General features: G+C 40.1%; 23 protein-coding genes and 3 long non-coding RNA genes across 33 annotated transcripts; 12 read left to right on the top strand and 14 right to left on the bottom strand.

Annotated features, from left to right (window-relative positions):
• The first annotated feature begins 58110 nt into the window (after positions 1-58110).
• On the top strand, positions 58111-59270 carry LOC311079976. Its single transcript, XR_014605486.1, has 3 exons — positions 58111-58459; positions 58651-58722; positions 58847-59270. It is a non-coding gene; the product is annotated as an uncharacterized lncRNA (long non-coding RNA).
• Positions 59271-78681: 19411 nt separating this feature from the next.
• LOC311080096 (histone H2A-like) lies at positions 78682-79130 on the top strand. Its single transcript, XM_084109861.1, has one exon. The coding sequence runs from the start codon at positions 78690-78692 to the stop codon at positions 79074-79076; it is 387 nt and encodes a 128-aa protein (XP_083965987.1). The 5' UTR covers positions 78682-78689; the 3' UTR covers positions 79077-79130.
• A 1382-nt stretch (positions 79131-80512) lies between these two features.
• LOC311080201 (histone H4) lies at positions 80513-80921 on the top strand. Its single transcript, XM_084109994.1, has one exon. It carries the CDS (start codon positions 80532-80534, stop codon positions 80841-80843), a length of 312 nt encoding a protein of 103 aa, XP_083966120.1. The 5' UTR covers positions 80513-80531; the 3' UTR covers positions 80844-80921.
• A 1392-nt stretch (positions 80922-82313) lies between these two features.
• On the top strand, positions 82314-82773 carry LOC311080192 (histone H2B-like). The gene has a single exon (XM_084109986.1). The coding sequence runs from the start codon at positions 82316-82318 to the stop codon at positions 82688-82690; it is 375 nt and encodes a 124-aa protein (XP_083966112.1). The 5' UTR covers positions 82314-82315; the 3' UTR covers positions 82691-82773.
• Positions 82774-86723: 3950 nt separating this feature from the next.
• On the bottom strand, positions 86724-87132 carry LOC311080207 (histone H4). Its single transcript, XM_084110000.1, has one exon. It carries the CDS (start codon positions 87111-87113, stop codon positions 86802-86804), a length of 312 nt encoding a protein of 103 aa, XP_083966126.1. The 5' UTR covers positions 87114-87132; the 3' UTR covers positions 86724-86801.
• Positions 87133-89647: 2515 nt separating this feature from the next.
• On the bottom strand, positions 89648-90066 carry LOC311080174 (histone H3.2; the record flags this gene model as incomplete). Its single annotated transcript, XM_084109968.1, has 1 exon — positions 89648-90066. One exon carries the CDS (start codon positions 90064-90066, stop codon positions 89656-89658), a length of 411 nt encoding a protein of 136 aa, XP_083966094.1. The 3' UTR covers positions 89648-89655.
• A 1487-nt stretch (positions 90067-91553) lies between these two features.
• LOC311080179 (histone H2A-like) lies at positions 91554-92036 on the bottom strand. Its single transcript, XM_084109973.1, has one exon. It carries the CDS (start codon positions 92014-92016, stop codon positions 91630-91632), a length of 387 nt encoding a protein of 128 aa, XP_083966099.1. The 5' UTR covers positions 92017-92036; the 3' UTR covers positions 91554-91629.
• A 665-nt stretch (positions 92037-92701) lies between these two features.
• On the bottom strand, positions 92702-93382 carry LOC311080170 (histone H1-like). The gene has a single exon (XM_084109964.1). It carries the CDS (start codon positions 93346-93348, stop codon positions 92722-92724), a length of 627 nt encoding a protein of 208 aa, XP_083966090.1. The 5' UTR covers positions 93349-93382; the 3' UTR covers positions 92702-92721.
• A 7253-nt stretch (positions 93383-100635) lies between these two features.
• On the bottom strand, positions 100636-101125 carry LOC311080218 (histone H2B-like). Its single transcript, XM_084110014.1, has one exon. It carries the CDS (start codon positions 101121-101123, stop codon positions 100749-100751), a length of 375 nt encoding a protein of 124 aa, XP_083966140.1. The 5' UTR covers positions 101124-101125; the 3' UTR covers positions 100636-100748.
• A 639-nt stretch (positions 101126-101764) lies between these two features.
• Positions 101765-103159, bottom strand: LOC311080211 (histone H4). The gene has a single exon (XM_084110007.1). It carries the CDS (start codon positions 103139-103141, stop codon positions 102830-102832), a length of 312 nt encoding a protein of 103 aa, XP_083966133.1. The 5' UTR covers positions 103142-103159; the 3' UTR covers positions 101765-102829.
• Positions 103160-104210: 1051 nt separating this feature from the next.
• LOC311080185 (histone H2A-like) lies at positions 104211-104843 on the bottom strand. The gene has a single exon (XM_084109979.1). It carries the CDS (start codon positions 104826-104828, stop codon positions 104442-104444), a length of 387 nt encoding a protein of 128 aa, XP_083966105.1. The 5' UTR covers positions 104829-104843; the 3' UTR covers positions 104211-104441.
• A 2338-nt stretch (positions 104844-107181) lies between these two features.
• On the bottom strand, positions 107182-107826 carry LOC311080168 (histone H1-like; the record flags this gene model as incomplete). The annotated part of the gene is made up of 1 exon (XM_084109962.1): positions 107182-107826. One exon carries the CDS (start codon positions 107824-107826, stop codon positions 107182-107184), a length of 645 nt encoding a protein of 214 aa, XP_083966088.1.
• A 6222-nt stretch (positions 107827-114048) lies between these two features.
• Positions 114049-114490, top strand: LOC311080187 (histone H2B-like). The gene has a single exon (XM_084109981.1). The coding sequence runs from the start codon at positions 114068-114070 to the stop codon at positions 114440-114442; it is 375 nt and encodes a 124-aa protein (XP_083966107.1). The 5' UTR covers positions 114049-114067; the 3' UTR covers positions 114443-114490.
• Positions 114491-115432: 942 nt separating this feature from the next.
• LOC311080164 (uncharacterized protein) lies at positions 115433-119346 on the bottom strand. The gene is made up of 5 exons (XM_084109953.1): positions 119213-119346; positions 117856-118164; positions 116899-117174; positions 115994-116092; positions 115433-115832 (listed from the first exon to the last, which is right to left on the bottom strand). Exons 1-5 carry the CDS (start codon positions 119274-119276, stop codon positions 115774-115776), a joined length of 807 nt encoding a protein of 268 aa, XP_083966079.1. The 5' UTR covers positions 119277-119346; the 3' UTR covers positions 115433-115773.
• A 10053-nt stretch (positions 119347-129399) lies between these two features.
• On the bottom strand, positions 129400-143569 carry LOC311080163 (uncharacterized protein). 2 transcript variants are annotated; one of them, XM_084109951.1, is made up of 5 exons: positions 142990-143569; positions 142418-142732; positions 140044-140316; positions 137913-138011; positions 129400-130116 (listed from the first exon to the last, which is right to left on the bottom strand). In XM_084109951.1, exons 1-5 carry the CDS (start codon positions 143036-143038, stop codon positions 130046-130048), a joined length of 807 nt encoding a protein of 268 aa, XP_083966077.1. In that variant the 5' UTR covers positions 143039-143569; the 3' UTR covers positions 129400-130045. The 2 variants fall into 2 exon arrangements, with proteins under 2 accessions (XP_083966077.1, XP_083966078.1); XM_084109952.1 differs by lacking the exon at positions 129400-130116 and adding an exon at positions 137381-137828 and having other exon boundaries at positions 142990-143566.
• Positions 131273-132330, top strand: LOC311080166 (uncharacterized protein). Its single transcript, XM_084109960.1, has one exon. It carries the CDS (start codon positions 131359-131361, stop codon positions 132079-132081), a length of 723 nt encoding a protein of 240 aa, XP_083966086.1. The 5' UTR covers positions 131273-131358; the 3' UTR covers positions 132082-132330.
• LOC311080184 (histone H2A-like) lies at positions 132334-133671 on the top strand. Its single transcript, XM_084109978.1, has one exon. The coding sequence runs from the start codon at positions 132801-132803 to the stop codon at positions 133185-133187; it is 387 nt and encodes a 128-aa protein (XP_083966104.1). The 5' UTR covers positions 132334-132800; the 3' UTR covers positions 133188-133671.
• LOC311080173 (histone H3.2) lies at positions 133805-134530 on the top strand. Its single transcript, XM_084109967.1, has one exon. It carries the CDS (start codon positions 134007-134009, stop codon positions 134415-134417), a length of 411 nt encoding a protein of 136 aa, XP_083966093.1. The 5' UTR covers positions 133805-134006; the 3' UTR covers positions 134418-134530.
• LOC311080208 (histone H4) lies at positions 135011-135492 on the top strand. The gene has a single exon (XM_084110001.1). It carries the CDS (start codon positions 135028-135030, stop codon positions 135337-135339), a length of 312 nt encoding a protein of 103 aa, XP_083966127.1. The 5' UTR covers positions 135011-135027; the 3' UTR covers positions 135340-135492.
• On the top strand, positions 136201-137328 carry LOC311080191 (histone H2B-like). Its single transcript, XM_084109985.1, has one exon. It carries the CDS (start codon positions 136554-136556, stop codon positions 136926-136928), a length of 375 nt encoding a protein of 124 aa, XP_083966111.1. The 5' UTR covers positions 136201-136553; the 3' UTR covers positions 136929-137328.
• A 1792-nt stretch (positions 143570-145361) lies between the features above and the next one.
• LOC311080147 (uncharacterized protein) lies at positions 145362-253751 on the bottom strand. 7 transcript variants are annotated; one of them, XM_084109918.1, is made up of 9 exons: positions 253568-253751; positions 251419-251856; positions 250108-250425; positions 249539-249802; positions 247507-247944; positions 246199-246513; positions 245629-245892; positions 244746-244844; positions 244032-244537 (listed from the first exon to the last, which is right to left on the bottom strand). In XM_084109918.1, the coding sequence occupies exons 1-9, from the start codon at positions 253629-253631 to the stop codon at positions 244479-244481; spliced, it is 2259 nt and encodes a 752-aa protein (XP_083966044.1). In that variant the 5' UTR covers positions 253632-253751; the 3' UTR covers positions 244032-244478. The 7 variants fall into 7 exon arrangements, with proteins under 7 accessions (XP_083966049.1, XP_083966047.1, XP_083966048.1 ...); XM_084109920.1 differs by having other exon boundaries at positions 249545-249802; XM_084109919.1 differs by having other exon boundaries at positions 244112-244537; positions 245635-245892.
• On the bottom strand, positions 163141-173243 carry LOC311078911 (uncharacterized protein). The gene is made up of 13 exons (XM_084107964.1): positions 173138-173243; positions 172049-172114; positions 171710-171799; positions 170812-170886; positions 170506-170595; positions 169582-169656; positions 169276-169365; positions 169176-169183; positions 167497-167573; positions 167331-167401; positions 167024-167243; positions 165330-165476; positions 163141-163503 (listed from the first exon to the last, which is right to left on the bottom strand). Exons 1-13 carry the CDS (start codon positions 173228-173230, stop codon positions 163469-163471), a joined length of 1137 nt encoding a protein of 378 aa, XP_083964090.1. The 5' UTR covers positions 173231-173243; the 3' UTR covers positions 163141-163468.
• LOC311078909 (uncharacterized protein) lies at positions 184337-204918 on the bottom strand (the record flags this gene model as incomplete). Its single annotated transcript, XM_084107959.1, has 6 exons — positions 204749-204918; positions 188563-188871; positions 187442-187717; positions 186181-186492; positions 185769-185872; positions 184337-184456 (listed from the first exon to the last, which is right to left on the bottom strand). Exons 1-6 carry the CDS (start codon positions 204810-204812, stop codon positions 184337-184339), a joined length of 1185 nt encoding a protein of 394 aa, XP_083964085.1. The 5' UTR covers positions 204813-204918.
• On the top strand, positions 235486-235929 carry LOC311080224. The gene is made up of 3 exons (XR_014605532.1): positions 235486-235581; positions 235694-235808; positions 235902-235929. It is a non-coding gene; the product is annotated as an uncharacterized lncRNA (long non-coding RNA).
• LOC311080230 lies at positions 240074-241659 on the bottom strand. The gene is made up of 2 exons (XR_014605538.1): positions 241629-241659; positions 240074-240255 (listed from the first exon to the last, which is right to left on the bottom strand). It is a non-coding gene; the product is annotated as an uncharacterized lncRNA (long non-coding RNA).
• A 15388-nt stretch (positions 253752-269139) lies between the features above and the next one.
• LOC311079096 (natural killer cell receptor 2B4) lies at positions 269140-282324 on the top strand. Its single transcript, XM_084108289.1, has 8 exons — positions 269140-269556; positions 270541-270855; positions 271614-271889; positions 272713-272814; positions 279197-279261; positions 279422-279496; positions 280268-280350; positions 280907-282324. The coding sequence occupies exons 1-8, from the start codon at positions 269493-269495 to the stop codon at positions 280923-280925; spliced, it is 999 nt and encodes a 332-aa protein (XP_083964415.1). The 5' UTR covers positions 269140-269492; the 3' UTR covers positions 280926-282324.
• Positions 282325-288358: the final 6034 nt, after the last annotated feature.

Below are 288358 nucleotides of genomic sequence, written 5' to 3'. Positions count from 1 at the left end.
CTTCGGCAGAATTCAAATGAGCCATTTTAATCTAGATTAATCTAGATTAATTCCAAGATTACAGTGAGATTAATCTAGATTAAAAAATAATAATTATTATATTATATAATTTTGTAAAACAACATTGCTACAAATGCTGTTAAATAAGCATTACTCTAAGTTGTTTATATATGACACAAAAACATACATTTTGTTGCAGTACTACATCCATATTCTTGCACTATATCACACATCCACCTTTGTAAATAAAATTTCTTTGGAATTGTTTTTGTTTTGTTTTATTGCAGAAGGCAATGGTAATATCAGCATACAAAAAGCAAACAAACAAACAAACAATATAGGACAAATACAATAATAGAAAGATGCAAATAAAATAAACTGCGTTCAATTTTCCAAGTAAAGGTATGCCTAAAAGCTAGCCTGACGTCGTCATACTCAGATTCTAGTCAGAATGTGAGTCTGATACTGCTCCATTGGGCTGTGATTATGGGGCGTTTCAACCGAACCAGGAAAGAAAATGCCTCTGCACTCAATTGGATAGACCTACAACCAATCAGAGCAACGGAGTATTGACGTGTGTTTTTCATTCATGTTTCCGACAAATGCCTTGATCGCGTTTCTCTGTTCCTCTTTTCAAATTAATGTGTTGTCGATATCTTCTATAACAGACGCAATAGCGGAATACACAAAGTTCGGCACGGAGCCTCTCCTCGGACAGCACGCCAAGTATGCATTTATCTATTCTAAATGATGGATGAATAGATGATTCTATCTAACTTAAGTTATTTGTAAGTGTGAACTCGTGAAATCTTAATTCTCCAGTGGCAGTCATCTTTGTTGTAAACGAATTCAACCCAAGCGCTCTTTGATGACGTGGATGATTACTTTACTGTTGATCATCTGTCCATCATCGTATAAAGCCCACCCTGACAATTTGATTGGTCCGAACAGCTTTTGTTCGGGCATAATGGCTCCACAACGGATCAAGTCCAGACCGAACTTCCCGACCTAAAAATTATGTGGGCCGGGCGAAGTTCGGCTGGCATCCAGGCTACCTAAAAGCAGCGTTCAAGTATGAAATTGAATAATCAAATGAAAAAATAAAACTGCATGTATGAATAAAACGTATACTCTACTGATTCTTATATCAGGCTGCTTTCACTTTAAAGGCACACTATGTAGAAATTGTGTTTTTGTCAAACAGTGACCCCTAGAGTCGCTGTGGAATACTTGCACTGTTGTAAATACCCACCCCCACCCTGTACACCGGTACCTGTTCGGTAGGCTAGAAGCGTCGGGCATGGAACAGGCACAGATAGACTCAGAAGATACTGACCAGGCAGTGGTGATTTCTTTAAGACTGCAAGGGAAGCTCAGCTTCCCCTATAATGTCAAAAAAATGAATGGTCAAATATGTGTTATTGTATTAACATTTTATTGACTAAAATGCGTTAGACAACGTTCGTCTCAAAGACGAGTTCGTTCAGAATCAGTTACATACAGCAGGTCGGCTGACTTGATTTCCTTCTCATACATTCCCGTAGCGTCACAGACAGTGCATTTCCCCGTTGAAGCCCAGCTTCCATTGACTTCTATGGGGCTGCTTCAAACTGTTTTTTTCAGCGCTTCGAAACTAGACGGTCATTGGATAAATGCTGCGATTATGTCCCGCCCATGGAAGCTCAGCTTCTCTGGGGGTGAACGGGGAGTGGGCTGGACTGGACTCCGGGCTTCCGCGTGATGATTGGAGGGTCTGTCGAAAGGCTGTGTCTCCTTTTGATTGACAGCGATTTCATACAATAAAAAGTCGCTGATGTTGAAGCTGTTCGAGCTCAGTCCCATCGCGGATTTTTCAAAGACAAACTGCTGCAACCTATTTCTTGGTATTTGCTTGTCGAAATTGCTAGCCAATTTTTATAATACATTTCACACAATTATACATTTATACCTTTATTATATTATTACTTATTATATTTTTTATATTATTATTATTAGTAATAATTCAAAAATAATTAAAAAATATCTTATTATTAGTAGCATTATTATTATACTTTATTATATTATTATTTCTACCTTTATTATATTATTACATTCATTTTTCACAGAGCATTTTCTTGAAAAGGAACGTATAATTTACGTATATAAATGAATAATTTTTATGATGTAGGCCGAAAATGAGCTTCCCCTCTTTGAAAGACCAGCAGCTGCCACTGTGACCAGGTAATGTTTCATGATTTCATACAAATATTAGGCTAACTGCATACTTCATAGTCTACTGAACTACTGATGATGGTAATAGGATAATAAGTTTATGTCAAGTGTTAGACTACTTTATAATAATAAAGTAGCCTACCGCGTTTGCTGGCTTACAACCAGAGGTGGACAAAGTACACAACTTCCTTACTTAAGTGAAAGTACAGATACTACTGGTCAAATATTACTCCGTTACAAGTAAAAGTTGTAAATACCGATTCTTACTTAAGTTAAAGTACAGAAGTACTTGTTTTTAAAAGTACTTAAGTATCAAAAGTAAAAAGTAAATGTCAATGCATTGTTTTATTATTGTTGCATTGCTGAATGTAATACTTACAGTACCGTATGCCTCTGAATCTATGCCTGCCTCAATATCACATTTATTTCTAGAACACAGTTCCAGTAGTGGGATTGAATAAGTGCACTTGATAACGTCTACAATAGTTTCGGACACCCAATTGGCTGTTAACTCAAATAGTGCCCTTGGCTTAGTTTTTCTGGCTTTGACGTCAAACCGACTTTCATTTCCAACCAAAATCCAACGTCTGTCCGACGTTACGTCTGGCGTAAATCTGACGTCGGGTTCTGGCGTAAATCTGATGTCGGGTTCTGGCGTAAATCTGACGTCGGGTTCTGGCGTAAATCTGACGTTGGGTTCTGGCGTAAATCTGTAGTCGGGTTCTGACGTAAATCTGACGTTGGGTCTTGATGCAAATCTGATGTCGGGTTTTGACGTCAACCCGACTTTCATTTCCAAACCAAAATCATCCCCTGACTGACGTTACTACTTTCTACTCAAGGACCTTGACAGAAATGTAGTGGAGTAAAAAGTATGATATTTGTCTTTCAAATGTAGTGAAGTTAAAGTAAAAAGTTTCCAGAAAAGATAGTACTCAAGTAAAGTACAGATACTCAAAAAGTGTACTTAAGTACAGTACTCAAGTAAATGTACTTTGTTACTGTCCACCTCTGCTTATAACGTTTTTACATGAGTGCAGCTAAATCACAAGTAAATAGCTGTTATGGAAATTTTATATTTTACTCTTTCCCATTTACTTCTCAGATATTGTGTGGGTTTTCCTATGATTTAGCTTGTGATTCTCTCTCAGTGTGCATGTATGTCACCTGGCATGAACGAGTTCCTATTCAGGAAAGACAGAGAGGGTTGAAGAACCATTGTCTCGATCTGGTTTTACGGGGGGAGCAGGGAGATAGACTGGCTCGATCTGGTTTTACGGGGGGAGCAGGAAAATTACAGGAGAAGATCTAAAGGATGCGCGCTTGTGCGCGGTGCACCAGGCCATGTTGAGAAGCACGCACATATTGTAAAAGACTGTTAAATAAAATACAAAATGGATATTATAAACACTATTAATAACATATACGCTATACGTAGCCTATTTTACTTCCCCATACTGTAGCCTATAAATCCTTAAATGAATGGAATTCAGAAAAGAACAAGAATGAAAAATAAGTAGCCACGTATAATAAAAATATACATAGTAGCCTAGCCTATAAAAATAGCCTCTTGTGCACTTTATTACAAACAACATTTAGCCTTTTTTAACGCCAAGCCTAAACAAATTTTTTGAATCTAAACTGAAACTGTACTGATGTTGGTTTCGTGCATCTCTCATTCGGTCTAACGTTTCATATCTGCAATGTAACATTTGGATGCTAACTATTAATGTAAAGAAGGCTTCGTCCTTCAGTCAAGTCCTAATATACATGAAGGCTAAATCAGCATCTTCAAGAGAAATGATCGGAATAACAGCAAGCTATGACTGACCAGCACAGCCTTTATATTGTACAAAAGACAAATTAAATTAAGTAGAATAACTTTTTATATGTTTGGTTGACTGTTTTATTTTATTAATGAACAGGCTGCGATGTCAAGTTAGCAATCCCAGAAGCGAACTGATGCCTATGTTGTGTAAGCGCGATGCGTCAGCGCCATCACTTGGATTTGTTTCTCAGCAGGGGAAATAACTTAATACTCTGTTGTTTAATACTCTGTCATTCGAAACAGTAAAATGTAGCCTATCATTTTATTTGTGTACATTCAAAATGACTACAAAATGTCATGCCTGTGAAAAATAAAGAAAACAACATGGTGCGCTGCTTTAGCGCGTCTCAGGGGGGCAGGGTTTCATAAAATATTGAAGCTTCCCCGGGCGCCGCCATTGATTAGCAGACCCTCACCTGCTGTTAGCATTCCATTGACTCCCATTCATTTTGGTGTCACTTTGACAGCGAATAACTTTACATCTGAGGCGTTTAAAGACTCCATTTGTCCATTATTTATTTCTAAAGAAACACGAAAATGCAGAGGTGTACAGTAACAAAGTACATTTGCTTGAGTACTGTACTTAAGTACACTTTTTGAGTATCTGTACTTTACTTGAGTATTATCTTTCCTGGAAACTTCTTACTTTAACTTCACTACATTTGAAAGACAAATATCATACTTTTTACTCCACTACATTTCTGTCAAGGTACTTGAGTAGAAAGTAGTAACGTCAGTCAGGGGATGATTTTAGTTTGGAAATTAAAGTCGGGTTGACGTCAAAACCCAACATCAGATTTACGTCAAAACCCGACGTCAGATTTACGTCAGAACCCGACGTCGGACAGACAATGGATTTTGGTTGGAAATGAAAGTCGGGTTGACATCAAAGCCAAAAAACTAAGCCAATGGCACTATTTGAGGGAACAGCCATTTGGGTGTCCGAAACCATTGTAGACGTTATTGAGTGCACTTATTCAATCTCATATTCAATCCCACTACTCGAACTGTGTTCTAGAAATAAATGTGATATTGATATGAGGGCAGGCAGGCATAGATTCAGAGGCATAAGGTACTGTAAGTATTCAACAATGCAACAATAATAAAACAATGCATTGACATTTACTTTTTACTTTTGATACTTAAATACTTTTAAAAACGAGTACTTCTGTACTTTTACTTAAGTATCAGTCTTTACAACTTTTACTTGTAACGGAGTAATATTTGACCAGTAGTATCTGTACTTTCACTCAAGTAAAGAAGTTGTGTACTTTGTCCACCTCTGCGAAAATGTATAAAAGGCTCCATTACCTTGGATCTTACGTTATGGCCCCGTAGATGCAGTTTTTGTAAAAATAGGCTAATGATTGCGTCATAACCACGCGACTCTCTGTCGCACAGAGAGATTACCGTATAGACAGGAGGAGAAGCTCGCGGGCAATCGGGGGGACGTGGAGGCAAAATGACAAAGTAATTAATCAGAATACTTAGCAAAAGTTGCTCCTGCTGCTAGCTCATGGACACCTTCTACTCACAATCTCCATCTCTGCAAGTTTTGGAAGGGAATGATTCAGATTTCTCTTGACACAGCTACTAGAAGACAGACGGGTTGCTCACGTCACATCTACGTCGTCAAGCTCAGTTTGAGTCTGCGCAGTACGCTCAGCCATCAGGAAGTGAAAGCTTCTAATTGACTTCACTTTTCTCCGTTGAAACCTATGGGGTCGCTGTGTCAGTTTATATACTGTCTATGGCGTGTCACAGTCTCCTGAACATCTTTCTAGTGCACCAAAAAGGAACCAAAATACAGCGAATAGCCTTCTTGGCACGCCTACTTTTGAAAGTCAACATTTAGATTATTTGAAGTAGCATGCATTATATAGACCTAAGTCATTTAGAAATAAATGACAGCATGCTGCATGATAAAATAAATAAATAAAAAAATAAAAAAATAATTAAGAATCCACAAAACTGCAGCAGCGTAGGACTCTTATTCTGCTGTGCGGAACTGAAGAAGAACTGATGACGGAACTGAAATTAGAGGAAAGGGGCATTTCATTCCCGCCCACGTGTAGAAATCGAATATTCAAGCTGTTTATTCATTTTTCTACCTTAGAACGAAAAAATTAAAAAAAAAAACGTAAAAGGAACTGTTTTCTCATTTTTCTACTTTCAATATAAAATAAAAAAAATAAAAAAAAAACACTGAACGAATGATACACTGATTCGAAGTGCCTGCATACATTCTGCATCACGAGCTAATTTGAGTTACAAATCGCCCTCAGCCTCTTATTGCAATTCATTATATACCCAGACCAAGACAGAAACTTCCTTCACATGGAAACATTTGCTAACAATGGGAATTTGCATTCAGAGTTTACACCTTTTGAGAGCAGGAGGCCATTTGCCTGGAAGACTCCTCTGTGTGCAAGTTATCTCTAAACTCTTAAAAACTTTATTACCTTTTGTTTTACTTCTTTGGGAATGAGACCCTTTGTACCAGTCGCACAGAGACATTTCAAATGATACCAAACATGTATAATTACTTATTGTACAAATTTAACTTTGCATAGGTTTTTAGTGAGTTTGAGGTGAGGAGGAGAGGGGGAGCAGGGGGAGATGATGAGACTGTAAAAGTGAGGTGTGAGCTGCACTGTGTGCTGCATCTCGGATGTTGCTGTTACATATGCAAGAGAGAGTTCAAATGTTAATTCTCATGAGAGCCTTTTGCTTTCTCGCAGGGTAGCCCAGACTTACTGGCACCCGCCTTACAGTCACGATCTCAGACAAACACTGATCAGAAACATCAGCCGTAAAACTGAACTGTTCATATGAATGTTTCCATCTCTAAACCAGCTGTATCTCCACTGAATGTTTCCTCCTCTCTGTACGTCACATGTGAGAGTGGCTCTCTCTCCTCTGAACACACGCTGATCTGGCGTCAGTTTTACTACAGTATTTTAGTCTGAAAAACTGCTGACACTCTCAGGCCATGAGAACAGATAAACTGAGGCTCTGTAAGTTACTGTAACCATTTCTATCCTAACCTCGGTCTGACTGAGGACAAATGATCAAGTCTCAAGGCTTGTTTGCTACACTGACGGTTTCATTCATCTCAGATAATCTGAAGAGCAGAAGCTCATGAATGAACTGAACATGTCTGGAAGATATAGATAATGAACTCTGAAACGATCTGTGATCCTAATCACCCTGTCACTGTATATAGAAAGTAAGCTCAGATTTACTTGGTTATCTTCTCAATGTCTTCAGGTTAAAGTGATGTGATGAAATGATGAACACACTCACCTGATACTGTCAGTGTAACTCCATCACTGATCTCTGAGTACTGTGGGGTTTCAGTCTGAGTTCCTCTACAGCTGTACAGACCAGCATGAGACGGCTCCACAGATGTGATTATATAGATCTGGTCTGTTCTTCTGCTGTTATCTTGATCTTTATGCCAGCTGTACCTCCAGACTCCTGTCTCCTGTATGTCACATGTGAGAGTGACTCTCTCTCCTCTGAACACACGAACATCAGGCTTCACCTTTACTACAGGTTTGGGTCTCTCTGTGAAATGAGCAAACACACACTTCATGTTTGAATTTTTAAAACTCAAAATTAGCTTTCAATAAAAAACAAAAAACAAACATAAAAAAACAAACATAAAAAAACAAACAAACAAAAAAACTACAAAGTAAAAGGGCACTTACCTCTTATTTTTATTGTATGACTGAGGTCTGTGTAGTATTCTCCTCGCTGTGCTCTACACCAGTATGTTCCTCCATCAGAGACTCTCACAGAACTGATTGTTTTAGTTCCTGCATCATCACTGGATTCCCAGTTTGAGTCTTTCCTCCAGTGAAACGTCCATCCAGTTGAGCTTCCCACGTCACAGCTGAGAGTAACTGTGTCTCCAGTGAACACTGAACTCTGGGGCGTTACAGTCAGAATCGGTTTATCTGGAAGTGAACAGTGATGCAGTGTTGAACTCATTTATAGTGTTATTGCTCATATCTTTCAGTATTCTTCTGTTCTTATCATTCTTTTTTAAACAGTAAACTACGTATTTTAATTTGATTTAAAGGGACGTTTGTCTTTTCTGCTCCCACTAGTGACACCAAACAGAAAATTCCAGCACTTTCAAAGAATAAATTTTAAAGACAACCTCAGGTAAGATCAGGGAATATTAGTTATAGTTCTGAGTATTAAGCAGGTTATGCAAAAGACCCAGGTAAGTTTACAGCTAAGTAAGAGGATGATCTCAACTTTTTAACTTTAATTTTAATATTAAAAATAAAATATGATAAATATCACCATACAACAAAAGGAAAAGGGCTAAACATACACAAATAAACGTATTCAGCTATTATATTTGCAAGCACAGACTTTTTAGTTCATATGTCGCTTTTTGGATCTAGTCCAGTTCAGTGTTTGATGGCTGACGCTATGGCCTTCAATATTTGATCTCATTCACTTACATATATGCCTAACTAGCCAAGATATTTGTTTGTATGGATTATGAATTATTATATTATATTATTTTGTAAAATAACATTGCTACAAATGCTGTTAAATAAGCATTACTCTAAGTGGTTTATATTTGACACAAAAACATACATTTTGTTGCAGTACATCCATATTCTTGCACTGTACATCCACCTTTGTTAATAACATTTCTTTTGAATTGTTTTTGTTTTGTTTTATTGCAGAAGGCAATGGTAATATCAGCATACAAAATGCAAACAAACAATAGCCTATAGACCTTATGCACCAGAGAAACGAGGGCACCGCTATCTTTAGATAATTGTCTTTTAACTTCCATTTTTGCCTTCGCTCTGTAGCCTATATTTCTATGGCATTGCTGTCCAGGAGTAATTAGCTTTTGAGGTGGATTTACTTGATGTAAAGTTAACAAAAGTAATCATGAGGACTGTAATGTTTAAAGCAGATGACTTAACAAATGTCAAATGACAAATTAAAATTTTAAAATGAGCCGTTTATTAATAAACACGCAAAATCGCTGTGAAAATACAGGCCGGAAGTCAAAAGACAACGAGCACAGCGCTGAAAAGGGGCAGGGCTACAAAAGGTCTATACTGCCCTACAAAGGCAAAAGACCTTAAGTCGTTAGAGTGTGGAACTGAGAAAAATGACTTTAAAGATTTTTAGTTGTCCCGTCAAATTAATTATAGGTAGGACACTGGAAATCTGGCAAATAGATGTTTTAGTAATGGAAATTATATACATAAAAAAATCTTGAGGTCAAACTTGACTTTTGACCACTATTTTAAAGTTACTGTACTCTGCCTTTGTATTGTCAGCAAAAAGTGAGAAGTCATGCCAAGGCAAAAGGCAATAACTTCCACATTATCAATATTTGGTTGCTGATCACCATTAACAAAATCATTATAGTAACACCTGTATAAAATTTAGTGATCATGGCATCTATTTTGTATGATTTACAATTATTTATAGCCATCTACTTATTGCTAGCATGGGCTTTGGTTGCATTCTGATGGCATTATTAATACATTTGACATGACAAAATACTTCCATAGATATATTAGTCCAGCATTGGCTCAACCGTGTTTAGGGCGGGGCTGAAGGCGCCGGCGAAGTTTTGGCACTCTGCCAGCTAGATGCACGAGTGTTTCAACCAGGTCCTGTACCCGAACTGAGTGAGGCGGGGCTTTAATTCTTGGTTGTATTCATCTGATACGGCAATGTGTAACGTTTTTCTGTCAACTCTTCATAATCCTTCGCGATCGATATTGCACGTTTGTCGAGACACCCCTCGCTGCAGCCTGTAGCACGATGACGTAGTTGGATGATTCAATACGTACTGGACGCGCATGCGCGGTGGTGCGTTTTGGTCTGTACAAATAAAAAAAATTAAAAACCTGAATTTAAGTTAAATATAAATGATCACTTGAGTGACAACTGCGTGATCTGACTGCTGTGATCAGTTTGTATATTAAACTTAAATTCAGTTTTTTTTTGTTTTTTTTATATAAAACTCCGTCGCTATAGAAACAAAGACGCTAAAATGCAATCATGCAATGAGCTTCTCTACTAATTGTGAAATTGATATTTTTATATTTGCTATTAGTATTATCCATACTGCAAAATCCTTATGTTTGTATTCAACTATGTGTGGGCCTATGAAAAATACGGGACAAATCCCGTCCCTTATTGATTTGATACGGGACGCATCATCTTACTTGTAAATACGGGACGATTCCGTAAGGGACCTTATGTACAGAGCACTGTGGAAAAATATCATTAAGAACTTTTTTTTTCTGACAAGATTTAGTTTAGCTGTTATTATTTCTTGCTCTCACTCAACAGCAAATGACCTGAATAAAATAAAATGCTTTATTTTAAAATGTTCTGTATACACGCAATAAATCCATCACATTTAGGTTTAAAATCATGTGATTTAAAATGTTGTAAAATTAACTATTTTGCATGTATGTAGAGAGAGAGGAAAGCATCACATTTATGTAAATAATTACTTATTCATCAATAATTACTTATTACTATTTATCAGTAGGCTACTACTACACAGGTTAGAACGTCATCTCACCTAAGACCAGCGCATGCGAATTATGTTCATGAACGTGACAAATGAACGAAAGACTCGGAAGGTAAAGTAATTATTTATGTTCCCTGTAAATTATTTTTGACTGCATTATAATGATTTCTTAATTCAGAATATGATCAAGATTGCGTAGGTGGATGTGTTCGGGGAATTTGCCAGTTAAAAGTATAACATTTAAAGCCCCTTAAATGAACGAAATGACTCGAAAAAAGATTCATTCATTTTGATGAACGAGATCGAACAAGAGAGTCAGCAAAATGATCCAATACGTATTGGATCATCCAACTACGTCATCGTGCTACAGGCTGCAGCGAGGACTTCTTGCGTTTGTCGACGGCGGGTTCAGACCATACCAAATGTTCTGACCGCAACTGTGCAGGACAAAGCTCTGAGGACATCAGAAGTTAGAGGGACTGATAAGCGTACAATCTGGTAGGTAGCATTATCTGATAGAACACCGGCACAGTAACTTCATATTGACGCGCGGCTAAACAAAGGCAGAGTACCGTAACTCCATTTCGAGCGTTCCAAAACAAAGCCAAAGAGCGGTAACTGATGTTAAGGTGTTCTGCCTTTGTTTCTCATGGGCTTTTGGAAGTTACTGTTAAGACAATTCATTATTTTCTCGAAAAAACAACGGAATTGATTCAAGATACTTATCCACATGATAAAGGAGGTTGAATGTGCCAAAAATATAAATAACTCATTTTCGACCAAAAACGAAGTTACGGTCTTTTGCCTTTGCACGGCAGTATAGGACAAATACAATAATAGGAAGATGCAAATAAAATAAACTGCTTTAAATTTTCCAGGTAAAGGTATGCCTAAAAGCCAAGGGGGCAGTGTTTCAGAAAACATTGAAGCTTCCCCGGGCGCCACCATTGATTAGCAGACCCTCACCTGCTGTTAGCATTCCATTGACTCCCATTCATTTTGGTGTCACTTTGACAGCGAATAACTTTACATCTGAGGCGTTTAAAGACTCCATTTGTCCATTATTTATTTCTAAAGAAACACGAAAATGTATAAAAGGTTTCATTACCTTGTATCTTACGTTATGGCCCAGTAGAAACAGTTTTTTTGTAAAAAATAGGCTAACGATTGCATCATAACCACGCAACTCTCTTTCGCACAGTAGAAAGATTACCGTATGGACAGGAGGAGAAGCTCGCGGGCAATCGGGGGGACGTGGAGGCAAAATGACAAAGTAATTAATCAGAATACTTAGCAAAAGTTGCTCCTGCTTCTAGCTAATGGACACCTTCTACTCACACTCTCCGTCTCTGCAAGTTTCGGAAGGGAATGATTCAGATTTCTCTTGGCACAGCTACTAGAAGACAGAGAGTTTGCTCACGTCACATCTACGTCATCAAGCTCAGTTTGAGTCTGAGCAGTACGCTCAGCCATCAGTAAGTGAGTGCTTCTAATTGACTTCACTTTTCCCATTGAATCCAATGGGGTCGCTGTGTCCATTTCTTATACTGTCTATGCTAAAAGCTAGCCTGACGTCGTCATACTCAGATTCTAGTCAGAATATGAGTCTGATACTGCTCCATTGGGCTGTGATTATGGGGCGTGTTTCAACGAATGAGGAAAGAAAATGCCTCTGCACTCAATTGGATAGACCTACAACCAATCAGAGCAACGGAGTGAGTGACGTGTGTTTTTTATTCATGTCTCCGATCGACAAATGCCTCTGTTCCTCTTTTCAAATGAATGCGCTGTCAATATCTTCTATAACAGACACGATGGCGGAATCTACACATGATGTTTCATAAACAAAGTTCGGGAGGAGCACGTTCAAATAATCAATCCAATCATCTTGTCATCAAACATGTCTATCAGCATGAGAGGAAGCATATATTTATTCACTCTGTCAACTCACCTAACATTCCTTGACAGTTTTCAGCATCCCTCCACTCACTCTTGGCTTGTTCTTCCACAGCCAGGAATACGGGGGAAGTAAGCTACTTTGGGTTCGGTCCGAATACCGAGCACGGAGCCCTCTCCTCGGACAGCACGCCAAATATGCATTTATTCTAACTTATTAAGTTATTAATAAGTGAAATCTCAATTCTCCAGCGGCAGCCATCTTTGTTGTAAACGAATTCAACCCAAGCGCTCTTTGATGACGTGGATGATTACGTTACTGTTGATCATCTGTCCATCATCGTATAAAGCCCGCCCTGACAATTTGATTGGTCTGAACAGCTTTTGTTCGGGCATAATGGCTCCACAACGCATCAAGTCCAGACCGAACTTCCCGACCTAAAAATTATGTGGGCCGGGCTAAGTTCGGCTAGCATCCAGGCTACCTAAAAGCAGCGTTCAAGTATGCAATTGAATAATCAAATGAAAAAATAAAACTGCATGTATGAATAAAACGTATACTCTACTGATTCTTATATCAGGCTGCTTTCACTTTAAAGGTGCCATAGAATGGATTATTTTATTATTTTATAATGTTTCCTGGGGTGCCCTTATAATGTTAGTATGTTTTTTAGATCAAAATTTGTTATAATTTAGAAATAAAAGGCATATTTCCTAGCCTGATTTCATCCATTGATTTGAACACTCTGTTTGAAGGGGCGTGTCTGCTGTGAGACTTCAGTGTTGTTGCCCACTGCTGTGATTGGCTGACATGCTTGCATATGAAATATCTGGCATTACATGTAGAGCTATCTGGAAAACTTTTACTATTACAGCTTTTATATGTTTTTACTATTACAGCTAACGGGATTAACGAATCATGAGAAGTTTTTTTTTAAGTATTTAGATCTATTCCCATCACATAAAAGGTTTCAGTGATGAGCACTGAGCAGATGACAGCCTGTTGATCGCGTGAATGAAGATCTTATCACTGCAACGCGATATAGCCTACTGATGCATAAACAGTGTTGAACGACTTTGAAAGAAAGATTATCTGTCTGAATTTGAACAATTACACATCAGAAATTCACATAACCCACTGGTTCTCCAGAGGCTCAGATGAAGGAGCAAAAAAATATTTTTGTGTTCATTTGTACAACCAAACACTGAGCAACTGCCATGCTTCGTTCGCTCGTTTGCAAGCCATGATGTCTCTCGAGGAAAAAACAATATCGCGCTGGATCTAGATAACACAATGTAAATTATCGTTAATAAAATCCCTACTTGCCGCTTGCGGGAATATAACGTTAGTTGAAATTGCCCCCTTCGTCCGTTTGAGACGCCGAGAGAAGCCTGGCTGCTTGATATTGTTGTAACAGTCCGTGGTGAAATGGGCAGAGCAACTAAACAACTTCGAATTAAACTGTAGCGGTATCCGATTATAGATAGATAGATTATAGATAGATCTGCCATTTTCCCTATGATCCTCCTCCTGCTTGTTTCTTCACCTGCAGAACTTCTGATGATTCGGCTGTGCAGTTTCGCCTGGCACTGAGCATGGGCTGGCATATGCAAATTTTTAGAGGCGTACATATTAATGATCCCATCGGTTTCGTCACAGTTGGTGTTATGTGGAGATTCGCCCGTTTTTCAGGGGTGTTTTTCAAAAACGAGATTTAAATAAGAAAGAGAAAACTATGGTGTTTGAGACTCACTGTATGTCATGTCCATGTACTGAACTCTTGTTATTTAACTATGCCAAGATAAATTCAATTTCACATTCTATGGCACCTTTAAAGGCACACTATGTAGAAATTGTGTTTTTGTCAAACAGTGACCCCTAGAGTCGCTGTGGAATACTTGCACTGTTGTAAATACCCACCCCCAGCCTGTACACCGGTACCTGTTCGGTAGGCTAGAAGCGTCGGGCATGGAACAGGCACAGATAGACTCAGAAGATACTGACCAGGTAATGTTTCACGATTTCATACAAATATTAGGCTAACTGCATACTGCATAGTCTACTGAACTACTGATGATGGTAATACGATAGCAAGTTTATGTCAAGTGTTAGACTACTTTATAATAATAAAGTAGCCTACCGCGTTTGCTGGCTTATAACATTTTTACATGATTGCAGCTAAATCACAAGTAAATAGCCTATAGTCTAGGCCTACTGTATAATTTAATTTGTGTTTTTTGATTGTAATGTAAACATTACAAAATGCCAGATGACATCAATAAAGTTAAATGTACGTCGCATTATTTCATAACATTGGCCGTTATGATGTCATTAGACATGATTATTGCAGTTTATCATAATAGTTTGCAAATTGGTCAGATTCTCTTTTCCCTTTCCTACATTCTTCCGACTGCGCTTTCTTTTCTTTTCTTGTTTTTTCCATCGTTGAGTCTTCCAAGAATCACGTCTGAAATGTGTCTTCGTGCTTCATATGTTGTTGATGTGTGTGATGTTGTTGCTGTAAAGCAAGTCGTGATTCTTGCAAGATTTGTCGGGGGCGCTCCTCTCAAACTTGCATTGCTGTTTTCCCTGATCTCAGGGAACCGAGGTTACGTTAGTAACCGAGACGTTCCCTTTCGAGAGGTCTCTCCTATTGCGTAAGTAGCTTACGCTATGGGAACTCCCTTCAAAACTCTGTGCGTGCTTAACTTCGCTCTAATAAAAGCCTGAGGCAAGTTGCCTGAAGCTTAAGAGTAAAGCATGAACCCAATAAGCCGGTCAGTGACAGGCTCCATAAGGGAAAAAGGAGGAGTGGGCCTAATGAGGGCCAAACCTAATAATGATGTGTAATGTATGTATATATAATATATATGAACTATAGTTTGTGTAAAACAGGACCGGACCCTTATATGATGATGAATGGTATAATATATGAACCATAGTTCGTGTAAAAACAGGACCGGATAGTATCGGGCCCACGTTTTATGGGGGTTTTGTGCTTACACATTTCATACTGACAGTACCCTGGAATGCAGAGCAGGGACTTGTAGGTTATAAAATCTGATAAATGTATAAAACCAAAAGCTGTTCTGACTGTCTGAACAAGGCAGAACGCTATAGATACACTCTGAGAGCCCTGATGGGACAGAGTAAATTTGTGTCTCTTTCGTCCTCTGGTGAGGAAAGAGCTGCAAGGGAAATAACCTGTGCTCTGAAGGGAGTGGAGAGCACTTTAGGAATATACCCGTGTCTTGGCTTAAGGATGGCTCAGCAGTTGTTAGGTCCAAATTCAAGACAGGACGCGCTCGAATAATGTAAATCACCCACTCTTTTAACGGAGGCGATCGCCGCATCCAAAAGCTCTTTTAAAAAGGTAAGTACACTCGGTATCTCGCAAGAGTGGGGGTTCAGGCTCTTAGTGGTACACCAGCCAGAGAACACCCTCCATTTCTGAGCGTAGAGGCGCCTGGTTGAGGGCGCTCTTGCTTCAGTGATGGTTTTCAGCACCCTATCCGGGAGGCACCCGGGTACCCGTTGAGGGGCCATATGTGAAGGGCCCATAAGTCGGGATGGGGATGCCAGATCCTCCCGTTCGCCTGCCTGAGGAGATCTCTCCTCAGCAGAAATGGCCATGGGACTGATTTCAGCATTTGTGTCAGCTCGGGAAACCAGAGCTGGGTCCTCCAGAGAGGGGCTATAAGAAGCACTGCACATTTTCTCTCCCTGATCCATTTGATGACCTGAGGTAGCATCGTGACCGGGGGAACAGCATACAGCGGACAAATCGGCCATTCGTGGGTGAGTGCGTCCGTGTTCTTTGAGAAAAATAATCGTCAATGAGCGTTGTCTTCGGAGGCGAAGAGGTAGACCTCTGCCTCGCCGAAGATGCTCCATATTAGTTGAACCGTCAGAGGGTGGAGAGACCATTACCCTGGGGGAACATTGTCTCTGGATAACATATCCGCACCTTGGTTCAGAATGCCTGGCACGTGCGCTGCTCTCAGCGAGCGCAGATTGTGCTGAGCCCATAAAATGAGACTCCTGGCCATGGCGTGCAAGGTGTTCGACCTGAAGCTGGCTTGGCGATTTATGTAAGACACCACCGCCATGTTGTCCGTTCGGACCAGGACGTGTTCGTCTTTTAGATATGGGAGCAGCGCTCTGTGCGCTAAAGAGACCGCTCTCATCTCCAGACAGTTTATGTGTAGGCACTTGTTTGGGCTTGACCAAAGGCCAGAGACGGGCCTGCCCTCGTAGAGGGCTCCCCAACCTAGGTTGGAGGCGTCTGTCGTGATCACCTTTATCCTTGAAATCACACCTAAACTCATGCCAGACTGGTACCAGTCGATAGCTTTCCAGGGAGTCAGGGCTTTGATGCAGCCACGATTCGCCCTGATCAGTAAGTGGCCGGAGCGCCATGTGCGAGCTGGGGCACGGCTGTTTAGCCAGCGATGGAGAGGGCGCATGTGCAGTAATCCGAGCTGGAGTACCGCTGATGCTGAGGCCATAAGACCCAACATCCTCTGGAATCTTTTGAGGGGGGCTCGGGCGCCCGCTCTGAAAGATGCCGCTAGGTGCCGAATAGAGAGAGCGCACTCCGAAAAGAGGCGCGCTTTCATATGCGTAGAGTCTATTACTATACCCAGAAAGGAGATATTCTGGCTGGGAGATAGTGTGCTCTTGGAAAAGTTGATCTTTACACTCAGGCATTCTAGATGGCTGATGATCCAAAATCTGTGCATTATTAACTGTGCCTCTGATTGTGCTATAACCAGCCAATCGACGAGGTAGTTCAGTATTCGCACTCCCCGCTGTCTCAGGGGGGAAAGTGCTGCATCCATACACTTTGTGTATGGGGAGCCAATGATAGGCCGAACTGTAGAACCGTTTACTGGTAGGCCTGTCCCTCGAAAGCGAATCTCAGAAATTGCCTGTGATGAGGTGATATTTGGATATGCAAATAAGCGTCTTTCAGATCCAGTGAGACAACCAATCTCCCGGGCGAATTTGCGCAAGGATATGTTTGGTCGTCAGCATTCTGAGCGCTTTGTTCAAGTGCCTGAGATCTAGGATGGGTGGGAGACTGCCATCCTTTTTCGGGACGAGGAAATAGCAGCTGTATAAACCCGACTCGCTTAGTGAGGGGGGAACTGTTTTGATAGCACCCTTCTCCAGCAGTTTGAGCACCTCGGTGCGAAGAACGTGAGAAACATCTTCTCTCACTCTCGTCTCGACCACGACTGAAAAGCGTGGCGGTCTGCGAGCAAACTGTAGCGAGTAGCCGTGTTTTATTATGTTCAACACCCATTTTGATATGTCGGGGTTGAATAAAGGCTTCCAGCATGAGCTGGGGGAATGTTTGAGACTGTAGGAACAGTGCTTGTGTGTAGGGGTGCATACATCACAGCAGGCAAACGCGCTACGTTTATTAAACTTCCAGCGTGAGCTAGGGAAAAAGCCTGAAACTGTGGGAACAGTGCTTGTGTGTAGGGATGCATACTTTGTAGTGGCCATGTAACCTACATATGACACAGAGAAAAAAGAGCTCCTTTTTGTGCTTTATTTGCGTCACTGTAAAACCGGCGTCTGTTTGCAGGTGAGCGTGTTTTGTAACAGGCCCATTGACTGCAACATCAACGTTTCCAGCCACCTGAGAAGAGTACTGGGTAATGTGGAACACCTTATATTTGCAGGGGAGCATATATTGCTGGGATTACATGGGAAGCGGGGTCAAAGTTGAGTTCTGTACATAAGAAAGCTGACCGCGAGCTCAGAGAAGAGAGCAGCATCATTTTTATCTGCCGCCAGAGCCAGGATTCGAACACTGGTCTCTGGCACGAAAGCCTTAGATTTTGCCACTGAGCCACAGGGGGAAATGACATGTTCTGTGTCGCCATTTGTTTGCAGGCGTGCATGTTTTATAACAGGCTCATTTGCTGCAATATTGACATTTCCAGCCACCTGAGTTAAGAGGGGACTGAGAAATGTGTGAGAAATGGGGGTTGGTCTGGCCTCGGCGGGACTAAAACACTCCCTTTCTTCCTTTCGCCGGTGAGTGACGCACGCGAACAGGGCGCGAGGGCGGGGTGGCTTTCTTGAACGTAAAGAAAGCTAGCCACGGGTGCTGAACATTGCTCGTGACTTTTCGCTCTGACATCCCTTGTGAACGGCTCAGTTTGCGCGGCTCGAGCAAAGGGAGAGAGAGCGGGAAGCGGGGTCGTCAAAGGCGAAATCAGCCAGTCGAGCCCGCAGGGTGGGGAGATCCATCTCGTCACACTCAGGGCAGCCGCCCTTAGCGGAAGCGCAGAGTATGTGACGGTCTCCACCGACGAGAGTGCCTCTGCACGAGGCACAGTTGGTGCGTGGCATTTGAAACAACGCCTCGCTGGAAATTTCTCTTTTAGAATGTGTTGCGACGGCGAACACAAGCTTTAGTAAGGATACGGAGATTAAATCTACAGAAACTTGACGTATGATGGGCTCAATTTATAGCTTCTGGCCCATCTTGGCGTGCCCTGAGTTGCCCTGATTGGACTACGCATCTGAGCCGCCCTGTCATAGGTTCGTGCAGTTGCCGCAGCACAGCCAATGACCGTGCTCGCCGCTCATCTGTGTGTGCTGTGCAGCTACACTGCGTTTAAAAAAAATGGCTTCAATATTCTCGAGAAAGGGAGTTTTCCCATAGCGTAAGCTACTTACGCAATACGCCAAGCTTAAACGAATTTATTGAATCTAAACTGAAACTGTACCTACGTTGGTTTTGCGCATTCTCTCATTCGGTCCAACGTTTCCATATTTGCAATGTAACATTTGGATGCTAACTATTAATGTAAAGAAGGCTTCGTAGGCTACTTCAGTCGAGTCCTAATATACACAAAGGCTAAATCAGCATCTTCAAGAGAAATGATCGGAATAACAGCAAGTTATGACTGACCAGCACAGCCTTTATATTGTACAAAAGACGAATTAAATTAAGCAGAATAACTTTTTATATGTTTAGTTGACTGTTTTATTTTAATAATGAACAGGCTGTGATGTCAAGTTAGCAATCCCAGAAGTGAACTGATGCCTATGTTGTGTAAGCGCGATGCGCCAGCGCCATCACTTGGATTTGTTTCTCAGCAGGGGAAATAACTTAATACTCTGTCGTTTAATACTCTGTCATTCGAAACAGTAAAATGTAGCCTATAATTTTATTTGTGTACATTCAAAATGACTACAAAATGTCATGCCTGTGAAAAATAAAGAAAACAACATGGTGCGCTGGTTTAGCACGTCTCTGTCTCCTTGAACATCTTTCTTAGCGCACCAAAAATGAAAAAAATGATACTTTTGTAAGTCAACATTTAGATTATTTGAAGTAACATGCATTATATAGACCTAAGTCATTTAGAAATAAATGACAGCGTGCTTCATGATAAAAAAAGAAATTAATTAAGAATCCGCACAACTGCAGCAGCGGAGGACTCTTATTCTGCTGTGCAGAACTGAAGAAGAACTGATGACGGAACTGAAATCAGAGGAAAGTCATTTTTCTACTTTCAATATTTAAAAAAAAACAACAAAAAAACGACTGAACGAATGATACACTGATTCGAAGTGCCTGCATACATTCTGCATCACAGGCTAATTTGAGTAACAAATCGCCCTGAGCCTCTTATTGCAATTCATTATATACCCAGACCAAGACAGAAACTTCTTTCACATGGAAACATTTGCTAACAATGGGAATTTGCATTCAGAGTTTACCTTTTGAGAGCAGGAGGCCATTTGCCTGGAAGACGCACCCTCCTCTGTGTGCAAGTTATCTCTAAACTCTTAAAAACTTTATTACCTTTTGTTTTACTTCTTTCGGAATGAGACCCTTTGTACCAGTCGCACAGAGACATTTCAAATGATACCAAACATGTATAATTACTTATTGTACAAATTTAACTTTGCATAGGTTTTTAGTGAGTTTTAGGTGAGGAGGAGAAGAGGGGGAGCAGGGGGAGATGATGAGACTGTAAAAGTGAGGTGTGAGCTGCACTGTGTGCTGCATCTCGGATGTTGCTGTTATGCAAGAGAGAGTTCAAATGTTAATTCTCATGAGAGCCTTTTGCTTTCTCGCAGGGTAGCCCAGACTTACTGGCACCCGCCTTACAGTCACGATCTCAGACAAACACTGATCAGAAACATCAGCCGTAAAACTGAACTGTTCATATGAATGTTTCCATCTCCAAACCAGCTGTATCTCCACTGAATGTTTCCTCCTCTCTGTACGTCACATGTGAGAGTGGCTCTCTCTCCTCTGAACACACGCTGATCTGGCGTCAGTTTTACTACAGTATTTTAGTCTGAAAAACTGAGAACAGATAAACTGAGGCTCTGTAAGTTACTGTAACATCATATATCACTGTATATAGAAAGTAAGCTCAGATTTACTTGGTGAAATCCTCAGATTTACTTCTCAGTATTCTGAAGAGCAGAAGCTCATGAATGAACTGAACATGTCTGGAGGATATAGATAATGAACTCTGAAAAGATCTGTGATCATAATCACCCTGTCACTGTATATAGGAAGTAAGCTCAGATTTACTTGGTTATCTTCTCAATGTCTTCAGGTTAAAGTGATGTGATGAAATGATGAACACACTCACCTGATACTGTCAGTGTAACTCCATCACTGATCTCTGAGTACTGTGGGGTTTCAGTCTGAGTTCCTCTACAGCTGTACAGACCAGCATGAGACGAATCCATAGATGTGATTATATAGATCTGGTCTGTTCTTCTGCTGTTATCTTGATCTTTATACCAGCTGTACCTCCAGACTCCTGTCTCCTGTATGTCACATGTGAGAGTGACTCTCTCTCCTCTGAACACACGAACATCAGGCTTCACCTTCACTACAGGTTTGGGTCTCTCTGTTAAATGAGAAAACGATACTTGGTTACTCACGTAACCTCGGTTCTCTCTAGAGAGGGAACGAGTATTGCGTAAGCTTGCTTACGCTGCGGGAAAGTCTTCTTTTCTCGAGATACTGAAGCCAAAATTATCCTTAATTCATATTTTGTCAACGCAGTGCAGCTGCGGGCAGCTGAGCTAGAGCGGCATACTACACGCTCATTGGCTGCCGCGCGGCAACTGCTTAAGCCTACCAGTGAGCCTGGCGTGACGTCACGCCCAATGAGGGCGCGCGCGCCCTCGCGCGTCACAGCCCGCCAGAATGGGCGGCGTCAGAGCGTATATAAGGAAGGCTCGTAGGCTATATTCTCTGTTTTCTGTCGAATGAAGCGACACGAGCTATAGGCTTTAAGCACGGCAGGGAACGCAATACTCGTTCCCTCTCTAGAGAGAACCAAGGTTACGTGAGTAACCAAGTATCGTTCTCTTACGAGAGGTTCTCTCGTATTGCGTAAGCTTGCTTACGCTGCGGGAACCCCTTGTCCACGCCGTGCGCGCCTAACGATCACATATGACTCTTTATGAAAAGCATAGAGGTGAAATGACAGGTGGCCAGCGGTGCGGGCCAACACATGTTCATAAGCACACCCAGGGAACACAAGAACGGCACGGCCGGTCTATGCATACTGATACCCTGAGCGTGCAGCTCAACAGACAAGCTAATCGATAATACAGCCTGCGCACATGAGCAGGACATGAACACGACTAGACTGACAGAAGTTTAGCCTGCAGGGCGGGAACTTCCAGGTTATAAAACCTAACAAATGTAGAGGGGGACACCCAGCCCGCCGCCATACAAATGTCATGAATGGAAATCCCGCTGGACCATGCCCACGATGAGGCCATGCTTCTGGTGGAATGAGCCCGTATGCCCAACGGACATTGCAGGTCTTTTGATGCATATGCTGCTGCAATAGCATCCACTATCCATCTGGATAGCGTCTGTTTCGAGGCGGCTCGACCCTTAGCGCGCCCTCCAAACGAGACGAAAAGCTGCTCTGAGAGCCTGAAGGCTGCAGAACGCATGACATAACACCTTAACGCCCTGACCGGGCAAAGGCGGTTAACACCCTCCTCGCTGCCGGATGACGGCAGGGCCGATAGGGTAATGACTTGAGCCCTAAAGGGAGTACCTAACACTTTGGGGACATAACCGTGCTTCGGTTTGAGAATGGCTAACGAGTCGTTAGGTCCAAACTCGAGGCACGACGCGCTGACGGACAGCGCATGCAAATCACCCACTCGTTTGACTGAAGCCAGAGCTAGCAGAAAAACGGTTTTAAGCGTCAAGTATTTCAACTCCACAGAGTCCAAAGGCTCGAAGGGATGCACTTTTAGGGACTCTAGGACCAGAGACAGGTCCCAAATAGGGACTGATGGGGGCCGAGGAGGGTTCATCCTCCTGGCCCCGCGCAGAAAGCGGGTAACAAGTTCGTTCCTGCCCAGCGAGCGGCCGCGCGCCGATTCGGCGAACGCTGCTATGGCCGCGACGTACACCTTGAGCGTGGAGGGGGACCTGCCCGCGTCCAACATCTCTTGAAGGAAGTTTAACACCTGTGGGACTCCACAGGACTGAGCATTAGAACCCTTTTCCACACACCATCTGCTAAACACCGACCATTTAGACGCATAGAGCCGCCTCGTCGAGGGGGCTCTGGACTGCGTGATCGTGTTAATTACCCCTTCTGGCAGATCAACGAATATCCGTTGATCTCCCACGCATGCAGAGACCAGTGCTCTGGATGGGGATGCAGAATCGATCCTCGGGCTTGAGAGAGAAGGTCTCTCCTCACCGGAATCGGCCATGGGGCTGTGTCTGCCAGTCTCATTAGCTCGGGGAACCACGGCTGGTTTTCCCAGCGCGGAGCTATGAGGAGCACCGCGCAGTTCGCCTCCCTGATCCTCGCTAGCACTTGAGGCAGCATCGAGATCGGTGGGAACGCATACAGCGGAACGCTGGGCCAGGTCTGGGCCAGCGCGTCCTCGTGTTTTGAGAAAAACCTCTGGCACTGAGCGTTCTCGCTCGCGGCGAAGAGGTCGATCTCCGCTTCGCCGAAACGACGCCAAAGCGTTTGTACCGTCTGGCGGTGTAGAGACCATTCCCCTGGGGGAACGTTGTCCCTGGACAGTCTGTCCGGGCCGTCGTTCAGACGACTGGGTACATGAGCTGCCCTTAGGGAGCGCAGCGGGCCCTGAGCCCAGGATAGGAGGCGCTCTGTGAGAGCGCGCAGGGTTCTGGATCTGATTCCGCCCTGGCGGTTCACGTAAGACACCACTGACATGTTGTCCGAGCGAACTAGCACATGGTGTCCCCGTAGAAGCGGTAGAAAGTGCTTCAGCGCTTTCTCGACCGCCAGCATCTCTAGACAGTTTATGTGAAGGCTTTTCTCCGTGTTCGACCATGGGCCGCAAATCGGACTGCCCTCGTGAGTCGCTCCCCAACCCATGTTGGACGCGTCTGTCGAGACCACTTTGCGGTGTGCGATGACCCCCATCGTCACTCCCCGCTGATACCATTCGGCCGCCAGCCAGGGCTGCAGGGCTGAGACACAGCGCTGAGTCACTCTGACTGGTGCACGGCCCGAGAACCATGCATTGCGGGGCACTTCCGACTTTAGCCAGCATTGAAGCGGGCGCATTCGAAGTAAGCCCAGCTGCAGGACCGCTGCGGCTGACGCCATGTGGCCCAAAAGCCTCTGAAAAGTTTTCAGGGGAAAAACTTTCCCCACTTGAATGGAAGCGGCGAGGTGTCGAACACAGCGCGCGCGCTGAGTTGACAATCTGGCCGTCATCGCCGCCGAGTCCAGATCTATACCCAGAAAAGTGATAGACTGGCTGGGGGTTAGAGAGCTCTTGTCCCAGTTTACGGAAAAGACCCAGGCTTTCCAAATGACTGAGAAGCGCTGTCTTGTGAGAAACTAGTTCCTCTGTTGAGTGCGCTATAATGAGCCAATCGTCCAGATAGTTCAGAATTCGCATTCCCTTTGATCTCAGGGGTGCGAGAGCCGCATCCATGCACTTCGTAAATGTACGGGGTGCCAGGGACAGGCCGAACGGCAGGACGGTGTACTGACATACCTGACCGTCGAAGGCGAATCTCAAGAATGGCCTGTGACGGGGAATAATCTGAATCTGAAAATACGCGTCTTTCAGATCGAGAGAGATGAACCAGTCCCCCGGGCGAATCTGCGCGAGGATTTGACTGGTCGTGAGCATTCTGAACGGTCGTTTCATGAGCGCTTTGTTCAAATGTCTCAGATCTAATATAGGTCTGAGCGCTCCGCCTTTCTTGGGTACGAGGAAATAACGGCTGTATAAGCCTGCCTCGGTAACCGGCGGGTGAACTCGCTCTATCGCCCCTTTGTGCAACAAATTCGCTATTTCTGCGTGAAGCAGATGAGCTGCATCCGCCTTCACTTGAGTCTCGACCCGGGCACGAAAGCGCGGGGGGCGGCGAGCGAATTGAAGCGAATAGCCCTTTATCACTGTGTTTAGTATCCACTTCGACACTCCCGGAATAGCTTTCCATGCATTCGCACTCATAGCTAGGGGTCGAATCGCCTCCGGGTCCCGCCCGCCGTACAGCGCGGGACAAGGAGCCTGTGGCGGTATGTGCGCGAGTCGCGCAGTGGCAGTGATGGGAGACGGGGGCTCGCTGATAGCGGCAGCCGGCTGAGTGACGCTGTGAGAGAGCGTTGTGTGTGACGGCTCGCGGCGCGGAAGCGGGGCGGGCTCGTGAGTGTTCACATGAGAGTGTGCGTGCTGTGTAGCGGGCACAGGGCTCTTTATTAACACACAGTCGGTGACGGGCTGCTCTGGACCCCGAATGTGTGAGACAGAGCGAGCACTGTGTAGGTGTGAGCACTGGGGCACGGGCACGTGACCTACATCTAACACTCGAGCGGCCGTAGCGCGCTTTATGTGAGTGCACTCTGTGGGGTACACAGGGGAGATTGTGCTTGTGTGTAGCAATGAACACTGGGGCGTGGGCATGTTTACTACACTCATAACACTGACGGCGTGAGCCGAATGACCAGATTTTACACTCTTTAATTGACTTATCTGGGTCGCCGTAAAAACGGCGTTTGTGTGCAGGCGAGAGAGTTGAGAAACTGGCTCGTTGGCTGCGGTGGACACTACTGCAGTAGCCTTTATCAAGGGGACTGGCAGAGGGATACAAGTTAGCTTTGACGGCGGTCCGGCCGCGGCGGGACTCAACCGTCTTTTCCTCTCGACGAGTGCTAGGAGGACTTCGCAGGCTCGGGTTTCAGCGAAACTCTAGGCCGGGGACCCCGCGGGGGTAGCGGCCTGTGCTGGCTGGTGGAGCGGGACCTAGGTCGGCCGCGCTGGCGCTGCTGCGAAACTGGAGGTCGAGACGGGCGCTGCGTGGAGCTGCGTGCAGGAGGCTGAGTGTTAGAGCGGCCTGCAGCGGAGCTCGAGCGGCGAGGCAGAAAGAGGTTCATGGCCTGTGACGCCTTCTGTACTTCAGAGAAGCGGTCCACGAGGCCACTCACCGCAGGGCCGAAGAGACCGGTGGGTGAGAGCGGGGCGTTGAGAAACACGGACCGCTCTTGATCCCCCATGTCGGCTAGCGTTAGCCAGAGGTGGCGCTCTATGACGGTCAGCGAAGCCATGGAACGCCCGATAGCTTGGGCCGCTGTCTTCGTCGTGCGAAGGGAGAGATCCGTCGCACTGCGCAGGTCGGTCAAGGCAGACTTATCCAGTTCTCCCTCGTCGAGCTGGCGGAGGAGGTCGGCTTGGAGAACCTGAAGGACCGCCATTGTGTGCAGGGCTGAGGCGGCTTGCCCAGCGGCGGAGAAAGCGCGGCTGACAAACGCCGAAGTAGTCCTGCAGGCCTTAGACGGGAGGGCAGTCTTTGAACGCCATCTAGCAGATGGGGGGCAAAGATGCGCTGCAACCGCCTGTTCGACCGGTGGGATCCGGTCATACCCCTTCTCCGTGGCTCCATCCACGCGGGAAAGAGCTGCTGAGGCCGGAGAGCGGAGTCTGGCCGAAACCGGAGCATTCCACGATTTAGCAAGCTCCTCGTGAAGCTCCGGTAAAAAAGGCGCTGGTCTGGACGCTGGAGCTTGTCGACTGGCGGGCAGGAAGCATCCGTCGAGCCTGTTGGGCGGGGACACCGCTGGCGGAGACCATTCGAGGCCCAGGCGCTCGACTGCCAAAGTGAGGAGGCGGAGAAGCTCGGCGTCCACACTGGCGTGAGTCCTGCTGGACGCTCTGGTGGAGGAGGCGGAGCGGACAGAACCGGACCATCCCTCGCTGTCCGACGCCATTAACGAGCACGTGTCCAGTAGCGCGTTATCATCCGCTTCATCCCCTGAGGCGACGGCATCGAGGGCGAGAGCCGTCGGCTGCGCGTCGGGAAGCGGGGGCGGAGAAGGAGAGAGCGAGGCTCGCGGGAGAGGCTCCGGCGAGGCCCTGGCTCGAGTCTCGGGCTCCGGTGGTCGTTGAGAGCGGCGTTTCTTCTTACGCGGCCCGACGACAGTTGGAGCAGGCTCTGTGAAGAGGGCGAGTCGAGCCCGCAGGGTCGACATCGGTAGCTCTTCACAGAAGGTGCAGCCGCCCGAGGAAAGCACGGCGGCTGCGTGATCCCGGCCCAGGCAGAGAGCGCAGATAAGATGGCGGTCTCTGTCGCTGAGCGTAGAGCGGCATGAGCCGCACGTGGTGCGAGGCATTTGCAACAACGCCTCCGCTCTTTTAGAAAGTGCTGCGGAAGCAAAACACACAGAAAGAGCTTAACAAAAGGATATCGCCGGATAGCTGAGCTGGCACGGCAGGCTTAAGGCGGCGAAGATTCGACCGGCTTCCTCAGGCTGTCCTAAGCTGGCTCGTTAGCTGTTCCTTGCAGGACAACGGCGACGGCTTCCTCTCCGAGTTCAGCGATGCGAGTGCTTCGCTGAAAAGACAGAAATCAGAGAATATAGCCTACGAGCCTTCCTTATATACGCTCTGACGCCGCCCATTCTGGCGGGCTGTGACGCGCGAGGGCGCGTGCGCCCTCATTGGGCGTGACGTCACGCCAGGCTCACTGGTAGGCTTAAGCAGTTGCCGCGCGGCAGCCAATGAGCGTGTAGTATGCCGCTCTAGCTCAGCTGCCCGCAGCTGCACTGCGTTGACAAAATATGAATTAAGGATAATTTTGGCTTCAGTATCTCGAGAAAAGAAGACTTTCCCGCAGCGTAAGCAAGCTTACGCAATACGAGAGAACCTCTCGTAAGAGAACAACACACTTCATGTTTGAATTTTTAAAAACTCAAAATTAGCTTTCAATAAAAATAAAAATAAAAACTACAAAGTAAAAGGGCACTTACCTCTCACTGTTATCTTTATTGCATTACTGATCTGTGTGTAGTATTCTCCTCGCTGTGCTCTACACTCGTATGTTCCTCCATCAGAGACTCTCACAGAACTGATTGTTTTAGTTCCTGCATCATCACTGGATTCCCAGTTTGAGTCTTTCCTCCAGAGAAACGTCCATCCAGTTGAGCTTCCCACGTCACAGCTGAGAGTAACTGTGTCTCCAGTGAACACTGAACTCTGGGGCGTTACAGTCAGAATCAGTTTATCTGGAAGTGAACAGTGATGCAGTGTTGAGCTCATTTATAGTGTTATTGCTCATATCTTTCAGTATTCTTCGGTTTTTATCATTCTTTTTTAAGCAGTTAAACAGTAATATGTATTTTATTTTGATTTAAAGGGGTGTGTGTCTTTTCTGCTCCCACTAGTGACACCAAACAGAAAATTCCAGCACTTTCAAAGAATTATGTTAAAGACAACATCAGGTAAGATCAGGGAATATTAGTTATAGTTCAGAGTATTAAGCAGGTTATGCAAAAGACCCGGGTAAGTTTACAGATAAGTAAGAGGATGATCTCAACTTTTTAACTTTTTTTTTTAATATTAATAATAAAATATGATAAAAATCACCATACAACAAATGCTGAAGGAAAAAGGCTTAACATAAACAAATAAACGTATTCAGCCATTATATTTGCAAGCACAGACTGGTTTTAGTTCATACTGTTGCTTTTTGGATCTAGTCCAGTTCAGTGTTTGATGGCTGACGCTAGCCTTCAATATTTGGAAATGAATATTGGAATAAAGTCGTTATTTTTGTTTTGTTTTTTTCCGCACAAAAAGTATTCTCGTCGCTTGATAAACTTAAGATTGAGCCACTGTAGTCACTTGGACTACATTAACGACCTCTTTAATAACTTTTCTGGGCCAGCAAGTTTCAATCACTTAGAAGCCTATGGAGAAGTGATCAGCTCTCAGATTTAATCCAAAATATCTTAATTTGTGTTCCTAAGATGAACGAAGGTCTTACAGGGTTGGAACAACATGAGGGTGAGTAATCACTGACAGAATTTTCATTTTTGGGTGAACTAACCCTTTAACCGAACGTGCTCCTCCCAAACTTTGTTAATAAAACCTCTTTAAAAGTAGGCTATTTTAAATACATTTTGGTAAAGGTTCTTTTCACTAGGCATACACGATTTTTCCCCGGGCCCACTTAAGACAAAACCACCTGTTTGTAAACTCTGTTTTTTTTTTTTTTTTTTTTTTTACTCTCTAAACGCAATAAGGTGCTAAAGATGATTCAGTACACAAGCTGTGACAGCTGGTTTCAGTGTGCAGTCCTAAAAACATTTTAAACTGGCAAAGCGCTCATTCGCGTCTCACAGTTTGGAAGTGGTTGAAATGACAATAAACAAGTGTAATAAACAGTATACGTTGTGAACAAATAATTTGAAGAGATCCGCCAGAAAAAGCAGCCATGAAGAGAAGACGATTTGTACGGAGGCATCTGATGACCAACCTACATTGGGCTCACTTGATTTTTATTTTTTTTTGCAAATCCCAGAGAGGTTTGTGTTCAGATTGCGTGTTTTTAGCGAACCGTACCATAATATGAAATAGGGACCACCCCCTGCCAAAAAATCACGCGAACTGCGCTCAGACCCCTGAAACATAAAGTGTAAAAACACCCTAAAATATTTTAGTCATTTGACTTCATTCATATGGAATCATAGGATTCATTTTATGATAGTTATGGTGCTTTTGTGTCCTTTTTTAACTTTACATAGACATAGCGTGCAATTCACACAGAAATATAATTAATCAAATTACTATTTGAACTAGTACACTGCACAGATGACAGTAAATGAATACACAGAATATTGAAGTTCGAACAGCATAGAATGTAAAACAGATAACTTACTTAATCAATCACTCACAGGAACAACAAACATGCATCAGCTATGTGTAAGAAGAAAGCAAGTCTGTCTCTCAACCTATGTATATGAACTGCCCTCTGATACTAGTTCAGACAAGCACCAACTTGTCCATGCCCGTGCACGCACCAACAAAGTCACGTACATAAATATACCTCCAGGGGGCATTGTTGGGCAATATATTTCAAACACTTTAGCTTTAAAATGCATTTTCAGACCTCTGCATTCAGTTTAATTGTTTTCTTCAACTGTATTTATCAGCAGTGTGAATGAGAGTAAAAGTCTCTCGATTGGTTATGTGATCATGATCATGTAGAGAGTTTAGGAGGACAATGATGTTGAACTCACCCTTCACAGAGAGAGAAACAGCAGAGCTTGATGTTGATGAGTTTGGTCTTCCATCTCTCTGTCCTTTACACCTGTACTGACCCTGATCAGACTCAGTAGCTCCTCTGATAGTGAGAGTGTCTCTGTTTACAGTGTAACGATAATCAGACGTCTGTAACTTTACACTGTCTTTATACCACTCAGATCTCCAGTTACTGTAATCAGACTTTATCACACACTTCAGATTGACTGTTTCTCCAGTGAATACAGGACTGTCTGGTGTCACAGTCACTGCAGATGTGGGTAAATCTGAGAAGAAAGACAAAACTCACTGACTAGGACAAATTATTATTGCGTTCCCCAATAGGGTCAGTCGATGCAGTGTCTCTTTCCCTGTTCTCAGGGAACATAGGTTACAGTCGTAACCTGAGACGTTTTCCCGTGCGTTTTGAGGCTTCGGCTCCGTCACAATCTCAGACAAATACTGATCAGAAACATAAACCGTGAAACTGAACTGTTCATATGATTGTTTCCATCTCTAAACCAGCTGTATCTCCACTGAATGTTTCCACTTCGCTGTACGTCACATGTGAGAGTGACTCTCTCTCCTCTGAACACACGCTGATCTGGCGTCAGTTTTACTACAGTATTTTAGTCTGAAAAACTGCCGACACTCTCAGGCCATGAAAACAGATAAACTGCGGCTCTGTAAGTTATTGTAACATCATTTCTATCCTGACCTCAGTCTGACTGAGGAGAAATGAACAAATCTCTAGGCTTGTTTGCTACACTGACGGTTTCATTCATCTCAGATAACCTGAAGAGCAGAAACTAATGAATGAACTGAACATGTCTGGAGGATATAGATAATGAACTATCTGTGATCCTAATCACCCTGTCACCGTAGCCTATAGAAAGTAATCTCAGATTTACTTGGTTATCTACTCAATGTATTCAGGTTAAAGTGATGTGATTAAACAATGAATAAATATTTGAGAGGTTGAATATTTTGTTTCTATAAACAGTGTTTGTCTCTGAACAGTAATGTTGGGTTGTGCTCAGATTTAGTTCCCTTTCGAGAATGGTCACTTCGTACTGCATAGCTATACGCAGTGGTAAACTCCTTTTCCTCGAAAATTCTGAAGCCTAAAATGTAAAACACAGCTAGCACAGTGAGGGTCTGGCTCACTTATTGTCTGTGCTGCGGCAACTGCACATCCAATGGCGGTGGCACCTAAGGCCACGCCCCCTTGGCGGGCTCTGACAGTCATCTTCATTTATATAGCGCTTTTAACAATGTAGATTGTTTCAAAGCGGCTTTACATTAACAAACTGATAATTTAAGGTTACAGAGATTGTTTTGGCTTTATAGCGGTTCTTGAATAAAGATATTTTCCAGCTAAAGTTAGTTTTGATTGATTCACTTCCATCGCAAGGATCATTAGTTATTAAATTAGAGGCCACTAAGACAACATCGTTCTCTCTACACAGACTTTAAACCTGAACCTTTGAGAAACGCTGATGGCGCTCACGTGCGCATCAAAAATGAATTCTATAGTTATGCGCATTTAAATATATATGTGCGCAAGTTTGTAATTCCCTACAAACCAAGCCTTAAGCTAATTGCTGCACACGTCAGAGCCCACCAAGGGGGCGTGGCCTTAGCCAATATTAGTCTTCGAATCCGCCATTATAGCAGATTCATCTCCTTCAACAACATACTTCACGTCTCTGAGTCCTCTGCAAGCCTTCGCTGTCGAAAACCAGCATTATACGGTTAGAGCGTGCAGTTCTACAGCGGACTACACCTTCAACATCAGAAGTGGTCTTCCCCTGTCACCGCTCTGCTGTCGCTATCCTGCGACCAACGCATATCCTTTGCTATTTTTGCTTTTGTTTGCTTAGGAGCGCGAGCGTTGTTTCAAATTGCCTTCTGCACGAGGCCGACGGGCATGCTAAGTGCATCTCATGCCTGGGACCCGCCCATGCTCAAGCTGCACTTTCTGCCGGGGGCTGCTCGGTCTGTGAGAGCATGCCTGTCTCTATGCTGCGGACGTGGCTAGCTCTCTCACGAGATGGCAACGCTGCTTCTCCCACTCTTCGTTTTTCCGCTCTACTTTTGCAGAGGAAAAAGAAGCGCTGCAGCCAATGAGAGCATGGATGTTAGCGAGTCCACGCCGGCCACGTCCCCGCATGCATCGCTTTCTCCTGCTCAGACACCGTCTCCGGTCTTGTTCGAGGGAGACCAGCGTGACCTGTGAAAAGCCACGGACTTATCCTTGCGTGCTACCAAGGCTACAGTGCAAGCTATCGGGAGGAGCATGGCTAACCTAGTCGTGCTCGAGCGCCACCTCTGTCTGACACTCACGGAGATTAAGGACGCGGACAGAACTGTTTTCCTCGACGCCCCCGTCTCCAGCTCCGGCCTCTTTGGCCTGGCGGTAAAGGGTTTTTCGGAGAGGTACACCCAAGCGCAAAAGTCGTGCCAAGCTATGCGACACTTCGACTTCGAGCAGGCCCAAGACTGTGCTGCCTTCTCCCCAGCCAGTGAAACCAGCTAAGCAGGCCTCTCAGCCTCGCCCTGCAGCTGATGCCCGCCGCCATTCGCGAGCAGCTAAGTGCTACCTGCTGCCCCGGCGCCAGGGCCCTCGTCCCAGCGGCACGTCGGATCCCAGGCCTCCGACGACTTCGGGAGTGAAAAGGGAGGGCTTGTGTCTTGTGCTAGCCGGACTACCCTCAAAAAGGCCCAGGAATCTTCTTGAAGCTCCCTGTTTAGCTCAGGCGGCTGGAGATTTTAGTATTGTAAACAGGCCCGCTACACTGTGCGCGCCTTTGCAAACAAGCGCCATTTTCACGGCGACCCAAATAAAGCACAAAAAGAGTATTTTCCATTCACACAACACACGGGTTCACGGTCCCCCTTCATTAGGTGGCCCCCTCCCAGTAGTTTCTTTGACTTTGCCCCAGGCGAAAGCCTTTATAGTCAGCCCAACACTCAGTATGTGCACAAATCACAATATAAGGGTATCAGGTCCCCCTGTGTTAGGCGGCCATCCCAAAACATGTGTCAAACCCTAGCCACACAAGCCCTGGCCTGGCAAGCCATTCCCTGTGTGTCAAGTTGGGTTATAAACACAATAAAGCGAGGGTACTTGCTCCAATTCGCTCGCAGACCCCCAAAGTTTCAGGCAGTTGTCGAGACTTCGGTGAAAAGCAGCGGGTGTCACGTGCTTCGTTCCGAAATACAGAATCTGTTATCAAAAGGGGCGATATAATTATTCCCCCCGCACTACAGCACTCTGGGTTTTACAGCCACTATTTTCTAGTTCCGAAAAAAAAACGGCGGTATCAGAACCATCTTTGACATTTGAACAAGGCTCTCATGAGACGGCAATTCAAAATGTTGATTACCAAACAAATCCTTGCGCAAATTTGTTTTTTTTGTGTTTTTTTACTGTGGATCTGAAAGACGTTTACTTTCACATTCAGATAGCCCCTCGTCACAGGCCATTCTTGAGATTCGCCTTCAAGGGGCAGGCTTATCAGTACATAGTTCTACCATTTGGTCTGACCCTAGCACCCTGTACGTTTACGAAGTGCATGGACGCGGCGCTTTCTCCCCTGAGGCATCAGGGAGTGCGCGTGCTGAACTATCTCGCCAATTGGCTGGTTCTAGCCCAGTCGAGAACCAAACTATTACAACACAAAGCTTTGATTCTTAGCCATCTGCAATGCCTGGGTCTCAAAATCAATTTATCCAAGAGCAAACTGGGTCCCAGCCAGAGTGTGATCTTTCTGGGCACAGTTATCGACTCTACAACTATGAAAGCGCGGCTCACACCAGAGAGTGCGCTCTCTATTCAACAGCTGGCAGCCTCCTTCAAGGCAGGGAAGTGCTCACGCCTGAAAAAGTTTCAGAAACTTCTCGGTCTCATGGCAGCCGCATCGTCAGTACTCCGTATGGGATTACTGCATATGCGCCCACTGCAGCACTGGCTCAAGCGCCGTGTGCCAGCCCATGCATGGCGGTCAGGCAGCCTGCGCATCATGGTGAATCACGGTTGTCTATGGACCCTGATTCCCTGGCAGGCTCAAGACTGGTACCTCGAGGGCGTGACCATGGGGGGAATTCCACATGGAAAGTGGTTTTCACAGACGCCTCTAACCGAGGTTGGGGAGCGCTGCACGAGGGCAAGCCTGTCTCCGGCCTCTGGTTGAGCACGGAGCAGAGCTTACATATCAACTGTTTGGAAATGAAAGCAGTTTGTTTGGCCCTCAAAGCGTTTCTCCCAAACCTCAGGGGACACCAGGTTGTAGTCCGTACGGACAACACGTCAGTGGTGTCATACAGTATATAAATCACCAGGGCGGTGTCAGGTCGGACAGCCTGTACTCCCTGGCGAGAGACCTCCTTATTTGGGCGCAAGTCAATCTGAGCTCTCTGAGAGCAGCACATATCCCTGGCATTTGGAACACAGGTGCAGATATGCTGTCACGGGGCAACATGATATTCCTTATACATAAAAGACCCGACGGTGTCCGGTCTTATTGGTATACTAGGTTGGATATGGATGTATGGACATATATATACATATATATTTTCAGGCCCGACGGTGTTCGGTGTTTTTCAATATATATTGGGTTCTGACTTGTTTCTGTGAGCTCAGGGATCTCTAGCCGCAGTAGACAACCAGTTACTTAGTGCAGCGTTTTACATGGCGTCCCCACTGCGTATAGCTACGCAATACGAAGTGACCGTTCTCGAAAGGGAACGTACTCGGTTACTATCATAACCTCGGTTCCCTGAGAGTTAGGGAACGAGTATTGCGTAGCTAGCCGCACTATAGTAACATGGCAAGTATGTCGCTTCAGTCGATGTAACCTGCTATAATGGTGGATTTGGGGACTAATATTGGCTAAGGCCACGCCCAAGGGGGCGTGCCCGTGCCATTGGATGTGCAGTTGCCGCAGCACAGACAATGAGTGAGCCAGACACTCACTGTGCCACCTGTGCAGCTGCAAATGCGTTTTACATTTTAGGCTTCAGAATTTTCGAGGAAAAGGAGTTTCCCACTGCGTATAGCTACGCAATACTCGTTCCCTAACTCTCAGGGAACCAAGGTTATGATAGTAACCGAGTATGTTACTCGTGATCAACAGCTTCATGCTGGTTAGAAAGACTGACTGAAGTGATCAGGATGATGGAGACTAAAATACGCTTCTTAGTCATTTTACTTCATTCATATGAAATCATAGGATTCATTTTATGATACAGTTATGGTGCTTTTGTGTCCTTTTTGAAGTCTTATAATATTAATTCATTATAATAGCGATCAGCACATTACTAAATAAATATATATATATATATATATATATATATATATATATATATATATATATATATATATATATATACATATTATTATTTTATTTTTTTTTTGTTCCAGGGAAGATATATAGATTTGAAACAACACAGGGGTGTGGGAGATTAAATGATGGCAGAATTTTCATACTCAGGTGAGCTAATGTTGAAACTTTGGTGTGAGTGTCAGATAAAACGCATCTTAAATCTAATGTTTGATGAACTGCAAATCATAATCAAGTCAATGACAGAATCGTCTGAAAAGCAAAGCTGCATTTGTGACTCAAAGATTCTCAGAAAGTGTAAGCAGAAAAAAAAGTAATTACATACAGAAAAATGTTTTGTTAAAAAAAAAAAAAATACTGAACAGATGGAATTGACGTGTAATTAGCAGCCATTAACAGAACTATTTTTAGCTGTTTCTCAGATCTGTGTTCACATGCGTCAGACAGACGACTTTATTTGTTTTGTTTCTGTTTTATAAGAACTACATGAGTGTTGTGTTTTTAAGATTACACTTAAAGTTAAAAACACTTTAGCTTTAAAATGCATTTCAGACCTCTGCATTCAGTTTCATTGTTTTTCTCCTTCAAATAGTTTGTAACACAAAAACAAAGATAGAGGAGGAACAGAGGAGTGACAACTGTATTTATCAGCAGTGTGAATGAGAGTAAAAGTCTCTCATGATCATGTAGAGAGAGTTTAAGAGGACAATGATGTTCAACTCACCCTTCACAGAGAGAGAAACAGCAGAGCTTGATGTTGATGAGTTTGGTCTTCCATCTCTCTGTCCTTTACACCAGTACTGACCCTGATCAGACTCAGTAGCTCCTCTGATAGTGAGAGTGTCTCTGTTAACAGTGTAACGATAATCAGACGTCTGTAACATTACACTGTCTTTATACCACTCGGATCTCCAGTTACTGTGATCAGACTTTATCACACACTTCAGATTGACTGTTTCTCCAGTGAATACAGGACTGTCTGGTGTCACAGTCACTGTAGATGTGGGTAAATCTGAGAAGAGAGACAAAACACACTGACTAGAGGACAAATGATCATTGCATTCCCCAATAGCGTCCATCGATGCAGTGTCTCGTTCCCTGTTCTCAGGGAACATAGGTAACCTGAGACGTTTTCTCATACATTTTGAGGCCTCGGCTCCATCATTTAAGCCCGTCTAGTTCGTCCCAAAGCCGGTTTCCGATAACGGGTGAAGGTCTCTGCAAGACCTCAGACTGCCAATTGGTTATTGGTCAATTATATAATAGTTTAGCAATACATTTGATTATTCTATTTAACTCTTTACTTATATTGTACCCGTTTATATTAGGAAGCTATTTTGCTCTGAGGTCCTCACACCTTGTTTAACATGGGTCTCACGTTCACAAGCTCGTCAACTCCAGTCACTAAACATGGTAATTGCTATACTGTATACCCGAGATCGGTTGCATTCACGCTTAAACAATCAAAGATACTTTGGTATAGCCCCCGTGATTGCATACACTTGAAATTAAAGTAACGTTTACTTCAGTACAGGTATGGCCACTACTACAGAAGTAAACCAACTTTACTTGTCTTGTAATAGCTTTGGATTGGCCATGCAGTGGTTTCCCCATGTACACTACACTAATCTAAATTAAAACCGAGGTAAGACACACCCAGATTTAGGTTGGTCAAGCAGCACTTTTACCTAAACGAAAATCCACATCTTGTCTTTGCAAAACACTTACACTTGAATTAATGCCAAATATTAGTCATCACTAATATGGCACAAAACTTGCGGTAACATACAAATCCATTTGATCTACTTGGGAAAACAATTTCAGAATAAAAATTCAGAATAAAATAAAATGTCACACTTTATTATGTCAGGTAAATGTATCATGCCAATTTCATAATCAGTTCAAAGATAATAAATAGAAAACATCAAATGCTCTAAAGTAAAGAGAGAAGATGCCAACCTGACATTATAAAATACATGATGCAGAGTGCCTGCATACATTCTGGAACACAAATCACCACGAGCCTCTTGTTGCAATTCATTATATACCCAGACCAAGACAGAAACTTCTTTCACATAGAAACATTTGCTAACAATGGGAATTTGCATTCAGAGTTTACACCTTTTGAGAGCAGGAGGCCATTTGCCTGGAAGACGCACCCTCCTCTGTGTGCAAGTTATCTCTAAACTCTTAAAAACTTTATTACCTTTTGTTTTACTTCTTTGGGAATGAGACCCTTTGTACCAGTCGCACTGAGACATTTCAAATGATTCCAAACATGTATAATTACTTATTGTACACATTTAACATTGCATAGGTTTTTAGTGAGTTTTAGGTGAGGAGGAGAAGAGGGGGAGCAGGGGGAGATGATGAGACTGTAAAAGTGAGGTGTGAGCTGCACTGTGTGCTGCATCTTTGATGTTTCTGATACATATCGTCACCTTCCTAAAATAATGTTATTTTTTGACAAAAATTTTTTTTTTTTTTTTTTTTTTTTTTGCATAAGTAATCTCCTCATGATGCTGGCTGGCCACCTTTGGTAAAATCGCCCACATCCTCAGTTGAAGAGATCATGCAATTCTACCCCTGTAGTAAAATGTCAAGAGTGTGACTTAGGCCGTTTAATTTTGCCTAAGTCAAAAGACAATGAGACTGAGAATTTTACAAGCTTTTCAAGATGGCAGCTGCATCAAGAAGAAAGATTTTTTTGTGTGTGTGTCTTCTGAGAAACCTGACAAAAATTGCTTGGCCAATCATTTTAGGAAGGTGACGATATGCAAGAGAGAGTTCAAATGTTAATTCTCAGGAGAGCCTTTTGCTTTCTCCCGGGATAGCCCAGACTTACTGGCACCCGCCTTACAGTCACGATCTCAGACAAACACTGATCAGAAACATCAGCCGTAAAACTGAACTGTTCATATGAATGTTTCCATCTCCAAACCAGCTGTATCTCCACTGAAAGTTTCCTCCTCTCTGTACGTCACATGTGAGAGTGGCTCTCTCTCCTCTGAACACACGCTGATCTGGCGTCAGTTTTACTACAGTATTTTAGTCTGAAATACTGATAACACTGTCAGGCCATGAGAACTGAACATGTCTGGAGGATATAGATAATGAACTCTGAAAAGATCTGTGATCCTAATCACCCTGTCACTGTATATAGAAAGTAAGCTCAGATTTACTTGGTGATATTCTCAATGTCTTCAGGTTAAAGTGAAGTGATGAAATGATGAACACACTCACCTGATACTGTCAGTGTAACTCCATCACTGATCTCTGAGTACTGTGGGGTTTCAGTCTGAGTTCCTCTACATCTGTACAGACCAGCATGAGACGGATCCACAGATGTGATTATATAGATATCGTCTTGTCCTCTGCTGTTATCTTGATCTTTATACCAGCTGTACCTCCAGACTCCTGTCTCCTGTATGTGACATGTGAGAGTGACTCTCTCTCCTCTGAACACACGGACATCAGGCTTCACCTTCACTACAGGTTTGGGTCTCTCTGTGAAATGAGCAAACACACACTTCATGTTTGAATTTTTAAAACTCAAAATTAGCTTTCAATAAAAAACAAAAAAACAAACATAAAAAAACAAACATAAAAAAACAAACAAACAAAAAAACTACAAAGTAAAAGGGCACTTACCTCTTATTTTTATTGTATGACTGAGGTCTGTGTAGTATTCTCCTCGCTGTGCTCTACACCAGTATGTTCCTCCATCAGAGACTCTCACAGAACTGATTGTTTTAGTTCCAGCATAATCACTGGATTCCCAGTTTGAGTCTTTCCACCAGAGAAACGTCCATCCAGTTGAGCTTCCCACGTCACAGCTGAGAGTAACTGTGTCTCCAGTGAACACTGAACTCTGGGGCGTTACAGTCAGAATCAGTTTATCTGGAAGTGAACAGTGATGCAGTGTTGAGCTCATTTATAGTGTTATTGGTCATATGTTTCACTAGTCTTCTGTATTGTCATTCTTTTTAAACAGTAAACTATGAAATTTATTTTGATTTAAAGGGGTGTTTGTCTTTTCTGCTCCCACTAGTGACACCAAACAGAAAATTCCAGCACTTTAAAAAAAAAGTTCCAAACTAAACTGCCAGTGTGAAGGCATCCATGGATCTGTGTCTCATTTCGAAGGCTGCGTCCTCTTAACATCATAAAGGATGTCTTATTTCAGGACAACTACTTCGTAGGCTGTGTAGCGCGCCCTAATGTGCACTTCTCAAAAAATGTAACAACATGTCAATTCTACGCAGATGCAAGCACTGTGATTGGTCTGCTAGAACCCCTCCCTCAGGTTTCACATGCTTCCTCTGCATGTGGAATTGTGGGTCAATGCGGTCAACGACGCAGAAGTATAAACGGAAACCGACGTGTAGTCTACAGCGTAAAGGCTCTGCCGTAGGTCCGACGCAGAAGTATAAATCAGCCTGAAAGGTACGTGCGCTACACAACCTGCGACGTAGCTACGGCATGAGTTTGACGCAGGAGTATAAATTGGGCTTTACGCGTTGAAATAAATTAAACAACTTAAGTCACCAGTGATAGTTTTTATTTTGCCTCTAGAGGCCACTCTCTCTCTCTGTACAATGTCAGCAACAGCAATGTCTCTTCTCAGCAATAGTATCCAGCTGCAGCCCCACAGCGCCCACACACGTTTCAGGACACACAAACCAGACCACACGTTTCAGGACACACACACACACCAGGCCACACGTCTCAGGACACACAAACCAGACCACACGTTTCAGGACACACAAACCAGACCACACGTTTCAGGACACACACACCACGGTACACGTTTCTGGACACACAATCCAGACCACACGTTTCAGGACACACACACACCAGGGCACACGTTTCAGGACACACATACCAGGGCACACGTTTCAGGACACACAAACCAGACCACACGTTTCAGGACACACACACACCAGGGCACACGTTTCAGGACACACACACCAGGGCACACGTTTTTAGGACACACAAACCAGGGCACACGTTTCAGGACACACAATCCAGACCACACGTTTCAGGACACACAAACCAGACCACACGTTTCAGGACACACAAACCAGACCACACGTTTCAGGACACACAAACCAGACCACACGTTTCAAGACACACAAACCAGGCCACACGTTTCAGGAAACACAAACCAGACCACACGATTCAGAACACACACACCAGGGAACACGTTTCAAGACACACAAACCAGACCACATGTTTCAGGACACACAAACCAGACCACACGTTTCAGGACACACAAACCAGACCACACGTTTCAGGACACACAAACCAGACCACACGTTTCAAGACACACAAACCAGACCACACGTTTCAGGACACACAAACCAGACCACACGTTTCTGGACACACAATCCAGACCACACGATTCAGAACACACACACCAGGGAACACGTTTCAGGACAAACACACCAGGGCAAACGTTTCAGGACACGCAAACATTTCAGGACACACAAACCAGACCACACTTCTCAGGACACACACCAGGGCACACGTTTCAGGACACACACACACCAGGGCACACGTTTTTAACGCACAGGAAGTGAAGGGGCAGTATCTTTAGATCTGATTGATGAAATACTCATTTTAATTTAGAAATGCATTAACATGTATTAACAATGAACAATACATTTCATTAGCCATTTGTTAATGAAAATGTTTATATTACAGTTTTTCTCGATTGTTTACACACATTTTCTGAAAACATGCCTCATATTCTCAGAACTCTACACACAAATCCAAAAAAACACACACAATGGGCAAAACCCCTCAATGCTCCTGCAAAATGAAACTTTACATTCAAAACAATGTTATTTCTTCTCAAAATGGTATTTTGTTTTCAAATGACACACACAAACCATCATATGAATAGACATTTATAAGAACCAGTTGAACACTGATGTGCTCAATGTAAAACACTTCTTCTCCATTCATCATAATGACTTAGGCCTTTTTTTTTTTTTTTTCAGTGTTCACTTTCTACAGACAGTACATATATAAGTGTGCTGTAAAATATTTGAGAATATTGTTTTTATACCCAGAACACACAAAAACACGGTAACAAATATATTTTATTTTTCCCACAAAAACAATGTACACAGTGTACATCCCAACCAACACCAAGTTGTACATACAGTGGTCTACATACAAAACAACAGAAGAATTGACTGTATACAGTTACAGTAAAAAAAGAAAATTCCAATGTTGGCATCCATTGCTCCACTGAAGAGCTCACCTGTTGCCCTTTTATGCTAAAGCTCTGATTGCTAATTGTAAAACTGTGTGACGGGTGTTTGCCCATGTGATGAGTCAGTGTGCATATTTGAATGGCAGTGTGTTCCTTGTGAAAACAAGAGATTTTCTGCATGAAAATTGTGCCAAAAGCAGAGAATTGTGTGTAGTGTTTTGAAAAAAGTGTGTTTTAGAACTGCAATTTGAGTGTAAAGCAGGAATTGTGCTTGTAGTTTAGCAGAATTGGTTCAGGGGGTTGGTGAATGAGTTACATGTTGTGGTCATTGTGTCTCAAGTACCAGAAAATGTGTGTAAACAATCGAGAAAAACTGTAATGTTAGTTCAGTGTATTAACTAATGTTAACAAATACAAATTTTGATCTTAAAATTCATTAGTAAATGCTGAGATCAACTAAGATTAATAAATGCTGTAGAAGTATTGCTCATTGTTAGTTCATGTTGAAGGGTAGTTCACCCAAAAATGAAAATTATGTAATTTACTCACCCTCAAGTTGTTCTGACTAAACGTGTAAGAGTGTCTTTCTTCTGCTGAACACAAAAGAAGATATTTGAAAGAATGTTGGTAGCCAAACAGTTGTTGGTCCCCATTTACTTCCATAGTTTGAAAAAAGTCAATGGGGACCAGAAATGGTTTGTTAACCATCATTCTTCAAAATAACTTTTTGTGTATGTATTCAACAGAACAAAGAAACAGGTTTAGTCAGAACAACTTGAGGGCGAGTAAATGATGACAGCATTTTACATTTTGGGTGAACTATGCTTTTAAATAATGTAGTTAACTAATATTAACAAATGAAACCTTAAAGTGTTACCATCGTCTTTTTAAATGAGTACATAAGTACATCAATAAGTACATGTTGCATATGTTTTTTTTAAATTTAATATTCATCTTGAATTTTAAAATAAAAAGTATATTTGCCATCAAATATCCATACTCTGTGACTTTAAGTATGTGTTACAAAATGAACATGAAGTGAATATTACCTCATAGTAGCCTACTGTCAAAAATACCATAATATTACATTAGTTAACTACATTGTTTTAAATTAATATCAATAAATAATCATATCATGTATTATTTTTAATTAAGATAATATTGAATATTGTACATGTATTTATTCTATGAAATCCATGATATATCCATCAAATAGCTTGTATTAACAAAAGAGCTAAAAAAATAAAAAATAAACTGTAGGTGGCGTGACTCTAATAAGACCCGCTCTAAACCATATATGGTTCACCTCCGCTTCCGGCCTGAAACGTGTGGTCTGGATTGTGTGTCCTGAAAAGTGTGGCCTGGGGTGCTTCTCAATATCCCTCCTCGACTCCTCTCTCCTCCGTCCTCCATCCTTTGACCCGGAAACCGATTGAGCTCAACCATCTTGAAGGACATCTCAATTCTCTAACTGCACCATGAGGAGTTGAGGATTGAGGAGTGAGGAGCTTCCTGAGGAGTCATGAGCGACGATACACAGGTGTGTCCTATGCAGAAGAGTATTATCGACTAAACGTGACACACGTATCAATTCTCCTCCCCTTCACATCGGTCACAATCATTTTAATTTATACTTTACCTCTGCAGTATAAATAAACCACATCTCACATATTTCAACAGGACATCTTGCTTTATTATTATTTATTATGAATTTCTTAAATAACCAAACTTAAACAACATAAGGGCAGATCATTTGAGCGCAGCTGATGACACTGTGAACTGACGCTCGAGTGATCAAGTATTCCAATGTATAAATAAACTTTCCTTCGATTCCTCCATCCTCGCGTCTTTTCCTTGCAGCCTTCCCTCGCATCCTACAGGGGGCGGAGCTGAGACGCGAGGAAAGGAAGCAAGGAAAGGAAACGAGGATGCACAAATAAGAATTGAGAAGCACCCCTGGTGTGTGTGTCCTGAAATGTGTGGTCTGGATTGTGTGTCCTGAAAGCTGTGGTCTGGATTGTGTGTCCTGAAAGGTGTGGCCTGGTGTGTGTGTCCTGAAGCGTGTGTGGGCGCTGCGGGGCTGCAGCTGCTCTCGTACTGTATAATGACAGCACAGTCTTTTCAGCCGCTCCAGCAACAGACACAACCCAGAAAAACTATCGGTATGGATTTTGCCGATAACCGATAGCTCCACCAATCAACTATCGATACCGATATATCGCAAAACCAATGAATCGTTCAACTTCTAATATTCATATCCAACCTACATGTTATGTATGTTATTCACATATTACACAACTGCAGGTTGTACAATATTCACATAATATAAGACAGTAAAAAATAGTGCTGATATAAACTTGCAATGTGATGATGTCTTGTGACAGTTTGAATTTGAATTTGTTTCACATAAGAAATAGATAATATAATCTATGTGCTCTATATGAGAGTTTAGGAGGACAATGATGTTTAACTCATCACTAGGAAAACCGGACATTTTAACGTTTTCATCAAAAAAAGAATGTTTGGAAAACTTTGGTCTTGGTCTCAGTTTGTGGTTTTGACTTCAACACTATGCCATTCACGCCATTCACTCTGACTTCAGTACAAAACTCATTTTCTATTGTCATGATAAACCTGAATATAACCTGTAACCATAGTGACAGTGACTAAAGTACACATCAAAGATGGAGACGCCTATAACACTGGAAAGTCACAATTTACATGATTTTATAATAAACCAAAACCTCCACAAAACACACAACACACACAAGACGTGTGCAGTTACTGAATAATGACTAAATGTGAATTTCTTCAGTCCTCTTATAACAACAGATGATGTGGCTGAAGATTATAAGTGTTGAAATATTAATTGAAATGATCAGTAAACAGATGTGAATATGAAGACTCACCTGATACAGTCAGTGTAACAGCATCACTGAAGTCTGTGTGTGAGCCTGATCTCTCTCCTCTACAACTGTATTTACCACTGCTACACACACCAGCCGTGAAACTGTACTCGGCTGCTGTTTTACATGAACAGAGAGTGTTTCCATCTTTAAACCAGCTGTATCTCCACTGAATGTTTCTTCCTCTCTGTATGTCACATGTGAGAGTGACTGTCTCTCCTCTGAACACACGCTGATCTGGCTTCACCGTCAATACAGGTTTCACTGAGAAACATAGAAGTAAATATTGAAAAACATTGCAGTATCAATATCTCTGTCATGAACTTAAAACTTCCTCAGGAGAAAAAAACACTTTAATTAAAAATCTAGTTTGCTTGTAAATTGTAATGATAACATAAAAATATATATATATTGGTATGAAATTGATATATTTATCCAGTCTGCATGTCCTTTGTATTATTGCTCTTCCAGTTCTGACCAGTAGATGATGCTGTTTACAGTCTGAGTGTTTAAAGATCTGAACTGAACTTACTAACTTCTGTCTGTCTGTTCTCAAGCCCTTTTCTCTTCCAGCCCTTCCAACCAAACCACACTGAATGAATAAAGCATTGGTGCTCAAGATCTTAATGGCACACAGTCAATAATTACAATTGCAGCAAAAACTCAGAAACATGCAAACAAAACTCACTGAGCAGAACTCATTTCTGTTTTATACGGTGGATTATGATTTTTTTGTGTGTGTGTTAAATCAAGGTCTGTGTAAATGCTGCAATTATATTGTTTATATAACTTATATCTAATTTGTTTACATTTTCTGAAATCACTTTCATAATTTATAATTTAAGTTGTTATACATTATTTATTTATTATAACAGTACCTTTATTTTCAAGGATTATGTGGACTTCATGTCTGATTCTTAGATCATGCACGAAAGCGGCAGAGTAACCCCAGAGTGCAGTCTGGATGATTGGGGCAGGGCGACACATTAAGACGGGGAAACACGTGTCGCTCCGCCCACATCCGATTTTATTCATTTGTAATGCAGCAATCTTATTGGCGAAGACGCTTGAGGCATGAGCAGCACTCAATTCACATTGTTTCAAAGCAGCTTTACAAAAAGTAATACTGTAAGCTTTAACATTGAGCAGTTTTAGGGCTGGGCATTATCACTTAATATGTTGCTGAAATAAGTGATACACTGTTTGAGGTTTAGCCAGTGGTGGAAAGAGTACTGAAAAAATATACTCAAGTAAAAGTACCGTTACATTAAAAAAAATGTAGTGTGAGTAAAGTAAAAAAGTTCTTGTCCAAAAACAACTTGAGTAAGATTAAAAAAGTTGCTTATTTAAAAGTAGCTACTCATGAGTAGTGAAAGTAGTGAGTACTGAGCTGTGGATGCTACCCCCTTATAATAAACACTGTACACTACAATTAAAAAATATAGAAAACATTACTGCAGTATATCCTGTGGACTAGTAAAAGTAAAATGGACAGCGAGGTAGCATTTATCTGGAGTTTTACTGAACAGTTGGATGAGCAATAGGCCTACATGAGCATGACAGACTACAAACACTGCTATCACGGCCCCGCCCTGTGCTACAACCAGGGTATCTTCCGTCCATTTCATTTCCTATTTGAAATGAAATAAGCAGAAACGAGAAGCGGCGCCTTTATTCGTTTTTTCCAAAAAACGAAAAAACGAGATTTTGGCTTGATTTTTAGTTTTTTAGTTCACAGGCAAAAAACGAATAAATGACTTCAAAATTCGTTTTGCACATGTGGACGGTCATGAGGAGCCCCTGTCAGCCGATTGGTCAAGAAAATCTGAGCATGTGACGTAATCGGTAGTTCCCTAAGTTTATTCAACAAAATAATAGTCCTATGGCTCTGCGTACCGCATATTAAACTGTTCAGGGCAGGTCCTGGGCTTACTTATGTGCAACTTAACGCGTTTCAGAGAAATATTTATATATCAGAAATATTAAATATTAATCTGCTGCACCCAGACGGTTTTAATTGCTGTGCGGAGTTAAATCTGTCTGGTGCTGCACAATGTTCAGTCAAGTGTAGCATATAGGCTACGCAGCAGTCATAACTCTTCTCTTAGACAATACGCTCAGTTTTGGACAAGGGGTGGTTATTATTGCAAATACTGTAATGCAAAACTGCTGATGGTGGTTTTGTACCGCGATGATGGTAAATAAAATTGTACTGTAACTGTAGCCGCGAGAGTGAGACAGCGAGATGATTGACAGGACGATAGCGGAGGAAAAAGCGCAAGATTTTGTTAGTAAAGAAATATTTATTTGTTTAATATAAAAGTGAGTTTGTCTTTGAAAACAACAACAAAACGGTGAAATAACAGTGTGATCACAAAACTGAGCTTTCGTTTTAAAGGGAAATTTCCAAATATATTTTATTTATTTGTTAGCCTAATGCTGTTGTTTTATTCTACAAGTTTAATACTATGCGGATGCGGGAGTTAAAACTGTGCTGGGCTATGTTGATGACCCAGTGTAATTGTAGCCTACAGCGTAAAATACAACCACAAACACACGTAATATGTATGCATAGCCAAAACACTACACGAGTTTGTTTAAACTTGATTTTTACCATCCATATTTTTTTTTCTTCCGGACTCCACGCCAGAGGTCCCCCTCAGCACCCCTAACCCTTGTTATGTTGTGGGTCAATTTGAACCGTTTAGGGTGCTTTCACATCTGTAGTTCCGTTCATTCCGGACCAAGGGAGAAAAATTATACTTTGTAGCATTTTTCAGGCGTTTTGGTTCGTTTTCACACCACACATTTGTGATGTTCCCGCCCGGGTCAATTTGTCCCTCAGCTATTCAAAAGCAACTGTATGGACACATGTGTTTGTATGACAGGGCACTTCAACTCCAGTTCTAAAGTGCAAGTGTCTAAAAGTGATCTAACCCTATCCAAACACACTTGAAAAAGCTAAATCACGTTGTTCAGAATTAATTGCAAATTACAGATGAAAATCTTTGTCAGACAAATAAGCTCTCATTTCTATATTCAAGATATCTGAAATACCTAGCTTTTAACCTTTTATGATTTTCAAAGGCAGCTTTACAGAGCCAATAAATAAATAAAAAACATTTATTTGATGTATGTTTTTGTTATGTTTTGTTTCTCATTCCCATGTGAGTGAATAATGAGCTTTCCCACAATTTTGCTTAGTGTGGCACAAGACTTTGGCATAGACAGCAGGAAAAATGAGCTCCCAAAGATTGACATTTAAATAAGTATTTTCATTATAGAGCTACATTTAATTGTTTAGTTATGATGTTATAAGCATAAAATGTATAAGAAAAAATGAAAACGTAAAAAAAAATTATGCAAAAAAAGTCAGTAGGCCTATACTGTTTATAAAAAGAAAACGGTTTTAAAAATGGTTAAAAAACAATTTGACCAATTTGTCAATTTGACCCGCTCCGTAAGTAGGCCTAGCCTAAGGAAATCGAACAGTGCACGAGGGTACGTTCAGCATATAGCGCTTATTTTAGATTTTTTTTAATGTTTGACAACATCTTCCTCCACTCTTTGAACAATTTTAATTAACATTAGCCTATTCGTTATTAGCAAAGCGAATAAGACGGATGAGATAACACAACTTATCTCATGGCCGCGGGCCGCCAGTTGTGGTTCCCTGACCTATGGATTAACCTTTCAAACGAATGCGGTTCATTGTTATTTTTTAATGAAAACACAACAACAATAAAATAGTAGGCTACAATAAAAAAAACCTCCTGCATAGTATTAAACTTGAATTAACAAAACGATTAAGACAGAATAACAACAGCATAGGCTAACAAATAAATAACAAATAAATAAAATATATTTGGAAATTTTCCCTTTAAAACGAACGCTCAGTTCTCTTACGAGAGGTTCTCTCGTATTGCGTAAGTTGCTTACGCTACGGGAAAGTCTTCTTTCTTCGAGATCTGAAGCCAAAAATTATCCTTAATTTTGTATTCATTGTCAACGCAGTGCGGCAGCCGGCAGACCAAGGCAGGCTGTATAAGCGTGCTCATTGGCTGCTCGGCGGCAACTGCTTAAGCCTATCAGTGAGCCTCGTGAAACGTGGCCTCCAGTGAGGGCACTTCGCGCCCTCCACACCCTTCTAACCGTCAAGATGGGTGTGGCCAGAGTGTATATAACGAAGGCTCACAGGCTGAATATCTGATTTTCTTGTCTTCAGCGAAGCTCTTCGCATCGCTGGATCTTGAGAGCCGCCGCCGTTGAAACCAGCGACCAGCAAGCCTAGGACAGCGCCTGAAGAAGCCGGCCACCTTCGCCGCCTTCAGCCATCCGTGCCTGCTACGCTATCCGGCGACATATCCTTTTACTGCTGTGTGTGTTCGCCTACTGCGACACATACTTTCTCTCATTCTAAAAGAGCACGAGGCGTTTTTCTAAAAATGCCTCGTTTTTTCCTGCGGCTTGTGCCGCGCCCCGCTCAGCAACGGAGACCGCCACCTCATCTGCGCTCTCTGCCTGGGCCGCGAGCACGCCGCCACCGCACTCTCTACGGGCGGCTGCCCCGAGTGCGAAGAACTTTCAATGTCGACCCTGCGGGCTCGACTTGAAGTTTTCGACCAAGCTGTCGTTCCGCCTGTCCCTGCCGGCCGCGCAAGAAGAAGCGCCGCTCGCAGAGACCTCCGGACACTGATGTGACTGAGGAGCTCGCTGGAACTTCTCCCTCGAGCTTCTCTCTCGCTCGCTCTCTCCGCCACCCCTCCCGGCCGTTCAACCGCCGGCTCTCGCCCACACCGCCGCCGCGTCAGGGGATGAGGCGAATGAGATAGATACACTCCCTCTGTTCGAGCCGCGCTACTGCGCCGCTCACAAGAGATGGCAGAAGTGGACGGTCTCGGAGCGAGCTTCCTTTCCCTTTGTTCGAGCCGCGCTACTGCGCCGCTCACAAGGGATGGCAGAAGCGGACGGTCCTGGAGCTCTCTTTACGTTACAAGAAAGCTACTCCGTCCTCGCACGTCACTCACCGGCGAAAGGAGAACAGAGTGTTTTCGTCCCGCCCTGGCCAGACCTACCTCCATTCCTCACACATTTCTCAGTCCCCTCTTGAGTTCAGGCGACTGGAATTGTTCATATTGCAGTATACGAGCCTGTTATAAATACACGCACGCCTGCAAGCAAACGCCGTCGCAAGACATGACGCTCTTATATGCTCGCTCTAACCAAAAACAAATGTATTCTCCCCTGTGGCTCAGTGGCAGAATCTTAGGCTTTTGCGCCAGGGATCCGGGTTCGATCCCGGCTCTCGCGGCAGATAAAAATGTATGCTGTTCGCTTCTCCAAGCTCGCGGCAAGCTTTTCTTATTTACAGAAAGCGAACCCGCTCTCCCCCTTGTTGGGCCGCGCAGATTGAGCCGTTCACAAGGGATGACAGAGCGGACGGTCACGAGCAACGTTCAGCGCGCGCGCCTCACTCACCGGCGAAAAGAGGAGAGAGAGTGTTTTCGTCCCGCTGTGGCCGGACAAACCGCCAATTCTCACACATTTCTCAGTCCGCTCTTAAGTTCAGGCGGCTGGAAATATTACTATTGCAGTAAACGAGCCTGTTTTTATTACACGCACGCCTGCAAACAAACTTGAGGTCGCTCACTTATATGCTCGCGCTAACCGAAAGCTATTGCCTTCTCCCCTGTGGTACAGTGGCAGAATTATAGGCTTTCGCACCAGAGACCCGTGTTCGATTCCGGCTCTCGCAACAGATAAAATTTATGCTGTTCGCTTCTCCGAGCTCGCGGCCAGCTTTTCTTACATACAGAAAGCGAACCCGCCTCTCGCACCCCTCCTACTCATGGTGCTCGATTATTATTGAGCCTCTATACACGAGGGAAGAAAAGACGGTTAAGTCCCGCTGCGGTTGGACCACCGTCAAAGCTTCACGCTCTGTCAGTCCCCATTGCCATGGCTACTGCAGATGTTTACCTCGCAGCCAACGAGCCGGTATATCTACCCGCTCGCCTGCGCGCAACCACCGTTCTCACGGTGACCCAGAGAAATCTCAAATGAGCATAATGTCTGGTTGCACGGCTCACGCCGTATGTGTTTCAAATGCAGTGAATGTGCCCACGTTTCCGTGTTCACCCCTGCACACAAGCACTATAAATCCCGTGTCTCTCACAGAGCCCACTCTCATAAAGCAGGCAGAAGCCGCTCGAGTGTTAAAAGTAGGTCACGTGTCCACCTCCCCGTGCCCACACCTACTCACTGCCCGCTCTGTCACACGGCCTCTCACGACCGGTCATGTTCGGTCATCTCGAGCTCTCGAGCCCGCGACGCCGGCAATCAGAGCTCGGAGGCCATTCTGCCCCTGGCTGCACACGCGAAAGCGTGGGAAGCTATTCCAGGCGCGTCAGAATGGGTGCTAAGCACAGTAAAACAGGGCTATACTCTGCAGTTCGCTCGCCGCCCTCCGCGCTTTCAAGCGCGTACCGAGACCAGAGTGAATGGGGAAGTAGCACATCTACTTCGAGCAGAAATAGCTACACTTCTGTGCAAAGGGGCTATAGAACCAGTTTTCCCCTTCTATGAGCGAGTTGGGCTTTTACAGCCGTTATTTCCTCGTTCCCAAGAAGGACGGAGCTCTCAGACCAATTTTGGATCTGAGACGTTTGAACAAAACTCTTATGAGAAGACCGTTCAAAATGCTCACAACCAGGCAAATTCTCGCGCAAATTCGCCCGAGGGACTGGTTTATATCTCTCGATCTAAAAGACGCATACTTTCAGATCCAGATAATACCCCGTCACAGGCCATTCTTGAGATTCGCCTTCGACGGTCAGGTATATCAGTACACCGTCCTGCCTTTCGGCCTGTCGCTGGCACCCCGTACATTTACGAAGTGCATGGACACGGCTCTCGCTCCCCTGAGGGGTCGGGGAATGCGAATTCTGAACTACTTGGACGATTGGCTAATTCTAGCACAGTCAGAGGCCGAACTCATCGCCCACAGAACAGTGCTTCTAAGCCACCTGGACAGCCTGGGGCTCACGGTCAACTGGACCAAGAGCTCATTAGTGCCCAGTCAATCAACCTCTTTTCTGGGTTTGGATCTGGACACTGTGGCAATGACGGCCCGCCTGTCGACACAGCGCGCGCGCTGCATTCGACGCCTAGCCGCGTCTTTCCAGCCGGGCAGCACCGCACCTCTCAAGACATTTCAGAGGATGCTGGGTTGTATGGCTTCAGCTGCAGCAGTGCTTCAGCTGGGTCTGTTACGTATGCGCCCGCTACAACGCTGGCTGAATGCCCGAGTGCCTCACAGAGCCTGGGCTTCCGGCGGCATTCGAATCAGAGTGACTCAGAGCTGCGTTTCAGCACTGAAGCCCTGGTTAGCGGCCGACTGGTACCAGCGGGGAGTGACAATGGGAGCCATCTCGCACCGCAAAGTTAACTCGACGGACGCTTCCACCTCAGGTTGGGGCGCTCTTTTCGAGGGCAAACCGGTCTTTGGCCTGTGGTCAGACCAGGAGAAATGCCTCCACATAAACTGGAGATGATAGCGGTCGAGAACGCGCTCAAGCGCTTCCTCCCATTTCTACAGGATCACCATGTGCTAGTCCCCTCGGACAACATGTCAGTGGTATCCTATGTGAACCGACAGGGCGGCGTCAGATCCAGAAACCTGTGCAAGCTGACAGAACGCCTTCTCGTGTGGGCTCACCGCTCGTTGCGCTCGCTGAGAGCCGCGCACGTGCCGGGCCACCTGAATGTCGGTCCAGACAGACTGTCCAGAGACATCATTCCCCCGGGAGAATGGTCCCTGCACCCCCAGACAGTCCAGTTTCTCTGGCGCCTATTCGGCAGAGCGGAGGTCAATCTCTTTGCGTCAAGAGACAACGCTCACTGCCCGAAATTTTCTAAGTGGTCGGTGTTTTCTAAATGGTGCGCTACTAAGAGCTTAGATCCACGTGCATGTGGGGTCCCACGGGTGCTCTCCTTCCTACAAGAGCTGTTGGACAAGGGCAGGTCCCCTTCCACGCTCAAAGTGTATGTGCTTATTGCAGCGTTCGCTGAGACGACGCGCGGCCAGACATTAGGAAGGAACGAGCTTATTATCCGCTTCCTCAGAGGAGCCAGACGGATGAATCCCCCGCGGCCCCCCTCGGTTCCTATTTGGGATCTGTCCTTGGTCCTGGAGGCCCTGAAGGCTTTTCCCTTTGAACCGCTTGAATCTGTGGATTTAAAGTACCTGTCGCTCAAAACCGTTTTTCTGATAGCTCTGTCTTCAGTAAAACGCGTGGGGGATTTGCACGCGCTATCTGTTAGCCCTGCATGTCTTGAGTTCGGACCGAACGACTCGAAAGTCATTCTCAGACCGAGACACGGTTACATCCCCAAAGCGATTGGAACCCCTTTTAGGGCACAAATTATTTCCCTTTCGGCTCTGCCAGCATCTGATAATGGGGACAGTGATAACCTCCTATGCCCTGTCAGGGCGCTGAGAGTTTACATCACGCGCTCCGCCGCTTTCAGGCGTTCCGAGCAGCTCTTTGTTTCCTTCGGCGGGAGCACCAAGGGTCTCGCCGCCTCAAAACAGAGCCTGTCCAGGTGGATAGTGGACGCGATTGCAGCAGCTTATGCCTCCAAGCACCTGCAGTGCCCTCTGGGTATCAGAGCCCACTCTACTAGAAGCATGGCCTCTTCGTGGGCATGGTCCAGTGGAATTTCTATCCACGATATTTGTATGGCGGCGGGCTGGGCCTCCCCATCGACATTCGTGAGGTTTTATAACCTGGAAGTTCCCGCCTTACAGGCTAAATTGCTGTCAGTATAAGTGACATGTATGCTCTGCCCAGTCGCTCATGTGCAGACTACGTTCACATGCTGACCAGGGTGGGAATTATGTAATTTTAGGGGCAAGGCCATTTGGCCTCCACCTTTTTTTTTTTTTTAGGGGCACCAAGGCCATATGACAGGGCACAAAGGCCATCGTACAATTCGATGGTTTTCCCATTCAGATTGATACCATAACATCCTAATTTGGAATAAGACATGGATTATGACTTTTTTAATAAAAAAAAAAAACATTTTTTAATGAGAGAGAGAGAGCGCCATTACATCCAGAAGGTATACACCCTCACACAACAATAGAAACAACATAAATGCCAATAAAAGCATTCAGAAACACCACAAATGCCAATAAAAGCATTCAGAAACAACACAAATGCCAATAAAAGCATTCAGAAACAACCCAAATGCCAATAAATTAATAATTTCCTGCATTGTCGAACGCTCTTCTTCATGCGTTTCAAATATGGACTATAATGTTCAGTAGAGCGCCCTCAGGCTGCTGGTATGAATTGAAAACACAGCACATCAGTATACAGCGCTCATAATGATTACATCGACGCATTTGGCTATAAATTCAATAAAATATTATTCCTGTCAATAGAAATCTGATGTAAACTGAGAATATATCAATATTTCTCCAAATCTGCACACTTTTGAGCTAAGAGCCGTGAGGGACGTTGTTTTGTGAATCGCTTTCATGACGACAGCACAGGAGTTTTTTATGAATGGGAGCGTCTGACGCTCATAATTCATATTAAAGGTATCGACTCATTTTTGCATTTCATAACTCCTGACACAAATTAAGACATAACTGTCAATATAAATTTCTCAGAATACAATAGTGGTCAAATACTGAAACGTGAGTCTTATATCTTTTTAATGATGTAAGTTATAGTTTGTCAAGGTAATAACATTAAATCTTATAGTAACTTTGAACTATAAAAAAAAAAAAAAACGCTTCAGTGCGCCGACGCCGTTACCTCTGGAACCTTGCATAGGGCCCTTTTCTGAAAAGGGCACTTATCTAAGTTACTAGCAAATAGATTTTGATATTTTTAGGTCAAACCGTTCTTGTCTGTCAGTCATATAATGCAGGTCTATGGTCACGGTCTCAAAGAGAAGCCATCCACAGAGTCCAAATTAAAACAATTCCCCATCGTAAGTACACATTGATGGCCTAAGACACGAAACGAGCGGTTTGTGTGAGAAAACGAACAGTATTTATATCGTTTTTACCTCTTATAACACAGCGACGTCCAAGTGATCTGAGGGCGCCCGCGCTTCCTGCTGTGTGACGTGTGCGCAGACTGGTGCATAGATAGACATATAGATTTCGCCTTGGCTACGGCAGTTCATGAACGACAGCCGTAGCCAAGGCGAAATCTAGTGTATATATCTATGCACCAGTGTAGACAACAGAGTGTCGTTCTTCTGTTGGTGCTGACGTTACATGATTCTTGCACTGCTGTTTTGATGCGTGAGATCATCGATGTGATTATGACACTGCACCTGCGCGAATCCACAAACTAATTGAAGTTCAGAGACTACTTGGGTGGAACTTGGACAGGGCCAGGGCACACAGGCCACTGTGGCCGTACGATGATTTTTTTTTCACGGGGCATGAAGGCCAAAGTGTAGGGCAACGGCGGCCATGGCCGCGTGGCCGCGGTATAATTCCCACCCTGATGCTGACGATATTTCTGGCATGTTACTTAGGGTGAAGTGTTTTATACTCAGACCGGCTGGTCCGCTCTGTTTATCATTCCCCGTTACGCGCTGTTTACCGGTGCTGGCCCGCGCTGCTGGCCGCCCGTCTTCCACTCTGCTGCGCGGGGGGTTATTCTCTTCGTAAAAGACCGATGATGTCGCTCTTTTCTTCCCCTAATGTGTGCTTATGTACTGTGTGGGCTTGCGCTGCCGGCCCCACTGTTTTGCACTGATATATACTTATAGACCGGCGGCGCCGCTCTATTTTATACACTGAGTGAAGTGCTTTGTACTGTGTTGGCCCGTCTCTCCGACCGGCCACCTGTTCCAGCAGAATGTTTTCCCCGGTCTCCCTGGGTTTCAAGTGCTGGATGCTCGGCGCGCACGGCGTTGACAATGGGTTCCCGTAGCGTAAGCAACTTACGCAATACGAGAGAACCTCTCGTAAGAGAACGTACTCGGTTACCTAATGTAACCTCGGTTCTCTCTAGAAGAGGGAACGAGTATTGCGTAACCTGCCGTGTCGCGCCACGAGCTTTTGCGCTTCAGACTACGAAAACCAGATATTCAGCCTGTGAGCCTTCGTTATATACACTCTGGCCACACCCATCTTGACGGTTAGAAGGGTGTGGAGGGCGCGAAGCGCCCTCATTGGAGGCCACGTTTCACGAGGCTCACTGATAGGCTTAAGCAGTTGCCGCCGAGCAGCCAATGAGCACGCTTATACAGCCTGCCTTGGTCTGCCGGCTGCCGCACTGCGTTGACAATGAATACAAAATTAAGGATAATTTTTGGCTTCAGATCTCGAAGAAAGAAGACTTTCCCGTAGCGTAAGCAACTTACGCAATACTCGTTCCCTCTTCTAGAGAGAACCGAGGTTACATTAGGTAACCGAGTACGTTTTGTGATCACACTGTTATTTCACTGTTTTGTTGTTGTTTTCAAAGACAAACTCACTTATATTAAACAAATAAATATTTTTTTACTAACAAAATTTTGCGCTTTTTCCTCCGCTATCGTCCTGTCAATAATCTCGCTGTCTCACTCTCGCGGCTATGATTAGCTACAGTTACAGTACAATTTTATGTAGGCCTACCATTATCGCGGTACCCACCACCATCAGCAGTTTTGCATTAGACCTACAGTATTTGCAATAACCACCCCTTGTCCAAAACTGAGCGTATTGTCTAAAAGAAGAGTTATGACAGCTGCGTATGCTACACTTGACTGAACATTGCTTGCCTAGCGCAGCACCAGACAGATTTAACTCCGCACAGCTAATAAAACCGTCTGGGTGCAGATTAATATTTAATATTTCTGATATATAAATATTTCTCTGAAACGCGTTAAGTTGCACATAAGTAAGCCCAGGACCTGCCCTGAACAGTTTAATATGCGGTATGCGGAGCCATAGGACTATTATTTTGTTGAATAAACCTGGGGAACTACCGATGACGTCATATGCTCAGATTTTCTTGACCAATCGGCTGACAGGGGCGCCTCATGACCGTCCACATGTGCAAAACGAAGTAATTTATTCGTTTTTTGCCTGTGAACTAAAAAACTAAAAATCAAGCCAAAATCTCGTTTTTCGTTTTTTGGAAAAAACGAAAAAACGGATAAAGGCGCCATTTCTCGTTTCTGCTTATTTCATTTCAAATAGGAAATGAAATGGACGGAAGATACCCTGAGTAATGTTTAATCTCAAGATTGTATTTCGAGTTTTTTTTCCTCGAAATTGAACGAGTTATTTCTCGAAACACAACAACTTTATTCTTGATATTTAATGAGTTTATTCTCAAGATTGTATTTCGACTTTTTTTTCGAAATTTAACGAGTTTAATCTCGCATTATAACCCAGCAAACACGTGACGTAACGGCGACCAAAAGTGACGTCAGTATTGGTCGTGGGTTCGTCACGTCACCAAAAGACTATGCCACGACGTTGTGGCAACGTCATCACAAGGTAGTCTCGTGACCACAGCTCTTGGTCGCTTCCTTACCTTCCCACAACGTTGTCTAAAGACCAGCTGATGACCAATTATTTTGGTCATTTTCTAACCTCCTCACCACGTCTTAGCCACGTCATTTCTTGACTTTAAGCAGATGTACATTTTAATAGAAGAATTTGTTTTCAGATGTTTTATATGTACAGGTGCTGGTCATATAATTAGAATATCATCAAAAAGTTGATTTATATCAGTAATTTCATTCAAAAAGTGAAACTATAATTTAATTATATATATACACACACACATATATATATATATATATATATATATATATATATATATATATATATATATATATATATATATATATATATATTATTATTATTATTATTATTATTTAAAAATGTTACCCTATTCACCTGTAGTGTCTCACTTAAGACTCATTCAAGTCATACAGATTTCAACAATTTCACTTCGGTACAGTAGGGGGCAGTATATGCAACTCTCAAACGCTTGCAGCCTCCCCATATCCACAAAAGAAGAGCTTCCGCTGCTGGTTGTGTTGAATCGAAGAAAGAAGAAATACACCATTCCTTCACGACGAAACACAGGTAAGTGTAAATACAACCCGCCATAAGGGTCCCACACATTCTCTAAAGTATTTTCCGAATTTTACATTTTAACCAAGATCTCTGTTTCAAATGTAGGTTAAAATGGTCGGCAAACGCGCCCGCGCGTTTTGCTTGATTTTCTTCACATTGTAGCACTATAAACTTAAATTTCTCCGTAATTTATAGTCATACAGAAAAAAGAAATATAAAAAAAGAATCTGTGATATTTCTACTTTTGTATGTGTCCACTTACAATCAAATCAAAACATTGTGCTTTTGTAAAATAAAGAAAATAAACAGGGTGTGCGTTCTGCCTCTTTTTTTTCTTGAGCACGTCTATAAACTGAAACAAAACTCAGCGAATACTTGTCATACATTTATGAGCCATATACCTTTATAATCATTTAAGTGTGTACTTTTAAATGATCGGATTCAAACTGAAAACAAATATTATCTGCTTAAGTAATTTGTATAAAACCAACAAGATGAGTTAGACAAACACTATGAACAGTAAGTTAACAATTGTTGCATAAGCTTTGTCAAGTTGTGCGGATCTATATTAAAATATACCTTATGTTGACATTTTTTTATTTATTTACACCACAGGTGTCAAACTCAGTTCCTGGAGGGCCACAGCCCTACAGAGTTTTGTTCCAACCCTGCTTCAACACACACACACCTGCAGTTTTCAAATAAGCCTGAAGGACTTGATTACCTGATCAGGTGTGTTTAATTAGGGTTGAAGCTAAACTCTGCAGGGCTGTGGCTCTCCAGGAACTGAGTTTGACACCCCTGATTTACACAGACCTTGATCCAGTAAGTCCTATTCAGCCTGAGATGTCTGATGGTATGATTATATTTTTATTGTTGGTTTAATGACTTTGAAAATTGTTTATTTGTAAGTGTTACAGTTATCAACATGGTGACACAAGAAATGTAGCCTGGTGATTTGAACTTTGGTAGTTCTTGTTTTATAACATGCTGAACCTAAGTGTTGAGTTTAATCGCTTGCATTTTGTATTGCATATGTGCACACAGAAACTGCCAGCTGCTCCTCAAGTGTGTCAGACTCTATCTCCGCCTTAACCCAAACGGTTACAGTAATGCAAGGTATGTTCATTTTTATTGTGGGTAAATTTCAGTCATGTAATAACTGCAATGTGTTATCTTTGCACTTTGTACATTTCTGACCTTCATTTTAATGTCTTTGAAACATTTTGCATTTCTGAAACAGAGACACTTAAGGCAATGTTGACCCACCAGGATGTGATGGCAAAAAAAATCCAGGAGATCCTCCTCCGGTTAAACCAGACTGGAGGAGCCAGCCAGGGTCCGGAGACTCCAACAGAAATCGATGTGGCCCAGTCTTTGGAAGAACTTGCTGTCTTGGAGGCAAAACTGAAAGAGCTTCCAGACTACAAGATTTATTTAAGATTTATTTAAATTGTTTGTCTAGGTGCAGTCAGTCTCAGAAGTGGCGGTCCCACAAGAGATCAATAACCAGCAATTCAGTGACACAGATTAAGATTCAGATGAAGAGCTTTTTAAAGTGTTTTACATAGTGATGTTTATTTTTTTCCTTTTTTGCTTTAATGTATAGTTGTGTTAATTTTTTCCCCATTTGTTATTATAGTGTCTGTTAAATTCTGTTAAATAAAATCTGCAAAAACACTTTTCAGTTCTTTCAATTATTCTACAATTATTCTACAGTTTACATTAGTGAATGTTTAAACATGTTTTTACCAATTGTTTGAGTAAAATGTCAAGATTTGAACAGTAATGCTAGTTGAAACAACAAACTTAAGTTCTGAACAAGAACCACAATTATCGATGTTGCTGTGACAGTAGTGGCAGGTAAATGCTAGTATAAATGGATGTGAATAAATCCACTGCAGAATGAATATATATATGAATATATGAAAAACTATCAAAAGTCATCAAATGACCAATCGGCGACCTTAATTAAATAACGTTGTCGCAACGTACTGGAGACGTTGTCACGACGTCGGTTGGCGACGTCGTAGCGACCTCTTTTGGTGTTTCACTTTGACGGTTGTGGCGACGTCATATGCTAACGTAAGCGTGACTAAAAATGACCAGCACGTGACGTCGTCACAACGTCATATTGTTTGCTGGGAATGACTTTAATCTCGAGATGGTTTTATTTTTTTTATTATTGCTTGGCCCTAATCTCCTCTTCCGTAGCAGGCAGCCTATCAATCGTTAAAAAGGAACACTTCAGTAACACTACACTAGATAAAAATATATTGATTATCATATGTCACTTCAAATGTTTCCAATTATTATGACGTTATGAAATGAGATTGGAGTAAAACCATGAAGCCTAATGTTTGGTGCGTTTTGCTTTTCAAACGCACAGCGCGTTATTTACTGAAGCGATTGAGCTGCTCCAAACTATGAATCATTATTGTTACCATATACATAATCTACGTTTAAGCAGATATCCACAGACACAGTATTTAACAGTGAGCACGGGTCTAAACATTAATATTCAGCATATATCTAGCAACAGTTCAACTGCAATGTGAAGTTTATGCAACAATGAACTAATATAATTCAGAATACATTTCTTACCTTACATCTTTCTTGTCTTCAAATCGCGTTCTTCTTCTTCTGAGGTAAATCTAATGTAAGCTGAATAAGTGACCGGACTAAGCTCACAGCGTGTCTTCTAAACTCGACGAAAAGCAGAGACTGATGAAGTTTGGTGCTTTGTTTTTGAGGTAATGAGCGTGTTCGCGTTCCTTAATGTGGAGATTTGCATGTCAATCTTTTTTTGCGCGCGTGGTCATATTAAAATAATGAGCAAGGGTTTGAGAAACTGGACATCTTGTTGGTTTTATACGAATTACTTAATCAGAGAATATTTGTTTTCCTTTTGAATCTGATCATTTAAAAGTACACACTTAAATATGTATAAAGATATGGCTTATAAATGTGTGACAAGTATTCGCTGAGTTTTGTTTCAGCTTATAGTAGTGCTCAAGAAAAAAAAGTTCACCGAGATAGAGAGGAAAAAAAGAAAGCACACCCTGTTTATTTTCTTTATTTTACAAAAGCACAATGTTTTGTTTTGATTGTAAGTGGACACATACAAAAGTAGACATCTCTACAACAAGGTTAGGGGTCAAAGGACTTAGTGAAAATAAATGTTTTGAGGTGCATTTTGAACATGGGCAGGGATGGGGCAGAGCAGATGTAAAGTGGTAGACTGTTCCAGAGTGTTGGAGCATTGGCAGAGAAAGCCCTGTCCCCAAAAGTCCGCAACCTGATGCGGGGGGTGTCCAGCATGTCAGAAGGACCGCAGGGAACATGACTGAGTGTAGGGGTGGAGGAGATCTGTGAGGTATTTTGGTGAGAGTCCATGTAGAGATTTGTAAGTAAGCAGGAGGATCTTGTAGGTGATGTGTGACTTGACTGGCAACCAGTGGAGTTGTTGGAGGATGGGAGTGATATGCTGCCGGGGATTTGTGTGGGTTAGAACCCTGGCAGCAGAGTTCTGGACATACTGGAGTCTGCTAAGGGCCTTTGTGGGCAGTCCAGACAGGACAACATTGCAGTAGATGGGAGGTGATAAAGGCATGATGAGTGTCTCAGTTACTGAATGTGTGAGTGAAGGCCGGAATCGTGAGATGTTTCTGAGGTGGTAGAAGGCAGACTTGGTGATGTTGTTGATGTGGGACCGGAAGGAGAGAGTTGAGTCCAGGATGACGCCCAGGTTGCGCACCTCAGGAGATGTGGAAATGGAGCAGCCATCCACAACCAGGGCCAGGTCTCTAACTTTCCTGAGCAGTGGTGCAGGGGCCACCACCATGGGTTCTGTCTTATTACTGTTGAGTTGAGTAGGTTTGTGGTCATCCATGATTTGAGTTCGTGCAGGCAGTTGACAAGTTGTGTGGATGGGAGCTGGGAGGAGGTGTTTGTGCTGAATTAAAGTTGAATGTCATCGGCGTAGCAGTGGAAGTTGAGTCCATGTTTATGGATAATATGACCTAGGGGTAGTATGTAAATGGTGAACAGCAGAGGACCAAGCACAGAGCCCTGGGGCACGCCATGGTTGGCAGGTGCTGAATCAGAGTTTGAGTCATTTAGGGTGATGACTTGTTTCCGATCTGTGAGGTCGGGACGGGAACCAGGACAGTGCTGTGCCACTGAGGCCGATGAGCTCAGAGAGGTGGTGAAGAAGGATGGTATGGGAAACTGTATCAAAAGCTGCAGAAAGGTCAAGGAAGATGAGGATGGTGATGAGGCCATTGTCAGCAGCAAGCAGGAGGTCATTAGTGATTTTAATAAGGGCAGTCTCAGTGCTATGGTGGGTTCTGAAACCAGATTGGAGGGGTTCGAAGAGCTCATGGTGGGACATGTGATCTTGAAGCTGAGCAGTCACTGCTCTTTCCAGGATTTTACTGAGGAAAGGGAGGTTGGAGATTGGACAATAGTTGTTGGGGTCGTCTGGGTCTGAGCCTGGCTTTTTGAGAGTGGGGATGACTGCCGCCATTTTAAAGCTGGATGGTACCACACCAGAGGTAAGAGAGGCATTTATGATGTTTTGCAGTGGGTGGCAGAGGATGGGAAGACAGGCCTTGACCACGGTGGTGGGCACTGGGTCAAGACTGCTGGTTGAAGTCTTGGCTGAGATGACCAGTTTTGTTACTTGATCGGCATCCAGTGGAGAGAAGGCGGATAGGCAGCAATGAAGTGAGCGGGCAACTGAGTTGTGAGAATCCTGCTTCACGATGGACAGTGAGGCCGGAACTTCTATATCGTCTCTCGAGCCTATGTCCTATGGTCTTCATCCTGTGGAGCTCAGGGGTGAACCAGGGGGCACCTGTAGGACAACCTGTAACTGCATGTGCCCAGTCAACATGAAGTGAACACACTCAAAGGAGGTAGTATTCACTGGGATCTCTTTGACCAGGATGTCAGCACGATGGATAACAGCAAGTCCGCCACCACGACTAAGGCTGAGAGGCTTCTGGATATAGCCATAACCTGGGGGAGTGGCATGGTTGAGAGTTATGAACTCTTGCTGATTCTGTCATGTCTCAGTAAGACATAAAAAATCCAGTAATTTTTCCAAGATGAGGCCATGGATCAGGAGGGCTTTGTTATTTAATGAACGAATGGTAAACAGCATGAATGATGTCCTGGTTAGTACATTGTCAGGGGTGACATGTCATAACTTGACATGCGATGCCGCGCTGACTGACATGTATGCGCATGAATCACTGTCACACACACACTCTCAGAGCAATATTGTAAATTAGTGCATAATACATTTTAAGCTAGCAGAATAATACAGCATCACGACACACAGTCTCACTTCTAGCTATGTCTTTTAACAATTATAGTATTTTGAAGGGCAAAAACATGAACTGTATTGACTCTATTGGCTTTACATCATCAAGTCTGTCACTTTAGCGCGAGGCCCCAACCACACACTTGGCACAGAACTTGCACAGTACTGAGTAGCATAATAGCATTAGCTCCTTAGCCTGAGCAAACTCGTTATCCGGGAGTGACGCATGGTGATGCGCTGCCAAGATGGCGACAGCCGGCTCTGCCCACTTTTAGCTTCAAAAATGCTCTTCAGAAACCTACGGGTGACGTCACGGACACTACGTCCATAATTTTTACAGTCTATGGAAAATAGCGGAGTAAAAGTACAGATACATCACTTGAAATGTACTCAAGTTAAAGTACAACATTTTTAAACTACTCAAGAAAGTACAATTAACACGTGTTGCCCCGCCCCGCCCCATCATCCAGACGGCACTCTGGGGTACTACACACGGACATTATGCTCATATATCCTCGTCACAAAGGACTTGAAAGGTCTTGAAAGATTCAAAGTCTATTTCTCTTTCTCACAAAATGCAGTCAACAAGTTTTTTTGCTTTTGCTGTGTGTCAAGCTGATGTGATTTCTGTATTTTGATGTTTATACTGTGTTAGTTTCACGGTGGATTTGGAGAAAAGTCTTCAAATAAAACAGTAGCAAGAGAACCACTTTGGTCTGCGTATGCTTGGACGGAGAAAACACCCTGACTGAACTATTTTACAAAGCATGACTGATTGATTGATTGAATACATAGCAGATTTCTGTGTTGTATGTTTTGCAGCATAAGGAACTACAGTCAGATAATTCTGTGAAATATATGCAAACATAAAATATCAGTAAAGAGAAAAATGTGGGATCCTGATGTATCCATGTAGACAAATAAATACTACAACACAATTCACATTAGTTAAAACATAATTATAATTTACTGCAGTACCTTTATCATCTTGATTAAGTCCCGAGTGGATGAGTGACATCATCACTAAAAGCAGAAGAAACACAGATATGAAGCTTTTCCATTCATTCAACACACTGAAAGTGTGTTTTTTTTCTTCTTTTTTTCTGATGCTCATTCAGGTGAGAACTGATGGTATATTCTCCAGCATTTAACATCATCACACACAATGACGTCACAGGACTCGTGAGTCGATTCACTGATTCACTGATGTGATCAAATACAATCCATTTGTTAACACGCTCCACAACGCCGCCCAGTGGCCAGTGCATTTAATTATAACTGTGAGTTGGTGCTTGGGATTTATCATTGATTCACTTCGAATTTTACTACGTTGCTTTGCTGGCCGTAAATGCATAGTATTTTCTTTTTTGAATAATATTAACAGTTTCGAATATTCGTGCACACCCCTAATTGTGACTTTATAGTAAAATAATGTGGAAATAGTTGCCTACAGTTGAAATTAACCAAAACCAGAAAGAAAACCTGCTGCAAGTGACCTCGTGCTTCTGATGTTCTAAGAGTATTTTAACATCTCGTTTGTTTCAGCACTTCAAGAGCTCTCACCTCCGTCAGAAATAATTCATATGTCAACACTAAATGATCTCAGTTCCTCCTAAAAGGACCCAAAACCAAACCATATTCAGACCACAGTATTTTAATGTGTTGACCACTTAGAGTGTCTCAAACAAACTAGTGTGAAAAAGCCCTTAAACCACATTTAAAAATGTATCAATATATTTGCAATATATAAATAAATACCTTTGCAAAATATGAATAAATAAATATGTTTAAAAGGACAAAACAAAAGGTACTTTCTGACTGTCAAGCATTGGTGGAACATGTTCATATGTCGACGTCATGAACTTATTCTGGAAACCTGGTTATTCTGACACAACTGTGAACTGACATCATTCAACAACTAAATATAAAGTTTAGGCGAACTGGTTAAGAACTAACTTCTCTTTTCTGAGACACGTTTCAGTTATTTTTAACCAGTTCGCCTGAACTTCATATTTAGTTTCTGTATGAAGTCAGTTCACACAATATAATGAACTTGTTCTGGAAACCTGTGAACTGAGTGAACTGACATCATTCAACAACTAAATATGAAGTTCAGGTGAACTGGTTAAAAATAACTGAAACGTGTCTCGGAAAAGAGAAGTTAGCTCTGAGAAAAGCTCTACTTTGTTTGATAAACTGTTTATCCGAAGAATGACAATGAAATGTACGTTTCCAAATATTTTTTGCAATTATTTCTTAATATGAGAATAATTCAGAGAGTCAGAGAGAATGAGAAGTGATAGAGAAGATGAGTGTGTGTTCGGTCTCTGTTCTCAAACTCTCTGAGTCTCTGATGGAGAGATTATTTAAAGATACAGCATCATTCAACACTAACTCAATTAAATCAGATTTATCTAAACTACTTGAAATAGGAGGAAAGATATAACAACAAAACTAAGCAAAAGTACATGCACACATTGCCTCCATCTTTCACACACATTATCACACAGATAAATGCATCATAAACCTCTGTATCTGATTAACACGTAACATCATCACATTGAATCTAATCAATAAATAATACAATAAGCAGTGAGACTGTGGATTCATAGATTCTCCAACACAACAATCATTATTATATCCCATCTTCAGCTGAATACAATGCATTAGGAACAGAAAAAAATAAGATAGTATAGTAATATGATCTTATACTCACAGATGAGAGGCAGTGCACCGGAGCCCATACTGTCACATTAATAGACTGTGTTACAGCGCTGAGTGTTAAAACACACACTTCCTGTATTTAAAAGAAGAGATGAGGGCGGAGATAAACTCTACACAGATAAAGAAAAAAAGAGATCCAGTCTAAGATATTTAGTTACTAATTTATTCAAGTTGTTACAGCTCTGTTCATCTACTTGAAAATCATATTTTCCAGATCAGTTCTGATGGAGATTGTTCTCACTGTTATTGTGTTCGTTCACAGTCACACATAGAAGACAGACAGTGATTAAAGTGAAATCACCACGTGACATCTAATGTGTGTCTAATGTAACTCTACAACATATCAGTGAATGAAATATACAGCCTTTTATATCAAGTGTCGTTCCATAAAAACTAAAATGCTGCTGGTCAAAGGTGTTTTCTGTTCCTCAGCGCTTCGGCTCTCAGTATAACAGGCCTCGACTCGATGGAGCTGAAGAGATGGTTGGAAAAACAAAATCACAAAAGGCCAGAGCTTCTTTAAGTTAGGGTTAGGGTTAGTAGTAGCAAGTTAATAAAGTGAACAAGGCCCTTTTGGAAAATGAGTCCTGACCTTTTAAAAAGTTTCCTTAAAGGGGGGGGTGAAACACTCATTTTCAGTCAATCTCATGTTAATCTTGAGTACCTATAGAGTAGTATTGCATCCTTCATATCTCCAAAAAGTCTTTAGTTTTATTATATTTATAAAAGAAAGATAGGCTGTACCGAGTCTTTCCGGAAAAAAAAAACGAGTGGCTGGAGGCGGGCCGTGTGAGCGAAGCTAAAGCTGTGCTTACACGCCGATAGCTAACAACACAAAGACAGAAGCATATTTACTCACCGCCTGCGGTTCCAACACACCACCGTGAACCTTTATCGGGACTGCTCCATCCTTAAGCATTAGATTTGCAAATCCGGCGTCGAACTGGGCTTTGTTTATAAAACAATCATCGTCGAAATGCAGGTAACAAACAAGAACACTTGCACAACTCCATTGATGCTCCTCAAAATCAAACTCCATCCACTGGTACCTTAACGCCGGGTTCTTTGGGAATCTGTGCATGGTTGTCTTGCCCTGGCAACCAAAAACCCACTTCTTTGGTGACATTGACTTCCCTAAAGCCGAGCACAGCGCTTAGATGAGGCACTGCTTTCGCTCTCTTCTCTCTCTGGTCTACGAGTGCCACGCGCCCGCGCTATTCCGGGAGAAGTGCCCTTAGGACCCATAGAAGGTAATTCCGCCCCATCTGATGTCACACAGGCCCATACTCGAAAAAAACTTTCCGAAACTTGTGACAAAACGGAAGGAGTATTTTTGGTACAGAAATACTCCTTCAAACGTACAATTTAATTTTTGAAACTTTGTCCATGTTTAGCATGGGAATCCAACTCTTTAACAGTGTAAAAAACTCAGTATGCATGAAATAGCATTTCACCCCCCCTTTAATGTGTGTTAACAGACCCTGAATATGGAGAACATTAGGACCCTGAAACACACAAGCTGTCGACCAGCGATCTGCAGTCAACATCACAATCCCTGTTGCTGATAAAGTGGATGCATTTGAAATAGCTTGTTTTTTTAATAAAGCTTGTTTTACATGAGGATTGAATAAACAACAAGTAATCTAATGTCATTCAAATCTGGCAGAATCTGCATATTTTCCATCCTATTTTATTAAATGGTAAATGGACTGCATTTATATAGCGCTTTCACAGACCTATGGCCACCAAAGCGCTTTACATTGCCTCACATTCACCCATTCACTCAGTCATTCATACACCGACGGCGGTGTCAGCCATACAAGGCGCCATCCAGCTCGTTGGGAGCAGCTGGGGTTAGGTGTCTTGCTCATGGACACCTCGGTCAAGTGGAACCTTTCGGTTTGTAGACAACCTACATGAACCACTGAGCCACTACCGCCCATTAAAAACATTATTTCTGTAATATGAGATAAAAAATTTCATCATGCAAGTGTTTTCATCCTCTAATTTGCAGCAATTTTTCAACATTTAAAGTCCAGTGTGAATGTTTATAAGAAAGTAAACCAATATATTCATTCTAAGATATTTCACTTATCTTTTACTATATTAATTTCAAATTATCATCATCATCTTCTTCCACTTAACTGGGACCGGGTCGCGGGGGCAGCAGTCTAAGCAGAGATGCCCAGACTTCCCTCTCCCCATACACTTCTTCCAGCTCTTCCGGGGGGACCCTGAGGCGTTCCCAGTCCAGCCGGAAGACATAATCCCTCCAGCGTGTCCTAGGTCTTTCCCAGGGCCTCCTCCCGGTGGGACATGCCCGGAACACCTTCCCGGGAAGGCGTCCAGGAGGCATCCGGAACAGATACCCGAGCCACCTCAGCTGACCCCTCTCGATGTGGAGGAGCAGCGGCTCTACTCTGAGCTCCTCCTGAGTGACCGAGCTCCTCACCCTATCTCTAAGGGCTCGCCCAGCCACCCTGCGGAGAAAGCGCATTTCGGCCGCCTGTATCCGGGATCTTGTCCTTTCGGTCATGACCCACAGCTCATGACCATAGGTGAGAGTAGGAACGTAGATTGACCGGTAAATCGAGAGCTTCGCCTTTCACCACGACAGACCGGTACATCGACCACATTACTGCAGAAGCTGCACCGATCTGTCTGTCAATCTCCCGTTCCATCCTTCATTCACTCGTGAACAAGACCCCAAGATACTTGAACTCCTCCATTTGAGGCAGGAACTCTCCACCAACCTGAAGCGGGCAAGCCACCCTTTTCCGACTGAGAAGCATGGCCTCGGATTTGGAGGTGCTGATTCTCATCCCAGCCGCTTCACACTCGGCTGCAAACCATCCCAGCGCATGCTGAAGGTCCTGGTTTGATGAGGCCAGCACGACAACATCATCCACAAAAAGCAGAGACGAAATCGTGTGATCCCCAAACCTGACACCCTCCGGCCACTGGCTGCGCCTAGAAAATCTGTCCATAAAAATTATGAACAGAACCGGTTACAAAGGGCAGCCCTGCCGGAGTCCAAAATGCACCGGGAACAAGTCTGACTTACTGCCGGCAATGCGAACCAAGCTCCTGCTTTGGTCGTACAGAAACCAGACAGCCCTTAGCAAAAGGGCCCCAGACCCCGTACTCCCAGGGCACCCGCCACAGGATGCCGCAAAGGTCCACAGTCGAATGCCTTCTCCAAATCCACAAATGTGGATTGGTTGGGCAAACTCCCATGAACCCTCCAGCATCCTGTAGAGGGTTTAGAGCTGGTCCAGTGTTCCACGGCCGGGACGAAAACCACACTGTTCCTCCTGAATCCGAGGTTCTACTATCAGCCGTATTCTCCTCTCCAGTACCCTGGCATAGACTTTCCCGGGGAGTCTGAGAAGTGTGATCCCCCTGTAGTTGGAACACACCCTCCGGCCCCCCTTCTTAAAAAGAGGGACCACCACCCCGGTCTGCCAGCCCAAAGGTACTGTCCCTGACCGCCACGCGATGCTGCAGAGGCATGTCAGCCAAAACAGCCCCACAACATCCATATACTTGAGGTACTCAGGGCAGATCTCATCCACCCCCGGAGCCTTGCCACCGAGGAGCTTCTTGACTCCCTCGCTGACTTCAGCTTGGGTGATGGACGAGTCCACCTCCGAGCCCTCAGCCTCTGCACACAAAAATGGCAATGGTTTATAAACCCTGTTAGGCTTTACATATTTCCCTGACAGAATGAGGTGGAGAAAGCAGAAGAGAATATATTTATATCCAAATTATATTATTGTCACTTTGTAATGACATTTTAAACTGTACATGTATGTTGTAGTTGTGTAGCTTAATCTCTCTGTAGGCAAAAACAGACGCCACATGTGGAGGGGTCTTAGTTCATCCGAATTAAGCAGCCCATCTGACTTTCCAAAAAGAAATGTAACACTGGTCCAGGCGCTTATTACATAAACTTAAATAACTCTCAATTCATGGTAAATCAGACAGGTTTCTTAATTAGGTTTTTTTAAGGACAACTCATAAGTCAGTTAAACAAGAAAGCTGATGTCACCATGACGGACACGGGAGCCAATGGACCAAGACTTCTTTACAGCCCTTGGGAAGAGGGTAAAAGACAAACCTAAGTCATACTTTTATTTCATAATTAAATATTTCATTTATTTTTTCCTCCTAGCCTCTAAAAATCAATTGCCATATAATTACCAAAACATCAACGGTTTGGTTTAATATTTAGAATGCTCTAACAGCAAATGATTTAGCATGTTAACTACTTTTTATTTAGACTTTTCTGACAAAAGGCAACAATTTCATCACTATTCTCCTGGTGTAGTATAGTATCAATTTATTCACCTACAGTCGTACAGAATGTTCTCCGTATAGCTGCTCACCTTTTTTTCACGTGTCTTGGACACATATTGCACTGGGAAAATGTCCAATGTGCTGTGATACTGGGAAGCTATAAAGAAAAATGAACAAATTAAGTAAGTACAAACCATTGCAATGTAACCGTATAAACCCACAGAAAGGGTATTGTGTGCATTTCTCTTTGAAATATATGACCAGAAGTAAATGCACATGCACATCATAATTTCCCTGGATTATTCCGAAGCCCCAAAAACTCCAATGTAAAATGAGTCAATTAAGCAAGTAAAAGAAATTTTCAACTAATATTACGTTAATAGTTTTTTGTATTATTATTATTAATTTGTTATCAGGCCTGTAATGTACTAAACTAGCAATAAGAAGATATTATATTGTGGGCCAAAAAGCTATTAGATTAGGATTATTTAAGAGTTTAGGACTTATTATTTAATTAATTTTGAATTAAAAATACTTCATAGCATTTTCCTACCATCATCATTGTTTTGGCTTCTTTTACTTTTCCTTTTAGCTGAAATTTTGACAGCCAACTTCCTGAATAGAGAAACCAAAAACGTATAAATTGCAATAGATGTGTGTGGTGTCTGCCTTGCAAACCAGGTGAATACTTGCGAGTACACCGCAATGCAGGACAATCTGTTGACACTTTCTCTGAGGACTTCACCATTGGGCATTGTCACATTGCATTATGGCACACCGGATGCCAAACTGCTGCCATACAAATAACTCCACGTTATAAGAAAAAGTAGAAAAAGAGCAACTTATGAAATACCATCTGACTTCTGAGTCTAGTGTGGTGTGCTACTTCTTTTTGTACATGGACACATTATTTACCATTCTGTATCTCATATTCTACATAGTCAAGATTGCCTTTAATGCTCTGCCTCTTCTATTCTGTATTGACACTTACCTGTTTGCTGCTACTACTTTCTTCTTCGCCTCAATCTCTTTTTTCCCCATTTCCTCTGCCTGTTCTCTCTGCTTGTCTGTTTCCATCAGTCCCAGCTCTTCGAAGTCTTCCTGTCCCTCCATCTCTCGTCTCTCCACTTGGTCTTCCTGTACCTCTATCTCTCCTCTCTCACTCTCTACTCTTTCTTGCTGTACCTCTATCTCTCCTCTCTCACTCTCTACTCTCTCTTCCTGTACCTCTATCTCTCCTCTCTTCACTCTCTCACTCTCTACTCTGTCTTCCTGTGCCGCTATCTCCATCTCCTGCATGTCCCTCCTCTCAGTCTCTCCTATTTCACGTTGCCCCCAAGCGGCAACCTCCCCGTCTCTCTCTTGAAACCAACACGGAAGTGAGTTAAACTGCAATTCGTTGACTGGCCGCTTGAGGCTGTTGTCAGAAGTGAGTCAAATCTGTATCTCCCCCATGTTAAAATGCCAAATTTTACAGCAGAAAAAAACGTGTTTAAAGCCTGGTGTCTGTATGTGGATTTGGTCTATACAGCTAATTTTGCCCTTCATAACAACTGTGAGGGGGGTGAATTATTTTATAACTCGTCCGTTTAGTTGATTAATATTTAAATTTAAGGGTGTGGCCAAGCCACTTGAGTGACAGATGGATTGCCGCTGTCAGTGCTAGCCGTTTGTCTGCTGTTACTAGCCGTCACTTCACCTCAGCAATGTTAGCTGCTGAACTTGCCATCTCTGCAGTGTTTGTGCTTTTTTTCGGGATTATTATTTCATACAATTTAATACTTGGGTAACGTTACAAAGCCCACGTCTTTGGATTCCGTCGTTATCGTTCGAGAGAACAACCAGCGCTGTATTTCAGTTGTTTTCCTCTGTGAACATGCACTAATGGATGTCTGACAATTTCGTTGCTTTTTGGGGTTTTCAAATTTAAAACGTCAATAAATGCTCGTTCGTTCTGCTCCCATGGAACAGATGGATTATAATATGCTTATGTAAGTTACCGTCAGATGAAATCATGCAGGCGTCGGCGCTTTCTCCGTCCGTGCAATAAATGCATATGAATGAGCGCGGATTTTCTAGCGCATTTATTTGCACTTCAAAGGCAATATATCTATGGTTTAACGGTTAAACCATAACCCATTTGAGAGACGGCCAACATCAGAATTTAAAATGGACTGAATAAGATCTCTACGAACTTGAGCGATGCCGCGCTGACGGACCACGAAAGAGTGACGGACATGTATGCACATAAATCACTGTCATACACAAACACTCTCGAAGTAATACACAGTCTCACTTGTAGCCATGTCTTTTAACTATTATAATATTTCGAAGGGCAAAAATAGGAACGTTTAATTGGCTTTACATCATCAGCTAACTCGATCACGTCGAGCTAGGTGATTTCAGATAGCCAGGCTCCTCAGCTCCACTCACGCCCCGCCTGTTTGTCTATTTTCTGTTATCCGGGAGTGACGCAAGGCCAAGATGGCGACGGCCGGCTCCGCCCACTTTAGGCTTCAAAAATGCTCTTCAGAAACCTACGGGTGACGTCACGGACACTACGTCCATATTTTTTTACAGTCTATGGTTGCCCCCCATGTCCTCTCTGGTCTTCATCATCTACTTCTCTTTCTGCCTCATCTTCTTCTCCTGTCCTCTCTTGCTGCCCCACCTCCTCTCTTTCAAGATCACATGCTGTGATAAAAAATAAAACAAAACAAGACGTTTAAGATGCAGTATGTGGTTCAAAATGTGAGTAACCAAAGAAATATAAAAAGTTTAAGACAGAAGATAAGTAGAACAAAATAGATTGTGAGACAAATTCTCTGTACTGACATTTAAAGGGGTCATATAATGGAACATGCACTTTTACAAGTTGATTGTACTGAAATGTGTGTTGGCAGTGCCTGTACACAACCATCATAAAATGATAAAAATCCATCCAGTTTTTTTTTTTTAATCTTCTTATATGTTTCCTCCTGTCTCAAATCAAGCTGTTCGATATTGTGACATCACAAAATCGACGCCCCTCCCACGATGGCTGATTGACAGTAGCGTTTCAAACACAGACCCGCCCTCGTGAGCGAGCTGTCAATCATAGCATGCGCCGACCGGCGTGTTCATTGCTGATAGCTGGAGTGCTGAGTAGAATGGCGTCTCACGATTGTGGTGTTCTGTTCTTAGGTGTAATAACGAACACAGCAGTCATATTGATGATGTTTCTAAATCCGTACAGCTGAAGACGCAGTGGCTGAGTTTGTTTTCGAAGGGAATATTCCCCACGATCAACGTCAATGCTGTCATGTTTGCGCGAATCATTTCACCAGACGGCTTTACAAACGAGGGTCAGTATAAAGCTGTTTTTGCTAAGAAGCTGCTCCAGAAAAAAGGATCAGTACCAACTATTCGTGTTCCTGCTGAACCTCCAGAAGAACAAGTGAGTGTAACGTTTTATTGACCTTTATATTAATCTTTATATTAATCTTTGCAAATAGCTTGCACGCTTCACGATGAATGTGGCTATTTTTACACTCAGGGTACATTATGGCATGTTTTCTATGTATGACGTTATCAATATAATTCATAATCCCATGTTTATAATGAACGACGCGTTATGGTTATTGTGTTGTGTTACAAACGGTGTACGCACAGAAAAGAGGGGCGGGGTGAGCAAAGCTCATTATCATTTAAAGACACATGCACTTAAATGGCGTGCTGAAAACAGAGCTGTTTTTGACCAGGTAAAATGAGTGTTTTCTTACAATACTAATGAGAATTTTTAATTAAAGTATATTACAAACTTTTAATTTAGACCCTAAAGAATCATATTAGCTTGTACAAAAATGACATTATATGACCCCTTTAAAACCAATCCAACTGGATAGGTACACAATACAGGATCAATCTTAATAGAGAGTCATGTATGTACCGATGTTGTGATGTGACCTACCTTCTAACAAACCTTCAAATAGGCACAATATCTTCTCCAGGACTGCCTGCGCTACCACTGGCAGCTCATAGGGGAACTGGAGCTGGGCCATCCTCTTTTTGTTTTGTGGTCTGTACTTTCCCCACAGCAGGAGGGGAAAGTACCCAAGGGCCTTCAGTTTCTCCACCTTAACATAGAAAAATAATAAGCAAACACACAGAGATTTCTAAGACAGGGTTACAAAGGCAAGAAAGACGTTATTATTATTATAAACATACAAGCTGTCTTTAAAAAAGTTAGTATGGGTTTTTATTAGGGGTGTAACGATACCCTCATGTTACAAATCAATACATATCACGATACTGAACTCACGATACAATACTATTGTGATACTTCCAAGACATGTACAAGGTTAACAAAAAATGTGCTGTTGATTAAAATGCTAAATTTAATGTTACAATGTGGGTGTAAATTAATAGGCTTGGACTTGGTGCTGATGCACGGGACAAAAAATATTCATGATTCTGGAGCTGAAAACACAGAATCATTTTAGCCGAATATTCTTGCACTCGGTTACTGACTAGATATATTTAAAATGTTGGCCACTTTTTACTGGTGACATCAGACATTTGCCATTATCAGGACCCACACATATTCCCCCATTGCATCACTATACGTTATATTCAACATTATATAGTAGTTTCATGAAGTTCTGACTAACACTAACTATACACAATACATATTGTCACTATCCATCCACAATACATATTGTTGCATTTTTGTATTGCAATATAGTGTGACACGATATATATTGTTACACCCCTAGTTTTTATAAGGGTGAATGTCCTTTCTGGAGTAACTGAGGCATATGCAAATGTATCTTTTCCTGTAAGAAATCAAACTTTCGCTCTAAAAGATTATGTACTGCCCCTGCATCAGCAAGTGACTTAACCTACTCTACTGCATGACCACACTGTAAAAAAAAAAATCCAAATTTTACAGGAAATAACTGATTTGTCCTGCAGTTGCGGATGTAATGATAGTTATATCAGCTCATTTGTGTGTGCTGTTGCTAGCTAGGCTAATTGTTCACTGCAAGAGATTTACATTTTATAGAGAATGTTTCACAATAGTCATCTTGGAACTACCTGTAAAATAACTGTTTTTTGTAAAACACTTATATATATTATACTTAAAGATATTTTACCTTAATTTTACAGTTTTTGTTTGGCAAACGCTTCTGCCAGTCATTGACCATTTCTTTTTTAATGATCTTTAACCAATATTTTGTATTCATTTTTACAGTGCAGTGAACCAAAAGAAAAACCTCTTAGTGTAAAGCGGCCTTGGATACTGGGGCTGAATGAATACAAGTTGTAGGCAGGGCTAAATTCTGTGTTATGTTTTAATATTTATATATGGACTAGCTCATTATTATCTGAAATATTGCAAATGCAGTTGGGTTGATGACATCATGACAACATAACTGCATGACATTACCATAGTTGCTGCTTCCTTGCACAATGTAAATACAATTCTATATTTCTGTAATGTTGACAGGAACCTGAAATGCCTGACCAAAAGAGAAAGACAAAATTGTTATTACCAGCAGGGCACTGTTGTCAAAAATCTTTGCCTGATTGCGGGACTTTTTGACTTTTTAAAACCCATTCATTTGCTCTGGTCCGGAACCCTTTCATACGGGCCGTCTGCCTGGACTTCATGTCCAGCAGCTTCCCACACTAGCCCCTTTCACACAGAGATTCTGGAAAATACACGGATAAAGTGACCCGGGATTTGACCCGGGTTCGTTTGATTTTGGTTCATTCACACTGCCAGTGATTTTCCGGAATCAGAGAGTGCGTTCACACACAAGCCGTAAAAATCCCGTAAAGACACGTGACATCGACGTGACTTTAATGTCTCAGCAGCGTCTTAAGTTTGCTTATGAGCTGCGATTTCCCTCTCGAGAAACCACGCTTGTGCATTTTTTTCTCTGATTCGATCATAAACTTGCGCATTACGTACCGTTTCACAGCTGGCGAACGATCCCGGCTTCAGCGTCATCACTACGACACGGCATTATTACGGCTTTTGTTCACACAGCGCGCGTTCCGGGACTGAACACGGCAATGTTACTAGGTCCCCAACCCGGCATCGATCCCGGCATTAATCCCGGGTCGTGTTTGCGTTCACACAGAAGGCACTCTGGCAATTTGCCGGCAATTTCCCGGGTTCAAAGCGCTGTGTGAAAGGGGCTACTGAGTAAGGGAGAGAGACGGGAGAGAGACAAGAGAGAGCAGTATGACTCACAGGAATTTAAAAAAAAAACTGGGGTCCAGTTGATCAAGCATTACTGATTTTCTAGCCCTCTATTTACAAGGGCCTAAATGAAAACTTGGATACCAAGTTTACGCAATTCATTGAACAGACAGACTAAATATGCAGCTGAGTCAATGCACCGGCACATTTTAATAATATTAAAAGGCATAATTCTAAAACCTAGTTAGATATGTATATTTTAATGGAAAATATGAATGTCCATTATCGGGCCACAGACATTATGACTTAAAGGGATAGTTCACCCAAAAATGACAATTTTGTCATTGTTTACTCACCTTCAAGTTGTTCCAAACCTGGATGAGTTTCTTTCTTCTGCTGAACACAAATGAAGATATTTTAAAGAATGCAGGTAATCAAACAGTTGAAGCACCCATTGACTTCCATTGTATTTTTTTTTTCCTACAATGAAAGTCAATGGGTGCTTCAACTGTCTGGATACCAGCGTTCTTTAAAATATCTTCTTTTGTGTTCAACAGAAGAAAGAAACTCATCCAGGTTTGGAAGAACTTTGAGGGTGAGTAAACAATGACAATTTTTGGGTGAACTATCCCTTTAAGTTGTCATTGTGGTATGCGCTAGTGGAGATGTTGCCATTTTCTTAAAATATGGATAATCTAAAAGAACTGAGTGACCACAGTGGAGATTCACCACAATACAAAGTACTGTCTGTAATAGACATTCAATGTCAAATATATAGCCTTGTAAGAGGATGTCATTTAAAGGAACCAATAGTCAAAAATTCAATAACAGCGGGTACTTTTCCATCAAGTGGGAAATGTAACATTTTGAAAAATACCTACTGTGATGCAAATTTGTAGTGTAACAAAACAAAACTCTTTCTGTCTTTTGTATGATGAACTTAATGTCTCCTCTACAAACTCCTGTTTTATTGTCACTCTATTGCATGGGCAACAAATACTGAGATATTTAATGCCAATAAAGTTTCACGAGTTCACATGTTAATGAAATCTGATATAAAATTATAATGCGTATTTGGCTTGCTGTCCGGGGGGAGGGCTCCGAGCTCGGAATTCGGCCCGACCCCAGAGTACTCCCCCCGTATGAATGTATCATAGGTATCTATGAGTAGACCCAGCCGAATGTGAGGTGATGGGGTGGTGGCGGGATGCTGAGAAAATTGTCACGAGACAGGAGGTAAGGGAAGGCTTTATTTATACTGGTTTCTTCTTGTGCTGATTGGATGATTACCTGAACAAGCTCCTCCCGAACTTTGTTACATAAAACTTCATTTATTTTAATTTTGACTTAATGACTCTGGCTTTAAAGCAACACTAAGTAGGATTTTTTACCTTCAAATAATTTTTCCAAAATCATTTCAGCGGTTTATCCGCATATTGACTCCCTAATGCCCGCAAATTAGTTAAAATCTCCCGAATAAAAAAAATCCCGAAACTTTATCTACTCCACGAACCGAATTAATCGGAACAACGATATGCAATGCAAAAAGCATATCTCCCCTCCCATGGCCTCTGAAAAGTTAGACCCACTATATAAGAACGGCAGCTTTTGGAAACAAAACACAACATACTGTGACTTCCGCTATAAAGTTACTGCTAAACCACCTGAGAGAAACTGAACTCATTTAGACTGTGAACAATGATGACATTTATTTAAAGGCCTGCCAACGTTGGTTGATATCACTTTTATGGTTATTAAACCTCAATAAATGCATATATAGAAAAAAACTATAATAAGTGTTCAACAGATTATTATTATATATAGGCTATTAAGATAAATATGCAAGAGTACAAAACCCAATCATACCCAAATTCAGTGTATTCAGCATAAAAATACACAACAGCTACAGTATAGACAACTATACACAACAGCTACAAAGAAATAAACTCAGTCTTTTTACTTGTTTTATATATAAAAAAAAGTATTTTAAGAGCCACCCACTAGTTAATAGTAAAGAGTGTTATTTCATTGGTCACAAGTGACTTTGGCTTTCCTTTATGTTACAATTGAAAGCAAATGAACAGGCCCATTTGAGAATGCTATGTTTTTGATCAAGTCTTAAGTATTTATGCATAAATACATAAATGTATATTATACATAAATACATATTATACATATGTTTACATATTTATGAAATGAAACTAAAGCTATTATGCTTAATGACCGAAGTGTTTAACTTGTAATCACACCTTTTTTCATTATCATTATCATTATCATTATCATCATCATCATCATCATCAACATTATCAAAATAAAGTCACTGTTTAAAAGGAAGCCTAGCGGCATTAAATGAAACTACAGCGTTACGTGTTTGAGTGTCAGCAGCAGAAAAGGGGGATTGAGGGAAGATCACTGATTGGCTGGGAATATTTTCAGATTTCAGCCAATAAGGAGACTAGCACGCTTTCTTTTATAAGTCACCTAACAACTGGCAACCATAATGTATTTGTTCTCCTCGCTAATTGTTAACAAACTTAAACTGCAATGAGTGGAAGAGGTAAAACCGGGGGAAAGGCTCGCGCTAAGGCCAAGAGTCGCTCTTCCAGGGCGGGACTGCAGTTCCCCGTCGGCCGTGTTCACAGGCTTCTCCGCAAAGGCAACTATGCCCAGCGCGTCGGTGCCGGAGCTCCGGTGTATTTGGCCGCTGTGCTCGAGTATCTGACCGCTGAGATCCTGGAGTTGGCTGGAAACGCCGCTCGGGACAACAAGAAGACCCGCATCATCCCTCGACACCTGCAGCTGGCGGTGCGCAATGACGAGGAGCTGAACAAGCTTCTGGGTGGCGTGACCATCGCTCAGGGTGGTGTGTTGCCCAACATTCAGGCCGTGCTGCTGCCCAAGAAGACCGAGAAGCCCGCGAAGGCCAAGTAGACTGACGGAAGCTTCTCTTCAGACCAAAGGCTCTTTTAAGAGCCACACAATTTCTCCAAGAAAGAGTGATGATACATTCCAATTATTATTAACATTAACTACCCAGCATAACAATAAATACTTTGTTTATAGTACTCCACGTTGTTAATATAAATTAATAAATATAGTTTTTTGAGCCTTTTTAACCGAAATAACACGCTGCATTAGATTTATGTACAAATGACAATGCACGGTTATAGAAGACAGCGGAAAATCAGGAGGCGCACAGCCATTGGCCAACTGTCAATAGAATATAAAAAGGAAATTAACGATGGTTTAAGTGTTTTTTTTTTTTTTTTTTGTTATGCTACGACATTTAATTATTTTATTATGTTTATGCAGTTATTATAATTATTACAGTTTATGCATATTATGTATTTTAATTTCGTTATGCAGTTATCAATATACCTTAAATCCTATTCATTTCCACTAGTATCCAGCATCAAAAGACTGACCTCGACTTCTTCTTCTTCTTTTTGATTTTTAACGGCGGCTGGCAACCAACTTAAATAGGTGCATTACCGCCACCTTCTGCTCCGGAGCGTGGAACAGAGTTTTACAATCTATTCACCAAACCCGTTTCTCTAATAAAATCGAAGAAGACTTTACTATTTATTTCACTTGCCCATTTTATTAAAACCTTAAAATGTATTTCCTGCTTTACATTCTTTCTTATTTCTTCTATCATTGTTCCTCTTTCTTGCTCATATCTTCTACAATCAAGAAATACATGAGTTACTGTTTCTTCAACCTTACAGATTTCACATAACCCGTTTGGGTGTTTCCCTATTATTTTAAGTGTGCTATTTAAATTTGAGTGCCCTAATAATATTCTGCTGAAAATAATCTCTTCTTTCCTTGACTTACCTATACACTTTATATTTTGATTTACCTTGTTTAATAAGCTGAAAAGGAATCTACCCTGTGTCCCATTGTTCCACTCTACTTGCCATTCTTCTATAAATTTACTCCAGATTAAAACCTTCATCTCTGATTTACTTAATGGAACTTATAACTCTATTATATATTTCTGTAAAGCTTGTTTTGCTAATGTGTCCACTTCTTCATTTCCCCTTATTCCTATGTGTGCTGGAATCCACATAAAACTGATTGATATACCATTTTGTACAATTCTTGAATGTATATGTAGTATATTAAAAAGAATATCTTGGTGACTAGATTTGAAAGATCTCAAGCTCTTTAAAACTGAAACTGAATCTGTACAAATTAAAACATTGTCAGGTTTTATTTCCTCTACCCACTGTCTGACCTCGACTTGGTAATGCGTAACTGGTGACGTTTACTAGAACCGCCCATGAATGTGGTTTCAACTAGGTCCGCTAGCTGACTATAAACTCCTCTTCCCCAGTGGTTATACTATCAACTGCTGTTGTGGATTGAAGATTATCTACAGTCATGTCTGGAAGAGGAAAAGGCGGTAAAGGACTCGGGAAAGGAGGCGCTAAGCGTCACCGAAAGGTTCTTCGCGATAATATCCAGGGAATCACTAAACCCGCTATTCGGCGTCTTGCTCGACGTGGCGGCGTCAAGCGTATTTCTGGCCTGATCTATGAAGAGACTCGCGGTGTGTTGAAGGTGTTTCTGGAGAACGTCATTCGTGATGCTGTGACTTACACTGAACACGCCAAGAGAAAGACCGTCACCGCCATGGATGTTGTGTACGCGCTGAAGCGACAGGGACGCACTCTGTACGGGTTCGGGGGTTAAGAGATCCACGAAGAAGAAAACCCCAACGGCTCTTTTAAGAGCCACCCACATTTACACACAAAGAACAAGTTTGAGGTGGTGAAATTGTTATATATATATATATATATATATATATATATATATATATATATATATATTAATTGTGCTTTTTCGTTTACGTTGCCTCAAAATGATTTAAGCAAATACGAATAATAAACTTTGTTTTACTGTTATTCTCACGATTGTGCTTTGCAGTTAAAACAACATTTTCAAAGAGTTTTGGGCGTTCGTTGTCATTGTGCAATATTTTTCAATGTAGTTCACTATTGTTCTTACATTTATATAGTGAACCTTATATTTTAGTGAATTTCTAACACCGCACGTGTTTTTCAGCCTGGATGTCATGTAAAGTCAAATTCAGTGCTTTCCACAGACATGTTTGGAGGTTTCATCACGACAGCAACTTCTGCTTAGTCTTTATAATGACTGACGTTAATTTAGCACTCTTATGGAAAATTATAATATTTTTGTAATTATTTAAATCAGACTTGTTTTTTAGTTGTTTGTCATAAAATAACATCTCAGGAAAAATATATGGGGTTTTAGGAGACAATGTGTATAGGGAAGGAAATTATACATCAATATTCATATGAATGTAGAACAATTTTTTTTCATCACATGTTGCCCCAAGAACACATTAATATGCTAATTAGATAGTTAGATGCATTGTGTTGAATACCATTTATGGCCATGTTTACAGGCATAATTAAGTGCATGAAGTAACATGGTATATCAATTCATTACATTATATATTTCATAACATAGCTAAGAATCATCTTTGCACAACGTTTGATTAAACAAATCCTGAAACTTCCCATAGTTTTTGCCTAAACATGTAATTTATTGTCATTTTATTTTTTAAACAACTGGACACAGCATAACATATGAATAAAATATAATTTTTCAATATGTTTCTTATGTTATCTTATGCTGTTTCTTCTGCTGTAAACAATGCGAACATGGAAAAATACAACAAAACGTTTCAAATATGTTCATCTTTCAAAGCACAGTATTGTGCAATTATAGTGAATTCATGGAGTTTACATTGAGTAATAATACATTGTGTTATTTCTGCTTCTGAATAAACGTTCAAATTATTGAATTCGCAGCATTCCTGGTTAAAGATTTCTGTAATTATTCACACATTTTCTTATTCATTCCGGAAAAAAAATGCGGGAAAATGAAACAAAGGAATGGAGTCGATGTGGGGGATGGTGTTTATAGATGGGCGTGATTAATATTTTAAAGCTTCTGATTGGTCCGCCTACAAGTCAGTGTATGTGTAATGTGGCCAATGAGGTCACTCTATGGGGTGAAGACTCACAATCACAGAGACTCGTTCTTCCCTTTGGAAATTAGCATAGAGCAGCGCATAAAGCCCGCCTGCAGTGATTCAGCTTTATTGTTCTCTGAGTTTCTCTGATTGAATCATCATGCCTGAACCAGCGAAGTCCGCACCCAAGAAGGGCTCGAAGAAGGCCGTCACTAAAACCGCCGGCAAGGGCGGAAAGAAGCGCAGAAAGTCCAGGAAGGAGAGCTACGCGATCTACGTGTACAAAGTCCTGAAGCAGGTTCATCCCGACACCGGGATCTCCTCCAAGGCGATGGGAATCATGAACTCTTTCGTCAACGACATCTTCGAGCGCATCGCCGGTGAAGCGTCTCGTCTCGCTCACTACAACAAGCGCTCCACCATCACATCGAGAGAGATCCAGACCGCCGTGCGTCTGCTGCTGCCCGGAGAGCTGGCCAAACACGCCGTGTCTGAGGGCACAAAGGCGGTGACCAAATACACCAGCTCCAAGTAGAGGAGGCAGCTCAACACACACACAAAGGCTCTTTTAAGAGCCACACATATTATCTGTGAAAGAGCTTTGATCATTCACTGTTTTCTCATTCCATAGTAAAAGCTATTATCCGTCCTTCTGTGTTTATGCTGTTAAAGGGATAGTTCACCCAAAAATGAAAATTATGTAATTTACTCTCCCTCAAGTTGTTCCAAACCTGTATGACTTCCTTTTTTCTGCTGAACACAAAATTTATTTTGAAGAAAGTCTGTAACCAAATGACTGATGGACCCCATTGACTTCCATAGTAGGAAAAAAAAAAAATACTATGGAAGTCAATGGGGACCAGAAACTGTTTAATTACCAACCTTCTTTAAAAAATCATCTTTTGTGTTCAGCAGAAGAAAGGAAATCATACAGGTTTGGAACAACTTGAGTTTTGGACAGAGAGTGTTTATAAATGAAAATGCTGTTTTCAAATGTATCCGGATTAATGTAGAAGCTCCTACACAACACTCATTATTATACCCCATCTTCAGCTGAATATAATGCATTAGGAACAGAAAACAGAAGATAGTAAAGAATATGATCTTATACTCACAGATGAGAGGCAGTGCACTGGAGCCCATACTGTCACATTAATAGATTGTGTTAACAGCGCTGAGTGTTAAAACACACACTTCCTGTGTTTGAAAGAAGAGATGAGGGAGGAGGAGATAAACTCTACACAGAAATACACAGATAAAGAAAAGAGAGATCCAGTCTAAGATATTTAGCTACTAATTTATTCCAGTTGTCACAGCTCTGTTCATCTACTTGAAAATCACATTTTCCAGATCAGTTCTGATGGAGATTGTTCTCACTGTTATTGTGTTCGTTCACAGTCACACATAACTGGGAGCCAGTGTAAAGACCTGAGGACTGGTGTGATATGTTCATATTTTCTGGTTCTGCTCAGAATCCTGGCGGCAGCGTTCTGTATGAGCTGCAACTGTCTTATGGTCTTTTTGGGAAGGCCAGTGAGGAGTCCATTACAATAATCCACCCTGCTGGTGATGAAAGCATGCACACGTTTCTCTAAGTCTTGTCTGGAAACAAAGCATCTTATTCTTGCAATATTTTTCAGAATCTCATGAGCTTAGAATTATAAGGTTCTATCTCCACTTTTGGTCGAAACTGAGTTTTTGACATAATCTGATCCATTAGGTGTTTATTAATGCCTGTGTGGTGTTATTTTTGTAAAAAAAAAAATTATTTTTTTAGTAGTTATTAATAAAATAAAAAGGTTCCATCTTACAAAACATAAACCAAGTTGGGATTATAAGGTTCTATCTCCAGTAGATTCAATATCCAATCAAAACCCTGAATGAACACGGACGGACAAATCAAAACCCACTTCTTAGCTCTGTAGACTGGACACAGAGCAAAGGGCTGACATTAGCCTGGACATTTGAAGCCGGCGAAAGATGGCATTTCCATCTTTCTATTTTTTTTATAACGCATCAATCTATCTATCTATCTATCTATCTATCTATCTATCTATCTATCTATCTATCTATCTATCTATCTATCTATCTATCTATCTATCTATCTATCTATCTATCTATCTATCTATCTATCTATCTATCCTTAATAACTAATCAATCTTTCTTTCATTTTTACTAATACATCTTTCTTTCTTTCAAACTAATCTATCTTTCTTTCTTATATCTTTATTTCTAACTAATCCGTCTTTCTTTCTAACTTATCTATCTTTTTAATAATCCATCTTTCTTTCTTTCTTTCTTTCTTTCTTTCTTTCTTTCTTTCTTTCTTTCTTTCTTTCTTTCTTTCTTTCTTTCTAATCCATCTTCCTTTCTTTCTTACTAATATATCTTTCTAACTAATCCATCTTTCTTTCTTTCTTTCTTTCTTTCTTTCTTTTTCTTTCTTTCTTTCTTTCTAATCCATCTTTCAATCTTTTTAACTAATCTATCTTTTTTCTTTCTTTCTAATATATCTATTTCTAACTAATCCTTCTTTCTTTCTTTCTTTCTTTCTTTCTTTCTTTCTTTCTTTCTTTCTTTCTTACTAATCCATCTTTCTTTCTAACTAATCTTTCTGTCTTTCTAACTAATCTTTCTTTCTTTCTTTCTTTCTTTCTAACTAATCCATCTTTCTATCTTTCTAACTAATCCATCTTTCTTTCTAACTAATCCATCTTTCATTGTTTTAAATGTTTCAGAGCACAGAGGGGGTGGGGTGGAAAGGAATGAAAACATAACTTTCATGATGTTACACAATATTTTGTATGTTTTAATCTACTAAATGAACCGTTTTTAATGTATGTAAGATGCTTCCTAAATGTTTTTACAGTACAGATGAGTGGGGTGTAGTATGTGAATAAAACATTTTTTTGTTTAACTGTAATTTTTCCATGTCCATGTTCTTTGGAAAAAAAAAATGTCTTACAAACTTGCTTGGCTTTGATGTATACTATACTATTATATATTATATTGTATACTACAAGCTGTGTGCTTGTATTATACATATATAAATTGATTAAAACCAATGGTTATATACATTTATTCTTTGAAATGTGGGGTTTTATTTGTAAAAGTGGAGATAGAACCTTATAATTCCAAACAGAATCAGAGCTCTCAGAATTATAAGGTTCTATCTCCATTTGGGCCATCTTAAAAAAATCCCATTTCCAAATGTGCCAGGATTTTGATATTCTATCCTCAAAGTACCTGTAGGGTGATGGTCTTGTTGAGCTATAATAATAGATTATACTACATAACAGTTTTGCCAGCTGGGATGTAAAAACTTTGATGCTCAATATCTCAGAACTACCCTAAACGGAGATAGAACCTTATAATTCTAAGCTCATGAGATGATAGTATGCTGATTTAGTTATTGCTTTGACATGACTATTGAAACTAAGGTCTGACTCTAGTGTCACACCAATATTCCTGACTTGATGTTTAGTTGTTTGACCCCTAGAGTGAAGGTATGCGTTCACCTTGAGAACTTCATCTTTGTTTCCAAACGCAATGACTTCAGTTTTGTCTTTGTTTAACTGAAAAAAGTTTTGACACATCCAACTGTTGACTTCGTCAATGCATTGGCACAGGGAATCAATGGGGCTGTAATCGTTAGGCGATAGGGCTAAGTAGAGCTGTGTGTCGTCTGCATAGCTGTGGTAAGCAATTTGGTTCTTTCTCATTATTTGGCTCATTGGGAGCATATACAGGTTGAACAGGAGTGGCGCAACAATTGAGCCTTGAGGGACTCCGCATGTCATTGATGTCCACTCAGACTTATGGTCTCCTATACTCACATAATAACCTCTCCCATCTAAGTATGACCTAAACCATTTTAGGACTATCCCAGAAAGCCCCACCCAGTTTTCCAGCCTGTCAAGAAGTATGTTATGATCGACAGTGTTAAATGCAGCACTGAGGTCGAGTAGTACCAGCACTGATAATTTGCCTGAATCAGTATTTAAGCGAATATAGTTTATTATCTTTATGAGCGCTGTCTCTGTGCCGTGGTGCGGTCGGAAACCAGATTGAAAATTGTCAAAGGATCCATTCAAGCTCAGGAATTTGTTCAGCTGATTGAAGACAACTTTTTCAATGATCTTGCCTATGAAAGGAAGATTTGAGATCGGCCTATAGTTGCTTAATATGGTCTTATCCAGATTGCTCTTTTTCAGGAGGGGCTTAACAACTGCAGTTTTCAGGGAGTTTGGAAAACTCCCAGAGAGAAGTGAGGCATTTACCACTTCTAGAAGATCTGCTTCTAAACTGTTTAACACACTTTTGAAAAATTATGTGGGAAGTGTGTCAAGAGCGCTGGTTGATGTTTTAAGGTGCTGTACGGTTTTTTCCAAAATTTTGCCATCAATTTCTTTGAAATCAGACATAGTAACTACTTTCTCAGGTGGTCTGATCTGTCTGACCTCAGTGCAACTCAAGGATGTGCTGATCACCTTTCTGATATTATTGATTTTCTCAGAAAAGAAAGAAGCAAACTCACTGCACTTGCTGTCTGATAAAATTTCAGCATCTAGTAAAAACTTGTTCTTTGTGTGTAAATGTGGGTGGCTCTTAAAAGAGCCGTTGGGGTTTTCTTCTTCGTGGATCTCTTAACCCCCGAACCCGTACAGAGTGCGTCCCTGTCGCTTCAGCGCGTACACAACATCCATGGCGGTGACGGTCTTTCTCTTGGCGTGTTCAGTGTAAGTCACAGCATCACGAATGACGTTCTCCAGAAACACCTTCAACACACCGCGAGTCTCTTCATAGATCAGGCCAGAAATACGCTTGACGCCGCCACGTCGAGCAAGACGCCGAATAGCGGGTTTAGTGATTCCCTGGATATTATCGCGAAGAACCTTTCGGTGACGCTTAGCGCCTCCTTTCCCGAGTCCTTTCCCGCCTTTTCCTCTTCCAGACATGACTGCAGATAATCTTCAATCCACAACAGCAGATGATAGAAAAACCACTGGGGAAGAGGAGTTTATAGTCAGCTAGCGGACCTAGTTGAAACCAAAATAATGGGCGGTTCTAGTAAACGTCACAGTTACGCATCAAGCCTTGTTTATACTCGACGCAGCCGCAAGAGCGCGAGTCACCGCAGACCGCGCGCGCACCTCTCCAGACGGACGAGGCATTTATACTTGACGCGCGCTCCGTTGTGTTATTCTTTGAAACGACAGGGGGCGACTCGGAGTAATTTACCTCTAAACCACCGGGAAACAGCAGTGAAGAAGTAGTTTGCAAACTGGGTGCTTAATAGAAATGTGTTTCTATTCACAAAATGAGAGGCTTTTATTGGTCGCCATCAATGTAAATGTTTCTATGTGTATAGAGACAAAAGAATGAGGTTAATCACTGTCTGTTACCATCAGTGTACTGCCTCACTTTTATTTATGAAGACATTTATGAATGCAAACACAAAATAAAATCTTTAGTTTTTGTTTTTATTTCACAGCAAACTATAAATACAAATCTCTTTTGTAAATGAATTAGAATTTTAAATAATACACAATAGATAAAAAAAAACGTTTCTGTTTACAAATTTTTAAGTACTTTGTAATGTGTGTAATGGCAAACAAAGTCTATGCATCGTTGTCCCTCAGTGCATCAAAAAGGACCTGATTCAGCTTGAACTTTACATCAAGCTTCTTCCTTGGGTCCACTTTTGCAAGCATGTCAGCTAAAACTAATATAAACCTGTAGTCCTCATTGTCCTGCTGCATGGCACTTTGTCTCTCTTCATCCAGCCTCTCCAGTCTTTTTAGCAGGACATCTTCAGTGCTCCGTTTTCTTTTACGGGATAAAGGACATGGCGACTGGAAGGGATGCTGTGGATTGCCTCTCGGTGATGGTGTTTGTAGGGAGGACAAAGATGGCGTAGGAGATGGTGGAATATGCAATGTTATAGGAAGTGGAGAGATGGGGGGTGGTGATGGCGTAACTGGTGAGGAGCTGTCCGAAGTTGTTGTCTCTGGAGGTGAAGCAGATGTTGAAGATGTTCCAGGTGACTGTGTGGCCATGGAGATATGATCATCTCTGGTGTTATCTTCCTCCTTAAAAAGGCAATAAGTCAAAAAAATCAATAAAAAGTATTTTAAAAAACACAATGCTACAGAAATATAGAATGCCTATGTAAACACAATGTATTCAAGTTCCTCAGGCACATTACTATATACTTACATGTTCAACACAGTAAAAGTATTACTTTGCTAATAACTTAAAAATTAAACATACAACTTAACTTTTAATTAAGTAATTACATTATACAACATAGGCCTATCATACAATCTTACGCCTATTTACGTCAAAACAAAATTAAATTACCAAAAAAATACTAGTTAAATTCCTTAACTTTTAAAAGAGAAAAGGTAATTAAAAATATTGCTCATCTCAACTTGGAATTCCATATTGGAATCGGTTTCACGGTGCTTTACATACTGGGACAGCCAACTTAGTTTGTTTAATATTGGCGGATTGTTCTTGTATCCACCTGGGTCACCGCTTCTTCCATGGACTTTTTTCTTGGCTTTGACAAATTTGTCTCGAAGATTTTTCCAAACTTTTCGACAAAATACGTCTTCCTTCCCCAACGTCTTCGCAATTTCCCTCCAGGAATTCTGTGCCATCTGACTGTCTCTATGGTCCCGCATGGAAGGATCATAAACATGCTGGTACAGACGTACCAGCTCGGACAAAGTCGCCTCGAAATCGTTCATCTTCGGATGCGGCGCCGCGCGCGATGTTACAAAAAGTGCCGTGCACACCGCCAGGCGAAATTGGGTCTTGCGAACCCAACGCGCGAGACCGCCCACTCCGCAATGACGTCATTTTTGCCGCGCGCGCCTCGCGATCTTGCGGCTGCGTCGAGTATAAACAAGGCTTTACCAAGTCGAGGTCAGTCTTTTGATGCTTGATGCTATTGGAAATAAGTAAAATTTAAGTAATATTAATAAATATGTAATCTTACTATATAAAAAACATTAATGTATTAAAAATAGACAAATTATAAAATAGACATGATATAAGTTTAATGGGGTTGAATTCTGTATAACTATAGGGCTTCAGTCATTTTGACCCACAAAGGAAGGATTTGTTACAGGTAAAGAGAGGATGAGGGTTAATGACCGTACGTGTAATGGCATATGCCATTACACGTACGGTCATTAACCCTCATGAGGCATTTACCACTTCTAGAAGATCTGCTTCTAAACTGTTTAACACACTTTTGATATACCCTATATTTTCACACTTTTGAACCCTATATATAGTAGCATAACACTAAAACCACCGTACATTTCCTTAATTTTGCTTTAGATTTAATACATAAAAATAGCTTTTTATAAGACCACCGTGGCATATTGAAGTTCCGTTTTCAAAACACCGTAATATAGAAATCATCTTTCATTGAGTTAATGAGGTGGCTCTTAAAAGAGCCTTTGGGTTTGTGTGACTGCTGGGGGTTTAAGCGCGCTCTCCGCGGATGCGGCGGGCCAGCTGGATGTCTTTGGGCATGATGGTGACTCTCTTGGCGTGGATGGCGCACAAGTTGGTGTCCTCAAACAGACCCACCAAATAAGCCTCGCTCGCCTCCTGCAGGGCCATGACAGCCGAGCTCTGGAAGCGCAGATCAGTCTTGAAATCTTGAGCGATTTCTCTCACCAGACGCTGGAAGGGCAGTTTGCGAATCAGCAGTTCAGTGGATTTCTGGTAACGGCGAATCTCTCTCAGCGCCACGGTACCGGGCCTGTAGCGATGAGGCTTCTTAACGCCACCGGTAGCGGGTGCGCTCTTACGGGCAGCTTTAGTGGCCAGCTGCTTCCTCGGGGCTTTACCTCCGGTGGACTTACGAGCGGTCTGCTTAGTTCTCGCCATTGTTTCTCAGGAGATCAGTTGTGACTATGATTGTGAACAAGACGAAGAAATGAATAGTTGTAATACAACACAGCGCGTATTTAAGCCTAGGGCTGCCATGCGCTCATTGGATGGCTTTGCTTCAGAGGCATTCGATTGGTTATTGTCAGGCGTCTGTAAATGGCAGTTGGCCAATGGCTGTGCGCCTCCTGTTTTCAAACAAGAGACGACATTTTATGGTTCCCGCCCAAACATCATTTGTTTCTTGAAAAAAAGAATAGGCGAAATCAGTTTAATATTTTGTACTGTAAAAAACCCGTGATTGATTTTTTTATATATATATTATTGAAAGTGTAGAGTTGGACTTGGACTTGTTGAACTAATAGTAAAAACTGAGATATGTACATAATATACTTAATCTGTACGTTATGTTTCATTTATTTGTATTTATATCAATATATCAGTTTAAAACTATTTAGCCATGCTAATAAAACTATATGCACTTTCATAATACATTCATTAAATCCTTACAAATAATGCAGTGAGAGTGGATAACAAAACATGTTACTCATTGGAATTCTTTAGGGACATGTATTTCTAGTCAGATTTTAAGAATACAAACTCAATCATCGAACAAAATCATTGAAAACAAACTGATTTATGAATAGAATATCAAACAACACTTTAAAAAGAGTTAGTTTCCGTAAGACACAATCTTCAACCTGTAGCACTATTTTTTTATTATTGTTTTCTTTTTATTGTCAGCATTGCAGTGGCGGAGCCAGGATTTTTTCATAGGGGTGGCCAGGCAAGGGCCAGCAACCAGCCTGGGGTGGCACAGAAATCTTAATTATTTTATCATAAAAAATAATTTGACTATAATGGATTGGACTGTTTTAGTGCCTACACAACTGAATAAAGTTATTTTGTACTTAATTGTAATTCAGATAGTAGTGAATTAGGAATCATGGAATACATGAGTGATTTTTATTTTATTTTAATTTTTTTATTACCCACCACCTCATGTTAAAATTAATTAAATAGTAATAAAAGGGCACACACTATAGCTAAAATTCAACTTGCTCAGCTTGGTTCTGGTTCTCAATCTCTAATAGCTTGTTCTACATTGTTGCATCTTCATGGATGAGATAACATGCAGATAATATTGTAGTCCAAATATTATTCAACCTTCAATACGTTTTATATAATCAATGAACTCATCAACCAATTATGAGTTTCTCAAAAAAAAAAAAAAAGTTTAACTTTCTATATTAGTTGTCAAAATAAATAATTTCAACAGTTCTATCATACCTAGGCTAAATTAAAAAGGAAAACAAAAGTTCTCTTTTGAATCCCCATGTGCAACAATGTGAACAAGGCGGAAGTCAACAGCACATAATGTTAAATGTTATGTTTTTGCTGAGCATTGTATAGTACAAGAACTGACAATTCGCTCTCCTGCCTTTTATCAAACGGATTTTAATAAAAAATTAAATAAAGATGGGACGAATGAAAACACTCTTTCTTGGAGAAATTGTGTGGCTCTTAAAAGAGCCTTTGGTTTGAAGAGAAGCTTCGGTCAGTCTACTTGGCCTTCGCGGGCTTCTCGGTCTTCTTGGGCAGCAGCACGGCCTGAATGTTGGGCAACACACCACCCTGAGCGATGGTCACGCCACCCAGAAGCTTGTTCAGCTCCTCGTCATTGCGCACCGCCAGCTGCAGGTGTCGAGGGATGATGCGGGTCTTCTTGTTGTCCCGAGCGGCGTTTCCAGCCAACTCCAGGATCTCAGCGGTCAGATACTCGAGCACAGCGGCCAAATACACCGGAGCTCCGGCACCGACGCGCTGGGCATAGTTGCCTTTGCGGAGAAGCCTGTGAACACGGCCGACGGGGAACTGCAGTCCCGCCCTGGAAGAGCGACTCTTGGCCTTAGCGCGAGCCTTTCCCCCGGTTTTGCCTCGTCCGCTCATTTTCAAGAATAGTTACTTTAACCGACTGTTCTGACGACGTTAACAAAATGAATAAGATCAGTGAATCCACATACTGTGTTTAAACGAGAGTGCCAGTCGCCTATTGGTTTAGACTGTGATAAGTTTCAAACCAATCACTGAACTTCCCTCCAAAACCCATCCCCCTTTTTGGAACGATCATATGTATTGACTAGAGACACTGACAAAAGAGACTCATGTTTGATAGAAAATTAAAAAAAGTACAAAAATGGGTATTATTATACACTTCTTACCAACAGTGCTTCACCTTTCACACACAATATTCTGTGCAGATTGACTAGATCTGATACTGTACAGTATTATTATCCTATTTTAATATTGGAATTGAATCACTGCCATTGTTGTTGTTTGTATTGTCACACTCCAGCATATTATTTAGTGTATTCTGTACTGTTAATCAACATCCTATTTGGACTGCGCTCACTGTTTGAACCATCATAAGCTTTTTGGCCTTTTTAATCAATTTCTTATTGACTTATCGATTTCAATTTCTTGTTTACTTGTTTTACCTAACCTAAATTTGAGTCTTAATTGGTCAAAAGTCACATATTTGGCTATTTGATTCCAGAATTAACAAATTATTCAAGAACATGAGTTTTGCTCTTTACTCGGAGTCAGTGGTTGGCTCTTAAAAGAGCCGTTGAGAAACAAACAGTAACGTTAGATTTATTTCTTCTTGGGAGCTGCCTTTTTAGGCTTGGCGGCTTTAGGTTTTGCTGCTTTAGGTTTCGCCGTTTTGGGTTTGGCCGCCTTTGCCTTTTTTGGGCTCTTGGCTGCTTTCTTAGGAGTCGCTGGTTTCTTGGCCTTCTTGGGGCTCTTCGTTGCCTTCTTAGCGGCGGGTTTCTTCACCTTCTTCGGGGATTTCTTAGCGGCGGGCTTCTTCGCTGCTGCAGTTTTGGGCTTCTTGGCGGCAGCGGGTTTCTTGGCTGCGGCCTTCTTGGCTTTAGGAGCCGCTTTCTTGGCGGGTTTCTTCTTGGTCTCGGCTTGCTGCTTGTTGAGTTTGAAGGAGCCCGAGGCGCCGGTTCCTTTGACCTGAACCAGGGTGCCTTTAGTCACCAAGCTCTTGATGGCGATCTTGACGCGGGAGTTGTTCTTCTCCACGTCGTATCCACCGGCAGCGAGCGCTTTCTTCAGGGCGGCGAGGGACACACCGCTCCTCTCTTTAGATGCGGACACAGCCTTGACGATGAGCTCGCCGACGCCTGGACCTGCTTTCTTGGCTTTCACAGCGGACTTCTTCTTGGGCGCTTTGGCCGGGGCGGCAGCAGCGGGGGCTGGGGCGGTTTCTGCCATCTCTCTCTGTCTCTGATCGGATCTGAAAAACTCTGTCTGGTTTCAGCAATGAATGAAAAGCGCTCGAGCGGCGCTGCGGTCTTAAATAACACATGAGAACCTCGTAGACTCAACCTGCCCCGCTCGGTGTCTGCTGCTCGCTGACGCTTGTGTTTTTTCTCTTACATTTGGGGCAAAACTGGAGCTGTTAACGAGTTTGATTCAGTCAAAACTAAGTGAACACCAAGCAGAGGTTCTGGGCTTTCATTAGAGACTAAAGAACGCGAAGAGGAAGCGTTACTTTTGCCTTCGTCAGACCAAATCCAAGGCGAGCATCAGCAACGGGGAAAAGCCGCGTGCAAATCTGATGCATAGTTTCAATGAAAAAGGTGATAAAAGCCTGAACGCGTCATTTGTGTGCTCAGAAAACAGTCTGAAAGAGACTTTAATGAAATCAGCATCAGTGATGGGCGTTAGGAGGCCCTCTTACAGCTGTTGTTTTGGGCAGCTTGAAGCACATGAACATCATCCGGAGTCTCAGGAGTCCGTCTGTGACTCGTGTCTGGCCCTCATTCTCGGTCAGCAGAGTATCTATATTTTATCTCATTAAACACGTTAAATACATCGTTGATGTAGGCCAACATCATATCACGACATAAACATTTAATTGTAATAAAGTATGTTTGTCTCCTGATTCGCCATTCATCTCATATGGAACAATGTGAACAGAAATTATGGAAATTGTTGCTCATTTAAAGCAAGGGACAGCACAGGTCATAATTTCCTTTTAACCACTATACATGCTAATTCACCACATAGTCATGTATGTACAATGGGCCATTATGTTTGATATATTTATTAAGACAGATTGTTTTTCTTTTTTAAATGATGGTGTGAACTGAAATGATGAGGATAATGAATTATTGTTGCGTTTACTGGTCTCTATAGAAGTGTCTCGTCCGGTTTGTTACAGTTTCAGCCAAATCACTGCATCTGGGTCCCCACTCGGATTTGCTCAGACTATAACAGAACACATTTAATGATGTTAAAACAATTTAAAAATTTTGTTTTGATGCAGGTCTCAGTTTTGTTGAAGTTTATTCAACCTCTTATGCCTAAATTCATAATTTAGCCATAATATGCAACATTAGTCTAGAGATCATTAAATGCTGTAAAAAAAAAAAAAAAAAAAAAAAAAACTATTTTCACTTTGTTTAATTCTGTCAGTGTGTCATTTGTATTGATTTGTAAAGGGAAGATTCTTCTACAGAACACAATATATTACACAATAAATAAGCAGTTTAGTGACCACCGACTTTCATTGTATGGACACAATTATTTTCTTTAATCTTCCACAGAAGAAAGAAAGCCACTGAGGTTTGGAACAACATTAGGGTGAGTGAATGATGACAGAAATCTTGGGTGAAACCCTATGATACACAACTAAGCCTTTAAATGATAAAACTGCTGTACACAATCTACTAGATGCCTTCTAGTAGTATGCCTTCTCTCAATTCAAATTTGTGATTTGATATTATTCAAACATTTTGAAAAGAAGAAATCTGAATGACAGATCATCTGCTGAGCAAAGACATGAGTCACAAACAGACTTGGATGTGAGTAATGTAATGTAAGTGACCAGTGTAATAAGTGAGCAGTGTAATATAGGTAAGCAGTAATATAAGTGAGCAGTGTAATGTAAGTGAGTAATGCAATATAAGTGAGTAATGTAATGTAAGTGAGCAGTGTAATGTAAGTGAGCAGTGTAATGTAAGTGAGCAGTGTAATGTAAGTGAGCAGTGTAGGGCTGAGCAAATGGGCAGAACTCTTTACTGCCCTAGTACTTCAAAAAGCCTTTTAAAAGGTATACATGTGAATTAAACGTGGCACAATGACCTTCATCATCACAGTATGCTAGCCTAGTGCAGGGATTTCATTAATACTGATTGAGGACTGTTGGGACACTCCAGGCACATGACGGTTCTGTCGGGAGAGACAGAGTCGTTTGCACCTCAATGACACGTCTGTACCATTTGCTTCACAGGACATATGCTTTTAACTACATACTGTTTATTTACTAGTGTGTTCTGATATGTAACTATGCCATGTTTGGTCTCATCTGACAGCCTATAAACTGAAATACATGGTGGTGAACTTAATAGAGATATTAAAGTATCCTAATGTACAATCTAGGTATTGGTTAAACATTAAGGAAAATATGTTAATATTCTTCTCCCCCTCTTGATCACTACCCATTTGCCTCATCTTTTGGTTTCCTGTCAGTTTGTGTTTGGTGTTGGTATTCCACTCATGTTCAACAATGCTTTGCTCAGGAGAAGTAAAGGTAACTGTTGATCTAGAAAGGCTTTGACCCCATCACTCCGGCACACTGGTGCGTAACCTCATACAAGAAAGGCTTGTACGGCCTCTTCTGCACGATTTGTTACAACTGAGTTTCTATACAGTATGTTGTTCCATTCTACTGTCTGTATATTTAAACATGTAACTTAATACATAACTTTGCCTGCTTTAAAGGCTTTGGGAATCTTTCCTTTTATCAATGATTACGTTGAAAGCTAAAGTGATTATAACTTTCATTATCTAAACGTTCAGGTTAAATCCTACGTTTTCCTATCAGTTCTAAGCAAGACTTTCGACTTTAAAAAATAAGAGGTTAAAGAATAACAGCAACTTTAATGGAGTCAGATTAATTATATTGGAGTCAGATAAATATTTGAATTATACACGTCATCCTTCAACTGCCTTTTGTTCTGATTATTGGTTCAAAATAGCAGCGTTTCCAGCCTTGCATGTAATGTAGGTAAGCAGTGTAATATAAGTGAGTAATGTAATATAAGTGAGCAGTGTAATTTAAGTAAGCAGTGTAATATAAGTGAGTATAATATAAGTGAGTAATGTAATATCACTTATATCACATTACTCACTTATATTACACTGCAGTTATATTACATTACTCACTTATATTACATTTCTAGTAGTGTAATATAAGTAATGTGATGCAAGTGGGCAGAGTAAGATAAAGTTTTATAGCTGACCTATATGAATGAGAAATGTTCTTTCCACTGACAGAATGATGTAATTTCATGACATATGTCTGATATGTTGAATATGTATTGAATGTGTGAAAAAAAACAGATCTCCACTGACATTATTTTTTTTTTTCAAATGACAAAATGGTCAATGTTTATGATAGTGTCTTTATTCATAATATTTATTTTATTAATTACTCTCTATATATTATCATTATTTTACATGTTTTTTGAGTTCTTTAATTCCATATAGCCTATATATATATATATATATATATATATATATATATATATATATATATATATATATATACACTACAGGCCAAAAGTTTGGACACATTACTATTTGTAATGTTTTTGAAAGAAGTTTCTTCTGCTCATCAAGTCTGCATTTATTTGATCAAAAATACAGAAAGAAAATTTAATATTGTGATATATTTATGACAATTTAAAATAATTGGTTTTCAATTTATTATACTTTAAATTATAATTTATTTCTGTGATGCAAAGCTGAATTTTCAGGATCATTACTCCAGTCTATCACATGATCCTTTAGAAATCATTTTAATATGATGATTCATTATCATAGTTGGAAACAGTTCTGCTGCTTAATATTTTTTCATAACCTGTGATACTTTTTTAGGATACTTTTATGAATAAAAAGTAAAAATTAAATAAAAAAGAAGCAAATGTTTTAAAAATAGAAATCTTTTGTAACAACAATATACACTACTGGTCAGTAATTTGGGGTCAGTATTTTTTTTTCTTTCTTTTTTTGAAATAAATCAATACTTTAATTCAACAAGAATGTGTCAAATTTATAAAAAGTGATAGTAAAGAAGATTTATATTATTATAATTATTATTATTTTAATAAATGCAGTTCTTTTTAAACTTTTATTCATCAAATATATGAGGCAGCAGAACTGTTTCCAACACTCATAATAAATCAGAATATTAGAATGATTTCTAAAGGATCATGTGATGTCTGGATGTCACATGTGACACTGAAGACTGGAGTAATGATGCTGAAAATTCAGCTTTGCATCACAGAAATAAATGATAATTTAAAGTATAATAAATTGAAATAATAAAAAATTATTTTAAATTGTAATAATATATCACAATAATACATTTTTTTCTGTATTTTTGATCAAATAAATGCAGGCTTGATGAGCAGAAGAAACTTCTTTCAAAAACATTACAAATAGTAATGCGTCCAAACTTTTGTATATATATATACACACACACACACACACACACACACATATACATGCGCATATATATATATATATATATATATATATATATATATATATATAATGTGTGTGTGTGTGTGTGTATATAGGCTATATATAAATAACTTTATGCTCTATGTTTGATTATTTCCAAATGTAAGATCTTTGTCTCTTCTGTGCTGTAAGATTGAGTGGGTGTGATTTCCATCATCTATCTTTGACATTTGACAGGATCTGACCTAGCCGTTACACCTACTATGGAATGGATAAGTCTGTTTGACCTTTTCTTATTAGACCAAAGCAAGCATAAGTTTAAAAGAGGATGTAAGTTTCCTGCATATGTTGTACCCCTGAAAAGGGGGAGAAGATTAATACACACAAAACTCGCGCAGTTTCTCCACTGGAAGCTTTATGTAGAATGCAATCAAAATTAATCATTTGTATAAACAAAATTAAACATTTCTATTACAAATTAACTTCATTGACATCTTTCATATCAGTATTCAGCAGTTTTTACCATATACGTATATAATTACATGAGTACACTCTTATTTAAAAGGCTATTTGAGACTCATGACACTATAAAGTACATACAGAAATACAATAAAGCATTTTAAAGCATTTTAAAGCATTTAACGGTTACCTGAGACTCAACTCTTTTAACTCTTACTCTTTTTAGTCATCTATGCATATTAGATCTATGGCGAATCAGTTATAAGCATGTAAATGTACAATTCCAGCTAGATGTTTTAGCCTAACATTCTCAAGTCACTTTTACTCTACACATCTTTGAAATAAATTGACAAATCAGCACTATATAAACAGGATTACACATGAAATACACAATTTGAACATACACGAGCTTCGCGCCATTATATAGGCCTAACACTATTCCCAACGCGCACAAAATGGAGTCTTGAGCTCGCGCATTTCTAAACTACACATTTTAAACATTTCGGACACACAATCAATATAATAATCGCGTCTCTATACTCTCAAACATATTATTAATCCCATTAAAGCATTTTAAACTAATAATCACACTTAATACCTGAAAAGGGGGAGAAGATTAATACACACAAAACTCGCGCAGTTTCTCCACTGGAAGCTTTATGTAGAATGGAAAAAACCCGCGAGGTCTCCCCCTAGTGTTGACGCAGACCAGAACAATCGATCGTCCAACTTATCGTGCCCATAAACTGATCACAGATTAACTAAGTATAACTATAAAGTAACATATTTATATTTTATAGACTTTTCTACGTATAGTAAATAGTGAATATATTTATATATTATTATATATAATTATATATCACAGTGTACACAGACTTATGCATTTAAATGTACATGTTCATTTTCAATCTGTCACACATATATATTCATTGCTCTTATTTTGCTCTTTATCTCTACTTCTGCTTCATCTCTTCTACCTCTCCTTTCATTCTGCAAATATCTTCTTTTAACATTCTTTCTCTATACTCCGATCTTCACAATCTTCATCTGTTAGATACAATACTTTGGATTTTATTAGAAACTTGTTTGATATCTGAATTTGTCTCTATAATTAATATATATTAGGTGGTGTTCCGGGCATGCTGGAGGGACTATGTCTCCCGACTGGCCTGGGTCCCCTCGGAAGAGCTGGAGGAAGTGTCTCGGGAGAGGGAAGTCTGGGCATCTCTGCTTAGACTGCTTCCCCCGCGACCCGACACCGGATAAGCGGAAGAAGATGGATATATTATTAGTATTTAATTTTCGACAGTCATTGCTTGTCTGCCTGGATCCCATTGCACCACAAACATTGTGAGCAGCCGCCTATCTGTTACATTCCTGTTATTAATCTCAGTTCAAACAGATTAGGATCATCCAAAAATATGAAAAGTTTGAAAAAGGGCCCTCAAACTCATTGAGAGACTACTGCTTAACATTTATGAATTTGCTAATGTTAAATATATATATATATATATATATATATATATATATATATATATATATATATATGTTCCTGTGCCCTTTTTTGTTTTAGTTTGGCTGTCTCTAAATAAAAATACAGCAAGGTGCTTTAGATTTGTGAAAAAAAAAAAAAAAAAAAAAACAGAAGTCAGCTTCAAGACTCACACAGGAGTTCGTAGGCCACCCCGACAAAGATCACAGCAGTTATACCCTTCACCAAAGTCTAAGCTGAGTCTTTCCTTCAGGTTGAATGATTTTGATTGGCTAAGAAATATAAACATAGTCATTTTCAACACATATAGAGATAGACTGAAGCATATCTCCATCGATTATGCAGCTGACACTCTGACCCTGAAGTTAGGCACGTCGTGACCTTCCAGGTCGCAGATTTTGGTTGCTGGGTGCCAGCCTGTCCAGAACAACAACTCAGTCAATCTCCAATGATGCCAGTGGTTCCAACCTGTAACCAAAAAGTCTAACACACACTGACACACAGTTTTTCCAAGGTTGGAAAGTAAGGCTTTAGCAAAGAAATTGCCCCTTTAACAATAGACTTCAATGACCATAGTTGTCAGGGCACCTAGAAAAGCAGATGCATGTATTAACACGTTAAAGAATAATTCCATATTTCATTTCTGGAAGCCGTGATAAATGAACAAGCACTGTTACTGCATTCAGATATCAAATACAGACTTTAAGAATACATGAAAATAATATTTCAGTAATCACACTGTAAAACCTACTAAGCTTATAAAGTAAAATAAATAAATAAAAAAAACCTCATAAGCTTATAAAAGTCATTCAACTCATGTGATATTTAGAAAGAAAAATGTTGACAAATACCTTGATTATAATCACTCATTGGATAAATATTGAAGCATGCAGTGGATTCCATAATCTACCCCCTTCAATTATATATATATATATATATATATATATATCTCAACCTAAAATGTTTAATTTTGAGAAGATTAAAATACTCTTCTATTAATGAAACTAAACTGAGCTAAAACTGTACTGACTGCATTAGTGTTTCACCAAAATCAACAAGAATGTTAAATAACACTATTTATTCTAAAAATCTACTGAACCAAAAAAGGTGCAGGAAAACTAATGCTCTTTTCAAGACAATATGTGTGGCTCTAAAAAGAGCCTTTGTGTTGTGTGTTGAGCTGACTCCTCTACTTGGAGCTGGTGTATTTGGTCACCGCCTTTGTGCCCTCAGACACGGCGTGTTTGGCCAGCTCTCCGGGCAGCAGCAGACGCACGGCGGTCTGGATCTCTCTCGATGTGATGGTGGAGCGCTTGTTGTAGTGAGCGAGACGAGACGCTTCACCGGCGATGCGCTCGAAGATGTCGTTGACGAAAGAGTTCATGATTCCCATCGCCTTGGAGGAGATCCCGGTGTCGGGATGAACCTGCTTCAGGACTTTGTACACGTAGATCGCGTAGCTCTCCTTCCTGGACTTTCTGCGCTTCTTTCCGCCCTTGCCGGCGGTTTTAGTGACGGCCTTCTTCGAGCCCTTCTTGGGTGCGGACTTCGCTGGTTCAGGCATGATGATTCAGTCAGAGAAACTCAGAGAACAATAAAGCTGAATCACTGCAGGCGGGCTTTATGCGCTGCTCTATGCTAATTTCCAAAGGGAAGAACGAGGCTCTGTGATTGTGAGTCTTCCTGGACCAACCCATAGAACCATTTCATTGGTCACATTAAACATTCACTGAATTGAATGCGATCCAATCAGAAGCTTTGAAATGTTAATCACGCCCATCGACAACTACCATCCCCCACATCCACATCCAACTCCATTTCTTTGTTTTATTTTCCCGCATTTTTCCGGAATAAATAAGTGGACTATTGTGAATCATTTCAATTCTTTCATATGCAGAGGATTCTATATAACTGAACGTTTATTTAGAAGCAGAAAAAGCACATCGTATTATACTATAATATATATATATAAAAAAATTATATATATAACAATGACTAACTTATAACGATGTCTTTATGACGATGTTTATTTAACTGCAAAGCAGAATCGTCAATATAACACAGTAAAAAATAAATGAATACTATCCTTATTTTTATTTGCTTTAGAAATCATTTAACCCTCTATGCATGGTATGGTATTGCCTCAAGACAGCATGGTCTATTTTATATTTACATTTATTAATTTAGCAGACGCTTTTACCCAAAGTAACTTACAAATGAGAACAAAAGTAGTAGTTAATCTAACAGTAAGACAACAATATGCAAGTACTATGACCCCTCTCAGTTTAATCTATAACACAGTACTATTATTTTTATTTTTTATTATAATATAATAGAATCGAAGAGAAAGTGCTAGTATTACTGGATCAAGTGCTGTCGAAAAAGAAGCGTCTTCAGCCGTTTCTTGAAAGTGGCTATGGACTCATAAGCTCTGGTTGAGTTAGGCAGATCCAGAGCCATAGAGAGATCTATATTATTATATCATATTCTCTCTATATGGCTCTGGGCAGATCATTCCACCAGCAGGGAACAGTCATGGTAAACATTGCACCATAAGGTCAAACCAGGCATACTAGGTTGGAATACAAATATTATATTTGTAAGGAAAAGAGTCAGAATTCTCTAAATATTGAATTTGTAATACACTCATAAGAATAGTTATTCACATACTATATCTACACATTTTCTATAGCACCTAAAAAGGTATAAAACACAACAGGCAGTTGGTGAGGGTGAGGATGATGAGGTTATAGTGACAGTGAATCCAGCAGGGAGAGAGTGAAGATGGAGATGAAGATGGATATGATGACTTGATTTGATAGTTTGGAAACACTTGTGTTCCACTGTGGTCCAATGTTGCCTGAGAGCAACAGCTGGATATGAAATGTTATTTTATAGAACATGAAATTTGTAATAAACTAAAAACTAGATAAATGTGTTCATTCACATAAATTGTTTTCAATAAATATATATATTTTGTTCTACATGAAAATGTCATTGTCAATTGTTTTCTATATGTCCGTTGTGGTACGAGCTTTGAAACAACAAACTTTATTAAAAAAAAAAAAAAAAAAGTGTTTATGAATATAGTGTCAATTTGATGCTGAAAAATCAATTACTTCTCATTGCTACTACGTACACCGTTTTAAGACACAAACAAATCATTAGTTTACTACAATACTTCCCATTACCCCATCTAAAAACTTGTTCTTTGTGTAAATGTGGGTGGCTCTTAAAAGAGCCGTTGGGGTTTTCTTCTTCGTGGATCTCTTAACCCCCGAACCCGTACAGAGTGCGTCCCTGTCGCTTCAGCGCGTACACAACATCCATGGCGGTGACGGTCTTTCTCTTGGCGTGTTCAGTGTAAGTCACAGCATCACGAATGACGTTCTCCAGAAACACCTTCAACACACCGCGAGTCTCTTCATAGATCAGGCCAGAAATACGCTTGACGCCGCCACGTCGAGCAAGACGCCGAATAGCGGGTTTAGTGATTCCCTGGATATTATCGCGAAGAACCTTTCGGTGACGCTTAGCACCTCCTTTCCCGAGTCCTTTACCGCCTTTTCCTCTTCCAGACATGACTGTAGATAATCTTCAGTCCACAACAGCAGAATAAATGATAGAAAACCATTGGGGAAGAGGAGTTTATAGTCGGCTAGCGGACCTAGTTGAAACCACATTCATGGGCGGTTCTAGTACGTCACCAGTTACGCATTTCCAAATCGAGGTCAGTCTTTTGATGCTTGATACTAGTGAAAAGAAATATAAAGTCATATTGGTAACGATATAATTTAACTATATAAGTATATAAAAATAAATTTAAATGCGTTAAAAAAGACAATTTTACAAATTATATACAAATGATATAAGCTTTCTAGACAAAAGGAAGGTATAATCCTCATGCCTTATAGGCTACTAGTGGAAAGAAATATAATTAAAGTAATATTGATAACGATATCATTTAACTATACAAGTATATAAAAATAAATTTAAATGCGTTAAAAAGGCAATTTTACAAAAAATATAAGCTTTCTAGACAAAAGAAATGTATAATCAAAGTTACAGGAGAGAATGAGGGTTAATAACTATACACAAACATACAAATGATATAACTAAATATAGCAGCATAACACTAAAACCACCATTAATTTCCTTTAATTTGCTTTTAGATTTAAGTGAAAAATAAAAATAGCATTTTATAAGACCACCATGGCATATAGAAGTTCTTATTTAAAAACACCATAATATGGAAATCATCGTTCATTGAGTTAATGAGGTGGCTCTTAAAAGAGCCTTTGGGTTTGTATGACTGATACACAGTGTATTTAAGCGCGCTCTCCGCGGATGCGGCGGGTCAGCTGGATGTCTTTGGGCATGATAGAGACTCTCTTGGCGTGGATGGCGCACAAGATAACGTGTCCTGGACAATGGCTGTGCGCCTCCTGCTTTCAAACTCGTCTTTTTTTCGGGTAGGCCTACACAAAGACAAAGCTAAAAAATAGATTAAATTAGTCTTATATTGGTGTATCATAACCCATAATTGTTCGATTTATGTTAACTAATAAAAAACAATTGAGACGCGAATACAGATATAGATCACATACAGTGATTTTTTGTTGTTGTTTTCATAGCACAAAGGGGGAAAATAACAGCGCAGTGCCATATGTTCATAATGCAGCGTTACTTGCATTAAAAATTCTTAAGATTTCATAATCGTTTCTTTAAAACAACATTAGCAACGTACGGCACAAAATTGTTTTAATTCTATGCTGGGCTAATACCAACTTAAATAGTGATACAATTTATGAAATGACTCTCTCGGGGAGAAATTGGGTGGCTCTTAAAAGAGCCTTTGGTTTGAAGAGAAGCTTCGGTCAGTCTACTTGGCCTTCGCGGGCTTCTCGGTCTTCTTGGGCAGCAGCACGGCCTGAATATTGGGCAACACACCACCCTGAGCGATGGTCACGCCACCCAGAAGCTTGTTCAGCTCCTCGTCATTGCGCACCGCCAGCTGCAGGTGTCGAGGGATGATGCGGGTCTTCTTGTTGTCCCGAGCGGCGTTTCCAGCTAACTCCAGGATCTCAGCGGTCAGATACTCGAGCACAGCGGCCAAATACACCGGAGCTCCGGCACCGACGCGCTGGGCATAGTTGCCTTTGCGGAGAAGCCTGTGAACACGGCCGACGGGGAACTGCAGTCCCGCCCTGGAAGAGCGACTCTTGGCCTTAGCGCGAGCCTTTCCCCCGGTTTTACCTCTTCCACTCATTATAGCTTAGAATTGCTTACGATTAGCAAAGCGAGAATTACAAATATTATGGGGCTGCTTGTTGTGAGGTGACTTATAAAGAAAGCATGCTAGTCCCCTATTGGCTGAAATCTGAAAACATTCCCAGCCAATCAGTGAGCTTTCCTCCAAACACCAAACCATCCTTTCTGCTACTGACACTCAAACACGTCACGCTGTAGTATCATTTAATGCCGCTAGTCTTCCTTTTAAAGGGTAATGGGCTTTTATTTTAATGGTGATAATGTTAATGTGTGATTAAAAGTTAAACGAGTTGGTCTTGAAGCAGAATAGTTTCATAGTTTACTGGTATAAATATGTAAACATGTACGTACATTCTATGGAAATTGCAATTTTTCTGTCCCTTGCCTTTACAGAAATACTAACATGGAAAAATACTTTAGGGTTAGAATTTCTTTATATTTTAAAATGAAACAATATGTTATTTGAACAATTACACCTTCTTGAGCCATCACTGTGTCAATGTTTGTTTTTTAATTAATTATATAGAATTCAAAGCACCACAGAAATGCTCGTCCACACAGTTATGGGAAACTGCTTTATTTTGAGGTCATTAACAGGTGTCTACCATTTAAGATACAATAATGTATACATAACTATAAAAATATAACTCGACTTCCTTCTTCCAATTTCCTGAAGATCTATGAAGAAAGGCCCATGATAAGTCCACTGTCTATTTTCAGTTATCATAAATTTTCTCATTTATCTCATGATTTCATGAAGCTTCTAGTTAAACTCACTGGTATGACCTACTTTATTGTTAGGGAATTGTAAAAATAATAATAATATTGATAATAAATAAATAAACTAAAATATAAATATAAATGTATTAAACTACTTAATTTAATTGGTATACCATGATTTACTAAATGTGGTTTGATACCTTGCAGCAGCCATTTTGTAAATTGAATTTTTCATGAAAAATGTCACTGGCGTTCCCACTGTCACTGCATTACCTTTCTTATGGGTAACACCATAGCACCAGTGACTCCCATTTATAGATAAACTTTATTCAAAGCTATTCATTTAGATTGTATGCCAAATTTAACAATTGAGTCTCATCCTACTTAAAGGAGAACTCCGGTCAATTTTAACATTGAGCTAATTTTTTTGTAAATTTGGAGTGCTGTCAATACAGAGGACACAACAAAAATCGGTGTTGCCTACATCATGTTATCCTCTTTTTAAAATTTGCACCCTGTTGACTTCAATAGGGCAAGTTTTAAACCTGCTTTTAGCATCTTAACATCCTTGATGTGTCATTACAAGTGCCCAGCCATGTGAGTGATTCCTTCAGAGTGAACGCGGGTGAATCTGACTGCAGTAGATGTGAAAGATATGGATAAAAATGATGTTATTTCAGCCAGCGCTCATACCTGTATTTACATCCTGTTTTCGGTCGAAGTCCTGTAATCGATTGTCGAGTTCACGCGCATAGGTTTAGTTACCTATGATCACGTGCGTGAACTCGACAATCGATTACTCCTTTAATTATAGTTGAAGATTAAGGACATTAGGTCTTATGTCACTGGTGATTCATTGTGTCATTGGTGTTACTGTGTTTTTTTTTTTTTCGTTTTTTCTATCACATTAAATAAAATTGAATATCTGACATGATAATAATTTTACATCCATTTAATTCTGATACTCTCAAAAGTTAAGATTTAAAGGATTGCATCATTACTTGATTATAACTGTTTTTCAAATATTTTCATTGTTATAGCAAATACATGGTTGCGCAAATGAACTAACATCATTCAAGCACTTTTAACAAACCTGATTAAAATAAATAAAACATAATCTCCTTATTTGTTGCATTATTATTATTATTATTCTGTAACTCTGACTATGTGCTGGAAAAATAAATAAATAACATTTCGTAAAAACATTTTATATTGCCAAATAATAAGGTAGGCTAACAGTGGCAAAAAAAAATGGTATATGCAGCCTTTAAAAAAATGCACAAAAAAATAGAAAAAAAAAATATTAAGCTGTCCTTCATGTGTATTCATAAAGTAAAAGGGTAATCTAATAATGTGGTCTAAGTTTAAATGTTAGAAAAGGAAATACATTTTAAAACCTCTTGTCATACCAAGAGTGGACGTTTCTGTAGAATGAAAACATCAACATTCCCAATAATGAGGTCTAAATGTATTTGCACAACATAGTACGTCCATTAATTGGCTTTCACTTATAACATAAAGGAAAGCCAATGTCATCTTCATTGGACAGATGAAATAACGCTCTTTACTATGAATTAGTGAGTGGCTCTTAAAAGAGCCGTTTTGATTAAACACACAACGAAAAGGACTGTTTATTTCTTTTTGGCTGCTGTCTTTTTAGGTTTTGCTGCTTTAGGTTTCACCGTTTTGGGTTTGGCTGCCTTTGCCTTTTTGGGGCTCTTGGCTGCTTTCTTAGGAGTCGCTGGTTTCTTTGTCTTCTTGGGGCTCTTCGTCGCCTTTTTAGCAGCGGGTTTCTTCACCTTCTTCGGGGATTTCTTAGCGACGGGTTTCTTCACCTTCTTCGGCGATTTCTTAGCGACGGGTTTCTTCAACTTCTTCGGCGATTTCTTAGCGACGGGTTTCTTCAACTTCTTTGCAGTTTTAGGCTTCTTAGCGGCAGCGGTATTTTTGGCTTTAGAAGCCGCTTTTTTCTCGGCCAGTTTCTTGTTGAGTTTAAAGGAGCCTGAGACGCCGATTCCTTTAGTCTGGACCAGGATGTCATTATTAACGAGACTCTTGATGGAGATCTTGATGCGGGAGTTGTTCTTCTCCACATCGTATCCACCGGCAGCGAGCGCTTTCTTCAGGGCGGGGAGGGAAACACCGCTCCTCTCCTCGGATGCGGACACAACCTCGACGATCAGGTCGCGGACGCCTGGTCCTGTTCTTATGCGTTTGGCTGCTGGTTTCTTCTCGGGCGCGGGTGCTGGAGCGGTTGCTGGAGCGGTTTCTGCCATGATCTCTACCATGGTCTCTGCCATGATCTCTGAGTGAAGCTGGACACAATCTGACTGTGATCAACAATGAGCCGCATTTAACCGCAGCATGAGAACCGTGTAGACTCAACTCTCTCTCTCTCTCTCTCTCTCTCTCTCTCTCTCTCTCTCTCTCTCTCTCTCTCTCACACACACAGCTCCTCCGGAGCTCCTTCGGACGGTGTGTTTTCTCCGCTCATGTTTGGAGCAAAACAACATTGAACTTTATTTACAGCCCAAACATCTGGAACGTGTGGATTCACGTGTAACAGATGTGGGCTAAATCTGGGCCGTCACTATGTTGCTGCCTGGGTTGGCATGTTGATATTTGTTGTTTAAAAGACACTTTACATAAGTGTCCATATATTTAGGCCTACATGTGATTGCTGATTATCGTTCATGGAAGTGTTCGTGCGATTTTCACCATGTGTCTTAATTTAGTTTACAAAGAACTTTCGAGCTGCTTATTAGATAATTGTGGTAACTTCTTAACATATGATGTTTTCATCCGGAAATACAGTTTGATGTGCACTGAGAGGCAATTTAAAACTGTAATTCAGGCAATCCCACAAGCTCTGATCACTTTAGTAAAAGGCATGTTAACATACTCTGTGGTTATTCCTCGAGAGCCCACGTTAATCATAGATGCATACAATTTCTTTGATAAAAATAAATGTAATAATACATATACTTCCCTTCACCATTCAAGAGAAAACATATCTTCCAGAAATTTAGCAGCAATTGTTTAGTGAAGATAAGAACCAGTTACCTTTCTTTTCCTATTTCACCGAAGGTAAAAGAAGTTCACTTCAAAGTGATGAATGAGATTTATCCATGTAACAACTTATTGCATCAAAGATTTAATATGTATATGTGAATGTTTGTACTTTCTGTAATTCTGATGTTGAAACGCAGAACATCTCTTCTTCTCTTGTAATGTAACCCAGACCTTCTGGGATGCTTTCCAGTATGTACGATACACAAAATATCCCAATTTTAACATATGAATGCATTAAATTTGGTCTTCAAATGGAGAACAGAACAACTGAGTTTGGAGTGAATAATCTGATTTTAATGGCAAAATATTTCATACACAAATGTCGATTTCTTAAAACATCCCCTGTCTTTAATGCCTTTCTAAATGATATCATTCTGTATAAACAATCCCTGAAATGTTGCAAAACAAAAAAAGCCCTAATTTGTCATGAATACTTATGCAAACTCATTCCTTAGTGTTTACTGCTGAGTCTCTTGGTCTCTTTTCCCTTTATTTATTTATTTTTGTTTGGTTTTATTTTTGGAAAATGTATCAATGTTGTACTCCATGTTCAATTCATGTTGTAAGATTGACTGAATATGTTTGCAATGTGCCTTGTTGTATGTTTGATATATGAATCTTTAATAAAAAAATTAAAAATAAAAAACTTTCAAGCTGCTTATATGTATGTGTACAAAAGGCTAAGCTTTAATGACCGCTGGTGCCCACTGCTGGACATTCAATTTGTTGCACTTTAGGATAAACGTATTATTTCTGAATCACTTGACTATCATTTCTGCAATTTCATTGGTTTAGAGATCGGGAGAACTGAATGTCAATCAAAGAGCGTTCATGCCCAGGCATGTAACTAAGTTGCTAAATTCTGTGGCAGTTTTGTAGTGATTTCCGTGCTGATCTGGGGCCTCATTTATTGCGTACGCACAAAACAGGCCCTGAAAGAGGCGTACGCCACTTCCGACGCATAAGTTGTGATTTATAAAAACAAACTTGACGGGAAAATTTGCGCACCTGCACGCAAACTCTGACCCATGCGTACGAACGTTTTGGAGATGGAGCAGTTTGGCGACACCGATGGTGAGCTGGAGTTAAATGTCTTTTTGGTCACTTTTAGACAGAAAATCTAAAGAAAATTAAACATATACAGAAAGATAATACAAATTTCACTCACCAAGCTGTTACATGAAACAAATATCCATCCCTTCTTAAATGTCCGCGCCAGCGAGCGCGTTGGGCCGTTTAGTGAAACTGACGCAGTTTAAATAAATAAAATAATGATTTAAACTATGTTTTGCTTCTGATATAAACATTTAGATTAAATATGCCATTCAAATGAATGGAGTTAAACACTTAAACATGAAATTATTACTGAGAAGTTACAACATTTTTATATTCAATCAATATAAATATTTGTTGTGGATGCGATGTTTTTTTTAACACTTTTCCAGTGGCGTGCTGTGTTTTAATGTTTTAACCACAGAGATAATTGCTTAAATCATGATAATACCAGATTGTCTGAGAAAATAGTTTCGTGCAAATAATGCCCAAGGCCTATCTGTTTCCATTAAAAATATAAATCAATTAAAAATACAATTCGGCCAGTGGAAAAGATTGAGAAAAACTTTCTCTGAAATGTATTTTACACTATTTGATTTATGTATTCAAAAACAAGGCAAGGATAGGCAACTACTTGATTTGTATTATTTTTATTAAATAGTAAAAATCAAATAGTGTAATTTTATTTTATTTAATCAAATAGTGTAAAATACATTTAATCTTTTCCACTGGCCGAATAGTTTTTTTAATTGATTTATATTTTTAATGGAAACAGATAGGCCTTGGGCATTATTTGCACGAAACTATTTTCTCAGACAATCTGGTATTATCATGATAAGCAATTATCTCTGTGGTTAAAACATTTAAACACAGCACGCTACAGGAAACGTGTTCAAAAACATCGCATCCACAACAAATATTTCTATTGATTGAATTTGAATATAAAAAATGTTGTAACTTCTCAGTAATGATTTCATGTTTAAGTGTTCTCCATTAATTTGAATGGCATATTTAATCTAAATGTTTATATCATAAGTAAAACATAGTTTATATCAGAAGTATTTTATTTATTTAAACTGTTATTTGCATCAGTTTCACTAAACGGCCCAACGCGCTCGCTGGCGCGGACATTTAAGAAGGGATGGATATTTGCTTCAAGTGACAAGTTGGTGAGCGAAATTATATTTGTATTATCTTGTATTTCTTTAGATTTTCTGTCTAAAAGTGATCTTCTGCAAGACACCAGTGCAGAGCTATAATGAAATAGAGTCAAAATTTTATTAAAATCAATGAATCTATCAAACTCCATCATAATCATATCATAATGATAATTCAGGTTGATGCAATTTGATTTATTGGGTGATGTAATAGGATAATTTAGAAGTTTTTCATTTTAAATAGTTATTGCTATTTGGGCCAGTTGGTGTCGCCAAAACACATACTCTTCTAAAAGAGTGCGTACGCACGGTCAAGAGCATCCTTACGGTGCGCACTTATCTACGCCTAGTTTATTTTTTATAAATCCCGATATGTGCGTGGAAAAATGCGTACGCATATTTCTATGCCCATTTTGTGCGTACGCAACGTTTATACATCAGGCCCCTGGTCTATACCTATTGTGCCTGCTATGTGCTATTCACTTTAACACAGTTGCTAAAATATGTTACTTTGCACATTCATATCACAGTCCTGCAAAGATGACAGAATTTACTCACATTACTGTCCTGCGGCAAAACATGAGAGCAGTTTTAGACCAAACATGGTGACTGAGTGCAATGGGCGCATCAGTGAATGAGATATTTTGCTAAATAAAATTATCCTGCCAGAAGAATTATGCGATAACTTTATTAACTTTATTATTTATTTTTCCATCTATATAATCTCAGTGAGCTTCTGTGAGGGTTTACGCTTGCGCAGTAAGATGAATGTAGCATTTTACGACGCTTCAGTGTAGGCTATTCGAATTAGTTTTTTTTTCAATTGCTAAAACACAATTTCTGAAACCTTGCTCCTTTTTCTGAAAACATTAAACACGAAACCTCATCTTCAAGCACTATTTACAAAACCTCTGACTCCTCTTGCAAAATGAAACTTTCGCCTCAAAACAGTTTTACCTGTGTTCAAAATCAAACACTGCTCTCAAATCATAGACAAAGTGATCAAAATGATATACACTATCAAGCAGTAAACAATACACCAAAAAATAGAAAACACATTGTTCAAAACATATAGTTCTCAAAAGATACAGTATATGGACTGCTATTCTGTTTGTAGACTTGCCCGTGACACCTTACTGTACCATCAAAAAGTTAATTTGTGACATACTGTATGACTGCACTTGATAAAAGGAAATAAAAAGAAAAGTAAAAAAAAAAAAACATATAGTTCTAATGGAGAAGTCAATTTTTAATCTCAAAACAAATATCATATTTTTCCGTCATTGTCTTTTGATGAACGAAAACATGTTCTATCATAGTAGCTCAAAAGTGATCAGAAATTACTACTCTGCTTTGCTATTTGCAATTTTTTTTTTTGTTCTTCCTCCTTGTATCTTTACAGTACCCTGCATCTCACAAACTTGTCCTTTGTCTCTGTGATACTGTAATACTTGTTCTTTGTTGATATGAACCTGCAACCAGTCGAAATATATTCAGCAGTCAGTGCTGTTAACAAATGTAAAGCACAATGTTCAGGGCCATACAATTTGTTCATTTACATTACTGCTTTACTGCGTCCACTTATGTAGGCTGAACCTGTTCATGCTTGTTAGCACTTCTACTAAGTACTTTTTTTTTTTTTTATGTACTACTTTATTAACACTATATGGTGCCTTTCTCCGAATTACTTCTTTGCAGGTTGTAAAGGTTCCACTCCAACTTCAAAATGCTTCTTCGAGTGACCATCTCTGAACGGGACATTCAACAAATTACACTTGACACTGTCCCTGACACTGAGAAGCAAACTGCATGCAGCTAAGAGACAGTTTTGATCTTCAGTATGAGGATAATGATTTTCATGATTTTTGCAACCTTACTTAACTGATCTGCCCAAGGACGAGGCAACGCTGAAAATCCTGTTCAGTCCCTCTGATACATTTTCAGACTCAAGTTTGGATATTGCAGTATTGCCTGCATGTATCACATTCTCCATCAACATCGACTCAAATCAGCAGCTGTGTCTCAGAGATAAAACAGAGTCGTTCACATCCATGGCCTGCTGCCTTTTCGATCCCCACTTTCTCATATGATGTTGAGCTGAGACTAAAGCATGGTAACAAGGCTTACAGTATATATGGAACTCTTCTGACAATGTCTCGAGACATGCAGACAGAAATACTGGATAAACTTGCTGAAGCAGTGTTTGCTTACAAAGCTTACCTTACAGACAAAGAGAAAATCAAAAGTGTGGCTATTGCACTTGTTGAAAAACACCCTTGTCTGAAAGAGAGGGGATCTGCAGCTGGGTGGTATGGTTGGAAATTAAGTTTGACGTGGAAGATGGGAGATGCTAACTAAGAACTAAGAGATGCAGGTTGTAAAGAACTCAAAGTGAATTCTGCAAAGAGAGGTCTAGAGGGACTCCGAGGACAGCTAAACAAAGTGAAGAAGCCAAAAAGGTCTGAGACAAACTTTCTCCTCCCAGATCACCCTTCAGGAAAAGACCAGAAAACACTGGAACACAAAAGGGAACTGATGTGCCAGGAGATGAAAAAGAGGAGTCCAGACATGAGTTAGGGTTAGGGTTAGGGTTGTTGCTTGGAGGCAATACCATACCATGCATAGAGGGTTAAGTGATTTCTAAAGCAAATAAAAATAAGCATAGTATTCATTTATTTTTTACTGTGTTATATTGATAATTCTGCTTTGCAGTTAAATAAACATCGTTATAAAGACTCGGAAGTTAGTGGTCATTGTTATATATTAGTGGACATTGTTATATTATATATATATATATATATATATATATATATATATATATATATATATATATATATATATATATTACTGTATAATACAATATGCTATTTCTGCTTCTAAATAAATGTTCAAATTATATAGAATCCTCTGCATATGAAAGAACTCTGAAATGAATCACAATAATTCACTTATTCATTCCGGGAAAATGCGGGAAAATAAAACAAAGAAATTGAGTAGATGTGGGGGATGGTAGTTGTCGATGGGCGTGATTAACATTTCAAAGCTTCTGATTGGATCGCCTTCAATTCAGTGAATGTTTAATGTGACCAATGAAATCGTTCTATGGGTTGGTCCAGGAAGACTCACAATCACAGAGCCTCGTTCTTCCCTTTGTAAATTAGCATAGAGCAGCGCATAAAGCCCGCCTGCAGTGATTCAGCTTTATTGGTCTCTGAGTTTCTCTGACTGAATCATCATGCCTGAACCAGCGAAGTCCGCACCCAAGAAGGGCTCGAAGAAGGCCGTCACTAAAACCGCCGGCAAGGGCGGAAAGAAGCGCAGAAAGTCCAGGAAGGAGAGCTACGCGATCTACGTGTACAAAGTCCTGAAGCAGGTTCATCCCGACACCGGGATCTCCTCCAAGGCGATGGGAATCATGAACTCTTTCGTCAACGACATCTTCGAGCGCATCGCCGGTGAAGCGTCTCGTCTCGCTCACTACAACAAGCGCTCCACCATCACATCGAGAGAGATCCAGACCGCCGTGCGTCTGCTGCTGCCCGGAGAGCTGGCCAAACACGCCGTGTCTGAGGGCACAAAGGCTGTGACCAAATACACCAGCTCCAAGTAGAGGAGTCAGCTCAACACACAACACAAAGGCTCTTTTAAGAGCCACACATATTATCTGTGAAAGAGCTTTGATCATTCACTGTTTTCTCATACCCAAGTAAAAGCTATTATCCATCTTTCTGTGTTTATGCTGTTAAGCATCAGGTTTAGCAGGTGAATAAGTTACAAACCTTTCTTTAAGATGAAATATATTCACTCTAACAACATAATGGCTTTGATCTTCAGCTAATGTAATTAAGTTAAAAACATTTTCAACATTTAGCTTTGAATATTGTTTTTCTGCACAATCAGCTTTGTTTTACAGTAGCAGAAACTCTTCTGAGGAATACTCTCAACACTATTGTTGATCCTGTAGAGGAAGATGATGATGTGAAACTTGTGCTCCAGTAGTGCTGGGATTTACAGACATGATCATATCAACATTCACATCTTCCTCCACCAAACACAAACCACAGATCAGATTTCCACTGTGAGTAACATTTATTATGAGCTTCATAATGAAACCATTATGACACTTTATTCTTTTTTCGTTGTTTTATTTTCTACCCTTTTTTTAATTCAATTGCTTGTGTGTTATGTGTATGACTATGTACAGTTTCTATTTGTCCTGTAGCCTCTTGGCCAGGTCATGTTTGTAAATGAGAAGTGGTTCTCAAACAGTTTACCTGGATAAATAAAGGATAAAAAAATAAAATAAATAAAAAATTACCCGATGCTTCTCTTTTAGTCTCTTAATCAAGCCAAAAAAAAAAGAAAAAGAAGAAAAAATCATTAAATTATTTAACAAAGTAATTTGATTATAGTCTTGATCAGAGGCAAGTTTTGCTGGTTCAACTCTTTCTGAGTGTTTGAGTCTGTTATAAACTGCTGTCAAATACATTTATTTAGTTTGTCCCCGAGTGTCTTTAAAGGGAAACTGTCAACAAAGATTTGAATGATGAAATGCTTTCAAATTATTTAATTACAGATACTAAAAATATAAAGATGTATTATTAAAATATGACTGAAACATTAAGACATTGTTTTTGAAATAGATGATGGTTTACAAATGTGAAAAAACAAGAAAAACAACATAAAAACGCTTAATTTCAACAGTTATTAATTTATACAGAATAAAAGTATGTTATGTATGATTAATAATACTCAAACAAGCAAACTAGAACAAGCAACAGTATCATTGTCAAGCTTTCACTACTGAAGAACAGACTAACAACATGAGGTTATGACAAATATAAAGCTTATAAGAACAAACTACAATATTTTCAAACCATGTTAAAGGACAAATAAATGCTGACAGAACATTCAAACGTGGACAGAATTAACTCTTTAACATCAGATTGAAGTTTCTTCCTCTGTTACGGCGTACTGACTTTGTTCTTCAGCACATGAAACTGAAATACACAAAACAATTGATTGCTTCAGTGAGGGAATATATATATATATATATATATATATATATATATATATATATATATATATATATATATATATATATATATTATAGAGAGAGAGAGAGAGAAAGAGAGAGAGAGAGATCAGACAGAAGTTTTACCTCTCGCTCTGTAACATTTGTAAAGCAGCACGACTGTCGCTAGCAGATACGGAGAAGCGGCCAGAAGAGAACTGAGGATTTTGAGGACAGAAATCTGACCTGAAAAACAGAAACACAAGAACATTATTGAGCAACATTACAGAGCTCTGAAGGGCTTTCAGAAAGTTTCTCGAGGAACCCAAAGTTTGTGAGTGAATATAAAAGCTTTGAAATATTTTCCCTTCCATCTCATATTATTCCACCACCATTTCCCTTTTACAGCTCTGTATTAAAGGAAGAGTTCATTCAAAAAAATAATATCCTGCCAAATTTACTGACATTCATGTTATTCAAACCTTGACCTTTTTTTAGGCATTTACCCAGAACTAACTAACTTTCTGTCAAGATTCTCTCAAAGTTATGAACAAACGTTCTTCCTTCCAGTAACGTTAATAAAATGTTTGTTCAAAGTTATCTGGTTTTTAATAATGTTTTCAAAACATTAGCACAAAAATGTATACGTTTGTTTTTTAAATGTTTTAGTTGGACGTTCATCGAACATTTTTTAAATGCTAACATTAATGCAACTCGTTTCAGAATGTTCATACATTTAAAAATAACATTCCCAAAATGTTTGCAGAATGATAAAAAATGAATGTTTCCTTCGTTTCAACGTTCGTATAGCCAAGAAAAAAAGATTTTAGAACATTACATTATTTTTATTTTATATATTTTTTTGCTAACTTAGTGGGAACATTAGAAAATAGGCCTATTTGTTGTTAGCTGGGTACAGTATTGACTTTGCTTTGATCACTTCTATAGTTCCTTTTGTTTTCCAAAAATTATGTTTCTTCAGAGTATAACAAGTTGAATCATTTAATCCATATAGAAGTTAAGCAATTCAGTATTTTAATGCAAAACTGTACCTGATGATACACTTGAATCCTCAGATTTCCCTGTGCACACTACAGTCTGGATCGTGTGGTTGGTGCTGACGGTGTTGTTGGCGGTGCAGGTGAGTGTAGCGCTCTCTGCTGGATGGAGGCTGATGTTCAGGTTCTGTCCAGTCCTGGCCGGATCTCCACTCCAGCTGTAGGAGGGATTCGGATCACCGGACGCCAGACACCGAAGATGAAACACACACATGTTTTTTGACTCCAGCAAGGAATTATTGAGCTCAATCTGTACATCTCTGATGAGATCTGGAGGAGAATAATATACTAAAGTCAATTATATTTACATTTTGAAAATAAAGGTTATTTTGGTGTCTATGGTTCCATGAAGAACCTTTCACATCCATTGATACAATGGATGTACAAAAGGTTTTTTTTATTTTATTTTTTATAGTGGAAAATAGTTCTTTACACTAGAACTGTTCACTGGAAGATTCTTCTATGACATCACTATGAAAATTCACTCTTCGAATTAATTTTAAAGGTTGGAGCCATTGTGTGTATTGGGATGGGTTGGCGCTGTGTTCTGCCACAAGTTTACTTAAGACAGGGGCTAATTAGTGCAGGTGTGGCGCACAGCGAGGTGCATGGTTTTTGACCGTGAGACACGGCGTGTAATCATTGAGACTGACTTGAGTTAAGTTTTATTTAAGAAATGTTTCATTTTTCGTTATGTTAATAAATGGATTGGCATATCCGACTTTAAGTTCAGACTTTTGAAAGTTTATTATTTTTACCTTATTTAATTATTCAAGCCACAAGGAAACAGCACGTCGAAAACACGCGTGCAAAACAACTTAAATGTGCACCAACAGGAACTATTTAACTTCAGCTAAATTACTATAGACTTATTTAACTCCAGTTATTGAATGTGTATGTGTGTTTACATTAACAGCATTGACAGGATAAATATAAAGTAATTAAACTCACCATGAACATGCAGCACAATGACTTTTGTTGGAAGTTGAACTGATTTTCCTACTGCAACAATAGAGAAGCTTCCAGAATCCTGGAGTTTCAGGTCTTCTATTGTTATACTAATATTGTCCTTATTCATCTTTAACCTTTCATGAAATAATTGAGGATTCACCCGTTTGATCTGATCTTTTTCATACTCAGCAAATTCAGTTCCATTATATTTCCACTGCACTGCAAGACCTTCTTTTGGATAATCAGCAGTTAAATCCAGCGAGTCTCCAACAGCTTTGTGCACCTGAACATCTGGATCAGCTCGTGACCCTACAACACACAACAAACAACTCTGGTTACAAATCATTGCAAAAACATGTCATATTTTTCTAATTCAGCATAAATTAGTTTGGTAACAACATCATCAGAACCAATGAGAAAAAGGGAACAGAGATGGCAAATGTTAAATAAACCATCAAAAGAAGCTCACGGCATTTGAGGTGAGGGTTTATCATCACAGACCATCTCACACTTCTCATTCACTCTTATCTTCTTAAGAACAGAAAAAGAAAACAGAGATATAATAACTTTATTCCCTCCAGATTTCTGAATTTCAGACTCTAGCGCATGGCCTGTAATGGTTTGTACTGTATATTTGCACAGAGACTCGTGATCTCTGGCTGTATTTTCGGCTCATCACCCCTGTGTCCATCCGCGCTTTACAAAGTGTTTCACATCCCCTCCTCCACTGCACTCTTGCTCTCTATATTTTAATTTGATTTATTTACTCTCCACCATCACCTCAACAGCTGCCTATTATTTTATAAATGTTGCACATGTGAAAATATATATTCTTCGATAGCAATGAATGACAAGTGAACTTAAAACATTTTTTCATTAATGCTGGTTGCAACAGAATAACGGTCTGTAACATTTGGCCACATTCTGTAAAGATAAGGCTTGAGGTTTCCTGAGCTGAACTTTTCTCTTTTCTCACAGATGAAACACAGATAAGACTTAAACAAAACATGCTTGATCATTTACCTCATCAATGGAAAGCTTATTTATTAATCTCATATATCAAATCTCAAATAATTGACCTATGTGAATGGTTTTGTGGTCCAGGGTCACATTTAGTTACATCGGCCTATTTAATAAACAGAAACATAAATTTCATTTATTTTAAGTTACTACATGTGATATGACACACATAGACCTATGGATGCATATAAATATATATATATATATATATATGAAAATGAGAAATGGAACCACAAGCAGTTTTTTACATGCATGTTAATTTCCTATACAAACACAAATAAGGAAGTGTATTACAGCCGGTTGAGACATTAACTGAGATGTTTCTGAAGATACTCACCCTGGAGAAGGAAAAGCAGGAGAACTGCTAAAATGGAGCAGCGGGACTCTTGAAAGATGTTCATGTCCGGACGTTTAGACGACAGACTGAGGCATCAGAGAAAGACAGAAGAGAGAAAACGACTTCCTCAGTTGTTCACGCAGAGTTATTCATCTCTCTCAGTTTGTGCACATTTGTCCACTGCTCTGTGGCTGTTCTGACACTAACAATTGTGTAAGACATTTAACAACACAAGAGACATTTAAGTTTCAATTTTGTATTTATTTATATAGCACATTTAAAAACAGCAAACATGGCTGACCAAAGTGCTGAACAAAACACAAGATAAAGAGACAAGGACAAACCACACATTCATGACAAAAACACACAATGAATTAAAAGCTAAAGAAAAAAAAAAGTAGGTTTTAAGAAAAGATTTAAAAATAGTTAAATACTGAGCCGATCTGATGTAAACCGGAAGGCTGTTCCACAGCCTAGGGCCGGTGTGGTGAACAATTGAGTCTGATTGAAGAGATGAGTCCCAGGGGGGTAATCGAGCTCTCGAATAGCATACCACCCCCGGGGGCCGCCATTGGCTAACAAGCCATCACCTGCTGTTAGCAATCCATTGACTCCCATTCATTTTGGCGTCACTTTGACAGCGAATAACTTTACATCTGAGGCGTTTAAAGACTCCATTTGTCCATTGTTTATTTCTTAAGAAACACGACAATGTATAAAAGGCTCCATTACCTTGTATCTTACGTTATGGCCCTGTAGAAGCAGTTTTTGAAAAAGTAGGCTAACGATTGCGTCATAACAACGCGACTCTCTGGAAATTACCGTATAGACAGGAGGAGAAGCTCGTAGTCAATCGGGGGGACGTGGAGGCATAAAGTCCGATAAAGTCAAGAGAGAAGCCCATAGAGAATCATAAAGTTGCTCCTGCTTCTAGCTCATGGACAGCTCCTACTCACACTCTCCGTCTCTGCAAGTTTCGGAAGGGAATGATTCAGATTTCTCTCGGCACAGCTACTAGAAGACAGACGGATTGCTCACGTCACATCCACGTCGTCAAGCTCAGTTTGAGTCTGAGCAGTACGCTCAGCCATCAGGAAGTGAGTGCTTCTAATGTGCTTCACTTTTCTCCGTTGAAACCTATGGGGTCGCTGTGTCCAGTTTATATACTGCCTATGATGAGTCCGAGCTAAGGACCCCATTAGTATGACAGTAGTATGCCTGATCTAAATCTGTTCTCGCCATAACTTGTAGCTAACGTGAGCTGTTTTAGTGTTATTATGTGGTAGCTTTATGTAAATGCTATATACAAGGTAAGATAAAATTGAATTGTATATTGTATATGTAAATTGTATATATTCTATAGCTAATATTTAAAATCTCTCAAGTTGTGTCAATAGCAGAGGAGAAAGACCGCAAAATTTAAAAATACGACTATTATTGTGTCACGAAATGTAGTTTTAAGAGTTTCTCATTCGAGAATGTAGTTGTTTGAAGCTCAAATATGTTGTTTATTTATATTTTAAAAAAACAAAAAAACACTAACAACGAGAAATGTTTAATTTCACAATCTATAGCTTCGGTTAAAGGGATACTCCACTTTTTTTTGGAAATAGGCTCATTTTACAACTCCCCCAGAGTTAAACAGTTGAGTTTTACCGTTTTCGAATCCATTCAGCCGAACTCCGGGTATGGCGGTACCACTTTTAGCATAGCTTAGCATAGATAAATGTATCGGACAAGACCATTAGCATCTCTCTCAAAAAAAATGACCAAAGAGTTTCGATATTGTTCCTATTTAAAACTTGACTCTTCTGTAGTTACATTGTGTACTAAGACCGACGGAAAATGAAATGTTGCGATTTTCTAGGCTGATATGGCTAGAAACTATACTCTCATTCCTGCATAATAATCAAGAAACTTTACTGCCGTACCATGAGTCCAGCAGACGTAATGATATGACGCAGTGCCTGAAAAGTCCCCTGCTCGGTAACTTCCAACGTGACTGGGACTAAGTTTGTCTAACCTACTGTATTAGACCTAATACATTAATGACTCGTTATAACGTAGTACAAACGTCTTCTATAATAAAGTGATTTTGTATGATTTGTAACCAGGCACTAAAGCGATTACTCATAAAACGTGCTTTTAACCAATCGGATTGCTTGGGTCCTAAGCTCGGACTCATCTCTTCAGTAAGACTCATTTGTTCACCATGAGTCGAGGGACTTCCGGTAATGGCGGAGCAGCGCTCAGTCGCAACCACAGAGCGGCTTGCTTAATAACAGTCTTCTGGCCTCCCAACTTTGCTTTTAACGACGGTGGAACTACATTATTGTTGTCGGTAACGTTTTTACACCATATTATGTCCGAACAAAAACAGAATAGGAAACAGAAACGTAAAGGCAGAGCTCAAGCGCTGAAGCTAACAGACCACAACTACGTTGCTAGCCAAAAAGAAAACAACGGCGGGAAAATGGATGACGACTTCTCAACGGACTCGGGGGTTGTAACACCGGTTGGTAGCCCCTCTTCCAGCCCTGCCTTAAAAGTAAAAAGGAAAGAAAGGAGCGACTTGTCTCTAGAAGATCTTCAGGTTTAACATTCTGGCTGCAGTTAACCAGAGAGCTCATAACCTGGAACTGATGGTAAGAGACAACAAGTCAGACATCGAAGAGCTGAAAACCTCCCTTAATTTTGCCTTCGTCGAAATTGAAGCTTTGAAAAATGAAAACAAAAAGTTATCTGAGCTTTTGCAACAGTCATGAAAAAACTATAAAAAACATGGAAATTCGGCTCACTGAGACTGAAAGATACAGGCGGAGATGGGCTCTAAGGCTGTATGGGCTACCAGAGGAAAGGGAGGAAAATGTAAAAAGAAAGGTGATAGACATTTGTCAGCAAATAGCCCCTAACCAAATTATGAGTCAAGCCATCGATGTCGTGGGAAGGAGGGATGCCGGCAACACAGGGGTTGCTATTCTCACTCATAAATTTAAAGGAAAGGTTCTTAATACTGTAAGGGATACCGATGGGATGGTTACTATTACCTGTTTGGAAGATGCATTTTTTATTTTAGGCAACATCTATGGGTACTGCTCACTCTCACAAAATTCAAAATTATTGGAAGAACTGGACTCTGTATTAAATGAGTTGATGTCTAAATATCCTGTAGCTAAAGTAATTTTGGGCGGTGACTTTAATATAGTTATGGATAACCAGTTAGACAGGTGCCCACCAAAACTAACTCCAAATTAAAAAAAAAAAATAATTGACTTGAATTGAATTGATATATGGAGAGAAAAAAAAAAAAGACATAGTTGAAAACATACACTTGGAGCAATAGAAGCCACACGCTATACAGTCCAGGATAGATTGTCATGCACTGTTTCTCCTGCTGTTCTGACAGATCATAAGGGCATTTTTTTTAGCTATTCAGGTCAGCAAGGAACAAAGAGGGAGATCCTCTAGCGGTTACTGGAAATTAAATAATTATCTATCTCATGAAGAGCTAAAAATGAAAATAGAACTCCTTATCTCAGAACAATGGGAGGCTGCTAGAAAAGGGAATCATTTTGGGACATTGTGGGAACTTCTCAAATATAAAATTAGAGGCGTCTGCTCGGGTTATGGCAAGATATTGGCACACAAAAAGAAAAATTTAACTTACACGCTAATCAACAATATTAACAAACTTACTGAAAAAGAGCATTTGAGCCAAAAAGATAATATAATGCTTTATTAGACTTACAAAACCAACTAGATATTTTATATGAGAACAAAGCAAAAGGAGCTTTTATAAGGTCACGTAGGAATTGGATGGAACAGGGTGAGAAAAACAGTAGATATTTATTTAACATGGAAAAAAAGAAGAAATGAAATCAATTCTATAAGAAAACTTTAGAAAAGATAAGCGAGGACAGTAAAGAGATATCAAACTATATAAGTGCTTTTTATGAAAAACTTTACTCAAGAGATATTAATCTCAAAGATCCAAAGGAAATCTTTAGCTTGATTAACTCACCTAACTGTGTGGATGTAGCCTGGAAATCCAGACCTAAATCTAAAAGATTAATGGTCTGGCGTCGACTAATGAAAATCTTCCAGCTCGAGGGGCGGCACCAAGCGTGCATTTGAAACTCTCACTGCACGCAATAGTATAACACTACGACCAATCACAACAATAAACCCCATACGCTTAGCTACCAGCGGAGCTAACTGGTAGATTAGACTCTTACCGTATCCGGTCGGCAAAACAGCAAAAACGTCCTTCTTGCAAAGGAACGATTTGAGCGGCATCTTCTGTTCCTGTTTTAGATAAAAAGCCAAGTCTAACTCGTTCATTGTAGCGGCCAAAGCCGTTTCAAACAACTGGTGTTCATCCATAGTCATCTTGCAATGTTTACTAATGACTTCAGCGCTGTCGTCATCTGTTTAGCTCACCTCTGGCCCGCCTATATCAGATAACCCGATGTGATTGGTGCAGCTCAGTTCGAGGGGCATATTTAATGAGCATCATTACTAGACACCAGAGTAAACTGAGCAAATTCAACTTGTGCTCTCGCGAGAACTCTGGATTGCCAGGGTAGTGTGGATGCAGAATATAATAAAAACTGCTGCCAGGACATAACTCTTGAGGAGATTATTTGGGGAATAACTCAATTAAAGAACAATAAATCACCAGGCTGTGATGGCCTGACCTCTGAGATGTATAAATGTTTCTCTGAGTCACTAGGTAAATTTCTTCTGGCTGTCTTCAAAGAATCTCTTGACAGAGGGGAGCTTCCTCCTTCTCTGAGGCAAGGTGTCATATCACTTATTCCAAAACCTCACATTGACTCTCTCAATTGGCGTCCCATTACATTGCTAAATAATGACTATAAGATTCTAGCTTCTATCTTAGCAAAACATCTCAAATCTAAATGACACACTTTAATTGATGAATGCCAATCTGGTTTCATGAAAGATCGTCACATAGCCAATAACATTTGCTTAGTTTTGGATCTGATTGAATACAAAGACTTTCTAGATGATGAACACCTTATTTTATTCTTAGACTTTCAAAAAGCCTTTGACACGGTAAGCCACAAATTTATTTTTGACACTTAAAACTTTTTTAATTTTGGTAAGAATTTTATTAATGCTGTAAAAACTCTGTACATGGGAGGAAACAGTTGTGTTAAATTGGCTAATGGAACCTCTTCAAGATTTTACATTAACAAAGGTATCTGCCAAGGCTGCCCCACCTCGCCTCTTCTATTGTTGATTGTGGCTCAAATTCTCTGTGATTTAATTCACAAGAGTTCATTCAAAGGAATTACATTAAATGAAAGAGAAATAAAAATCTCACAGCTGGCGGATGACACAACCCTGTTTCTAAAAAATGAATCCCAAATAGGAGTTGCACTAAATGTTGTAAACCAATTTTGAAAAAATCTAAATCTTTCAAAATGTGAGCTGTTTTCTCTTAAAAATAAGCATTTGGGTCAAATATGTGGCATAAATATAAATAATTTAGTAACTTATCTTGGAATAAAAATCAGTCATAATTATTACTACACGACTCGATTATTAATAAAAAGTTTGACTCTTGGCTTGCAAGAGATATATCTATATCTGGCAGGGTTCTTCTTTCTAAAGCAGAAAGCATATTTATTTACATCAATAGAAATACCCAAGTTACAATGTGCCAATCTAGACAAACTATTATAAAACTTTATATGGAGGAACTAAGAAGCCCCATAAAATCAGGAAAAACATCTTGATTAATAAAATTGAGGACGAGGGTTTATGGGTAATTGACTTCTCACTTTTCAATGAGATATTAAAAATCAACTAGATTAAAAGTTTTTTGAGAAATCCAAACAGTTTGTGGAACATTGTGCCAAACTTTATCTTTGAAAAACTTGGTAAAATCACATTACTTCAGTGCCCATCCATCAACAGACTGCCAGTCAAACTGTCAAACTTCCATAAACAGGCTCTAACTTGTTGGTCACTTCTATACAAACACAATTTCTCCCCTCACAAATGTTTTATCTGGAACAACATGAACATCATATATAGAAACAAGACTCTCTTTATTGAAAACTGGTTTAAACATGATATTCTACTGGTATCCAAATTATTAAATAACTCAAATCAAATTTTAACTTATGACGACTTCACACATAAATTTAATTTCCATCCTCCAAGAAAATAATTTGATATTGTAACCAGAGCTATACTGTACCCCATGGGATCATCACCCTACTTAGAGATGAGACGGATTTTGATCAAATTAATATATCTTTCTCCAGCAGTGTTTCAATAAATGGTCTATCTTTTCTAGACAGAAAAGTCAACAACAAAGTAATAAAAAACCTTTTATGTGCAAAATCTATCCCTGCCTCCAGATACAAATGGTCCCCCTTGTATGAAAATATTAATTGGAATAGAGCATGGAGTAACCCACATACATTTTTAATTACAAACAAAGTAAAAGAAATATCATTTAAAATTATTCACCATTATTACCCCATAACAAGATTATTTCGAGGTTTAGCCCTACTGTAGACGAAAAATGCAGCTTCTGCTCTCTGGAAACGGAAACATTAGACCATTTGTTATATCTGTTCACATAGCTCTTCTCTGTGGAATGATATACAATGTTTCATTAATGGACACTTTGGCTTAAACATACATTTATATCTAATTTTGACATCTTTTACTTTTCTGACTCAAACTCCTCTGTACAATATATAGTCAACTTATTAATTTTGCTTGGAAAATTATTTATTCATAAATCTAAATTTATGAAGAACAAACCTCTTTTCAATGTTTTTAAACTTGACTTAAAATTATATAGACTGCATCTCTGGATTAGATGGTAAATCAGCATCAAAATGTATGCAATACTTATCTAAGTTAACTTTATAATTAATTTAACTGATATTTACTGTCTGATACTCTGGCTGTGTACTTTTATGTTGTTTATAATTTTTATACAGATTATGTGTTACTTGTATGATATTTGTCTCAATTCTCTATTGGCTGATGTGTATTTATTTATTTATTTATTTATTTTTATTCCTTATGAAAACATGAACTGTATCTAAATGATTTTTGTTTTACAAGATCAATTTCTTTTTTCGGCAAATTGTAACAAATGTTTTATGCAATAAAATAATAAAATAAATAAAAAAAGAGGGTTGCCCTGGGCTGCACGAGCTCTGATGACGACACAGCTGTTCCACGATTGGCCGGATTCACCACATGACAACGATCACGTGTTTCGTGTTTATTCGAACACCTTTAGTTCCTCTAAAGCTCACAAATCAGTTGTTTTTTTTATAACAGTAAACACTCTTTTCATGTAGTTGCGATGTTATATTGTGTCATGTTTATCAAATAAAAACTGATTAAAAAAATATAGACTCCACTTCATTGATAGTAGCTAATGTTGAACTTTATTCTTGTTCAAACAGACGCTGTATGAAGCAGTACATAAAGTATTGAATGAAAATGTCTCTGAAACATCTGTGTAAATATTGCATTTATTTCACTTCAGCTGTGGTAAAGTATGCAAACACCACGTGAGCGGTCACTACGGGAACCAGAAAGTGTCCGACTTCAAGTCAAGTCCATCTTCCATCTTCATCCTCCCCGCCTGCACGCGGATACTCTCGCCGATCGGTTACATCCAGCCGCAGCCGATGTCGAAACACCTAAAGAGTGTACATGCCCAGACATGTAACCAAGTTGCTAAATTCTGCGGCAGTTTTGTAGTGATTTCCATGCTGATCTGGTCCAATTTCTAGCGGATTTTTGTTCATACTGTGTGCGTACATCTTACACGTATTTAATTCGCGTCACAACACTTCGCGTTGTAGTGTGGACCGTGAAAACCTATTGTGCCTGCTATGTGCTATTCACTTTCACACAGTTGCTAAATATGTTACTTTGCACACTCTTCATATCACAGTCCTGCAAATATGACTGAATTTACTCACATTGCTGTCCTGCGGCAAAACATGAGAGCAGTTTTAGACCAAACATGGTGACTGAGTGCGACCTGGCAGTGAATGGTGAGATATTTTGCTAAATAAATTTATCCTGCCAGAAGAATTGCACAATAACTTTATTAACTTTATTATTTATTTTTCTGTCTATATAATCTCAGTGAGCTTCTGTGAGGGTTTACGTTTGCGCAGTAAGATGAATGTAGCGTTTTACGACGTTTCAGTGTGGATGAGAAACTTTCTGGAAAATGCTTGAAAACGCTAGTGTGGATGAGGAGGGTTTTTTAAACGAAAACGCCATTTTCAAATGTGTTCGAATTAATGTAGATGTAGTTAGGATTTAGACAAACAAAAAAACAAACTCTGACTAACGACAACAGACGCTGGACATGTTTTAGTCTGTGCAGTGTGAATTGGCCTTAACCCCTCTTCCAGAAGCAACTATAGTCTTCCCAGCAGGAATGGGTAGTTTGAGACCCAGTGTCGACACACGTCTCGAGTTTTTGACGTACTGGTGCATCGAAACAGTGTTCCAGTGTGGTGAACAAATAAGTCCTACTCAAGGGGGTAATGTTTCAGAAAAAACTGAAGCTTCCCCGGGGGCCGCCATTGATTAGCAGACCCTCACCTGCTGTTAGCATTCCATTGACTCCCATTCATTTTTGAGTCACTTTGTCAGCGAATAACTTTACATCTGAGGCGTTTAAAGACTCCATTTGTCCATTATTTATTTCTAAAGAAACACGAAAATGTATAAAAGGCTCCATTACCTTGTATCTTACGTTATGGCCCCATAGAAGCAGTTTTTGTAAAAATAGGCTAACGATTGCGTCATAACCACGCGACTCTCTGTCGCACAGTAGAGAAATTAAATTATGGACAGGAGGAGAAGCTCGCGGGCAATCGGGGGAACGTGGAGGCAAAATGACAAAATAATTCATCAGAATACTTAGCAAAAGTGTCTCCTGCTCCTAGCTCATGGACAGCTCCTACTCACACTCTCCGTCTCTGCAAGTTTCGGAAGGGAATGATTCAGATTTCTCTTGGCACAGCTTTTAGAAGACAGACGGGTTGCTCACGTCACATCTACGTCGTCAAGCTCAGTTTGAGTCTGAGCAGTACGCTCAGCCATCAGGAAGTGAGTGCTTCTAATTGACTTCACTTTTCTCCGTTGAATCCAATGGGATCGCTGTGTCCATTTCTTTTACCGTCTGTGGTCCTACTGAAGAGATGAGTCCGAGCTTAGGACCCAACCAATCCGATTGGTTCAAAGCACGCTTTATGGGTAATCGCTTTAGTGCCTGGTTACAAATCATACAAAATCACTTTATTATAGAAGACGTTTGTACTACGTTATAACGAGTCGTTAATGTATTTTAACTTGTCATATACTAGTATTTAATATACTAGTATTTAACCGAAGCTATAGTTTGTGAAATTAAACATTTCTCGTTGTTAGTGTGTTTTTTAGTTAGCTTTGATAGTAGCATAGCATACAGCTAAGGTTATCCGATGATCGTGCTAGCTGAGCTTTACCTGAGCTTATACTGCCCTGATACTGCCTTAACGTATTCACAGCAATTCATAATGCAATTATAATTATGTCATAGATTTTAAATATTAGCTATAGGATATATACAATTTACATATACAATATACAATTTAATTTAATCTTACCTTGCATATAGCAGCGGGATTTAGCATTCTACATAAAGCTACCACATAATAAAACTAAAACAGCTCACGTTAAACAGATTTAGATCAGGCATACTACTGGCATACTAATGGGGTCCTTAGCTCGGACTCATCTCTTTAATAGGACTCATTTGTTCACCACACCAGAGCATCGCTTGAAATGAGGCTATCACGTGACCGGTGGAAATAAAGCTTCGTTACCTCACTGAAACGTCAGGCCGGGCTCAAATACAAAGCATGTCGATTGTGCTGTCCCATACCCATTTAGTGCAATATTATTATTATATCGGTCATGCCTGTATGAATAGCTTTATTTAACATGGTGTATTGTTGTTATTCTTGAATAAAACATGTAATTGCTGTTGTATTTGTGTTTCTTGAAAATGTGCATGTTTGTGTTGTTTTGTAAGGAACACACAAAAAGTGGTGCAATGAAAATTCACATATTCCTAATTTATTGGCCTAGAGGGTGAAAAGACACAAGTTTGATGCGAGTAAAAATGAAGAAAAGAAAGTCTTTATTGTCATTGTATTGTGCAAAATACAATGAAATTAGAAAAACTCTATCACTACACACACACACACCACCATCTTGCTAATGACATATATGCTTATTAAATAGACAAATAAACCTTACAATGACATCCCAATGGACAAAGCATTGAATGACACAGTTGGTGTAGGACTTTTTACTGACCACCAGATGGCGAAGTAGAGTGTTGTGTCAAAAGCACCAACACAGTTTGTTGTAAAAGCCTCACAAAAGCCTTGTTCGGTACATCTCTACTTTCAGGCCAGGCTCAACCCTGCTTCGCTTCAGTGTGTGTGTGAAAAAGCTTCAGGTCGATCGCTGCTGGCTTGGCCTGTGGGTCTCCTCAGGCATCCATACGTCTGGCTTTCCAGGCATATATCAGCATGGGTGTCTTTTATGTGTTGTTCATTGGCATTTAGTTGCTCATCTCCACTATGTTGTGCATCACCATTCAGTGTTGACATTTCCATTTCCGTTGTGTTCTGTTCTATTTGCAGCGCGTTTCTGTATTTGGTTGTGTTGTGAGTATTTGGAGCACACATGTGTTGTGAAACTGATGAAGATGTTTTCTTAATTTGCGGGTGTTTTTTCTATTTGCATGTGTTTTCTTCAGTTGCAGCGCGTTGAGCTCTCTCGGCCACCGTAATAAGAGATTGAATAAACTTCCACAAAACTGAGACCTGCAGCAAAACAAAATGTTTAAATTGTTTTAACATCATTAAATGTGTTCTGTTATAGTCTGAGCAAATCTGAGTGGAGACCCAGATGCAGTGATTTGGCTGAAACTGTAACAAACCAGACGAGACCAGTTAACTCAACACTAATCAATTATCCTCATCATTTCAGTTCACTCCATAATTTAAAAAAGAAAAACGATCTATCTAAATAAATATATCAAACATAATGGCCCATTGTACATACATGACTATGTTATGAATTAGCATGTAGTGGTTAAAAGGAAATTATGACCTGTGCTGTCTCTTGCTTTAGATTAGCAATAATTTTCATTCACATGGTTCCCTAAGAGATGAATGGCGAATCAGTAGACAGAAATTCTTTATTACAATTCAAATATTTATGTCGTGATATGATGCTGGCCCACATCAACGATGTATTTAACGTGTTTAATGAGATAACATATTGATACTCTGCTGACCGAAGATAAGGGCCACAGACAGACTCAGAGACTCCGGATGATGTTCGTGTGCTTCAAGCTGCCCAAAACAACAGCTGTACGAAAGCCTCCTAACGCTCATCACTGATGCTGATTTCATTGAAGTCTCTTTTAGACTGTTTTCTGAGCACACACATTATGCGTTCATGCTTTTATCAACTGTTCCATTAAAACTATCCATCAGATTTGAACATGGCTTTTCCCCGCGGCTGATGCTCGTCTTTGATTTGGTCTGACGAAGGCAAAAGTAACGTTTCCTCTTCGCGTTTTTGAGTCTCTAATGAAAGCCCAGAACCTCTGCTTGGTGTTCACTTAGTTTTGATTGTGACAAACTAGTTAACAGCTCCAGTTTTGCCCCAAATGTAAGAGAAGAAAACACAAGCGTCAGCGAGCAGCAGACACCGAGCGGGGCAGGTTGAGTCTACGAGGTTCTCATGTGTCATTTAAAGACCGCAGCGCCGCTCGAGCGCTTTTCATTCATTGCTGAAACCAGACAGTTTTTCCGATCACAGAGAGAGAGAGAGAGAGAGAGAGAGAGAGAGAGAGAGAGAGAGAGAGAGAGAGAGAGAGAGAGAGAGAGAGAGAGAGAGAGAGAGAGAGAGAGAGAGAGAGAGAGAGAGAGAGAGAGAGAGAGAGAGAGAGAGAGAGAGAGAGAGAGAGAGAGAGAGAGAGAGAGAGAGAGAGAGAGAGAGAGAGAGAGAGAGAGAGAGAGAGAGAGAGAGAGAGAGAGAGAGAGAGAGAGAGAGAGATGGCAGAAACCGCCCCGGCCCCCGCTGCTGCCGCCCCGGCCAAAGCGCCCAAGAAGAAGTCCGCTGTGAAAGCCGAGAGAGAGAGAGAGAGAGAGATGGCAGAAACCGCCCCGGCCCCCGCTGCTGCCGCCCCGGCCAAAGCGCCCAAGAAGAAGTCCGCTGTGAAAGCCAAGAAAGCAGGTCCAGGCGTCGGCGACCTCATCGTCAAGGCTGTGTCTGCATCCAAGGAGAGGAGCGGTGTGTCCCTCGCCGCCCTGAAGAAAGCGCTCGCTGCCGGTGGATACGATGTGGAGAAGAACAACTCCCGCGTCAAGATCGCCATCAAGAGCCTGGTGACTAAAGGCACCCTGGTTCAGGTCAAAGGAACCGGCGCCTCGGGCTCCTTCAAACTCAACAAGCAGCAAGCCGAGACCAAGAAGAAGCCAGCGAAGAAAGCGGCTCCTAAAGCCAAGAAGCCCGCAGCCAAGAAACCCGCTGCCGCCAAGAAGCCCAAAACTGCAGCAGCAAAGAAGCCCGCCGCTAAGAAATCCCCGAAGAAGGTGAAGAAACCCGCCGCTAAGAAGGCAACGAAGAGCCCCAAGAAGGCCAAGAAACCAGCGACTCCTAAGAAAGCAGCCAAGAGCCCAAAAAAGGCAAAGGCAGCCAAACCCAAAACGGCGAAACCTAAAGCAGCAAAACCTAAAGCCGCCAAGCCTAAAAAGGCAGCTCCCAAGAAGAAATAAATCTAACGTTACTGTTTGTTTCTCAACGGCTCTTTTCAGAGCCAACCACTGACTCCGAGTAAAGAGCAAAACTCATGTATTTGAATGAATAGTTAATTCTGGAATCAAACAGCAACTCGGAATTTAGGTAAAACTCAAGTACATCATTTTTATTCGTAATAAACTGATTGAAAATGGCCAAAAAGCTTGTTAGATTTCAAAGCAAACAGTCACAGTACGACTCAAGGATGTTGATTAACAATACATATTATAATTTATACACAAACCATTATGCTGGAGAAATGTGGCAATTCAAACAACCCCACAAACAATAATGGCAGTGATAAAATTATAATATTACATTGAGGGTAATAATCTGGTCAGTGAAACCGTATCAGATGTTGACTATACAATTGTACAATATACAATGTGAACAAGTATAGTGTGTGAAATGTATAGCACTTTTGGTAGGGTCAGCGTACAATATCCATTGTACTTATTTGAATTTTCTATCAAACATATCGGTGATTTAATGTCTTCTGTCTAGTCAATACTTGTGATCATTCCTAAAAGGGGGTTGGGTTTTTGAGGGAAGTTCAGTGATTGGTTTGAAACTTATAACAGTCTAAACCAATGGGCGACTGGCACTCTTGTTTAAAGCTAGTATGAGCCATCACTGATGATCTTCTTTATTCTGTTAACTTTGTCGGAGTGTTCTGTTTTAGTTTTTGATTTTAATAATGAGTGGAAGAGGTAAAACCGGGGGAAAGGCTCGCGCTAAGGCCAAGAGTCGCTCTTCCAGGGCGGGACTGCAGTTCCCCGTCGGCCGTGTTCACAGGCTTCTCCGCAAAGGCAACTATGCCCAGCGCGTCGGTGCCGGAGCTCCGGTGTATTTGGCCGCTGTGCTCGAGTATCTGACCGCTGAGATCCTGGAGTTGGCTGGAAACGCCGCTCGGGACAACAAGAAGACCCGCATCATTCCTCGACACCTGCAGCTGGCGGTGCGCAATGACGAGGAGCTGAACAAGCTTCTGGGTGGCGTGACCATCGCTCAGGGTGGTGTGTTGCCCAACATTCAGGCCGTGCTGCTGCCCAAGAAGACCGAGAAGCCCGCGAAGGCCAAGTAGACTGACCGAAGCTTCTCTTCAAACCAAAGGCTCTTTTAAGAGCCACCCAATTTCTCCAAGAAAGAGTGTTTTCATTTACCCGGTTTTTATTTGATTTTCTATTAAAGTCCCTTCGATAAAACGAATAATAAAGTTGTTGCAGAATGCACATTAATTGACTAGTTATTGTAATACACAATGCTGACCAAAAAAAACCCCACAGGTCGAAGTTTGTTTGTCTGAGATTCCATTATACATGTTTTCAGTGAAGCTATTTATTTCATTTCTTAAAATTTGAATAGAAACACATGGTCCCCCAATATTTTTTTGAACTAACCACTACACTTTGTGGGGGTTTAATGAGGGCGTTATGAAAATGTAGTTTTATTGGCATTGCTAAAAACATTTAAGCTGATATATTGATAAAAATAAATGTAAGAAATGTAATGTATATCGTGATGATATAAGTATCACTTGTGTAAGTTTTTTACTACATTATTTCCACAAGTCCACCTGTACGTCCACTTAGTTTTTAAGACACATTCAAAATCACCTATTTTGTTTTACAAATTTAAAACTGATTTCGCCTCATCTAGTTTTGTGGATACAGAGAAAAAGCAAAGTACGTTTGGGCGGGAACCTCAAACTGACGTCACTTGTTTGAAAACAGCAATTGGCCAACTGTCATTTACAGACGCCAGACAATAACCAATCAAATGCATCTGAAGCAAAGCCATCCAATGAGCGCATGGCAGCCCTGGGCTTAAATACGCGCTGTGTTCTAGCGAACTATTAATTTCTTCGTTTTGTTTACAGTAACAACTGATCTTCTGAGATACAATGGCGAGAACTAAGCAGACCGCTCGTAAGTCCACCGGAGGTAAAGCCCCGAGGAAGCAGCTGGCCACTAAAGCTGCCCGTAAGAGCGCACCCGCTACCGGTGGCGTTAAGAAGCCTCATCGCTACAGGCCCGGTACCGTGGCGCTGAGAGAGATTCGCCGTTACCAGAAATCCACTGAACTGCTGATTCGCAAACTGCCCTTCCAGCGCCTGGTGAGAGAAATCGCTCAAGATTTCAAGACTGATCTGCGCTTCCAGAGCTCGGCTGTCATGGCCCTGCAGGAGGCGAGCGAGGCTTATTTGGTGGGTCTGTTTGAGGACACCAACTTGTGCGCCATCCACGCCAAGAGAGTCACCATCATGCCCAAAGACATCCAGCTGGCCCGCCGCATCCGCGGAGAGCGCGCTTAAATCCACAGCAGAAACAGTCATACAAACACAAAGGCTCTTTTAAGAGCCACATCATTAACTCATTGAAAGATGATTTCTATATTAAGGTGTTCTGAAAACGGAGCTTCATATGCCACGATGGTCTTATAAAAAGCTATTTTTATGTATTACTTAAATCTAAAGGAAACTTAAGGAAAGGAACGGTGGTTTTAGTGTTATGCTACTATAGTTAATACACCATTTGTATGTTTACATGTACTGTCATTAACCCTCGTCCTCTCTTTACCTGTAACAAATCCTTCCATCGCTGGTCAAAATGACTGAAGCCCTACAGATATACAGAATTCAACCCCATTAAACTTATGTCATGTCTTTTTTATATAATTTGTCTATTTTTAATACATTAAGGGTTTTTATATATTATATAGTTATTAATATTACTTAAATTCTACTTATTTCCACTAGTATAAGGCATCAAAAGACTGACCTCGACTTGGTAATGCGTAACTGGTGACGTTTACTAGAACCGCCCATGAATGTGGTTTCAACTAGGTCCGCTAGCTGACTATAAACTCCTCTTCCCCAGTAGTTTTACTATTATCTGCTGTTGTGGATTGAAGAATATACAGTCATGTCTGGAAGAGGAAAAGGCGGGAAAGGACTCGGGAAAGGAGGCGCTAAGCGTCACCGAAAGGTTCTTCGCGATAATATCCAGGGAATCACTAAACCCGCTATTCGGCGTCTTGCTCGACGTGGCGGCGTCAAGCGTATTTCTGGCCTGATCTATGAAGAGACTCGCGGTGTGTTGAAGGTGTTTCTGGAGAACGTCATTCGTGATGCTGTGACTTACACTGAACACGCCAAGAGAAAGACCGTCACCGCCATGGATGTTGTGTACGCGCTGAAGCGACAGGGACGCACTCTGTACGGATTCGGGGGTTAAGGGATCCACGAAGAAGAAAAACCCAACGGCTCTTTTAAGAGCCACCCACATTTACACACAAAGAACAAGTTTCTACTAGATGCTGAAATATTTTATTTTATTTTTTTTTATTATTTTTTTTGTAATAAAGTTAATTCATGATTGTGATCGATTGCCTTAAATGTTTTCTTAAACAAGTAAAAAATAATTAACTTAATATTTTTACTGTTACTCAAACGAGTGTGCTTCGCAGTTAAACTTGTTTTAAAGAGTTTTGGGTGTTCGTGTTGTGCAATAATTTGTAATGTAGTTCACTAACGCTTGTTCTTACATTTGTATTCATGTCTATAAAAGTACAGTATATTCTTTATTCTCTACTGTAGTGGATATTATAGTTTAGTGTATATCTCTGACACAATACATGGGTCCTGTAAAGAGCACATTCAGGGCTTTCCAGAGATACCAAATGTTTTGAGGATATTTCACCATGACAACAACTTCTGCTTGGTCTTTAAACGTGACTGGCATTAATTTAGTGATATAATTTAGCACTCTTATGTAAATAAAATATTTCATATTATTTAAATCAGACTCGTTTTCAAATTGTCATAAATCAACATCTCAGGAAAATATATGGAGTTTTGGGAGATGAATGTGAATAGGGAAGGAAATTAGGCAATATATCAATATTCCTATGAAATATAGGCTAATATATTATTATGAAAATGTTGACAAATTAATAAATGAAAAATACCTAATAAAAAAAAAAACTTTTTCTGGATCTCAATATGCGTATCTTTCAAAGATTCCAGAGTATTATGAAATTATAGTGAATTCATGGAGTTTACATCGAGTATTAATACATTGTGCTGTTTCTGCTTCTAAATAAACGTTAAAATAATATAATCCTCTGCAAACCTCGTTAAAAAATGGAAATTATTCACAATATTTCACTTATTCATTCGGGAAAAAATGCGGGAAAATGAAACAAAGGAATGGAGTCGATGTGGGGGATGGTGTTTATAGATGGGCGTGATTAATTTTTTTAAGCTTCTGATTGGTCCGCCTACAAGTCAGTGAATGTGTAATATGGCCAATGAGGTCACTCTATGGGGTGAAGACTCACAATCACAGAGACTCGTTCTTCCCTTTTGAAATTAGCATAGAGCAGCGCATAAAGCCCGCCTGCAGTGAATCAGCTTTATTGTTCTTTCAGTTTCTCTGACTGAATCATCATGCCTGAACCAGCGAAATCCGCACCCAAGAAGGGCTCGAAGAAGGCCGTCGCTAAAACCGCCGGCAAGGGCGGAAAGAAGCGCAGAAAGTCCAGGAAGGAGAGCTACGCGATCTACGTGTACAAAGTCCTGAAGCAGGTTCATCCCGACACCGGGATCTCCTCCAAGGCGATGGGAATTATGAACTCTTTCGTCAACGACATCTTCGAGCGCATCGCCGGTGAAGCGTCTCGTCTCGCTCACTACAACAAGCGCTCCACCATCACATCGAGAGAGATCCAGACCGCCGTGCGTCTGCTGCTGCCCGGAGAGCTGGCCAAACACGCCGTGTCTGAGGGCACAAAGGCTGTGACCAAATACACCAGCTCCAAGTAGAGTCCGCTCAACACACAACACAAAGGCTCTTTTAAGAGCCACACATATTGTCTGTGAAAGAGTTTTGATCATACACTGTTTTCTCATACCAAAGTAAAAGCTATTATCCGTCCTTCTGTGTTTATGCTGTTAAGCATCAGGTTTAGAAGATGAACAGTGTGATCAGACTGAGTATCATTTATTATGAGCTTAATAATGAAACCATTATGACACTTTATTATTATTTTTTTTTTTTGTTGTCTACCCTTTTTTAATTCAATTGCTTGTTCTGTGTATGTTCTAATTAATTGACCAAAGTAATTTGATTATAATCTTGATCAGAGGCAAGTATTGCTGGTTCAACTCTTTCTGAGTGTTTGAGTCTGTTATAAACTGCTGTCAAATACATTTATTTAGTTTGTCCCCGAGTGTCTTTAAAGTTAAACTGTCAACAAAGAATTTGAATGATGAAATGCTTTCAAATTATTTAATTACAGACACTAAATATATAAAGATGTATTATTAAATTATGACTGAAACATTAAGACATTGTTTTTGAAATAGATGATGGTTTACAAATGTGAAAAAACAAGAAAAACACCATGAAAATGCTTAATTTCAACAGTTATTCATTTGTACAGAATAAAACTATGTTATGAATGATTAATAATACTCAAACAAGCGAACTAGAACAAGCAACAGTATCATTGTCAAGCTTTCACTGTTGAAGAACAGACTAACAGCATGAGGTTATGACAAATATAAAGCTTATAAGAACGAACGACAATATTTTCAAACCATGTTAAAGGACAAATAAATGCTGACAGAACATTCAAACGTGGACAGAATTAACTCTTTAACATCAGATTTAAGTTTCTTCCTCTGTTACGGCGTACTGACTTTGGTCTTCAGCAGATGAAACTGAAATACACCAAAAAATTGATTGCTTCAGTGAGGAGAGAGAGAGAGAGAGAGAGAGAGAGAGAGATCAGACAGTAGTTTTACCTCTCGCTCTGTAACATTTGTAAAGCAGCACGACTGTCGCTAGCAGATACGGAGAAGCGGCCAGAAGAGAACTGAGGATTTTGAGGACAGAAATCTGACCTGAAAAACAGAAACAAAACCTTCATATTGTTCAAACCTTTTTGAATTTCTTTCTTGTGTGGAAAATAAAAGATATTTTGAGTGTGACAGCATTTACCCAGAACTAACTAACGTTCTGTCAAGATTCTCTCAAAGTTATGAACAAACGTTCTTCCTTCCAGTAACGTTAATAAAATGTATGTTCAAAGTTATCTGGTTTTTAATAATGTTTTCAAAACATTAGCACAAAAATGTATACTTTTTTTTTTTATGTTTTAGTTGGACGTTCATCGAACATTTTTTAAAGGGGTCATATAATGGTACAAGTCTTTAGAAAACAAAAACCCGGGGTCAGTTATTCACTTTATGTATGCGTGTATGTAGCCTATGGTAGGCCTCATTACAACAACACTGTTTTTGAGCTGGTAGGAAAGATTAGGCTATAGCTATGCTTCACATAAGGGTAGACCCAATGGCTCTGGGTAGACCTAGCGTTTGCAGCTAAAACAGAAATATTAGCTCTATTAACTCCCTTGTCCTTAAAAAAAATCTCTACTATTCATGATCTAGAAAATATACAGCATATTATTTAGCGTTTGAGTTTTGATAAATCATCTTCTTGCTGTAGCAGATGACTTAAGCAATCTAAAATGGTTTTAGCCAAATAACAGGTCTGGATCTGTGAGTCCATCTTTTTTCCTACATTACGACAACAAAAGCACTTGAACACAACACACTGATAAATACCAGTTCACAAGTGGAAAATATCTTTTCCATAGCACCTGAAGGCTCCATATGACATAACAGTGAAGAAAAAACTAGTGGTTTATGCTGTTGTTTTCTATTGGTGGATCTCATGCGAGTGACATGTTGACCCGCTCTTATCATCAGAGAAGAGAAGAGATGCTGCAAGAGGACTATGTAAGATTATGAAGGAAAATACATATTAGAAAGATGGACTCTGATAAATCATTAATAACAATATTCCATAAAAAAAGCAATTGACATTTTCCTTTCATGGAGACATTAGCCCTCTCACACAAGTGCTTGACAACGTGGCGTCTGTTTTTTTTTGTCTTCTGTCTCTTCCTGTTTCTTTTGTTGACTGTGAAATAATGGCCCGGGCCAGTGTTGCCACGTTGCTATCAAAGCTTTATTAGAGTTGTCAAAAATTACAGACTTCGGTACCAAGTCGGTACTGAAATTTTAGAAAATGTGACGATACCACCATTTCCCTTTAGCATTTTGAGCTTTTGAACGGATTCTTAAACACCTCTGATTGGCCATTGTGTTGACACGCTCAACATATATGTCTCTGATTGGCTATTGTGTTCACACGCTCAACATATATGTCTCTGATTGGCCATTGTGTTCACACGCACAACATGCATGTCTCTGATTGGCTATTGTGTTCACACGCTCAACATATATGTCTCTGATTGGCCATTGTGTTCACACGCACAACATGTATGTCTCTGATTGGCCATTGTGTTGACATGCACAACATCAATGGGACAGTTTATTAAAAAAAATCTAATTCTGAGTCCCACTGAGTGCTCGATAAAAAGTGTCAAAGACCTTGTGTTTTTGAAACGTTGATCATTGTAGCCAATTACAGTCGTTTACGCTTACCTCAACACAATGGCGAATCAGTGACATATATATTGAGCGCGTCAACACATTGGCCAATCAGAGGGGTTTAAGAATCTGTACAACAATGATCAAAATGGCATGATAACAAAATGGCCACTTTTTTTAATTTCAGTACCAACTTGGTACCGAAGTTGGTACTTTTGACAACTCTAAATGACATTTACCTCAAGCATATTGTACGCGTACCCTTGCCTGCATGTAAAAACCAAAGTATACTTCAGTTAATGTACTTTTTCACTTTGCTGCAACCCTTCTGTGATATCATCTTTAAATCAACGTGGGGGTCAATTTGGCATATGTGCTTGCGTTTTGAAGCCCTGATGCTAAACATACGCAGTATGCAGCCTCTTAAATAAATGTAAAGCCTCCTCACAGTGTTTCATTTGTTAAAGAGACCCACCTGAACATCCCACTGTGATTTGTTTGGTCTCTGTCTGTTGACCATTGGAGGCGGTGCAGTTGAACGTCTTGTTTCTGTTGCCACTGAATGACGTGAAAAGAACCAGCGAAGAGTCGTCAGCGTGTCCAGGAATATAGGATCTGCTGAACTCGCCGACAGGCATCCAGGACAGATTCACATTTGGGTGAGACGCAGTGCAATTAAGGGCCACGTGGCACTGTCCGTCTTTGAGATAGTCAAGCATTTTCTGGATTGTTGGTTCCTTGAGTGGTTCTGCATTTGGGGTCAAACATTATATATCAATTATTCAATCTGGCTGAAAGTCATTAGCACTCTTAAAAATAAAGGTTCTCCATTGGTATCTATGGTTCCATGACGAACCTTTACCATCGTTTACTTTCCAATGCCAAAAAGGTTCTTTATAGTGGAAAAAGACTCTTTAGATTGTTAAAATAAATGTGCTACGAATAAATAGTTATTTGAACCCTTGTATGGTGTTCGGGTCTGTAGGACCCATTTTCATTTTTTATCAAAAGAAAAACGATACGATTCATTATTTTTGAACCCTGGAGAACCCACGGGGTCAAATTTGGCCGCTGTTAATTGCTGCTACTAAAATAAAAATTGTCAAATTTAACTTCAAAAGCCCAGTGCCATTTCTGACCCCTGCATAGAGACACCTAGTGGATGAATATTGAACTCACAAGTGCCAGAGTGGTAGTAACATGATGGCTGGCCACATGCTGTTTTGTTGAGCTGGAAACCTACCCAAACAAAATCGTCTTCTCAGCAAACCAGCGGTTGGTAAAATTGTGTATTTTTTGTTAATCTATTTAGTATTAGCTTGCAGAATGCCTAGAAGTATGTTTTATATTATTTTTGGATAAATTAGTGACTCTGAGCTAGTTCAAAAAATGATGGGCCAAAAATGACCCTCTGGGTGTATAGGTTAAAAAAAATGTCGGGTCAAAAATGACCCATTGGTTCTTTGAGTGACTTTGATGGAGAATGGTGACAGTCCTGTATTTGGCTAAAGCATTGACATAATTGGTTGGTAACATAACAGGTGGTTGGTTTTGACATTGGCTGTCATGAGGCCATTATAACTGTGTCATGAATGTTTTTCTTGACCTCAACTACAGTGGTACAAATTTAATTTTTCATTAAAATGTTATAATGGCTTCATGACAGCCAATGTCAAAACCAACCACCTGACAGTTTAATGAAATGTTAACCCATAAAGCTAAGTGGTTTCTTAAGTTTGATAATTAATCTGCTATGTCATGTTTATGACATATTTATGACAGGTTGTGTTGTCTTAGTAAAGTCAAGTTGCCATAACAAAGACATCTCACACAATGTCATATTTGCATTAAAAATGTCATAATTGAGCGAATGACACTTAATGACATTTGTCATAAACATGCATAAAACCTACTTCATATTCATAACATGTGTCATGTCATGATTATGACGGTGTCATGCAAGTCTTATGCACACCCCTTCAAGTAAAGTGTTACCCAGAACACATTTTCAATGAAAACACACTGTACACCCCCCCTACACATTTATATTACACACAGGATGTTCGGGTCCATTGGACCCGGGGCTAATAAAAGTGTGGAAATTGTAGGTCCTGTGTACCTTTACTCTGTCCTCCTCCTGTCAGGGCCTGCTGTTAGTGTGTGTATGTTCTTCTATATGGTTTATGAGGACACAAATGTGTATAATGACATGGGTATTACAACGTAAACATGGTTTATGACGACATCTGTGTCCTTATAAACCAAACGGCTTAAAAAAAAACATGCTAATGGTGTTTTTTGAAATTCAAAAAAGGCCAAAAGTTTTCTGTGATTGGTAGGTTTAGGAGTAGGGTTAGTGATTATACAGTTTGTACATTAGAAAAACCATTACGCCTATGGAGAGTCCCCTTAAACCACATATCCGTGTGTGTGCATGTGAGAGAGAGATTGTGTGTAAGTGTGAAAGTGTGCAAGAGTGAGTTTTGTTTCTACGCCTGCTATTCCCACACAAGTTTGCAATTCTTAAATGTGATCTAACAAAGGTAAAGGGAAACTATTAACCATATATGCTGTTTATATTGCTTGTAATTGGGATGAAGTAAACATCTGTTGAGTATTTTAACATAAATTGTTTGATTATGTTGAATTAAAAACCCAAAAATGCAGCAGGTCCACCAGACCCACGAACACTGGCTGAATAACAAAAATATGAACACCACACAAGGGATATGAACTGAAAGATTCTTTGCGGAATCAATTCTTGTCTTGTGCTTCTATGGCATCACTTTTTGGAACCCATTATTTGTAAGAGTGTTAGTAGATTGTTAGATATAAAACATCTCTCTTACCTCGGACTGAGAGATGAACTTGATTTTTTTCCCGGACATCACTGGAGATGACCAGGGACACAGTGTATATCATGCTGTCCTTCATAGTCAGATTTTGTATTGTTAAATCTCCAGTCCTGGTGTCGAGCTCAACTCGACCCTGATGTGTCCAAAAGCTGTATAAAGTCACCTCGCCATCCTTTAGACACGCAATGTATGTTGTGTTCTTATAAATGGACCACTGAACTTTGGTGAGGTTCCATGATGTGTCTGCACCAGATTTCAAGACGACTGATTGGTCGCAGTAACCAGTAATGGATTCCTCTCTACCGCACACTGCAGAAACGAACACAGATAAGTCCATCAATGTGAACACACGATGTGAGAAGAACATTTTTTTGTTGCTTCACGGAAAAGGGAAACACCCTGTTTCCAATGAAGCAGAATTCAGACTGACTTTATTTCTCACTGAAAGAACAATTTCTAAACAAAAAAATCTTCAACAATCTTGCCCAAAGGACCAAACTATGTAACATCAACTCAACAAACTCTACACAATACAACAATATGAAAGTGAAATCCAGTGAACACACCTTGATGAATACACATGACACAGATTAGCAGGATTCTCCATGGACTCATTGCTCGTTGGCTTGCCGATGTCAAACCTGTTGATTTACATTGACGCTGTTGGCCTTCCTTCCCACCGGCCCTGAGAGAGCGAGTCCTAATCCAGAGCACAGTCGACTGAGACCTTCAGAGTCATTCGACAATACAACACAGAGGAAATGTGGAAGTGTGCAACGCAACACGTGTTTCCTCCCACTTAATAACTTGTGATAACGACACATAACAAGGAGCGTTAAGATAAAGCCATGGGAGTTTTGGTGGACTTTTTTAGTGAAGAAAACCGAGATCATCCCTTCATGCGTAATGGCAGCGTTTTGAAATCAGCCATGACACTAACATGTGCGTTTGTCTTGCATAAAAAACAGGCCTAAAAAAAAAAACCCAGTTGAGACACTTCCTCTTCATCACCCACGTTATTCACAACTTAAATGTTACTGACACCCAACGCCTACTGACTCTTTGATTTTGACCTTTATACATCGCATCAGTCTTCAAACAACATGCTAATTTTTTTTTACAACAATTTAAAACAATTGGCACGATTTACTCACCCTCATGTCGGTCCAAACCTGTGGAACACAAAAGATGTTTTGGAGAACGTGTTTGCAATACAATAACTGTAAATGATATCTGTTGTGCTCATAAAAAAACACAGTACAAACCAGAACTATATGAGGAACCACATCTGAATGTGTGCAAACAAGAGCCGTGGCAAAGAGGAAGATTTTCTGTGAATAATGGCTGGTCGAACATGGATGTTTAAAAAAAACTCAGACATTATCATATGACCAGACTTGGAAGAGCACGAGTCAGATGATGACTCAACACACATTTCGATCAACATGAGGGTGAGTAAATAGTATTTTTTAAAATCCCATTTATTTTTGGCTGAAAACAGACTGCTTTCAGTCATTTCAAGGGCACTCAAAAATGATTAAAAAAAAATAGCTTTAAAATATTGTTAAAGTGGTCATGCACTTTTACAAGTTGATTGTACTGAAATGTGTGTTGGCAGTGCCTGTACACAACCATCATAAAATGATAAAAATCCATCCAGTGTTTTTTTTTATTTTTTTATCTCCTAATATGTCCCCCCCCCCCTCTCAAATCAAGCCGTTCGACCTAGTGACGTCACACGGTTGGACGCCCCTCCCACGATTGTTGATTGACAGCAGCGTTTCAACACAGACCCACCCTCGCTCGTGAGCGAACTGTCAGTCATCATAGTCCACATTGTTGATACGCTGGAGCACTGTCTATGAGCAGAATGGTGTCTAAGAGATTGTGGTGTTCTGTTCTTGGGTGCAATAAGGAACACAGCATCATTTTGATGTTCCTAAATCCGAACCGCTGAAGACGCAGTGGCTGAGTTTGTTTTCGAAGGGAATATTCCCCACGATCAACGTCAATGCTTTCATGTTTGCGCAAATAATTTCACACACCAGACTGCTCGAGGGTCAGTATAAAGCTGGTTTTGCTAAGAAGCTGCTCCTGAAAAAAGGATCGGTACCAACTATTCGTGTTCCTGCCGCACCTCCAGAAGAAGAAGTGAGTATAACGTTTTATTAACCTTTATATTAATATTTATATTAATCTTTGCAAAGCGCTAGCACGGTTCACGATGAATGCGGCTGTTTGCACTCAGGGTACATTACGGCATGTTTTCTATGTACGACGTTCTCGATATAATTCATAATCCCACGTTTATAATGAACAACCCATTATGGTTATTGTGTTATTAAAACTGTGTACGCAGTACGCACAGAACAGAGGGGCGGGGTGAGCAAAGCTCATTATCATTTAAAGACACATGCACTGAAACGGCGTGCTGAAAACAGAGCTGTTTTTGACCAGGTAAAGTGAGTGTTTTCTTACAATACTAATGAGAATTTTTAATTAAAGTATATTACAAACTTTCAATTTAGACCCTAAAGAATCATATTAGTTTGTACAAAAATGGCATTATATGACCCCTTTAAATGCTAACATTAATGCAACTCGTTTCAGAATGTTCATACATTTACAAATAACATTACCAAAATGTTCACAGAATAATAAAAAGGAATGTTTCCTTCGTTCCAATGTTCGTATAGCCAAGAAAAAAAGATTTTAGAACATTACATTTTTTTTTTCTTACTTAGTGGAAACATTAGAAAATAGGCCTATTTGTTGTTAGCTGTGTACAGCATTTACTTTGCTTTGATCACTTCTATAGTTCCTTTTGGTTTCCAAAAATTATGTTTCTTCAGAGTATAACAAGTTTAATTATTTAATCCATAGAAGTAAAACAATTCAGTATTTTAATGCAGAACTGTACCTGATGATACACTTGAATCCTTAGGATTCCCTGTGCACACTACAGTCTGGTTAGTGTGGTTGATGCTGACGGTGTTGTTGGCGGTCCAGGTGAGTGTAGCGCTCTCTGCTGGACGGAGGCTGATGTTCAGATTCTGTCCAGTCCTGGCCGGATCGCCACTCCAGCTGTAGGAGGGATTCGGATCACCGGACGCCAGACACAGAAGATGAAACACACACATGTTTTTTGACTCCAGCCAGGAATCACTGAACTCAATCTGTACATCTCTGATGAGATCTGGAGGAGATCATTTTATTTACATTTACATTTTATTACATTTTATTACATTATTTTATTTACATTTACATTTTATTTTAGTTATTTACATTTTGAAAATAAACGTTATTTTTTGTATCTATGTTTCCATGAAGAATATTTCCATTGTACAAAAGGGTTTTATTTATTTATTTATTTATTTTTATAGTGGAAAATAGTTCTTTACTCTAGAACTGTTCACTGGAAGATTCTTCTCTGACATCACTGTGAAAATTCCATCTTTGAATCATTATTTTTAAAGGTGTTCGGTTTCCTTCATAAAGGAACTATTTAACTTCAGCTAAATTACTACAGACTTATTTAACTCCATTTCTTGAATGTTTATGTGTGTTTACATTAACAGCATTGACAGGATGAATATAAAGTAATTAAACTCACCATGAACATGCAGCTCAATGGTTTTTATTGGAAGTTGACCAGATTTTCCTAATGCAACAATAATGAAGCTTCCAGAATCCTGGAGTTTCAGGTCTTCTATTGTTATACTAATATTGTCCTTATTCATCTTTAACCTTTCATGAAATAATTGAGGATTCACCCGTTTGATCTGATCTTTGTAATACTCAGCGAATTCAGTTCCATTATATGTCCACTGCACTTCAAGACCTTCTATTGTATAATCAGCAATTAAATCCAGTGAGTCTCCGACAGCTTTGTGCTGGACCTGAACATCTGGATCAGCTCGTGACACTACAACACACAACAAACAACTCTGGTTACAAATCATCGCAAAATCATGTCATGTTTTTCACATTCAACATAAGATAATTAGTTTGGCAACAACATCATCAGAACCAATGAGAAAAAGGGAACAGAGATGACAAATATTAAATAAACCATCAAAAGAAGCTCACGGCATTTGAGTTGAGGGTTTATCATCACAGACCATCTCACAAATTCACTCTTATCTTCTTAAGAACTTCAGCACAGCAAAGTCAGGCTGAAAGAATAACTTTATTCCTACCGGATATCTGAATTTCAGACTCTAGCGCATGGCCTGTAATGGTTTGTAATGTATATTTGCACAATGACTCATGATCTGCATTTTCAGCTCATCGTTTCGAGTGTCCATTCTTGCTCAATAAAGGAAGTGTTTCACACCCCCTCCTCCACCCACCATCACCTCAACAGTGCCTATTGTTTTATAAATGTAGCACATTTGAAAAAAAAAAATATTCTTCAATAGCAATGAATGACAAGTGAACTTAAAACCCAGCAATAACAAACATTTTTTCATCAATGCTGGTTGTAACAGAATAATGGTCGGTAACATTCGGCCACTTTCTGTAAAGATAAGATTGAGTTTCCTGAGCTGAACGTTTCCTTTTTTCTCACCGATGAAACACAGATAAGACTTAAACACAACATGCATGATCATTTGCGTCTAAATAAGGGTAAAATACATTTCAACTTAAATAAAATCCTTTAAAAATGCATTGCATTAAACATTCAGTATAATAAATACACAGTTAATTCAAGTTACTATGTCAAACAGATTTACACACATATACAAACATAAACATATATGTGCCCAAGATGTACACATATGTGTCTGTATAAATGTAACCAAGAGCAGTTTTTCAGATGCATATCCGTACACACCAAACACAAATAAGGAAGTGTCTTACAGCCGGTTGAGACATTAACTGAGATGTTTCTGAAGATGCTCACCCTGGAGAAGGAAAAGCAGGAGAACTGCTAAAATGGAGCAGCGGGACTCTTGAAAGATGTTCATGTCCGGACGTTTAGACGACAGACTGAGGTATCAGAGAAAGACAGAAGAGAGAAAACGACTTCCTCAGTTGATCACGCAGAGTTATTCGTGTCTCTCAGTTCTCTTACGAGAGGATCTCTCATATTGCGTAAGTTGCTTACGCTACGGGTAAAGTCATCTTTTCTCGAGATATTGAAGCCAAAAATTATCCTTAATTTTGTATTTATTGTCAACGCGTTGCAGCAGCTAGCAGACCTAGAGCGGGCTTACTAGCGCGCTCATTGGCTGCTCTGTGGCAACTGCAGCAGCCTACCACTGAGCCCTGCGTGATGTCGCGCCCAATGGGGGTGATTCTCGCCGCCTTCAGCCATCCGTGCCTGCTACGCTATCCGGCGTCATATCCTTTTACTGCCTGTGTGTGCTCGCCGCCGTGACACACACTCTCTCTAAAAGAGCGTGAGGCATTTTACGTCAAAATGCCTCGCATTTCCTGTGGCTCTTGCAAAGCCCCGCTCAGCGACGGAGACCGGCATGTTATCTGCGCTCTCTGCCTGGGCCGTGACCACGCAGCCCTCGCCCTTTCCTCGGGCGGCTGCGTCCACTGCGAAGAACTGACCATGTCGACCCTGCGGGCTCGACTTGAGATGTTCGACGCTGAAGCTGCACCTTCGCCCGCCTCCGCTGGACCAAGAAGCGTCACTCCCAGAGGCTACCGGAGCCTGACATGGCCCGCGAACGCTCGCCGGAACTTTCCCCTCGAGCCTTCCACTTCTCCGCACTCCCTCACAGATGCACAGATGCCGGCTGCTGCCCTCACTGTCGACGCCTCGGGAGATGAAGCAGACGAGGACGCCATCAACGACAGTTGTTCCCTTGTGGCTTCAGGAAGCGAGGAATGGTCTGGTTCCTACCCAGACCCCAACCCTTCGCTCCAGGAGTCCGGTGGGACAAAAAATATAAAGCCGACACACACCAGCTATGTCGTAAGACCTGTGGCTGCCCGCGAGCACTCACGCTTACTGGTAGACACACCACGCCCAGCGCTACACACGCGTTCCGGGTTTTTTCCCATGAAACGTTCCCCGCCCAAGCTGACCGGGACGTTACATGTAAACTGGCCAGCCGCCGCTTTCAGCGCGCCACTGTATGCAAGCACCGAGAGCGTGCTCACCGCGCCAATACCTCAGACTCAGGTTCACGAGCCCACACTGTGCGGCGATCGGGACCGAGAGACCATTCTTCCCCTAGCTATGCACGCAGAAGTGTGGGAAGCTATTCCGGAGTGTCAGAGTGGGTGCTAAATACAGTGAAGCAGGGCTATTCGCTGCAATTCGCTCGCCGCCCTCTGCGCTTTCTAGCTCGGACCGAGACGAAAGTGAATCAAGAAGTAGCACACCTACTTTGCACAGAAATAGCAAAGCTGCTATGCAAAGGGGCTATAGAACCAGTACCACCTTCCCAGAGCGAGTCAGGCTTCTACAGCCGCTATTTCCTCGTACCAAAAAAGGATGGGGCTCTCAGACCTATCTTAGATCTGAGACATCTGAACAAAGCCCTCATGAGGCGACCGTTCAAAACGATTATGACCAGACAAATCCTCACGCAAATTCGCCTGAGGGACTGGTTTATATCCCTCGATCTGAAAGACGCATTTTTTCAGATTCAGATAATACCCTGTCTCAGGCCATTCTTGAGATTCCATCGCCTTCGACGGTCAGGTATATCAATACACCGTCCTCCCGTTTGGCCTGTCCCTAGCACCCCGTACATTTACGAAGTGCATGGACGCGGCTCTCGCTCCCCTCAGAAGTCAGGGCATGCGAATATTAAATTACTTAGACGATTGGCTGATTCTACCGCAGTCAGAGATAGAATTAATATCTCACAGAACGCTGCTTCTCAGCCACCTGGAAAGTTTGGGTCTCACGGTCAACTGGACCAAGAGCTCATTACTGCCCAGCCAGACGATCTCTTTTCTGGGAATAGATCTGGACTCTGTGTCTATGACGGCCCGCCTGTTGACACAGTGTGCGCGCCGCGTTCGACACTTGGCCGCTTCATTCCGGACAGGCAGCCTTGTTCCCCTGAAAACTTTTCAGAGAATGCTAGGCTGCATGGCCTCAGCCGCAGCAGTGCTTCAGCTGGGTTTGCTACGTATGTGCCCGCTACAGCACTGGCTGAGTGCACGAGTACCACACCGAGCCTGGGCTTCCGGCGGTCTGCATATCAGAGTGACTCAGAGCTGCGTCTCAGCTCTGGAGCCCTGGATAGCGGCCGAGTAGTACCAGTCGGGAGTGACGATGGGAGCTATCTCGTACCGGAAGGTTATCTCGACAGACGCCTCCAACCTAGGTTGGGGCGCCGTTTTCGAGGGCAGACCGGTCTTTGGCCAGTGGTCAGACCAGGAAAAGTGCCTTCACATAAACTGTCTGGAGATGATAGCAGTCGAGAACGCGCTGAGGCACTTCCTCCCACGCCTACGGGGCCACCACGTGTATGTCAGTGGTAGCCTACGTGAACCGCCAGGGCGGTGTCAGATCCAGAAATCTCAATGCTCTGGCGGAACGCCTCCTCATTTGGGTTCAGCACTCCCTGCTCTCGCTGAGAGCCGCGCATGTGCCTGGACGCCTAAACGACGGTCCAGACAGACTGTCCAGGGACAATGTTCCCCCGGGAGAATGGTCCCTGCATTCCCAGACAGTTCAGCTGCTGTGGTGCCGTTTCGGCAAAGCGAAAGTCAACCTATTTGCGTCAAAAGACAACGCTCGTTGCCCACGCTTCTTTTCAAAGAACGAGGATGCGCTGGCCCAAGCGTGGCCCAGCTGCCTGCTGTACGCTTTTCCCCCGATCTCGCTGTTACCACAGGTAATCAGGAGAATCAGGGAGACGGACCACTCGGTGCTCCTCGTAGCCCCGCGATGGGAAAACCAAGCTTGGTTCCCAGAGCTGATGCAGCTGACGGACCTAGCCCCATGGCCAATTCCGGTGAGAAGGGATCTCCTCTCTCAAGCTGGCGGATCGATTTGGCATCCTCATCCAGAGCGCTGGTCTCTGCATGCATGGATAATCAACGGATACCCGTTGTCCTGCCAGAAGGGGTGGTGAACATGGTCACGTAGTCTAGAGCTCCCTCCACGAGAAGGCTCTACGCATCGAAATGGTCTGTGTTTACTAGCTGGTGCGCGGGAAAAGACCTGGACCCACAAACCTGTGGGGTCTCTGAGGTGCTTGTTTTCCTTCAAGAGCTGCTGGAAAAGGGCAGGACCCCTTCCATGCTCAAAGTTTACATTGCGGCCATTGCGGCTTTCGCAGAGTCGATGCGCGGCCAGGCAATAGGAAGGAACGAAATTCGTCATCCGCTTCCTTGGAGGAGCCAGTAGGATGAATCCCCCGCGACCTCCGTCGGTTCCTATTTGGGATCTTTCTGTGGTCCTGGAGGCCATGAAAGCACACCCCTTTGAACCATTACAGACTGTGGATCTGAAATACCTTTTGCTCAAAACCGCTTTTCTGATAGCCCTGTCATCAGTCAAGCGCGTGGGTGACCTACACGCGTTATCTGTTAACACCGAGTGTCTCGAGTTTGGGCCTAATGACTCTAAAGTCATCCTCAAGCCGAGACATGGTTATGTCCCCAAAGTGCTCGGCACTCCTTTCAGAGCGCAGGTTATTACGTTATCGGCCCTGCCGGGCTCCGGTAGCGAAGTCAATGTTAACCTCCTCTGCCCTGTTAGAGCGCTAAGGGTTTACATCACGCGCTCCGCCACTCTGAGCAGTTCTTTGTTTCATTCGGTGGACGCACCAAAGGCCTCGCCACCTCGAAACAGAGTCTGTCCAGGTGGATTGTTGACGCTATCGTGGCAGCATATGCGTCTAAAGACCTGCAGTGCCCTTTGGGCGTTAGGGCTCATTCCACTAGAGGCATGGCCTCTTCGTGGGCTTGGTCCAGCGGGATTTCTATTCACGACATTTGTACGGCGGCAGGCTGGGCCTCCCCCTCTACATTTGTTAGGTTCTACAACCTAGAAGTTCCCGCCCTGCAGGCTAGACTTCTGTCAGTCTAAGTTGCGAGTATGTTCTGCTCAGGTTCGTTCACGCGCAGGCTACTCTCATGCTAATCATAGCTCCCCTGGCTGAACTACACTGTGAGGATAGATATCCACGTGTCAGTATGGACCGGCTGTGCCGCTCTGTATTCCTTGCCACATGATACTGTGTGCTTATGTACATGTACTGGCCCACCCAGGTTGGCCATCTTATTCCCACTAATCTGTGTCCCCCGGGTGTGCCCTTGGGACTATATGTGGTTGATGCTGGCCCGCACGGCATTGACAAGGGGTTCCTGTAGCGTAAACAACTTACACAATACGAGAGAACCTCTCGTAAGAGAACGTACTCGGTTACTAACGTAACCTCGGTTCTCTCTAGAAGAGGGAACGAGTATTGCGTAAACTGCCGTGCCAGCCTCGAGCTGGTATCGCTTCAGTCGATGAAAACCAGGAAAGCAGCCCCCGAGCCCGTCCTTATATACGCTAAGCCACACCCATTCTGGCGGGCTATGACGTGTGGGGGCGCGAAGCCCGCTAGTAAGCCCGCTCTAGGTCTGCTAGCTGCTGCAACGCGTTGACAATAAATACAAAATTAAGGATAATTTTTGGCTTCAATATATCAAAAAATTACTTTACCCGTAGCGTAAGCAACTTACACAATACTCGTTCCCTCTTCTAGAGAGAACCGAGGTTACGTTAGTAACCGAGTATGTTTGTGCACATTTGACCACTGCTCTGTGGCTGTTCTGACACTAATAATTGTGTAAGACAAATAACAACACAAGAGACATTTAAGTTTCAAGTTTGTATTTATTTATAAAGCACATTTAAAAACAGCAAACATGGCTGACCAAAGTGCTGAACAAAACACAAAATAAAGAGACAAGGACAAACCACACATTCATGACAAAAACTCACAATGAATTAAAAGCTAAAGAAAAAAAAGTAGGTTTTAAGAAAAGATTTAAAAATAGTTGTCGACTATGCCGATCTGATGTAATCCGGAAGGTCGGTGTGGTGAACAAATGAGTCCTATTGAAGAGATGAGTCCGAGCTAAGGACCCCATTAGTATGCCAGTAGTATGCCTGATCTAAATCTGTTCTTGCGACAACTTGTAGCTAACGTGAGGTGTTTTAGTGTTATTATGTGGTAGCTTTATGTAGAATGCTAAATCCCGCTGCTATACACAAGGTAATATTAAATTAAATTGTATATTGTTTATGTAAATTGTATATATTCTATAGCTAATATTTAAAATCTCAAGTTGCGTCAATAGCAGAGGAGAAAGACCACAACATTTTAAAATACGACTGTTATTGTGTCACGAAATGTAGTTTTAAGAGTTTCTCAGTCGAGAATGTAGTTGTTTGAAGCTCAAATATGTTGTTTATTGATTTAAAAAAACACACTAACAATGAGAAATGTTTAATTTCACAATCTATAGCTTCGGTTAAATACTAGTATATGAAACATATAAGTTAAAATACATTAATGACTCGTTATAACGTAGTACAAACTTCTTCTATAATAAAGTGATTTTGTATGATTTGTAATCAGGCACTAAAGCGATTACCCATAAAACGTGTTTTGAACCAATCGGATTGCTTGGGTCCTAAGCTCGGACTCATCTCTTCAGTAAGACTCATTTGTTCACCATGAGTCGAGGGACTTCCGGTAATGGCGGAGCAGCGCTCAGTCGCAACCACAGAGCGGCTTGCTTAATAACAGTCTTCTGGCCTCCAAACTTTGCTTTTAACGACGGTGGAACTACATTATTGTTGTCGGTAACGTTTTTACACCATATTATGTCCGAACAAAAACAGAATAGGAAACAGAAATGTAAAGGCAGAGCTCAAGCGCTGAAGCTAACGGACCACCACTGCGTTGCTAGCCAAAAAGAAAATAACGGCGGGAAAATGGATGACGACTTCTCAACGGACTCGGAGGTTGTAACACCGGTTGGTAGCCCCTCTTCCAGCCCTGCCTTAAAAGTAAAAAGGAAAGAAAGGAGCGACTTGTCTCTAGAGGATCTTCAGGCTAACATTCTGGCTGCAGTTAACCAGAGAGCTCATAACCTGGAACTGATGGTAAGAGACAACAAGTCAGGCATCGAAGAGCTGAAAACCTCCCTTAATTTTGCCTTCGTCGAAATTGAAGCTTTGAAAAATGAAAACAAAAAGTTATCTGAGCTTTGCAACAGTCATGAAAAAACTATAAAAAACATGGAAATTCGGCTCACTGAGACTGAAAGATACAGGTGGAGATGGGCTCTAAGGCTGTATGGGCTACCAGAGGAAAGGGAGGAAAATGTAAAAAGAAAGGTGATAGACATTTGTCAGCAAATAGCCCCTAACCAAAATATGAGTCAAGCCGTCGATGTTGTGCACCGAATTGGAAGGAGGGATGCCGGCAACACACACCCTCGCTCCATGATTAACCTCTTTGCCTTCCGCACAGCGAGGGATGACGTTTGGAAAAATGCACAAAACCACACTTTCCTGAGGGAGAAGAGGCTCCGCTTCGGCAAGGATCTCACTCAGGCTGACAAGAAGACCCGAGAAAGGCTGTGTCCCCGCATCGAAGAAGCGAGGAAACAAGGAAAGCGAGCTTTTTTCAGAGGAACCCGAGCCTTCATAGAGGATGTGGAGATCCTTTAAGATGTTTCCTACAGAGTCACTCTAGGACTTTGTTGTAAACTCTGATCTCGTGCCTTCTCTTTCTGTTACTGCTTTAAAGGGCAAGAAAATCTTTTCAGGTAACTGTTCTAATACCTATGTTGGCTATATCTGCTGATAGGATTGAATTCCATCCTCTCTCAGGATTTTATTATATATTAATAATAATTCATATTTGTATATTATACATTATATTAACCCAGTCTGTCATTCGTGAATAACACAAGCACTTTGTAATTACTTTAAAATGTTCCAAACTCACTTTAAAGAGGCAGAAGCTGTTATTGCTTAGGTTGTTTTTCTCTCGTAAAGAGAATTGTTCTTTAGCGGTTGATGAAATTGCTTTCTATAAATGCCAGAGGACTACGAAACATTGTTAAAAGAAAAGCCATCTTTATTTTTTTGTATAAGGACTACAATGCTGATGTTATTTTCATCCAAGAAACTCACTCATGTAAAGAAGACGAAAAGTTATGGAAGAGTCAATGGGGAGAGGAGGACATTTGGTTGACTCACGGATCCAGCCACTACGCAGGGGTTGCTATTCTCACTCATAAATTTAAAGGAAAGTTTAATACTGTAAGGGATACCGATGGGATGGTTACTATTACCTGTTTGGAAGATGCATTTTTTATTTTAGGCAACATCTATGGGTACTGCTCACTCTCACAAAATTCGAAATTATTGGATGAACTGGACTCTGTATTAAATGAGTTGATGTCTAAATATCCTTTAGCTAAAGTAAGTTTGGGCGGTGACTTTAATATGGTTATGGATAACCAATTAGACAGGTGCCCACCAAAACTAACTCCAAATTCAAAAAAACGAATTGACTTCACGAAAAGGATGGATCTAATTGATATATGGAGAAAAAAAAAATACATCGTTGAAAACATACACTTGGGGCAATAGAAGTCACACGCTACAGTCCAGGATAGATTTCTGGTTGATTTTGCCTGATTTAGAGCCCTCCATTGAGTCATGCACTGTTTCTCCTGCTGTTCTGACAGACCATAAGGCCAATTTTTTTAGCTATTCAGGTCAGCAAGGAACAAAGAGGGAGATTCTCTAGCGGTTACTGGAAATTAAATAATTCTCTACTATCTCATGAAGAGCAAACAATTAAAATAGAACTCCTTGTCTCAGAACAGTGGGAGGCTGCTAGAAAAGGGAATCATTTTGGAACATCGTGGGAACTTCTCAAATATAGGCTAACTTACACGCTAATCAACAATATTAACAAACTTACTGAAAAAGAGCATTTGAGCCAAGAAGATAATAATGCCTTATTAGACTTACAAAACCAACTAGATATTTTATATGAGAACAAAGCAAAAGGAGCTTTTATGAGGTCACGTAGGAATTGGATGGAACAGGGTGAGAAAAACAGTAGATATTTCTTTAACATGGAAAAAAGAAGAAATGAAATCAATTCTATAAGAAAACTTGACATTGGGGAAAAGATTAGCGAGGACAGTATAAAGAGATATCAAACTATATATGTGCTTTTTATGAAAACCTTTACTCAAGAGATATTAATCTCAAAGATCCAAAGGAAATCTTTCACCTAACTGTGCGGATGTAGCCTGGAAATCCAAACCTAAATCTAAAAGATTAATGGTCTGGCGTCGACTAATGAAAATCGCCCAGCTCGAGGGGCGGCACCAAGATAGTATTGTAAGGTCGCGCTAAATCGTCCCAAAGTCCGGCGTCCGACCAGCGCGGAAGGTCATCACGTGTTCTGTCCTCACTCATGCAAAGTATTGGTTGGTTAAATTTGTAATATATTAATCATATATTTACTCGTTATTTCATCTGACTCCATAAATGAAAGGTTTTAATAATATCTGTGCCTCACTTAAAGTGAGTGAATGTTTGACTATTCCTTTTAACCATTAAATGAACAATGTCAAAATCAGTTAGAATAATCACATGTAACAATTTAATATTTCAGATATCAGAGATCAATTCCACAATCAATTCAAATATCTAGAACATGGTTATACATTGGTTACACCAAATAATCTTACCCAGCTTGTAGCCTACCTGAGATAGAGAGAGAGAGAGAGAGAGAGAGAGAGAGAGAGAGAGAGAGAGAGAGAGAGAGAGAGAGAGAGAGAGACCACCTATTCAATCCACGTCCAGCCAAGAAGACCCCAGAGAGAGCGAGAACACCTTCCTTTATCCTCTCTTGACCAGGTGACATGGGGGATGGGGGAGACCACCCTCAAATGGCTTCTATTCAACAAAAGGGGGGTTGCCTTATCTGGCCTTATCTCTAAACCAGTTTTCTCTAAACTTCTCTAAACCTTATTTCCTTTTATTTTATCTATCTGGATATGAGATATCTGTACCGCTCACTTTGAGACATTTCAAATGACACCAAAAACATAACTGTGGCGAGGGGGGCGTGGTTTTGCGGAGTCTGTAGCGGGAGAGAGAGGACGGAGCAGAGCGGAGCGGAGCGTAAGTAGGTCAAGTGCAGATGATGAACACCTGTGTCTGATTTCAGTAATTGGCGTGGAGAGACCGGATATAAGCCGGAGCGCGGCAGAGAGAGAGAGAGAGAGACGAGCTGGGACCTCGCTGTGTGCTGCTGGGAGCTGAAAGTTTCACTACGAGAATTCTGAGTTGTTGTGTTTGTTGTTGCTGTGCATGTGCACGGTGAACGCGCTTTGTGCACACCTTTTGTTTATTTCTAAAGAAACGTGAATAAACGAGAGTCCCAGCTCAAGCCGACCCCTGTCTTCTTCCTTCCTTGTCAATATTGAACTGAACTTCATCACAATAACAATCAATGATAAACATTCACATTAAACCATGTTCTTGTGTGAGTTCTTAGTTGTTTTCTGAGAGGAAGGGAGGTTGCATGGGCGAGGTCCATAGACCAGGCCTCGACCAGTATTTTCAGTCTTACAGTATAACACTACGACCAATCACAACAAGCCCCATACACTTAGCTACCAGCGGCGCTAACTGGTAGATTATACTCTTACCGTATCCGGTCGGCAAAACAGCAAAAACGTCCTTCTTGCAAAGGAACGATTTGAGTGGCGTCTTCTGTTCCTGTTTTAGATAAAAAGCCAAGTCTAACTCGTTCATTGTAGCGGCCAAAGCCGTTTCAAACAACTGGTGTTCATCCATAGCCATCTTGCAATGTTTACTAATGACTTCGATGTCACAGCGCTGTCCTCATCTGTTTAGCTCGCCTCTGGCCCGCCTATATCAGATAACCCGATGTGATTGGTGCAGCTCAGTTCGAGGGGCATATTTAATGAGCATCATTACTCGACACCAGAGTAACTCGCTGAGCAAATTCAACTTGTGCTCTCGCGAGAACTCTGGATTGCCAGGGTAGTGTGGATGCAGAATATAATCAAATCTGCTGCCAGGACATAACTCTTGAGGAGATTATTTGGGGAATAACTCAATTAAAGAACAATAAATCACCAGGCTGTGATGGCCTGACCTCTGAGATGTATAAATGTTTCTCTGAGTCACTAGGTAAATTTCTTCTGGCTGTCTTCAAAGAATCTCTTGACAGAGGGGAGCTTCCTCCTTCTCTGAGGCAAGGCGTCATAACACTTATTCCAAAACCTCACATTGACTCTCTCAATTGGCGTCCCATTACATTGCTAAATAATGACTATAAGATTCTAGCTTCTATTTTAGCAAAACGTCTCAAATCTAAATGACACACTTTAATTGATGAATGCCAATCTGGTTTCATGAAAGATCGTCACATAGCCAATAACATTCGCTTAGTTTTGGATCTGATTGAATACAAAGACTTTCTAGATGATGAACACCTTATTTTATTCTTAAGCCTGGAACACACCAAGCCGACGGTCGGCCGTCGGGCAGTTTCCGTGCGTCAGCCGACTAAATCTTCTCAGTGTGTTCCGCACCGTCGGCTGAAATTGGTCCTCGTCGGCTTTGTAACGGGCCGTCGGTGAAAGAGGGAACTCTGATTGGCTGTTCAGCTTAGTGAAGGAGGCAGTGCACGAGAATAATAGCAAAACAGCGAGCAAAGTCAAACCGGTACAGATAGAAGGCTGTTCTAATGATATGTCATCTTACCTGAGTGTTCCTTGGCGCATATTTCAATATTAACACAAGAGGAGTGGAATAAAGAAAGTGTTTAGCAGGATTGATATTCAAAACGGTAAGCACGCACTGCTTTGTTTACGGTCTGTTTATCTGCAGCCGGCAGCGTCGGTTTCCCATTTTTGAATGACGAATATAGATGATATATCTGCAGAAATAGACGGTTGTCTCATTTACACGCAGGCGCAGAACGCGCTTTCTAGCTAACAGTCGGCTGTAGTTCTCAAGGTGTGTTCAAGTGCACTTTTTAACCCGACGCGAGGCGACAACACAGTCGGCTTTCATCAGCGCTAGTTCGTCGGCGTCGGCTTGGTGTGTTCCAGGCTTTAGACTTTCAAAAAGCCTTTGACACGGTAAGCCACAAATTTATTTTTGACACTTAAAACTTTTTTAATTTTGGTAAGAATTTTATTAATGCTGTAAAAACTCTGTACATGGGAGGAAACAGTTGTGTTAAATTGGCTAATGGAACCTCATCCAGATTTTACATTAACAAAAGTATCTGCCAAGGCTGCCCCACCTCGCCTCTTCTATTGTTGATTGTGGCTCAAATTCTCTGTGATTTAATTCACAGGAGTTCATTCAAAGGAATTACATTAAATGAAAGAGAAATAAAAATCTCACAGCTGGCTGATGACACAACCCTGTTTCTAAAAAATGAATCCCAAATAGGAGTTGCACTAAATGTTGTAAACCAATTTTCTGAAAGCTCAGGCTTGAATCTAAATCTTTCAAAATGTGAGCTGTTTTCTCTTAAAAATAAGCATTTTGGTCAAATATGTGGCATAAATATAAATAATTTAGTAACTTATCTTGGAATAAAAATCAGTCATAATCACAAGTTGATGACAGAGAGTATCTCATTACTACACAACTCTATTAATAAAACGTTTGACTCTTGGCTTGCAAGAGATATATCTACGTATGGCAGGGTTCTTCTTTCTAAAGCAGAAGGTCTCTCACGAGCAGCATATTTATTTACATCAATAGAAATACCTAAGTTACAATGTGCCAATCTAGTAGGGGTGTAAATATTAATCGATTTGTATCGATGCATCGATTATACAGCCGACGATTCAATGCATCGATGCGTCCGCAAGAGTATCGATTAATGTGTTTATTTTGCCGCCCGTCTGTTCACCTGTCTATTTTCAGCATCAGCTCGTGCGTACAACCTTGGCTACTCCTAAGCTGCGGGTGGCGCTAACCTCATTATTGTCTTCTTCTTCACACCGCTTCACACGCATTACTTACGTTTCACACTTCACAGTCTATCTATCTATGTTCACACACACTGTTGAGTCAAGAGCGATGGAACCGTCAGAGCGAGCTGGCAATGAAAGTGAAACGCAACACACTCCAGTCGGCGTCAAGTCATGGGTGTGGAAGTATTTTGGCTTCAGGAAAACCGAAGGAGCAGTGGTAAGAGATGTTGCCGTTTGCAAAGAGAAAGGTTGTCAGTGTGAGATAAGATACTGCGGCAATACGTCGAATCTATCTGCACACCTGAAAAGGCGCCATGGTATTGATGGCGAGTGTAAAGAAAGAACACAGTGCCAGGCTTCCACGCCCGCCACATCACTTACAACGTTTTTTCCTCCAAAGTTGTCGAGCACTTCAAAAAGAGCAAAAAACATCACCAAAGCCATCGCGTTTTTTATATGCAAAGACATGAGGCCTTATTGCGTCGTAGAGAACGAAGGCTTTAGATACCTGCTCGAAGTTCTTGAGCCGAGGTACAACATCCCCTCACGGCAACATTTCAGCGAGTCCTATATTCCGAACTTCTACACCAAAGTTCGTGATGAAGTTATTCAGGGTCTGATGAGTGCAGAGCGAGTAGCCATAACTTCAGATGGATGGACTTCATGCACAACGGAGTCATACATCACTGTAACATGTCATTTTATTGACAACAAATGGCAAATGAAAAACCATGTTTTACAGACTCGTGTCTTGGGAGACACTCATTCAGGAGTTAATATCGGGCAGGTTCTGAGAAGTGCGTGTGAAGAATGGGGTATATTGGACAAGGCACCGGCTCTCGTAACCGACAACGCTTCTAACATGATCAAAGCCGGTGAAGAGGCAGGGTTATCACCACATATAAAGTGTTTCGCGCACACACTCAATCTGACAACACAAGATGGACTGAAGATTGCTGCCACAGAAAGGCTTTTAGGGCGCGTGAGAAGAATTGTGAGTTTTTTTCACCGCAGCGCAGTTGCGACCACAGTTTTGAAGGAGAAGCAAAGTTTGCTGGGGCTTCCACACCACAAGCTCAAAGCAGACGTGAAAACCCGATGGAATAGTTCTTTCGAGATGTTGGAGCGATTTCTTGAACAACAAGCTGCGGTGATGGCGACACTTCTCGACAAGAAAGTCAGAAAAGGCTCGTGTGACGTGCACACACTCAGTGAAAGTGATCTCTTGGCTGCCGAACAAATGGTGAGTCTGCTAGCCCCGCTAAAGGCTGCTACCACTCTGATGTGCAAGGAGAAGCAACCCACTGTGTCCATCGTTGCACCTCTCCGAATTAAGTTGCTGGCGCATTTCGAATATGCACCTGATGACTCCCCCTTAATCAAAGACATGAAACGGCTTATGTCTGATGATCTTAGAGAGCGATATGTGAACGAAGAACCATTCTTACTTCGAGCAGCTGCTTTAGACCCCCGATTTAAAAAGCTTCCTTTCCTGGGTGATGAGAGAAGAAACCAAACATTTGAATATCTTGCTGAAGAAGCGGCACGGCTGAATGAACAGAGGGTAGGTTGTTTCTCATCTTGGTTAATTTAGTGATGGTGTTTAATTAAATTAAATTTAATAGTAATACTGATGAACCCGTTGTTCCATTGAGTACTCTAGCTATTTACTAATACCTTTATGTGTATGTGTTTATCTGTGTCTGTGTTACAGAATGAGTCAGAGGCCCAGCCTGAGGAAACGCCTCCTCAATCTTCTCCTCACCAGATTTCTATTGAGCTAAATGAGGTGTGTGATGCAGAAACCACTAAAGGTATGTATTCATACTGTCACGCTCAATGAGACGGAAGCAATAATGCAAGTAAAACTCTTTATTGAGGTAAATGATGAACAGGAAACTATCAGGCTGGTGACGCAGGGACAAGATGGTCAGCAATCCGGTGATGAAGTGACGTGATGATGAATCGTGATGAAATCCAGACGACGAACGAAAACCAGTTGAACACAGAACAGGAAACCAAGACACGAACTGAAACTCCGACGGGGACTGGATATACACACACACACACACACACACGAACACACACACACACACGAACACACACACACGAACACACACACACACGAACACACACACACACGAACACACACACACACGAACGAACACACACACGAACACACACACGAACACACACACACACACACACACACACACACACACACACACACACACACACACACACACACACACACAGGTTTATGTGGATTAGCCAGACTTTTTCTCCAAACAGGCCCGGTGGTGGTTTAGATGGACTACCCTTTCCTGAGGTCCTAGAGCTATGAGAATTCGATTAAAACACTCAAAAAAAATTGAAAAAAATTCAGGACACTTTAGACTTCAGATACACCCTTCAGAGCGTGATACACACCACCCTAAACCTATTGTGGTTTATAGAGACATTTCTCTTTTTGAAGAATATGTGACTTATAAGGACCAAAACAAACATTATTGGGACTTTAAAGGGACAATGACGTCACTTGCTCATTAACATAAATACACTAACATAAATACACATTAACCTGACACCACCAAGCATTAATGGGACTTGAATTATTATTTCATTGCACAACTCTAACATCACCATTGTTAGTTGGTGACACTGACTAACAGCCAGATAACAGCCTGTAAGAGCTAAACAATAGATTGTCACACAACACCAGTGCCATGACAATGAGAATTGAGCAAAAAAGTCAAGTCAACTTTATTTATATAGCACTTTTCACATTACAGATTGTATCAAAGCAGCTTCACAGTATTCAATTAAAATAATACATCAATGTTTGTTTCTAGTGTAAAACGTCCACGTTTGGTAATGCTGATCAATAGAATTGTTGATTGATTAATTAAATTAAATTAAGTTAAGTTTATTTAATCAAATAAGTTATTCTTACCCAACTTCAAAATACCCATGGTTGCTCATAACAAAAAATAAATAAAATATAAAAAAAACTAAAAACTGTTTAACAGTTTGCTTTTGTGACTTTGGACTTTTGGGTCTTAAGCTTATTCGCCGTATCCCCCAGAGTTAGATGAGTCCACACACACCCTTCTCATCTCGGTGTGTGCCGTAACTCTGTCTGACGCACCCACCGCTAGCCTAGCTTAGCACAAAGACTGGAGGTAAACGGCTCCAGCTAGCATACTGCTCCCAATAAGTGACAAAATAACGCCAACATTTTCCTATTGACATGTTGTGATGTGTATAGTCACAGCATGTACAAATAACAAGGTCACATGAGACATGGACATCTTCTAACCGTACACACACTGGGAACTATATTCTCAGAAGACGAAGCACTGCTACTTGGGCGGAGTGATTTGCTCGCAGGACCTGAGAAGCCCGTGGTGAGGAGCAGAGAGTTCGCTCAGAGGGTTGCGCTAATCACTCCAGCCAGCAGTGCTTCGCCTTCTATATAGTAAAATCTATGAGAATATAGTTCCCAGTGTGTATACGGTTAGAAGACGGCTGTGTATCATGTGACCTTGTTATTCGTACACACAGTGACTATACAAATCACAACATGTAAATAGGAGAATGTTGGCGTTATTCTGTCACTTATTGGGAGCAGTATGCTAGCTGGAGCCGTTTACCTCCAGCGTTTGTGCTAAGCTAGGCTAGCGGTGGGTGCGTCAGACAGAGTTACAGGCCGCACGGAGATGAGAAGGGTGTGTGTGGACTTATCTAACTCTGGGGGATACGGCGAATAAGCTAAAGTCCCAAAAGGTTGGCGTGTTCCTTTAACACAAACATAGAAACACCACCACAATTGTCAGTGTATTTAAATCTTTTTTTTTCTGACTGCCTCTGTGCAGCTATTCCTCTATTTCGTACAAAGTCCCTTATATTTTGCACTGTTCTTTGTGCCAACACGGGGTCTTCCACCAGTTTGCAGTGACTGCGTTCAGTTTTGGTGGCCAGTTTTCCCATGCTTATATGACCTTTGAACTGTCGCATTACTGCGGCGACCTCAGCCTTAGACCACACTTTCTTCGCCACTCATCTGGATCCATGTTCCTCATCAGCATAATTCCCTGGAAGATAGGCAAACAAAAAAAGAATATAAATCACAAACAAAATGTGTTGTCCAGTTGAAGCCATCAAAACATGAGTTCAGTTAATGCCACAGTTGACAAGAAATTGCAGTTTACTTTTCTTAATTCACTCTGGGTATCAGTTGGTGTCTCACTCGATGTGATTTCACCAACTTTATTAACCCACATTAGAGTGTGGACAATATGGAGTGTATTTTTAGAATGTCTTTGCTGTTCATCTATTTATGTGGCCAAACCTTTTGCTATTTGAATTAATTCTTAACTAAATTAACAGCAAGTAATACTACAATTAGTAACATGTCTTAAGTAATTTTGGCATTGTACTTCAACACACTGTATTTTAAATGAAACCAAGACTATGGGGTTTAAGGTCTGATTCTCAGTTTAAATCTGATTTCATAAGGTTAGCTAAATAGTGTTGGAACTTGGTCTGAAAGTTTAGTCTTGAAATTGAAACTGTACGTAACAATCAGCTTAATACTACTTTTAACCTCTTAATCTTCCAGATTTTGTGGCATGTTGTGTCTCAGTCATCCAGACCAATTTATTTTTAGTCTTTTAACCAACTTGCCAAAAAGAGAATTAATAGAACGTACTCATGGGCAATCAAGAGAACATGTGAAGAGAAGGAGGTAACTTTACTTTTATCTCAAATTCAGTATACATTTCCTGATAATAAAGTAAGTGTATATGCTCCCTTGCAGACAAGATGTCTTGTACAAATGCAGTACAGTTAAATTTAGGGCTATTTATTCATATCTCTTTCTTTAAGATTACTCTTGCATTTTGATAGTTGAAAACATCACAAAGACGTGCATAATAATCCTTCTGTTAAAGGGATACTTCACTGTTTTTTCATATTAAACTGTTATTCCCTTAACTAAGACGAGTTGATACATACCTCTCTCGTCTCAGTGCGTGCACTCAATCGCTCTGGCACGCGGCGGCACTTTGATAGCACTTAGCTTAGCCCAGTTCATTCATTAGGGACCAAACAGAGATGAAGCTAGAAGCGACCAAACACCTCCACGTTTTCCCTATTTAAATACAGTAAGTCGAGTAGTTACACAACCAAGTATGGTGACACAAAATAAAACGTGGCGCTTTTCTAAGCGGGTAAAAAGGATACCTATAATGTATGGCGGAATAGCACTTGGGACTCAATAGCACTTCGACTCGGCGCAGTAAAAAGTCACACTTGAAAAATCCTCTCCCTCTCACTTCTGTCAGTAGAACCAACGTGACTTTTTACTGCGCGAGTCGAAGTGCTATTCCGCCATACATTATAGTTATCCTTTTTACCCCTTAGAAAAGCGCCACGTTTTATTTTGTGTCACCATACTTGGTCGTGTAACTGTATTTAAATAGGGAAAATGTGGAGGTGTTTGGTCGCTTCTAGCTTCATTTCTGTTTGGTCCCTAATGAATGAACTGGGCTAAGCTAAGTGCTATCAAACTGTCGCCGAGCGCCAGAGCGATTAAGTGCACGCACTGAGACGAAAGAGGTATGCATCAACTCATCTTAGTTAAGGGAATAATGGTTTAATATGAAAAAATGGTGAAGTATCCCTTTAAGGGAGTTGGGCAAAGTAAGAATTTCATTGTAGGGTATAAACCAGTGTGTTTCTTCTGTGCATAGACAATAAACCTCTTGAATCTGAATCTTACCTTCAGAGGGAGGTACACTCACTTACTGTGGACAACACAAATGACACTGATCCTGTTGAAAACATAATTTAACAAGTTACTTTTGTCACAGGAAAAAATACATTTTATCAGCAGAGACTATGAATTGAGTTAACATACCAAAGTCTCCCATGTCATGGTCTTGCTCTGTGGTTGTAGAGTCAATATCCATAGGCTCCACAGTTCCAAGCTCTGATGCGGTGAGATCTGTGTTGCTGTCATCAGATTCACTCCCACTGTCTTCAGCATCACTTAACGCAATCTCATCTGGAAAATGGCATTAGTAAAACTCAGAGGTGGAAAGAGTACTTGAAAACCATACTTGAGTAAAAAGACAGATACCTTGCAGCATAAATTACTCGATTACAAGTCACCAATACCAATACGAGTAAAAGTGATTAACAATACTTTAGTATTACTTATACTAAATCTAGGCTCAAAGATGCACTAGTCCTTGACACCTGAGACAGGCAGGTGAAAATAAGAAACAATTGATTTGTAAAATGAGAAGTCATGTTTATTTTCTAAAATCTAAATAAAACTGAACACCTCAATAGTCTAATAAATCAGGGTCGACACAACAGCCTCTTAAAGGGATTGTTCACCCAAAAATGAAAATTCTGTCTTCATGTAGTCAACCTCAAGTTGTTCCAAACCTGTATACATTTCTTTGTTCTGCTGTACACAAAGATAGATATTTTGTAACCAAGTAGATTTTGCCAGCCATTGACTAGTACAGCAGAACAAAGACAAGTTTGGAACAACTTGAGGGTGAGTAAATGATGACAATTTTCATTTTTGGGTGAACTATCTATTTAAGCGTTTACAAACTCTCAAGTCTCAGTTAAGCTCAAGTGCACAAAAAGGCCACACGTAAACCAATATCCTTCAAAAAGGCCTTGTCAATAATGTGGATAAAAAAAATTGTTAAGTAAAATTAAATAGTCAAAGTCTAATTGCACTGGATGTGCTGGTTTTGGACTCATCACTGGCTGCAGTCCTGATCTAAATCAAACGTCTGCGATTTAGCACCTACTAATGCACTCGCATTCGCGTAAAGTAGACTTGTTGAAAAGTTTGGGTGAGTAAGGGCAAAACGCACAAGATATAGTTCAGTCAATGCCACTTAGATGGAAATATCACTTTCTGCAGCAGTTTGTTTTTGCCATAAAGAAAAGTTAGGTGCCATGCAAAATGTAATTTGTAATTGCATTACTCATCACAAATGTATTGGAGTAAAAAGTACATTTACTTCTTCAAAAATGTAGTCAAGTAGAGTAAAATTAGCTAATATCTTTGATACTCAGTACAACTACAAAGTAGCCAAAAATATACTCAAGTACAGTTGCTAATTACATTTACTCAAATAGTTTACAGCTCTGGTAAAACTCTCATAAATAGCTGGACATAAAAATCTGTGGTTGAAATAGCCACATCAAATAAGGAAAAGATAGTACTTGGTTTTGTACTTTTTGCAAAGTAACTATTTTTACTTGAGTAGTTTTGAGCTATTATACCTGCGTTTATGTTTAATGTGGTCCATGAGCACATAAGATAAATGATTACACAATATGATATTAGGTTAATATTTAAAGTAATTTGACTGCACCTACACAAACATAATTTTGAATTACTGTCCAGCCATACTGTAGACTTAAGTTTATATTTCTGAATAGTAGTCCTTGACTCATACTTGGACATGAAAGGTGATTTTTTTTTTCTTGGAAAGGGATGCTAACTACGCCAAGTCTAGATGTTTATCTAAAAAAACAAAAACTCAGATAATATCTACAAGGGCTAATTTCTGTACAAACCTTCAATTTCAATCTCATCCAGTGACTTCCCCTGGATGCTGCAAAGGTTTCCTTTACTAGCAAGTAATGACAAAGAATATTCTGACTCCGAATCAGGTATGTATTCCTTGTCAGACATGTCCTCAGCATCATCAGATGATATTTGGTCCAATGCTGGATGTGGAACTTTGTCCTGAACTGACAGCAGTTCATCATCAGAAGCCTTAGGAGACTGCTGCGCCTGAATTGGTGAGAAAGCAAATTATTTTACATGGTGATTGAATCTTATAGACAGTTCAAGTTCAACACTCACTTATTAGATACTCACCTGTGCTGTGCTGTTAAAGTCATCTCTTTTAATTTGCTTGAGGCAGGATTTATGCCAGACCCCTGAACAAACTGGAACACATTTGAGTAAAATAATGTTAACACTGCAGGTCTATTTAAGTGGTTAGAGCACAACACACTCTATACTAATTCAGTAAATATCTAACCTGTGCATCGATAGCCAAGCCACTTGAAGGAAGATACGGGTCCCACACAACGAACAGTCCCACACAGTCCAAGTGTTCTTAAAAACCAAAGTGATGCCTCTGATGCCACTTATTGTAGCCCAGTATAACTAATAGGGTGCCTTTCCATTACATGTAACCAAACGACTTAGTATTCACATTAAACCAACATAAAGATCCAATGCAGGCAGTCCAAGTGTTCTTAAAAACCAAAGTGATGTCTCTGGGGACGGGACCCTCTAAACTGCATGGACCTCCCAAGTCATGTTTGGGTGGGGTTCAGTGTTTGATACACATACACTCAGATATTATACTGACTGAAGCTTGAAAAGGCACATTTATACAAATGTCCTTCCATTCCATTGTCCACATAAAGCACGTTCTACTCAGGCGACTGTCCACATAAAGCATGTTCTGCTCAGGCGACTGTCCACATAAAGCATGTTCTACTCAGGCGACTACACACACACACATACACACACACATACTGAAATAGATGTTCCAAACTAAAATCGCATCATGACAAGTTGCATACCAAGTATCACAAAGTAACTCTAGTTAGTGTTACTCCTGTAAAACCAAGGTTTTGCTGTATGGAAAGTGTACTTACTGGTTTTGTGGTAGACACTGATTCTTAGCTTCAGCTGTAAAACGACTGTTTAAAGGACCAAGAAACACATTACGTTTCGATCAGGCTGTGAGCATGCGCACTGTCTTCAGCACCACGGCGAGCGTGGACATTGAGCTTCACAATTCAGTTCGCGTGTGTGTGAAGATTCAACCGGTGGCTTTTGTTTTCTGACTCCATTTGCGTCACGACTGGGCTTCACGTCAAGCAAGAACTTCACCGTGTCGAGTGAATTCTGGAAAAGGGAATAATAATAATAATAATAATAATAGGAAGATACGGGTCCCACACAACGAACACACTTGTCCAAGGAGGATACTGTTGCGCACACAAGGCGGTGTTTTTGACACTGTTGGCAACATTTTTTATTGTAGTGTTTACTTATGCCACATAGTTTGGACAAAGATATTTCATATTTACGCCACATAGTTTGGACAGAAAGATATTTCATATTAACATGTCGATATCTAATCATTTTAAATCCAATACCAATGTGACATTTAATTTACCTGATACATATGATTACCCTTTTATTGCATTGTATTTTGTTATTTATAGCGCATCTTATTTATATGCAGCTTATTTAAAGCATTTCCTATATGAAGATATACCTTCTTCATATTTTTAAATTGTAGATGGGGAATTTGTGGTTAGCCTCAGTGCCAGGAGCTGACTTCTTGTAGCCCAGTATAACTAATAGGGTGCCTTTCCATTACATGTAACCAAACGACTTGGCATTCACATTAAACCAACATAAAGATCCAATGCAGGCAGTCCAAGTGTTCTTAAAAACCAAAGTGATGCCTCTGGGGACGGGACCCTCTAAACTGCATAGACCTCCCAAGTCATGTTTGGGTGGGGTTCAGGGTTTGATACACATACACTCAGATATTATACTGACTGAAGCTTGAAAAGGCACATTTATACAAATGTCCTTCCATTCCATTGTCCACATAAAGCACGTTCTACTCAGGCGACTGTCCACGTAAAGCATGTTCTACTCAGGCGACTGTCCACATAAAGCATGTTCTACTCAGGCGACTACACACGCACACATACACACACACATATTGAAATAGGTTGGCAGATTTAACATTTTGCCACAAATAAGTTGTACGTGAGATTTAATTTACCTCTCCAACCTTGGTGAGTGGGCTGAGCTCTGGACTAGTCTGATTCGGGTGGCTGGCGGCTGTATGGGTGCACTTGCTCTCAGTGGTCAGCTGTAGAAGATGAAACAGAGACAAAGGACAATAAAGAGAAAGTCCTGGGAGCGTGACACTAGAGAGGACATTTGATGTCTGAGTAAAAAAATAAACCATTCTACTGTTGACAGAAAGACGGAGGAAAACCTTGCTTTAAAACTCACTGACAACGCCTTTGATATTAACAATCAAGTGCAAGATATTAATAAAAATCTATCTTTTGTGAGGACATACCTCTTCAGTGTCATCAGTTGTGGGAGGGGGATTTGTGGTGCCACACATCTTTGGGGCCATTTCATCATCAAGGCCCTTTAAAAAGGAAAAAAAAACAAATAAACAAAATATTGTAGACCACGGACTATGAAAACTACACTCTGATGAACACATTCATGTTCACCGCGACTTCTACAGATTACCAGTTCCCACAACACAACTTGCTAAGATTTCCAAACTGCTTTTGTCAAATGGAGAAAGGAAACCTTTGCAGCATCCAGGGGAAGTCACTGGATGAGATTGAAATTGAAGGTTTGTACAGAAATTAGCCCTTGTAGATATTATCTGAGTTTTTGTTTTTTTCCTTTGAATGTTTGAATGCAGCTTATTTAAAGCATATCCTATATGAAGATATACCTTCTTCATATTTTTAAATTGTAGATGGGGAATTTGTGGTTAGCCTCAGTGTCAGGAGCTGACTTATTGTAGCCCAGTATAACTAATAGGGTGCCTTTCCATTACATGTAACCAAACGACTTAGTATTCACATTAAACCAACATAAAGATCCAATGCAGGCAGTCCAAGTGTTCTTAAAAACCAAAGTGATGTCTCTGGGGACGGGACCCTCTAAACTGCATGGACCTCCCAAGTCATGTTTGGGTGGGGTTCAGTGTTTGATACACATACACTCAGATATTATACTGACTGAAGCTTGAAAAGGCACATTTATACAAATGTCCTTCCATTCCATTGTCCACATAAAGCACGTTCTACTCAGGCGACTGTCCACATAAAGCATGTTCTACTCAGGCGACTGTCCACATAAAGCATGTTCTACTCAGGCGACTACACACACACACACACACATACACACACACATATTGAAATAGGTTGGCAGATTTAACATTTTGCCACAAATAAGTTGTACATGAGATTTAATTTACCTCTCCAACCTTGGTGAGTGGGCTGAGCTCTGGACTAGTCTGATTCGGGTGGCTGACGGCTGTATGGGTGCACTTGCTCTCAGTGGTCAGCTGTAGAAGATGAAACAGAGACAAAGGACAATAAAGAGAAAGTCCTGGGAGCGTGATACTAGAGAGGACATTTGACGTCTGAGTAAAAAAATAAACCATTCTACTGTTGACAGAAAGACGGAGGAAAACCTTGCTTTAAAACTCACTGACAACTTCTCTGATATTAACAATCAAGAGCAAGATATTAATAAAAATCTATCTTTTGTGAAGATATACCTCTTCAGTGTCATCAGTTGTGGATGGGGGATTTGTGGTGCCACACATCTTTGGGGCCATTTCATCATCAAGGCCCTTTAAAAAGGAAAAAACAACAAAAAAAGATAAATTATAATAAATATCTTGAAGACAAGATGTTCCCTGTGTAGCATTCAGTGAAAAGATATCATGGCTGTATTTCAGTGAGTGTTTTGTGGAAAACATGTAGTCTCTGAAACGGTTCTTTAGACACTGAACAGGCCACATGACTACAGTCTGTAGACTATGAAAACTACACTCTGATGAATACAGCATTTGATTACTTTGTTGTTTATCTATTGTCAGCCAACTTCGTAGAATGATTGCACTTCTAGAATAATTGACTAAGCTTTTACATGGAGTGAGGGGTTAGTCCTTTTATAGTTCTTAGATTTGCTATGATTCTTTTAAATGACATCTTGTCATGAATTTTCATCAGTGCTGTTGAATGGGTGCCTTTCCATTACATGTAACCAAACGACTTGGCATTCACATTAAACCAACATAAAGATCCAATGCAGGCAGTCCAAGTGTTCTTAAAAACCAAAGTGATGCCTCTGGGGACGGGACCCTCTAAACTGCATGGACCTCCCAAGTCATGTTTGGGTGGGGTTCAGTGTTTGATACACATACACTCAGATATTATACTGACTGAAGCTTGAAAAGGCACATTTAGACAAATGTCCTTCCATTCCATTGTCCACATAAAGCACGTTCTACTCAGGCGACTGTCCACATAAAGCATGTTCTGCTCAGGCGATTGTCCACATAAAGCATGTTCTACTCAGGCGACCACACACACACACACACACACACATTGAAATAGGTTGGCAGATTTAACATTTTGCCACAAATAAGTTGTACATGAGATTTAATTTACCTCTCCAACCTTGGTGAGTGGGCTGAGCTCTGGACTAGTCTGATTCGGGTGGCTGACGGCTGTATGGGTGCACTTGCTCTCAGTGGTCAGCTGTAGAAGATGAAACAGAGACAAAGGACAATAAAGAGAAAGTCCTGGGAGCGTGACACTAGAGAGGACATTTGACATCCTGGGAGCGTGACACTAGAGAGGACATTTGACATCCGAGTAAAAAAAGAAACCATTCTACTGTTGACAAAGACAGAGGAAAACCTTGCTTTAAAGCTCACTGACAACTTCTCTGATATTAACAATCAAGAGCAAGATATTAATAAAAATCTATCTTTTGTGAGGACATACCTCTTCAGTTGTGGAAGGGGGATTTGTGGTGCCACACATCTTTGGGGCCATTTCATCATCAAGGCCCTGTAAAAAGGAAAAAATATATAATAATAATAATAATAATATTATACATTATATATATATTTATAGTAGACTGTGGATTATGAAAACTACACTCTGATGAACACAGCATTTGATGACTTCATTGTTTTTGTTCTAACATTCTGTAATGGTCAGTATCATCTATGGTGTGGTTAGGTGGTGCTAACAAAAGCTATAAAAATCATGTTCCACCTGAAGCTAGATGGAAAATGTACAGTATTTTGGTATGTGAAATGTTCTATGGTTAAAGCATTTCTTATATGAGAACTAACAATTTCACAAAGTTAATTAAATGAAGTCAAGAAGATAAAAACACTGTTTTTAACTTATATATATAGAGTTATATATATATATATATATATTGTGCAGTGTGTAGAGTGTATATATATAACACTCTACACACTGCACAAGATACTTGTCAGGTCTGTTGCCCCTCATGTTTTGTATATTGATCATTGTGGTTGGTTACTAGGTACCAATTAATTTATCTTACAGGTTTAGTACACTAACAGAACATCATAAACACATTACATTTATTTAATGGCCTGAAAGTACTCATATTAATGATATAACAGCCTTCCTGTGTCACTGCAACTTCATATTTAAAAAAAATAATGTGGGCTACTAAGAAAGTATTTAATTCTATAAAACAAACACAATGTCTGTAATAAAAGTTAAGGCTTTAACTAGCTACGCCTTGCTCATTAAGCCATGCGGTAGCCACAAGCTCAACTTAACCTAGCTAGCTTTCATTTTAAAAACAAAACTACCAAATTTGACTTGCTGGCAATGTTACTTCTGTCCTCATCTCTACCTGCTGTCCTCCACCTCTTTAGCCTGAGGCTTAATGAGCAGGACATGTTGATAGCCACTCAAGCTAGCTCAGCTAACATTGTGGTAAATATATAGCATTTTACAGTAATTGTAAGTTACAAGTTACAATTTCTTGCAAATAAGAAACACTTAATGCAAAAATGCAACTATATTTATAAATATAATTATTACCTGTATGTATTTAATCCAGTAAATCCAACGACGTCGAGCTGACACTTCCGAGGTGTGGTCCATTAGGTATTTAATTAGCGACAGCTGGGCCATGTGGTGTGGGCGGAGCTTCCCGTCGACTTCCGTTTGTTACCGCCCACATGCGCAAACCAGCCAATCACAAGACGGCCCGCCAAAATGCACCGTGTGTATCAGAAATGTGTATGAAACTGCAATATAAAACCCAGCTGTGGGGTCGCTGTTCTATACACTGGGTTACACTCAAAATCAGGTCAAGTGGTAAATGAGGACTTTCAAAGAAAAAGAGAATATATGTTGTTCAGACACTAACAAATGCAGTTACACTCTTTGATTTACGAGGACCTTGGCATAGTCCCCGTATTACCCTTAGGTCCGTGGAGCCCAGGTGAAATGTCTGGCGTGTTGTCCATGTAAACCACACACACACACACACACACACACACACACACACACACACACACACACACACACACACACACACACACACACACACACACACACACACACACACACACACACACACACCTCCCCTCCTGTTTCCAAGAAATCAAAGGTATTGGAGGACCTTTTTGGCGACTCCTTCTGCAATGAGGACCCAAGTGTCAGAGACAAAAGATCCAAAGAACTTGCCCATGATGAAGTTAGGAAGTACAGAGATGTTGCATCTTTGAGCCTAGATGGTAAGGTGTTAGACTGGTGGAGAGCTCACCAGGCTGAGTTTCCTCTGCTGGCAGAACTGGCCAAGACGTACTTATGCATTCCTGGTACAAGTGTACCATCAGAACGTGTATTTAGTACAGCAGGGGACATTGTGCGTTCAGAGCGTAGTGTATTGTCTTCTGAGCATGTGGACCAGTTGATTTTCTTGAAGAAAAATCTGTCAAGGAGCACCACTGAGAGTATTGAACTGTAGAACTGTAGTCAGTCTCCTTGTTTTTGGTTGTTTTGCCATTAATGGGATGTAGGCTTATGTCCTTGACTTTTGTTACTTGTTTTGATTCTTACTGCACTTAAACTGTTTTTAGTAACTGTTCTATTTGCAAGGTCCCTGCTATAGCCCAAGCCATGAGCCATGCTTCTAAATACCTAAATACCTCATTCTTCTAAAATGCAAATGCATTTTTGTTATTTTGTAGTGAATGGGCTGTAGGCTTATGTCCTAGACTTTTGTTACTTTTTGTTATTATTGCACTTTAACTGATATTGTGGAGTTAACTGTTCTATTTGCAGTTCATCTACTGCAGAGGATGTGTGACCATTACCTCTTAATAAGATGCAAATTGTATTTTCAAAATGTAACCAATTTTGTATAAAAGAAACATGCAGGGTTGATGTACTTGAACTGTAGGCTGTAGAGGTCTTTTTTTTTTTTTTAACAGTGAATAGGCTAATTGGCCATAGTAGACCTGCACTGTAAGCTTTAGACTTTATTATTGTTATTTTGTTCTTATTACAATTTATCTGATTGCACTTTATTGTAACTGTAGATGCAGTAACTGTTATATTTGCTGTTCTATTTGCAGTGCATTGAGCACAACTGCTATAGTGTAACAGTAATAGAATACTGTTAATGTATTCTCAATAAAAGGCACATTATTTATTATTTTTGTTGATTTATTTGAAACTTAATAAATATCATTTAAAAATATCTAGTATTGAATCGTATTGAATCGAATCGAATCGTATCGCAGGGAATTCTGAAGTATCGAAAATAATCGAATCGTTGGCTTAAGAAATCAGTATCGTATCGAATCGTCATGAAGGCTCCGATTTACACCCCTACAATCTAGACAAACTATTATATAAATTTATATGGAGGAAGAAGCCCCATAAAATCAGGAAAAACATCTTGACTAATAAAATTGAGGACGGGGTTTATCGGTAATTGACTTCTCACTTTTCAATGAGATATTAAAAATCAACTAGATTAAAAGATTTTTGAAAAATCCAAACAGTTTGTGGAACATTGTGCCAAACTTTATCTTTGAAAAACTTGGTAAAATCACATTCTTACTTCAATGCCCATCCATCAACAGACTGCCAGTCAAACTGTCAAACTTCCATAAACAGGCTCTAACTTGTAACAACAAACAAACTGGTCGTTGAAATTTAGAATTTTATGAAAAATAACTGTCATGTTCACATTACCCCAACAGACACCAACAAACACTTGTTCAGTCGGGTGAAAACAAACTTTGACTAACGACAACAGATGCTGAACATGTTTTAGTCTGTGCAGTGTGAATTGGCCTTAACCCCTCTTCCAGAAGCAGCTATAGTCTTCTCAGCAGGAATGGGTAGTTCGAGACACAGTGTCGACACACGTCTCGAGTTTTCAACGCACTGGTGCATCGAAACAGTGTTCCGGAGCATCGCTTGAAATGAGGCGTGACCAGTGGAAATAAAGCTTCGTTACCTCACTGACACGTCACGCTGGGCTCAAATACAAAGCGTGTCGCTGTCCCATACCAACTATATCCATTTAGTGCAATATTATAATTATATCGGTCATGCCTGTATGCATATAGCTTTTTTTAATGTGGTGTATTGTTGTTATTCTTGAATAAAATATGTAATTGCTTTTTGTATTTGTGTTTCTTAACAATGTGCATGTTTGTGTTGTTTTGTAAGGAACACACAAAAACTGGTAAAATGAAAAATCACATATTCCTAATTTATTGGCCTAGAGGGTGAAAAGACAAGTTTGATGCGAGTAAAAATTAAGAACAGAAAGTCGTTATTGTCATTGTATTGTGCAAAATACAATGAAATTAGAAAAACTCTATCACTACACACACACACACACACCGCCATCTTGCTAATGACATATATGCTTATTAAATGGACAAATAAACGTTACAATGACATCCCAATGGACAAAGCATTGAATGACACAGTTGGTGTAGGACTTTTTACTGACCACCAGATGGCGAAGTAGAGCACTGTGTCAAAAGCACCAACACAGTTTGTTGTAAAAGCCTCACTGCTTCAAAAGCCTCGTCTGGCACATCGCTACTTTCAGGCCAAGCACAACCCTGCTTAGCTTCAGTGTGTGTATGAAAAAGCTTCAGGTCGATCGTTGCTGGCTTGGGATTGCTGCCTCAGACATCCTGTCTGGCTTTCCAGGTATAGATCATCATGGGTGTCTTTTACATGTTGTTCATTGGCATTTAGTTGCTCATCTCCACTATGTTGTGCACAAAAGCACATCCTATAGGAATAATTGACAGGCCACACCCGATGGCAATGCGGCCATGACACGAAGCGGATCCGTTGTTTTGATCACCATTCAGTGTTTGTGTTCACACTACAGAGTTAAAATAACACTGAAGCACTGCTGGAGTTAATTAAAGTATTCAGTGATGATTGGCCATTAGTGGCACCTGATGTTAATGATTAAAATCACTAAAGAAAAGAGGAACAAACATTTGAACACCACCTGGTGGTCAAAGAGTGTAAAACAAGCAGATCCATTACAGATGGCCTGATGTGATCTTAGACACACTGTATTTTGCACCAGTTAAGGCTTAGAAATAACGGTGAAGAAAACACAGATTTAAAAAAACAAAGTAAATTCTATATTAGTATTCACTTTAAACTTGTAAAAATTAAAGTGTAAATATCAACGTTATAAAATGAAGTTAAACCTACTCAACTTTCTGATGCTGGTGTTCCCATCATGCACTGGGGCATGGATGATTAATAAGGTTGCATCTTTCATCATTGCTTTTGTTGTGTGGTTTAGTAACTTGTTTTGTGACATCTGGAGTTCATCTTCTAATCAAAATGAAACATTCATACTCAAAAATGATCCATCAAATGTTACTGTTAATGTAAACCAAGTATTGAGGTCTCTTTGTTCGGGTGGTTACCACATTATTAATATAGTGTAGATGTGTTGTCTAATATCTACGTTGTTATTTAATTAGACATTTCTAAATAAAGCATACACTTTAAATGCATGGCAAAATTCAATGTTGTTTTAAAGAGTATTGCAAAGTAAAAGTAGAAATTATTAAACAAATTCTAACTAGCCTAGTTAAAGTTACTTATTTTCTTTGTTAATTGTACTTAAAGGGACAATGTGTAGCTTTTTAGGTATTTTATTATCTAAAATCAATATTTTTATTCATAAATATGCCCTCAATGGTGTACAAAATACCTATGCCAATGATCAGACTAATCCTCATAAACGAAGAATTTATTATCTTTATATACATGGGACGGGTAGGTCCACGGAGGCTTCCATGTAGTTCCGCCATCTTGAAAAACTATAATAGCAGAGAGGGACAAAAAGTACTAGGCCAACGCATTTCCACAACGCGTTTCGTTCAGAGCCAGCGTCACGTGACTGAAGTCAACAGAGGCGGAGGAGCAGAGCGGAGAGAGGCGCTTGTCACTGCCGCGACAAGTTTAAAATCCTGCACTGTACGGTTATTTATACACCGTTCATTCATACATACATGAGTCACAGGATAAGGAGTCCTCGTCGTCGAAAAAGTCCAAAATAGACCGTAAAAGGAAACGTGACCGGAGATTACAAAAACAAGGGTTAATGTCGGGATAGCTAATGCAGGAGAAAGCTTTCAAAAGAGATGCTGAAGTTGCCTGCTTTCTTCTCGACAGGTAAGTCAATGTTACGGTCTTAATTACAAGCTTATTTTTCATTGCTTTGTTGTGAACTTTATTATATAGACAGTAGAACATTTATAGTTATATCTATTTATCTATTCTATTCATAGTAAGTTAAACAGGCTCTTTGATGAATAGCAGCTATTGAGTAAAGTAACGTTAGAGAAGGCACGGATGATGATGATATATAACAATGCACGTACTTCAAAAATATAACGAATAAAGGTGGCATTACTACTAACTACCATAGTTAATGTTTTTCACAGTCAGTAATTTATACTGTAACATTCTTTTTTTCGTTGATTCAAGTTTCAGTTTGTTTTAAATAACAAACCTGTTCACCCGAAGGAAAACTCGAAGTGCTATTATAAGACATCCTGTCATAGCTTTTTGGTACATAACGGCAACCGTAGATGCAACGCGCATTTGGAAAAGTGAGGCGCTGGAGAGCATTATTCGTTTGAAAGCAAAATACAGTTTCACCACTAGATGGGAGAAATTCCCACTTAGTGTCCCTTTAACTTGGTTAAACGTACAGTATAGCATTTTTCACCACTAGGGGTCGCTAACCTATTTACAATAACATAGTACTCAACAAAGTTGAGTTTGATGACGCAACATTTGCTAAGAATTATGGATCTTGTCGTCAACGTCAAGCCGACCGATGTAGGCTAATAATGTTTATGGATGAGTAAATACATCGATGTTTTTATCATGACTGTGATATGAAGCAGTTCGGGATTGCTAAGAGACAGCTATCAGCTCCAAACGCGACGCGAGTCCCGCGGATATAAAAGGAATATGGACATTTCATTCTACCGAACTACACGCAGAATCACTACTCACAGGTCAGTTTATTAGACAAATTAAACTTGTGAGGTAACGCAGCGCTGTTTCACTTGGTCTAACATTACACTAGCACACTAAACTGCATTTGAATGTGTTGAAATGTATGTGTTAGTTTGTCTGTATGAGACTAGCAGTAAGCTAGATCAACATTAGAATAACATACAGATCATATTCTGACATTTTATCATTGTTGAACTATAAAACATTGATTAGTTTTATGTAAATGTGCTCACCTGTTTAATAAAGTACATGTAGGAGCGGTCGAAGTCTCGGGCGTGGAGCTCTCGTTATACTGTCTATGGGAGCTCTCGGCATCTCGAAAACACCGCGCTGATATTGATCCTCGTTTTAGTTCTCCTTTTTTTATCCAAAGTCTGCTTGCCATGGTCCATAATGTTTGAACAAAACAACAACAGCGTGCAAATAGACATTGCGAACTACAAAGTTGTCCGCGTCAGTCGCTTTGGTTACTATCAGACGGCTCTGGTTCATAGCTCTGGTTGCCATGGCAGCACGAGCGGAAACCAGGGACAACGCGGATATGACGGCATTGGCGCCGACAAAACGGAAATAAAGAAACGGGACGTTTCTCGAATTAAATTACAAATTTCTCCTGGTTTGAAAGTTGTTGGAAACAGTCGGGATAATGTAAGTACACAACTAAAAAAAAAAATATATAACATAGATATAGTGATTTTTGCTATTTTTAAAGCAAAAAAGTTACATATTGTGCCATATTAAGTAGATTTACTTAATTCCATGTGTGAAATTTGGGCTACTTTAAATAATCTGCATGCAACTTGTAAAAGGAAAAATTAAAGTTTACTTTTTTTCAGTGTGTGACATTATAGTGACATCCAGCACTAATGTGAAAATCAAATATTCTGAAGAATGAAGAAAACGCATTGTGAGCGTAAGATATTAACAACAGTGTTATTCAGACTCAAACAGACATCCACACTCAGCTTATGAAACAATGGTGACATGCTTCATACTGCAGTGCATGATGGGTACCAGCAAAATCCACTCATGACTCCCAGCATGCATTGCAGCATGACTAAATTATGCATTTGTATTCTTTTACTATTTAGATTTGAAAATGTTAATATTTCCATTGTTGAGGTTTGCATGATGAGTGTCTCAATTTTTACACGAGACGTTGTAGCATTTTTGAAAGATCTCACACAGATATCTTAATTTTTCTTCATTTATTAATGCTTCAGCTTCATAATTATGAATACTTAAATACTCTTTAAACCCAAAATGTCTGAGCCAACAGTATAAAATACATTTTTGTAATTAATACCAGGTTGATCTAAGGGTGTCAAAAAATAGGTGGCCTGTTTTTTTAGTGGTCTTTATTTATTTTAAAATATAACATTTTTAATTGTATAATCCTTATTAATACTTGAGAATTTAAGTATTCAACATTTTTACACAGAAATTTGAAAACTTCTCTGTGCACACTACAGTCTGGATCGTGTGCTTGATGCTGACGGTGTTGTTGGCAGTGCAGGTGAGTGTAGCGCTCTCTGCTGGATGACGGCTGATGTTCAGGTTCTGTCCAGTCTTGACCAGATCTCCACTCCAGCTGTAGGAGGGATTCGGATCACCGGACGCCAGACACCGAAGATGAAACACACACATGTTTTTTGACTCCAGCCAGGAATCACTGAACTCAATCTGTACATCTCTGATGAGATCTGAGGAGAATAATATACAAAGTCAATTATATTTACATTTTGAAAATAAACGTTATTTTTGGTGTCTATGGTTCCATGAAGAACCTTTCACATCCATTGAACCTTAATTGTACAAAAGGTTTTGTTTTGGGCTTTTTTTATAGTGGAAAATGGTGCTTTACACTAGAACTGTTCACTGGAAGATTCTTCTCTGACATCACTGCAAAAATTCGCTTTTGGAATCATTTTTAAAGTTATATGGTTTCCTTCATAAAGGAACTATTTAACATCAGCTAAATTACTATAGACTTATTTACCTCCAGTTCTTGAATGTTTATGTGTGTTTACATTAACAGCATTGACAGGATGAATCGTACTTGGTTACTTTCGTAACCTCGTTTCGTAAGTACTGCGTTGCAAACGCTAATGGAAAACTCCTTTCTCGAGAATATTGAAGCCTTTATTTTAAAACGCATTGCAGCTGCACAGCAAGAGAGCATGACAGCTCGATAGAGCGAGCTGATAGGCTGTGCGGCGGCAACTGAACGAACCTATGGCGAATCAGCAAAGGTAAACGGTCCAATCAGAGCGCTTGGCACCTTGCCAACCTGAGCGCGCCAAAATGGGCGTGGCTGAAGAGTATTAATTCAGAGAAAATTTGTCATATGATATGACAGGTTTAATCGACTGAACCGAAGCACCTGATATAAGCGAAATAAACGGCAGGCAACGCAGTACTCGTTCCCTTATCTCTTAGGGAACCGAGGTTACGAAAGTAACTGAGTACGTTCCCTTACGAGAACGGTTCTCTCGTACTGCGTTGCAAACATTATGGGAACCCATTTTTAAACGCCGTGCTGTTCACCGGTGACTACTCCGAATGTGTCCGGGGAAACTCGGGACTGATAACAGAGTAGTCTATATATCATAGACCAGAATGACGGGCCTTTAAATGATACACTGTATATAGTGAAGCACAAGGGTACCTAAGTCACACATAGGTCTGGGTCGGGAGAGCCAGGGCCCTAAATGGAGAGAATTTGTGCCTGTAAGGTGGGACCTCTAGGTTATAGAACCTTGCAAATGTGGGCGGGGCGGACCAGCCGGCCACCGCACAAATGTCTTCAATGGGGATCCCGCTGGACCATGCCCACGAGGAAGCAATGCCTCTTGTGGAATGAGCTCTTACACCTATGGGACATGAGAGGCCCAGAGAGGTGTAGGCCAGAGAGATGGCATCTACAATCCATCTTGACAGTGTGAGTTTTGTGACTGGCAGCCCCTTGGTGCGGCCCCCGAAACAGACAAAGAGCTGTTCAGACTGTCTGAAAGAGGCAGAACGCTCCAGATATATTCTCAGAGCTCTGACAGGGCAGAGCATGAGGGCATCACTATCTTCTTCCGACATGGGAAGAACCTTCGGTACATATCCGTGTCTTGGTTTAAGGACGACTTTGGTGTCATTAGGTCCAAACTCAAGACAGGAAGCACTTGTGGAGAGCGCTTGTAAGACCTGAGGAAATGCATAAAGGGGGAGGCTGGGCCAATCGTGGGCCAGCGCATCCCTGTTCTTTGAAAAGAATATCGGGCAATGAGAGTTGTCTTCTGAGGCGAAGAGGTCCAACTCTGCTTCGCTGAAGATTTCCCACAGCAAAAGCACCGTCTGGGGATGGAGGGACCATTCCTCTGGGGGAACGTTGCCCCGAGACAGCATGTCTGCTCCTGTATTTATCGTGCCCAGTACGTGAGCTGCCCTGAGTGAGCGCAGGTTGGCGTGAGCTACCATAACAGTAGCTGTTTGGCTATAGTAAACAGGTTGCGAGACCTGAGGCCGCCCTGGCGATTTATGTAGGACACCACGGCCATGTTGTCCGTACGGACCAAGACGTGGTGTCCCGCCAGATATGGGAGGAAGGTTTTTAGGGCTAGAAAAACTGCTGTCATTTCGAGGCAGTTTATTTGTAGCCGTTTCTCCGAGCTTGACCAGAGGCCGGAGGCAGGCCTACCCTCGTACAGGGCTCCCCAACCAAGGTTGGAAGCGTCTGTTGAGATAACCCTCCTCTCTGAAACCAAACCCATGTTCACACCCTGCTGGTACCAGCTGGTGTTCCTCCAGGGGGCCAGAGCTTTGGTACAGCGCTGGTTTACCCTGATCTTCATGAGGCCCGAACGCCACGCATAGGCTGTAATTTGTGGTCTTAGCCATAGTTGAAGGGTGCGCATACTCAGTAGACCTAATTGGAGTACTGAAAATGCTGAAGCCATAAGGCCCAAAACCCTTTGAAATGTTCTGAGGGGTACATAGGAGCCCGCTTTGAACGATGCGGCAAGCCACTGTATTGTTAGAGCTCGGCCCGGCGTGGGCCATGCTCTCATTTGAACAGAGTCGAAAACTGTTCCCAGGAACGTGATCCGTTGGCTGTGGGACAGCACACTCTTGGCAAAGTTTACCCTGAGCCCGAGGCGTTCTAGATGGCCAAGGAGCCAGGCTTTGTGAGTATGGGACTCTGACTGAGTCAGTATGAGCCAGTCGTCGAGGTAGTTTAGATTGCGCATTCCCCGCTGCCTCAGGGGGGAGAGAGCTGCATCCATGCACTTCATGAATGTACTAGGTGCTAGAGCCAGTCCAAATGGTAGGACTGTGTATTGATATATCTGCCCCTCGAAAGCGAATCTTAAGAATGGCCTGTGATGGGGGTTTACTTGGTGGTGAAAGTAAGCGTATTTTAGATCTACTTATCTACTGATCTCCTGGGTGTATCTGCGCTAGGATGTGTTTAGTAGAGCATCCTGAATGGTTGTACCATGAGGGCCTTGTTCAGGTGTCTGCGATCTAAAATGGGTCTTAGACCGCCGTCTTTCTTCGGGATGAGAAAGTAACGGATGTAAATGGCAGACTCGCTTTGTGATGCGGGAACTATCTCGATTGCCCCTTTTGCTAGCAGACTCGCCACTTCGGAGTGGAGGACATGAGCCATAGTACTCCCTACCAAAGTGTAAGTTATAGCGCAAAGGTCTGCGGGCGAACTGAAGTGAGTACCCGTTCACTATGGTATTCATCACCCAATCTGACACATTGGGGATGGCTCGCCAAGCCAGAGCCCAATAAGCCAGAGGCTGAATCATCTCTGAAGGCGAAGCACCCGAGTACGGGGGCTTGACCTGACAGAGTTTTATGTGAGGAAATTTGCTCGATTTGTGCTCTGTGTGGGTCGCTGTTAAAACAGCGTTTGTGTGCAGGGGTGCGTGACAGATGACGGGCCCATGTTCTGCATTTAACACAACTCCAGCCGCCTGAACTGAAGAGGGGGCTGTGAGAGGCACTCGAGCAATCTTCGTGGGTGGTCCGGCCGCAGCAGGACAAGAACCCCTCTTCCCACCGGTTAGGATGGCTTCTTGGGCTCATGGTCCAGTGTGAGCTGAGGCCGGGAACCTGGCACTTGGGGAGCGGGTAGCGTTTTGCAGGCTTGTAGCGTGGGCCGGTCTCAGCCACTGGCTGGGGCTGATGGACTGGCGGCTCTGGTTTCTCTGATTGCGGTGTACTTCTATGGTGCCATGAAGCCGAACTGGAGCGCTTAGGCAAAAAGTGCTTCATAGCACTGGAAGCTTTCTGAGCCTCCGTGAAGCGCTCTGCGAAGCCGCTGACGGAAGGGCCGAAGAGACCTGTCGTGGAGACCGGAAGGCGGTCTTGTCCACGTCCCTGATCTCAATTAAATTCAGCCAAAAGTGGTGCTCCAGAACAACCAAGCTGGCCATGTTGCGGTCGATTGCCTGAGCAGTGGTCTTGGTGGCCCGTAGTGCCAGGTCCGTAGCACTGCAGAGATCTTTGAAGGCGTCTGGATCGGGCCCTGACTTGTCCAAGGCACGGAGGAGATTGGCTTGGAACACCTGGAGGATCGCCATGGTGTGCAATGCAGAGGCGGCTTGACCGGCGGCGGCATAGGCGCGACCGGCCATAGCGGAAGTTGTCCTGCACGGCTTAGATGGGTGTGTCGCTTTTGTTCTCCAACTATTGTTATATGTCTCGAGACCGGTCATGGTCGGTCTTTGGTCTTGGTCTTGTCTTGGTCTCGGATCTCTCGGTCTTGTCTAGGTCTCGCTGTCTCAGACCGACATAGTGGTCGGGGGATTTAGCCTACAATATCCACGATGACACACAACGTTCCATAATGCAACATCATTATTTGTTATTATTATATGGTGCCCCCCCGCGTGACTCACATGACGCTCTCTTATATGCTCACGCTAACAGAAAGCTTATGTCATTCCCCCCTGTGGCTCAGTGGCGAAATCTAAGGCTTTCGCGCCAGAGACCCGTGTTCAAATCTTGGCTCTGGCGACAGTTAAAATTTATGCTGCTCGCGGCCAGCTTTCTTATGTACAGAAAGTGAACCGCCCCTTGCGCCCTCGCGCCCTCCTGTTCAAATGGCGGGGCTCGAGTGTTATGAGCGTTTTTAAACACATGAGCCCACGCCGATTTGATGTACAGTTTTTGATGTATTAATATTTAGTATTTGTATTTTGCATTTGTTTAGATGAATTTGTATCTTTGATCTGTGTGTGTGTGTGTGTTGTTTGATTACAGTATTATATTTAAGATGGTGTTTGACTAAATAAATGGTCTTTAAAATATCATCTGCATATCTCTATTGTGTTGACTAAACATTAGGCCTAATCCAAGTTTATACTTGTGCATCTTTAATTTGATGTTACGATTTCATCTACACATTAAGTATAATTTCAATTGGTTACATATTTCTCATTCTTTAGACAGTTGGAGGAGCAAGATGGTGTTGGAGGTGTTTGATGTTTTGTCAGATGAACCAGTCAATACCATTCATCCCAGTCCTCAACAGTACACAAAAGTTAAGGGAGTCTCAATCATCTAATAGTGCAGTAACAGCTGTCATGCAATTGCTACACATATCACCCAGTCTGCAAAAACATTTATAGTGAGCTCACAGTCACACACATGACATGGTCTGTCTGTATTGTTAGTAATAAGTAATACCGTCTAATATGTATTGAATGTAAACTGCGGCTGAACCCTAGTATGCTGCTGTTCTTGAATTCATACAAGTTATTGCGTAGCTTCCACACTAGTCTGTTTTTTTTTTCCCTCCGGTCTCGACTTGGTCTCGGTCTTGGTCTCGACGTGGTCTTGGTCTTGGTCTTGTCTTGGTCTCGATACCCTCTGGTCTTGGTAGTGTCTTGGTCTCGGTTTAGTCGGTCTTGACTACAAGTCTATCTCCAACTGCCTGCAGTGGGAGGGCACAGATGATCGGCGACCGCTTCCTCTAGCGGGGGGAGCTTTACATAGCCCTTTTCTTCAGCACCGTCAACGGATGAAAGTGTAGCAGAAGCAGAAGAGCGCGTTCGCGCTGAAAAGGGCGTGTGCCAGGATTTTGTAAGCTCGCTGTGGACCTCAGGGAGGAACGGAGCCGCACGCTGGGGAGGAGCCATTCATCAAGGCGGCTTCTAGCGGGCTCTTCTGGGGAAAGCCAGTCCACCAGAGAAGTCAGCGAAAACGAGGTGAGAAACAGAGCTCGAGCTGAAGGAGATAAATATGTCTTTATAATCTTCAGCCATGCCCATTTTGGCGCGCTCAGGTTGGCAAGGTGCCAAACACTCCGATTGGACCGTTTACCTTGCTGATTCGCCATAGGTTCGTGCAGTTGCCGCAGCACAGCCAATCAGCTCGCTCTATCGAGCTGTCATGCTCTCTTGCTGTGCAGCTGCAATGCGTTTTAAAATAAAGGCTTCAATATTCTCAATATTCTCGCGAAAGGAGTTTTCCCATAGCGTTTGCAACGCAGTACAAGAGAACCGTTCTCGTAAGAGAAATCAAGTTAAACTCACCAACATGAACATGCAGCACAATGACTTTTGTTGGAAGTTGACCAGATTTTCCTTCTGCAATAATAGAGAAGCTTCCAGAATCCTGGAGTTTCAGGTCTTCTATTGTTATACTAATATTGTCCTTATTCATCTTTAACCTTTTGAGAAATAATTGAGGATCCACACGTTTGATCTGATCTTTTTCATACTCAGCGAATGCAATCCAATTATATGTCCACTTTACTTCAAGACCTTCTATTGGATAATCAGCAGTTAAATCCAGCGAGTCTCCAACAGCTTTGTGCACCTGAACATCTGGATCAGCTCGTGACCCTACAACACACAACAAACAACTCTGGTTACAAATCATCGCAAAATCATGTCATATTTTTCACATTCAACATAAGACTAATTAGTTTGGCAACAACATCATCAGAACCAATGAGAAAAAGGAAACAAGGCAAATGTTAAATAAACCATCAAAAGAAGCTCACGGCATTTGAGGTGAGAGTTTATCATCACAGACCATCTCACACTTCTCACTAATTCACTCTTATCTTCTTAAGAACAGAATAAGAAAACAGAAAATAATAACTTTATTCCCACCAGATTTCTGAATTTCAGAAGCATGGCCTGTAATAGTTTGTACTGTATATTTGCACAATGACTCGTGATCTCTGGCTGTATTTTCGGCTCATCGCCCCTGTGTCCATCCACGCTTTACAAAGTGTTTCACACCCCCTCCTCCACTGCACTCTTGCTCTCTTTATTTTAATTTGATTTATTTACTCTCCACCATCACCTCAACAGCTGCCGATTATTTCATAAATGTTGCACATGTGAAAATATATATTCTTCCATCGCAATGAATGACAAGTGAACTTAAAACCCTGAAATAATATATAATTTTGTAACATACAATCTAACATTTTTTTAAATGCTAACATTAATGCAACTCGTTTCAGAATACATTTAAAAATAACATTTCAAAAATGTTCGTAGAATGATAAAATGGAATGTTTCCTTCGTTCCAACATTCGTATAGCCAAGAAAAAAACGTACTTACTTATTACTTTCTTTTTTTTTTCTTTTTTTTTTGCTAACTTAGTGGGAACATTAGAAAATAGGCCTATTTGTTGTTAGCTGGGTACATTATTGACTTTGCTTTAATCACTTCTATAGTTCCTTTTGATTTACAAAAATTATGTTTCTTCAGAGTATAACATGTTTAATCATTTAATCCAGAAGTTAAGCAATTCAGTATTTTAATGCAAAACAGTACCTGATGACACACGTGGATCCTCAGATTTCCCTGTGCACACTACAGTCTTGTGCTTTTGCTTGATGCTGACGGTGTTGTTGGCGGTGCAGGTGAGTGTAGCGTTCTCTGCTGGACGGAGGCTGATGTTCAGGTTCTGTCCAGTCTTGGCCGGATCTCCACTCCAGCTGTAGGAGGGATTCGGATCACCGGACGCCAGACACCGAAGATGAAACACACACATGTTTTTTGACTCCAGCCAGGAATCACTGAACTCAATCTGTACATCTCTGATGAGATCTGGAGGAGTATAATATACAAAATCAAAAAAAAATTACATTTTGAAAATAACGTTATTTTTTGTTTCTATGTTTCCAAGAAGAATATTTCCATTGTACAAAAGTTTTTTTTTTTTTTTTTTTTTTATAGTGGAAAAAAGTTATTTACACTGGAACTGTTCATTGGAAGATTCTTCTCTGACATCACTATGAAAATTCCCTCTTTGAATCATTAATTTTAAAGTTATATGGTTTCCTTCATAAAGGAACTATTTAACTTCAGCTAAATTACTATAGACTTATTTAACTCCAGTTCTTGAATGTTTATGTGTGTTTACATTAACAGCTGAAGGGATACAAATTTTAAATCTATTTCAAATATGCTTCCATACATAACATCACGGTAAAGAATATTGTATTTAGCGTTTAAGGTTGAGATAATGATTCTGCTCAGCAAAGATGCAATTCCTGTTTTCTCCTTATTGTCTTTAATGGCTCTTGGAGTCCCAGATTCACTCAGAGCCACAGCCCAGACATTGAATCGTTAGGCTGATTGGATTAGCACATATGCGTTTGAATGGTTATGCTGATTGGATTGAGACTGGTAACACGCTGGAGTCGGGCGGGTTCCTTAACCTGTATACTTAATTTGCATGCTTTGTTCAACCTCAATGTAAATCCCTCCCCCTAAATGTCTATAAATTTGCAAGGCAACTGTCTTGAGTTAGACTTTGGAAGAACTGCAGCCACGTCAACGCGAAGTCCTCAATAAAGAATAACTTCTTGAACGTGATCCCAAAGTCTCCTGGTCTTCGATTCTGAGTTTCCAACACAGCATTGACATGATGAATATCAAGTTAAACTCACCATGAACATGCAGCACAATGGTTTTTGTTGGAAGTTGACCAGATTTATTCTCTGCAACAATAGAGAAGCTTCCAGAATCCTGGAGTTTCAGGTCTTCAATTGTTATACTAATATTGTCCTTATTCATCTTTAACCTTTCATTAAATAATGGAGCGTTCACCCATTTGATCTGATCTTTGTCATACTCAGCAAATGTGTTCTCATTATATGTCCACTGCACTTCAAGACCTTCTTTTGTATAATTAGCAATTAAATCCAGCGAGTCTCCGACAGCTTTGTGCACCTGAACATCTGGATCAGCTCGTGACACTACAACACACAACAAACAACTCTGGTTACAAATCATCACAAAATCATGTCATATTTTTCACATTCAACATAGATTAATTAGTTTGGCAACAACATCATCAGAACCAATGAGAAAAAGGGAACATGGCAAATATTCAAGCTACACTGTAACTTTTTAAGCTGATTCTTAGCAAAAAACACTTTGTTCTATCAAAAGTATATGTGCTCTGTAAGAATTGAGAAATTAGGAAATGCCGCCGGACAGTCTGTTTGAAGAGCGACCAGACCCTGAGAGAGGACAAAGGACCTCTCTGGAAGTTAGCATTTAAACTCACCATTTGTGAGGCAAAGTCTCACCTCAGAACACATCTCTCCCCAACTTCCTCTCACATGCTGAGACCACATGTAAATCACCCAAGAAAATGTATAGTTTAATGTGAATGATTATCACAGAGTATTTTTAAAATGTCACAGTGTGACTGGTACAAATGTGTCATTTCCAAATAAGTAAAACAAAAGGTAATAAGGTTTTTGAGAGTTTATGGATAACTAGCACACAAGGAGGGGTTGGCCTCTAGAAATGGTCTCCCTACACCCAAAGGTGTAACCTCTGAATGCAAATTTCCATTGCTAAAAGATGTTTCCAAGTGAAAGAGGTCCTGACTAAATAATGAAATGCAGCAAAGGGTTCGGGGCCTTTTCTGTAACTCAGGTTCGCCCGTGAGGCTGAGAGGGAGACCCCTCTACCTCATGTATTTCTTATTGTTGGGTTGCATCTTTTCTCTTTATTCCAGAGCATTTGATGTTTTGTATGATGTTGATTATTATAGATAATTTGTTGATTATCTTTGACCTGATTATGAAATTGGCATGATATATTTACCTGACATAATAAATTGTTACATTTGATTATTCTAACTAACTTTGATATTATTTTCATTAAAGAGTTAAAAGGAATAGTCAAACATTCGCTCACAATTAATGATCCAAAGATATTAAAACAGTTTCATTTATGGAGTCAGATGACATAACGAGAGAATACATATTCAAATGTATTGCATTTAATCAAAAAATACTTTGCCTCGAGAAAAGGACAGTAACACGTTAAGACCTTCCGTGCTGGTCGGATGCCGGTTTTGGGCCGATCTAGCGCGAGCCTACAGCTCATTCATGTGCAATTACTTCCACCAACTAATAAAGTGTTCTCGTAAGCGTAAAATCTGCCATTTATAATACATATGAGCGAGTCGTTCGAATGGCGGCAGCCATGTTGCGCCTCTATCTTGAAAATACATTCGCCAAAGAGGGAAATACCTGGAAATTCAAGCTTCAATGGCAGATTTTACACTCAGTTAGGGCTGAACGATATGGACAAAATTTCATATCTCGATTTTCATGCCAGATATCTCGATATCGATACAATACTATATATATATATATATATATATATATATATATATATATATATATATATATATATATATAATATATATATATAAATACAGAATCTGAATTAAAATGTGTTTGATTTAAGCCTACATTTCAAAATTTTGTGTCAGAAAATGTATTGTTTTTAAGCCTTTCGCACGTACGATCACACAGGTGTAATCAGTCTAGGCTGGTCCCTGGAGCGTACGATCAAGTGCATCACATGATCAACTGCTAAATTCAAATGTTGAATTTAGCTAGAGACAGGCGCGCTCAGAGCTGTCATATATCACAACTTTTCAGTGTTTTCAACCACATACTGTTTATTTTAGGTTTCAAACATATAAATTCACATAAACAGTATGTGGTTGAAAACACTGAAAAGTTGTGATATATGACAGCTCTGAGCGCGCCTGTCTCTAGCTAAATTCAACATTTGAATACAATACATTTTCTGACACAAAATTTTGAAATGTAGGCTTAAATCAAACACATTTTGAAACTCTTTAAACTCTTTAAACACTTCATGAATGTGACAAGACGAAGCTTTTGTCAGAACAACGATGGAGGTTATGGCTGGCGAGGATAAACAGGAAAGAAACTCCCTCAAAACACTTAAGAATTTGTTGTTTTTTTTTTGCGAGTGTACACAAATATAAGTTAACACTTTGCAGTTTGAATGATGTCCTGTATGTACAAAATGACGAGGTATTAAAAACATACAAAAACAATAGGTTACTGTCGTAACCCCGGTTCTCTGAAACATCGAGTGGAGAGATCCACCTATGGGAAGGGCATCCGTACCTGACCTCTGCAGAAGCATCCAATTGCACCAAGTCTGGCTAGACAGACAGAAGCGCGCAGCCAATGCCAGGTAAGGCCACACCCCTTACCTAAGCATATAACTTCTCCGCGCGCTGCTATTCCTCAGTAAGTATATTCGCTTCTCGTGCGGCAAGCGGGGCAATGCTGGTGGATCTCTCCACTCGATGTTTCAGAGAACCGGGGTTACAACAGTAACCTATTGTTCTCTTTCATCATCTCGTTTCGAGATCCACCTATGGGAAGGGCATCCGTACCTGACCTCTGCAGAAGCATCCAATTGCACCAAGTCTGGCTAGACAGACAGAAGCGCGCAGCCAATGCCAGGTAAGGCCACACCCCTTACCTAAGCATATAACTTCTCCGCGCGCTGCTATTCCTCAGTAAGTATATTCGCTTCTCGTGCGGCAAGCGGGGCAACGCTGGTGGATCTCTCCACTCGATGTTTCAGAGAACCGGGGTTACGACAGTAACCTATTGTTCTCTTTCATCATCTCGTTTCGAGATCCACCTATGGGAAGGGCATCCGTACCTGACCTCTGCAGAAGCATCCAATTGCACCAAGTCTGGCTAGACAGACAGAAGCGCGCAGCCAATGCCAGGTAAGGCCACACCCCTTACCTAAGCATATAACTTCTCCGCGCGCTGCTATTCCTCAGTAAGTATATTCGCTTCTCGTGCGGCAAGCGGGGCAACGCTGGTGGATCTCTCCACTCGATGTTTCAGAGAACCGGGGTTACGACAGTAACCTATTGTTCTCTTTCATCATCTCGTTTCGAGATCCACCTATGGGAGAGACATGGACAGCTCCCCGATTGCCCAATACACTCACAGTGAGGTTCTGAAGGCCAGAGATGGACGGTCACCTCATAGAGGCGGTGCCTGACACGTCCCACAAACATGACCCTGCAAGGGTGACGCCACGCTAAACTGCTGTGGACAAGCAGGGCATGAAACATGAAAGAGACACATACATGATAACGGCCCCCACACCACCAATGCACATAGCTAAACCCAAGAAGGAATGCAAATGCTTGGTGACAGGAATGAACATGGCCAGCCGGCCTATTCACTCCTCGTTGGTTAACCCAACGGGGCTGTGGGAAAGGGCTAAGAGGACCCTACCCCTAGGACCGAGTGTGCCACCAAGGTTCTGGTGACATCCAACCGGTAGTAACGCTCAAAGGTATGAGGAGAGGTCCAGCTGGCCACGGAGCAGATGTCCTGCAGTGGCACTCCCCTGAACAAAGCCCAAGAGGCGGCTAAGCCCCTTGTGGAATGAGCTCTGATGCCCCCTAGGGGCTACACTCCCTTTGCTTCATAAGCCATAGTATAGCATCCACAAGCCAATGTGAGAGGCATTGCTTTGAAATAGGACTCCCCTTGTGCGGGGGGAGCCCTTGAAACAAAGAGCTCTTGCGGAAAGCACTGGTCCTGGTCATATATGCTTGCAGAGCACGGATGGGACACAGAGCATTCAGCCTCTGATCCTCCGGGGAGGCAAAAAGGTGGAGGGTGAAAAGCGGATAGCTCCAAAACCTCCGAAGTGAACGCAGGGAAGCATTTCGGCATGACGGCCGGGTTAGGCTTAAGGGAAACCCTATCTCCACTTAGGGAGAATTTGGCACGAGGGGTGAACCGAGAGTGCATGTAGCTCACTGACCCGTTTAGCAGATGCCAAGGCCAAGAGCAAAGCTGTCTTGAAGGACAGCAGCTTAAGGGAAATACTCCCCAGAGGCTCAAAAGATACAGAGGCCGTGCTTCCAGCACCATGGAGAGGTCCCACTCTGGAACAGATCTCCTGATAACCGGCAAAGAGCGGCGTGCACCCTTCATAAAACTGCGGGTTAGAGGGTGTGACGGTGGAGCCCACAAAACCCACATGACAGGCTGAAATCGCAGCCAGGAAGACCTTAATGGTGGAAAAGGACCTGCCTCTTTCCATGAGGTCTTGCATGAAACACAAAACATCAGGCACCGAGCACTGATAAGATGTGAGACCACGCCCATCACACCACCCTTCGAACACTTGCCACTTACAGCCATATAGGGATCGTGTGGAAACGGCCCTGGCATTCTGAGTAGTGACGATTACACGCGGCGGGAGCCCCAGTGCATTTAGGTTCGTCCTCTCACGGGCCAGGCCCAGAGAGCCACCCTGTCCGGATGGGGGTGGTAAATTTCCCCGTTGGCTTGGGACAGTATGTCCGTGCGAGGGGGGAGGCGCCATGGCTCGGCGTATAACAGAGGGATTATCTCTGCCAGCCATGGGGCTTTGGGCCACCTGGGTGCTATCAGAATGAGAGACAGGTCGTGCTCTCTCACCCTGGCCAGTGTGAAAATTATCAGGCACAGGGGAGGAAAAGCATACAGCAGCACTTTGGGCCATGGGTGGGCCAGTGCATCTGCCCCGAGGGGCACGTCCATGTCCTTTAGCGAGAAGAACATAGGACAATGGTGGTTTTCGCGCGAGGCGAAAAGATCTACGGCTGCCTGTCCAAATCTCATCCATAGCATCTTCATTATCTGCGGGTGAAGACGCCAATCTCCGTAGATTGGGTTTCCCCTCGATAGCAGATCCGGTGTCTCTGTTCAGAATGCCCAGAACATGAGTCACGCGTAATGACAGAAAAACCCGTCTGCTCCACATCAAAAGCCTGTAAGCTAGAGCGTGGGGTTTCGACGAGCACATGCCGCCCTGACGGTTGATATAAGGCAAGGCAAGGCAAGTTTATTTATATAGCACATTTCATACACAATGGCAATTCAAAGTGCTTTACATAAAAGAAATTAAAATAATAAAAAGAAATAAGAATAATTAAAACAGTTAAGAAAAAAAAAAAAAAAATACAGTACAGTACAAACAGTCGGACGAACATTGGCACAGTGCTCATTCAGTAAATGCATAGCTAAAAAGATGTGTTTTGAGTCTAGATTTGAATGTGACTACAGTAGGAGCACATCTGATCTCCTCTGGAAGCTGGTTCCAGCTGCGACTGGCATAATAGCTAAAAGCAGACTCGCCATGCTTTGAGTGAACCCTTGGTATTTCTAGCTGATATGATCCTAGTGATCTGAGTGATCTGTTGGGTTTATATTCAGTGAGCATATCTGCAATGTATTGAGGTCCTAGGCCATTGAATGATTTATATACCAGTAATAATACTTTAAAATCAATCCTAAATTTAACTGGGAGCCAGTGTAAAGACCTGAGGACTGGTGTGATGTGTTCATATTTTCTGGCTCTGCTCAGAATCCTGGCGGCAGCGTTCTGTATGAGCTGCAACTGTCTTATGGTCTTTTTGGGAAGGCCAGTGAGGAGTCCATTACAATAATCCACCCTGCTGGTGATGAAAGCATGCACAAGTTTCTCTAAGTCTTGTCTGGAAACAAAGCATTTAATTCTTGCAATATTTTTCAGATGATAGTATGCTGATTTAGTTATTGCTTTGACATGACTACTGAAACTAAGGTCTGACTCCAGTGTCACACCAAGATTCCTGACTTGATTTTTAGTTGTTTGACCCCTAGAGTGAAGGTATGCATTCACCTTGAGAACTTCATCTTTGTTTCCAAATGCAATGACTTCAGTTTTGTCTTTGTTTAACTGAAGAAAGTTTTGACACATCCAACTTTTGACTTCATCAATGCATTGGCACAGGGAGTCAATGGGGCTGTAATCGTTAGGCAATAGAGCTAAGTAGAGCTGTGTGTCGTCTGCATAGCTGTGGTAAGCAATTTGGTTCTTTCTCATTATTTGGCTCATTGGGAGCATATACAGGTTGAACAGGAGTGGCGCAAGAATTGAGCCTTGAGGGACTCCGCATGTGATGGATGTCCACTCAGACTTATGGTCTCCTATACTCACATAATAACCTCTCCCATCTAAGTATGACCTGAACCATTTTAGGACTATCCCAGAAAGCCCCACCCAGTTTTCCAGCCTGTCAAGAAGTATGTTATGATCGACAGTGTCAAATGCAGCACTAAGGTCAAGTAATACCAGCACTGATAATTTGCCTGAATCAGTATTTAAGCGAATATCGTTTATTATCTTTATGAGCGCTGTCTCTGTGCTGTGGTGCGGTCGGAAACCAGATTGAAAATTGTCAAAGGATCCATTCGAGCTTAAGAATTTGTTCAGCTGATTGAAGACAACTTTTTCAATGATCTTGCCTATGAAAGGAAGATTTGAGATCGGCCTATAGTTGCTTAATATGGTCTTATCCAGATTGCTCTTTTTCAGGAGGGGCTTGACAACTGCAGTTTTCAGGGAGTTTGGAAAACTCCCAGAGAGAACTGAGACATTTACCACTTCTAGAAGATCTGCTTCTAAACTGTTTAACACACTTTTGAAAAATGATGTGGGAAGTGTGTCAAGAGCACAGGTTGATGTTTTAAGGTGCTGTACGGTTTCTTCCAAAATTTTGCCATCAATTTCTTTGAAGTCAGACATAGTAACTACTTTCTCAGGTGGTTTGATCTGTCTGACCTCAGTGCAACTCAAGGATGTGCTGATCACCTTTCTGATATTATTGATTTTCTCAGAGAAGAAAGAAGCAAACTCACTGCACTTGCTGTCTGAGAGCATTTCACTGGGAATCTGGCTTGGGGGGTTTGTCAGTCTCTCTACAGTAGTAAAAAGAGTGCGTGTGTTGTTCAAATTACTGTTTATAATATTTGAGAAGAAAGTCTGTCTAGCTTTGCCTAGTTCCATATTGAAAGCATGAAGGCTGTCTTTGTAGATGTTATAATGGACTACAAGTTTTGTCTTCCGCCACATGCGCTCTGCTTTTCTGCATTGTCTTTTCATATTTTGCACTGCTGTTGAGTTTCTCCAAGGTGCTTTTTGTCTGCCACTCTTCTTCCTGACTTTAACAGGAGCAATATCATCAATTACACCTTTAACTTTTGAGTTAAAAGAATCAAGGAGAAAATCAACAGAGGCTGCAGATATGCTTGGTGTTAAGGATATAGCCTTCATAAATAGTACACTAGTGTTCTCATTTAAGCATCTCTTCTTGACAGACACAGATCTAGCTTCAGTGGCAGGAGAGATCAATATATCAAAGAAAATACAGAAATGATCAGACAGTGCTACATCCTTAATAACAATCGATGAAATGTTTAGACCCTTACTGATAAGTAAATCTAGAGTGTGTCCACGATTGTGTGTGGGTCCATGTACATGCTGAGTCAGATCAAAAGTTTTTAAAACACTTTTGATTTCTTTTGCCATATTGTTTTCTGCACTATCTATGTGGATGTTAAAATCTCCAGCAATGGCAAAACAGTCAAACTCTGAGGTAATTGCTGATAACATTTCTGTAAAGTCCTCAGCAAAGGCTGGAGAGTATTTTGGAGGCCTGTAAATAATGATAAGTAAAATGCGTGGAGCACCTTTTAACACAATACCCAGATATTCGAAAGAAGGGTAATTCCCAAATGATATTTGCTTACATTGATAGATATCTTTAAAAAGAGCAGCTAGACCCCCACCTCTCTTAACAGCTCTGCAGACACTCATAAAAGTAAAGTTAGGAGGGGCTGCTTCATTGAGGATTGTTGCACTAAAGCTGTCTTCTAGCCAGGTTTCATTTAGAAGCATAAAATCCAGGTTGTTTGTGGTTATTAAATCGTTGACTAGAAGTGATTTATTTTTAAGTGAACGAATGTTTAAAAGTGCTAACTTAACAGTCTTACTTTTTGTCCCCACATCAATCTTACTTTGACGTGTAATAGGCACCAGATTAGTTAGGTTTGCTGCACGGCTATTGAAGGCCTTAGATTTTCTATCTTGTAATAAAACAGCAATAGAGAAAGATACCGGCACACTGGGTTCCCGCTTGTTCTGTAAACATTTGAGAAAGTTACTGTTATCAGAGCGGGGACCCAAAACACATCACTGAGAGCTGGTATCAGTTGTTTTTGGTTCACCTCGAGCAGATGGAGGAGGGTGTGGGCCCTGGCGTTGTGGCAGAGGCCGAAGTGCTCTCACAGGAGGGGGAGGGCGAGCTGGGCCCGCAGGCTTTGGTGCGGGTGGTAATGGTGCCTGTCGTTTTTTGGTTGGTATCTGGGGGCTTGCAGCAAAAGAGTGGGATAGTTTGGTTCCAGCATACACCAGTTCTTCCATTTTCTGTGAGAAACACAGAAGAGGCGATGCTGGAGAGAGGGATAGCGTGTCTGGTGAAAGGGGCTGTTGCTCTGGTGTTATAGGAGGCTGTGATATGCTGTCCTGGCTTCCCTGGCTGTTTTCCAGGAAGTCGTCCTTGGGTGCTGAATCTTCAAGCAGTTCTGATATGTCTCTCTGTGGGCAGGGCTCAGCTGAGATTGTGTCCGTGAGCAGAGGTTGTTGTGGCGGAGTGGTGTTATCATTGTCCTTGTGTGATATGTCAACCGCATGTCCATTTTGCTGCTGAAGTGAAGTCCTGTGGTCATTCATACTGTGTCCAGGTGTGTGTGTGCCGTTCAGATTGAGTGGATTGGCACAAACTGCAGAAGGATGATTGATGGAGAAGTAGAAATTGTCCTTTAACACTTTTGAACCAAGTTTGTTTGGGTGATGGCCATCCCGATGAAACGGTTGTCTCTGACTCCAGAAAAGATTGAAATTGTCAATGAAGTTTACTCCTTTTATATTGCAGGTTTTTTGCAGCCATGTATTTAGCCCAAGCAACCGTGAAAACCTGTCTGTTCCTCTTGCTGGGAGAGGTCCACTGATGAATGTTTGAACTTTCAGTCTTTTAAGTGTTTCAAAAAGTTCATTGAAATCCTTCTTAAGGAGTTCTGACTGCTCTTTATGAATATCATTCTTCCCCACATGAATGATGAGTCGATTTGCAGTCTTATGTTTCATCAGAATGTTCTGAAGTTCCCTGTTTATATCAGAAGTTGTTGCTTGTGGAAGGCAGCACATAGTTGTATCCCTGCTGCTAATGTTTCTGATTATGGAGTCCCCCACTATCAGAGTCCTGGGCTCGGCAGCGCTCTGAGCTGAGTGCCGCTGTCTGCTTGACCTTGAGCGCCAGTTAGCATCAGTGTTAGCTACTGGCCCATTCAGTCTGTGTTCGATCACATTCATCACATTTGGGGATTCCTCATTTACATTCATTAGTACTTCAAATCTGTTCTCAAGATGTATAGGCGGTGGTAGAAGACCGGTGTTTGCAATCCTTGTCAGAGCTGTATCTGGGGTAGAGGATGCTACTGCGGGAATATGTGATGCTCGTGACAATCTGATGTCTCGAGTGCCTTTTGGTCTCGCTCCCTGTTTGTGCCATCGATTAGTAAGTCGATCGGCTTGTTTCTCTACCTGTCGAGGAGCACTAGTTTCATGGGACTCACCGGTATGCTGAGGGTGTTCATGACGAAGCTCTGTTGTGTGCTCCGTCTGGTTTGATGGTCCCGTAAGTAACTTTGTTTCGAGAACTGCAATCCTTTGTAAAAGTCTGTGGCAGTTAGTGCAGCAAGTAGATTCTTGAACCTGAAGAGGCATTTTCTCTCTTATCCGTATGAATGTAGGCAGTTTTGTTTTCCTTTCCCGGAATGTAAGCTGGTCGGGTAAAAGAATTCTGCGTTTTTGTAGTAATCCAAACTTTGTTGTCTGAGCACTGTGCTGTTTGCTGAAGTTAAAATTAGGTGATAAAAGGAAATAAAATATAAAAATAAAGGAGATAAAATGTAAAAGCCATAGAGCAAAGCGCGGAGCAGTAAGCAAGAGCGTCCGAACAGTAGCTGAGCAGGCTTATATTCCCAATATAAGCCACTGCCGTGGTATTATCGCACCGTACTAGAACGGGATGTCCCCGCAGGCGAGGCAGAAAATGATTCAGAGCTTTCCAATTGGTAAAAGCTCTAAATAGTTAATGTGCGCTGAACGTAGTCTGCTCAACCACAGACCGTTCACCATTCTGCCTTCCTGGGTGGTTCCCCAGCCTGTTAAGGACGCATCTGTCGTCACAACTTTCCGCATTGTAACTGTCCCAAGGGGGGTTCCCCGTGCGTAAAAGTTCTCGCTCTCCCAATGGCGCAGGGCCGCCGAGCAGGCGCACGTCACCATTACCAAGTGGCAGAGATCATGAATCGGGCTGAAATGTAGTGACAAAACCCATTTCGTGAACGCTCTCATTCTCAGGAGACCCATTGGCACAACTTGGATAGATGAAGCCATGAGACCCTGCAGCCTGAGGCATGTGCGATATTGTACTCTCGCCCCTTCTCTGAACTGAGACAGACAGTTCGTCAGCGAGCGAACGCGCTCTTGAGAGAGACGCGCTCGCATGGAGACTGAGTTCAATTCCAAGCCCAGGAAAATGACATTCTGACTGGGAGTCAGATTGCTTTTGCTCGCATTCACCTTGAACCCGAGGGATGTGATGTGCGCGAGCACCCGGCCGGTGACCAGCGACACCTTCTCCTTCGATTTGGCTATGATGAGCCAATCGTCTATGTAAATCAGAATTCTCAGCCCTGATAGTCTCAGGGGCGCCACGCCCGCCTCCGCACACAGACAGAAAGTTCGGGGACTCAAATTGCGCCCGAACGGAACAAATGCCTTGGTAGGCGAAACGAAGATATTTCCTGTGTGGAGGGTAGATGCTTATGTGAAAGAAAGCATCTTTCTGATCGACTGATGTGAACCAGTCATTCTGCTTTATGGCACGGGCGAGAGAGCCTTGTGTCACATTCTGAAATTGTATTTCCTCAAATGTTTGTTCAACACTCGAAGGTCCAATATAGGGCGGGGGGCGCCACGCCTTTTGGATAATGAAAATACCAGGAATAAAACCATGGTTTATCAGATTGGGTGGCACCATCTGAATCGCTCCCTTGTTTAGGAGGAAATTTCCTCTTTCAGAATGTATGAGGCGTTTTCTTCTGTGTGAGAAGAGAGAACGCCGTTGAAATGCGGAGGTTTTATTGCAAACTGCAGCCTGTAACCCTGGGTTACGGTACGCAAAAACCCACTTGTGCGCTGAAGCGGCTTGCGAGCACCCCCGCTCGGGCCGGAGCGGGGCTGTATGGGCCCAGCTGGTTCATTTGTGATGCAAAGGCGCCATCTAGTGGGCACACTAGAGGCGACATGCAGGGGTTTGGAGGGTTTTCCTCTCTCTGCAGTGAGAAGTTTTCTCTGCGGAGAGAGGTCTTCTTTCCAAAACGTATTCATTTGATTTGTAACTTTGTGTGTTTTGTGTTGGGCAAACACTGGGGCCGAAAGCCTTTATTGACAGAGTGAGGGGAACATAGTGTGGTGTCCACTGTGCTAAACTTTCCCTCACAAAGTGCCCCCTGATTTTTAAGTGGGGGGAAAAACACACATCTCCTGAACACATGAACTGGGCAGTCTCAAGTGCAGGCAGAAAAGTAATATCCGTGGAGAGAGATACTCTCTCTGTAACGGATTTATTTAATTTGTTTGTTTTAAAGTGTTATTTAGTTATGTGTGTGTTTTGTGTTGGGGAACACAGGGGCCGAAGCCTTCCATACACAACATCAACTAAAAACACATGAGCTGGGCAGCCACAACTGAGCTGTGTGAGCCCAGCTGGTTGATTTGTGAGGCAATGGCGCCCTCTTGTGGTCAGACTCAGGGCGACATGCATGGGATCAGAGAGATTTGCTCTCTATGTTGGCAGATATATAAATCTGCACGAATCCATTTGATTCGTTTGTTAAATGTGTTGTTTAGTAATGTGTGTGTTTTGTGTTGGGGAACACAGGGGCCGAAGCCTTCCACACACGACGTCCACTGAAAACACATGAGCTGGGCAGCCACAACTGAGCTGTGTGAGCCCAGCTGGTTGATTTGTGAGGCAATGGCGCCCTCTTGTGGACAGACTCAGGGCGACATGCATGGGATCAGAGAGATTTGCTCTCTATGTTGGCAGATATATAAATCTGCACGAATTCATTTGATTCGTTTGTTAAATGTGTTGTTTAGTAATGTGTGTGTTTTGTGTTGGGAAAACACTGGGGCCGAAGCCTTTAATAACTGGGTGAGGGGAACCAAGTGCGTGCGGTGTGGTAACACTGCTTATGTACTTTTCCTCACGACAGCATCACTAAACACACGGGCTGGGCAGCCACGAGACGGGATTAACCGACCGTCCGCAGGAGATCCTGTGTCTTTTGGACAGGGGTTCCGGGACCGGGAGAGAATCCGGAGGGCTCGTGGCCCGTGAAAGCGGGCTCGATACTCCCAACGGTCGAACAACAGGCAGGCCGCTTGCGTTCGGGGCCGCCTTCCTAGGAAGGCATAAATTGAAAGCCTCAACGCGTAATCGTAACACATCAAGGCCCGTGAGACCGTGTTAACAGTCTAGCGGGACTCCAGCCGTGCTTATGAGCTTCGCGAACGCTGGAAAAAACGTTTTAAGAGTTGTTTCCTCCTGTGGAGCTGGCCACACAATGTTGAGACGAACGGCCGCTCGCTCACAAACTTCCAGGAGGATGTAATGTTACTGAGGCAAAGCCGCGTGAGCGCTAGCCTAGTTAACGTTAAAAGGACCGCGTCATCCCCGTCATCGGAACCGGCCGGTTCGTCAACGAGAGTGAGGGTTTCCCGTGAAGATGTCCTCTTCAGGGAATGCGGATTGGGCTGATGTCAGCTCAAATATTTTATTTTAGAGAGGTGGCGCTCCGGGAGTCCCCCGGTAGCGCGTCATCATCACCGTGTCCTCCATCCGAGTCAGAAAGGCCGAGCACGGCGCGCTGGGTCGTGCAACTAAAAGTCGGCTTAGTAAAAGCTAACGTTACATGGACAGCAATTACAATGACCGCAATTCTCCGGGTTCTCCAAAGCTTCTTGAGCGTGTAAAGCCCAAGCAGACCGCGCAGAACGAGGGTCCTTAGCGGCGATGAGAGCACCACACGCGGCCGGGCAGGCTCGTCGTGATAGTTCCCCAGAGAAGCGGCGGTTTAGACGGTCACATAGCCATGGGTGGGCCAGCGGTGAAGAACTCGGAAAAATCCGTGGCGGGCAGCCATGTAAGGAGGAGCAGGTGAAGGACAGCGAGAGCGCGGGCGGCTCCGGATGCAAAAAACACAGCGGATAGGCTGAAGAAACGACTGTCACTCACGTCTGGCGGAGGCTGATCTGGCGATATGTCCTCCTGAAGACTCGCAAGTGAGCAGCGTAACGTTAATCCAACCGAACTGTGTCAGTGCAGAGATCGCGAGAAGCGAATGTCAACTGAGGAATAGCAGCGCGCGGAGAAGTTATATGCTTAGGTAAGGGGTGTGGCCTTACCTGGCATTGGCTGCGCGCTTCTGTCTGTCTAGCCAGACTTGGTGCAATTGGATGCTTCTGCAGAGGTCAGGTACGGATGCCCTTCCCATAGGTGGATCTCGAAACGAGATGATGAAAGAGAACAACATTGTTTCCACTGTTCGATCGCGCCCGCGACTCTCTCTCTCATTCACACACACAGACACAGACTGACGCACACACACACATTCCAGCCTTGCAATCTCAGATTATGTCCCTAAAGAACCCGTGTATAAAGTAGTTCCGCATTAACTGTTACATTAATTTGCAAGCGAGTTTTTTTTATTTTCATATCGTGTATATTCATATTCATGCACATATTTCCAGGCTCGGAATTGCTTACATGTGTTAAAACTCCTAGCCAATACCAGATAATGGTACACATGGATTATACAGTATCTGAGCCAAAGCTGCAAAATCAGTGCTCAGTTTAGCGCATACGGATCCACACCATTTATGACTGAAATTTTCGCATTGTACCTCTCTCTGTCTTGTGTTAATAGAGTGTCTTTATAATCTCTGTCACTTTGTCTCTTCATGATTTTCGTAACATTATAAATAGGAAGAAATCTTCGAAATTTGCTTGTAAAACCTTGTAAACACAGCAGCTTATGCCCTCAAAGATGGCGTCTCCGGGGAGGTCACGTGACATTAATTGGCCTGTGGGAACTATGTATAGTTCCCACGTCCCTGGTAGTGTGTGCGCGCTGGCTTTAGCGGTGCATTCAAGGGCACTCGTAAAACTGATGTTTGTTGTGACTGCCAGAGTTGTATGCAGGGCGAGCGCGGAGAGGGGAAATCTATATCGTCTATATCGTTGCTTTTTTCGATAGTAATATCTTGAAAGTTCATATCTAGATATAGATACGATAATGATATATCGTTCAGCCCTACACTCAGTGACACCGTGACGAATGCGAGGGGGAGATTACTCGTGACTGCCGGCAGATTTGAAAGATTGCTGAAGATGGAGGATCACGCCTATTTTCGAGGACATGTAGCAGAGTCGCCAAGGAAGCGAAAGAGAGAATTAAAACGTCAACGCGACAGGCAAATCAGCAAGACCAAAGTCAATACTGGAGTAACTTTTCCCAGATGGAAAGAGCTCATGAGGAGCAAAGATTTTAAAACGGACACCGAAGTTGCCTGCTTTCTTCTCGACAGGTAATTCAGCCTATTTGTGTAAATTGTTTTATAGTTTCTTGTCTAACCATAGCATGGTTGTGCATAATGCCAGAACGACCTCTAGTATAACTTGCGTTACTTTTCCTCGCATCAATGGTGAAAAAGTATTGTTTACCTTGTAACATAAATCTGTGATGTGACAGATCACAGGTGATGAATAGTTTTATAGGCGCAATTTTTTAAGCTATTTTGGAAGCCATGCTAATCTTGGAACAATACAGCCACTGTAGGAGTTAAAACGCCCTCAGAATTGAAAGAAACAGAAACTAATATTCACTGGGTAGTAATATACAATTTCACCGCTAGATGGGGGAAAATATCACACAGTGTAGCTTTAAATAAACCATCAAAAGAAGCTCACGACATTTGAGGTGAGGGTTTATCATCACAGACCATCTCACACTTCTCACAAATTCACTCTTATCTTCTTAAGAACTTCAGCACAGCAAAGTCAGGCTGAAGAATAACTTTATTCCCACCGGATATCTCAGACTCTAGTGCATGGCCTGTAATGGTTTGTAATGTATATTTGCACAGTGACTCATGATCTGCATTTTCAGCTCATTGTTTCGGGTGTCCATTCTCGCTCAATAAAGGAAGTGTTTCACACCCCCTCCTCCACCCACCATCACCTCAACACCTCAACACCTCAGCCTATTGTTTTATAAATGTTGCACATTTGAAAAAATATATATTCTTCAGTAGCAATGAATGACAAGTGAACTTAAAACCCAGCAATAACAAATATTTTTCATTAATGCTGGTTGCAACAGAATAACGGTCGGTAACATTTGGCCACTTTCTGTAAAGTTTGTAAGATTGAGGTTTCCTGAGTTGCACGTTTCATTCTTCTCACCGATGAAACACAGATAAGACTTAAACACAACATGCATGATCATTTGCATCTAAATAAGGGTAAAATACATTTCAACTTAAATAAAATCCTTTAAAAATGCATTGCGTTAAACATTCAGTAACATAATAAATACACAGTTAATTCGAGTTACTATGCCAAACAGATTTACACACATATACAAACATAAACATGTATGCGACCAAGATGTACACATATGTGTCTGTATAAATGTAACCAAGAGCAGTTTTTCAGATGCATATCCCTATACACACCAAACACAAATAAGGAAGTGTATTACAGCCGGTTGAGACATTAACTGAGATGTTTCTAAAGATACTCACCCTGGAGAAGGAAAAGCAGGAGAACTGCTAAAATGGAGCAGTGGGACTCTTGAAAGATGTTCATGTCCGGACGTTTAGACGACAGACTGAGGCATCAGAGAAAGACAGAAGAGAGAAAACGACTTCCTCAGTTGATCACGCAGAGTTATTCGTGTCTCTCAGTTTGTGCACATTTGACCACAGCTCTGTGGCTGTTCTGACACTAACAATTGTGTAAAACATTTAACAACACAAGAGACATTTAAGTTTCAAGTTTCAAGTTTGTATTTATTTATATAGCACATTTAAAAACAGCAAACATGGCTGACCAAAGTGCTGAACAAAACACAAGATAAAGAGACAAGGACAAACCACACATTCATGACAAAAACTCACAATTTGCCCTATTTTAACGATCTGAAACGCAAGTATAAAGCGCGAAACGCAAGTAACTTTGTGTGCGGGTCTCGGGCGCTGTTGCTATTATACCGGCGGGATAAATGACTCTTGTGCTGACGCAAATCTAAAATGGGTTGGTCTGAAGTAGCTTCATTATTCATAGGTGTGGTTTGGCCGTAACGTGAAATAAACCAATCAGAGCGTCATCTCACATTCCCTTTAAGAGCAGGCGCGCTTGTTCTAAAGCGGATTCCTATTATAACGGCGGATTTGCCAGGCGCGCGGGCAGCAATTCACAGCCGAGGAGAGCGACGTTCTCGTCAGGGCCGTAAAACACAGAGAATGACGTTGGGGATGGAGAAACACACCCAAATTAACTTTGGTTAAACAGGCGTATGATAATTTGGGTAAATGTGTAAGCTAGATGTATGCTTTTATAATTATAATAATTATAATCTATCTATCTATCTATCTATCTATCTATCTATCTATCTATCTATCTATCTATCGCAATAATGTATGATTTGCAAAAATGAAAACTGCTGCTTCTGTGTAGATGAGAGAATTAAAGTGTATGCGCGTTGTGCACACGGTAGGCCTACATTGATTATGCCCAAGCATGCGCCCTTAAAATAGCATATGAATAGCATGCGCAACGCGCCACTGACTCTTTGCGCTGAACCGCCCCTGGGAGCGTAAGTGTATTTCTTAGTTAACCGACGTGCTTCTGTGAGGGGAAAAGTCCGCTGTGCGCGGGTACAAATTAGGAATGATACATGCGCCGGTGTACAAAGTCAATTGCACTGGGTGCAAGATAGGACCCAATGAATTAAAAGCTAAAGAAAAAAAAGTAGGTTTTAAGAAAAGATTTAAAAATAGTTAAAGACTGTGCCGATCTGATGTAAACCGGAAGGCTGTTCCACAGCCTAGGGCCGGTGTGGTGAACAATTGAGTCCTATTGAAGAGATGAGTCCGAGCTTAGGACCCCATTAGTATGCCAGTAGTATGCCTGATCTAAATCTGTTTTCGCGATTACTTGTAGCTAACGTGAGCTGTTTTAGTGTTATTATGTGGTAGCTTTATGTTGGTTGCAACAGCACTGCTGGACTGCATAGCTTTCCAGCAGACTTGGAAATTAGGCGCCAGTGGTTGCATGCACTTGGCCTGGAAGGCCGTGAGTGTGAAACCTGCATTTTACGCGGGATTGCTTTTCCAACACAATAGAGGTGGATATGGGCTTCTCCACACAGCTCACGCTGAAAAGCGACGCAGTGCCAAACACTGCTCCTCCTGCATGGACTCCACCACCGCAGCGGCGTCTTGATGTGAGTGATCATATATATAATCACAATTTATGGTTAAGCTAAATTTAATCCTCTAGAGTCGACAAACCCACCGGCGCATTTTGCTGGATTTTTTCACATAGCGGCAAAATATGAATATGCCTACAGAGAGCACGCGCTATTGACATCAACTTGATAAAACTCATCAGATTCATGTACTTTACGTCGTCTTGCGTTCAAATCAGAGGCTAAAATCAGGCTAGGAAAAATACCCTTTATTTCTAAATTATAACAACATTTGATCTAAAAAACATACTAACATTATAAGGGCACCCCAGGAAACATTCTAAAATAATAAAATAATCCATGCATTAACCTTTAAAATCTCAAGTTGCGTCAATAGCAGAGGAGAAATACCGCAAAATTTAAAAATAGGATTGTTATTGTGTCACGAAATGTAGTTTTAAGAGTTTCTCAGTCGAGAATGTAGTTGTTTGAAGCTCAAATATGTTGTTTATTTATTTAAAAAAACATACTAACAACGAGAAATGTTTAATTTCACAATATATAGCTTTGGTTAAATACTAGTACTAGTAATACTAGTTAAAATACATTAATGACTCGTTATAACGTAGTACAAACCTCTTCTATAATAAAGTGATTTTGTATGATTTGTAACCAGCCACTAAAGCGATTACCCATAAAACATGCTTTGAACCAATCGGATTGCTTGGGTCCTAAGCTCGGACTCATCTCTTCAGTAAGACTCATTTGTTCACCATGAGTCGAGGGACTTCTGGTAATGGCGGAGCAGCGCTCTGTCTCAACCACAGAGCGGATTGCTTAATAACAGTCTTCTGGCCTCCCAACTTTGCTTTTAACGATGGTGGAACTACATTATTGTTGTCGGTAACTTTTTTTACACCATATTATGTCCGAACAAAAACAGAATAGGAAACAGAAACGGGAAGGCAGAGCTCAAGCGCTGAAGCTAACGGACCACAACTACGTTGCTAGCCAAAAAGAAAACACGGCTGGAAAATGGATGACGACTTCTCAACAGCCTCGGAGGTTGTAACACCGGTTGGTAGCCCCTCTTCCAGCCCTGCCTTAAAAGTAAAAAGGAAAGAAAGGAGCGACTTGTCTCTAGAGGATCTTCAGGCTAACATTCTGGCTGCAGTTAACCAGAGAGCTCATAACCTGGAACTGATGGTAAGAGACAACAAGTCAGGCATCGAAGAGCTGAAAACCTCCCTTAATTTTGCCTTCATCGAAATTGAAGCTTTGAAAAATTAAAACAAAAAGTTATCTGAGCTTTTGCAACAGCCATGAAAAAACTATAAAAAACATGGAAATTTGGCTCACTGAGACTGAAAGATACAGGTGGAGATGAGCTCTAAGGCTGTATGGGCTACCAGAGGAAAGGGAGGAAAATGTAAAAAGAAAGGTGATAGACATTTGTCAGCAAATAGCCCCTAACCAAAATATGAGTAAAGCCATCGATGTCGTGGGAAGGAGGGATGCCGGCAACACACACACACCCTCGCTCCGTGATTATCCTCTTTGCCCTCCGCACAGCGATCTCCGCACAGATCTCACTCAGGCTGACAAGAAGACCCGAGAAAGGCTGTGGTCGCGCATCGAAGAAGCGAGGAAACAAGGAAAGCAAGCTTTTTTCAGAGGAACCCGAGCCTTCATAGAGGATCTGGAGATCCTTTAAGATGTTTCCTACGGAGTCACTCTCTAGGACTTTGTTGTAAACTCTGATCTCGTGCCTTCTCTTTCTGTTACTGCTTTAAAGGGCAAGAAAATCTCTTCAGGTAACTGTTCTAATACCTATGTTGGCTATTTCTGCTGATAGGGTTGATTTTTTTGTAAGGACTACAATGCTGATGCTATTTTCATCCAAGAGACTCACTCATGTAAAGAATACGAAAAGTTATGGAAGAGTCAATGGGAAGAGGACATTTGGTTGACTCAGGGGGATCCAACCACTCCGCAGGGGTTGCTATTCTCACTCATAAATTTAAAGGAAAGGTTCTTAATACAGTAAGGGATACCGATGGTCACTGGATGGTTACTATTACCTGTTTGGAAGATGCATTTTTTATTTTAGGCAACATCTATGGGTACTGCTCACTCTCACAAAATTCAAAATTATTGGAAGAACTGGACTCTGTATTAAATGAGTTGAAGTCCTGTAGCTAAAGTAATTTTGGGCGGTGACTTTAATATGGTTATGGATAACCAATTAGAGAGGTGCCCACCAAAACTAACTCCAAATTCCAAAAAAAAACTAATTGACTTCACGAAAAGGATGGATCTAATTAATACATGGAGAAAAAAAAAATACATTGTTGAAAACATACACTTGGAGCAATAGAAGCCACACGCTACAGTCCAGGATAGATTTCTGGTTGATTTCGGGTATTCAGGTCAGCAAGGAACAAAGAGGGAGATTCTCTAGCGGTTACTGGAAATTAAATAATTCTCTACTATCTCATGAAGAGCTAAAAATGAAAATAGAACTCCTTATCTCAGAACAATGGGAGGCTGCTAGAAAAGGGAATCATTTTGGGACATTGCGGGAACTTCTCAAATATAAAATTAGAGGCGTCTGCTCGGGTTATGGCAAGATATTGGCAGACAAAAAGAAAAACATAACTTACACGCTAATCAACAATATTAACAAACTTACTGAAAACGAGCATTTGAGCCAGATAATAATGCCTTATTAGACTTACAAAACCAACTAGATATTTTATATGAGAACAAAGCAAAAGGAGCTTTTATAAGGTCACGTAGGAATTGGATGGAACAGGGTGAGAAAAACAGTAGATATTTATTTAACATGGAAAAAAGAAGAAATTAAATCAATTCTATAAGAAAACTTTAGAAAAGATTAGCAAGGACAGTAAAGAGATATCAAACTATATAAGTGCTTTTTATGAAAAACTTTACTCAAGAGATATTAATCTCAAAGATCCAAAGGAAATCTTTAGCTTGATTAACTCACCTTTCTGTGTGGATGTAGCCTGGAAATCCAGACCTAAATCTAAAAGATTAATGGTCTGGCGTCGACTAATGAAAATCGGCCAGCTTGAGGGGCGGCACCAAGCGTGCATTTGAAACTCTCACTGCACACAATAGTATAACACTACGACCAATCACAACAATAAACCCCATACGCTTAGCTACCAGCGGAGCTAACTGGTAGATTAGACTCTTACCGTATCCGGTCGGCAAAACAGCAAAAACGTCCTTCTTGCAAAGGAACAATTCGAGCGGCATCTTCTGTTCCTGTTTTAGATAAAAACCCAAGTCTAACTCGTTCATTGTAGCGGCCAAAGACGTTTTAAACAACTGGTGTTCATCCATAGCCATCTTGCAATGTTTACTTATGACTTCGACATCACAGCGCTGTCGTCATCTGTTTAGCTCGCCTCTGGCCCGCCTATATCAGATAACCCGATGTGATTGGTGCAGCTCAGATCGAGGGGCATATTTAATGAGCATCATTACTCGACACCAGAGTAACTCGCTAAGCAAATTCAACTTGTGCTCTCGCGAGAACTCTGGATTGCCAGGGTAGTGTGGATGCAGAATATAATAAAATCTGCTGCCAGGACATAACTCTTGAGTAGATTATTTGGGGAATAACTCAATTAAAGAACAATAAATCGACAGGCTGTGATGGCCTGACCTCTGAGATGTATAAATGTTTCTCTGAGTCACTAGGTACATTTCTTCTGGCTGTCTTCAAAGAATCTCTTGACAGAGGGGAGCTTCCTCCTTCCTCCCAAGGCGTCATAACACTTATTCCAAAACCTCACAAAGACTCTCTATTAATTGAAAATTGGCGTTCCATTACATTGCTAAATAATGACTATAAGATTCTAGCTTCTATCTTAGCAAAACGTCTCAAATCTAAATTACACATTTTAATTGATGAATGCCAATCTGGTTTCATGAAAGATCGTCACATAGCCAGTAACATTCGCTTAGTTTTGGATCTGATTGAATACAAAGACTTCCTAGATGATGAACACCTTATTTTATTCTTAGACTTTCAAAAAGCCTTTGACACGGTAAGCCACAAATTTATTTTTGATACTTTAATTTTTTTTAATTTTGGTAAGAATTGTATTAATGCTGTAAAAACTCTGTACATGGGAGGAAACAGTTGTGTTAAATTGGCTAATGAAACCTCACCCAGATTTTACATTAACAAAATTATCCGCCAAGGCTGCCCCACCTCGCCTCTTCTATTGTTGATTGTAGCTCAAATTCTCTGTGATTTAATTCACAAGAATTCATTAAAAGGAATTACATTAAATGAAAGATAAATCAAAATCTCACAGCTGGCTGATGACACAACCCTGTTTCTAAAAAATTAATCCCAAATAGGAGTTGCACTAAATGTTGTAAACCAATTTTCTGAAAGCTCAGGCTTGAATCTAAATCTTTCAAAATGTGAGCTGTTTTCTCTTAAAAATAAGCATTTGGGTCAAATATGTGGCATAAATATAAATAATTTAGTAACTTATCTTGGAATAAAAATCAGTCATAATCACAAGTTGATGACAGGGAGTAATATCTCATTACTACACAACCCTTTTAATAAAAAGTTTGACTCTTGGCTTGCAAGAGATATATCTACGTATGGCAGGGTTCTTCTTTCTAAAGCAGAAAGCATATTTATTTACACCAATAGAAATACCCAAGTTACAATGTGCCAATCTAGACAAACTTTTATATAACTTTATATGGAGGAAGAAGCCCCATAAAATCAGGAAAAACATCTTGACTAATAAAATTGAGGACGGGGGTTTATCGGTAATTGACTTCTCACTTTTCAATGAGATATTAAAAATCAACTGGATTAAAAGATTTTTGAGAAATCCAAACAGTTTGTGGAACATTGTGCCAAACTTTATCTTTGAAAAACTTGGTAAAATCACATTCTTACTTCAATGCCCATCCATCAACAGACTGCCAGTCAAACTGTCAAACTTCCATAAACAGGCTCTAACTTGTAACAACAAACAAACTGGTCGTTGAAATTTAGAATTTTATGAAAAATAACTGTCATGTTCACATTACCCCAACAGACACCAACAAACACTTGTTCAGTCGGGTGAAAACAAACTTTGACTAACGACAACAGATGCTGAACATGTTAGTGTGAATTGGCCTTAACCCCTCTTCCAGAAGCAGCTATAGTCTTCCCAGTAGGAATGGGTAGTTCGAGACACAGTGTCGACACACGTCTCGAGTTTTCGACGCACTGGTGCATCGAAACAGTGTTCCAGAGCATCGCTTGAAATGAGGCGTCACCAGTGGAAATAAAGCTTCGTTACCTCACTGACACGTCACGCTGGGCTCAAATACAAAGCGCGTCGATTGCGCTGTCCCATACCAACTATATCCATTTAGTACAATATTATAATTATATCGGTCATGCCTGTATGCATATAGCCTTTTTGGTAACACTTTATTTTGATAGTCCGTTCGTTGAGACTTTACTAGTTATTAGTAGCCATTCAGTAGCTTGTCAACAGTGCATCAGTTGACATTCAACAACACTGTTTCAACTGACAAGTAACATACATTCAACTGACTGCCTATAGACTATAAGGTACAATTCAAGTGTTAACAGATTTTACGAAAAAGTGCCTGTTGACTGTCAATCAGTGGCGGTTCTAGGATTTTTCTGTAACAGGGGCCATTAAGGGGCCACATGTTACAATCAGGGGCCAAATACAGGGTACATTCAAGCACACAAAATAATTTATTCAGTACGGTGCAAATACATTTCGGCAGTCATTCCTTTTTCAAACGCTCTAATAAAAAATTATGAGCCTGTAAAGTTCTTAATGATTTTTTTTTTTCATTTATTTATACTGTGCATAAAGGACACAATGCACTTCTTTCTGAATTCCACCTTTTAAGTTTCATAATCATGTTGTCGCTTATAAACAGTAAATTATTGTTAATTGTTTGGGGGATGGAATTGCATCTGTGATCGTTGTGAAGAATTCTCCGGTTGCTCTTCTCGTCGACGATTGATGGGTGGGAATCTCTAGTCTAGGCACCTCACGATTCGATTCGATTACGATTCAGAAGATAACGATTATCGATTATTAATTTTTTTTTTTTTTTACTACTTGGTACTTTTAAAGCAAATTATTTATGATGACCCATAACGAACTTACTTCCAATACTTCCTATATTAATTTTATTAATAAAACAAAATGGAAGTGATTTGGCAAGTCAACTGTAAGGTTACATTTGCCAGCATTTGTCCCAACATTGCAAAGAATCAACAGGAAAATAAATGTGCCTGTACTAGCAGTATACTTGTAGTAAATTAATACAAACTTCAGCATATTCTGAATCTCTAGCATTTAATAATAGACTTCTAACCAACATCCTCTTGTTATTTCCAATGAGCAATATAATCCTTCAGACAAAAAAACACACAAAAACAAACATTTTGCTGTAGCAAATTCACAAACCGTTTTCGTTCAAAAATATAGAATGGTGTAGCTCTCATACAATGCTTGTGGACATACGCATATTCTAAATAATTAATAACATACAAAGCCGCTCTTATTCACAACTAAATAATAAAGAGTTATGACTTGAAATGTTTGCTGTATACTACAATCAAAAACAGCTTATACAAAAAAAAGTGAATGAACATCTGCAGAGTCAAAAACTTTTTGTGACTGGCATTGCACATATTGCAGGGCAGTATAACGTACGTATAACAAATCGGTTTACAGCATATTGATGTGAAAACTAAACAATACAGAAAACAGCTCTCAAACAAAAAAATACTAAATAGGTAACAATGACATTTTCCATACGTTAGCTTTTAACGAAGAGGGTGCTGTTCGAATTTGGCGCTCAGCCATCATGCATCTGTTATGTGCGCGTCTCTGTTATGTGCGCACCACAGACTGTCCGCGCACTGCACGTCCGCTTTAGAGTTCCGCCTTTTGCGTTCCGTCAATATTACGTTATTAGGAAAAATATATATATTTTTTTTTAGAAAATCGATTTTTGACATTTGTGAATCGATTCAGAATCGTCCACGTCCGCATCGATCGCGATACATCTAAGAATCGATTTTTTCCTCCACCCCTAGGAACGGGGGCCAATCAGGGGCCAATCAGATTTCAGCAGGGGCCAGGGCCCCTGTGGCCCCGCCTCTAGAACCGCCCCTGCTGTCAATGTTATTTTGCAACAGGTTATTAACCAATTGGCGACTAACTTTCAATTGTCAACTAACTTTCTGTAGATTGAGTACCAACAACTCAAGATCAATCTGTCAGTTAAATGTCAACAGTCATGTCAGCATATGAAGTATATGATACTGTATATCCTACTCAAGGGGTCTCATGTGCATCAAATTAATAATTATTTTAGCTGATTTAAAACTGTTTTTAAAAATGTTTTAACCATTTGTAGATAATCTGTTGATAGTCAACTAAAGATTACATGTAGTTGCTTATTTGTTGCTTGTCAACAAAGAAATTGTTTATGATCAGTTGACTATTAATAGACATTCTCAACTAAGCGTTAGTAGATATATTTTAGGACTATCTAATTAAAGTGAAAAAGAGTTTATATCAGTAGAAAGTCTATAACCTATCAACAGATTGCATACCTATCCTGACTGAAGTAGAACAAACACTATGGCCAGCACATCAGAGAAAAAAAGAAAAAAAAAACTTTTATTAAATAAAATAAATAAATAAATAATACAACCCATTATTTACTAGGATATCACGATCACATCTGAACCATCTGATTATGTGAAAAAAAATTATATTGAGCATTCCAAATGAGAAAACTCTCAATAGTCTACATCATTTCAAATGCCCGAGGCCAAGATCAAAAGTTATAAACAACAAATACAGGGTTGCCAACTCTCACGCATCTGGCGTGACAGTCACGCATTCAGCCTCAATCTCACGCTCTCACGCTTAACAAAGAAATCTCACGCTAAATTAGACATTCTTCTGTGCTGTATTTTTTTTTCACTCATGTGCACTAAATTTCAGAATTACTATAAACAATTCAGGCTCTTAACTACTGGATGGACCACTAGTTATGGCGCAAATTAGTTAAAATCTCCCGGAATCTAGAGCGAGCACGCATGCGAGACAGAGACTGTGCTCCAAACCAACCGATAGCGCGCGCACGCACGGCAGAGAGGGAAAGTCTTGAATGACACAGTTGGTGTAGGAAATTTTACTGACCACCAGATGGCGAAGTAGAGTGTTGTGTCAAAAGCACCAACACAGTTTGTTGTAAAAGCCTCACAAAAGCCTCCTTCGGCACATCTCTACTTTCAGGCCAGGCTCAACCCTGCTTCGCTTCAGTGTGTGTGTGAAAAAGCTTCAGGTCGATCGCTGCTGGCTTGGGCTGTGGGTCTCCTCAAGCATCCCGTATACGTCTGGCTTTCCAGGCATAGATCAGCATGGGTGTCTTTTACATGTTGTTCATTGGCATTTAGTTGCTCATCTCCACTATGTTGTGCACAAAAGCACATCCTATAGGAATAATTGACAGGCCACACCCGATGGTAATGCGGCCATGGCACGAAGTGGATCCGTTGTTTTGATCACCATTCAGTGTTTGTGTTCACACTACAGAGTTAAAATAACACTGAAGCACTGCTGGAGTTAATTAAAGTATTCAGTGATGATTGGCCATTAGTGGCGCCTGATGTTAATGACTAAAATCACTGAAGAAAAGAGGAACAAACATTTGAAGTCACCATTATGCTGATCAGTGTGTACAGCAGTTGGGCTCTTGATTTCTTATGCAAGTCTTTTCTTTGCCTATTTTAACTGACTTTACTATGTCAAATCAGGTGACATCATCATGAAGTGGTCTGATGCACTGATCAGAAGTGTGCTTTATCATTAAAGGGCCCCTATTATGCTATTATGCTAGTTTCCTAATGTTGTTGTGGAGTCTCCTACAACAGGTTTACATGCATCAAAGGTAAAACACATTTTTTTAATTTCCTCATAATATACATTTGCACATCATCACATTTTCATCATTAATACATTTCAATATAGGCGTGGCGAGATGAAGCCTCATGACGCATTGAAGCTTTTCAGCCCAGTGGTTCACAAAAGGGTTTGTTTCTTGAGGCTTCATTTGCTAACACCACCTGGTGATCAAAGAGTGTAAAACAAGCAGATCCATTACAGATGGCCTGATGTGATCATTGACGCACTGTATTTTGCACCAGTTGAGGCTTAGAAATAACGGTGAAGAAAACACAGAATTAAAAAACAAAGTAAATTCTATATTAGTATTCACTTTAAATTTGTAGAAATTAAAGTGTAAATATCAACATTATAAAATTAAGTTAAACCTACTCAACTTTCTGATACTGGTGTTCCCATCATGCACTGGGGCATGGATGATTAATAAGGTTGCATCTTTCATCATTGCTTTTGTTGTGTGGTTTAGTAACTTGTTTTGTGACATCTGGAGTTCATCTTCTAATCAAAATGAAACATTCATACTCAAAAATGATCCATCGAATGTTACTGCTAATGTAAACCAAGTATTGAGGTCTCTTTTTCGGGTGGTTACCACAATATTAATATAGTGTAGATGTGTTGTCTAATATCTACGTTGTTATTTACTTAGACGTTTCTAAATAAAGCATACACTTTAAATGCATGGCAAAATTCAATGTTTTAAAGAGTACTGCAAAGTAAAAGTAGAAATTATTAAACAAATTCTAACTAGCCTAGTTAAAGTTACTTATTTTCTTTGTTAATTGTACTTAACTTGGTTATTTACTTAATTCCATGTGTGAAATTTGGGCTACTTTAAATAATCTGCATGCAACTTGTAAAAGGAAAAAATAAAGTTTACTTTTTTTCAGTGTGTGACATTATAGTGACATCCAGCACTTAATGTGACAATCAGATATTCTGAAGAATGAAGAAAACATATTGTGAGCATAAGATATTAACTACAGTGTTATTCAGACTCACAGACATCCACACTCAGCTTATGAAACAATGGTGACATGCTTCATACTGCAGTGCATGATGGGTACCAGCAAAATCCACTCATGACTCCCAGCATGCATTGCAGCATGACTAAATTATGCATTTGTATTATATTACTATTTAGATTTGAAAATGTTAATATTTCCATTGTTGAGGTTTGTATGATGAGTGTGTTTTTACACAAGAGACGTTGTAGCATTTTTGAAAGATCTCACACAAATATCTTCATTTTCCTTATTAATGCTTCAGCTTCATAATTATGAATACTTAAATACTCTTTAAACCCAAAATGTCTGAGCCAACAGTATAAAATACCTTTATTAATAAACTGTGAACATCCAGGTTTTAATAAATTGTATGTACAAATTAGGGCTGTCACAATGTTGGATTTTTCACACCACGGTTATTGTGGCCAAAAGATTTCACGATATCGATATATCGCGATATCTATAGAATCTTTTATTTTTACTTTGATTATAGTTTTTCTTTTTTACACAACAAACATAAGTATACTGATAAACACAAGGCACATGCATTACTTCTTGTATACTCAATCTATGGCAAATTTTTGTGAAGGAAGACAAGCATGTGAAGTTTATCTGGTTTCAAACTGAAGCGAAACACTGTCTGAATGTTTCCTGAAGAACTGAAAAGCTCTTAAACCTGTTGCGCTGGCGCCAAGTCATGCAGATAGCAGATTTGAACAAAAAAAAATCAAGTGCAAATACAAATGCAAAAATAAGATGAGTAAAGAAATGGGATATATGATCACAGAAACAGTTAACAGGTTAATGTCACGTTTCCCATTCCATGACTAGTAAAATAATCGCAATTTACTCTCTATAAAATTGCGAAATCCGCAGAGTGATGAACAAGGAGATGGGTAAAAAGGTTGGTGGCTACACATTCTGCAGATTGGGTTTAAGGGGATCGCACACCGGACGAGAAGTGCCGCGACGCGTCTAAGACAACTCGAAGTATCGCACACCGGACGCGCACTTTCTCAGTTTATGGCCAGCAATACTGTTACGTTTAAGGACATTATGAAATGAAGATAATGTCTGTCTGTACTATGTTATGACTGTACTGTACAATTAAATACAATAGTTGCTGAGTCTGCGATCTGAACACTTTACCTCAGAGCATCCGATAATTGAAGACGTGCGCTTCTCGTCCGGTGTGCAACCCCCTTTAAGGAGATGTTTTCTTTAGGAGATGTTGTGAGCTTAATTTTTTCGGGTGTGGACAGAGTGTTTCACTCTCTCGCTCAGACGACATTGGCCCTGTCCCAAATGGCACACTCCGGACTTGTGGACTTCCTCAGAGTCCACACTTTGGTGACGTCATGTAGTGCAGACCTATAGGGCCCTTGGCGCGAGTCCACGAGGGCGCATTGAGAGGTATTTTTGGGACAGACTCGATCGGCACTCCAGAAATAACTGCCTGGTTGTTGTTGGACAGGAGAAATCACATTTTTGCGCTCCGATGTCTTATTTGCATGTCAACTACACATCCTAATTTTACAGTTCTATATTTTGATATTGTGCATATCACCTGGGCATTAAACAATAGATATATCATGCTTATTTAAATGATGTTTACAGTTGTACATAATAATAGGCTACATAATGTTCCATTTGAACTAAGATTACAATTTTAAAACATAATTTAAACATAATTTTTTCAATTTACAGGTTTCAATATTCATACTATGTTTACATATGACTCAGTAAAGCCCTGACATTCGGTACTATTTATTTAATGAATCATAACACGATCATATTATTAAACACGCTATTATTATGTTTGAGACATCAACCACTGGTCGATGACCATAATGTTTGTATAAACTGTAGGTAACAACTGGTAAAATGTACATTTAGGTCATAAAACCCGTAATATTTTCTTCTCAGCCATGTCAACAATTATCCGTGAGTGAAATCTCCTCCCATCTGTTGTCTGATTGGCCTTTCGCAAGGATTCCTGGGTAGTTAAAGTGCGTGGAGCCTGCTTCTATGCGGGCTTCGCGGAAGACCGCTTCAAGGGTACAAAGGGGGCGCTGCTGAGCACACTTCAGAGCGGTAAAATGCTGAATGGGACGGCCTACGGACTCGTAGACTCAGCGAGCACGCGCAATTCAAGTCCACGAGACCGAAAGTCCGCATGAAGTGTGCCATTTGGGACAGGGCCATTCTTCTCAGATTAGCTGCGCGGGCGCGCGCTGCGTCGTCTTCTTCTTAGATAGGTGTCAACGGGTGCAATACAGACACCTGAGAGGTCAACCAGGAACTGGCGCTGGAGTATTTACGTGTCATGTTATCATAAGAGTCCTGGTCATTTTAAACATCATGGTTATCGCCAATACCGGTATATTGTCACACTCTAAATTAACACGATGTCGATATTTCATGCTTTGAATATCATGATTATCGTCAACACCGGTATATTGCGACACCCCTAGTACAAATCATGATGAAAAAATAGGCTAACGAGATCATTTTAGGGCAATGTAACCAATATACACACATAACCTTGCCATTCTAAGGGTGTCAAAAATAGGTGGCCTGTTTTTTTAGTGGTCTTTATTTATTTTAAAATATAACATTTTTAATTGTATAATCCTTATTAATACTTGAGAATTTAAATATTCGACATTTTTACACAGAATCTTGAAACCTTCCCTGTGCACACTACAGTCTGGTTAGTGTGCTTGATGCTGACGGTGTTGTTGGCGGTGCAGGTGAGTGTAGCGCTCTCTGCTGGACGGAGGCTGATGTTCAGGTTCTGTCCAGTCTTGACCAGATCTCCACTCCAGCTGTAGGAGGGATTCGGATCACCGGACGCCAGACACCGAAGATGAAACACACACATGTTTTTTGACTCCAGCCAGGAATCACTGAACTCAATCTGTACATCTCTGATGAGATCTGGAGGAGAATAATATACTAAAGTCAATTATATTTACATTTTGAAAATAAAGGTTATTTTTGGTGTCTATGTTTCCATGAAGAACCTTTCACATCCATTGAACCTTAATTGTACAAAAGGTTTTGTTTTGGGGGGTTTTATAGTGGAAAATAGTTATTTACTCTAGAACTGTTCACTGGAAGATTCTTCTCTGACATCACTGCGAAAATTCGCTTTTTGAATCATTATTTTTAAAGATGTTCGGTTTCCTTCATAAAGGAACTATTTATCTTCAGGTAAACTATAGACTTATTTAACTCCAGTTATTGAATGTTTATGTGTGTTTACATTAACAGCATTGACAGGATGAATATCAAGTTAAACTCACCATGAACATGCAGCACAATGACTTTTGTTGGAAGTTGAACTGATTTTCCTAATGCAACAATAGAGAAGATTCCAGAATCCTGGAGTTTCAGGTCTTCTATTGTTATACTAATATTGTCCTTATTCATCTTTAATCTTTCATGAAATAATTGAGGATTCACCCGTTTGATCTGATCTTTTTCATACTCAGCAAATTCAGTTCCATTATATTTCCACTGCACTTCAAGACCTTCTTTTGGATAATCAGCAGTTAAATCCAGCGAGTCTCCGACAGCTTTGTGCTGGACCTGAACATCTGGATCAGCTCGTGACCCTACAACACACAACAAACAACTCTGGTTACAAATCAACGCAAAATCATGTCATATTTTTCACATTCAACATAAGATTAATTAGTTTGGCGACAACATCATCAGAACCAATGAGAAAAAGGGAACAGAGATGGCAAATGTTAAATAAACCATCAAAAGAAGCTCACGGCATTTGAGGTGAGGGTTTATCATCACAGACCATCTCACACTTCTCACTCACTCTTATCTTCTTAAGAACAGAAAAAGAAAACAGAAAAATAATAACTTTATTCCCTCGAGATTTCTGAATGTCAGACTCTAGCTCATGGCCTGTAATGGTTTGTACTGTATATTTGCACAATGACTCGTGATCTCTGGCTGTATTTTCGGCTCATCACCCCTGTGTCCATCCGCGCTTTACAAAGTGTTTCACATCCCCTCATCCACTGCACTCTTGCTTACATATTCTTCCATAGCACTGAATACAAGTGAAATTAAAACCCTGAAATAACATACATTTTGTAACATACAATGCTGGTTGCAACAGAATAACGATCGGTTACATTTGGCCACTTTCTGTAAAGATTTAAGGCTTGAGGTTTCCTGAGCTGAACTCTGTATAAATGTAACCAAGAGCAGTTTTTCAGATGCATATCTGCACAAACACAAATAAGGAAGTGTCTTACAGCCTGTTGAGACATTAACTGAGATGTTTCTGAAGATACTCACCCTGGAGAAGGAAAAGCAGGAGAACTGCTAAAATGGAGCAGCGGGACTCTTGAAAGATGTTCATGTCCGGACGTTTAGACGACAGACTGAGGCATCAGAGAAAAACAGAAGAGAGAAAACGACTTCCTCAGTTGTTCACGCTTTTTGTGAACAGTTGGGCTATTTGTGTCTCTCAGTTTGTGCACATTTGTCCACAGCTCTGTGGCTGTTCTGACACTAATAATTGTGTAAAACATTTAAAGGAACACTCCACCGTTTTTTGAAATAGGGCTTATTCACCGTCTTTCCAACATTTAGATAGGTGGGCAAACACATTTTTGTCTCAATGCATGCATTGTTTTAGTTTGGCAACGCCGCCGCTAACTTAGCTTAGCTTAATGAATGGAATCCTTTGTTGCCAGCTAGCATGTCCTGAGTAAAAGTGATCCAAAAAAAACAACTAATTACTTATTGTGGCCTGCATATTCACAACGAGTACAAATAGCAATGAAGATTAACACTAGGTGATTTCCAGATATTGACTTGAGACTATATTGGGGTGAAGCACAGGCAAAGCACTTACTTGGACGCAGAGATATCACGCAGACGCAGTTGCAGTTAATGCTTTCATTTCAGTGTTAAACCCTGGTGTTGGTCATGGTTGTCCATTTTGTTTGATGAGAGAGACTGTGTTCCATGCATTTATTGTAAAGCATTGAATGACACAGTTGGTGTAGGAATTTTTACTGACCACCAGATGGCGAAGTAGAAAAAACACAGTTTGTTGTAAAAGCCTCACTGCTTCAGAAGCCTCGTCTGGCACACCCCTACTTTCAGGCCAAGCTCAACCCTGCTCAAGAATTTATTTGTTTGTTTTGGTGAAACTTTCTGTTGGAGTTTTTATTTGTGGTTTTAAATATGTTAGGAAACACCGTTTTCGGTGTCAACTTTTGAATTTTGTGATAGGCCAAGCTAAAATGGCTATTTATAATACTAGGAAACATAAAATTGAACGAGACACAAGTTATAATTTAGAGGCAGTGTTTTTCAATTCAGTGAAATCTAGAATTTTAATTGATTTTCGATATTTTAAAGCCATGAATGATCTTGTTTCTTTTGATCAGATTTGGTGCAATAAGCGGGCTTTGTGTAAGATTATTGATGACAACCTGCATTTTGCATCCCTCTTAAGATAATTGTGTCTTGTCTGTTCTGATTTTATTTTAACAGTGTGTTGATTGACTGGAAAATGTTTTAAATTTTGTAATAAATTGATTTTGAAATTCAAAATTTTCTCTCTCTCTCTCTCCTGCTCTCTCTCAGCTCCTCCAGAAGCGGACGGTGTGTTTCTCCGCTCATGTTTGGAGCAAAACTGAAGTGGTAAAATAGTTTTGGGGAGTAAAAACAACATACACATCGAGTAGAGACATTGAACTTTATTAGGAGCCCAAACATCTGGAACGTGTGGATTCACGTGTAACAGATGTGGGCCGAATCTGGGCCGACACTATGTTGCTGTTTAAAAGACACTTTACATATAGTGATTTTGATTGTGTCCGTATATTTACATGTGATTGCAGATTATCGTTCATGGAAGTGTTCATGCTATTTTCACATATTAATTTCCTTTATACAGAATCAAAGAACTTTCAAGCTGAACTGGAGGAGTTTCAGCTATGTCTGTTATCAGATATTTGTGCTGAACTAGTTCACAACTGGCATCCCCAAATTGGTTGGTTCTTTATTAAGAGTGTGTATTTTGCTAGGAGGAGTTTGACTGATGCTGTGTAATGACTGAACCAAATAATCATATAAAAGGATGGTTCAAAAATGACAATATTCAGAATAAATTGCTTTTGTTTGACATTAAACCTTTCTTTCTCTGAATATAACTTTGCACTTGTGAAAAGTGCACTAGTGAAACTAACTACCTACCATGTGTGTGTGTGTGTGTGTGTGTGTGTGTGTGTGTGTGATGGGGAAGGTGCATTGTTGGAGAGGCTTTTGGACTGTTAGGTTCTGATTAGGGAATGGATGAGTAAACCCTGGGTGCCGGTCAGAGCACATAATGAGGAGACAGGTGATGATTAGATTCACTCTGTGTATTGGAGGTAGATGGATGATGGACCACAGAGTTATATTCAATTATGTACATAGTCTGGAAAATAAGTACAATAAAGATAATGATAAACATACAATAAACATAATGTAAAATAATCATTCTTAATTCACATCAGTGACATTCTCAACTGATTTTACCTGGTTAAACAAAGATTAAATGAAATAAAATAATACTGATCTGCAGCTTAATAAAGAATGAATAATCACACTTTAAATAACTAGTGCAAAATGCCCGTAATTGTTGGTTTGGTGTATTTGAGTGCTCATTGTTACAATTGCACAGCAAAAGTTCAGTGACATTTTTATTTGTGCATGGTAGAAAGCAAATACTGATACTGACATAATGACATAAATGTGGAACATTGAACTACACGATTCAGGGAGCAGGCTACACAGTGAACTCCAAGCTACTTAAGCTCCACTGCTTTCTTCGACCCTCTCTGTGAGGGTCAAAAGCCAGTGTGTGCTTCTTTTACCGATATATATTTACCGATATTTTTTGCATTTTTGCACTAATCCAAACAATGTCAAACTTGGCACTGCACTTACTCATGCCCGTAGTGAGACATCTGTCAAGTTTGAAATCCATCGGACTAACGGTTCGAGAGATATGCGAATAACACACACACACACACACAGACAGAAAGACGTTCCCGTAATTTATAGATAGATATAATATACAGAAGTAAACGGAGTAGGTGACTTACAGATTTCAGGGAGCAGGCTACACAGTGAACTCCGAAAAAATGATACGCTTGAGCAAACAGTTTGTGAATAGGTTATTACAAATGATGGCCGTGAATAAAATATAATATTCAGAAGTAAACAGTGTAGCTTATCAGAATGTTTATTTTTAAACCACAACCTTCTTGGGGCTTCTTTTACTGGTATTTTTAACGATATCTTTTGCAGTTCTCATCCAAACAATGTCAAACTTGGCACTGCACTTACTCGTGCCTGTAGCAAGACACCTGTCGAGTTTGAAATCCATCGGACTAACGGTTCGAGAGATATGTGAATAACAGACACACAGACAGACAGACACACACACAGACAGACGTTTATGTAATTTATAGATAGACTAGTGCAAAATGCCCGTGCAAAATCATTTTTTAAGTGTGTTTTTAGTAATTGTTGGTTTGGTGTGTTTGAGTGCACATTGTTACAATTACACAGCAAAAGTTCAGTGACATTTTTATTTGTGCATGGTAGAAAGCACAACGTGAACTCCGAGAAAACGCTATGCTTGAGCAAACATTTTGTGAATAGGCAACTACAAATGATGCCCGTGAAAGAGAATGTGAACGCATTGAAAAGGATATGTTTAGTTGGTGAATAGCATTTACACAGTAGCGATAACGTTAAGCGCACCAGAATGAAATATAATATTCAGAAGTAAACAGCATAGCTGACTTATAGATTCAGTTTACATCCACAAATGAATAAGCGCATTGATTCAGGGAGCAGTGCAAAGTGCCCGTGCAAAATCAGTTTTTGTGAGCTGATCGCTGAACAAAAAAGTTCAGGAGATATTTCTTAGCAATGGCTGATTTCAACAGTTTCAATATGATAAAAAATAACTTTTATATCGATTCAATGGATTAATAGCATTTTGGAAGAAAAAAAAAAGTGTCATGAATTTATTGCATTTTTGGGGAAAAAATAATCCGTTTTTATAATAAATCTTTGAAAATCAAAATCTGGATTTGAATTTTTTATGTTATTATAACCTAAAGATGCTATGTGAAAGTTTGAAACAGAAAATAGTGGTTTTCATCTTGCCACTTTCTTGGTAAAGAAAACACATTTGTACTTAAATTAATCAAAATGGATTTATCACGTTCTGGAACCAAACTATAATATTCAGAAGTAAACAGTGTAGCTGACAGTGTTTTATGTCAGAATGTTTATTTTTAAACCACAACCTTCTTGGGGATTCTTTGACCGATACAACCCTCTAATGTCAGAATGTTTATTTTTAAACCACAACCTTCTAAAAATGATATATTTAACAATATCTTTAGCATTTCTCATCCAAACAACGTCAAACTTGGCACTGCACTTACTCGTGCCCGTGGCAAGACACCTGTCGAGTTCGAGCGTGAGTGGAGCTGAGGAGCCTGGCTCGACGTGATCGAGTTAGCTCAGGCTGTTAACGGCTCTGGGTAATGCTATAAGGTTATGCTACTTCTTTTCTTCACTTCTTTTTTTCACTTCTTTGCTTCTTTTTTTCACTTCCTGCTCAGCTACTGTTCGGACGCTCTTGCTTACTGCTCCGCACTTTGCTCTATCGCTTTTACATTTTATCTCCTATTTTTTTTATTTCCTTTATTTTATTTCCTTTTATCACCTAATTTTAACTTCAGCAAATCAGCACAGTGCTCAGACGACAAAGTTTGGATTACTACAAAAACTGAGAATTCTTTTACCCGACCAGCTTACATTCCGGGAAAGGAAAACACAACTGCCTCAAGGATAAGAGAAAATGCCTCTTCTGGAATCTACTTGCTGCACCAACTGCCACAGACTTTTACAAAGGATTGCAGTTCTTGAAACAAAGTTACTTACGGGACCACCAAACCAGACGGAGCACACAACAGAGCTTCGTCATGGACACCCTCAGCATACCGGTGAGTCCCATGAAACTAGTGCTCCTCGACAGGTAGAGAAACAAGCCGATCGACTTACTAATCGATGGCACAAACAGGGAGCGAGACCCAAAGGCACTCGAGACATCAGATTGTCACAAGCCTCACATATTGCCGCAGTAGCATCCTCTACCCCAGATACAGCTCTGATAAGGATTGCAAACACTGGTCTCCTACCACCGCCTATACATCTTGAGAACAGATTTGAAGTGCTAATGAATGTAAATGAGGAATCCCCAAATGTGATGAATGTGATCAAACACAGACTGAATGGGCCAGTAGCTAACACTGATGCTAACTGGCGCTCAAGGTCGAGCAGACAGCGGCACTCAGCTCAGAGCGCAGCCGAGCCCAGGACTCTGATAGTGGGGGACTCCATAATCAGAAACATTAGCAGCAGGGATACAACTACATGCTGCCTTCCACAAGCAACAACTTCTGATGTAAACAGGGAACTTCAGAACATTCTGATGAAACATAAGACAGCAAATCGACTCATCATTCATGTGGGGAAGAATGATATTCATAAAGAGCAGTCAGAACTCCTTAAGAAGGATTTCAATGAACTTTTTGAAACACTTAAAAGACTGAAAGTTCAAACATTCATCAGTGGACCTCTCCCAGCAAGAGGAACAAACAGGTTTTCACGGTTGCTTGGACTTAATACATGGCTGCAAAAAACCTGCAATATAAAAGGAGTAAACTTCATTGACAATTTCAATCTTTTCTGGAGGCAGAGACAACTTTTTCATCGGGATGGCCATCACCCAAACAAACTTGGTTCAAGAGTGTTAAAGGACAATTTCTACTTCTCCCTCAATCATCCTTCTGCAGTGTGTGCCAATCCACTCAATCTGAACGGCACACACACACCTGGACACAGTATGAACGACGACGGGACTTCACTTCAGCAGCAAAATGGACATGATAACACCACTCCGCCACAACAACCTCTGCTCACGGACACAATCTCAGCTGAGCTCTGCCAACAGAGCTCACCACAGACAGACATATCAGAACTGCTTGAAGATTCAGCACCCAAGGACGACTTCCTGGAAAACAGCCAGGGAAGCCAGGACAGCATATCACAGCCTCTGAAGACACCAGACCAACAGGCCCTTTCACCAGACACTTTCTCCCTCTCCCCAGCATCAGCATCGCCACTACTGTGCTTCTCACAGAAAATGGAAGAACTAGTGCATGCTGGAACCAGACTTTCCCACTCTTTTGCTGCGAGCCCCCAGATACCAACCAAAAAAAGACAGGCACCATTACCACCCAAGCCTGCGGGCCCAGCTCGCCCTCCCCCTCATCCTGTGAGAGCTCTTCGGCCTCTGCCACAACGCCATCAGCTCGAGGTGAACCAAAAACAACTGATACCAGCTCTCAGTGATATGTGTCGGGTCCCCGTTTTGATAACAGTAACTTTCTCAAATGTTTACAGAACAAACGGGAACCCAGTGTGCCTGTATCTTCCTCTATTGCTGTTCTATTACAAGATAGAAAGTCTAAGGCCTTCAATAGCCGTACAGCAAACCTAACTAATCTGGTGCCTCTTACACGTCAAACTAATATTGCTGTGGGGAAAAGTAAGTCTGTTAAGTTAGCACTTCTAAACATTCGCTCACTTAAAAATAAATCACTTCTAGTCAACGACTTAATAACCACAAACAATCTGGATTTTATGCTTCTGAATGAAACCTGGCTACAAGACAGCTGCAGTGCAACAATCCTCAATGAAGCAGCCCCTCCTAACTTTACTTTTATGAGTGTCTGCAGAGCTGTTAAGAGAGGTGGGGGTCTAGCTGCTCTTTTTAAAGATATCTATCAATGTAAGCAAATATCACTTGGGAATTACTTGTCTTTTGAATATCTGGGTATTGTGTTAAAAGGTGCTCCACGCATTTTACTTATCATTATTTACAGGCCTCCAAAATACTCTCCAGCCTTTGCTGAGGACTTTACAGAACTGTTATCAACAATTACCTCAGAGTTTGACTGTTTTGCCATTGCTGGAGATTTAAACATCCACATAGATAATGCAGAAACCAATATGGCAAAAGAAATCAATACTGTTTTAAAAACTTTTGATCTGACTCAGCATGTACATGGACCCACACACAATCGTGGACACACTCTAGATTTACTCATCAGTAAGGGTCTAAACATTTCATCGATTGTTATTAAGGATGTAGCACTGTCTGATCATTTCTGTATTTTCTTTGATATATTGATCTCTCCTGCCACTGAAGCTAGATCTGTGTCTGTCAAGAAGAGATGCTTAAATGAGAACACTAGTGTACTATTTATGAAGGCTATATCCTTAACACCAAGCATATCTGCGGACTCTGTTGATTTTCTCCTTGATTCCTTTAACTCAAAAGTTAAAACTGTAATTGATGATATTGCTCCTGTTAAAGTCAGGAAGAAGAGTGGCAGACAAAAAGCACCTTGGAGAAACTCAACAGCAGTGCAAAATATGAAAAGACAATGCAGAAAAGCAGAGCGCATGTGGCGGAAGACAAAACTTGTAGTCCATTATAACATCTACAAAGACTGCATCCATGCTTTTAATATGGAACTAGGCAAAGCTAGACAGACTTTCTTCTCAAATATTATAAACAGTAATTTAAACAACACACGCACTCTTTTTGCTACTGTAGAGAGACTGACAAACCCCCCAAGCCAGATTCCCAGTGAAATGCTCTCAGACAACAAGTGCAGTGAGTTTGCTTCTTTCTTCTCTGAGAAAATCAGTAATATCAGAAAGGTGATCAGCACATCCTTGAGTTGCCCTGGGGTTAGACAGATCAAACCACCTGAGAAATTAGTTACTATGTCTGACTTCAAAGAAATTGATGGCAAAATTTTGGAAGAAACCGTACAGCACCTTAAAACATCAACCTGCGCTCTTGACGCACTTCCCACATCATTTTTCAAAAGTGTGTTAAACAGTTTAGAAGCAGATCTTCTAGAAGTGGTAAATGCCTCACTTCTCTCTGGGAGTTTTCCAAACTCCCTGAAAACTGCAGTTGTCAAGCCCCTCCTGAAAAAGAACAATCTGGATAAGACCATATTAAGCAACTATAGGCCGATCTCAAATCTTCCTTTCATAGGCAAGATCATTGAAAAAGTTGTCTTCAATCAGCTGAACAAATTCTTATGCTCGAATGGATACTTTGACAATTTTCAATCTGGTTTTCGACCGCACCACAGCACAGAGACAGCGCTCATAAAGATAATAAACGATATTCGCTTAAATACTGATTCAGGCAAATTATCAGTGCTGGTACTACTCGACCTCAGTGCTGCATTTGACACTGTCGATCATAACATACTTCTTGACAGGCTGGAAAACTGGGTGGGGCTTTCTGGGATAGTCCTAAAATGGTTCAGGGCATACTTAGATGGGAGAGGTTATTATGTGAGTATAAGAGATCATAAGTCTGAGTGGACATCTATGACATGCGGAGTCCCTCAAGGCTCAATTCTTGCGCCACTCCTGTTCAACCTGTATATGCTCCCAATGAGCCAAATAATGAGAAAGAACCAAATTGCTTACCACAGCTATGCAGACGACACACAGATCTACTTAGCCCTATCGCCTAACGATTACAGCCCCATTGACTCCCTGTGCCAATGCATTGATGAAGTCAACAGTTGGATGTGTCAAAACTTTCTTCAGTTAAACAAAGACAAAACTGAAGTCATTGCATTTGGAAACAAAGATGAAGTTCTCAAGGTGAACGCATACCTTCACTCTAGGGGTCAAACAACTAAACATCAAGTCAGGAATCTTGGTGTGACACTAGAGTCAGACCTTAGTTTCAGTAGTTATGTCAAAGCAATAACTAAATCAGCATACTATCATCTAAAAAATATTGCAAGAATTAGATGCTTTGTTTCCAGACAAGACTTAGAGAAATTTGTTCATGCTTTCATCACCAGCAGGGTGGATTATTGTAATGGACTCCTCACTGGCCTTCCCAAAAAGACCATAAGACAGTTGCAGCTCATACAGAACGCTGCCGCCAGGATTCTGAGCAGAACCAGAAAATATGAACATATCACACCAGTCCTCAGGTCTTTACACTGGCTCCCAGTTAAATTTAGGATTGATTTTAAAGTATTATTACTGGTATATAAATCATTTAATGGCCTAGGACCTCAATACATTGCAGACATGCTCACAGAATATAAACCCAACAGATCACTCAGATCATTAGGATCATATCAGCTAGAATTACCAAGGGTTCACTCTAAGCATGGCGAGTCCGCTTTTAGCTATTATGCCAGCCGCAGCTGGAACCAGCTTCCAGAGGAGATCAGATGTGCTCCTACAGTAGTCACATTCAAATCCAGACTCAAAACACTTCTGTTTAACTATGCATTTAATGAATGAGCACTGTGCCACTGTTCGTCCGAATGTTTGTACTGTACTGTATTTTATTTTTTTAACTGTTTTAATTATTCTTATTTCTTTTTATTATTTTAATTATTCTTCTTTCTTTTTATTATTTTAATTTCTTCTATGTAAAGCACTTTGAATTGCCACTGTGTATGAAATGTGCTATATAAATAAACTTGCCTTGCCTTGCCTTGCCTTGCCTTACTGACAGTACCAAGTCTGCAACTGCACAGGGCCTCGCGCTAAAGTGACACTTGATGATGTAAAGTCAATTAAAAGTTCCCATTTTTGCCCTTCGAAATATTATAATAGTTAAAAGACATGGCTACAAGTGAGACTGTGTATCGTGATTCTGTACTATTCTGGGGGGTAGAAATCTCGCCTAGGGTGCCAAAAAGGCTAGAAACGGCCCTGTTCACATGTCAGTCACTCTTCTTTATAGTCTATGGTCCGTCAGCGCGGCATCGCTCGTCAAGTTCGTAGAGAGCTTATTCAGTCCATTTTAAATTCTGATTTTGGCCGCCTCTCAAATGGGTTAAACCATAGATATATTGCCTATGAAGTTCAAGTAAATGCGCTAGAAAATCCGCGCTCATTCAAGGATGTGCATTTATTGCATGACGGAGAAAGCGCCGACACCAGCAGGATTTCATCTGACGGTACATAAGCATATTATAATCTATCTGTTCCGTGAGAGCAGAACAAATGAGCCTTTATTGATGTTTTTAAATCTGAAAACTCCAAAAAGCAACGACATAGTCAGACATCCATTTGTGCATGTTCACAGAGGAAAACAACTGAAATACAGCGCTGTTTGTTCTCTCGAACGATACTCGACGACAACAACGGAATTCTAAACCGTGGGTGTATTAAATTGTATGAAATAATCCCGAAAAAAAGCACAAAACACTGCAGAGATGGCAAGTTCAGCAGCTAACATTTGCTGAGGTGAAGTGATGGCTAGTAACAGCAGACAAACGGCTAGCATTGACAGCGGCAATCCACCTGTCACTCAAGTGGCCACTGGCCACACCCTTAATTATGCAGAACTTTAAATATTAATCAACTAAACGGATGAGTTATAAAAAAATTCACCTCCCTCACAGTTGTTATGAAGGGCAAAATTAGCTGTATAGACCAAAGCCACATACAGGCACCAGGTTGTAAACACGTTTTTTTCTGCTGTAAAGTTGGTAATTTTAACATGGGGGAGATTTGACTCACTTCTGCAGCCAGCCTCAAGCGGCCAGTCGATGAATTGCAGTTTAACTCACTTCTGTGTTGGTTTCAACATAGATATCATATATAAAGGCTAGATGTCTCGTGCGCGCTGCTGGCCAATGGAGGTCGACGTCCGCACGTGGCGGCCATCTTGCCACAGTGTGCTCGCTCACTCGTTTAATGGTGCATGTACTTTTAAATAACCATAACTTGCTCAATTTTCTACCGATTTTCAAACGGTTTGGTTTGTTATAAACGTCAGAGATGTAGTTATGACACTGCATACATACACTGCATACATATGAATAATTATAACATACATGTTCAAGCATTCGGAATTATAGCCACGTTAATAACATTTGTAAGAAACCAAACCGTTTGTAAATCCGTCAAGATTTCAGCGAGATAAGAGGATTTGTGTGCGTGCTGATCACTCACCTTAATTCACAGCTTCACTGTGACAAGATGGCCGAACGGTGATGCCGGAAGTGACTGCGCCATAAGACATCTAGCGTTTATATATGATATCTATGGGTTTCAAGAGAGAGATGGGGATTGCCGCTTGGTTCCGAAGCATCGCTTGAAATGAGGCTATCACGTGACCGGTGGAGCTTCACTGACATGTCACGTTGGGCTCAAATACGAAGCGTGTCGATTGCACTGTCCCATAACTATACATTTAGTGCAATATTATAATTATATCGGTCATGTTTGTATGTATGTTGTGGTGTATTGTTGTTATTCTTGAATTAAAGATGTAATTGCTTTTGTATTTGTGCATTTGTGTTTCTTAACAATGTGCATGTTTGTGTTGTTTTGTAAGGAACACACCAAAAGTGGTGCAATGAAAAATCACATAGGACTAATTTATTGGTGAAGAGGGTGAAAAGACACAAGTGTGATGCGAGTAAAAATGAAGAACAGAAAGTCTTTATTGTCATTGTATTGCAACACATTATCACTCCCAACTCGTCACATATTAACGCTTGGCTAGGACCCCTTGGCGTCACTTTTCAACGTTCTGGGTATACCTTTAGCGTCAATTTTCAACGTGCAGGGTAGTCCGATAGACTTCTATAGAACTCTGAACTGGAGCATGCAGCGTTGAAATTTGACGTCTTGGGTAAGCATAACGCAGCCCGTTGTCTGCGGTGAATGGGTCGAGACTACAATAAATAAAAAATTAAAAGGAATAGTACTCTACAATAAATGATCTATGCCAGGGCTAGTCAAATGGCAGCCCCCAGATCATCTTTATCTGGCCCTCCAACTGGTTTTTGATGTTTAAAACCTTTCGCAATCTGATATCAAAGTGCCCTCTGCGCAAAGATTTAGCGCGTTCATAGGCAACTGCATTCAGCGATGAGTTTAACAACGCAGGTAACGGCATTCAGAGGTGAGTTTAACCAAAACAACGCTCAACTGCAGGTAAAAAGGCATTCAGAGGTGAGTTTAACAACACTCCATGGCGCGTTCAAGTAAGCATTTAAGCGTTTTCTTGTCATAGGTAACGTTAAGTGACTGCTTTAACTAGAGCATGCTGGATAACGTTTTTTTATCGGAGGTTTGTTTATGTTAATATATATATATATAATACGCTACGATTGTGTTCAATTAATCAAAGTTTTGTTTATTTATTTATTTATATTTATTAAATCCTCTTAATTAATAACGCTGACGTCACTGTATGGGGCGATCCCAAGGTCAATTGCGCTTTTCCACTCGGTAAGTAGAAGAGTAATAGAGATGGATACTATTCTTAAATGTACACATCAAAAACTTTTGAATCAGGACAATAAGTTGTGTTTAGAACCTTTAGACGTGTAAGGTGGCAATTTTTTCGTATGACGGAAAATGATAGAAGACATTATTAAAACATATCATAGCTTGCTACACCACATGTGCAGGCTAGCAAAGTTAGCTAATCAAATACTGAAAGTTAATTTTTGTCGCATATAATCATGCAAGGTACAATTATAGGGGAATGTAAGATTTCCAGTATTACATTGGCCCACAACTATTATCCAACATTATAAGTGTTCAGATGAAGAACGGTGTTGCCAGATTGGTTTGTTTTACAGCCCAGTAATTGTTTAAAGTAAAACAATTAATGTGTATAATTAATGTAATAAGTAATGCTGTCATAACTTATTGACTGATTCATGTGTATATACATTTAAAAGTTCTGCTGTGGCTTTGGCTTTTTTTGGCGAAATAGAGCAAAACTTACATTATTCATTTTGTTGGTCTAAAATGTAGGCTTAATTAACAATATTAACTTATTGTTTATTGAACGGTATAAAATCAATATCACTATCCCATTCTGGCAACACCAATGAAGAGAATACTGGTGTAAAATGTTGAAATCTGTTGTTGTTTTTTCCTTTAGGTCCTTCAAATTTGGCAGCTTCAATTTCGTTTTATTCTAACCCCCCACCACATATACATACACACACACACACAAACAAAGGCACTTTTAAGAGCCACGTCCGTCTTGTTAACCTGTGCTCATCAGTCTCCCTGTAGCTGTAGCTGTAGCTCTCTCTCTCTCTCTCTCTCTCTCTCTCTCTCTCTCTCTCTCTCTCTCTCTCTCTCTCTACATCTATATTTGTTTTATCTGTCCATCTCTTCATTGTGAGTCTTTCTGTCTGTTTGTGTTCCTGTCCATCACAATTTCCAAGAGTGATTCAGAAATCCAAGAACAACTCATGATCTTGGATAACCTGGTTGATGACCAAGAACTGAAGGATGAGCTCCAAAGTTTTGATGACCTTCTTGGTGAGCTGCAAGAAGAGGAGGCAGCAGCACCAGTGAAGACACCTGAGCCGAGGGTGGAATGGAGAAAAAGAGACATTACTGGAAATATTGTCTATGCGAGGCCAAGATCAAGCAGGAATCAGTCAAATAAGGGTCAGTATTGTTTTTCATTCAAGATATTTTTAAGTTTTACATTGTTTAGGCACTTACTGTATGAGTGTATAAAATCAAGGAATATATGTATAGCTTGATATGTCAGGAAAACAATCAAACCAGAACCAATCATTTGATTTTTTGGTACTATACGGTTATCTGGACCACATGTGATGACCTACCCCAACCCCGCCCCTAAACCTACCCGTCACTGGGGTTACGACCAACCAAAAGCGGTTGTGGTCACGTGTGGTCCGTATAACCGTATAGAACCGATTTTTTGGATCTTGGTCTTGGATTAAGCGAAAGAGACAGATTAAGGCTAATATTACATATTTCTGTAAAGCAGTATAAACTAGCAAGTTAGCGCATAAAAATTAGTTTTATTGTGGGCTTTATTGACATTGTCAGAAAATCTTGTCAATATGGTTATGATGTCAAATGAGCTAGCTTGCACTAAATCTCTTGCAAGTTATTGGTCTTGGCAAGGCTGTGTTTGAAACAGTTTGTTCTTCAGAGTGTGTTGTCAATGGCCAGCCAGCTTGCTTCTACAGTATATAAGCATTCCTATTTGCTGTCATCATCTAGTGACACCTTGTATGCAGATAACCGACAGTAATTGGCATAATTGATGATGGCAAGGCAGCACAGGCTTGCGTGGACAACTCGATCCGATGGTCAGACGTGAAGTGATGAACCCAGTGTTGGTGAAGAGTGAAGACATAAACTGCAACGACGAACTTCCAGACGAAGACAAAGCCGGAGACACGAGGAGCCGAAGAAACAGGAACACAACAGGCAACATCCACAAAACAACGATCTGACAAACACAAGACGCATGAGGTGAGTATAAATAGGCAGTAGTAATGCACGACACCTGTCGCTGATCTCCCGGAGGACAATCAGCGACCACGCCCACACACACATTCATTCACAAAACACACACACACAGTGCAAGGGAGCGTCAATGAATTCCTCAACCGTGACAGTTAGTCCAGGAAAGATTGTTGCTGTGGTCACAATGAATGGTAAGAATGTGAAGAACTTTATTTTGTCCTGTTTGAGAAGCATCTTAAAAATAAATATCTATCCATAAACGTTTGACATGGATATAAAACTTAAAAATATATAGTATACAAAGTAATGTATAAATTGTACAAAGAACCCAAACCCTGATTAATCAGCTAAGGTTTACATTACAGTGGATGTGTTTTTGATATTTCCAGGATGACATGATCTAACCATGCCAGAGTTAATTTGTGAGGCATGCCAAGCCACTTGGACTGCTGGAGTCGCTGACCTAAACAGAAGTGACTACTGGCCTGCAACCACAACTGGCCTGTAAGATTACCACATACTGCACTAGTTACATCCTTACATAATAAGTAGGGGGATATGGTAACATCATATTTTCTGTGTTTGCAGGACGCACAGACATGCTGACTCTCATGGCCATGCGCTGGAATCAGCAAAAGTTCAACAATTTGGCTATCTCACTGACCCGTCGATATCAAAAGGTAATGACATCAGTAGAATTAATTTTAGATGTTCAGTATTGCATGTTAGCGGTGTATGAAACTGTGCATTGAACATTTGGTTCTTGTTTCTTACCACTGTTTGTTATTGTAGACCACTAAATCTCTGCAAAGCCAGTTACAAAACCTAGAGTCCATGAAAGCCCAATTGACAGTGACAGCGAGCCAATTGGAAGACTGCGTGAATGATGTAAAGGATTGGGCTGACGGTGAGGAAATTATTACTTGTAATACATTTAGTCACAAATAATTGTAATTGTTACTGGTATTGTAAAGTGCAAACCACACCTATTTATTCTCAGCATCAACAACAACAACTACAAATGATGCCTTGGCCAGCAGAATTGAGATGCTGGTAGCCAGTATCAAGAGACGTTCCCAGTGTCTCTATAAAGATGCCGATGGCAACAATGGTCGTGCCAGAATCCGCCGCAAGATCAGGGAGGAGAAGGGTACATAAGATAAATGACATAAACATAGGGTTGCCCCGACCAAAGATTACTATTAGGGGGCAGCCCTAATAAATATACACAACAATGATGACTGTTTATAAAGTTTCTAAGGCTGGTCTTATATTCTTGTGTTCCTCTTTTAAGATTCGCAATGTGGCCTAAGTGAAGAAGGTTTGAAAGGTCTGCAGAGCATCATCCTCAGAAAGCGGCATCAAATCAGAGAAATGAAGGTGCAAGCAAGAGACTGTTACCTGCAAGTTTTGTCTGGAGCAGAGGACATCAACTTCTTGTACAGTGCTTCAGCTGATGAGTACGACAGTGACTACGAAATATCCGATGATGGACTGTAATTCTGGACAATGACCTTAACTATGAATATAAAGCATGTAATAACATCTGCTTTTTATCACCATATAAATATAACGGTAACACTTTACAATAAGGTTCATTAGTTAACATTAGTTAATGTATTAACTAACATGAACTAACCATGAGCAATCCATTTGTTACTGTATTTGTTCATCTTTGTTAACGTTAGTTAATAAAAATACAGCCGTTCATTGTTAGTTCATGTTAGTTCACGGTGCATTAACTAATGTTAACAAGATTTTAATAAGTAAATGTTGAAATTAACAAAGATTAATAAATGCTGTATAAGTGCAGTTCATTATTAGTTTATGCTAACTTATGTAGTTAACTAATGTTAACTAACGAACCTTATTGTAAAGTGTTACCAATATAACCAAAGTGTTACCTCTTCTTTCACATATATAGAAATGTGTGCATGCATGCCTCTACAACCAGTCAGTGGTGGAAATAAAGTGCATTAATTAAAGTACTGTACTGTGTGGGGTACTTTTGTTGAACTCTAGGGTGCTGTATAACAATTGAAACCTGTTAAGAGACATGGAAGAAGCAGATTATGAGGAAGAAAACCATAATGGGGAGGAATAATTTTCTCCCCAACATAATATTCAATGTGCTTTCTGTGTAATCTAGTACAGGTTTCATAGTCGACTGATGTGATTCTGTGGTACTCAAAACATTTCACCACTCAACTTTGTAGATTCTTCAGCTGTGACCTGATTAACAGTATAATGTTACAGTTTTTCTGAATTGCTAAAACACATTTCTTGAAACCATCACTCACATTTTCAAAACCTTAAACACAAAACCAAATTTTCAAACCACATTCAGAAAACCTCTGACTCTTCTGCAAAATCAAACAATTGCCTCAATACCATAAATTAAACAATGCTCTCAATCATACACACAGTGAGTCAATATTATAAACACTACTGATCATTCGTTAGACACTACAGTACATCAAAAAATTAAGAACACAGAATCCAAAGCACGCAGTTACCGAAAAAAAGTGTATTGTAACTAAGTAAACAAATTTTGCAATTACATAGCAAAAGTATAGTAATTACAACTTACCGTAGTAAGGTGAATAACTTGTATACTGTATGCACTGCAAGCATAGTATTGTACTGAATATTGTATAGTATTGAATATCTATATATTCAGCACTTGCATACTGTGAAAATATAGTGACCCAACTGCAAAAGACAAAAAGGTTACAGTAAAAAACTCTAAATGAAAAGCATTATAGTCACTCAGAAGAGATGTGCAACTGCAGAATCAAGGTCAGTGAGAGATTTATTCTGCTTCAGCCTTGATAACATTCTCCACACTTGCTCTTTCTCATATTCCTCCTTGTTCACCATCTCTTACACACATACTCTTCCTCCTCTCCCTCTTATATTGTTTCCATTCATTGTTGGTATCAACATTCAGTGCAACATTTTGAGTCAATTTTGGCACTCTGAACTGACTTGTATTATGTACAGTTCGACAAATTAGATTAGGCTATTGAGAATTTGGGGGGGTTAGTGTTTTAGCAATTCAGAAAAAGTGTATTTTACAACGTTTGTAAAATATTACTGTATTTTTGTATTCCGAGTTCAGAGTCTTGCAATATAATCAAAACCTAACACAAGCATGATGTAAATATAGAAAAGGGGGGAAAGAAAAAAAATGTTCAGATATAAATGTGCCTCAATACAATTTGTTGTCCATGATGAAGAGAGTACATCTGTGTAGGTTTTACTGCCCTTCCTCCCCCAGGGGTCCCGTAGCACCCCTGGAAGAGCATACAAATGCACATTCTGCAAAGTCTGCAAATGCAAAGTCTGATAAGCGTATCAAAGTTAAAATTGGTAGGACAATTATTTAGGTTATGTTTAATACATAATGTTGGACAGAGATGTCTAGCATACATGGAAAGGTGTTATGAAAACATTTTAAATGGTGCCCACAGTAAAATACCAAATTTCAGTCTGGCTCTCAAATATGTCAAAGAGGTTTGTATAATGAACATATTTGGATGTCCCTTTGTTCATTAAAGATTGTATTTATTTAATTCTATTACTAGACATTTTTAAACTACATTACCCATAAGCCTCTATTACTGTGTCGATGGGACGGGCGCTGTAAATTGTAGTTCATTGAAGTGTGTAGTTACACTATAGTGTTAGGGTTAGGATCTCGGTAAACGTGTAATTTCTTTCAATATACAATACCTCATTGTTAACTGACAGTATTACTGACGTCATAACGACAGCAAAACATATTTTGCGATATGGAGCGCTTTTTATTCTGACCTAAACGTAAGTCCAACCACAGCTTGTCCTTCTGGCGCCATGGAAACGTCAGCCTCGTCACACTTGTCCATATATGGTATTTACAGGCTCTTCCGACTTTTGATGAACGCAAATCCAGGATATTTATTTATTTTGTTGTTGTTGTTGTTGTTGTTTTTCACTGAAAGAAATACAACAACACTTAATTTCCCTGATCATGTATGTATAAGTTCTGCAATAAATAATAAAAAAACAGGCTCTTCCGACTGAAGATAGGTTGTAACCCTACATGGATATAATTACAAAAAGTAGCCTACTCTTTATAGTTATTCTAGCATGTAGTATTTTGTTTTAAACAGATGTAAATTAATCTCTTAATCAAATAAAATGCGTCTGTAACATTTAAAGATGATTGCACACATTTTGTACTAATTTCCCAAAATGTATTGATATGCCAAACTATTTAAAGACTTTAATTTTTCTTTTCTTTTAAAAAAAAACAAACAAACCAGGAGCCACCAGAAAATACATTATTTTCTTCCCTTTGAAGAACACATTGCCCCCCAAAATAAAAAATAATATATATATTTACATGATTCATTTTAAATTATTTTGCTGTGAATAAATGCAAGGCAAATATAAATAGTTAATGACAGTTATAACTATAAATGTTAAAGGAATTAATATATAATATTGTAATTGAACATTTCAAACAGGACTACAACATTTAAGTGACATTTTAATAGCTTTAGTAGTATTCTGTAGTATTTATTCATGGCTGGCATACCAGACCAATAGTTCAAGTAGACTTACTTATACTAAAACAAAAATATGTAAAAATAATGCCTTTTGGAAAGCCATTATGACAAACAGCACTAACTCTTATGATCTCTCACACTTCCTGGCTGTTGTGCAGTTCTACCAGAAAGACTCGGGAGGCAAAATAACGTAACAAGTATGCATTTATTAACAGCCCAGCAAGCAAGTATTGAGATATAAAGTTCTTTGGCATTGTTCATTCCATGCGTAGCTCGCAATCCGAGCGGAACGGAATCTGCATTTCCTGCCTGAAGACGAAGGCAGGGGCGCAGCCGACACCTGTGAGGTTTGGGGAGGGACCATCCTAGTGGTGGTGGGGAGGATGAAGGGGAATGTAGGCGTCAGCATCTGCGAACTCAGACATGTGTAAGTACAGATTTTTTTTACTACAAGTTTTAGAACACGATTGGATAGATGAGAAGGTAATAAGTGACGTAACAATTGAGTCTTCCAGGCAGAACTTGCGCTAAAGCTTTCATTTCATGAAAAATGCAAAAGTTTTTTTTTTTTTTTTTTTTTAAAACACCATTAACAAAATAAACACAAAAATAGACTGGGTATTGTGCAAAAAACTTTAATGAACAAAAGCAAGGAAAAAAGAAGGAAAAAAAACCCTCAAAAATAAACTTCCAGGTGAGAGTCCAGGCTGTCATGCTGAAATCTGGTTGGGATCTGGGGACTTAGGCATAACATGTAGGAATTCACTGGCAGGCTCCCATGTGTCATCCCAGGTTTTGCCACTGTAAAATATCATAAGTGCACAAAATTTCATTAGAACACAGAGGGGGGGGGGGGGGGGGGGGAATCACTGTTGGGTTAATTTAGAGAGTTCCTTGAAATGCATTGATGCTTGTTAAAGTAGCATTAACTCTGGTTAAGCCCAGTGGTGGAACGTAACTGAGTACATGTACTCAATTTACTTAATAACAAATTTGAGGTACTTGGACTTAATTGGTGTATTTTCATTTAGCACTTTTTTATACAACATTGCATCTCACAGGAAAATATGGTACTTTTTCCTAAACTACAATTGTCTGGCAGCTCTAGTTACACAATTTTCCATACAGTTTCTGTACATTGAAAGCCATGTATTTCCAAATTTACTTATTTTAAAATGTTTCTGATAAACTGGGGGATTAAGTTGTCATTAGTGGGATGAGGAAAATGTTATGTCATCTACAACAGTTTAGAACACAGATCTTATGTTTGATGTTCTTATGTTCCTTTGAAAATAACATTTCCAGCACATACAACAGGATTCTCCATCTTAGAAAAACTAACTTATGACACATAAGAGTTTCAGATGCTGAAAAATGAATTTATGTGTGCATGAATCACTGCTACTTGTAACGCATTACCGAGTGGATGTCCTGCAGGCTCAATAAATAAGCTAGCTCAGAGCTAGAGCTAGCCGCTAGAGTACTTACTAGAAACACAAAACATGATCACATCAGGGCCATTTTATTGTCCATACATTGGCTGTCTGTCAGCTAATTTTAGAATTCTATTAATTACTCAGAAAGCACTGAATGGTCCAGCTCCTCATTACCTATAATCCCTTGTGTTAATCACAAAATTCCAGGATCTTACAAATAGAATATTCTAAATGAAGACAAGGAGGTAGATCATTCTCCCATTTGTCTTTAAAATTATGGAATAGTCTTCCGAGCATTCCAAATTAGGACACACTCTCTCAGTCCAAACTAAAGACAGTCCAGATATTTGTCTTTAGTCAGGACTGAGAGAGTGTGTCTGATTTTGGAATGCACGGAAGACTATTCCATAATTTTTCATCATCGGAATGCATGTCCTAAAGGTTACAAGGGCCTACCTGCTGGATCTAGCTCTTCCAAATGCCTCTACCTCATCGCTATTTGCTTCTGAGTACTGCCAATCGACCTCACTCCAGTTTCTCTAAAGACTACCTCAGAGGATGATTTACTGACGGGATCAACTACAGGACCAGGGAGTTTTCTCTTGCCACAGACAACACTGACATGAACTTCCATGCTGCTTGCAAGAAACCAGTTGAACTTTGCCTACATTGTATTAGTCATGGAATGGACTAATTTGCATTGCAATGGAATTAAATAATTAATAAAACATAACTTACCACACAGTGCAAGGCAACCAGTGGACTCACACACAAACACAAGTAATAAGTATTCTAACTGTTTAAGCAATCAATGAATAGGGCATACACATGTTGTTGTATTATCTTTGAAAGGTCAGAATCAGTCACTGAGATAAGAAAGCAGCCTAACAGAACATATTTTACCTCATTTATCCGTTCCCCAGTTATACGATCAAAAAGGAACACCTTCTGCGTACTACATTTTCGGCAACCTGAAATAAATAAAAAAAAACAAGGAAAGCTTATTAAGCCATGAATGCCATGCTTTGTAGCTGAATCAGTCCATATTTATAATTTATAATTTTGTGAGGCGATATGCAGTCCTTTCCATTCATGTCAAAGTGAATTTGTCCTTGTTTATGTCAATCAAGCAAAAAGTACAGGATTGGTTTTCTCAAAGTCCTCTTAGCTTAAGTCAGGGATTGACATTAAAATAACTATACTGTGAACTGGCTACCGATGATTCGGTGAGCCGATGAATCTAATTTATATTAAGTCAGCTGTGACTGGGAGCAAATTTATTAACAGTGTGGAGTAAGTATGTACTATGCACGTGGCCCCTCCGGACTCAAGAAGGTTTAGCAGGTGAACAAGTTACAAACCTTTCTTTAAGATGAAATGTATTCACTTTAACAGCATATTGGCTTTGATCTTCAGCTAATGTAAGTTCAAAACATTTTCAACATTTAACTTTGAATATTGTTTTTCTGCACAATCAGCTTTGTTTTACAGTAGCAGAAACTCTTCTGAGAAATACTCTCAACACTATTGTTGATCCTGTAGAGGAAGATGATGATGATGATGATGATGATGATGATGATGTGAAACTTGTGCTCCAGTAGTGCTGGGATTTACAGACATGATCATATCAACATCTTCCTCCACCAAACACAAACCACAGATCAGATTTCCACTGTGAGTAACTTTATTTATTATGAGCTTTATAAGGAAAACCATTATAACACTTTATTCTTTTTTTTCTTTTTTTTTTTCTTTGTTGTCTACCCTTTTTTTTAATTCAATTGCTTTGTGTCATGTGTAAGACTATGTACAGTTTCTATTTATTCCTGTAGCCTCTTGGCCAGGTCATGTTTGTAAAAGTGGTTCTCAAACAGTTTACCTGGATAAATTAAAGGCACAGTATGGGATTTTTTCTCCTCTAGGGGTCGCTAACCTATTTACAATAACAAAGGCGCAGTTTGATGACGCAACATTTGCTAAGAATTATGGAACTTGTCGTCAACGCCAAGCCGACCGATCTAATAATGTTTATGGATAACTGAATACATCGATGTTTTTATCATGACTGTGATATGAAGCAGTTCGGGATTGCTAAGAGACAGCTATCAGCTCCAAACGCGACGCGAGTCCCGCGGATATAAAAGGAATATGGACATTTTATTCTACCGAACTACACGCAGAATTACTACTCACAGGTCAGTTTATTAGACAAATTAAACTTGTGAGGTAACGCAGCGCTGTTTCACTTGGTCTAACATTACACTATCACACTAAACTGCATTTGAATGTGTTGAAATGTATGTGTTAGTTTGTCTGTATGAGACTAGCAGTAAGCTAGATCAACATTAGAATAACATATAGATCATATTCTAACATTTTATCATTGTTGAACTATATAAAATTGATTAGTTTTATGTAAATGTGCTCACCTGTTTAATAAAGTACATGTAGGAGCGGTCGAAGTCTCGGACGTGGAGCTCTCGTTTATATACTGTCTATGGGAGCTCTCGGCATCTCGAAAACACCGCGCTGATATTGATTCTCGTTTTAGTTCTCCTTTTTTATCCAAAGTCTGCTTGCCATGGTCCATAATGTTTGAACGAAACAACAACAGCGTGCAGATAGACATTGCGAACTCCAGTTGTCTGCGTCTGTCGCTTTGGTTAATCAGAGGGCTCTGCGAATAGCTCTGGTTACTATGGCAGCACGAGCGGAAACCAGGGACAACGCGGATATGACGCCATTGACTGCGACATAACGGAAATAAAGACACGGTCCGTGTCTTCGAATTAAAATATTAATTTCTCTGGATTTAGAAGTTAATTGGAACTGTCGGGATAATGTAAATACACAACTTTAAAAAATATATAACATAGATATTGTGATTTTTCATATTTTTAAAGCAAAAAAAATACATATTGTGCCTTTAAGGATAAAAAAAAAAAAATAATGAATTGAAACCCGATGCTTCTCTTTTAGTCTCTTAGTCAAGCCAATAAAAAAAAATATATATATATATATAAATATATATATATTTAACAAAGTAATTTGATTATAGTCTTGATCAGAGGCAAGTTTTGCTGGTTCAACTCTTTCTGAGTGTTTGAGTCTGTTATAAACTGCTGTCAAATACATTTATTTAGTTTGTCCTCCAGTGTCTTTAAAGGGAAACTGTCAACAAAGAATTTGAATGATGAAATGCTTTCAAATTATTGAATTACAGACACTAAATATATAAAGATGCATTATTAAATTATGACTGAAACATTAAGACATTGTTTTTGAAATAGATGATGGTTTACAAATGTGAAAAAACAAGAAAAACACCTCTAAAAAACACTTAATTTCAACAGTTATTAATTTATACAGAATAAAACTATGTTATGTATGACTAATAACTCAAACAAGCGAACTAGAACAAGCAACAGTATCATTGTCAAGCTTTCACTACTGAAGAACAGACTAACAGCATGAGGTTATGACAAATATAAAGCTTATAAGAACGGACTACAATATTTTCAAACCATGTTAAAGGACAAATAAATGCTGACAGAACATTCAAACGTGGACAGAATTAACTCTTTAACATCAGATTGAAGTTTCTTCCTCTGTTACGGCGTACTGACTTTGTTCTTCAGCACATGAAACTGAAATACACAAAACAATTGATTGCTTCAGTGACGGGATATATATATATATATATATATATATATATATATATATATAGAGAGAGAGAGAGAGAGAGATAGAGAGAGAGAGAGAGAGAGAGAGAGAGAGAGAGAGATCAGAGAGAGAGAGAGAGAGATCAGAGAGAGAGAGAGAAAGAGAGAGAGAGAGATCAGACAGAAGTGTTACCTCTCGCTCTGTAACATTTGTAAAGCAGCACGACTGTCGCTAGCAGATACGGAGAAGCGGCCAGAAGAGAACTGAGGATTTTGAGGACAGAAATCTGACCTGAAAAACAGAAACACAAGAACATTATTGAGCAACATTACAGAGCTCTGAAAGTTTCTCGAGGAACACAAAGTTTGTGAGTGAATATAAAAGCTTTGAAATATTTTCCCTTCCATCTCATATTATTCCACCACCATTTCCCTTTTACAGCTCTGTATTAAAGGAAGAGTTCATTCAAAAAAATAATATTCTGCCAAATTTACTGACCTTCATGTTATTCAAACCTTGACCTTTTTTTAGGCATTTACCCAGAACTAACAAACTTTCTGTCAAGATTCTCTCAAAGTTATGAACAAACGTTCTTCCTTCCAGTAACGTTAATAAAATGTTTGTTCAAAGTTATCTGGTTTTTAATAATGTTTTCAAAACATTAGCACAAAAATGTATACGTTTACGTTTTAGTTGGACGTTCATCGAACATTTTTTTTAAATGCTAACATTAATGCAACTCGTTTCAGAATGTTCATACATTTAAAAATAACATTCCCAAAATGTTTGCAGAATAATAAAAAGGAATGTTTTCTTCGTTCCAACGTTCGTATATCCAAGAAAAAAAGATTTTAGAACATTACTTTTTTTTTTTTGCTAACTTAGTGGGAACATTAGAAAATAGGCCTATTTGTTGTTAGCTGGGTACAGTATTGACTTTGCTTTGATCACTTCTATAGTTCCTTTTGGTTTCCAAAAATTATGTTTCTTCTGAGTATAACATGTTTAATCATTTAATCCATACAGAAGTTAAGCAATTCAGTATTTTAATGCAAAACTGTATCCGCTGGCTCACTTGTACCCTCAGATTTCCCTGTGCACACTACAGTCTTGTGCTTTTGCTTGATGCTGACGGTGTTGTTGGCGGTGCAGGTGAGTGTAGCGCTCTCTGCTGGACGGAGGCTGATGTTCAGATTCTGTCCAGTCTTGGCCAGATCTCCACTCCAGCTGTAGGAGGGATCCGGATCACTGGACGCCAGACACAGAAGATGAAACACACACATGTTTTTTGACTCCAGCCAGGAATCACTGAGCTCAATCTGTACATCTCTGATGAGATCTGGAGGAGAATAATATACTAAAGTCAAAAGGTTTTTTTTGGTGTCTATGTTTCCATGAAGAACATTTCACATTTTTTTTTATAGTGGAAAATAGTTCTTTACACTAGAACTGTTCACTGGAAGATTCTTCTCTGACATCAGATTTCCCTTTTTGAATCATTATTTTTAAAGGTGTTCAGTTTCCTTCATAAAGGAACTATTAAACTTCAGCTAAATGACTATAAACTTATTTAACTCCAGTTCTTGAATGTTTATGTGTGTTTACATTAACAGCATTGACAGGATGAATATCAAGTTAAACTCACCATGAACATGCAGCACAATGTGTTTTGTTGGAAGTTGATCAGTTTTTCCTGTTTTTACTGCAGTAATAGAGAAGCTTCCAGAATCCTGGAGTTTCAGGTCTTCTATTGTTATACTAATATTGTCCTTATTCATCTTTAACCTTTCATGAAATAATTGAGGATTCACCCGTTTGATCTGATCTTTGTCATACTCAGCGAATTCAGCTCCATTATATTTCCACTGCACTTCAAGACCTTCGTTTGTATAATCAGCAATTAAATCCAGCGAGTCTCCGACAGCTTTGTGCACCTGAACATCTGGATCAGCTCGTGACACTACAACACACAACAAACAACTCTGGTTACAAATCAACGCAAAAACATTTTTCATATTGTTCACATTCAACATAAGATTAATTAGTTTGGCAACAACATCATCAGAACCAATGAGAAAAAGGGAACAGAGATGACAAATATTAAATAAACCATCAAAAGAAGCTCACGGCATTTGAGGTGAGGGTTTATCATCACAGACCATCTCACACTTCTCACTCACTCTTATCTTCTTAAGAACTTCAGCACAGCAAAGTCAGGCTGAAGAATAACTTTATTCCCACCGGATATCTTAATTTCAGACTCTAGCGCATGGCCTGTAATGGTTTGTAATGTATATTTACACAATGACTCATGATCTGCATTTTCGGCTCATCGTTTCGGGTGTCCATTCTCGCTCAATAAAGGAAGTGTTTCACACCCCCTCCTCCACCCACCATCACCTCAACAGTGCCAAGTGTTTTATAAATGTAGCACATTTGAAAAATTATATATTCTTCCATAGCAATTGATGACAAGTGAACTTAAAACCCTGAAAAAATATATAATTTTGTAACATGCAATGCTGGTAGCAACAGAATAACGGTCTGTAACATTCGGCCACATTCTGTAAAGATAAGGCTTGAGGTTTCCTGAGCTGAACTTTTCTCTTTTCTCACAGATGAAACACAGATAAGACTTAAGCAAAACATGCTTGATCATTTATCTCATCAATGGAAAGCTTATTTATTAATCTCAATTTAAAATAATTGACCTATGTGAATGGTTTTGTGGTCCAGGGTCACATTTAGTTACATCGGCCTATTTAATAAACAGAAACATACATTTCATTTATTTTAAGTTACTACATGTGATATGACACACATAGACCTGAATGTTTTTTAAAGCATCTGCTACTGATTGACATACAGAAACTGTTTCACAGAAATTAACTGGTAAAATTAACTTGTTATTTGATATTTTGTTATTTTCTAAGTTAATCTTTTTCTGTCTTACCTCCACTGCTAACAGTAAATTTGCAGAAGACATCCGGAGCATCTTTAGCAGGCTCTATGTTCTGTATCCCATCACGGTTCACTCTTCTTAGCATCTTTCCATTATCAGCTTTAAAGAGGACTTTCTCATCCTCAATGAAGACTTGGAATTCGCAGAATACATCAGGTACATGCTTAGCAGCCCAAATATAGTCAATCCCACTCAAGTGAATTCTACTGAGGTACATGCCCCGCTTGTCCCTCAGCAGGATATTGCCATTGTTAGCCCTGGACACCTTGAACTTGCACCAGTCATCATTGTAGATCTTGGCAGCCTCAATGTTGTAGATGTCACTATTACGATTAGTGCTGCACCAGAACATGCCATTGTCTGCTATTAAAGCGACCGCCTTCTCTGTATCAATGTAACTCTTCAAAGGACCCAGACTCTCCACTGAGACTGCAAAAGAATTACAATTATTCATTCACGTCCATTCATTCTATACATTGTAAAGATCCTACTGGTAAACTCTTGAATACAGTATTATAATTATATTTACACGTTTCCTTTATCAAGTGGTTTTATGTGAGCTAACACACTGTTTTATACATTGAATGTGTTTTTTTGTTTTTAAAGCTTGTAACTGTAATAACTAGTTGGATATTTGAATTCACCTTCATGTTGTTGGAGGAACTACACATGCACCAGTACAGACTGATATCACAAGAGTTACCCAAAAAAATCCACCCACTGGCCATTGATAGAACAGTGAGCATGAACATTAGAAGAAAACATGTTTCTAGTTGTAAATCTTTTTTAATAAGACAAGTGTCACGGGGTGACGATGGCAGAAGGCGGAACCTTAACAGCGGGGAAATGTTTCCGCCGGGGAGCGTTTCTGGTGGGACTCCAGGCCGCTTCCGGTGTCCCGTGAGTATGATGGCGGTGTGGTGAAGTATCCGGTAACTCTGATGGGTCCGGGCTGAGGACCCAAGCAATCCGATTGGTTCAAAGCACGTTTTATGGGTAATCGCTTTAGTGCCTGGTTACAAATCATACAAAATCACTTTATTATAGAAGACGTTTGTACTACGTTATAACGAGTCATTAATGTATTTTAAGTTATACGTTTCATATACTAGTATTTAACCGAAGCTATAGATTGTGAATTTAAACATTTCTCGTTGTTAGTGTGTTTTTTAGTTAGCTTAGATAGTAGCATAGCATACAGCTAACGTTATCCGAAGATCGTGCTATGAGCTTTACCTGATATTACTGCACTGATACTGCCTTACCGTATCGCGAGAACAGATTTAGATCAGGCATACTACTGGCATACTAATTGGGTCCTCAGCCCGGACCCATCACTATAGAGTTACCGGATACTTCACCACAGCGGCTCGGAAAGACTAATAAGCAACATTAAAGGAAGAGTTCATTCAAAAAAATAATATTCTGTCAAATTTACTGACATTCATGTTGTTCAAACCTTGACCTTTTTTTAGGTATTTACCCAGAACTAACTAACTTTCTGTCAAGATTCTCTCAAAGTTATGAACAAACGTTCTTCATTCCAGTAACGTTAATAAAATGTTTGTTCGAAGTTATCTGGTTTTTAATAATGTTTTCAAAACATTAGCACAAAAATGTATACATTTACGTTTTAGTTGGACGTTCATCGAACATTTTTTTTAAATGCTAAAATTAATGCAACTCGTTTCAGAATGTTCATACATTTAAAAATAACATTCCCAAAATGTTTGCAGAATAATAAAAAGGAATGTTTTCTTCGTTCCAACGTTCGTATAGCCAAGAAAAAAAGATTTTAGAACATTACTTTTTTTTTTTTTTTTGCTAACTTAGTGGGAACATTAGAAAATAGGCCTATTTGTTGTTAGCTGGGTACAGTATTGACTTTGCTTTGATCACTTCTATAGTTCCTTTTGGTTTCCAAAAATTATGTTTCTTCAGAGTATAACATGTTTAATCATTTAATCCATACAGAAGTTAAGCAATTCAGTATTTTAATGCAAAACTGTATCCGCTGGCTCACTTGTACCCTCAGATTTCCCTGTGCACACTACAGTCTTGTGCTTTTGCTTGATGCTGACGGTGTTGTTGGCGGTGCAGGTGAGTGTAGCGCTCTCTGCTGGACGGAGGCTGATGTTCAGATTCTGTCCAGTCTTGGCCAGATCTCCACTCCAGCTGTAGGAGGGATCCGGATCACCGGACGCCAGACACAGAAGATGAAACACACACATGTTTTTTGACTCCAGCCAGGAATTATTGAGCTCAATCTGTACATCTCTGATGAGATCTGGAGGAGAATAATATACTAAAGTCAAAAGGGTTTTTTTGGTGTCTATGTTTCCATGAAGAACATTTCACATTTTTTTTACAGTGGAAAATAGTTCTTTACACTAGAACTGTTCACTGGAAGATTCTTCTCTGACATCAGATTTCCCTTTTTGAATCATTATTTTTAAAGGTGTTCAGTTTCCTTCATAAAGGAACTATTTAACTTCAGCTAAATTCCTACAGACTTATTTAACTCCAGTTCTTGAATGTTTATGTGTGTTTACATTAACAGCATTGACAGGATGAATATCAAGTTAAACTCACCATGAACATGCAGCTCAATGACTTTTGTTGGAAGTTGATCAGTTTTTCCTTTTTTTTCTGCAACAATGGAGAAGCTTCCAGAATCCTGGAGTTTCAGGTCTTCTATTGTTATACTAATATTGTCCTTATACATCTTTAACCTTTCATGAAATAATGGAGGATTCATCCGTTTGATCTGATCTTTGTCATACTCAGCGAATTCAGTTCCATTATATTTCCACTGCACTTCAAGACCTTCTTTTGTATAATTAGCAATTAAATCCAGCGAGTCTCCGACAGCTTTGTGCTGGACCTGAACATCTGGATCAGCTCGTGACACTACAACACACAACAAACAACTCTGGTTACAAATCAACGCAAAAACATTTTCATATTGTTCACATTCAACATAAGATTAATTAGTTTGGCAACAACATCATCAGAACCAATGAGAAAAAGGGAACAGAGATGACAAATGTTAAATAAACCATCAAAAGAAGCTCACGACATTTGAGGTGAGGGTTTATCATCACAGACCATCTCACACTTCTCACTCACTCTTATCTTCTTAAGAACTTCAGCACAGCAAAGTCAGGCTGAAGAATAACTTTATTCCTACCGGATATCTTAATTTCAGACTCTAGCGCATGGCCTGTAATGGTTTGTAATGTATATTTGCACAACGACTCATGATCTGCATTTTCGGCTCATCGTTTCGAGTGTCCATTCTTGCTCAATAAAGGAAGTGTTTCACACCCCCTCCTCCACCCACCATCACCTCAACAGTGCCAAGTGTTTTATAAATGTAGCACATTTGAAAAATTATATATTCTTCCATAGCAATTGATGACAAGTGAACTTAAAACCCTGAAAAAATATATAATTTTGTAACATGCAATGCTGGTAGCAACAGAATAACGGTCTGTAACATTCGGCCACATTCTGTAAAGATAAGGCTTGAGGTTTCCTGAGCTGAACTTTTCTCTTTTCTCACAGATGAAACACAGATAAGACTTAAGCAAAACATGCTTGATCATTTATCTCATCAATGGAAAGCTTATTTATTAATCTCAATTTAAAATAATTGACCTATTGTGAATGGTTTTGTGGTCCAGGGTCACATTTAGTTACATCGGCCTATTTAATAAACAGAAACATACATTTCATTTATTTTAAGTTACTACATGTGATATGACACACATAGACCTGAATGTTTTTTAAAGCATCTGCTACTGATTGACATACAGAAACTGTTTCACAGAAATTAACTGGTAAAATTAACTTGTTATTTGATATTTTGTTATTTTCTAAGTTAATCTTTTTCTGTCTTACCTCCACTGCTAACAGTAAATTTGCAGAAGACATCCGGAGCATCTTTAGCAGGCTCTATGTTCTGTATCCCATCACGGTTCACTCTTCTTAGCATCTTTCCATTATCAGCTTTAAAGAGGACTTTCTCATCCTCAATGAAGACTTGGAATTCGCAGAATACATCAGGTACATGCTTAGCAGCCCAAATATAGTCAATCCCACTCAAGTGAATTCTACTGAGGTACATGCCCCGCTTGTCCCTCAGCAGGATATTGCCATTGTTAGCCCTGGACACCTTGAACTTGCACCAGTCATCATTGTAGATCTTGGCAGCCTCAATGTTGTAGATGTCACTATTACGATTAGTGCTGCACCAGAACATGCCATTGTCTGCTATTAAAGCGACCGCCTTCTCTGTATCAATGTAACTCTTCAAAGGACCCAGACTCTCCACTGAGACTGCAAAAGAATTACAATTATTCATTCACGTCCATTCATTCTATACATTGTAAAGATCCTACTGGTAAACTCTTGAATACAGTATTATAATTATATTTACACGTTTCCTTTATCAAGTGGTATTATGTTAGCTAACACACTGTTTTATACATTATTGAATGTGTTTTTTTGTTTTTAAAGCTTGTAACTGTAATAACTAGTTGGATATTTGAATTCACCTTCATGTTGTTGGAGGAACTACACATGCACCAGTACAGACTGATATCACAAGAGTTACCCCAAAAAATCCACCCACTGGCCATTGATAGAACAGTGAGCATGAACATTAGAAGAAAACATGTTTCTAGTTGTAAATCTTTTTTAATAAGACAAGTGTCACGGGGTGACGATGGCAGAAGGCGGAACCTTAACAGCGGGGAAATGTTTCCGCCGGGGAGCGTTTCTGGTGGGACTCCAGGCCGCTTCCGGTGTCCCGTGAGTATGATGGCGGTGTGGTGAAGTATCCGGTAACTCTGATGGGTCCGGGCTGAGGACCCAAGCAATCCGATTGGTTCAAAGCACGTTTTATGGGTAATCGCTTTAGTGCCTGGTTACAAATCATACAAAATCACTTTATTATAGAAGACGTTTGTACTACGTTATAACGAGTCATTAATGTATTTTAAATTATACGTTTCATATACTAGTATTTAACCGAAGCTATAGATTGTGAAATTAAACATTTCTCGTTGTTAGTGTGTTTTTTAGTTAGCTTAGATAGTAGCATAGCATACAGCTAACGTTATCCGATGATCGTGCTATGAGCTTTACCTGATATTACTGCACTGATACTGCCTTACCGTATCGCGAGAACAGATTTAGATCAGGCATACTACTGGCATACTAATTGGGTCCTCAGCCCGGACCCATCACTATAGAGTTACCGGATACTTCACCACAGCGGCTCGGAAAGACTAATAAGCAAGATTAAAGGAAGAGTTCATTCAAAAACATAATATTCTGTCAAATTTACTGACATTCATGTTGTTCAAACCTTGACCTTTTTTTAGGCATTTACCCAGAACTAACTAACTTTCTGTCAAGATTCTCTCAAAGTTATGAACAAACGTTCTTCCTTCCAGTAACGTTAATAAAATGTTTGTTCGAAGTTATCTGGTTTTTAATAATGTTTTCAAAACATTAGCACAAAAATGTATACATTTACGTTTTAGTTGGACGTTCATCGAACATTTTTTTTAAATGCTAAAATTAATGCAACTCGTTTCAGAATGTTCATACATTTAAAAATAACATTCCCAAAATGTTCACAGAATAATAAAAAGGAATGTTTTCTTCGTTCCAACGTTCGTATAGCCAAGAAAAAAAGATTTTAGAACATTCCTTTTTTTTTTTTTTTTGCTAACTTAGTGGGAACATTAGAAAATAGGCCTATTTGTTGTTAGCTGGGTACAGTATTGACTTTGCTTTGATCACTTCTATAGTTCCTTTTGGTTTCCAAAAATTATGTTTCTTCTGAGTATAACATGTTTAATCATTTAATCCATACAGAAGTTAAGCAATTCAGTATTTATATATATATATAAAACAAAAAACAAGATATGGAACCACAAGCAGTTTTTTACATGCATGTTAATTTCCTATACAAACACAAATAAGGAAGTGTATTACAGCCGGTTGAGACATTAACTGAGATGTTTCTGAAGATGCTCACCCTGGAGAAGGAAAAGCAGGAGAACTGCTAAAATGGAGCAGCGGGACTCTTGAAAGATGTTCATGTCCGGACGTTTAGACGACAGACTGAGGCATCAGAGAAAGACAGAAGAGAGAAAACGACTTCCTCAGTTGATCACGCAGAGTTATTCATCTCTCTCAGTTTGTGCACATTTGACCACAGCTCTGTGGCTGTTCTGACACTAACAATTGTGTAAGACATTTAACAACACAAGAGACATTTAAGTTTCAAGTTTGTATTTATTTATATAGCACATTTAAAAACAGCAAACATGGCTGACCAAAGTGCTGAACAAAACACAAGATAAAGAGACAAAGACAAACCACACATTCATGACAAAAACTCACAATGAATTAAAAGCTAAAGAAAAAAAAAAAGTAGGTTTTAAGAAAAGATTTAAAAGCAGTTAAAGACTGAGCCGATCTGATGTAAACCGGAAGGCTGTTCCACAGCCTAGGGCCGGCAATAGCAAAGGCTCTGTCTCCTCTATGCTTTAACCGTGATCTGGGGACGGACAGAAGTCTCTTATCATCAGACCTCAGGTTTCATGTGGGATTGTGTGGACAGAGTAGCTCGGACAAATAGCTTGTGCCAGATTATTTAAAGATTTAAAAACAAAGAGAACAATTTTAAACTCAATTCTAAAATGCACAGGTAGCCAATACAGCGATTTCAAGATAGGAGAAACATGATCAGATTTACGTTTTCTTTTGAGGAACTTTGCAGCAGCATTTTGTACTAATTGGAGACGAGCAATAGAGTATTTGGACATGCCATAGTAAAGAGAGTTGCAGTAATCCAAACGAAAGCGGAATTTAAAGCAGAAGACGACATAACGGCAGCCCACATTATATTGGGTATGGGTATAGGCCCATTTTTTTAGCCCATTATCTCTTGTTTTGTTGATTGTTATTACACCCCACGGAGGTGTGCAGTGCACAGAGAACCACACGACAGGGGGCGCCATTGTGCCAAAAATAATTTGATAAAACTTAAATAATCAAAAGTTATTTGTTCAATTATGATTTTTTTTTTTTTTTTTTTATTTCACTTGTGTTTCGCATTTTAAATGAGTAAAAAGTCGATGACCAAAATGGATAGAGGTGGGAATTGATTTAATTAAAGTAATCAAAGTAATTAACGTTAAAATCAGTTAATTTCCAAATCTTTATATAACATGTCATGGTAGCCATATTAGTCAATGGGCTCTTGATTTACATTAGAGGAAAACTATTAATGCACAGGCTTCCATGGGCTGAAAAATTATATATATATATATATATATATATATATATATATAAATAAAAATCCTCAATAAAGTTTATTATTGGAGGTGTTTTAAGTCTTGTAAATGTAAAGATTCAAGTGCTTGAAGACACACAAGAGAATTAAATTAGGGATTTGCACTCACAGAAGAAATTTTGTAACTTTAATAAGGATTCATAGTTGATTTATAAAGTGAAGATTATACAGTGTTATTTTACATTTGATTATTCAATTTCTGTATCTGAATACTGTTAGATAGCTACCTGAACATCGAAGCACTGTTTATTTAATTTGTTTCATCTTTGTTCTATTGTATATATTTGTGCTATTGATTGTAATTTGTTTATTTGTACAAATTTTATTACTGACTGAATTTTATAGGTGAGTAGTTTGACTGTGGCATCGAAATTGGAATCGACAATGTTGAAATGCCACTGGAAGGCCTATATCCTTTTACATCCATTTACAGTTTTTTTTATTCGCTTTGGTACTATTTTCACAAGTTAGGTGTACATTTTCAAAACTCTTAGTGCTAATATCACAACAGATCATCAAAAGTGCAGTTTTTTCAAACATTTCATCATGTTTTCAATTGTGTTAGCACAATACACAAAATCACAAAGTATTCTTTTCACAACACAAAATAAGTGTTTCGTCTACATAAATGTTTCATTCACAGTAATGATATGATATGGAAAAAACAAATGTAATGAATTATTTTTACATAAGTGATTTATAGATAATAACCACCACGATGTTCAAAGTGTGTGAACATGCATGTGTGTGTGTGAAAGAGTGTGTGAGAGAGTGTGTGTGAGAGTGTGTGAGAGAGAGAGAGAGAGAGAGAGAGAGAGAGAGAGAGAGAGAAATTTGCCATTTGTGCAAATACTGTAAAGCAGAATAGAGTATAAGGCAGAGGAAACAGTCAATGACTGTAAAACATCAGATTGATCAGAGATGCATCAGTAGAAGGGAGACAGATGGCATCAAATACAGCATTTTACATTACAGTATGTATGCAATACTGTAAACATTTACATTACATTTATGCATTTGGCAAACGCTTTTATCCAAAGCGACTTACATTGCATTTCAAGGTACACATTTACATTCTTATCAGTTCTAAACAGATTACCATGGTAGAGACTGCCGAATTACTGTAACTCAACCTTCATCTGTAAAGGTCCACTACAGTATAGATTCAGTCAAACGGTATAGAGTGAACTCATTTACTGTATTGCCAGCAAACTCTGTTAGCACAGAACCTCATGGCTGTACTTCATCACAGCTTTTGATAACACACTGGATAGATACTATTACAAACATTCTGGATTCAATTACTTCTAATGTGGCAACTGTAGCCTGTATTACTGTAATTATTTCAGCAACAACAGTGATTTGAAACATGTATCTTGCATTGTTTGCTGTTGAATGAACTGATTGTTAAAAGTACTAAACTGAAAGAAGGTCATACTGTTGTGTTTCTGTGATTAAACCAAATGTTCTCATTACATATTACAATAATCTTGTGTTTGAAACAATGATCATGTGGACTGAAAAGTGTATAACTGTAATGAAAGCATGAGATCAGGTTTTGAAAGAATGACTAGCTGTGTTACAAGTGTGATCAGTTTGGATTTTTGTACTAAGAGTTTTGAAAATGTAAACCTTACTTGTGAAAATAGCACCAAAGCGAATAAAAAAAACTGTAATTCTGCTATACTCTCAAAAGTTAAGATTTAAAGGATTGCATCATTACTTGATTATAACTGTTTTTCAAATATTTTCATTGTTATAGCAAATACATGGTTGCGCAAATTAACTAACATTATTCAAGCACACTGTGATGGATTTTTTAATTAATAACTAACATTTGTTTTTCTTGCAGAAACAACAATCATATGTTTTTGAATGATGTATGTGTGCCCTTTCAGAAAACTCATGACTTTGAGTGTGTGTGTGTGTGTGTGTGTGTGTGTGTGTGTGTGTGTGAATAAATAACAAATAGGGGAAATTAAACTAGACAGATGACTAGGTTTGAAACCCTGTGATTAAGAAGGAATCATTACCTAGCAACGGAAGGGCTTGTCTAAAAAGAACCAATCAAATTATGTAATGTTTCGTGCCATTTTGCCATACCCCTTATTCTATAAAAACTGCTGTATTTGTGTTTTCGGTGGGATTCTCATTGGAATTTGTCTGAGATCCTTCTTCTCTCCTTCTTGGGAGAGATTCCCTGAGAACTGCTCGGGAACTCTTTCGGCCGTGATTAAAGCATTTAATGGACATTTGCTGAAGTCTGTTTGTCAATTATTCCTGTGCAGGAAGTAAGCGAGTTTAGTGAAGCAAGTTACCCACTGCACAATGTGAGGTCGGAGTGACGTCACATTGTAATTTTGTATGTAATTTTTGGACATTCAATTTCGGTCCACTCAAGGGGTTGTTTTGTAACGCCAGGCAACGTCTTTTTTCGACGTCTACCGCAAGTCTAATGTTGACGTCCGTGGGACCTCCGTGTAAGGGCTATTTATAGTCCAAATGTGGTCGGTTGTGGACGTCTTTTCAACATCAAATTTAGACTAATTTTAGACGTCGTTTTATACAACTTCTATAACTGTAGTCCCATGTTTCAAAAGGGTGGAGGATGTTTTCTGTACCATGTATTTACATTTATGCATTTGGCAGACGCTTTTATCCAAAGTGACTTACATTGCATTACACATTTACATTCCTATCAGTTCTTCTTTTCCCTGGGAATCGAACCCATGATCTTGGCGTTGCAAGCGCCAACGCTCCACTGTTTGAGCTACACAGGAAATCTGTATTACGCTGTATTAATTTTCCTCAGCTGCAAGATTCAACAGGAAATGCATTACACCTGCGTATGTGTCTCCAGTTATCACCTGCTCCTGATACAATCAAATGGAGTTTTTGGAAAATGATCTTAAATAATTATAAATAATCTGTATTCATATGTATTAATCATGTTGATAATCACAATGTTGAAATTTGTAAATAAAAAACAAATTACATATTAATCATTTAAATTTCCTGCACCTGTCATAGACGTCCAAAAAAATTACCCAGTTCAAAAGTCAAATGTTGAACGTCCAAGTTGGGTCATGGTTGGACTACCAAATAGTGGACCTAGTTTGGACGTCGAATAGATGTCCAGAATTGGTCATGGACGTACCCAATATAGACAGGATCTTTCTGGGCTTTCTTCAGGGCGGGGAGGGACACACCGCTCCTCTCTTTAGATGCGGACACAGCCTTGACGATCAGATCGCGGACACCTGGTCCTGTTCTCTTGTGTTTGGCTGCTGGTTTCTTCTCGGTCACGGATGCTGGAGCGGTTTCTGCCATGATCTCTGAGTGAATCTGGACTCACACAATCCGACTGTGATCAACAATGAGCCGCTGCGCATTTAACCGCAGCACGAGAACCGTGTAGACTCATCTCTCTCTCTCTCTCTCTCTGCTCATGTTTGGAGCAAAACTGAAGTGGTAAAATAGTTTTGGGGAGTAAAAACAACATACACATCGAGTAGAGACATTGAACTTTATTTGCTGCCCAAACATCTGGAACGTGTGGATTCACGTGTAACAGATGTGGGCCGAATCTGGGCCGATCTATGTTGCTGTCTGGGTTGGCATGTTGATATTTGTTGTTTAAAAGACACTTTACATGCTTGTGATTTTGATTGTGTCCGTATATTTACATGTGATTGCTGATTATTGTTCATGGAAGTGTTCATGCTATTTTCACGTATTAATTTCCTTTATAAAGAATCAAAGAACTTTCAAGCTGCTTCTCTATGTCTGTTATCAGATATTTGTGCTGAACTAGTTCACAACTGGCATCCCCAAATTGGTTGGTTCTTTATTAAGAGTGTGTATTTTGCTAGGAGTTTGACTGATGCTGTGTAATGACTGAACCAAATAATCATATAAAAGGATGGTTCAAAAATGACAATATTCAGAATAAATTGCTTTTGTTTGACATTAAACCTTTCTTTCTCTGAATATAACTTTGCACTTGTGAAAAGTGCACTAGTGAAACTAACTACCTACCATGTGTGTGTGTGTGTGTGTGTGTGTGTGTGTGTGTGTGTGTGTGTGATGGGGAAGGTGCATTGTTGGAGAGGCTTTTGGACTGTTAGGTTCTGATTAGGGAATGGATGAGTAAACCCTGGGTGCCGGTCAGAGCACATAATGAGGAGACAGGTGATGATTAGATTCACTCTGTGTATTGGAGGTAGATGGATGATGGACCACAGAGGTATATTCAATTATGTACATAGTCTGGAAAATAAGTACAATAAAGATAATGATAAACATACAATAAACATAATGTAAAATAATCATTCTTAATTCACATCAGTGACATTTCGCTACTCAGCATCCAGTTAATAGACAGAAACGAGGTATTCCACAGGAAAAGAGGCTGTAAGCGACCATTTGTCATCAATAACATGCAGTGTCCATATAATCTCGTGGCTCATATGAAGAGCATTCAAACAAACATGACGCTAATCACTCGTCTGGTATTATAACATCTTAACAGACCAACAACACATCATTAATAACCCATAACACTGTTCTGCAGCTTAAAGGGACACCAGGCAAGCCTGAGTGTTTTTTCTCTACGAAGCTCCCCCTAGTGTCTGGTAGTAAATGCTTTCAAACACTCTGTTGTAAAAACGAACTGTTGTCCCTCCCCCCCCCTCGCCACGAGCAACCCAGCTGATCAGCTGTCAACCCAGCTGAGCAGAGGAACAGGCTATTTCAAAACCAGTTATGTCCACCGAGGCAAGTAAAGCAATATTTTCTTTCCAACTGATGGCGATTTTTTTTTATTGTGTTGTCATGCATACTAGTATTTTTACCGGGAACGAAAGATATGAACGAGGCGAACTACTGCTTTCGTGTTTGTTTTTGGGAGAATGGGCATGAGCATAAAAAAATATATATATCGGAGGGTAATATTTGTCTAAAGTTATATTAGGAAGGTCTATAAGTTCATCTGGTAGAATGACGGTTTACCTTTGCTTGTCTAAGAAAACATCAGAACGTTTTTTCTAGCTCGATCATGATATGTGCAACATGTTTATTGCCTATTATCAGACGCGTTGACTTAGTGACATAAAATAAAAGTGTAAGTTATACAAATAAAACCGACAGAGGAACGGCCAAACAACTACAGAAATCAAACATGTTTGCTAATGACAATGCTAACATCAAAGTTATAGTATCTAGCGTACTAGTAAGCCCGTAACAGACAGCGATCATAATAAAAACCTTTACAGACAATAGCAAACATCATGAGGTCACAATTACTTGAAATTTAAATATTAAACACAGTTTATTCCAAAGATACTTACAAGTGCAACAGCAGGATCAGCATCCGTTTTGCAGGCTTCTGTTTCTCTCAGTTCTCCCCATTCTGAAAAAGCCGGTCCGATATTTACTCGAGTCTGACTTGCTCGGTCAGTATCCTGTTTCCTCTTTCGTTGGTCCTCCGACAAAGATTTCCTAGCTTTCTGCATCTTTTTTACAGGCTCAGCCATAACTCAATCTTCTTCTTCTTCTTCTTGTGTTTAATGGCGGTTGGCAAACCATTTAACGGTGCATTACCGCCACCAACTGGACTGGAGTGTGGAACGAGAGATTAAGCAGGAAAAATAAATAAATAAATAAATAAATAAAATAAATAATAATAATAATAATAATAATAATAAAAATAAAATAAAAAAAATAATAATACTTAGACTCAGATTCTTTTAATTAATTCAGTTTCTTTAAGAAACCTAATTATATAACAGTATATCTGACCTGCTGTTTTCCCCAAGAGACCTGACAATGAGACGTCATGATGTGTTGCCTTCCGTAGTGACTGAAAGAGGTGCTCCCTATTAATATTGTCATAACTCAATCTATCGTTGCCCTTTGCTTATAGCTAGCCGGTGCTTGAATGGGGGCGTGTACGTGTGCAGTGCCGTCAAGCAATTCGTTACATCGCGAGACCTGATATCACGCGATACTTCCTGACGCCGACCCGCCGGCCCAAAGTTGCCAGGCGGGAAGGAAGTCGACCGGAAGTTGAAGCCGGCCGTGTGCCACCATCTTGTAGCAGAACTTCACCTGCAGTTAGCATCCCATTGACTCCCATTCATTTTGGCGTCACTTTGACAGCGAATAACTTTACATCTGAGGCTTTTGAAGACTCCATTTGTCCATTATTTATTTCTAAAGAAACACGACAATGTATAAAATGCTCCATTACCTTGTAGCTTATGTTATGGCCCCGTAGAAGCAGTTTTTGTAAAAGTAGGCTAACGATTGCGTCATAACCACGCGACTCTCTGTCGCACAGTAGAGAGATTACCGTATGGACGGAAGGAAAAGCTTGCGGGAAATCGGGGGAACGTGGAGGCAAAATGACAATATAATTAATCAGAATACCAAGCAAAAGTTGCTCCTGCTCCTAGCTCATGGACAGCTCCTACTCACGCTCTCCGTCTCTGCAAGATTCGGAAGGGAATGATTCAGATTTCTCTTGGCACAGCTACTAGAAGACAGACGGGTTGGTTACTTTGAGGTCAGTGACTAACATCGTGATATTACATCTGCAGAAATCACCACGAACAAACAGAAATCAACGACTTTACAGCTGACAGCTCGCACAGACACAGCAGAGCACTGCTCACTGACGGCATGTTACCATGACTACGGTTTCATAATAAAAGTCCCTACTGAATGAGCCTTTAATACATGCATCGTTCCGGAGCATCGCTTGAAATGAGGCTATCACGTGACTTTGGTGGAGCTTTGTTGCCTCACTGAAACGTCACGCTGGGCTCAAATACAAAGCGCGTCGATTGCGCTGTCCCATACCCGCTATCCATTTAGTGCAATATTATAATTATATCGGTCATGTCTTTATGTATGTAGCTTCTTTTTTTTTAACGTGGTGTATTGTTGTTATTCTTGAATTAAATATGTAATTGCTTTTGTATTTGTGCATTTGTGTTTCTCAACAATGTGCATGTTTGTGTTGTTTTGTAAGGAACACACAAAAAATGGTGCAATGAAAAATCACATAGGACTAATTTATTGGCGAAGAGGGTAAAAAGACACAAGTTTGATGCGAGTAAAAATGAAGAACAGAAAGTTTATTGTCATTGTATTGTGCAAAATACAATGAAATTAGAAAAACTACACACACACACACACACACACACACCGACATTTTGCTAATGACATATATGCTTATTAAATATACAAATAAACGTTACAATGACATCCCAATGGACAAAGCATTGAATGACACAGTTGGTGTAGGAATTTTTACTGACCACCAGATGGCGAAGTAGAAAAAACACAGTTTGTTGTAAAAGCCTCACTGCTTCAGAAGCCTCGTCTGGCACACCCCTACTTTCAGTCCAAGCTCAACCCTGCTTAGCTTCAGTGTGTGTGTGTGTGTGTGTGTGTGTGTGTGTGTGTGTGTGTGTGTGTGTGTGTGTGTGTGTGTGTGTGTGAAAAAGCTTCAGGTCGATCGCTGCTGGCTTGGCCTGTGGGTCTCCTCAAGCATCCCGTATACGTCTGGCTTTCCAGGTATAGATCAGCATGGGTGTCTTTTATGTGTTGTTCATTGGCATTTTGATCACCATTCAGTGTTTGTGTTCACACTACAGAGTTAAAATAACACTGAAGCACTGCTGGAGTTAATTAAAGTATTCAGTGATGATTGAAAAAAATCTGCATGCAACTTGTAAAAGGAAAAATTAAAGTTTACTTTTTTTTTTTTTTCAGTGTGTGATATTATAGTGACATCCAGCACTGTTGTGACAATCAGATATTCTGAAGAATGATGAAAACATTGTGAGCGTAATATATTAACCACAGTGTTATTCAGACTCTCACACATTTACAATCAGCTTATGAAACAATGGTGACATGCGTCATACTGCAGTGCATGATGGGTACTAGACACCAAAGATGAAACACACAGATGTTTTTTAAAAGTAAATTTAGTCATGTTGAAAATAAAGGTTCTTTTTTGGTATCTATCGTTCCACGAAGAATCTTTCCCTTGTTTATTTATTTTTTTATAGTGGAAAATAGTTCTGGAAGATTCTTCTCTGACATCACTGCGAAAATTCCCTCTTTGAATCATTAATTTTAGTTTCCTTCACAAATGAACTATTTAACTTCATCTAAATGACTATAGACTTATTTAACTCCAGTTCTTGAATGTTTATGTGTGTTTACATCCTAACAGCATTGACATATTGAATATCCAATTAAACTCATCATGAACATGCAGCACAATGTGTTTTTTTGGAAGTGAAACTTATTTATTTTCTGCAACAATAGAGAAGCTTCCAGAATCCTGGAGTTTCAGGTCTTCTATTGTTATACTAATATTGTCGTTATTCATCTTTAACAGTTTGAGAAATAATTGAGATTTTTTCCAGCTAATTCAATTCCATTATATTTCCACTTTACTTCAATAACTTATTTTGTATAATCAGCAATTAAATCCAGCGAGTCTCCGACAGCTTTGTGCACCTGAACATCTGGATCAGCTCGTGACACTACAACACACAACAAACATTTTCCATATTTTTCACATTCAACATAAGATAATTAGTTTGACGACAACATCATCAGAACCAATGAGAAAAAGGGAACAGAGATGGCAAATGTTAAATAAACCATCAAAAGAAGCTCACGGCATTTGAGGTGAGGGTTTATCATCACAGACCATCTCACACTTCTCACTCACTCTTATCTTCTTAAGAACAGAATAAGAAAACAGAAAAATAATCACTTTATTCCCTCCAGATTTCTGAATGTCAGACTCTAGCTCATGGCCTGTAATGGTTTGTACTGTATATTTGCACAGAGACTCGTGATCTCTGGCTGTATTTTCGGCTCTTCGCCCCTGTGTCCATCCGCGCTTTACAAAGTGTTTCACATCCCCTCCTCCACTGCACTCTTGCTCTCTTTATTTTAATTTGATTTATTTACTCTCCACCATCACCTCAACAGCTGCCTATTTTCATAAATGTTGCACATGTGAAAATATATATTCTTCCATTGCACTGAATGACAAGTGAACTTAAAACCCTGAAATAATATATCATTTTGTAACATGCAATGCTGGTTGCAACAGAATAACGGTCGATTATATTTGGCCACATTCTATAAAGATAAGGCTTGAGGTTTCCTGAGCTGAACTTTTCTCGTCTCACAGATGAAACACGGATAAAACTTTAAACACAGCATGCATGATCATTTGCCTCTAAATAAAGTTTAGGGGTAAAAGCAAAAAGCATTGCGTTTAACATATTTAGTTACATAGGCATATTTAATAAACACTTGATCCATTAATACTAACACTTTATCTTTATCTTCTATTCTATATTTATTTTTAAAAAGTGCATTTACTGCATTAGATTAAACGGGGAAGGGTCACAGCACTTACATATTGTTGTCCTTTTGTTAGTTTCACTGCTTCTATTGTTCTCATTTGTAAGTCGCTTTGGATAAAAGCATCTGCTAAATGAAGAAATATAAATGTAAACAAACATTTACACATTTCATTTATTTTATGTTGCTATGTGTGCTTTAAGTCTATGACCAAAATGCATAGAGGTGGGAATTGTTCTACTAAATTTATCACTGTAAATCTTGAAGTTAATCAACATTTAACATTGTTGCCAGTATATTATATACAAATTGCAAATGACAAAGATGCATATTAGTCAGTGGGTTCTTGATTTACATTAGAGGGAAACTGTGGAAATCGTTCCAGATGTTAGCTGCGCCTCCCATCACTCATGACAACCTATTGGGTTTTTCTCCTCATCCTCTGTTAATGCAGATGAGCACATTAATGCACAGGCTTCCATGGGCTGAAAAATAATATATATATTTAAAGAATTCCTCACTAAATTTTATTATTGGAGGTGTTTTAAGTCTTGTAAATGTAAAGATGCAAGTGCTAGAAGACACACAAGATAATTCAATTGGGGATTTGCACTCACAGAAGAAAGCTGCGTCTCAAAACTAAATTGAGTTCTCTTTCTTTCGTTAACCGAACCACAAAAGACAAACATAAATCATTCACAGCTCTTGACTGAATACGTTTTGTAACTTTAATAAGGATTAATTTATAGTCGATTTATGCAGTGAAGATTATACAGTGTTATTTTACATTTGATGGTTCAAATGAATACTGTATACCTGAACATCGAAGCACTGTTTATATAATTTGTTTCATTTTGTATTTATTTATTTTATTTTTTATTACTGACTGAACTTTATAGGCAAGGAGTTTGGCTGTGGTATCGAAACTGGAATCGACAATGTTGAAATGGCACTGGAAGGCCTATCTAAAATTTTGGTAGCTCATTAAAAATGGGCAATTTATTAAAAATACATTCATTTTTTAACGGTACAACACTGATCTTGCACACCCCTCAGCAAATGTGCAGTTGCGTCCCTGGTTGTAGGTATCATTTTGAAAGGTATACCATAAAAAAAGGAAACACAACTTAAAGGAACACTCCACCATTTTTTGAAATAGGGCTTATTCAACGTCTTTCCTACATTTAGGTGGGCAAATGCATTTTTGTCTCAGTGCATGCATTGTTTTAGTTTGGAAGCGACACCGTTAGCTTAGCTTAGCATAATGAATGGAATCCTTCGTTGCCAGCTAGCATGTCCTGAGTAAAAGTGATAAAAAAAATGAATTACTTCTTGTGGCCTGCGTATTCACAACGAGTACAAATAGCAATGCAGATTAAGACTAGGCGATTTCCTAGGCAGATATTGACTTGGGACTATATATGGGGGAAGCACAGGCGAAGCACTGCTACTTGGGCACAGAGATATCACACTTACCACCAGTTTGTGTTGAGTCTCATCCTCACGTCCTCAGGCTGTTGAGCGATCGCAACCTCCTCCTCCTGTCGTTCTGTTTTCAAAGCACGCAGCTCGTCTTCTGAAAACTCTGGTTCATAGAGGTATGGTTCTGGCTCTTGACTGTCTGAGAAGTCACCCTCCTCGTCTCTCACAAAATCCACCATGTTCATCGCCATTCACTATGTCTACTGTAGGAAAAATAGCCGGCTACTATGTTGACGGAAGTTGTGGGATTTCATGTGTTGCGTGATATCTCTGCGCCCAAGTAGCAGTGCTTCGCCTGTGCTTCCCCCTAATATAGTCCGAAGTCAATATCTGCCTAGGAAATCACCGTGTTAATCTGCATCGCTATTTGTACTCATTGTTCAGTTCAGTTCAAGTTTATTGTCATATGCATATTAGTACATAGTACCACAGCAATGAAATACAATGTGCCTTAGCACTCTCTCAGCACCAGTCGATAAATAAGTTAAAAATAAAATTAAAACATCCACTCAAACCTCAACCCTCCTTCCTCTTGTACTCTCGTTCAGTAGCCTTACAACCTGTGGGTAAAAACTGTCCCTAAAACGTGATGTGCGCGTTGGGATGCTCTGCAAACGTCTCCCTGATGGAAGTTGGGAGAAGAGATTATGTGCCGGATGACTAACATCCTGTATAATACCTAGTGCCTTCTTAGTGCTGCGTTTCCAATAAATGTTTTGGAGCGATTCTAGTGCAACCCCAATAATTTTAGATGCAGTTTTAACCATCTTTGTCAGAAGATTCAATTCACGTGAAGTAGCCCTGCCAAACCACACTGTAATATTACCTGTCAATATACTCTCAATTGTACAGCGGTAAAAATTTTGTAAAATGTTAAGTGACATACCATATTTCTTGAGACACGTCAAGAAATAAAGCCTCTGATGTGCCTTCTTAATGGCACAGGTGATATGGCAAGATCATGAAAGGGAGTCTGAAATATGGATGCCTAAAAACTTAAAGGTATTAACAGTTTCAACTGCAGAGTTGTTAATGTAGACGGGTGTATGTGTGGGTTTATTTCTTCTAAAATCTATGATGACCTCCTTAGTTTTCCCCACATTAAGGGACAGATTATTTCTTCGGCACCACATGATCAAATTACTCACCTCATCCCTATAGGCAGTTTCATTATTGCTGTCAATGAGTCCTACCACAGTAGTATCGTCTGCACATTTCACAATACTATTTGTGGGATGTTTTGCAATGCAGTCATACAGACTATATAATAGAGGACTAAGACAGCAACCTTGAGGTGCTCCGGTATTTAACACTACTGTCGGGGGACGGCCTGTTAGAAAGTCCTGTATCCACCTGCAGATGGAAGTACAGAGGTCTGATGGTATTGAAGGCTCTGCTATAATCAACAATCAGCATCCTGACATACGTATCCCTACCCTCTAGATGTTGAAGTGCAGTATGTAAAACCAAAGATACAGCATTGTCCACAGCTCTATTTGATCTGTATGCAAATTGTAGTGGATCAGTGAAGACAGGAATGCAGTTGTTAATATATGATTTCACGAGCAGTTCAAAGCACTTCATAATCACAGAAGTCAAGGCTATAGGTCTAAAATTGTGAATACGCAGGCCACAAGAAGTAATTCGTTTTTTTAAACTTTTTATCACTTTTACTCATGACATGCTAGCTGGCAACAAATGATTCCATTCATTATGCTAAGCTAAGCTATCAGTGGCGCTGCCAAACTAAAACAATGCATGCACTGAGACAAAAATGCGTTTGCCCACCTATCTAAATGTAGGAAAGATGGTGAATAAGCCCTATTTCAAAAAACGGTGGAGTGTTCCTTTAATGGGAAAAAAATAGCTGTGCATGCTTATAAACAATTACTTTATTGTATGTTGGTGTGTGTGTGTGTTTTTTCACCAGTAAGTTCTTCTTCTAGGGTTTATTGGTGGTTGGTAAACACTGTATTGGTGTATTACCGCCACCAACTGGCATGGAGTGTGGACCATAATGTCTATTCATTGTTCAAAAAAAAAAAAGAATCTTTATCCTTTTAATTGAGTTTCTCTAAGATATTGAAACAATAAATTATAGCACATATATCTTTTAACAGAAGATCTATTAAATCAAAGTGTATCTTCCTATGTCCAATTTTTGGATCAATGTCTTCTGTCTCTTTCATATTTCTGACAATCATCATGTTCTACTTACTCTTCCTGCCCACAGAAATCACATTTCCCTGTGTAATGTTTACCTAAGCCTAGGAATTATTATCTCGTCCCTCCTACTCCTTCCTAGTTATACCTCATTTCTCCCACTTCCCTTTATTTATTTATTTTATTTATTTATTTATTTATTTAACAGGGACCATATAGTCAAACATAGTTACAATACAAAGCCTGTAACTGATGCACAGCATCAGTTTGAATCCTGCGAAACCATTGCCCTTTTCTTGTTTCTTCCCATCACCTTTGCCATCTTTTCTTCAATCTCTTTTTAATAATGATCTTGATTTCTGATGTTTCTGATGTTAACTGTCAAATCAATGTGATTACTTTTAGTACTGATATTTTGCTATTTTGTCTGACATTTAATTTGCTTTAACCACATTGTGTGCTGGTGTCCACAAAAGTCCCACCCACCAGTAAGTTGTTAAATCTTGCACATTGTCACATCACAAGATGGCGCATTGGCCACATCAGGTGCACGCTCTTGACTTCTCCTCCTCCTCCTCCTCCTCTTTTTCCTAAGAAAAACATGGATGCACAGTTATAGAGTGAGATGCAATGGCGTTGCATGTTTTTGTGCTGAAACCTGTTTCCAGTAAATGAGTTTTCCTGACTCTTCTGCTGACCATCTGAGTAATACTTTCCATTAGAACTAAAACCTCTGTCGATGTGAGTTTCACTTCCTCAGTTCAGCTGCTCTGTAATGTCCCGCACAGCCTAAAATATGGCAGTGTAAACAACAAAGGATGTGTCTTTGACAGTATGCATTTAACTCTGTACTCTTTGTAAATTCTCTGTAGGCTACAATCACTCGAAGAATGTACATTTTGCATGCATTTTCTTTTGGAAAAGACGAGTAAGACGCTGGGTAAATGGCACAAGTCGCTTGTCTATGGCATTGGTGTGGTTGAGGTTAGTTTGTGGTTCACCAGCTTGATGTGGACCCATCGCAAATGCAAAGTGCAAACTCATATTATTCTTTCACAGACGCAAATTAAGCTCTTTTACACAAACAGATACAGCTACGAAAAGCACCTTTGACAAAGTGAGTCTTTTTTTCTTTTTTAAATAACTTCCTTATTCCGAGTGGAATTTCACTTCACTTTCCCTGTTGAGGTGCCAGCACTTTTGCACATTACAGTAACGCATGTTACGCATCAGGTCACCTCCATATACAGCAGTGCTGCTGGGCGAAACTGTTGTTCATGCACTAAACTCTGGTGAGCGAGTAGGAGGTGCAAACAGATATAGAGACCGCAAAGCCCCTGAAGCTCAAGCGCATCTTTCAGGAGGCGTCTCTCAGAGGTCTTTTTGTGTGTTGGCATTTGTGTTTGACACTTTTTTTGTGTCAGAAGGACAGCGAGTAAATGTAGGCTACACAAACTGAGACACTCGAAGCGGTCGGTGTGAGGAAGTCGTTTTCTCTCTTCATTTCTCTTCGCTGTTTCTCTGATGCCTCAGTCTGTCGTCTAAACGTCCGGACATGAACATCTTTCAAGAGTCCCGCTGCTCCATTTTAGCAGTTCTCCTGCTTTTCCTTCTCCAGGGTGAGTATCTTCAGAAACATCTCAGTTAATGTCTCAACCGGCTGTAAGACACTTCCTTATTTGTGTTTGGTGTGTACAGGGAGTTAATATGCATCTGAAAAACTGCTCTTGGTTACATTTACAGACATATGTGTAGCCTACATCTTGGTCGCATACATGTTTATGTTTGTATATGTGTGTAAATCTGTTTGACATAGTGATTAACGGTGTATTTATTATGTTACTGAATGTTTAACGCAATGCATTTTTAAAAGGATTTTATTTAAGTTGAAATGTATTTTACCGTTATTTAGGCACAAATGGTCATGCATGTTGTGTTTAAGTCTTATCTGTGTTTCATCGGTGAGAAAAAAGAAACGTGCAACTCAGGAAACCTCAATCTTATCTTTACAGAAAGTGTCCGAATGTTACCGACCGTTATTATGTTGCAACCAGCATTAATGAAAAATATTTGTTATTGCTGGGTTTTAAGTTCACTTGTCATTGGAAGATTTTTTTTTTCCTTCAAATGTGCTACGTTTATAAAACCCTTGGCACTGTTGAGGTGATGGTGGAGGAGGAGGGGGTGTGAAACACTTCCTTTATTGAGCGAGAATGGACACTCGAAACGATGAGCTGAAAATGCAGATCATGATTCATTGTGCAAATATACATTACAAACCATTACAGGCCATGCGCTAGAGTCTGAAATTCAGATATCCGGTGGGAATAAAGTTATTCTTCAGCCTGACTTTGCTGTGCTGAAGTTCTTAAGAAGATAAGAGTGAATTCGTGAGAAGTGTGAGATGGTCTGTGATGATAAACCCTCACCTCAAATGACGTGAGCTTCTTTTGATGGTTTATTTAATATTTGTCATCTCTGTTCCCTTTTTCTCATTGGTTCTGATGATGTTGTTGCCAAACTAATTATCTTATGTTGAATGTGCAAAATATGGCATGATTTTGTGATGATTTGCAACCAGAGTTGTTTGTTGTGTGTTGTAGTGTCACGAGCTGATCCAGATGTTCAGGTGCACAAAGCTGTCGGAGACTCACTGGATTTAACTGCTAATTATACAAAAGAAGGTCTTTCAGTGCTGTGGAAATATAATGGAGCTGAATTCGCTGAGTATGACAAAGATCAGATCAAACGGGTGAATCCTCCATTATTTCATGAAAGGTTAAAAATGTATAAGGACAATATTAGTATAACAATAGAAGACCTGAAACTCCAGGATTCTGGAAGCTTCTCCATTGTTGCAGAAAAAAAAGGAAAAACTGATCAACTTCCAACAAAAGTCATTGTGCTGCATGTTCATGGTGAGTTTAACTTTATATTCATCCTGTCAATGCTGTTAATGTAAACACACATAAACATTCAAGAACTGGAGTTAAATAAGTCTATAGTCATTTAGATGAAGTTAAATAGTTCCTTTATGAAGGAAACTGAACACCTTTAATATTAAAGTCCGCGTGAACCGGAAGTTGCAAATGACTTTTCTCCAGTTGTGACGTATTTCCCAGTGAAAAGGAATATTGAACAGAGGGCAGGGTTTTACTCTAGCGCTCCTCCTCTGCATCTCTCGCTCATAACAGACTAACGGTTTGAGGGGAGTGGTTAAGCGTTTCCCAACCCAAGTCCTCAAACTTACGTCATCAGGGAAGGTCCTCCAACGCAGAGGGGAGGGGCATTTTCAGATTTTGATTAAAGATTACGAAGCCAAAAAATTTTTTTGTGTGGATTGACTTGCATGGATGAATTGTACACCACAAAAGATCAATTTAGGCAAACAAAGTAAATATGGTCAATTTTGATTTCATGTGGACTTTAATGATTCAAAGAGGGAATTTTCATAATGATGTCAGAGAAGAATCTTCCAGTGAACAGTTCTAGTGTAAAGAACTATTTTCCACTATATATATATATATATATATATATATATATATATATATATATATATATATATATATATAAAACTTGTACAATTGGCATTCTCCATGAAACCATAGATACCAAAAAATAACATTTATTTTCCAAATGTAAATATAATTGACTTTTGCATATTATTCTCCTCCAGATCTCATCAGAGATGTACAGATTGAGCTCAATAATTCCTGGCTGGAGTCAAAAAACATGTGCGAGTTTCATCTTCGGTGTCTGGCGTCCGGTGATCCGAATCCCTCCTACAGCTGGAGTGGAGATCCGGTCAAGACTGGACAGAACCAGAACATCAACCTCCGTCTAGCAGAGAGCGCTACACTCACCTGCACCGCCAACAACACCTTCAGCATCAAGCACACTAACCAGACTGTAGTGTGCACAGGGAAATCTGAAGATTCAGTTGTGTCATCAGGTACAGTTTTGCATTAAAATACTGAATTGCTTAACTTCTATATGGATTAAATGATTAAACATGCTATACTGCTCTGAAGAAACATAATTTTTGGAAACCAAAAGGAACTATAGAAGTGATTAAATCAAACCCAGCTAACAACAAATAGGCCTATTTTCTAATGTTCCCACTAAGTTAGCAAAAAAAAAAAAAAAAGTAATGTTCTAAAATCTTTTTTCTTGGCTATACGAATGTTGGAACGAAGGACACATTCCTTTTTATTATTCTGCAAACATTTTGGGAATGTTATTTTTAAATGTATGAACATTCTGAAACGAGTTGCATTAATGTTAGCATTTAAAAAATGTTCGATGAACGTCCAACTAAAACATAAAAAAAGTATACATTTTTGTGCTAATGTTTTGAAAACATTATTTAAAAACCAGATAACTTTGAACAAACATTTTATTAACGTTACTGGAAGGAAGAACGTTTGTTCATAAATTTGAGAGAATCTTGACAGAATGTTAGTTAGTTCAGGGTAAATACTGTCACAGTATTTGAAGCTTTTGTTTACAGGTTTATTTACAATTGTAACAAAGTTACAGTTCAGGAAAGGAAGAGGCAGGAACAAATACAAATGTGTAACATAAAGTTAAATGACAAAACAAAACCTAACAGCATTCTATAAATGTAACAAAAACACAACATAAAATTTCCCAGGCCTGATCTTCTCTCACCTTCAAATAATGAGCTCAGTTTTTATCGTACGTGTTTTGTAATAACTGTCATGTTTTAATATCGGTGGTATTGATTTAACAGTCATTTGTTTCTTGTGATGCAGAGTTTCTGAAGTATTTGCTGATCGCAGGAGGCGTCAGTCTCGTCGCTCTTGTCATATTCGGTGCAAGCCTCGCCGTGTTCTGCACATGGAGGAATCGTACAGGTGTGTTGAACGTGTGAGCATGAACACACACAGCAGAAGTTATTAAAGCAATAAGCCCAAATAAACTGTGGTTTGCTAGGCTAAATGGGTTTTACCCCATACGGAAAGAAAATATATTTCCATATATTTATGATCAGTTTATTGAATGGTTTAAATATATTGAAAAATATGTGACGATACATTGTTACACTAATATCTTTTCACATAATTGAGTTATGTTTCTGCTACACAAGGTATTTGAGCTGCGTTTACGAGGAAATTTGTGTTGGTATTACATAAAGTCATAGTTCAACCAAAAATGAAAATCGCCCCATGATTTACTCACCCTGAAGCCATCCTAGGCGTATATGACTTTCTTCCTTCAGACGAACACAATTGGAGTTTGAAAAAATGTCTTGGCTAATCCAACCTTGATAATGGCAGTGAATGCCGGTTTCTGTTTTGAAGTCCATCAAAGTGCATCAATCAATGATTAAAGGGGGGGTGAAATGCTCATTTTCACTCAATCTCCTGTTAATCTTGAGTACCTATAGAGTAGTATTGCATCCTTCATATCTCCAAAAAGTCTTTAGTTTTATTATATTTATAAAAGAAAGATAGGCTGTACCCAGGGCCGGCGCGTCCATATAGGCGAACTAGGCAATTGCCTAGAGCGGCACTTTTGTAAGGGCGGCAAAATGTGAGCCAACCGGGGGCTATAACAAAATAGGCTATATGATTTGCTGAGCTGCCGCCCCCGCCCCGCCCCGCCCCCTGCTCTCACGAGTCATGACTGAGTGATGGGAAGTTCGGATCATTTCACTGACTCTCTTGTTCGATCTCGTAAAAACTCAAATCTCGAAAATGAACGAATCTTTATTTGATTAATTTCGTTAAGTTAAGTGGCTTTAAATGTTATACTTTTAACAGCCAAATTCCCCGATCACATCCACCTACGCAATGTTGATCATATTCTGAATTAAGAAATCATTATAATGCAGAACATAATAATTACATTACCTTCCGAGTCTTTCGTTCATTTGTCACCTGACAATGAACGGATCGTTCATGAATCGAGACTTTTGAAGGAGAAAGCACACCAACAACAGAGGGGTTTGTTGTTAAAATATATTGATCCAGGGAGTATTTGCAAGGATGACACGCCGTCAAGTCCACCACAGAACCAAGAGACCGCTAGCACAGCTTACCGGAATTTCTATTAAAAAAAAATGTTGCACACCTGGCATCCCTCTCGAAAGGGTTCTCATTCACGCTTGAATATGTTTAACATTATAAAATCTGGTGAAATACAATAGGCCTACTCTTTTTTTTTATTATTATTATTTTTTTAACCTATAGCCATTTTAGTAGAATGGACAGTTGAAGGAACCCAAACTAATATATTTGCTTCCTCTTGGCCTACTAAAGTGTTCATACAACGGGAGTATTCTCTGGCTAGAGCAGGACAGCGGAGTGTGTGTGGACAGCCTGAGCTTGTGTTTTGGGTTAAGCTGCGTTGCTTTGACATTGTGGAAAATAGAATAACAGAAACAAAATGTATTAGCCTTTTTACCCGTTATTATCAATCTAAATTAATCTCGTTTTTAATTTAACTTAATTTAGTTTTTCTTTATTTAAATTTCGTTTTTTCTTTATTTAAATTTCGTTTTTCAAATTTCGTTTTTTCTTTATTTAAAGTTCGCTTTTTCTTTATTTAAATTTCGTTTTTTCTTTATTTAAATTTTGTTTTTCTTTATTTAAATTTCGTTTTTCTTTATTTAAATCTACCCTTTACTGTGTCAGTAATTTTTTAGTCAGAAAAATATTAGACTACCTTAAAAGTAGCCTTGCTTAAGTTAACAGACCTGTGTGTGTGCGTTTAATAAATAAGCAAATAAGCCCTGCCCGCGTGAGGCGCGCCGCTTCCCGCACGCGCTGTTCTATAGGCTAGGCTACTAAAAGTTTATAAATTCTGAACTTGTCGCGTCTCGCGTGTCCATCTATAATGCACCAAATGCGACACTGCACTCCCTTGTGAAGTCGATTGGATGAACGGTTCTCGAAATAATCAAAATGCAAACAGACAGACAGACAGACATATAGAGATTCCTGCCTTCATTAGAGAGAAGAATATGTTCAGCCCCCTCTCCCTGAAGCTTCATATATTCGATGTTCATTACTACCGAAGCTTCGAAGCTCAAAAAATGGTATTCGGACCAGCCCAAGGGGCGGCACAATTGTTTTTCGCCTAGAGCGGCAGAAGTGCACACGCCGGCCCTGGCTGTACCGAGTCTTTCCGGAAAAAAACGAGCGGCTGGAGGCGTGCCGTGTGGGCGAAGCTAAAGCTGTGCTTACGCGCCGAGCTAACAACACACAGAGACATTTGAAGCAGTTTTACTCACCGCCTGCGGTTCCAACGCACGACCGCGAACCTTTATCATTGTGACTGCTCGATCCTTAAGCATTAGACGATCTGCAAATCCGTCAATCTGGGCTTTGTTTATAAAACAATCATCGTCGAAATGCAGGGAACAAACAGTCTTGCACAACTCCATTGATGCTCTGAAAAAACAAACTCCATCCACTGGTCCCTTAACGCTGGGTTCTTTGGGAATCTGTGTAGGGTTGTCTTGCCCTGGCAACCAAAAACCCACTTCTTTGGTGACATTGACTTCCCAAAAGCCGAGCAGAGCGCTTTGATGAGGTACTGCTTTCGCTCTCTTGTCTCTCTGGTCTACGGATGCGCGCGTGCGCGCGCCCGCGCTCTTCCGGGAGAAGTGCCCTTAGGACCCATATAAGGAAATTACGCCCCAGCTGGCGTCACACAGACCCATACTCGAAAAAAACTTTCCGAAACTTGTGACAAACCGGAAGGACAATTTTTGGCACAGAAATACTCCTTCAAACGTACAATTTAATTTTTGAAACTTTGTCCATGTTTAGCATGGGAATCCAACTCTTTAACAGTGTAAAAAACTCAGTATGCATGAAATAGCATTTCACCCCCCCCTTTAAAGTGCTCCACACTGCTCTGGGGGCTTAATAAAGGCCTTCTGAAGTGAAGCGATGCGTTAGTGTAAGATAAATATCCATATTTATAACTTTATCGACTAACTAGCTTCCGGCAGACGGCCTAGGCAAGTCGACTTGCGCCAAAAGAGTAACACTTGAACTTGACGCATGAAGTAATGATGAACACTGTTGCCCAGCCCTGTTTGTTTGAACCGCAAGAGACTCAAAGTTTACGCTACTTCTACATCTACGTCATACATCGTCAAGTGTGACTCTTGTGGTGTGAGTCGACTTGCGTACGGCCGTCTGCTGGAAACTAGTTATTTTAGTCGATAAAGTTTTAAATATGGATATTTTTCTTACACAAACGCATCGCTTCACTTCAAAAGGCCTTTATTAACCCGTCAGAGTCTGTGGAGCACTTTAATCACGGATGGATGCGATTTGATGGACTTGATAATGTATGACGTAGATGTCAAACTTAAGCAAAATTTCTCTTAAACAATTGTTGTCTAAGACTTCTAATTCATGACTGGTGTTTTGTTTTGCTCTATCCTCTGCACTTCCGCGTTCGTCAATATGTCATGCGTCGCTTCAAGGGTGACTCTTGCCGTAATCGATGCATACGGCCGTCTGCCGGAAGCTAGTTATTTTACTTTATGAAGTTATAAATATGGATATTTTTCTTACACAAACACATCACTTCACTTCAGAAGGCCTTTATAAAAACCCAGAAGCCGTGTAGAGCACTTTTATCATGGATGGATGTACTTTACAGAAATAAATATACAGCCGATCACTGCCATTATAAAGCTTGGAAGAGCCAGGACTTTTTTTATTATAACTCTTGATTGTGTTTGTCTGAAAGAAGAGAGTCATATACACCTAGGATGGCTTCAGTTCAGGATGAGTAAATCTTGGGGTGATTTTCATTTCTGGGTGAGCTATATCTTTGAGGATCCTTTTTGAAAATGTGTAAAGTCTAATTGGTCAAACAAATTAGTTGAATTCAAAATGGAGGTCTGCATGGGACTGTTTTTTCCCCGTCCCGCTCTATTCTAAATGGACTGCATTTATATAGCGCTTTCACAGACCTATGGCCACCAAAGCGCTTTACATAGCCTCACATTCACCCACCGACGGCGGTGTCAGCCATGCAAGGCGCCATCCAGCTCGTCAGGAGCAGCTGGGCTTAGGTGTCTTGGATACCTCGACACTTGGCCAGGTGGAACCGGGGATTGAACCACCAACCTTTCGGTTTGTAGACAACCTACATGAACCACTGAGCCACTGCCGCCCGGGCGGAGCGGAGTTCTAGTTCTAATAGGGCGGAGTTCTAGTTAGGTTCTGTTCCGCACCCGCCCACTGCCGCTTAAACCAAAAAATGCCTTGGTTTATCTAAAAAATAACTGAGGCAACTATTTGCATCAGAATATTGAGTATTTTAAACTCCACTAATTTGTGTCTGAGCAATTAGACTTTACAGGTTTTCAACATACACCCTTAAATGGGACCTAGTATGCCCCTTTTTATAAGTCTTATGTGTCCCCATAATGTGTTTGTGAAGATTCACCTCAAAATAACACACAGATCATGTATTTTACCATGACTGGAAGGAAAAACATGCTGTTTTCCTGCATGTCTCTTTAAATGCAAATGAGCTGCTGCTCCGCCCCCATTTCCAGAAGAGGGAGGAGCCTTTACAGCTCATGCCTTGGATACTCTGCCAAAAATTAAAAACATCTGTTTGATTATCATCTAAATCGCGGTCATGCTCACATGAGATTGCAGTTCTTCATGAAAGTTTATTATGTGCATTAGTTTGTTAAAGCCATATCAGTCCTAAACCTCTGATGTATGGTTTTCTGAGCGCACATACCCGAAGTTCTCTTTTCATGTCTTATTAATTTTCTTTTTGTATTTGTCTGTTTTATTGTTTGTGTTTTTGGACCGTGTGTGTCCTTAATAAAGCTTTAATTGATTGATTGAAATACACGCAAAATCACATAAACAGACGGTTATGTCTGAATGTAAACAGCAAGTAAAGAAATAATTTGTATATTAGATCTAAGTATTAATGTGAACGCAGTGTAATTTAAAGTACCTACTGCTGGATATGCTGTTAATATGAATCAAACAACAAAAGAAAAACAGAAAATCACTCACTCTGTTGACTAAAATAACTTTAGCAGTTTTAATAAGAATACATTTCTTACTTGAATGCTGCTGTTAAATGCTTTGTCGAGGAGATAAACATGGCGGGCTGTGTTCAGCTCACCGAGGGCGGGGCTTACGCTAATAGGGCGGAGTCCATCAACAGTTGTAGGCGGGGCCTACGCTAATTTCAGTCCATCAGCAGTTGTGGGCGGGGCCTACACTAATAGGGCGGAGTCCATCAGCAGTTGTAGGCGGGGCCTACGCTAATAGGTCAGGGTCCATCAGCAGTTGTGGGCGGGGCCTACGTTAATAGGGCGGAGTCCATCAGCAGTTGTAGGCGGGGCCTACGCTAATAGGTCGGGGTCCATCAGCAGTTGTAGGCGGGGCCTATGCTAATAGGTCGGAGTCCATCGGCAGTTGTGGACGGGGCCTATGCTAATAGGGCGGGGTCCATCAGCAGTTGTAAGCGGGGCCTATGCTAATAGGTCGGAGTCCATCGGCAGTTGTGGGCGGGGCCTACACTAATAGGGTGGAGTCCATCAGCAGTTGTGGGCAGTGCCTTACGTAATGTGACATCACAAATGCTACAATCTGCAAACGGCTTGTTCTGAGACGCTGCTTATGATTTATGTAGATTAAAAAAAAGGAGGGGGTGGATTTTTACCTTTAAGGGTGGTTGTGTTCACCCGACACACAATTATGTTCAAACAAACACCATGTAAAAGTGAATTTTGCATAAGAAGTAATACCAACACAACTTTCCTCGTAAACGCCGCTCAAGTACTTGGTGTTGCAGAAACATAACTCAATTGAGTGCAAGTAACACGTGAATACACACTATTGTAACATAATTTAAAAATATTGTCACATATTTTTCAATATATGAAAAGCGGTAATTTCTTTTGTATTATTCACTATATTTTAATATACTGTATTAACAGAAATATTATTGCATGTATTTTTCAATATATTTAAACTATTTAATATATTTATCATAAATATATGAAACGAGTATTTTCTTTCTGAAAGGGTTTCTATAACATCTCTTAGCTTCACAGGGCTTATTGCTCTTACAAAACGGTTACTCCATAAAAACATTTATTTTGTATGTTTGTAAGAGTAATTTACAGTGACTTTGAATGCGGCTCAACCAATCAGAATCAAGGAGCGAAAATATCTGTTTTATGAAAAGTGTTTTATTCATGATCTCACTGCTGATTTCACACACTTTTAGGACAAAGTGAAAGTGAAGCTGGTATTACAGTCTATGAAGACGTGAACACCGAAGGCATTGCGAAGGTGAGCGGCTCATTTCAGGCCTTTTCAGGTTCCTGTGGATGTGCAAGATGCATTTAAATCACTACATGTCATTTCTATTTTATATGCATACAAACCTACTTTGTGGCATATAAACGGGGATGTACTTTTAGCAGCTAACCAGATTGAATCTATATTACAGAAACGGACTGAAAGTGTTACAAAAGGGATGTCCATTTATGAAACAGTGGACGACCTGAAAGTCACAAAAAACATGGTGAGTACTTGCATGCATCTAATATTACGGTCATCCTTTTTGCTTATCAAATGGGTTTAACAATATATCGTGTCACAATATATCGCAATACAAAAATGCAACAATATGTATCGTGAATAGTTCACCCAAAATAAAAATGACTGTGAGAAAAGTTTTTACGTTTTCAGAGTTTTAGTGTCAGTACTACATTAAAATATTATATATAATGTTGAATATAAATGTATAATAATGCAATAGTGGAGTATCTGTGTAAAAAAGTACATTATTTTAAATGTATCTTGTCAGTGACAGAGAAACATATTCGTCTTAAATAACTCTGTTTTCAGCTTCAGAATCATGAATATTTTTATTCTGGTGTCACTATTGTCCTGTGCTTTGGGTTTCCAGCACCAAGTCCAAGAATATTCATTTATACACACAATGTAATATCAAATTTATCAGATTAATAAACAGTAAATTTTTTGTTAATGTTTTATCATATGTCTTGGAGTATCGCAATAATCTCGTATATTGTGAGTTCAGTATTGTGATATATATCGAATCGTGACATGAGGGTATCGTTACACCCCTAGTTTATAATATGCTTTTACTTGTGTTGCTTTACAACACAATAGTTCATGTTGTTCTTTGAAGTAGCATAGAGTGGGCAAAACGAATATAATAATAATCATGAACATCTTAGCTGCATGTTTAGAGACGTTGGTTGACCGCACCGTTGCAGAGCATTTCTGTGTAATGTGTTGTAACGTCGTCCTCGTACTCCCTCTGCAGCCTCAAACCCTGTATGACAAAATCAACTTCCAGCGTCACCCTGCGGTCGGACCCAGCGCTTCCTCGCCTTACCAGGAAGTCCTGTGAGTGACTGACGGTTCATGTGTTGTTTTCCAGCTCTGCACCAGTCGACCTTGAGCGGCTCGCATTAAATGTACGGTGTTAAATATTTCATGTTGAAACACTTTTTGTATGAAAGAGAATTGTCTTTGTAAAAAAGCATGATTCACAATGCACCACAATATTACATTATGCACACTGTCATTCAAAAGTTTGGGCTCAGTATGATTATTATTATTATTATTATTATTTTTTATGTTTTTGAAAGAAGGCTGGATTTATTTGATGCATTTATTTTGACAAAAATACCGTAAAAACTGTTATATTGTGAAATATTACAATTTAACTCTTTCCCCGCCAGAGTTTTTGAAAAAAGTTGCCAGTCACCACCAGCATTTTCTGATCATTTTCACAAAAAAACCTTAACATGCAATATATCAAAAGAAAGAACAAAAGCCTCTGCTTTAAAAAAATAAAAATGTTTTATTCTTGCTTTACACATTCTTTTTTTTTTATCAACACATGAATGTATGTTTCATAAAAAAAGCAACATTTTGAAAATCATGTTTTTACGTCCAGATCAGATTCAGGACGATGATGATCAAAACACAGATGAAGTAGATGGAGTCCATCAACAACCCCTCATGCTTCACAGTCCTAAAGCTCGTCCTGGGTCCACATTTCATTCAATAACATTTGCCAGTTTTGATACATATATGCTGTTTAATGTTGATGATTGCGTTATTTTACATATGCATATGATTACATATGATATCACTTGTTTCTGCTGCTTTTTCGCATGTGTTTTGATCAGGAGATTCAGTCTCTCAGAAGATGTGTAATAGCGCCCCCTTACCGTATAACAGTGAAAACACGGAAAGTCCGTCAGTGGCGAGGAAAGAGTTAAAATAACTGTTTTCTATTGTAAACTATTTTTAGTAATTTATTCCTCCAGTCTTCAGTAGATGTTTCCATCCACCTTTTTCATGCACTACGATGGAAACACGATGCGAACACTCATGTGACTTTGCCTCAACAGTGGATGTGATTGGTCCGCTGGTTAGTCCAGTTATCCAATCGCATCGCAGCATTTCAAATGTTGGTTTAGTCAAAGTCTGTCGTCAGAATGATTTGGTTTAATTCCCTCCAAAAGCATCAAACACCAGCATCCGAACTTAAAAGAACATGATGGAGGGAAAAAAGAGCCCGATTGCAGGAAATTACATTTTTAATTACTGATATTTTGCGCCGGTTTCCCAGGAAGTGACGATTTTGTTCTCTTGAACAGATGGGAGGAAAACGCTGCTTTATCCGCAGATGTTTTACGCTATATTCCTATTTTGCGCATAAGTTAAATTTGCAACTTTGAATGTAAACATACAGCTAGTGTCACATGATCCTTCAGAAATCATTCTAGTTTGCTGATTTGATGCTCAAGAAACATTTCTGATAATTATCAATGTTAAAAACAGTTGCGCTCCTTCCTATTTTTGTGTAAAAACCGTGATGCTTTTTATTTTTCAGGATTCTTTGATGAGCAGTAAGTTTAAAAGAACAGCATTTGTTTGAAATAGAACGCTTTTGCAAAAATGTTAATGTATTTTTTATCCGTTTACTGAAAAATACAATTTCTTTAAAAAAATATTGTTGATCCCAAACTTTTGAATGGTAATGTATATTTTTCATACACTCATCTTTTATATAATAAACAGTTGCGAAACCACCATAACAAAAGACTTTCTGCCTTTTCTGAATATGATAAATACTCCAAATTGGTTAGTTTCATATTGACATGCATTAAATCAATAATATTGAGATTTACAAACACCAAGAACAGTTCGAGATAGATGTGTGAATGACGTTTCCACTTGACTCACTAGTGCTTTAGACTATAAATTGTTGTTTTCTTAAAAATAACAGCGTCACACTTGACAGTTGTCATTTCTACAATTGTAGTGAATCAGCACTTTTTCAAGAATAAATGTGTCTTTATGGTATTTGAACACGGGTGAATTATTGTATTGATCCAGTTTGCTGCTCAGATGGATCATGTGTGTGTCCTCGGTTTGGGGGGAAGATTCATGTCAGCATGTTATTCTAGTTCAAGTGTCTATGTATGAGTATGGATCAGCTGCTCTCAGACACTACATATCGGTCACTTAATTGCTTAAAATACACTCTTAAAATAAATAAAAGGAAGAAGGCGTTTTGGTTCCTCAAATACTTTTCCAGTGAAAACTTCATACGTAACCTTTTATTTTTTTGAACATTAAAAAAGACAGCCCTACTGTGAGCTATGAGGTTGTCATTCGATAGCGATTCTGTCGAAGCGTCAGCCCACATTATTTCCGCTTATTTTTTAAATAAACATGTTTAAGGCGAGACACCCCTGGTGAACATGGTAAACAAGATAACTTATAAATATCACCATACTTCACCAGTTGATTGAGTACATTAACAATAGCAAACATTTTCTCTATTACAGGTTTTCAGAAATGTTATGTTTAAATATGAAAATGAGGCATTGTCTTATTAAATATGCACTAATTTGCATACATTTCTAGAACAAAAATCTGAACATTGGATGAAGTGAACAAATTAAATTGTTTCATTTATTTGATATATTAGAGCCAAAGGTTTTTTACTGAGAGGATTTTTTATATCTCTATTTATCACTCCACAAACAAACAAATAAATAATAAATAAATAAAAACTGTCAACAGCCAAAAATATTAAAAATTAGGAATAAAATGTTGTATAAAATCAGGAAAACTATAAATGAACAAATTCCTTTGTAAAACCCTTCATAATATAGATAAGAATAAAACTGTAAAGTTTGGTGTATGTAAGTGTTGCTGAAGTGGAGATTTCTGGCTCAATGTAGGAGAAACTCATTTTGAGAAAACGGCCTTTAAAGATGTACACTGTAATTAAAATATACAGATGCAAATAGATAGTGTTCTAAAAGATACAGTTAAAAGTGTACTTTGGATGTTTTCTACTAGTCTGAAAAAAACATGATCCCAAAAATCTAAAAATTTGACACATGCATAAAAAACAGTTTTTGCCAGTAGTGTCTCGCCTTGTTAACAGTGGAATTTGTGGTAAAAAAATAAAATAAAATAAAAAACTCTACATTACTTATGATGCTGTGAAGCAAATTACACCATCAGACTCATACCACGTAAAATACACCAAAATACATCTTTAGCTCCTCCCACTCCTGTGAAGCAATGCAAATTACACAATCGAGTCGGCCTCTCAAAATACTTATATATTTTATTGCAAAATATGCATATACAAATATAAATTTTAATATATAATCAAGTAGTTTTATAATTCTCCATTTTTAATTTGATTATGCTGTTTGCAATGCTTCATGGGATTGTAGTTCCCTCGCTAAAGCCATCAAGTCTGATTTTCAAATACTGTTTTCCTTCAAATCCAATTTTGTAGTGTTATGATTCACCCCGTTGCTGACTGGCTTGACTCGTGGCTTAAAATGCTTTAACAAAGACTTTTCTTGAAATCCCTATGGGAGAAATAAATGGAAAAAATAGTTATGTAACCAACGCCGCTGAAAAAGTGGACGGGCGCTAATGCACTATAGAGAACCTTTAGGTTTAAATGTAGGAGTATCTAGCCTTTGCTATCGGTCAGCACTCACTTCCCCTTCTTATGTTAACAGACATTTACAGACATAATGGGTCCCTTAATTTCTCTTTCCATCAGCACCTTTACTTCTCTTTCACAGCTCGTCTCCTGTCTCTTACTTCCTCAGCCAGAAGCGATCTCACCTTTGACACATCACTCCAATGCTCAACTTCAATAGAGCCATATCTTGTTTCTGAGACTCGCCAGTAACGCCCACGAGAGCAAGGTCTCGATTATAAGCCAGGGATGGGTCACACTTTAGTTTAGGGTCCAATTCTCACTATTAACTACCACTTTTGCCTCAATAAACTCATCATAACGGCTTATTACTGTTTAGTAAGATAGTTGTTAAGTTTAGGTATGGATTAAGGGATTTAGAATATGGTCATGCAGAATAAGACATTAATATGTGCTTTATAAGTACTAAAAAACAGCCAATATCCTAATAAACTAGTTAATTGTGAGAACTGGAGCCTAAACTAAAGTGTTACCCAGATCAGCAGCTTGAAAGTTAATAGTCTTCCATTGTCTGACAACAGAAATGTATGTTCACTAGTCGTGTCTTCTGCTCTAACTCGTGTTTTACTATAGCCAGCTCTTACGTAGGCTATAAGTTGTGCATTTATTTCGCTCTTTCCGTAAAGCGACCATGAGCCTAAGAGAAGAACGATGTAAATTAAGCATTGAAATACTTCTGAAATGATGTCACTGGGAAGTTTGATCGAGTGTGCAAATGTTTCAGTGGAATGTCATTTTTAGGAGGCTTATTTCTGAAGTACTGACTCATCTGCAGATCTGCTGAGATAAAGGTAGTGTGTCCATTTCTGGTTACACTTGACCACTTCCCATTGTCACAATGCCCTAAAACTGACGTGTCAGTTCTGAGAATACTGTGACACTGACACGTAGCCTATACACTGTGACACGCACAAACTCGCGCTTACGGTCCTAAGGTTCAGTGGGGTAGAGTGCATTACTTACTTTTTCAGCGGCGTTGGTTCCGGAAGTCTTTCAAAAAAGTCTTTGTTCAAGCGTTATAAGCCATGATCATATCATTAAAAAACATATTTCAAGCAAAAAATACAACGACTGTGTACTTAACGGCTTTAGTGAAGGAAAGATCCTGTTGGGGAATTTAGTTAGAGACCCAGAACCAGATATGATGAATGAAGACCCGGAGTCAGAAGTGCAGTCAATTGAAGAACATTTTTACTGAAGATAGTTTGTGGTTTCATCAGGCAGAAGTCGGCTTCAAGACGCACAAGGAGTTCATAGGCCGCTCTGTTTTTCATTTACAAAGATCACAGCAGTTATACCCTCCACTGAGGTCTAAGTTGCGTCATTACTTCAGGTTGAATGATTCTGATTGGCTAAGAACTAGATAAACATAGTATATTTCCACACATGGGCTGATTGGCAGTAGCTCATCTCCATAGTGTGTGTACGGCTGCCGCCAGGACCCTGACTAAACAGTGATCCTCCGAGGTCACAAGACTGTGTGTGTAGGCGCCAACATGTCGAAGAAAACAAGTCAGTCAATCTCCAATAATGCCACTTGTTCCTTAACCTGTTACCAAGAAAACTAACACACACACACAGAGCCCGACCAAATCCAACCTTGAAGAAACTATCAACAGGAGACTCTTCCCAAAACATTAAGATAACATGTTATTTCTCTCAGTGAGATGACACTTTAATATATAACAGTAAAGTAAATGCTTTAAAGGTCCCGTTATATGCCCCTTTTCACAAGATGTAAAATAAGTCTCTGATGTCCCCAGAGTGTGTATGTGAAGTTTGAGCTCAAAATACCCAACAGATCATTTTTTACAGCATGTTTAAATTGACATTTTTTGGGGCTCAGAAAAACGAGCTGTTTCAGTGTGTGCCCTTTAAATGCAAATGAGCTGCTGCTGGACGACCCAGGGGGCGGAGCTTCATGAGCTCGCGCTCAGTCTGTCAGGACAAATTCATCTCACGGAATGATGATAATATCAGAAACTCTCAGTAACGGCGTTCATTTCGAGTCAGACAATAATGCTTACAGAGTCAGAGTGCTGTATAGAGATGAAACAGGTATGGTTTAGTAGTTTAATTACGGTTATTATAATGTATTTGTCATCTGCTTGTATGTATCCATTATTTATTAACAGCCTACAAGTCTGCTGTTTCGGACCAGGTCCGAATGATGATCAAACATGTACTGATGAGTTTAATAAAGTTTATTGTACATCACACAAAAGATGAAGCGTCAGTTTTACTTCAGAAAATCACTGTAAGAGCTGAGTAAACACAGTAGCCTAAGTTATAAGAAGTGCGCAAGTAGCCAGTAGAGTTGAGGGAGCATTCCTGTGGGCGGAGGTTAGTCTAAACACGGTTCTGGTGATGTCACTAATGCAGGTAGTAGAGGGGTGTAGTCCAATCGAGCCGTTTTATGTAGTCAACTTCTGTTAAATAAAATATCTCGCTTAGCATTGAACTTTGAGCTTTATAATTTTACAGATATTATTTATACTCTAACAACAACATTACACACTAACTAAAGTTTGAAACATGGGATCACGTAGAACGGGACCTTTAACTAAGAAATGGTCACTTAAAGGGATAGTTCACCCAAAAATGAAAAATCTATCATCGTTTACTCACCCTCAAGTTTTTCCAAACCTGTATGAGTTTCTTTGTTCTGCTGAACACAAAGGAAGATATTTGGAAGAATGTTTGTAATCAAACAGATCTCGGTCCCCATTGACTTCCATAGTAGGAAAAAATATATATACTATGGTAGTCAATGGGGACCGAGATCTGTTTGGTCATACAGGTTTGGAAAAACTTGAGGGTGAGTAAATGATGACAGAATTTTCATTTTTGGGTGAACTATCCCTTTAAACTGTTGGTTCCAGTGACTCTTGTGACATATAGCTGTGTGACATATTTGCAGTTTCATCAGCAGAAGTCAGCTTCAAGACTCACATAGGAGTTTGTAGGCCGTCTCGCTTACAGTTACAATGAACACACACACCCACAAACACACCCACACACCAGTTATACCCTTCACCAAGGTCTGGACTACATCCTTGGTTCAGGCTGCAGTTTCTGATTGGCTAAGAAATAGATAAACATAGCAATTTTCCACACATATACAGATAGACTGAAGCATATCTCCATCGATTATGCAGCTGACACTCGGACCCTGAAGTTAGTTATCGACACACAGCTTTCCAAGTTTGGATTTGGCCAGGCTCTAACTACCCATACACAAAAGAAATATATGTAAACATATTTTATAGTGTCAAAAATATATGTGGCATATATTCCAAATACATTGACGTTGTCCACTTATATTTATCATTTTTAAATATATTCTGAAATATAACCAAAATATATGATGTTAAGTGTGAAATATATTTACATTTATAACATGTAATGTAAAATATATGACAAAATATATGGTCATAAAATGTTTAGCTTGCTAAAGAAGGGTCGAAAATGTATTTTGATCATAGTAATTCCTCTACCTTTTCCCCTATACACAACAGTAGGCTACCATATTTCACTACTGTATTATGACACACAGCTATAATAAATACTGTACTTACATTTAAATGACTGCAATGTAAAATGACAGATAGTTGCTTTCCTAGGACTATTAGGCCATATTAGGTGGCATGTACCTAACACTAAGTGCAATTATTAGATTCATTGTTGTTTTATTGACATCTTTGCTGAAGTCATTTAAATATTGAAAATATGCACAATATTTATGATGCAAGTATAACAGTGACACTCCAACAGTGAAGTGCACTTAAACAATAGATAGAACTCAGTGTCTAACACTGCATACACGCACTATTAAATAACTGTATTCAATTCTGTAAAAATAGGGGAAAAAAACTCTGCATTTTGTGTGTTGTTTTCTACATAAAAAATTAATTTTAGGCCAATAAAGTCAGTAAAGGGGCAGCCGTGGCCTACTGGTTAGGGCTTTGGCTTGTAAACGAAGGGTTGCCGGTTTGATCCCCGACCAGTAGGAAAAAAGTGGGTGGGTGAAGTAGAGCACTGCTCTCCCACATCCACGGCTGAAGTGGTCTATCTAAAAAATAAATTGAAAATGTGCTGTTTGTTTGTGAAAATGTTGACTGTTTAAATTACAATATTAACATATATTTAACTAAAATATATTTATTGGGCCAATTTCAAATATTTGCATATATTCCAAAAATATATTCTGAAAATATATTTCAAATACATTTCTTTTGTGTATGGGTATAAACAGGAGAGTATTCTCAAAACATCAAGATAACGCGTTCTTTCTCTAAAGGAGAGCTACACTTTAGTCTAACTGGAAAGTAAGGCTTTAACAAAGAAATAGTCCCTTAA

Source organism: Abramis brama (assembly GCF_963993115.1).
Source record: "Abramis brama genome assembly, chromosome: 3".
NCBI classification, from domain to species: Eukaryota; Metazoa; Chordata; class Actinopteri; order Cypriniformes; family Leuciscidae; genus Abramis; species Abramis brama.
Note: the sequence above shows the minus strand (reverse complement) of the source record. Positions and strands in the feature narration are given on the sequence as shown.

Coding starts and splice junctions, on each gene's coding strand:
- LOC311080096 (XM_084109861.1), top strand. CDS start 78,690: ATGAGTGGAAGAGGTAAAACCGGGGGAAAGGCTCGCGCTAAGGCCAAG.
- LOC311080201 (XM_084109994.1), top strand. CDS start 80,532: ATGTCTGGAAGAGGAAAAGGCGGTAAAGGACTCGGGAAAGGAGGCGCT.
- LOC311080192 (XM_084109986.1), top strand. CDS start 82,316: ATGCCTGAACCAGCGAAGTCCGCACCCAAGAAGGGCTCGAAGAAGGCC.
- LOC311080207 (XM_084110000.1), bottom strand. CDS start 87,113: ATGTCTGGAAGAGGAAAAGGCGGGAAAGGACTCGGGAAAGGAGGCGCT.
- LOC311080179 (XM_084109973.1), bottom strand. CDS start 92,016: ATGAGCGGACGAGGCAAAACCGGGGGAAAGGCTCGCGCTAAGGCCAAG.
- LOC311080170 (XM_084109964.1), bottom strand. CDS start 93,348: ATGGCAGAAACCGCCCCAGCCCCCGCTGCTGCCGCCCCGGCCAAAGCG.
- LOC311080218 (XM_084110014.1), bottom strand. CDS start 101,123: ATGCCTGAACCAGCGAAGTCCGCACCCAAGAAGGGCTCGAAGAAGGCC.
- LOC311080211 (XM_084110007.1), bottom strand. CDS start 103,141: ATGTCTGGAAGAGGAAAAGGCGGTAAAGGACTCGGGAAAGGAGGTGCT.
- LOC311080185 (XM_084109979.1), bottom strand. CDS start 104,828: ATGAGTGGAAGAGGTAAAACCGGGGGAAAGGCTCGCGCTAAGGCCAAG.
- LOC311080187 (XM_084109981.1), top strand. CDS start 114,068: ATGCCTGAACCAGCGAAGTCCGCACCCAAGAAGGGCTCGAAGAAGGCC.
- LOC311080164 (XM_084109953.1), bottom strand. CDS start 119,276: ATGAACATCTTTCAAGAGTCCCGCTGCTCCATTTTAGCAGTTCTCCTG. Junction 118,165..119,212: donor CCTGCTTTTCCTTCTCCAGG/GTGAGTATCTTC, acceptor TGTGTGTTGTAG/GGTCACGAGCTGATCCAGAT. Junction 115,833..115,993: donor CAAATGTTACAGAGCGAGAG/GTAAAACTTCTG, acceptor TGTGTATTTCAG/TTTCATGTGCTGAAGAACAA.
- LOC311080166 (XM_084109960.1), top strand. CDS start 131,359: ATGGCAGAAACCGCCCCGGCCCCCGCTGCTGCCGCCCCGGCCAAAGCG.
- LOC311080184 (XM_084109978.1), top strand. CDS start 132,801: ATGAGTGGAAGAGGTAAAACCGGGGGAAAGGCTCGCGCTAAGGCCAAG.
- LOC311080173 (XM_084109967.1), top strand. CDS start 134,007: ATGGCGAGAACTAAGCAGACCGCTCGTAAGTCCACCGGAGGTAAAGCC.
- LOC311080208 (XM_084110001.1), top strand. CDS start 135,028: ATGTCTGGAAGAGGAAAAGGCGGGAAAGGACTCGGGAAAGGAGGCGCT.
- LOC311080191 (XM_084109985.1), top strand. CDS start 136,554: ATGCCTGAACCAGCGAAATCCGCACCCAAGAAGGGCTCGAAGAAGGCC.
- LOC311080163 (XM_084109951.1), bottom strand. CDS start 143,038: ATGAGTCCATGGAGAATCCTGCTAATCTGTGTCATGTGTATTCATCAA. Junction 140,317..142,417: donor AGTTCATCTCTCAGTCCGAG/GTAAGAGAGATG, acceptor CCCCAAATGCAG/AACCACTCAAGGAACCAACA. Junction 138,012..140,043: donor AATCACAGTGGGATGTTCAG/GTGGGTCTCTTT, acceptor TCTGTTTTTCAG/GTCAGATTTCTGTCCTCAAA.
- LOC311078911 (XM_084107964.1), bottom strand. CDS start 173,230: ATGGCCCAGCTGTCGCTAATTAAATACCTAATGGACCACACCTCGGAA. Junction 169,657..170,505: donor CACTCACCAAGGTTGGAGAG/GTAAATTAAATC, acceptor TCCTTTTTAAAG/GGCCTTGATGATGAAATGGC. Junction 167,402..167,496: donor GCTTGGCTATCGATGCACAG/GTTAGATATTTA, acceptor AATGTGTTCCAG/TTTGTTCAGGGGTCTGGCAT.
- LOC311080147 (XM_084109918.1), bottom strand. CDS start 253,631: ATGAACATCTTTCAAGAGTCCCGCTGCTCCATTTTAGCAGTTCTCCTG. Junction 249,803..250,107: donor CATTGAGCTGCATGTTCATG/GTGAGTTTAACT, acceptor ATTCTCCTCCAG/ATCTCATCAGAGATGTACAG. Junction 245,893..246,198: donor CATTGTGCTGCATGTTCATG/GTGAGTTTAACT, acceptor ATTCTCCTCCAG/ATCTCATCAGAGATGTACAG.
- LOC311079096 (XM_084108289.1), top strand. CDS start 269,493: ATGAACATCTTTCAAGAGTCCCGCTGCTCCATTTTAGCAGTTCTCCTG. Junction 279,262..279,421: donor ACACCGAAGGCATTGCGAAG/GTGAGCGGCTCA, acceptor TCTATATTACAG/AAACGGACTGAAAGTGTTAC. Junction 279,497..280,267: donor TGAAAGTCACAAAAAACATG/GTGAGTACTTGC, acceptor CTCCCTCTGCAG/CCTCAAACCCTGTATGACAA.